This window comes from Pseudophryne corroboree, chromosome 6, assembly GCF_028390025.1.
Source record: "Pseudophryne corroboree isolate aPseCor3 chromosome 6, aPseCor3.hap2, whole genome shotgun sequence".
Taxonomy (NCBI): Eukaryota; Metazoa; Chordata; class Amphibia; order Anura; family Myobatrachidae; genus Pseudophryne; species Pseudophryne corroboree.
In genome coordinates this window covers 375,645,082-375,933,439 of record NC_086449.1, presented here as the reverse complement: position 1 = coordinate 375,933,439, position 288,358 = coordinate 375,645,082, and the positions used below count along the sequence as shown (strand labels likewise).

The window sequence follows — 288,358 nt, the reverse complement described above, 5'->3', positions numbered from 1 at the left end:
ATATATATAGCAGTACGGTACAGTAGTCCACTGCTCAATCTCTGTGTCGTCAAGTATACTATGCATCCATACCTGTGCTGCATTTTAGTTGTGTGCAGTATATAGTAGGAGGACAGTGCAGAATTTTGCTGACCACCAGTATATATATAGCAGTACGGTACAGTAGTCCACTGCTCTACCTCTGTGTTGTCAAGTATACTATGCATCCATACCTGTGCTGCATTTTAGTTGTGCGTAGTATATAGTAGGAGGACAGTGCAGAATTTTGCTGACCACCAGTATATATATATATATATATATAGCAGTACGGTACAGTAGTCCACTGCTCTACCTCTGTGTCATCAAGTATACTATGCACCCATACCTGTGCTGCATTTTAGTTGTGCGCAGTATATAGTAGGACAGTGCAGAATTTTGCTGACCACCAGTATATATATATATAGCAGTACGGTACAGTAGTCCACTGCTTAACGTCTGTGTCGTCAAGTATACTATGCATCCATACCTGTGCTGCATTTTAGTTGTGCGCAGTATATAGTAAGAGGACAGTACAGAATTTTGCTGACTACTAGTATATATATAGCAGTACGGTACAGTAGTCCACTGCTCTACCTCTGTGTCGTCAAGTATACTATGCATCCATACCTGTGCTGCATTTTAGTTGTGCGCAGTATATAGTAGGAGGACAGTGCAGAATTTTGCTGACCACCAGTATATATATAGCAGTACGGTACAGTAATCCACTGCTCTACCTCTGTGTCGTCAAGTATACTATGCATCCATACCTGTGCTGCATTTTAGTTGTGTGCAGTATATAGTAGGAGGACAGTGCAGAATTTTGCTGACCACCAGTATATATATGGCAGTACGGTACAGTAGTCCACTGCTCTACCTCTGTGTTGTCAAGTATACTATGCATCCATACCTGTGCTGCATTTTAGTTGTGCGCAGTATATAGTAGGAGGACAGTGCAGAATTTTGCTGACCACCAGTATATATATATATAGCAGTACGGTACAGTAGTCCACTGCTTAACGTCTGTGTCGTCAAGTATACTATGCATCCATACCTGTGCTGCATTTTAGTTGTGCGCAGTATATAGTAAGAGGACAGTGCAGAATTTTGCTGACTACTAGTATATATATAGCAGTACGGTACAGTAGTCCACTGCTCTACCTCTGTGTCGTCAAGTATACTATGCATCCAAACCTGTGCTGCATTTTAGTTGTGCGCAGTATATAGTAGGAGGACAGTGCAGAATTTTGCTGACCACCAGTATATATATAGCAGTACGGTACAGTAGTCCACTGCTCAACCTCTGTGTCGTCAAGTATACTATGCATCCATACCTGTGCTGCATTTTAGTTGTGCGCAGTATATAGTAGGAGGACAGTGCAGAATTTTGCTGACCACCAGTATATATATATAGCAGTACGGTACAGTAGTCCACTGCTCTACCTCTGTGTCGTCAAGTATACTATGCATCCATACCTGTGCTGCATTTTAGTTGTGCGCAGTATATAGTAGGAGGACTGTGCAGAATTTTGCTGACCACCAGTATATATATATATAGCAGTACGGTACAGTAGTCCACTGCTCTACCTCTGTGTCATCAAGTATACTATGCACCCATACCTGTGCTGAATTTTAGTTGTGCGCAGTATATAGTAGGAGGACAGTGCAGAATTTTGCTGACCACCAGTATATATATAGCAGTACGGTACAGAAGTCCACTGCTTTACCTCTGTGTCGTCAAGTATACTATGCATCCATACCTGTGCTGCATTTTAGTTGTGCGCAGTATATAGTAGGAGGACAGTGCAGAATTTTGCTGACTACCAGTATATATATAGCAGTACGGTACAGTAGTCCACTGCTCTACCTCTGTGTCGTCAAGTATACTATGCATCCATACCTGTGCTGCATTTTAGTTGTGTGCAGTATATAGTAGGAGGACAGTGCAGAATTTTGCTGACCACCAGTATATATATAGCAGTACGGTACAGTAGTCCACTGCTCTACCTCTGTGTCGTCACGTATACTATGCATCCATACCTGTGCTGCATTTTAGTTGTGTGCAGTATATAGTAGGAGGGCTGTGCAGAATTTTGCTGACCACCAGTATATATATAGCAGTACGGTACAGTAGTCCACTGCTCTACCTCTGTGTTGTCAAGTATACTATGCATCCATACCTGTGCTGCATTTTAGTTGTGCGCAGTATATAGTAGGAGGACAGTGCAGAATTTTGCTGACCACCAGTATATATATATAGCAGTACGGTACAGTAGTCCACTGCTTAACGTCTGTGTCGTCAAGTATACTATGCATCCATACCTGTGCTGCATTTTATTTGTGCGCAGTATATAGTAAGAGGACAGTACAGAATTTTGCTGACTACTAGTATATATATATAGCAGTACGGTACAGTAGTCCACTGCTCTACCTCTGTGTCGTCAAGTATACTGTGCATCCATACCTGTGCTGCATTTTAGTTGTGCGCAGTATATAGTTGGAGGACAGTGCAGAATTTTGCTGACCACCAGTATATATATAGCAGTACGGTACAGTAGTCCACTGCTCAACCTCTGTGTCGTCAAGTATACTATGCATCCATACCTGTGCTGCATTTTAGTTGTGCGCAGTATATAGTAAGAGGACAGTACAGAATTTTGCTGACTACTAGTATATACATAGCAGTACGGTACAGTAGTCCACTGCTCTACCTCTGTGTCGTCAAGTATACTATGCATCCATACCTGTGCTGCATTTTAGTTGTGCGCAGTATATAGTAGGAGGACAGTGCAGAATTTTGCTGACCACCAGTATATATATAGCAGTACGGTACAGTAGTCCACTGCTCTACATCTGTGTCGTCAAGTATACTATGCATCCATACCTGTGCTGCATTTTAGTTGTGCGCAGTATATAGTAGGAGGACAGTGCAGAATTTTGCTGACCACCAGTATATATATAGCAGTACGGTACAGTAGTCCACTGCTCTACATCTGTGTCGTCAAGTATACTATGCATCCATACCTGTGCTGCATTTTAGTTGTGCGCAGTATATAGTAGGAGGACAGTGCAGAATTTTGCTGACCACAAGTATATATATATAGCAGTACGGTACAGTAGTCCACTGCTCTACCTCTGTGTCATCAAGTATACTATGCACCCATACCTGTGCTGCATTTTAGTTGTGCGCAGTATATAGTAGGAGCATAGTGCAGAATTTTGCTGACCACCAGTATATATATAGCAGTACGGTACAGAAGTCCACTGCTCTACCTCTGTGTCGTCAAGTATACTATGCATCCATACCTGTGCTGCATGTTAGTTGTGCGCAGTATATAGTAGGAGGACAGTGCAGAATTTTGCTGACTACCAGTATATATATAGCAGTACGGTACAGTAGTCCACTGCTCTACCTCTGTGTCGTCAAGTATACTATGCATCCATAATTGTGCTGCATTTTAGTTGTGCGCAGTATATAGTAGGAGGACAGTGCAGAATTTTGCTGACCACCAGTATATATATAGCAGTACGGTACAGTAGTCCACTGCTCTACCTCTGTGTCGTCAAGTATACTACAAAAGTTCAGTAAAATGACCCAAAAATCAAAATTAAAAGCGTCTGATGAGAAGCGTAAACTTGCCAATATGCCAGAGTGGCAAGGAACGGCTGAGGCCCTGGCCTATGTTCATGGCTAGTGGTTCAGATTCACATGAGGATGGAAGCACTCATCCTCTCGCTAGAAAACTGCAGTGCCACTCCTAGATGGGCCAGGTGTTTGTGTCGGCCACTTGGGTCGCTTAGCTTAGTCACACAGCTACCTCATTGCACCTCTTTTTTCTTTGCATCATGTGCTGTTTGGGGACTATTTTTTAAATCCGCCATCCTGTCTGACACTGCAGTGCCACTCCTAGATGGGCCAGGTGTTTGTGTCGGCCACTTGGGTCGCTTAGCTTAGCCATCCAGCGACCTTGGTGCACCTCTTTTTTTCTTTGCATCATGTGCTGTTTGGGGACTATTTTTTAAATCTGTCATCCTGTCTGACACTGCAGTGCCACTCCTAGATGAGCCAGGTGTTTGTGTCGGCCACCTGGGTCGCTTAGCTTAGTCACACAGCTACCTCATTGCACCTATTTTTTTCTTTGCATCATGTGCTGTTTGGGGACTATTTTTTAAATCTGTCATCCTGTCTGACACTGCAGTGCCACTCCTAGATGAGCCAGGTGTTTGTGTCGGCCACCTGGGTCGCTTAGCTTAGTCACACAGCTACCTCATTGCACCTATTTTTTTCTTTGCATCATGTGCTGTTTGGGGACTATTTTTTAAATCTGTCATCCTGTCTGACACTGCAGTGCCACTCCTAGATGGGCCAGGTGTTTGTGTCGGCCACTTGGGTCGCTTAGCTTAGCCATCCAGCGACCTCGGTGCAAATTTTAGGACTAAAAATAATATTGTGAGGTGTGAGGTGTTCAGAATAGATTGGAAATGAGTGGAAATTATGGTTATTGAGGTTAATAATACTATGGGATCAAAATGACCCCCAAATTTTATGATTTAAGCGGTTTTTGAGGGTTTTTTGTAAAAAAAACACCCGAATCCAAAACACACCCGAATCCGACAAAAAAATTTCAGGGAGGTCTTGCCAAAACACGTCCGAATCCAAAACACGGCCGCGGAACCGAATCCAAAACCAAAACACAAAACCCGAAAAATTTCACTACTTTAAAGCTACGATTTTAGTGGTGTTATCATCTGCTGCTAATCCTGATATGAGTTTCGCTCAGCCCCATGAACAGATTATGGAATAAAGTCTTCAAACAATTTGTATAAAGGAGTCTATTCATGAAATAGTGAAAAGTGTGGTAAAGTGATCCAGTGGAAAAGTTTCCCATGGCAACTAATCAGCTGCTACGTATAATTTTCTCGTAGCTACCCTGCGGATTCTGGCTACTGGGCAATCATTTGAAGACCTGAAGTTTGGGACCCACATCTCTGCGCAAGCTTTGGGACACATCATACCCGAAACCTGCAAGGCCATTATCAAGGTTCTGAAGTACAAATATTGTAAGGTAAGAAAAACACACCACACAGTGCTTGCCGAATTATAAACTGTTTTATTATTAAAACTGTATTTTTGTTAAAAAAAATAAGTATATTTTAAAACATAACTGTAAAAAACTCTTATATACGCGGCCAACATGGCTGAACTTTTGTAAAGTATAAGTATGCGGCCAACATGGCTGCACTTTATTCAAGTAACATTGTGTGGCCAACATGGCTGAACTTTTGCAAACTGTAATGTTTCATCAAGTTTTATTTTTGTATACAAATATGGTGCAGTATGATATATGTCGGTAGTGGCACATGATTTCAGGCGGTCAATGCACACAAGATGCTAGGTGCGGATTGAGGATCCCCGGCACCATCAACCTGCCCCTAGCAGCATGTGTGCATTGACCGCCTGAAATCATGTTCCACTACCATCATAAACAAACATAAATTGTACGTTTTTATAAAATTTATGAATTGTAAAACATTGTCATAAATTGCGATAAATAAGGTGCAGTGTGATATACGGCATTAAGAGTGGCAGCGCTTTCATGGGCACAATGCACACATGCAGCTAGGGGCGACTTCAGGCTCTCTGGTACCATCAACGTGCCCCTAGCAGCATGTGTGCATTGTCCACATGAAAGCGCTGCCACTCAAACACCGTATATCACACTGCACCTTATCTATTACAATATATGACCAGACCAGCATTACATTTATTAACTGAAAAGAAATTGTTGTATATTGCAACAGATGTGGTGCATTCTAATTTTACAGCATTAAGAGTGGCACCGCTGTCAGGGGGACAATACACACATGCAGCTAGGGGCAGGAAGATGGGTCCCCGGTACCATCAACCTGCCCCAAGCTGCATGTGGTGCATTGTCCCCCTGACAGCAGTGCCACTCTTATTGTCGTATATCAGAATGCAGCACATCTGTTGCAATATACGGCCAGGCCAGCATTACACCACAACTGTGTCATTGGTGCCACTCAAATGCAGTACATGAGACTCAAATTTGGATCAAACTGGTCTCCTCCTCCTCCTGCTCCTCCTCTGGAAGCAGGGATGACAAAATTCGGGAGGGGACGGGGGATGTGTGGGTGAGTTGGGAAGGGTAGCTGGGTTGAGGAGGAGGATGGATTGCGGTGGTAGGGTAGGTTGGTGGGGGCGGAGGTTGAGGATAACTGGTAGGGTAGCTGGGATGCGAAGGAGGATGGATAGTGGTGGAAGGTAGGTGGATGGGGGCAGAGGTTGAGGATAACTGGAAGAGTAGCTGGGTTGAGGTGGAGGATGGATTGTGGTGGCAGGGTAGGTGGGTGGTGGAGTGAAATCAAAAGGGTGATTAGGAACAGGTGTCTCCGGTTCCGTCTCAATAACATGGCAACCTGGTGTCAGTTTTCCTTTTACAGCTTTGTACAAAACTTCCGACACCAGTCGTTGGCACTCATGTTTTTGTTCATCAGACACAGATCGCATTATTTTGCTCACATATGCTGCAAAATCGATTGCATCAGGTATTTTGAATAACTGCAGCCGCGCCTCAGTAAGTAAAGGGTCCTCCGTAAATTTAGTTTTGCGCTGCATTTTCTGACACCTATTTGATGCAGAGAGTTTCCGTAATGGCTGCAAGATCTGGTGTACTGTTTAAGTCATCTTGCGTCTATGGGAGGGGAAGGGGGGGGGGGAATATTCATTAAATATAATATCATAATATTTTTTTTTTCTTTTACAGTTCCCTACAAGTGCCGAAGAAAGGAAAGGTATTGCAGAGGACTTCGAGAGGCAGTGTAATTTCCCAAACTGTGGCTGTGCCATAGACGGGAAACATGTGCGCATAACCAAACCCACCAACAGCGGATCGGACTACTTCAACTACAAGGGTTACTTTAGCATAGTTCTCATGGCGGTGGTGAACGCAAACTGCAAATTTATTTTCCTGGATGTTGGGAAAAATGGTTGTCTTTCTGATGGTGGTTCCTTGAGGAATACAGCATTCTATGAGAGGCTTACCGCCAACACCATTAAGCTGCCACCTGTGGAGGAAACAAAGAATGGCCTGGGACTTACCCTATTGATTTTCCTTTAAAATTGTATTGCCATGTTCCTGAATTACAGTTGTACTCCTTTTTGGAAAGGAAAAAACAAACAAAACTCTGCTTGTACTGGTAAGGTCAGATGCTTCAGCTGCAAACATTTTGCTTGCTTAGTTTGATGTAATTGACCAGCAAGGTAACCTTCATTCAGAATTTATTGGTCATATATACACTATATAATCTATCCTCCAATATATAATTCCGAAGCGGATCGGAAAAATACATCGTACACATCTAATAGTGTGTACTCCCAATCTGTCATTTCCGGACATTGGACCCTATTCAGTAAGGACTGCAAATTCTGCTTTTTAGCAGAATTTGCAATCCTTTGTCTCGCATACTGGGGGCCCCCCATCACATGGCAAGGCCGCCCAGCATGTTAACCACCCCCGCTCGCGACCACACACTAATTGTGATTGCGCTGCAATTAGTGCACAGTCGCAGAAAGTATGGAAGCCTCCCTAGGCTGTGCCGGCAGGAGGGCTGCCCCTGAACATGCCCACACCCACGCCATGCCTTGTTTCCCTGCCATCGCCCCCCGCAACGCTCCTTCTCCGTCTTGGAAACAGAGTGTTGCCTCCCGCCCCGCAAATACCTCTGCCTGATTGACAGGCAGAGGCGTTCACATTTACGGTAGGTTAATCAAATACTAAAAGACACTCTGCGCTAATTGATATTAGCAGGCTTGAAAAATTAGAATGAATTCACGTGTATATAAAAAAAAGGAAAACAATTTATTCAATGGATTGATCCTATGGACCTAAAAATAGATACATACATGTACTTAATATTAAAAAACTGTATATATGCACAAATAACCACATATGTGACCTAATCAGAACTTTTTTCTATATAGCCGGCTATATGGTGGAAATCCGTATATGGGAGGATCAGATATTAAATATAGACTAAGTCCACAGTCTCTTATGTATGAATTATCCTCATCACTGGTGTGTTTAAAGATGACCAAATATATTTTGTTTGTCAATTAGAAGAGACCATACATTGGAATAAAAAGTTCATCACTTGATAATGTTAAAAATTCTCAGCAAACTGCTTGTAATCGATGCGGGCTCCAAATAGCCTAAATGGATTAGCTACAATGTGCTCACCCTCCGTCTCAATTCAAAAGACGAGTCCAGCTGTACACTCACTGTGTGCGCCGTGGGGATGCGGCTAGGAGGCTCCGGACGTCTCCGACCTCCAGCGTGTATTGTGCCGCTGCAGTCCCGAGAGATCTCACTGGTAGATTACCGCTAGTGTCCGGCGCTTGCACAGTGATAAACAGGGATATCCAAGGTAGATGGTACTGTCATCAGTTACTTCTCTAACGCGTTTCGCTCATTCCTGGAGCTTCCTCAAAGAGCGTGTTTGGAGACCCGGTTTGTTATATGCCTACACAAGCATATTAACACTCAGCAGCTGATGATTATAAATGCATTCTATTTCTGAGTTTATTTAATAAGGCACAATTAGCGCAGAGAGACAATTGTTGTAAATGTACGGTAGGTTACCCACAGTAAATGCAGGCGCATGCCCAAGATGTGCCCAGCGCATGCACCCACCGGGCGAATGCAAAAATTCCGGTTGGATCGCTATTTGCAATCCAACCTGAATTAGGCCCATTGTTCATTGAATTATCCGATTGGATATGCCGCACAGCCAGTGGGACTAGCTGTAGGTGCATGCAGCATGTAACAATAAATTGTGCATCATTTAGTACAATCGCTTCACTGTGTGGCACCATCACAAGGTGTATACCCAGCTTTAGTCACACACTGGCCAACACACTCCTAGGAACCAGGGACATGCGTGAGATAAATGGCTCAGGAGGCACTGGCTAGTACCAGAGCCAGATTTACACGCAATATATGGGCCAAATGGTACATCTGGGCATTATATACAGGTGCAGCAGTATAAACTCCTGGAGATTTGGTGAGTTTTGATCAGAGATGTGCAGAAAAGATACACAGGTGAGGCACCTGCCATAGACTTTTTACTCCAGAGTTTTGGCTATAAAAATAATTAGAATAATACAAAGAAGAGATTTCAAACATATTCTTTGTATTTTTCATATACTTTATACAGTCAAAACTTTGACACAAACGTTAGTATGACAGGAAAGGTTCTGCCTCACCTCACCGCACGTCACTGCTAGGAACAGTTCAAAGATAAAGTAACAAACATGAGAAATTATAAAATATATATCTATGTAGGCACAAAAACAAATCTTATAAATCATTCTTTGTCCCTGGAAATTAGAGCCATCAGACAGCCAAGCCATAGGCCCTTTTCCAGGTTTACAGGTTTGTCACTGGAAATGTAAAATATAGACAATGCATGCATCTATTGTTATGTTCATCTGAACTTAAATGACCAACCTAGTATACTACCTCTACTCCCAGATATTTTATTCTTTTCATGACCAATATACAGTATACACTACATTTAACAAAACTCCTCTTATTCACTGCCAAGGTAATATTTCCATTCTCACAATGCGCTCACCTGTTTTCCCTGTAAATGGCCTCTAATTGACTTCCATCAGCACTGCACTAACATTCTCTTTTCACATTCTTTACATACCTTCGAACACCTATTTCTCTGTACTATGAAGGACATTCTAATTAATGTACTGTGTAATATTCACCAGACTTAAAAAATGTCAAACAATTGTAACCCAAAATCTGACTACGGATTTACTGATAATTAACTACTAAAGTGCCTCCACCCAAACTTTTATTCTATGTTGTGTTATTAATAGAAAAGGGCTCAGTTTGGGATAACCCTAAACCCTGATATATCTTTTTTTATCTTTTACAGGAAGAATCAAGCTTTTTGTTGCATTTGGAATTTAGTTACTATACGCATAACATACACAGTACACATCAGACATTATATAAGCGTATTTACTAGTATATACTGAGTTACTATCTACTCATACAATTTACATTTCCTTGTCAACATTCGTAAAGGATACTATAGGTTTAGTGCAATATATCATACATTTCATTGTCAACATTTGTTAAGGATATGACAGATTTAGTACAATATACCATAAAATATAACTAATTCAATAACCCTCATTCCCTAACAATACCCCTATTCCCGTAGTCTCATCCAAATGTGAATGGCAGTTAGTATAGCAAGTTGTTATGTATATATATGCATATATATAGCTAATGAATCCTCTCCTGGAATGCACAGGGTTTTACTGCAGAATATATATATATATATATATATATATATTTATTCTGTTTTAAATATGTAGAAGTCCGGGCCAGTCTCCGTCAAGATCAGTCACATTTTACCTCAGAAATCCTCCATTTGTGGAACACTGAAGACGGCAGCCATCTTGGATCCCACGGAGCGGAGCACAGCGACTCGGACGTGCAGTCCGGCGGCTCCGTGCAGCGGAGAGGGTAAGCCGCTCCCCTAAAGCACCCCCCCCCGCTGCTGACACCCGGGGGCCTGGAGCGGGACGTGAGAGCGCTCGCAGCGGCGCTACACACCCGACGACCCCATACAGCAGAGAGGGTGAACCGCTCCTGTGAGGCACCCCTCCCGCTGCTGACACCTACCTGGCTCCCTGGCAGACAGACACCGCCAAAGGCCCGGGGCGAGACGCGAAAACGTTCGCAGCAGCACCACGCACCCGGCGACTCCATACAGCAGAGAAGGTGAACCACCACCGTGAAGCGCCCCTCCCGCTACTGGCGCCCACCTGGCTCCCTGGCAGACAGACACCGCCAAAGGCCCGGGGTGGGACGCGAGAACGCTCGCAGCGGCACGGCACATCCGGCAACTCCATACAGCAGAAAAGGTGAGCCACTCCCGTGAAACACCCCTCCCGCTGCTGACACCTACCCAACTCCCTAACAGACGGACACCGCCGGAGGCCTGGGGCGAGACGCGCGAACGAAAGCAGCGACACCACACACCCTGCCCAGCGGAATAGTAAAGCGGCAACAAGCCTCTAAAAGCACCACTTATCTTTCCCTCCCCACTAATACTTAAAGGTGGAAGGTGAACCCCACCAACACAAATACAGAGTGCCCGCTACTGGAAACCTGACGCTGAGCAATACTACACTGGCGACCACAGGCAAGCACTATACCGCACCTGTCACTCACCTTCCTAACATCAAAAGGCTGATTTCACACATATCAACCCCCAGACAGGGGCGAGACCTGCTAACAGATCACTCTCATCTGATCTACCCACGCTGAGTCAAATTATAACTCATCCATCTATCCCTTACCACTTCCTCCACCAAAACGCACACAAACAAGTGTGCAACAAATGACGGCGGCTATTTTGGGTCTTAAAGAAAGAGTGAACCTGACTGCCTGAGGGATCCCTGGCATCCTACAGCAAAGTGCTGTCATCACCTGCCAGCCCCCTGGATCCAACACTACCCCTTTACCTCAACCCGACCTAATACAACACGAACGCAACAAAAACATATCCCGCCGCCACGGAAACAACAGCTCCTTGCTTCACAAGTCGTGAACCTAAAACGTCAAGAATCTTTTACCACGTTGAAAGATACATCCCTCACCATGGAAAAATACGTGGCCAAACCCCTACGCGCGAATAAAAATTCTCAAAATAAAAACAAAACAACAACCAAAGAAAGGGAACCCAGCTTTATACATCAAGGATCTCCCTGTTCACCAAACAGACACACCGCTGACGACACAATATCCACCGACGTCCAAGCTAGCCCATCTTCAATACAGAGGGCCAAAGAAATATCGGACATCATATCTCCTCTACTGGACGCAAAATTGGCACCCCTAATGGAAGCTATCACGTCAGCAGCGGCACAACTAACCCAACACACCCAACGCCTGGCTGAAGCCGAAGACCGAATATCTACCCTGGAAGACGATTACCAAGCCATCCAATCCCAACAACAAACACATGATAGCACCCTAGTAGCCATGACCGATAAGATCGAGGATTTAGAAAATCGAAATCGTCGGAATAACTTACGCATGATTGGCCTCCCAGAAACCATCAGACAAACAGATCTAATGGACTTGGTAACGCAATGGCTACCCACAGCTCTTAATTTACCCTCATTCCCCACCTCTTATCTGGTGGAGCGAGTCCATCGCATCGGTCCTGACAAACAATCTTCACAATCCTCTTCATCCCGTCCCAGACCAGTCATATTCAGGCTACTAAACTATCTCGACAAAGTCAAGATCATGGAAGCCTACCGCAAATGCTCTGATCTACGGTACAAAGAATCCAAACTCCTTTTGTTTCAGGACTTTTCTTTTCAAGTCTCAACACAACGACGGGAGTTCTCCCCAATCTGCAAGGAACTCTACGCCAAAAACATCAAATTTGCCCTTTTGTACCCGGCAAAACTGAGAATCTTCCATGACGGCAAACCTTACTTCTTCGATAATACAGATTCAGCTCGAAATTTTCTCAAGTCCCTATCATCACCACATTCTAATCCTCGAATGGACGATGCGGACTAACTACCTTAGTCCCAAGTATCCCCCTTTGTGGTTACATCTTTTTCCCTTACCTAATGGATAACACATGGTTAATAGTTGTATATGGTTCTTATTTTCTTCCCCACCTCCCCTCCCCTCTGCTAACCAACCTAAAGCTTCTGTTACAGATGGACGGTTATTACTTCTGTCCTCCTTGGTTCGAAAATTTAAAAAATGTTATGACTGGTGGCCTATACTATATCGGCTACTATTTTTTTTTTGCATTGCATTGTTTAATGATCACATATATACTCCAACTCCGTTAATCTGCCCGACACATCATTCTAGTCCTCCCCAAGCGAGCTGGGACGGGGTAAGGACTATCGTTTACGGCTTCTCCTTTTAAGTTCCACTAGAATGGGAGTTGGATAATGACAACCCCTAGGGACACTGCGGCCTCTAAAGATGGCGCAAAGACATCCCTTAAGTTAGTGTCATGGAATGTAGAAGGCCTAAACACACCAATCAAAAGAAAAAAGGTACTAACACACCTTAAAAAATTCCATCCTGATATAGTGTTCCTACAGGAAACACACTGGCGTCCCAATGATCCCAATACACTTAGAGACACCTGGGTTGGAGATTTCAAAAGTGCTTCCTATGTTACTAAAACAAGGGGAGTACTACTCCTATTCCGCAGATCACTGAACTACAAGATCAAAAATGACTGGGTAGACCCCGAGGGCAGGTTTTTGTTCCTAAAGATAGAGGTTGAAGGTGAACTTTTCACCCTAGCATGCATTTACGCCCCCACGGGACCGAACGCCTCCTTCTTCTCAGACATCTATGTTAAATTACAGGACTGGGCGGAGGGAGTTTTGATCATAGGGGGAGACCTTAATACCATATTAGACCCATTATTAGATGTATCCGGTGGCCCCAGACAACTGAATTACAGTAGATCCACACCACCATCCCTGTCACTGCTACAAGACTCCTTGCAACTACTAGACCCATGGAGATTCCTCCACCCTGGCTCTAGAGAATACACCTTCTTCTCACACCCTCATAACATATTCTCCAGATTAGACTATTGGTTAGTACCGACTTCCGCAATACATAGAATCCTGGACTCCACCATAGCCAACATACTCATATCAGACCATGCCCCTATCACCCTAACAATTAAACTAACCACACCCCGACAATACTCATATACCTGGCGGTTCCCTGAATATCTTGCCAACTCAGAAGACTTCAAACTCTTCTTGACACAAACATACCTTAACTATACACAGGATAACGCAGCACATGTTAACGACACAAACCTCTTCTGGCAGGCTTCCAAACCCGTCCTTAGAGGACAGATCATCTCCTATGTTGCCACCAGGAAAAGGCAACTCAGGGAGAGGATGGCAGAAGCGTCCCTTCAGGTAGCCTCGACATATTCCCAATTACTAGCCGACCCATCTGAAACCAACAGAAAACTATACAAAGACACCAAATCAATCTATGACACTCTCTGTGCCGAACAGGCCAAATTATTCCTATCCTTCCAATCTAATAAATACTTTCGCTGGGGTAATCGCCCAGGGAAACTATTAGCAAACATGGTAAAAACCCATGCAACACCTAAGTACATCTCCTCAATTAGAGACATAGACAGACCCCCCTCAACAACACAGGAACAGATTAGCGACACCTTCTTAACTTTCTTTGAGAAATTATACACTGCACCACATGACAACCCCACGGCAGGAATAGATTTCCTGACACAGGCGAATCTCCCCACACTCTCTGAAAGCGATAGAGACCTACTTACCAGTCCCGTAACTGCAGCAGAATTGGAACTAACCATTAAATCTCTCCCAAATGGGAAATCCCCAGGACCCGACGGTATGTCAGCATCTTATTACAAATTACTTCTCCCACACCTAAACGAACACCTCAGGCGGTTATACAATTCCCTCTTGGAGGGACATCCCGCCCCAACAGATTTTAACACTGCCCGAATCATAGTCCTCCCCAAACCCAACAAGGATCACACATTAGTATCATCCTACCGCCCAATTTCACTGTTGAACCAAGACTTTAAAATATTTACAAAGATCCTTGCCACCCGCCTACAAGCAGTCCTACCAAAATTACTACATCCTGCCCAGACAGGCTTCATGCGTAATAAACACTCAGTACACAATATTCGCTCACTACTAGCAGCTATGTATAAAACCCATGATTCACAGGAATTAGACAATATGGTACTGAGCTGTGACGCAGATAAAGCTTTTGACCGAGTGTCCTGGGCCCACATAGATAGATTACTTAGACTTCAAAACTTTGGTACTGCTTTTGTCAAGGTATTTCACATCATCTATCAAACACCACAAGCCTTCCTGACGGTGAACGGTCACAATTCAAGACCATTCTCCTTACATCGCGGCACCAGACAGGGTTGCCCCCTATCCCCTCTATTATTTAACTTAGCCTTAGATCCCCTCCTTCGCCATTTCTGCAGAGAAAATAGATGGAGCGGCATAACACTAGCCAATCACGAAATCAAATTCTCAGCATTTGCTGATGACATTCTACTTTATTTTAGCAATCCCCGACAAGCCATGCCATACCTACTTGACATCCTGGACTCATTCGAACTAGTCTCTGGCTTCAAAATTAATCCATCCAAAACGGAAGCATTAGCCTTCTTTCCTTCTATGAGGACAGGCTGGGGAGAAACTTTCCCATTCCACTGGGCCACAAACAATTGCATTACCTACCTAGGGATTAAATTCCCTGACCACCCCTCTAAACTATACTCACTTAATTTCCCCCCAATATTGGCCAAGACATATGCAGACTTCGCCAAATGGTCTCACCTCCCCCTTACATACACAGGCAGGAGCCACTTGTACAAAATGATAAGTTTTCCCCGCCTACTTTATGTACTACAGATGCTCCCATTGATCCCACCCAAACACATACTAGCTCAACTAGACAAAGCACTGTCCAAATTTATTTGGGCGGATAAACACCCTAGATTCTCGTTATTCAAACTACGCCAACCTCGCTCCCTCGGAGGCCTTAATTTACCATGCCTTTATTCCTATGCCTTGGCAGCTAACTACAGAATCGCTTTGGACTGGATTGGCGGATGTGATGTATACGCCAACACACAGTTGGAGCAGTCTTTTGCCCCATCCCAGGCCCTGGTATCCTTACTACACACCACACCCGCCTCCATACCACACTGCGTGTCAGATAACATACTCATCTCCTCCACCTGCGCTGCATGGAGACAGACCCGAGCTCGACTGAAGATATCACGATACACATCATTATTTTTACCTCTTTGGAACAACCCTGACTTCAAGCCTCACACCACCTCCCCCATATTTCAGACTTGGTACAATGGTGGACTAAAATACATTCATCATTTCTTACATGCCGAAACTCTAACCTTACTTACACAATCTCAACTCATAACACGCTTTCCATCCTTACCAATCCCAATTTTTCCATTCCTTCAAGCATGTAGTTACGTACAAAAGGTTACATCCTCACTAATTGCACAGGATAACTCCCACACCCTGGACAACACATTACGACGCACCCAAGATGGTAGATTTCCCACAGCACTCATATATACACATTCCCGCACCCTATTGGATATAGAAACTGGCTCAACAGGCCTCCTAAAGTGGAAGCTAGAATTCCCAGACCTCACAATGAAACTAATTCTGGAAGCCAACGCATACTTGGACAAAACACTAGGCTCAGTCACATACTCAGAAATGCACCAAAACATTTTACATAGAGCATATATCACTCCCAAACTGCGACACCTGATTGGAGCAGCTCCATCATCTCACTGCTTCAAATGCACTGCTCCAGAAGCAGATCTTGTACACTGCCTATGGTCGTGTCCTAAGGTACACACACTCTGGCAGACACTCCAGTCATATATTACAACAAAATTACAGCTACAATTTATCATCACAAAGACATGGGCATTCTGGGGCATATTCCCAAAACAACACCCCCCCGGGCTAGCCAAAGGACAACGCATTCTCTTAATTAAACTGGCAGCAGCCACAAAAAAAACAATCCTATCACAATGGATATCCACCGACTCAATCCCCATCGCATTACTACATCCTAGGATCTCTCACCTATTCCACCTAGACTGGACCAATACCGCCCTGCAGAAAGACAAATTGACTAAGAAATTTTTTCACATTTGGCTACCCTATATCCAGACCCTCCCCCAGGTTACAAAGGAAGCTTTACGGAAATGCTTCAAAGACACCAAATGGTATTTGCAGGAGACATTGGACTCTACACCTCCCCCCTTTTGAACCACCGACTCTATACCACGCATGTATATCGCTTAACTTCCCAACACTCCAAAGGCTACTACACACCCTCTACAGTTACCATACTATTACTACCTAGGGCTTACTCGGAGTAGAATTGTATTTCTTGTACTATCTGTTCATAATGCAATGTATTATACTGTTCATATAATGCACACTGTTAAACCTGTTTCACTGGTAATTCACCGGTCAATAAAAACACTTTGAAAAAAAAAAAAAAATATGTAGAAGTCCTTTGAGGATGAAGCTTAGTACTGATGCCATTAAGTAACATTTAAATAGCTACTATTTGGTAACTATCTATTTGTATCCAAGAGTTCCTCTCCTTGAAGGGCAATTGTAGCTTTTACAGATGACTGTATCCAGCTCTTTTATTAAAACTTCTGAGAAGTTATAATGATCCCCACTAAGTGTCTCTGTTCTCTCACTTTAAAACTCTCTGGACTGAGAAGTTAATAATATAGAGTTCCAGTTCATATTCTGTGAAATACTAGCTGTCCAAAAGAGGGATAATTAAAGTCTAAATTAAGTGATCTTTCCCTTTCTCTTTTTTTCTGTTTTATAGATCACCTTCCCTCTAGTCTCATAAAAGTGTCTGCCCTCCTCACTGGTAAGTATTAGGGAACATGCACAAGTCAATGAGTTCACTTAATAAATTATTCCCTTAAAGTTCTTATAATTAGCCTTTTATTCATAAGCTAATATTGAGAGGTAATAAGTTGATGCGTCATATTGAGAAGTCAGTAAATACCCCTTAAAGTCTGTCCTTTTTAAAACCCATTGTCTATGGACTGTATATGCTATAATGGGGGTGAAGATGCAGTGTAGGGTATAGTTCACAGACCTTAGACGTCTTCAGCCGAAGCTCCAGCTAATGGCCAATCACTATCCAGCTTGGCTCCGCCTACTTCTCACCAATTGGATGACCTCGGAATGCTCTTTATTCTTGTCAGACAGCACTCCCCCGCTCTCATGCTCAGCTAGGAGGCTAGTGCTGACTGATGCTTGCAACTTCAATTTGATCCCCTTCACAGCTCTCCCCCGCTCTCGTGCTCAACTAGGATGCTGGGAACAAACACAGATTTCTGAGTGAGACAGGAGATAGCAGCTGACCTGCACTTTGTTCCTCTGCTGGGGTTTTGCTTTAAGTGGCGTCCCCTCTCTCTTTCTCTCGCTGGGTGCTTCACATTAGGCTAAATTCCGGCTGTCTTGGGCGGCCACTCCTATATTCGCATTGCTAGCCAGTCACAGCGAGGCCAGCGCCACCTCTTCCGATAACCGCGCCTCTTTCCCTCCTCTGTGTAGCTGCCTCTCTGGCATGTCACAGCAGATACCAGCGCCGCCTCCTCAGGAAGCCGCTCCTCCAGCCGTCCTCCAGGTAGACACCTCCCTGGCCTGTCCCACCCGATACCAACGCTGCCTCCTCGGGTAGCCGTTCCTCCAGCCGTCCTCCAGGTAGACGCCTCCCTGACTAGACAAAGCCAATGCTAGCGCTGCCTCTTCGGGTAGCCGCGCCTCCCGCTCTCCGCCTCCGTGTAGCCGGGACTTCCAGCGGCAGCCGCTCATCTCTTCTGTGAGCCGTCGCAGAGGTAAGCCGCTTCCTCTCCCTCTGACGCTGCAATGTCTACAGCACAGCTCTTTCTGTGCAGCGCAGGGGAGAGAGAGTAGACTCCTCAGCGGCCCACACACACACCGCTTTATTGGCGCTAACTCTCCCCCTTTTATAGGGCTATGCCGTCCTCGTGAGCCCCAGAGTTTTCTCGCTCACAGCGCGAGGCACCTCCAGTCATCAACTGTCTCGCGCTAATCATAGGGGCACAGCTCAATGTTATGGACACAAACAACCAGCAGCATCTTCCTCTACCCCAGACACCCACAGTCTTATCTTGGGGTATAAGTCCTTGCCACTCTATAGTCCTTTACTTATTCATTTTATTTACACATTATTTACATTACACATATTATTCACACTTATTAACCATTACATATACAACAGGATTACACCATTCAAAGAGAAAATACATTTTAGACAAGCAGATCTTAGAAAAGACAAACATTAAAAATCCATGTGAATGCTTACTTATTCCATGTTGAGACCTCCTGTGATAATTCTCTTTTCATCATTCAAGAAATAGTTGTTGATTATTATTATTATTATTATTATTTTTAAAGCAATTGCAATACAGACCCAGTCTATTTTGCTGGGGTTGTGTCCATGCTTCATGGCCTGGAACTTATTATCACACTCACAACACTCCCATATTGAGTGTTGCGATTATGGGGGTGATTTAGATCTGATCGCTGCTGTACGCATGTGTATGCACCGCAATGCCCACGCCCGTCTGACAACAACAACGGGCATCGCCGGTCAGCGACGGAATGGTGCGAAAAATCCGTTCACATGAGTGTTCGCAAGGTGATTGACAGGAGGAGGTCATTTGTGGGTGGCAACTGAGCGTGGCAACTAAACAGCATCATCACCCTGATACAGATATATCTAGAGCCACCTCTTAAATTCAACCCATTCAGTCTTTTGCAATGAAACCAACCAGACACTGCCACAAAGTATAGCCAAGGAGATCTGCAAGATATTGTCACGTTTTGGGAAAACTGTGGATCCGGATTAGCTACAAGAGACTCCGAAATTCTGGAATCTTTAAACAAAAGACGCGCTGGGCGAATAAAGGTTCTTTGCATGGATTTATTGTAATAGGTACATAAGCGAAGTCCAATCAGACTGAAATACTTGCAATGGTCTCAGTCCTGGAATATGGTTAGTGACTGGCTTGAGGCTTGACTGAACCTGGTTTACCGTAACCTGGAGCTGGCGGAGAGATTCCGGAGGTTTGGTTACTATGGCGGCTGAGACCTGATGACAGGGTAGGCTGCAGGGACCTGAACTATTGGCTGTTTGGAGCGGAGAGGTTAATACGGCAGATTCTGGAGGAAATGTAGCTGACAGTAGAAAGCGAGTCGATTGATTGATGCTGCACAAACGCTGCTGCGGATCACAGAGGACTGGTTTCATAGCCTGAGCTGTAAAAGACGTTGCACTGGCAAATTCTGCTCCCAGGCCTTCCTGTTTTATACCTATAGTACCAATTCCATTGGTTGATTGAACTAAGACTCCTCCCTGGGCAGTAGCGGATCTTGCTACGGGCACACAGGATTTTTGCCCGGGGCGCTGCCTTCCGGAGGGCGCCGCCGCTGTGGCAAGATCCGCTACTGGTGGTGCCCCCCGTTGCTGTGTGGTGCTGTGCTGTCACTGCTGTGCTGTGCGCATCGCGCACCACAAGACATTGTGGGACCACAACATAGACGCTAGGGGTCATAACTGACCTCTAGTGTCTATGCTGTGCTATGGGAGAGACGTCATGACGTCTCTCCCATAGATCCGAGTAGCGGCACCGGTGGGCAGAGATGGAGGTCAGCAGCGGTCGGGAATCAGGAGTGGGGATGGTGAGTATTAATTAATTATTTTTTTATTTTTTGTAAGCGGCACAAATCTACTGGGGGCACAAACGGGGGCACAACTCTACTGGGGTCAACACTACTGAGGGCACAACTCTACAGGGGGCATAACTGACCATGCCCCTTTATGAAGCCATGCCCCTATTTTCGCCCGGGGCGCCCCAAGGGCTAGAACCAGCCCTGTCCCTAGGAGTGAGAAGGGCAAAGCAGGCCTATGCCAGAATTCAAGATGGCAGCACCAGGACCCGGCGCACCGATGACACAGTACACCCCCTGCCATTCTCTGGAGTCCACACACGGCCCATTGCTGGCCTGCCTGCACACCCTGCCCAGCGCCAGCAGCCCGCACCCCTACCGGATGGACCGTGCTAGAGCGCCTTGACTGGTAAGTCCAGGCCTCCCGCATCTTCCCCAGCCAGTTCCTGACAGATATATACAGCGCTAGCAGTCAGCATGAGCATTCTGTGAGTATCGGTTGGCTTGATTGCCCATTGAAACTAACTGATGAGCTTTTTTAAGTAACTGAATATGACTTTAACTACCCAGTAAATTCACATTGCTACATTGTACGTAATACAATATTGCAATTACACGTACAGCATGATGGCAAGAGTAGGAACTATACAGGCTTCAGCTTTATTTTCAATTGGCTGACACTGTTCTTGCTACTGAAATATTTTATTTTCTCTAATAGATCGTAGATTAAAGTATATTACTGGAATCCATACTACATATAACCATCTTCTTCTATAACATAGAACAGCAGCAGAGGAATTGGCAAGGTGGGGAAAACAAATTAGTAATGTAATGCATGAAAAGAGAAACAAATATCATATGAAATGTTAGAAATGATGATGTTTCTTTTCTGCAGAAAGTAGTAATAATTTTCTGCACCTTATAGGTATCTAGCAAAGTTTTGCTAAATATTCTTTTCATTTGAGATTCCATATGGAGAGGAACATCTTGTTCTCCAGGAGAAATTGGGCAGATGGCTTCTATTTCTTGTCATTATAACTTTGGTTGTAAGAGTACTATATTAAAAATGTTACTTTCACTGTTATGTATTTGTTACATTTCTAGGTGAGTGGCCTAAGGACTTAGAAGTTTGTACAGGATGAGTAAGAGCTTTAAAAGACCACAGAGCAAAGAGCTCTTGCCACAGATATTGTAAGTGGCTACAAAGTGCTTTCCATTGTTGCTTAAATTGGGCAAATCAAAAATTCTCTGAATGAGGTCTAAAGTATACTGTCAATATGAAATTGTGCACCCATTGGACAGTTTTTTAAAGAAGGACTGGTGGAACAAACATTTTATATTCAGGTCAAAAATCAGATTACGCTTATACATTTTGGTTGTGTAAATCACATGAATCAAGCGTATATTGATTGTTGAGGCAATAATAGATCCTTTTTCCATGGATGGAGATTCAGGTGGACTAAACTGTTTTGAGAGTGCACCTGCTACAATAAATTTATTTTGAACTTTGATCAAAAGAAGTTAGAAAGTTAAACCAGGTGGAAAAGAAGGCATAGAGTGCCTTTCTGTGGGTAATTTTTTTTGGGCAACTTATTGTATTGTACATTTTTTCCTCTGACATGCATGATATAGACAAGTTCTCTCCATTAAATGCCTCTAACCATGCAAAACCAACTTAACAGCCTGGCATTACCTGTTGCCACATCCTAAAGGAAGAGTTCTTGGAAAATAAAACTCAAGATTTTGGCTTAACTTGAAAATCTTTATGCAAATATCTTTTTAAATTCTGTTTATTAATTTTCAAAATAGGCAAAACAAGAAAAACAATATCAGGTCGAAGCAAAAGTCATATGTCACACAATTGACAGGATAGCAGAAAACAGTGGGCCAAAAAGCTTGTATCTTTGTGAGAAAAAGAACAAAACAAACAATAATGTGTGATATGCAGCAAAGAGACGTATACAAAAGTCATAAAAACAATGTAGATAAGAAAATGTCTTGGACTCTGAATACACAAGAAAAACTACATAAGGAGGGGAGAGGGGAAGGAACACACATGAGGAGAGAAATTGGAAGGGAGGAGGGAAGGAAGCACTGACCTAAGTCATAGCAATATTTCTACAATTTCACAGAGAAGATAATAAGATAAGTCCCACATAAGTCTACAGTGTTATGAGCCACGGCTCATTCCTGTTTTGCATTTTGGTTATGTATTTTATGTTTTACTTCTGTTTCTGTTCCCTTGGCTTTTGTGGGGTGTCCGGTGTCCACCCTTAAGGAGAGGGTACTGTTAGGAACCACAAGCAGTGGTTCATTCCTGTTAATGTATTTTATGTTATAGTTCTCTTGCAGGCCAGGATTTCCTTTGCTCTGGTTTAGAAAGACTATTGTTGGCCGCCGGTGGTGAGTCTGTGTTATTGCAGCCTGTTTCCATGTGTTTAGCCTCACCTGTCTGTTAATTGCACCTGTCAGTTTGGAGTCGTGCAGCAGGGCAGCTGCACGACATAATTAATTAGGGTCCCTGCTGTGATTGGAGGAATTCCTTGTTATATTTTCCCTCACTGCCTGACACAGATGCCGGTGATAGCTTCTGTCTAGCTGCTTCCTGCCTTGAAGCATTCCTGTCCAGGAGTCCTGTGGCTTTGCCTGTTTCTGATCCAGTATCCTGCCTTGAAGCATTCCTGTCCAGGAGTCCTGTGGCTTTGCCTGTGTCTGATCCAGTATCCTGCTTTTTGGTGTCCACTGGTCTGTCGTTTGGAATTCTGCCTGTCTTCTGGTCCTGAGAGCCTGTGTCAGCTACTTTGGGGGTTCCTGTCCTTTTGCCAGTATTCGTATCGGTTTCGTGAGTAGCGGCTTTGCCGCGTCCCTCGGCCTAGGCCGTAGCTACCTGTTGCTTTTGCTTTTGCTTTTCTGCAGAGGGTTCTGCATATGCTGTCACCGCCAGTACACAACAGTATTGTGTCGGCGTGTGGACAGCATTTCCTTTGTTGTTGTATGTGCGGCACAGCCGCCAGGATAAACTTTATTTAAGTTCTGTAGCACCCCTAACTGTGTACTTCCTTCTCTAGTTAGAGGTTCCCCTTGTCATCGCCCCGTCTCAGTCTACACCTTGTCTCCAACTTAGACCGGGGGGCATCGGAGTTGGGCAGACATAATCCACCCTTCAAACGCGGCTGCCGTGGCCCAAGAAACCATAGTCACGCAGGCGTAGGCTGACAACGAGGGTGAGACAATGGAGTTAGGGATCCTTGGGGGTGCTGCCGAGCTCCGTTCCTAGTCGCAGCATTACGTTCCTGTACTTGGGGCTCATCCGCCCAGTTTCAGGAGTACCAAGTACAGTGAACGTAACATACAGAGGGGTAGCTGTAACACGGATATTATCCTTTGAAATTAAGCTCAAGCAATCGTTACTGCACTCCAACTGTCTTATTAGGAACCAATCAGTTTTTTCAAAGACTTTCAAGATTTGAGCTTGAGTATCACTATCTCAATGTTCCATATATAAAGTAAACCCCATTTCTTGTAAAAAGTAGTAACCCCTCTTTCTATGTCATATTGAGCAGTTTTTCTATTAAAATACAACATTTGCAACATTGAACTCTTGACCTTCGCTAGAGAAGTAGAAGATTTAGATATCCAGTGTTGTAAAATAACCTTTTTTTTTTTTAGACAAAAAACAGTTAATATACAGTAGTTAATATAGGAGTTGTCTGGGTTTGATATTGACCCAAGTTCCATTGTGAGAAGTTAGAGAATAAACAGGCTAGTGGATCAGGTGCAACTCTGATATTCAAAGCAACATTAAGATGAGCAACAACTTTGTTCCAAAAACGTCTGATATAACTGCACTCCCACATGCAATGATAAAAAGAGGCTGAGGAGCAATGACATTTATAACATTCCCCTGACATGTCAGGGTGAAAACAAGCATATTGAATTGGATAAATATAAGATTGTTGCAGAGTGAGAAAATGTACCTCTTGTAGATAGTAAGATGTTAATAGCCCAATGGTGGAGTCATAGTGTGTACGTAAGGGATGTGCGGTCTCCAAAGCAGGCAAGTCATGACGCCATTGTTGGAGCAATCTATTTCAGCAAGAGGCAAAGGTGGTATTTATGAGAATATTGTAATGCGAAAGGGGGCATGTGCTGGGAGAGACCACAGAGCATTCAAAGGAACAACATTTGGGGGTGGAATTAGAAGAAGGTGATGGCAAAAACAATGAGCTAAGAGAGTGTCTGGCCTGTAAATACATGTAAAAGTGCGTGTGTGGGAGATTATAAGTATCCTGAAGCGTCACAAATTGATATATGCGGCCTACCGGGTCAAAAAGTTTGGATGAGTCGGAGAACCCTGCATCACACCAGAGTTTAAAGTTTGTATTAGTAAGTGAGGGAGGGAATGCTGGGTTCTCCCACAGAGGAACACGTGGAGATTTCAAGAAGGTAGTGTACGATCTGGGTGTCTGGTCGCCATTTTCTACTAGTTAGAGGTCTCCTAAGATTGGCTCAGCGTGCCAGGCATGGGTCATAACTATGTTTTGGTTACAATTAATTTTTATGCTACCTGTAGTGACCGCTCAGCAGCCTTCTTAGTATTTTCACCCAACTTGGTGTGGCGCTCTCAGTCCGTCGCGGCCGTCACAGCTGCGCCCGTGATCCTGATGCATGGAGACTGGTGTGGCATCCTCTGTAAACCGCGGCCGCTGCTGCCATCCCTGTGGCCGCTGTGCGTGTAGCGTGGAGTCCTCTATTGCGGCGGCCTCCGTCGCCATTGTTGTTTGGCACATGGTTTTCTTCCCCTTCAAACTCTGTCAATGGGCGCAGCCATGTTGGATGGAGTCACATGTCAGTCTTCCTACCAATCCGTGCTGCTGCTGCTGTCTGTGTCAAGTGGTCAGCCAATGCCTGCTCACCAGTGGGTATAAATATCCTGTCCCAGCACCCAGGAAATTGTCAGTGCTTCAATGGTCTTCCAGTCTACAGTTTCATCAGAGACTCTCCTGTGTTACACTCTGGAGTACAGCCTGACTCCCCTGTGTCCATACTCTGCGGTGCAGCCTGCTTCTCCTGTGTTAACTCTCTGCGGTGCAGTCTGCCTCTCCTGTGATAACTCTCCACGGTGCAGACGAACTCTCCTGTTATTGCACCCTGTGTCGGCAGAGTATTTGCTTCAACTAAACAGTAGCTTTTCTTCAGTGGAACTCTGTTCATCTCTCCATAATCCTCATTACAGCTAAGTGTCATTCCTGCTATCTCTAGCATCATTCCATATTCCTTCAACGTTCTCAAGCTTCACTAAACACCTTCAATTATTCTTTCAGCACTGGTCTCAAACCAGTTGAATTCCAGAGACTTTTTCACATTTATTATTCTGTTACACGTTTCATGACTTTTATTATTTAATAAAACCCTTAAACTCATTCAGTTGTCGTGGTCACGCCTACGGGCATTTGTGCTAGTGCTCCTGCATATGTCTAGGAGTCCTATCATCCCTCCTAAGTTCCAGTACCCGTCAGCCCCTACAACTGAGGCTTCCCGCTACCAACACCAGCCCTCAGTTGTGACAGATAGAACCCACTTTCTTATGAATGGCCACCCAAGAGTGATAGATATCATGAAATAAGAGATGAGGAATAATGGAAGATGTAGTGGGAAGAAGGCCACCTGGAGAAAATGGAAAAAGTAATGCCTCATCAAGTTTCGAGTCTGTGAATGTGTCCCTTGACAACAGCCAATCTACAGCATATCTAATCATAACCGAGACAGAATATAGGGCAAACTCAGGGACTCCTTTGCCACCCAGTTTCCTTGGGGCCTATAGTTTGGCAAAAGCTATCGAGGGTTTCTTACCCCCCCCAAAGAAATTTGGTCATGAGTTTATCAATATACAACAAATCTCCTTTGGAAAGGGTAACAGGAAGCATTTACATCAGATAAAAAAGTTTAGGGAAGAAGACACTTTGATGGATCGCCACTCGTCCAAAAACAGACAACGGAAGTAATTTCCATGAATCCCACAACATAGCCAATTTCATGATGACAGGGGAAAAATTGTCTTTATATAAATTTGTGAGAGATGCCGGTATCTGAACCCCTAAGTAGGTCAATTTAGATTTAGCAATTTTAAAAGGGAAGGTTGAAAATTCAACAGGGGAGGGAGTAGAGGTCATCGGAGAGGTAGAAGTTCCGATTTGGTCACATTGATATGATAACCAGCCCGAGCCCCAAAGGCCTCTATAAGGCGGAGCACCTCAGGTTGAGAAGAGTTTGGATTAGATATAAACAGCATCATATTGTCTGCAAATAGAGCTAGTCTCAAATCAATTTCGCCAATTAGGATGCCTTCAAATAATGCTGATTTACTCAGGGCAATAGCCAAAGGTTCCAGGGCAATAGCAAATAAAAGGGGGAAAGCGGACTACCTTGTCTCGTTCCTTTAAATAAAGCAATAAGGTTCTAGAGACAATCATTGCAAGCAACCTGGGTCTGAGGGTCAGTATACAGAACTCTTAACACAGTAAAAAATGAATCCGGGAACCCAAATTTATCAAAAGTGAAGAATAAATGATCCCATTCTACAAGATCAAATGCCTTCTCAGCATCTAGTGAGACAAAACATTTATCAGAGGTAGAGGGGGATGTGGAAGAACAAAATGTTGAAAGAACTCAGCGAACATTTACGTCAGAGTGGCGACCCCATATGAACCCTGTATGGTACGGGTGAATAATGGATGTGAGTATAGACTTCAAACGTACCGCTTTCTGAAGAGCTTATAATTGATATTTAAATTTAATAGTGAGATAGGACGGTAGGATCCAGGTAAGGAGAGATCCCTACCAGGCTTCGGCAGAACTTTCAATAAAGCTGAGTTAAAATATAAGTGAAGATAACCTGTAGAAATTATGGTATTGAATACCTTCACTAAGGTGTCACCAATCTGAGGTAAAAGGAATTTGTAAAACTCATTACTAAAGTCATCAGGCCTGAGAGCCTTATGGACCTTAAGTTGTTTCACCATTAGTTAAACCTCTTCGAGAGAGACAGGGGCAGTCAAGGATTATATCATCTCCACCGAGTTCCTTTTAAGAAGATGAGTAAGTAATCTCCCAGTTTTATTGCCAAATCTATGATAGTGGTAGTTAACCAAGAACATATAGCGGTCACCATGGGATTGCATGAACTCGTCAAAATGGGTTTTGGCCAAAAGATATAAATGTTTATTATGGAAAGTGGGATCGGATTTCTACTGCTGAAAGGCTATTGTCAGGGTACCTGAAATTCCAAATATTGGGACGAATATTTTTTGTTATTTGCAGCGACATATGAAATAACATCACCCCTAAGGACCAACTTAGCAGTCATCCAGAATAATAAACGTACACGGTTCACATCTGAAATGAAATGAAATCAGCTTAATTTGGGCAGTAGTGACAGTCAGAAGTAAGAATTGAGAAAGAAGTACATAATCTGTTCAGGAAAGAGAACGGTGGGCGGCAGACAAACAGGTATATTCCCTGTCGACAGGATCAAGGTCTCTTCAGACATCAACCAGCTGTAGGGTATGAGACAAGGCTGGAATACCAAGCTTAGGAAGGGAAGAGGGTTTAGCAGGAGTCCTTGGCCTGTCTAATATATTAGATGAGAGTAAATTAAAATCTCCGCACATTATTTTAACAGTAGAACCAAGCATTGGTCTAACAGTCTTTTGGCCACAAGAAATACATCTAACAATATAGAGCCAGGGCATGCCACAGTGTGGTTGTACAGTGTGTTAGGATTACGTCATACTAATTTAGTAAAGTGATCATTATTTTTATTTTACTGAATATCAATTACTGATATGTTACCAAACTTGGCACAAATGGTAGACATGTCAAACTGATAGACTAAAAAAGTAGTAGTGATATCAATCAGATATTGTCAGCTCTAATTTCCTACCTTTACTTCTTGCCTTATGGTATTGATCTGATCTGACTTTGTCCTTGACTGCTCTGATTCCATTATGTAAAGTATCTGGTATGTTTACTGCACTTGAATCTGTTCCACCTGTCATGCCCTTTGCATGTCTCTAGATTAGAAATTTGTTTATGCTAGTCTGTACCATGACTTCCTTACACTGAACCCACAATTCTATCTACTGTACTTATACTATAACCTGGCGGTTGTATATGTCCATTTAATTTCCGTTCTTTTTATATTTTAAATCTCTTTTGTTCAGCACTGTGAAATATTTTGTGGAATTTTTTAACTTATTGCCATTTGAATAAGAAAGTGTAATGGCTGACAAGAGAACTAAGCTGATTTAAGGAAACAATTTCATGGACTGACAATGCATGCTGACAATGTCGGTACCACAAAATATACTACATGCTACTATACTACTATACATGTAGCTTCCTGCAGTTTTACATAGGATGTTAGAACCTAATTAGGCTCTGGCGAGTTGCCACTTGTTAGCTTTTTTTATTAATGTAGATCTTGTTTGACAGGACATTTAGTTTGACCCTTTAGTTCAAGAACAGCTGGTTTTATATGAGTGATTAATACTACCAAACATGACAAATATGTTGTTGATTGTCATCCGCATAGAGAATACGTAGGTAGCTTTAGTAGATGTTTTGAAGGGTAGTAATTAAGCAAGGAGTGTAACACTCATTAAGGATTCTTGTGCAATATTAAGGAGAGCAGGTCATTGTTATGGCATTAATCATACAGAAAATTCAAGTTACAAGTTTACCTAAGGGTTCGGTGAGTATGCTGTAACAGGAACATTAAACTTAAAATCACATGTAGTCCTCTGTAGCAGGTGGTGTTAGGAGAAACTTTCAGGGCCTTATACTGGGGTATGTTAGGTCGACAGCTGTTATGTCGATATGCATCAATTTGTCATGAGACTGTTGTCTGCCTGCGTGTCTAAGAGGATGACATTTCAACAAAATTGCATAATATCCCTGGTGGCCTAGCAGTCCCTCGCCTAGTCCCGACTACTGCAGCGACTCCAGCGCGGCTTCCAGGTCCAGGCGGTCATGTTATCATCACTTCTCGCGCACACCTCTGAGAGAGTGGCAATTTTGGTAAGTATTTAACCCTAACTCTAATCCCTACCCCTAACCTTCTCCCTAGTGATTAACCCTAACATCCCCCCATGGATTCTGATAATGTTGACATTTCAAATGTCGATAATGAGAACATGGTGTCATTCTGTGGATGTCAACGTGGTGCATACCAACATGTCGACATTCTAGTGTTGACATTATGAATGTTAACTGTTGACAATGTGACTGGATCCAATTCAGTGACATGCAGTGAGCTCTATGACTGGGAAGGCATTGGCTAATTAACTCCCCTCCCCCCCCCCCACATTTAAAAAAATTAAATAAACAAAACAAAAAATGCATGCAGTTTCCCCATTTAACAATAACCAGCACCAGGCACACCAGCCGGGGTGTTAATGCCATAGCAGGAGGGACACTCCGTGTGGGGTCCTGGCCTGCTATTACATTAACCAGCCATCAAACTGGTCAGCCCAGGGCTGGAATTCCTCGAAAAGAGGGGACCCCATAAAATATAAAATGGGGTCCCCCTCCCGAGCAACAACCAACACTGGGCTGATAGCCCAGTGCTATGCCCCGCACCCCTGGTGGCGGTGGGTGTGGGGTTCATTGTATGTTAATATTGTTCTTTACAGGTGGCCTACAGGTCCCAGCAATCCTGACCCAGCATGCCGGCACTTAGAGAACCACAAGTACCAGCATGCCCGGACATAAAGGGCCTGCTGGAACCTGTAAAGAAAATATTAAAATAAACACACGACACATACAGTGTTATAAAAGTTACACTGCGTCTTCACCTGGGGCGGTGACCTTTCAGCTCTTTTCGTGGCCGCCGCCTTCCCAGGACTTTCAATGTCTTCTTCCTGTATCTTCACCTGGGGGCGGCAGCCTTTAAGCTCTTTTTCATGGTCGCTGCCAGTGGCAAACGCAGGATTTCCAGGGGGGTTTCCAAATGTAGTCCACAATCTCCCACTCTGGAACATTAGAGCAAGTGCGGGAGTCTGGGGAGTGGTAGAAGAACCTAGTATTGACCCCGGACATTAATACACACATTGGTCTTTTATACACTGGATACTATATGGAATACAGTATCAATATAGTGCCGCCTTTTGTCTTTTGTCATATATATATATATATATATATATATATATATACCTGATATCCGGCACTCCTTGCCTCCCTTCTATACATGACCCGATGCCATCCAAATAAATGATAATCGGCAATGTGGATGTGTCGGCGGCACTCGTGGGTACAAATTCCGAGAAGTACTATTGCATAGCGTTTACATTCCTGAAGACGGTTTTGATTAATAAAACTGAAACAAAGACGCTATGCAATAGTACTACTCGTAATTTGTACCCACGAGTGCCGCCGACACATCCACCACGTTGCTATATATATATATATATATATATATATACAGTAATGTGTGTGTGTGTATATATATATATATATATATATATATTTTTTTTTTTTTTCTAAAATGAGAATAAGAAAGGGCGCCTCATAGTGCATCAATCCGTTTCATAAAAAATTTATTTAGGATTCTTCACACACATATGGTTTAAAATCACGTACCAGAAGCGGCGGTTTCAACCACCGTAAGTTTTACAAGTTTAACACCAGGTATTATATGGATAGTACCACAAGCAATAACCAGCAGCGATCTCACCACCACAGTCTGCTCCTTCACGCTAGGCCACACCCCTACGCGTTTCGTCACATTGGACTTCGTCAGAGGGCTGGCCTAGCGAAGCACAACCTCCCAATAAATCACAATTCTCCACCAATCCACATGCGGCGGTGTTTTCCAACTGCATTCATAGCATAAAACGGACTATATATAAATGTCCGTGAAAGTGACCTTAAAATGCTTATTTAATTTCCACTTGCATCTATACATAAACGGAACAATTAATTGTTCATAAAGCCTCAATTAATAACTTCCAAACAATCATAAAAACATATATATAATAATAATAATCCATTTCCCTATCTATGTTAATAAATCTTAATAATCCACAAGCCTCTTTATGGACACAATCATAGCTTGGTGATAGGATATAATAAAAATCTTTTTTAAAAGGAAATTAGGTTGACCCTAACTGTTTAATTTAAAACCGGGGTAATTTCAAATCCCTCATTCAAACCCACCGGGTGCAGTGTATTAAGAGTCATTATCCAGAATGTCTCTCTTCTGGCTAACAGTTTAAGTCTATCTCCTCCTCGCTTATCCGGTTTCACATTCTCTAAACCTATAAACCTCATTGCGCTAGGATTACCTTTCTGACAATTTTTAAAATGTCTAGGCACACTGTGGTTTTCTAAATTATTTTTAATATTTCGTGTTAAACTTGTAAAACTTACGGTGGTTGAAACCGCCGCTTCTGGTACGTGATTTTAAACCATATGTGTGTGAAGAATCCTAAATACATTTTTGATTAAACGGATTGATGCACTATGAGGCGTCCTTTCTTATTCTCATTTTAGAAATTACTATCTGCCTATAGTGGATATTGGCTAAAAGGAGACGCCGATCGCAAAGATATAAGTGCTACCGGGACTTTATTTGAACCAGTTGGACATACGTGGTTGGTCTTGGATTTGTATTGCTGAGCTGGGACTTGTGGTTCCACAGACTGGAAAACAGATTGCGCATTGACTGTTCTACCATATATATATATATATATATATATATATATTTTTTTTTGGGATAAGGGATACTCAACCTGTGTATATATATATATATATATATATATACATAGCCCTCCTCTCAGTATGTAACATAATGTGAGTGCAGGTGCCTTCACAAATAAGAAAACTCCAGAATATACAGTTGCCTAGGAGGCAGCACTCATTGCAGGAATAATCAGGCAAAAGACGAATGGTTCACCGACGTTTCAGTGTTACTCAATTCCGTATTATGTGGTCAGGCACCCCCGTGTGATGTCATTATTCTGTGTCGGAGAACTCCATCTCCTGCCTGAATCATCCCCCCCCCAGCATAGACTGACAGCACAGTCACTACCCCCCCCTTCCCCCACATAGACTGATGCACCACGACCTGCCCTCCCCCACATAGACTGATGCACCACGACCCACCCTCCCCCACATAGACTGATGCACCACGACCCGCCCTCCCCCACATGGACTGATGCACCACAACCCCCCTCCCCCAATTTATCAGCATGCAGGCACCATGATTACTCCCCCCCCCTCCATACTGCCAGCATAGGCACCACCAATCCGTCCACCCCCCATTCCCCTACACACATGCAGGCAAGACAAAACACAGGAGGCCTGTTAATTTTTCCCACCACCACCACCACCACCACAAATATAGGCAGACAGGGACTCTGCACAGTCATATATGAAAATATATAATATAATAAATAATAAAATATAAAATATCAGCGCCCGCGGCCCCTCCCCTCCCGGTTCCCACACTCAGCTGGCGGCTGATGACCGCATCATTTACAATGCAGAACCGCCCTCCCCCCCTCCTCCTTCCATCCTAACATACTGTACTACAGTATGCTGGGGGAGGGGGCGCCGGTTCTGTATAGCAAATGATGCGGTCATCGGCGATGTAAGTCATTTTACCGTGATCACCTTAGTCCCCGCTGGCTCGCTGCAGTCCAGACAGAGTCACTGTCCTGTGGGCTGGCCGGCGCTGGCAGGGAGTGTGAACATACACTGCACCTCTCTCCTCTCTGCCTTAGAGGAGCTGCAGCGAGCTCCCCCTACATGCAGCAGCCAGCGGCTCATGTGAACCTGCGCAGGGAGACACTGACTGTGACTCTCAAGTGAAGCGGCAGGGCTGTATAAAGAAAAAAAAAATCGTCAAGCTGATTTCCGATAGATCGGCTGCTTGGGGGGGTTTCTATGATTGGCTCGCGGTGTGGCCATCTTGAATTTCAAAAATGGCTCTACAGCGCCATTTTTTAAATGGGTATGCGCTGCCGAAGTGTGAACAATGGCTAGCAGGGACTGGATCCTGCCGGATCCAGGCCAGCTGCCATCCACACTATCACCATCGGGTCCTACCGCTGCGAACACCCGCTACCTCCACCATTTACCGCCACTGCATATGCCCGCTACCCAGCAGTTCCAGCAGCATTGGATCCACTGGGCCAATCACATCTGTTAGACTGACAGGGGTATGCTTTCATGTGACACAGAATCTGTGCTATAAATATCTTCTTTGTATTATATTAATCATTATGACAGGGAAGGCACTGCCTTCCCTGACTGCATGTCCCTGATCGAATTTATTGAAAAAACCTGCTGGAGCAGCTGAGCGATGCTTGCTTACAGTAACATAGCATTGCTGGTTTCTTTTAAGTATGTAGGATCCCACATGCATATTGTACCTGGAGCCCGGTCTCAGGGCTTCCAAGTGCAGATATAGCCACAACTAAAAATAAAAATAATACAAAACAGTCACAATCAAATAATATTAATTTAATATAATTGTAACTAAAAAAAAACATGCTTTATTTTAATAATAAGCTTTTTTTTTCCATCAGTTGCATCTGCTATTGTCATTCTGAGATGGTGATAGAACAGGAGGGCAGCCAATAGCACAGGTTCTGCCACTTTTCTTCTTAAATATGCAACAGCAAGTTTCCTCATGATTTACATTCAAAGCCCTTGCAGTGTCCACCACCAAAGATTCCACCAATGACCATCCCTAGAACTGCTGAAAATTCCAGACCTGGTGAAAATGCCTTTATAAATTAGCTCCTCAGACACATCGTTCTGTAGAGCCAAGGTTTAGCTTCTTCCCAAAATACAGTGGATGTTAAACTGGATATTTGCACCTGTACATGGATGTTTAGCAACAAGAAAGTTGGAATGTGAAGCTGACACTGGTATGGCAGGTAAGTAAATTTACGGTTTACAAATGGATGGGAACCGGACCATCTCTTTGATATTTAACTTTTATTACATCTTTTCCTCCTGCATAGTGTCACAACTGAGGGCCTGAGCTGACGGAAGGCAGCCTCAGTTGTAGGGGCTGAGATGTACCGGAACCTGGGAGGTTGTATCAGACCCCTGGACATGTAAGTAACATGAAGAGAAACCGCCCGAAGGCGTGACCACGACAACTTGAGTAAAAGTCAATGATATTTATTTATGACAAACTCCATGCATCACAGTAGCAGTAAAAAGTAACATAAAAATCAGCAGAGAAATAATAATACAGTTCCTGGGTACTACAGGGTGGCAGGGGCCACAGAGCTCTGGTGGTATGAGACAGTTCTTATTATCTGCAAGTTGGAAAGTCCTTACCAGGCTCAACTGTAGCAATGAGGAAAGCCCAGGGTCGTACCAGCTGGTGTTCCAGGGAAAGCTGGACTGCTGTAGATAAAATGCTGCTGTCGGTACTGGTTAGAACCAGACAGGTGTTGGCACGGAGTGGATACTGGCTGGAACCAGTTAAATAATAAATAAAGCTTGAGAGCGATGCAATGTAGATGAAATGTAGAATTTGAGAGCGGAGAAATAATAATACCGGTGGAGAGTGGTAAACTGCAGAAAGGACACCGGCCCTTTAAGAGAAGCTGTACACTGCTGGAAGCTGAGCTGGAAGCAGGTGATGTTGTAGCTGGAAACAGGTGAGTCCAGAATGGATCGGAGAGTCAGGCTACACCGCAGATGGAATGCTGGTGCGGGTCTCTATAGCAGAAGTCTGGAGACAGGAGCTGGAACCTGGAAGACATTCACAGAAGAGAGACAAACTGGAACTAGGTTTGACAACCAAAGCACTGACGCCTTCCTTGCTCAGGCACAACCTATTTATACCTGCAGCAAGGAAGGCATTGGCTAGGCAATTATGCAAATTAATAATACTGACAACGGATTGGTAGGAATGATCAGCTGACAGAATCCAAGATGGCTGCGCCCATGCAGACACTTGGAGGAAAGTTTGGATTGTAATCCATGTGGTCTGGAAAACAGTAATGGCGGCGCCGGCCACCGGAGACAGGAGACGCCAGGCTGACAGATGCACATCCGACCACGCGGACACAGCGGAGGCCGCGGCTGACGTAATCGCCACTCTGAATGCAGAAGCTCAGGGACGGCGGCGGAGGCCGCGGGAGACGCCATGCCAGATGTATAAGGCGTTACTGTGACTGCGTCCAGAGAGACAGGAGAGGATGCGGGAATGTGCACATCAGGATAACAGATGGGATCCGGTCCTGGAGCGCTGAGCCAGCCTTAGGAGGCATCTGATAGGTAAGAAATGGCGTCCAGATACCCGGATCGTGACAGCACCCCCCACTTTAGGAGTGGCCCCAGGACACTTCTTTGGCTTTTGAGGAAACTTGGAATGGAGTCTCCGGACCAAGGCAGGAGCATGGACATCAGAAGCATTGGTCCATGAACGTTCCTCAGGGCCATAACCCTTCCAGTCAATAAGATACTGAAGTTGACCGTAACGGTGACGTGAGTCCAGGATCTTGGCTACTTCATACTCAACGCCTCGTTGAGTTTGGACTTTCGGAGTTGGAGGAAGTGAGGAATGAAACCGATTCAAGATTAGCGGTTTCAACAGGGAAACATGGAATGTCCTGGGTATCTTTAAGAAGGGAGGCAACTGGAGTCTGTAAGCAACAGGATTGATGACTTGATCAATTTTAAAAGGACCGATGTAGCGAGGTGCAAACTTCATACTGGGAACTCTTAACCTCAAATTCTTCGTGGATAACCATACCCGATCACCCACCTTGAGAGCAGGAACTGCTCGACGCTTCTTATCCGCAAACTTCTTGTACCTGAACGATGCCTTGAGCAGAGCTGATCGTACGCTCTTCCAGATATTGGCAAACTGATGCAAGGTGATATCCACTGCGGGAACAGAAGTTGCTGGAAGCGGTTGGAACTCAGGGACTTTAGGGTGTAATCCAAAGTTGGTGAAGAATGGTGTTGAAGAAGATGAAGAATGATACTGGTTGTTGTGACAGAACTCGGCCCAGGGAAGTAATTGAACCCAGTCATCTTGAGAGGAGGACACATAGATGCGGAGGAAGGACTCCAAGTCCTGATTCACCCTCTCAGTTTGACCATTGGTCTGAGGATGGTAAGCCGTGGAAAACTTTAGCTTGACTTGGAGGGCTTGACATAAACTTCGCCAGAATTTGGCTGTGAATTGAACTCCTCGATCTGAGATAATTTCTTCTGGAAGACCGTGGAGTCGAAAGATCTCTTGTATGAATACTTGAGCCAACTTGGAAGCTGACGGAAGACCGGTGAGAGGAATGAAGTGTGCCATCTTGGTGAACCGGTCAACTACCACCCAGATGGTATTAAACTTGTTGCACATGGGCAAATCTGTAATAAAATCCATCGACAAATGGGTCCATGGTCGACGGGGAACAGATAGTGGAACCAGTTGCCCCGCAGGCGACTGGCGGGATACTTTATGTTGAGCACACTTTGGGCAAGATGCAATAAACTCCAAGACGTCCTTTTTCAGAGTTGGCCACCAATAGGACCTAGAGATAAACTCCAGGGTTTTTTGGATACCTGTATGTCCGGCAAAGCGGGAAGCATGGGCCCAATGCATGAGCTTCTTCCTTAGTGTCGGCTTCACAAAACTTTTCCCTGATGGGGGCGTAGAGTCCATCCCTACCGTGGAGAATGCCAACGGATTTATAATAGGATGCTTGTCTGAAGACTCTGACTCATTTTCTTGCTCCCATGAGCGGGAAAGGGCATCGGCCTTGCGATTCTGAGAGCCCGGACAGAACTGGAGTTTAAAGTCGAACCTGGAAAAGAAAAGTGCCCATCTGGCCTGACGAGGGTTGAGACATTGTGCGCCTTTCAGATATAGAAGGTTCTTGTGGTCTGTAAGGATGGTGATTGAATGAGAAGCTCCCTCCAACAGATATCTCCACTCCTCTAGAGCGAGCTTGATGGCTAGCAACTCCTGGTCGCCAATGGCATAGTTGTGCTCCGCTGGGGAGAACTTCCGTGAGAAGAAACTGCAAGGATGTAAATGGCCATCTTTAGCCCTCTGAGATAACACCGCTCCTACTCCAATGGAGGAGGCATCCACCTCTAGGATGAAAGGAGAGTCGATGTCAGGCTGTTTCAGGACAGGCGCAGAGATGAACCTCTGTTTTAAAAGATGAAAAGCTTGCATGGCTTCTTGAGACCACTTGGACGGGTTAGCACCCTTCTTGGTGAAAGCAGTAATAGGCGCCACAATGGTGGAAAAGTCTCGTATAAACTTTCGGTAATAATTGGCGAACCCTAAGAACCTCTGGACCCCTTTGAGGGTTAAGGGTACCGGCCAATTCTGGATTGCTTGTAGTTTCTCAGGATCCATCTCTAGTCCGGAACCGGACACAATGTACCCTAGAAACGGAATGGACTTGACTTCAAAGACGCATTTCTCTAATTTGCAATAGAGATGATTGACACGGAGACGGGACAGAACCTCCTTTACCCAAAAACGATGTTCCTCTAAATTGTTGGCAAAAATGAGGATATCATCTAGATAGACCACGACATGACGGTATAGAATGTCTCTGAAGATCTCATTGACGAAACGCTGGAAGACAGCTGGAGCATTGCTCAATCCGAAGGGCATGACGAGGTACTCATAATGTCCATCACGGGTGTTAAATGCGGTCTTCCACTCGTCACCCTCACGGATCCGGATGAGATTGTATGCACCTCTCAAGTCCAGCTTTGTAAAGATGGTAGCTCCGCTAACTCTGTCAAAGAGCTCAGTAATCAGGGGTAAAGGATAGCGGTTCTTGATGGTAATGTCGTTCAAACCTCTGTAGTCGATGCACGGCCGCAGACCACCATCTTTCTTTTTTACAAAAAAGAAGCCTGCGCCGGCTGGAGAAGAAGAAGGTCGAATGAACCCCTTTGCTAGGTTCTCTTTAATGTATTCCTCCATAGAATGCGTCTCGGGCAGAGACAACGGATAAGTTCGGCCTCGAGGTGGAACCTTCCCTGGAACGAGATCAATCGGGCAGTCCCATTCTCTATGAGGAGGAAGGATATCAGCAGAAGCTTTACTGAACACATCCGTGAAATCTTGATATGGAGGAGGTGGAACATCAGACGACCTGGGGGAGGAAGAACAGACAGGCAACACTTTAAACAAACATGTCTCAGCACAGGAGGGACCCCATGCCAGGATTTGCGTAGTCGTCCAATCAATTGTAGGATTGTGAAGACGGAGCCATGGAAGGCCCAGGACCACAGGATGTGTGGCTCTTGGAATCACTAAAAGTGAAATAAGTTCGGAATGAAGAACTCCCACTCTCAGACGAACTGGTAGAGTCCTTAGAGCAATAACTGTATCAAAAATTTTACTGCCATCCACGGCAGTTAAGGAAAAGGAGGAAGGAAGTCTCTCGGTGGGTAGGGACCACCGTTTAACATAGGCTTCGGTAATAAAGTTCCCAGCTGCTCCGGAATCCAGAAGGGCAATGACGTTCTGATAACGTTGAGCAACTTGAAGCGAGACTGGGAGATTACAATCTTGAGGAGATGGAGAGGAGATCATTACTCCTAGCCGGCCCTCTCCTTGGCGAGCTAGGATTTGAAGTTTCCCGGACGTTTGGGACAGGCATGAATAGTGTGAGACGGGGCTGCACAATACAGACAGAGAGACTCAGAGAGACGTCTTCGGCGCTCAGCAGGAGTTAAACGGGAACGGCCAATTTGCATGGGTTCATCTTTAGTTGGTGACAGTTGGCGAGGAGGAGGAGCAGAAGATTTTGGAGCAGATGATCTTCCACGCTCAGTTGCTCTCTCTCTGAAACGTAAGTCAACTTTTGTACAAAGTGAGATTAGCTCATCTAACTTGGAGGGTAAGTCTCTGGTAGCTAACTCATCTTTAATACGCTCGGATAAACCATGCCAGAATGCAGCATACAGGGCCTCGTCGTTCCATGCCAGTTCAGATGCCAGGATCTGGAACTGTATAAGATATTGTCCTACAGTATGTGATCCCTGGCGTAAACTGAGAATCTCAGACGAAGCTGAAGTTACCCGGCCTGGCTCGTCGAAGATGCGCCTGAATGTTGACACGAATGCAGTGTAAGAAAATAGCAGGGTGTCGGACCTCTCCCATAACGGTGATGCCCAGTCAAGGGCTGAGCCACTGAGAAGTGAGATGATGTAGGCAATTTTTGTACGGTCACTGGGAAAATTGCCAGGTTGTAGCTCAAACTGAATCTCACGCTGGTTGAGAAATCCCCTGCAGAATCTTGGAGATCCGTCAAATTTTGCTGGCGTTGGAAGATGAAGACGTGGAGCAGATACGGGTAAGGTGGGTGGGGTTATAGTTGGAGTCACTGTGGTTGACGCCCCAGATGCGCCTGATCCACGGAGAGTTGTCTGAATCCCATCCAGCCGAGTAGAGAAATCCTGGAGACAGCGGATGATGTGGCCCTGTGCAGCCTCCTGATGTTCAAGTCGGGCTGCCAGTTCTTGCATCGGTCTGGCCGCTTGATCCTGGTCTCCGGCTGGATTCATTTGGTCAGTGCTTACTGTCACAACTGAGGGCCTGAGCTGACGGAAGGCAGCCTCAGTTGTAGGGGCTGAGATGTACCGGAACCTGGGAGGTTGTATCAGACCCCTGGACATGTAAGTAACATGAAGAGAAACCGCCCGAAGGCGTGACCACGACAACTTGAGTAAAAGTCAATGATATTTATTTATGACAAACTCCATGCATCACGGTAGCAGTAAAAAGTAACATAAAAATCAGCAGAGAAATAATAATACAGTTCCTGGGTACTACAGGGTGGCAGGGGCCACAGAGCTCTGGTGGTATGAGACAGTTCTTATTATCTGCAAGTTGGAAAGTCCTTACCAGGCTCAACTGTAGCAATGAGGAAAGCCCAGGGTCGTACCAGCTGGTGTTCCAGGGAAAGCTGGACTGCTGTAGATAAAATGCTGCTGTGGGTACTGGTTAGAACCAGACAGGTGTTGGCACGGAGTGGATACTGGCTGGAACCAGTTAAATAATAAATAAAGCTTGAGAGCGATGCAATGTAGATGAAATGTAGAATTTGAGAGCGGAGAAATAATAATACCGGTGGAGAGTGGTAAACTGCAGAAAGGACACCGGCCCTTTAAGAGAAGCTGTACACTGCTGGAAGCTGAGCTGGAAGCAGGTGATGTTGTAGCTGGAAACAGGTGAGTCCAGAATGGATCGGAGAGTCAGGCTACACCGCAGATGGAATGCTGGTGCAGGTCTCTATAGCAGAAGTCTGGAGACAGGAGCTGGAACCTGGAAGACATTCACAGAAGAGAGACAAACTGGAACTAGGTTTGACAACCAAAGCACTGACGCCTTCCTTGCTCAGGCACAACCTATTTATACCTGCAGCAAGGAAGGCATTGGCTAGGCAATTATGCAAATTAATAATACTGACAACGGATTGGTAGGAATGATCAGCTGACAGAATCCAAGATGGCTGCGCCCATGCAGACACTTGGAGGGAAGTTTGGATTGTAATCCATGTGGTCTGGAAAACAGTAATGGCGGCGCCGGCCACCGGAGACAGGAGACGCCAGGCTGACAGATGCACATCCGACCACGCGGACACAGCGGAGGCCGCGGCTGACGTAATCGCCACTCTGAATGCAGAAGCTCAGGGACGGCGGCGGAGGCCGCGGGAGACGCCATGCCAGATGTATAAGGCGTTACTGTGACTGCGTCCAGAGAGACAGGAGAGGATGCGGGAATGTGCACATCAGGATAACAGATGGGATCCGGTCCTGGAGCGCTGAGCCAGCCTTAGGAGGCATCTGATAGGTAAGAAATGGCGTCCAGATACCCGGATCGTGACACATAGTTCTTGGTTGCCTAATCACAGTAACATGACATAATACAGTTGTACCCAGACTTCACACTATCACTGATCAGGATTGTAATTCTAGCACCAGCCTAAGTGCTGTTAGAGTCTTTCTCCTCACTCACATGCAGTAGGAGTTGGCCATACTTGGAGAATGAGCTGGACTTCTGTGTTACCAAGACACACAACCAAGATGCAATGTGCTGCTAAATTATAGGAGGAAGAGCAAAAAACAGCTGCCCTAAAATATGCTGTAATTCCTATTAAACTGAACAAGATCTAAAAAAAACTATGCACAGCGCTACTATATACTGCATTTAATTAATACAAAAATCTAATCATGGCCGCAACTAGAGGTGAAGGGGGGAAAAGGAGGGGGGATAAGGGGGCATGCGCCCCAGGTGCAGAATCTGAGAGGATGCAGAGTTGGATACTCTGCCTCCACTCTTTCCTCTCAACCCTAAGGAGCTACCTTCTGCCGGATCCAAGAACCCTCACAGCAGGTACCACCAATGAAACTCCCCACTCCCCAGCAACTAGAATGCTAATGAATGGGGCAGGGGCGGTGGCCATGGACTCTCCAGCTGCCCCCTTTCATTTTCAAAGCACTAGTCCATGGCCTCTCACACACTCCTGTGCCTGTGTAAGCGGTCTGTCCCCAGGCCTGTTCCCCAGTGCCTCCCCCTTCCTGCACGCAGCTCTACCAGAGGAGGACAGGGCCCTAAGGGTCTACCTACTGCCGGGTCCCATAACCCTCGTTTCAGGTCCCCGCTCCTCAGTACCACCAATGTGGACTCCTGGGATACACCGCCCCCAGCCCCGGCAACTAGAACAGTTATGAATGGGGCTGGAGTGGCCGTTCACACACTCCTGTGCCTGTCTAAATTATGTCTGCCCCCAGCCTTGTTCCTCAGGGACTCCCCCATATTGCACGGCAGCTCCACCAGAGGAGGAATGGCGAGAGGAAGCAGCAGCCGATAATTAGTCTGGGCACTGAGGTAAGGTCTGTATATTCTCTATATGCCAGGACAACTGCTGCCTCCCAACGTGTGGTCCTAGGTCCCAACTTCCATGCAGGGCTTTGTAGTCCTTCAGCAGTTGGCCAGTTGGATGCCTCCCCCCAGTGTGTGTGATACAGTGATTTCAAGGCTTATATCAGGTATATAACAAAACACCAGCCAGTCCTAGGGACTCCTCTCTGCAGCCAGGATAATCCACATTTTGTGTGTCCCCCCCCTTCCCCGAAAGTTGGTAATCCTCTTTAATTGGTTTTAGGTCCTGACTGCAATACTGGGCTTTGTAGTCCTACAGCAATTGGACAGTAAGAGTCCTCCACAATATTGTATCTGAGGTGCATGTTAGCTTTCTTGTATTCCTATGTATTTTTCTACGGACTGTGTGCTGGATGCACCGTGACGGTGCTGGTTGTCACTTTGCCAACTGTTTATTACTGTGTTTTTTACATGGTTCCAAAGTGTGTGTGTGTGAGGGGGGGGGGGGGGGGGGGGGCACCAAATTACTGCATCTTCTTATAGAAAAAAGATTGTGGATCAGCATAAATACATTTATAGAAATATGTATAAGTGTAATACCCGGGACAAGGGGTAGGTGTGTGTAAGTGTGCAGTGGACTCACCGGCTGTTGATTTAGGATCTTCTGCGTAGCTGGTCTGGGCTAAGGAGTTATTACATACGTGTCCTTCCTAGACACTTGGAGGAGCGATTAAGGTAAGTTAACACGGGTAGTAATTTTCAGGAGTAATTCTCTGTCAAATATAACACTTTATTCATGAATCGGTCACATCAATCAAGCACAACGTTCCAGAGCAAAAGTGATCACTTTCTTTGGAGTGTTAAATAGACCCAAAACAAAGTTACTGACAATGGAGCGTATTTCTCTAACAGATATTATTGTAGCGTGGATTAGATTACCAAGAGTAACAAGGTGTAATATGTAGATATGTATGGAGAAATCTCACATATCAAACCCACTGATCAATGTTTATACATCTTTGCAGCACGACTTACTTCTTCTTAAATCATAGCATAACAATCTGAACAATATTAAACGAAGTGCAGCAAGTGAGTTCAAAACATCACCCCTCCTAGTAACACAGTGAATGTCCCTTTACCTGGGCCCAAGTTAATAATCACTTTTAACTGAAATCAAGTAACCACGAATGTCTAATATTATATATATATATATAAAACCAAAGAAAAAGCAGGCGGCACTACAAGGCTTTTTAGGTAGGTGAATTTTAGTGCACGAAAATCAGTGCATATAATAATCAACGTTTCGGGGCATAACACCCCATCATCAGGATAACAAGAGTGTAAAACAGTGAACACATTTATACTTACAAACTCCCGCCTGCACCTGCCCGCTGCCGCACGCCGGTCCTGGACTCCGCCGCACTTCCGGTGACGTCTGACGGAAGTGATGTCGTCCTCTGGACAGTGCCGCCAACCGCCGTCGTGCCGTGCCAATCTTCCTGTCACGTGTACCGGATGCGGCGTCATCCACAGAGCAGCGCCACTGACGGGCTGGGAGGGGAAAACACAGTGCATCTATACATGAGCTATACTTGTACAGAAAGTGCTTAGTGCATAAAAATAAAAGTAAAAATGACTCAATAAAAAGCTACCCTGCACAGGATTCAAGAGACATCTAAGAGATGAGATGATTTCCTCTGTGAGAGATTTCAAATAAGAGTGAGCTGTTAGTCCCCTGAAAGGGTTGTTTCCCTCAGGGATCTTTGCGCTTAATTGCACAGTTCAAAACATATTATGATGATGTGTTGTATGGTATAGCATTGTTTTGGTTACCCAGAATCCTGTGCAGGGTAGCTTTTTATTGAGTCATTTTTATTTTTATGCACTAAGCATTTTCTGTGCAAGTATAGTTCATGTATAGATGCACTTTACAGCATGTAACATTAAGTATAGTATTGTTTTTTTCAAGTTTGCTTATTATGCACTGTTAGTACAGTTTTTGCTATTATGTTGCCTCCTGGCGATTGCCATGGTAACTAGCCCTGTGTTTTCCCCTCCCAGCCCGTCAGCGGCGCTGCTCTGTGGATGACGCCGCATCCGGTACACGTGACAGGAAGATTGGCACGGCGGCGGTTGGCGGCACTGTCCAGAGGACGACATCACTTCCGTCAGACGTCACCGGAAGTGCGGCGGAGTCCAGGACCGGCATGCGGCAGCGGGCAGGTGCAGGCGGGAGTTTGTAAGTGTAAATGTGTTCACTGTTTTACACTCTTGTTATCCTGATGATGGGGTGTTATGCCCCGAAACGTTGATTATATGCACTGATTTTCGTGCACTAAAATTCACCTACGTAAAAGCCTTGTAGTGCCGCCTGCTTTTTCTTTGGTTGCATTTGGGGTGGCCGTACCCCAGGAGGGCACACAAGCAAGTTTTACAAGTGGGGGTCTTTGTTGCCCTGCATATGCTATATATATATATATATATATATATATATATATAGTTGAAGCCAGGGGAGATCCCGTCTCACAGGTGCAGGTAAGGTTTCTAGGCTTGGAGGGGACGCCAGTGGAACAAGTCAATTGCAATGATATGGGGAATTATCTCAGCGACTATAACGTCCGCAGTTGTGCTCCTCCAGTCTAGGATACAAATTGCTGTTTGGTAAGGGCGCTGACATAGGAGAACGGAGGAAAGGAGGCTGAGTTTTGTGGGAGCAGAGAAGTAATGAGTTCACTATGCCTTGGGGCAAATATTACAGAAGTTGCAGTCTTGAATGGCACTACAGAGTCTTTATCTTTATGTAACAGGTAAGTATGGTTGAGTGTTGATGTAACTGCAGATGCAGATGTCGGTCGACGTACCTGGATCCCTTGCCCGGAATCACCTCTGGAACCGGATCTCACTACTGGAACCCTAAGCAGAGAAACGAGGAACCCCAACCCCAGAGGACCCAATACAATAGTCACCACACATTAGGACGGTGACATAAAGATTTATTATTCTGGAACAAACCGGTCACCGCTCTGGAATTTGTCAGACGAGAGGCAAAAGCGATTCACAACATGAAGTCAGTAATGAAAACTTGGACATACAATAGTATTACTAATATCAACATGACATTTCCATGTACAGGTATAGGACCACAATATACCCTTCACATTTACACTAATATATATTTATCAAGTGAAGTGACTTTAAACATTCAGTAGGTGGCAGTCTACCCTTCTCAGGCTGCAAGTTAGTTTAACCAATGCCTATACCTAGTTAAGAGTTCAAGTTCATAAGCAACGGAAATATTAATTGCAGGCTCAACGGAAGCAGGTCAAGTTAATTGCTGGCAGGCAGTCACTGAGGCACAGTATAAAGCGTACTGTTCAATGCAAAGCGGACAGGGCATGCAAGTGCCTACTCAATTCAGTCACTAAATGATAACGTGCACCAGCAGACGGGAAGATAGTACTAGGAAAACGGTGAGGTAAAGTCTTGCTGGCTCACCAGTATTTTCCAGTTAAATAAGCAGGTTTTCAAACATGTATAGAAATCAATATATTATTTAATCGCAGTGACCTTAGATATCCCAGAGGTGGCAATGTTAAAAGTAACGTGTAGGGCATTGCACAGATCTTTACAATAGTCCACAAAGGAGCTGGGATGTTGTTCATGCCTCTCATTGTATCCCAATAATGGAGCTGATCTCTGTGCTGCGGGAGACCTCCTTGAGGTACTGCACTCTAATCCCCTCACAGCAGTCTCTGAATGTTCATGAACCCTTGCTGGCTCGCACACTAGTGCAGGGTTGTGCTAATTACCAATAGGGGCACTCTCAAATCTCACTGTACTGTGTGGGTTAACTCAGTCTCTCTCTCTCTGTCTTGCTCAACTGTGTGAAGTGTCACTGATTGCGGATGCTGACTGGGGTGTAAGTGCGGCTGTGGTAAGTACCTGTCAGTAGCAGCAGTGGTCGGCCGGGTCCCCAGCTCCAGAGTTCTTACAGCAGCCTCTCATGTGTCCCAGCAGAAGCGAGGCAGGTCACTGGCACTTTCCCTGAGCGCACTCACTATACTCGTGCTGTGCTGGCCCTGATGACAGTCTGGATGCGCTCTCAGACCATGCAGCATCGACAGCCCTGTCTCTCCCCAGTGCATCTACTCAGCGGGACTCTCCCTACTGTTTCCCTACTGTTTCCTCAGCATCACCTCAGCGCAGCATCACTCTCTGCGTTGTTACCTCAGAGCACACACACTAGATGGTAACTCCGCCTTCTGCTCTTCCCTCTCTGCACCACCCAATCAGCGGCTTTGATGCCTCCTGCTCTGCAGGTCTGTACCTGGGTCCTAGCGCTCCACAATTTGCTGTCCTTTGGTTGCTGGCGTTGCCTAGCAACCTAAGCAAGGGAAAGCTGTAACGCTTTCAGCTGCACTGTGCTAGCTACTGAGAAGTGAGGGTTCCATTTAGGTAAAATTTAGGTGTCTCACCCAGGTTGTCTCCAGTATATGGGTGATGGTACCTACTAAAAACATGCGTGACCTCATGCGATATTTTCAAAGGCAAGAATTCTGAGAAACCGTTCATCAAATACACACTGAGGTCTTGAATGTGGCAGAGCAATATTGAGCATAAACAATATACTCAAGGTAGGTACATACTTATTACATTATATACATATATACAGAACAGCGGTTGAGGAAACATACTGTATCAAAACTTTCAATCGCGGTACTTTAAAGGTAATGTACCTCTTGTGCTGTGTTCTAGCATTTAGGAACTGGGGTAAGCACCCCTTCAGCCTGATCAGATATATTACAAAGCGTATCATCACATTTAGTGGGTACCTCTTCCCTGGGTCTTGGGGCTATTGGTTTCATGGAGCTCGGAGTTGCACTACCCATAAATAATAAGAGCTCTATGGGGTCATGAAATGAAATGCCCTCTGGGGTTCCCCGCCCCTCTGCCAGTGGTGAGTCTTTCTCTACTGCCGGGTCTTCAACGGTGCAGAGCTTCACTTGGTCATGATGAACAGTACTCAAATGTCCATCGAGTCTCTGTATTTGGCAAGTATATAGTCCATCACCTGGAACTCGGACAATAACATAGGGAACGTCTTTCCACATGGCAGTTTGCTTGATCTGTGATTTTTCCTTTTACAAACTTTATATCCGATCTTGAGAGGCATTGGCCAGGCATCAGAGTTATAGTTTTTCTCCTGACGGTGATGGACCGTTTCCATCTATTGTTCAACCAGTTGCTGAGGAGTTTCTATCTGGTACTAATGTTCTTACACCCAGACAGTCCTCAGTGTCAGGCTCATCCACCACTGGTGCCAGCTCTAAGTCTTTTGGGAGTTTGCCCTGTCTCCCAAACATTAGGTAGAATGGAGTGAATCCCGTGGAGCAGTGCTCCGTATTGTTATAGAGGTAAGTCAGTTCCGGAAGAAGGTTAGGCCACTGGTTACGTTTCTCTGCTGAAAGACTTTGGAGCATTCCACTTACAGTCTGGTTAGCTCTCTCGCATAGGCCATTCCCCTGCGGATGATAGGCCATAGTCCAAAACTTTTTACAAACGTAGTGGGAACAGAGTTCTTGGAATAACTGGGACTCGAATGCAGGGCCTTGGTCGGTGAGAACTTTGTCAGGATAATCGTACGGTCAGACAAAATGCTTGAGGAACAGTTCAGCCGTTGTTTTTGCTGTCAGGTCACGTGCTGGTACCACCATCAAGAATTTGCTGTAGTGATCGGTGATGGTCAGGGCATACTGGAAACCAGAGGAGCTATGCTCAAGTTTCACATAGTCTAAAGCAACAAGTTCAAGTGGGCAAGAGCTCAATATCGGATGTAAAGGATCTTTCTGGGACCTGTCAGCTGGTCTTTTCAAATTACATATCCTGCAATCATGACACCACTTGTCAATATCAGATCTCATCCCGACCCAAAAGAATCTCTGTCAGAGTACCGCCTCCATTTTCTGGATCCCGAAGTGCCTCGACTGGCTGTGATAGACGTCAAGCCATGTGTCAGCTTTCTGTCTGGGTACTACAATTTGAGAGATGGGCTGGTGGGTACCGGGATCAAGGCTGGTGCGGACGACAAGGCCCAGCTGTCGTAGTCTGATTTGGTCTCGGTAGCGTAACAGTTTGATCAGTTCCGGGACGGCAGTGGCTCTCTGGGACTTAGATGACTTTTGCTGTGGATGAGGCCCATTAGGTCTTGTAACACAGGACTCGCTTCCTGTACTTGTTGCCAGTCGAACCCAAGACTATTTGGCGAAGCATTTTCGGAGGTGAGGTCGGTAGTGGCGGTCACAGGATCGGAGGTAACTATTGTTTTTTTTCCTGGGAGCTTTGAACACAGGGGTCTCAATATCTTCAGACCAATCCCTTTCCTCTTCTGCGACTTTGGGGGTTGGGAGGGTAGACAAGGTATCCGCATTTCCATTGGACTTGCCACTCCAGTACGACACTGTATATCTGAAGTTGGCAAGACGTGCAATCCATCGCTACTCCAGCGCTCCAAGATGGGCGGAGGACAAGTGCACCAGTGGACTGTTGCCCATGACAATTACGAAGGGTGTGGCTGTTAGATAATTCTTGAACTTTTCGGTGATGGCCCAGATGAGGGCAAGGAGCTCCAGTTTAAAGGTGCTCTAGTTTTTGCTGTTTCTTTTGGTCTTCCTTAGACCTCGGCTAGCATACGCTATGACTCTCTCACGTCCGTCTTGTATTTGGGAGAGGACAGCTTCCAATCCCCGGTGGCTGGCGTCCGTATAGACCTGGAAAGGCTTCTCATAGTCCAGATATGCAAGAAGTGGGGCCTCCGTTAGTGCAGACTTCAACCGTTCAAAAGCATTCTGCTGCTACTCTGCCCATGCGACCAGGGCAGTACCCCATATCTCTTGACCCGACTTGCCTCGTAGTAACTCATGAAGTGGTGCTGCCACATTGGCGAAATGTTGGATAAAGCGTCGATAATATCCCACGAAGCCGAGAAAGCTGCGGACGTCTTTCACTGTATGGGGAACAGGTCAGTCCCGCACCACCCGTATCTTCGCGGGGTCAGGCTTCACCCCTCCAGAGCTAACTATGTGGCCCTGATATTGCACACTTGGTTTGAGAAGATGGCACTTGGACGACTTTAACTTTAGACCACATTTGGTCAATTGGACGAAGACTTCCTCTAGATGTTTTAAGTGCTCGTCATAGGATTTTGAGAATATGATGACATTGTCCAGATACAACAGGACCATCTCAAAATTCCTGTGCCCCAAACAGTGCTTCATAACTCGTTGTAAGGTGGCAGGAGCATTACAAAGCCCAAATGGCATGCGATCAAACTCGAATAGACCCATGAGAGTTGTGAACGCTGTCTTTTACCTGTCTTCTGGGGCCATTGGGATCTGCCAGTTTCCGCTCGTCAGGTCAAGAGTTGAGAATTATTGAGCTGTCTATAGCGCTTTTAACGATTCCTCTATCCGGGGCAATGGATAAGCATCTTTGTGCGTCACCGCATTCAGTTTCCGATAGTCGACACAGAATCGGAGGCTGCCATCTTTCTTTCTAATCACTAATGGTGCTGCCTATGGACTATGGTTTTCACGTATCACACCGGCTTCTTTCATCTCATGTATCATGTTTCTCACCGGTTGGTACATGGCCGGTGGTAGAGGCCTGTGTCTCTCCTTAACTGGCGGGTTAGTTCCAGTAGGGATGTGATGCTGGTCTCCCTCAGCTTTTCTGAAGTCTGACAATTGCTGGCTAAAGGCATCTGCATTCCTGCGCACAACCCGAAGTACACCCTCACGCTGACTCTCCGAAGTATCTGGGCCGCTGATCTGTACTTCACTCCACCATGGAGCCTCACCAGTGCTCATACTGGTCTGTCCAACCACCGCTCCCTTGGTAAACTTGGGTAGATCCTCACCAAGGATGTCTTAAAAGTATACCAGAATTACTCTAGTCACTGGACAGTATCGAAACAATCGGACTGGATAGCTATGTGGGTTTAATATCCGGACAGGTACTCTCCCATGTGTCACTTTAGCCAGCGTTCATGTCACCGTGAATGGTTGCTGTCCATCAAAGTCGCAGGGTTCTAGGATAGCCTCATAATCTCGCCCCCCAGGGCTGATCCGGGTTTTACACCACACTACATGCTCAGAATTTGGTTGCAGGATGACGTGTTGGCGATCAGTGATTCTTGCCTTTACAACTTCTCCCCTTGTATTGGTAAATCTCTTTTGCCCCTCCAGCAACCTGTCTGTCTGCTGTAGAGTCTTCCACTCCATCGGGGCCGCAGACTGCATTTCCAGTTTAAGAGCCTCCACCAAATCATCTGGACAGTTCTTCAACACGGTCATTCCTAAAATGACCGGAGGTAAATATTCATTGTACGTAGTGTGACCAGAAACCCTTGTTGCTTCATGTTAGCGTTGCCGATAGTAATGTCAACTTCCCAATAGCTGCGGAACTTAATTTGCTGTCCATTACTGGCCAATAGGTGTAACCAGGTATTCGGTGGGCTTACTATTTCAGATTCGTCCCATTGTCTCTGAAACTCTGCAAGTTGGATTGTTGTCACCTGTGAGCCTGTGTCCAGAAGAGCAGCTACCTCCACTCTGTTAACTTGAATTTTTAGGTGGGGACACTCTCTGACATATCGAGGCCACCACCGCGGCTTCGATGGACCTACTGATGCATCTCCTCCCGAGGGTCAGTCCCTTGCCTCAGGGTAAGGTCATTTAAAGACTCATTGGAACACTGCCTCTCGATGTGCCCACTCTGTTTGCATAGCTTGCATATAGGTCTTCCTTGGGCATCAAATTGATCCATGGGGCGTCGCTCCGATTCACATGGCACATCCCACCACTGTCGTCCTTTTCTGCCTTGATCCCAGCACCATCCCTTGAATTTAGCTTCAGCCTGTTCCAGCCGTATTTCTTTTAGCTCTTTCATCAACTCGTGGACGACACTGTGTTGCACAGCAGTTCCTCTTGAGACAAAGGGTTCGGCCATCAGACTTACTGGTGAGTCTCCGTGCACTCCACTCTCAAGTGGCTCCGACACAGTCCCATACTTGACATCTGTATTTTGATTAAGGCCTAAGATGTCCATCATCGCCTCCTTAAACTCTAAAAAAGTGCAGACATGGTTCTGATGCCTCCACATTCGCAACTGAGCTCTTGTTGCTTCCCCCCTAGCTCCTTCTATAAGCAAGTTTATCATGGTCTCATCCGCTTTCTCAGTCTCTTTTGGATCTCTGGCCTGTATCGCCCGCATGGCTTCTTGTAGCCCCATTGCAAACTCTCGTATGGACTCATGTGGTTGTTGCTTCCGGGCATACATTGTCTGTAAGTCTGGAATTGTCTGTAAGTTGAAGATACCGGCTAACTTATTCAAGATGCCGTCAGCCGACTTTCGCTCTTCACCAGCCCAGGATCTTACCTCCCATAATGCTGCACCTTTTAGTTGCCCGATGACGACCTCCGCTTTTTGTTCCTTGTTAAGGGGGTACAGCCTGAACATAGATCTTAATTTTTCTTTAAATTCTTTAAAATAACTTGTGCTAGCCTTTTTAGTATCTCCCGAATATATGGGAAGCCATGGGGCCCCAAAATAGTAAGGCATCGTGATTGGTGCAGGCTGTGATGTTGCAGCTGGTGGTGACTGGCCAGGTGAAGCGGGTAGCCTCCTTCTGCCTGTGGTCGATGCGGGCGTCTGAGTTTCCTCTGGTTCCGACATCCTGAATCCTGTTCGTGGACGCCAAGTTGTAACAGGTAAGTATGGTTGAGTGTTGATGTAACTGCAGGTGCAGAAGTCGGTTGACGTATCTGGATCCCTTGCCCAGAATCACCTCTGGAACCGGATCTCACTACTGGAACCTTAGGCAGAGGAATGAGGAACCCTAACCCCAGAGGACCCAATGCAATAGTCACCACACATTAGGACGGTGACAGTGGCGTCACAAGGGGGGTGCGGCCCGCACCCATAAAGATTTATTATTCTGGAACAAACCGGTCACCGCTCTGGAATTAGCTAGTTGAGAGGCAAAAGCGAGTCACAACATGAAGTTAGTTATGCAAACTTGTACATACAATAGTATTATTAATATCAACATGACATTTCCATGTACAGGTATAGGACCACAATATACCCTTCACATATACACTAAAATATTTATCAAGTGAAGTGACTTTAAACATTCAGTAGATGGCAGTCTACCCTTCTCATGCTGCAAGTTAGTTTAACCAATGCCTATACCTAGTTAAGAGTTTATGTTCAGAAGCAATGGAAATATTAATTGTAGGCTCAAGGAAGCAGGTCAAGTTAGTTGCTTAGTTACTGGCAGTCAGTCACTGAGGCACAGTATAAAGCATACTGTTCAATGCAAAGCGGACAGGGCGCGTAAGTGCCTACTCAATTCAGTCACTAAATGATAACGTGCACCAGCAGATGGGAAGATAGTACTAGGAAAATGGTGAGGTAAAGTCTTGCCGGCTGTCCGGTATTTTCCAGTTAAATAAGCAGGTTTTCAAACATGTATAGAAATCAATATATTATTTAATCGCAGTGACCTTAGATATCTCAGAGGTGGCAATGTTAAAAGTAATGTGTAGGGGATTGCAGATCTTTACAATAGTCCATAAAGGAGGCACACTTATCCCTATCCCTCATTGAGCTGGGATGTTGTCCATGCCTCTCACTGTATCCCAATAATGGGGCTGATCTCTGTGCTGCAGGAGACCTCCTTGAGGTACTGCGCTCTAATCACCTCACAGCAGTCTCTAAATGTTCATGAACCCTTGCTGGCTCGCACACTGATGCAGCGTTGTGCTAATTACCAATAGGGGCACTCTCAAATCTCACTGTACTGTGTGGGTTAACTCAGTCTCTCTCTGTCTTGCTCAACTGTGTGAAGTGTCACTGATTGCGGATGCTGACTGGGGTGTAAGTGCGGCTGTGATAAGTACTTGTTGGTAGCAGCAGTGGTCGGCCGGGTCCCTAGCTCCAGAGTTCTTACAGCAGCCTCTCGTGTGTCCCAGCAGAAGCGAGGTGGGTCACTGGCACTTTCTTTTCCTGAGTGCACTCAGTATACTCACGCTGTGCTGGCCCTGATGACAGTCTGGATGCGCTCTCAGGCCGTGCAGCGTCGACAGCCCTGTCTCTCACCAGTGCATCTCCTCAGCGGGACTCTCCCTACTGTTTCCTCAGCATCACCTCAGCGCAGCATCACTCTCTGCGTTGTTACCTCAGAGCACACACACTGGATGTTAACTCCACCTTCTGCTCTTCCCTCTCTGCACCACCCAATCAGCAGCTTCAATTCCTCCTGCTCTGCAGGTCTGCGCCTGGGTCCCAGCGCTCCACAAGTTGCTGTCCTTTGGTTGCTGGCGTTGCCTAGCAACCTAAGCAAGGGAAAGCTGTTAACTCTTTCAGCTGCACTGTGCCAGCTACTGAGAAGTGAGGGTTCCTTTTAGGGAAAATGTAGGTGTCTCACCTAGGTTGTCTCCAGTATATGGGTGATGGTACCTATATAGCCACATATATCCCCATAAATCCAAGTTAATATGATATCCATGTCAGAGTGTCACATTTATGCCACACAACCTTTTGAGCCAGTAGGTAAGTTGCCGCTGTGATGTCCTATAACTGATGTGAGTACATACTGTCAGAGAAGGTGACCATGCAGGGGTTTAATACAACAGTAGGTGCTTACTGATAACTGTGTCTCTGTTCAATTCCAAAATCGGCATATGAGGTGCCTGGAGAAGAGTGTGACTTGTCTGCCCCATGTCTCCCACACAATCCTTATGGGTCCCTTGACCCGCTAACTGTTACAGGGCTCCCCGCTGCAGTTATGTCTCTCCTCTACGGAGGTAGGGGAATGTCTCTTTGTACTCACGGCTGGCTGGATGCTGACAGTCATTCACTGTCACCGCCAGAACCCCCTCAGGTACACTGTGTGGTTGCGTGGCACTGGGACTAGGCTGCTGTAGATTCCGGAACTGTCACCACGGCTGGCGTGGGCTCTGCACTCAAATTCCGTGTAGTCAGCCACCTTTCTGGTATTGTGCGGCACCTCCGCACACTGGAGGTCTTGCGCTGCCTCTCCTGGGTCCCTGGTTGCCGCGGCCGGAGGCCCCTCTGGTACGCTGGGTAGAGTGAAGACTGGGGCGGTACTGCCTTCCGGCTGACAGGATGCTGTCACGGTCCCGGGTCCTCCACAGGGCGGCTAGGATGTCCAAGCAGCGATCGAACTGGAGCCGTCAGACGCTCCTCCTTCTCTGTCTCCTTCCTCGAGCTCCCCTTCCCGCCGTTTGCTGCTCCTTTTAACCCTTCGGTTGCTGGAGTCCCCGGTTCTATCCCGCTCAAAAAAGTCATCCAATCACGTTGGTCCGATTAATTATGTCACTCTATCCACCCCCTCTGCAATTACTAAGTCTAACCAGCGGAGAGAGGCGGGGTCATAGAACTGTGGGCAGTGTGCCTGCGTCTCTAATTATCCATGGGCACACAACCACCATTTTAGTCAACTTCATGGTGTAAAATGCGGGATGCTGGGGTCCTGTCAGTCCTAGGGCATAACAGTAGTCCTGGGGTACTACATAAGCAATCAAATTAGATCGTAGTAGCTGTAAATGTGGCCATTCTTCACATATAAACGAATAAATGTATTATACATTTTTATTCCTATTATTTGAGGATATTCTTATTTATACCCCATCCAGACATAAGCAAAAACCTGGGAATTTGCCAGGGCACGGTGAGTCAACTCGTTTCCTGTTTATGTCTGAATGGGTCAGACCCAGGTTTACAGTCCTGGGTCTTTGACCCTGCAACCGACCAGGGTTATTCCCAGGACTTTCAACCCGGACCAGTGCTCCAGCTAATGTGTGAAAGGTACGACCTGGGTAATGCCTAAAATGAGTTTATTGGTGGCCACAGTAGCGTTTGGAGATGACATTATATTCAAGTGTCCACTGCTAGATGGAACTCTCCGGCTTCAACCCGTGTTCAGTGTCCATGGTCCGAGCCGAGTTAAAGCCAGGGTCAGTAGCGGCTCTTGCCACGGGCAAGCAGGCTTTTTGCCTGGGGCGCCGCTACCCTGAGGGCGCCGCCGTGGCAAGAGCCGCTACTGCTCCTCCTTCCCTCCCCGCTCCCCGGCTGCAGCGAACGCTGTGTGCACCCGCTACAGCCGGCATCACTGACTGACGCTAGAGGTCAAAATTGACCCCTAGTGTCAGTGCGGCGCTGCTATGGGAGAGACGTCATTACGTCCCTATCACTGGGGGCACAGCTACAAGGGGCACAACTACAGAGGGCACATACAGGGGGCACATTCTGGGGGCACAGCTACAAAGGGCACAGCTGCTGGGGGCACTACTACAGGGGGCACAGCTACAGAGGGCAAATACTGGGTGCACATTCTGGGGGCACTACTACAGGGGACACAGCTACTGGGGGCACTACTACAGGGGGCACAGCTACAGAGGGCACATACTAGGGGCACTGTTACTGGGGGCACTACTACAGGGGGCACAGCTACAAAGGGCACAACTACTGGGGGCAAATCTACAGGGGGGCCATACTGGGGGCACTGCTACAAGGGGAACAACTACTGGGGGCACTACTACAGGGGGCACAGCTACTGGGGGCATATCTACAGGGGGCACATGCTGGGGCACTGCTACAGGGGGAACAGCTACTGGGGGCACTGCTACAGGGGGAACAGCTACTGGGGCACAACTACAGGGGGACCAGCTACTGGGGGCAAATTAACTGGGGGCACAGCTACTGGGTGCAAATCTAAAGGGGGCACAGCTACAGGGTGAAAATCAACCGGGGGGCACAACTACTTGGGGCAAACCTCCACCAATAACACAGCGCTGCTGCGGCTCCCTCCTCCACCTCCCTCCTCCTCCTTCTCTCCTGCCCGGGAATCGTGATCTCTGCCAGAAGCTACACTGAGGAGCCTGAGCCAGCGGAGAGAGTAAGTATAATTTTTTCTTTCTTTCTTTCTTTCTTTCTTTCTTTCTTTCTTTCTTTCTTTCTTTCTTTCCAAAAAGGGGGACTGTCTGCCGTAATGTGTAAAAAGTGGGAATCTGCCTGCCGTAATTTGTAAAAAGGGGACGCTGTCTGCCGTTATGTGTAAAAAGGGGACGCTGTCTGCCGTAATGTGTAAAAAGGGTACGCTGTCTGCCGTTATGTGTAAAAAGGGGACGCTGTCTGCCGTAATGTGTAAAAAGGGTACGCTGTCTGCCGTTATGTGTAAAAAGGGGATGCTGTCTGCCGTAATGTGTAAAAAGGGTACGCTGTCTGCCGTAATGTGTAAAAAGGGCACGCTGTCTGCCGTTATGTGTAAAAAGGGCACGCTGTCTGCCATAATGAGTAAAAAGGGTACGCTGTCTGCCGTTATATGTAAAAAGGGTACGCTGTCTGCCGTTATGTGTAAAAAGGGCACGCTGTCTGCCATAATGAGTAAAAAGGGTACGCTGTCTGCCGTTATATGTAAAAAGGGTACGCTGTCTGCCGTTATGTGTAAAAAGGGGATGCTGTCTGCCGCTATGTATAAAAAGGGGCGCTGTCTGCCGTAATGTGTAAAAAGGAGACGCTGTCTGCCGTAATGTGTAAAAAGGGGAATCTGTCCGCCGTAAGATGTAAAAGGGTCTCTACCTGGTGTAGTGGTGCTACTGTGCGGCGTAATTTGAACAATGGAGACTACTGTGCGCCGTTTTATGAATTGGTATTATTTTGTGGCCACACCCCTTCCCCACAAAGCCACACCCCTATGTATTTTTGCGCGCGCCTACGCCGCACACTGCCCCTGTTTTGCATGCAGGAGTGGGGCTCTGATGCCGTTTCTTGCACACAGTGCTAAAATGTCTAGTTACGGCACTGTTGCTAGGTATCCATTTCTCTGGCCCTGAGCAGGCCCCCCTCACCAGATCCTCTCCAGGGGTGAGGGGGTGGACTTGGATGGGATGAGGAAGGGAAGGGGGGGGCAAAGCATTTTGTCGCACCTGGGCCCACTGCTCGCTAGTTCCGCCACTGGGGCAGCTGCAGGATATTTTGATGGCTTGCTTACCTGGACCAGAGACATCCAAAGAAGAAGGCCAAACAGACAGGTCCCCAAAACGGTACCTAGGTGCAGTGTTTGTAACTGTCAGCACAGGCCAAAATAAAAAATAAGTTGGTCTACATTCCTATATTTTCTCTTGCAGCAAAACTGGGTAACACTGGACCATGGGATTGCAGGTTGGGACTGGAGTTTGGAACTTAAGCTACTTAAGCTACTGCTTTAAACTTTGAGCTTCCCCTCCCTGCAACCCCATCATGCCAGTCTTCTGTAGGTGCCTGATGGAGTAGGGCATGTTGTAGGGGGGATGCTATGTACTTTTATACAGTACATAGGTGTCACAGTAAAAGTACACTAGCGGCTGCGGGAGCTGTGGGTCAGCTTGCTGGGTGCAGCTGCTATGGGGGGCAAATCCTAGGACCCCTCACATAGCACTCCGGTTTCAGACCCAGGGACAGCGTGCAATCTCACTGTTTTAGAGGAGCGGTAGCGCTGTCCTGTATGGCTGCACCATCTTGCTGGTTTTTTTTGGAGCAGCTCCATTACAGTGAGCACGCCAACCACACAGGGGGAGTAGCACTTACAATGACTGCAGCCACAGTACAGTGAGGGCAGAGCCTCAAGCTGCTGGTCTTCCCTGCTAATATCTGCACTGGTGGACCAGCCTGGTTTACTGAGGAAGTGAAACAAAAAAAAAATTCTCCTGGATCCTGTGCTTTGTGACCCTGCTGCAAGGCAATGCTGCTACTCTCCTCCATAACCTCTCCTCTTCCATGGGAAGGCTGAGTACATGCATATTTTATTATCTATTATTACCATCTGTTCTGGTGATGGTTGGAGGAGGGTGCTCAGTGACCTATATATTTTTCCTCAATCTGGAAATTGATTTTGCCTGCGTCCGCAATACATAGTGAGAACCCATAGGGACTATGACGGACATAGCCAAATCTGTCAAACCAGAAAGCACACCTATAGCACTTATGTCCAGTGTAATATTTAAATTACAGGGTGAAGAGGTGGACTCTGGGGCATTGTGCACAGACTGTCAAGTGAAAGAGAAGGGGGGGGGGGGTGACTTCTAGGAGATGAACTTCATCCTGGAGGGTGAGGACCTAGAATCTTCCTCTGGTCATGGCATGGAGAACATCATTGCGACTGAGCGCCACTCGTTGGTCTGTTTATATGTGGATTCCCAATGGATTCCGTGGGTCTATTCATGTTTTGGTGCAAGACAGTTGTTACTTTCCCATTTTCTTCAAATATGTTCAAATTTCATCATCGAGGATTAGAAGATGCAAAATAAAATGTTATTCATTCCTCGCAATTTTGCTTTGCTTTATCCACTGCCAGCGGATCATGTATCTAAGTGGGAACTGCCTCCATGGTTCTTCCTGTTCAGGGCTCTGTGCCCTTTACAGATCCACAAGATAAAAAGTTGGAAGGTTGTCTCAGGTCCGTTTTTCTAAGCTCTGGGGCCATTATCCAAAATGTATTATCCTCAGCATGGGCAACTTGTGCCATGGGGACATAAGCTAACAAACTCATTGAGGGCCTTCACAGCGATTCACCAAGAAGTTCCATTTTGGAATCGGCAAAACAGCTCTGCAGTGCTAGAAGGCAATTGGGTTCTTACTTCAACCTGTTCCTTCTTTGTTAGCCGAACAGTTCATTACATCGATCTTAAATCTTCTCGCCTTGAACACCAGGTTGTGGTTAGTTCATTTTTATGTGGAATCTCTTTGATCAGTGATCCACAGAATGGAAGCCACCTACTATTTGGCCTCACTGACGACAGTGTTGTGTAATTTCACATTCTAATTTGGGCAGGTTATCCTTCTTTCCTCCATTTTACAGTCGATTCCGATCACTACAGATATGTTTGTGATGGCAAGCTTACTGTGCAAAGACATTATCATGGTTATAACTTATTTAGATAATCTGCTTGTGAAAACCAAATCAGCTTCACAGTTACTTACAGCACCTACATTGCACAATACAAGTACTTTAGGGTCATAGATGGATCCTGTATTTTTAATTTTGAAAAGTCACACCTACTTCATTGTCAGTGCCTTCAGTTTCTGGGGGTAGTCTTCGACAACCCCTCTACAGAGAGTGTTCTTGCCAGAGAAGAACTGACCCTACAGAGCTTGGTCATGTCAGCACTAACAGTACCTTGTCTACAGATCTTGTGCTGCATGAAGCTGTTGGGCACAATGGTATCCACTAGAGATGTGTGCTGAACACCATGTTTGTGTTTTGGTGTTGGAGCTGTACCTCCCTCGTGTTTTGGATCTGTATCTGGTTTTGCCAAAACCACCCTTTGTGTGTTGGTTTTGGTTTTGGATCTGTATTTTTGTCAAAAAATCATAAAAACAGCTATAATCACAGAATTTGGGCCTGTTCTTGTTCCTACAGTATTATTAACCTCAATAACATTCATTTCAACTAATTTCCACCTCACAGCTCACAATATTTTCATCCAGTTTGGGTTAAAAGGTTGTACAGAGGTAGCTGGATGACTAAGCTATGCAACAGCAGTGGGCGGCACAAACATGTGGCAGTTAAACTTCCAACATGGCACAGTGACAGTTTAATCAACTATACGAACCCATAGAAACCAACCATTGCCCTGTCCTGCATGTCGACATATCCGTGGATAAGTGGACAGTGGGTATAACCGCCTTACGGGGGACACTAATAAGGTGGTGGTGTTTTTTATGCCTTGTACAGACTGGGAATTGCTTTTCTAGTGAAGTGGAATCTAGATGGATTTGATAGGGACACAGGAACTCAATTAATTGTCTAAATCCCACTGCCTTAATGTTGGATACTGGATGCACATCTAATACCAGCATAGCTGTTATGGCGTCAGTAACCCGCTGTGCAAATGGGTACTGATGTCATACTTGCTCCCCCTTGAAAAAGTATTGTTTAGCAGTCAATTGTCTGTTAAACTACTACAAGTGGTATTTCTGGATCAACTCACAGCAGCAACAGGCATAGCACTCAAGGAACCTTCTAAAGAATCCCTGATAGTAGAGGAGTCAGTCATGCTTATGAAATTTAAAGCAGGACTACTTTCATTCATGACTGAGGATGTTGATGATGAAGGTGTTGGTAGTGGAGATTGAAGGCACTTGGATCTAACAGAGAGAGGGGAGATAGGTGACACTGGACTGATTTGTTAAGTTTTTAGCCAGAGTTGCTGACAAAAACTATGGATGAATGCGCTGCAAGTTACATAACATGGAGGAGGTTCCTAGATGGTTAAGGTCCCTACTTTTACTTATGATGGCTTTACAAAGGCTACAGATGGCTTGACACTTGTCTGGATTTGGGTAGAAATAATTTCACACAGAGGAGGTGGATTTTTTTGTCTTTTGCCCAGGCATGACGATGGGCTTTTTTATATCATGGGTAACAACTGTTTCCACTAGTGCTTGATTTACACAAACAACATCCTCATCAACATCCTTATTATCACCAGCTACACAAGTGTCAGACAATACGTATATGAGCCATAAATAGTAATCTAACATTGTGGTTTACTTTCACCAGTGTCACACAATACGTGTATGAGGCATTAATAATAATGCTGCAGTTCACTTTCACCTACAGTATCACTTAATACGTGTATGAATCAAAAATAATAATAATGCTGCGGTTCACTTTCACCTACAGTGCGACACAATACGTGTATGAGTCAGAAATAATAATGCTGCAGCTCATTTTCACCTACCGTGTCACACAATAAGTAAGTTTCTCTGTAGCCATTTTGTTACTCTTTATGTACGCCATTCGTTCTCATTTTGTTATCCTTTAAGTGTTTGCCATTTTATTCTCTTTGTGTTTATTCTGTTTGCGATTGTTCGCTATTGTTCACATTTATTTCTTGTTATTCTGTTTAGATATTGATGTTAGGTCTGTAGTGTATAAGCTGTAACTGTTTTTCCCCTTTTTATACTAAAGTATCTTCTACGAAGGTGTTGGAACCTTAACAGGTCTTGTGTGTTTCACCAGTTATTGAATAGGGTTTCTGAGCGTCTCAATAGCTCAAACAGCTTTTATATTATCAAGGTCAATGAGTGTTACATTGTGGTAATATTACAGTACTAAGGTTTACAGTATAAGCATACCCATACAGAGTGTTGTTAACAAGGTTTACTGTGTGTCAGTCAGTGAGCGTACGTGCCGCTCGTGCGTCGCACCCACGATAAGCGTCTGCTACGCTAAGTGCGTACCCTTAAGGTACTCCGTGCGCCAATTGCGTACTTAGTCCATAATAAGTATATAGCTTATGTTCAAAGGTAATAACTGACTCTATCAATTGGGGGCATCGTCCGGGCCTCCTCATATCGGCAGCCAAGCGGAACCAGGCAGACTTTTATCCATCAGCAAAGGGCAGGAAGGTAGTATTCCCTGTATCCGTGTTTTTGGTTGGGGATACGGTAGTGCTGATCAGATAGGCGTCTGCTCCGCTTGGTTTGTAGGGATGCTGGTGGGATCCGGAACCGAAAGGTAAGAACGTTAAGCTATTGTCTTTTAAAACTGTTAATTTCTGTTTGGCGCACATTGCGCACGCAACACACGCAACGCACCTGTATTTTCATTTGTGTACTTTCACATATCTAACTTTCCTGTTTGCCATTTGCATTGATAACGTGCTGAGAAAATTTGTTGCTATTTTAGTTAAAAGTAAAGAGTAATACTTAAGGGAGTAATTGTAAAGCACGCACACAGCCTGGCCTAGTTGTAAGGGTTGATACAGATGAAACTGTGTGGTGTTTAGTAAACGATCATAGTTAAATATCGTTTACATTTATAGAAGCGTGTTATTTGTGTTACTGCGGACGTATCTGGCCTGTGTACACGTGTCTCACCGAGTGCGAGACAGCGTACGCAACGCAAAGGCCTACATACGTGGCGTAATTACGCAACGTGCGTACGGATACGCCCACTAAATACAAATCACACGATAGCATTGTTTTGGTAGTAGATACGGAAGCCACGAGATAATAGCACAAATTTGTTCAGTTTCCAAAATTTAGTTTAAAGGAAAAAGGTCCTTCTCTCGTTGCATTACCTCTGGGATTAGCCTGTGTTACCTGAATGAAAGAAATTTTCTGTACAGAAAAATCAAAGTATATATGAAGTGAAAGAGCGTGCGTATGCAAGTAAAGTTTTTTTTTTTGGTGTGAACCTTGAGAAAAATCGAGATCTCATAGAAGGATACCCGTGAAGTGAACACGTGGTGGCGTGGGAGAAGGCCATCTCACGTTAAAAGTCCATAAGGTAAGAGGAGCAATTAGTGTTACAGCAGACCAGGAGGTCCGCGAAAGTCAGAAATCCGTTAAAAGTACATATATGAAGTTCTGAAGACCCTGACTTAAGAAAGGTCAGAGGTAGTGAGCGCAACCCAGGGGAGTTGGCGCAGTACCCATATAGGCCCGTTTTGAGAATACGCTCCGGCTGAAGGTTTCGCAGCCTAAACAACCGATTCCGCTGGTCGTTCTGCGGATAAGTAATAGTTACTTATACGCATTGCGACTGTACCGCATGTAATTGTGTGCATTCGTTTGTTACCTTGATACCCACTACGCAATTTGCGTATGCTTTGCGGGATCATAAACGCTATTTGTACATTCTAGCGTGATTTGTGTAGGTTTTTTTTTATTTTAATGGAGGTTCGCTGATCACTTAGGAATTCTCCAGCAACTGATATTTACTGGGGAGGGTAGCATACTCCCACACGCCCCAGTAAATAGAGGTTCAGGTTGTAGGGGCCCTGGGTTGACTACGCCAGCGCTAAGGCAGTGTGTGGGCGCATTGGTCGACGTGGGCGAAAGTGACTGAAGGCACTCGTTGAACTTTCACCGTCGCCTTACCTCTGGGAACTTGGTTTTTTTGTAGGAATTAGCTGAGAAAGCAATACCTGCAAATAATGGGGGCCAGTTGCTCAAGTAAGGGGCGATCAACCAAGGTTCAGGTTGATTCAGTACCGCGACCAGTTGGGTCGGCCAGGTATATAATGTGTGAGAAATATGGATCACACGCCGAGGTTTTATGCAATGAGTGGGAACGTATGACTGTGAACGATGGGGAGAAGTTTCCCAGGGTAGGCAGTTTTAATCCTGAGGTTTTGCAAAATTTAAGGAGAAGGATATGTCTAATAAAGTCCGGCAAGCAACGAATTAGACATTATGATTATTTACAGTTATGGCAACAGGAAGGTGAGATACAAAGAGGATTAGCTCAAGCAGCTGGTTCCAATCCTATCAGGAAACTGATAGCTACCGCACCACCACCACCATACATAACAGGAGATAAAATGGCTGCAGAGAATGGCACACTGGTATATGATAAAAATGCACTTAATAAATGTATTAGTGATAAGAATAAAGTAGATAAGTGTATTGATGTTAATACTAACCCGTGCAAGTTGTATTCCGTCTTAAACTTCCCCCAGGATTGCGAGCAGGAAGATGAGCCTACCACAATATCGGCACTCTCTCTAGCAGCCACCATAGCAGAGACTACAGTGGGCATGGCCCAACTAGTAAGAGGAGTAGCAAAGGCCCCTAGTGGAGGGACAGGTGAGGTCGTGTCGGCAGGTAAGTGCGGCACTGTACACTACGCAGAAACAATTACTCCATATATTGTAGAATCAACCCAGAGTGATGTCATTGAACTTAATCCTGTCAGGGTAATTGCGGTCCCAAATGGGAAAACTGACACTTCGGGAGTCACTCCCGTCAGGAACATTGCAATGCATTGTCCCTTTTCCCGGACAGAATTAAGAGCAATTATGTCTGAATTCCCTGATCCTAGGAAAGATCTAGTTGCAAGCCAAAGGTTCGTTAGAGAACTAGGTAACTCCGCAGAACCCAATAACAAAGATTGGCGGACAGTGCTGAGGGCATGTTTGCCCCCCAATATCGACTTGCGAGATTTATCACTGATTGTAGGTTAGATGAAGAGATGCCTCTCACAGATGCATACAATCAGGAAAATGTTAAGCAGATCAACATGCAATTAGGAGTATATTTCCCAACTGTTGTCAAGTGGAACAAAATCTTCTCCATAAGACAAAAGGAAGGGGAAACTGCTTCTGAGTGTTTCCATCGGGCACTGCAGGAAATGGCTAAGTATACTGAAATAGAAGACATTAAGACAAATGTGCATCATAGTGAAGTAGCAGTTTCTGTGTTAATGGATGGTTTAAAGGAAGTGTTAAGGACAAGGGTACAGACCACTCAACCAAGTTGGCGAGGTCTGTTGGTGGCTGCTTTGAGAGAGACCGCTATTGAACATGATCGGAACATCATGAGACACAGGGAGTCACAGGGCGATAAGCTGATGGCAGTAAGTATACAAGCCCTTACAACAAAGCCACCTCAGCCAAAGCCCCAGACCCCTGTGGGTAAGTCAAATGTAATAAAATGTTATAACTGTAGCAGAGAAGGACATATTGCACGGAATTGTATGTTTAACGACCCATATAAGGTATACCAACCCCCTAGACAACAACAAGACACACGAAATTGGGATCAGGGACCGCAGAGACGGAGTTATGAGCCACATGCAGGGGAAACAAAGAGGTACCCACCAAGGAGAGACTGGCAAGTCTCTGATAATTCCCAGTTACCCCCTTCACATGTAGTAGCTGCCAGCGCGCTGCGGGGAGGTCACCACACACAATAGGGGTGGGGCCACACCTGTAGTCTGCAGCCAGTGAAATTAATTGCGAGCCTTGGAAATGAACCCGAAGTCACAATTGATATAGCTGGTAGAACTCTACCTTTCCTTGTAGATACGGGGGCGGCCAAGTCAGTGATAAATTCAACAGTGGGTATGAAGACCACTGGTAGAACAATTCCAGCCATGGGAGTAAAGGGAGTAGTACAACACTACCCTTTAAGCAAACCAGCAGAGATTACGATAGGGCCTTTGCAGACCAAGCATTCCTTTTTGCTAGCTGCATCGGCTCCGACTAATCTACTTGGGAGAGACTTACTGTGCAAGATGGGGTGTGTCATATATTGTACTCCTGGAGGTGTGTTCTTAGATATACCCGAGAATCACGCTCAGGAAGTACAGGATATGCTAGATTCCCCACAAAGGTGAATGACGCATACTGCTGTTACAGATAGGTGTCCGTCCAAGGTAGAGAAAATGATTTCCCAGATACCGGAGTCACTTTGGACCAAGGATGGACAAGACACTGGATTAATGGCAAATGTAGCTCCTGTAGTAGTCCAAGTAAAATATGGTAGGATAGCTCCAAAAATCCCACAGTATCCTCTGAAGCCAGAGGTGGAGTTAGGAGTTTACCCAGTAATAGAGTGCTTGCTACAACAGGGCATTCTGGTTAGGACGTCCAGCACTGCCAATAGTCCCATCTTCCCTGTAAAGAAGAGCAGGGGGAGGGGTTACAGGCTAGTGCAGGATCTAAGGGGGATCAACAAAATAGTTGAGAGCCAATTCCCCGTAGTGCCAAACCCAGCTGTTATCCTTATGCAAATCCCTCCCACTGCGAAATTTTTCACTGTAATTGACCTCTGCTCCGCCTTCTTCTCGGTACCTCTGCACCCCGACAGCCAATATTTGTTTGCATTCACATACAGAGGAGTACAGTACACCTGGACTCGCTTACCACAAGGTTTCATTGACAGCCCAAGTATTTTCTCGCAGGCTTTGCATGATTGTTTACAATCCTTTCAACCTGAGAGCGGATCAATATTGATACAGTATGTAGACGACTTACTACTGTGTTCTGATTCACTCGAATCGTCCTTGAGAGACACGAAACAGCTTCTGTTTCATCTTTCTGATACGGGACACAAGGTTTCAAAGGATAAGTTGCAATTATGCCAGACCAAGGTAAAATATTTGGGGCATTGTTTGACACAAGGACTGAGACACCTCACCACTGATAGAGTACATGCAATTCATGACATGACTCTGCCACAGACTCAGCAACAGATTTGCACGTTCCTAGGAATGTGTGGGTACTGTCGTAACTGGATCCCAGGATTTTCCATACTGGCCTTACCTTTGCAAGAGATGGTCTCATCAAACAAACCAGATCGGATTTCGCACACAGATGAGTCCGAACTGGCATTTGTGAGACTAAAACAGTGCCTAACGCAGGCACCAGCATTAGGTATGCCAGATTATGGGAAACCCTTTGAACTGTACAGTACGGAAAGTGCTGGATGTGCGGCAGGTGTCTTAACCCAGAAGCATGGTGATGCCAGCAGGCCGGTAGCCTACTACAGCGCTCAGCTAGACACGGTAGCGTGATCCCTCCCCACATGCTTGCGAAGTGTTGCAGCGATAGCATTGCTAGTGAGTAAAAGCGAAGATGTAGTGCTAGGACACAACCTGACCATACACACACCGCATGCAGTGTCAGCCTTACTGAATTCTGCCCAAACCAGACACGTCTCATCCGCACGGTTTACAAGGTGGGAATTAGCACTAATGGCCCCTGTAAACATCACCATAAGGAGATGCAGCGCACTAAATCCTGCAACGTATCTCCCAGGTGTGCCTGGACAGGCACAAAGGGTGGGGGATGAGAGTAATGGTGAAGGAGGATTTAGTACAGACACTGACACGCATGATTGTATGGAATATTTGACCCAAAATTTCACTGCAAGGCCTGACATCAGTGACAACCCACTGGACGGTGTAGATTTTACTTTCTACACTGACGGTAGTTGCCACAGACAGACGGACTCGGGAGACTTGTGTACTGGATACGCAGTCGTAGATGACAAAGCACCATAGAAGCGGAACCCCTGGGCCCACCTCACTCAGCACAAGTTGCTGAGCTGGTTGCCCTAACCAGAGCGTGTGAATTGGCTAAAGGTAAGTCAGCCAATATCTACACGGATTCTAGGTATGCCTTTGGAGTAGTGCATGATTTTGGGGCCCTATGGCGCCTCAGAAATTTCATGACGGCGGCTGGCACACCTGTGGCACATGCAACCCACATCAAAAGACTTTTGGCAGCGATACAGGAACCTGACAGAGTGGCTGTTATCAAGTGTAAAGCCCACACGTACAGTCAAGACCCAGTGTCACTTGGTAACAGCCGAGCAGACGAAGCTGCTAAATCAGCAGCCAATACCCCCAGACAGACAGACACCACACAACTGATGGTATTCAATACCGTCAACACACAGAAATTGAGTGAAATGCAAAATGTGTGTTTGCCACAGGAAAAGGCAGTCTGGAGGTCAAAAGGATATGGCCAGGAGTCCTCAGGACTCTGGACAGATGGACAGGGTAAGCCAGTGGCACCCAGAGCATACCTTCCGAGTTTAGCGGAGGCGGCACATGGGCTGACTCATCTAGGTAAAGAAGGTATGTGCAAGTTGGTAAGAGCCTACTGGTGCGCACCAGGATTTTCTTCTCATGCGAGCAAGAGGGCAATGACATGCCTTACCAGTTTGAGGAAGAACATTGGAAAGGCAATACCAACAGAACCATCCCATATTCCGCCAACGGACGGCCCTTTTCAGGTAATACAGATTGATTTCATACAATTTCCACCTTGTAGAAATTTGAAGTATGTATTGGTTTGTATTGATGTGTTTTCAAAATGGGTTGAAGCGTTCCCCGCTGCCACAAATACCGCTACGTTTACTGCAAAGAAAATTGTGCAGGAATTTGTGTGCAGGTATGGTATCCCTAGGATAATTGAAAGTGATAGGGGTACCCATTTTACAGGTGAAGTCTTTCAGGTAATGTGCAAATTAATGGGAATTAATAGTAAGCTGCATACTCCGTACCGCCCACAGGCAAGTGCGAAAGTGGAAAGAGTAAACAGCACTATTAAGAACAAGTTGAGCAAAGTAATGGCTGAAACTGGATTGTTGTGGCCAGAAGCTTTGCCACTTGTATTGTACAGCATCAGAACCACTCCCAGGGCCCCTCTTAATCTGTCCCCTTTTGAAATTCTTTTTGGTCGACAACCCTATGTTATGATTGACCCCCAGGATGATTTGAAATGTAACAATGAAATAACCGTAAAGTATTTGGTTAAGATGAGCAAGCAGTTGAGGAATCAGAATAGCAATCTTAAGCTGGTGATTCCTGATCTGCCAGACAGTAATTGTCATGACATTGAACCTGGGGATTATGTAATGATTCGGAATTTTCTACGCTCAGGTTGCCTGATTGACCGTTGGGAAGGACCGTACCAAGTCTTACTGACCAGCACAACAGCATTGAAGGTTGCAGAGAGAGAGACTTGGGTCCACTCGTCCCACTGTAAGAAGGTCGCTGACCCAGAGAAAGCCCGTGACATAGAACAGAGTGTGGAGGAAACCATATCATTGGAGTGTCTGTTCCGGGAAGGCTGAGAGGCAGGACTGTTGTCACAGCACCTGAGCACAGAGAATTACAAGATCGGAGGCGGTTGTCGCGCCAAGTTTTCTTTCCCTCATAGTTGTTTTCTTTCCCCCATTACAACTTTCTCTTTCTCCTCCTGTAAGATGGACTCGCCCCAAGAGACTGCAGTTCGTGTTTTCCTGTTGTTGACCAGAGCAGTCTGTTTCGGTGAGAGTACCAGTGAGGTCGAGAAAGGATCTGGAATGGGTTCTGATGATCAGGATGGATTCGTAGAATTCCAAGAGCAACACAATCCCCGAGTAAAGGCGAGTATCAGAAAACGATCTGGTAGCCATGACATTAATAGACATTGTGAAGGATTGTTAGCTGAAGAGAATTGTATATGTAGAAATTGTGATAACATAGTTGAGGACGGGTGCATTCAGAGATGTCAGTCCAGAATTAATATCAATATGGACCATCATCCATTGAGTGACTATCACTCATTAGTGGGTAAGGTTTTAAACCAATCGGAATGCTGGGTGTGCTCACAAGTACCTCAAGGTCATAGAAAGTCAGGACTAGTGCCATACTCATTAACGATAGATGAGGTACTTGAATTAAGAGGTGGGAGACCGGTGGACAAGAAATTTAATATTTATTTCCCTCCTAGTTTGAAGCTCCACCAATACCATGTAGATAGGTCCCTAATATGTTTTAACATTTCCAATCCCCGAAAGCCGGGAAATTGGGAAGTGACATGGAACAACCGAACCATGACATTCTCACACAGAGCCGATAAAATGCCCATCGACTCAGAGCTTATACGCCAAATAGCCAACACTGGAAAATATTTCCAATATAGGTACACTCTAGGAAGTAGGCCCATGCGAGTTGGAGAAGTATCACCAGGATACTGTGCGCATATCATACAACCTGATACGTGTACTAGTCAGATGAGAGAATTAGGGATAGGAGTTTTCACCTGGAAGGTTTGTAATATGGTGATGTCATATTCTGTCCCATATGTCCTCCCCGATGATGCATATTTCATATGTGGGAGGAAGGCGTATAAGTGGCTTTCCCCAAACTCAGAGGGATTGTGTTACATTGGAAGAGTGTTACCGGAAGTAATGACCATTACCCATGAAAAGATGAAAGATGTTCACCGCAATGCTCAAGCTCCTTACACTCACACCCATTATGAACACATTGTAAAAAGACACCTTATAGATAGGACAGAGCATGCAGCCTCTGATTTGATCCACGAATCCACCGGGATTCAATTCCTACTCGCGTTAGATATCACCCGTACCGCCAGAGGAGTTATAAATTTTAGGTACATTACCGCGCTAGCGAACCTGATAGACAATATCACCAAGATGTATGATGACACCTTCAGGTATACTGGGAGAGAATTGCAAGCTTACAAAACGGAACTGATCCAGCACAGGATGGTTCTAAATTACATCACAGCAGTGACAGGAGGGTATTGTGTCACCCTAGCAACTCAGTATGGAGTGAAGTGTTGTACGTATATCACAAACAGCACTGAGGACCCAACAGAGGTCATAGATCAAAAGATGGACGATATCTTGCAATTGAAGTGGGAGTTCCGAAGGAGACACAACCTTACCCTTGCTTCTGTGGGTAATGAACTGACCGGCTGGGTATCATGGTTGGACCCACGTAATTGGTTCTCAGGTTTAGGAGAATGGGCTCAAAATGTTGTCGTTACTGTAGGGAAGTTCCTCTTATGTATCCTAGGAGTTGTCATAATGATTGGTCTGATATTCAGATGTGTTCGGATTTTAATGAATTGCAAGCGTAGTACCAAATTGATGAGTTTGAGGAGCGAGGGCATTGTAACAACAACTAGTTTAATTTATGACCCGTCAATCGAGACAATGTTGTGATAAAATGTGATTCCACGGTCCGTTTCTTTCACCCGTTTCTCCTTTGGTTTTCTCCAAGGTACAAAGACATCCACCTGGAAGAAGAGTTTGATGACCCTTTATACAGACTAAAATACAAATTTGCACCTGGCGCTGTCACTACCCAAAGTGAGAGCGGCTACACTCTTAGGGATGATCCTAACCCCTCCACAATAGAATACAGCAAAAAAATGAGAAAGCGCTATTCACTTTGGTATTAAAAATATTTTCTTTACTAATATAAAGATCACAATGCTATAAATACAAACATGTACTGGCCGGTATGACAATTATAAAACAATTAATAACATGATTCCTAAATCATCACACAATAATATATTTCTATTAATCACCCTTAATTAATCAGAACTATCACTGCTTACACTGGATGTATTTACTTATATATTGGTCTTATCCTTTCATCTCAGTATGCATAAATTAATCTGCACCTCTAATCTAATGCTTCAAAATATAAGAAAATCCAGATAGGTTTCACAATGGATTAATCAATAATTAGTAGGTTAGGCATGCATGCATTCCATTAAAAGACTGAAGAATGGATTAGTATGTTTCCAGTTTCAACTGCACAATGGGTTAATTTGTATCCAATAAGTCCCTTATGCATACATTTATTAATTAGAGGCAGTGTGCAAGAAAGATTTCTTCTTTTCATACAGAACTAAACCCTCCAACCACTTTCCTTTTTGTGGGAGGTATGAATCAGAATTAGTCGACAGTGTTAGATTCAGTCCAGAAAGAAATACATTAGGCAAATGCTCTCTATTAAGCCACAACCTTTAACCAGCCACTTCTCACACAGTTAGTTTGGTTAATTAGATGAGGCACATATAATCAGGTGAGTTGTTTATAGTGTGATACGTTTCCACAAGGACTAGAGTGCATTTAGCAGAAGCACTCACTAGCAGCTTTATCCTTGATGGCTGTTACAAATGCCAGCCTGAGTGATAAAAACACTCCTTCCCCTGTGCACTGGGGTAAGGAGAAAACAGTTCACCAGCTGGTATTGAGGGTTTATGAGCCACACGAATAAATGTAGCAGATGATGGAGAATGCTCTCCTGACTCACAACTCCTCTGGTATGCCCACAAACGCGTTTCTCCGCCTCAGGGTCCGTTTCAGCGGCTTCATCAGTGTGTAAAATAGCTGCCCGTCACCTCAGATCCTTAAATACCGTTTTTTCTGGTTCGCGCATGCGCACTGCGCTCGCGGTTCAAGCCTCATTTCCAATTTTACCCACTGGGCATGTGCAGTCAGCGGGCTTTTGATCCAAGTCTCCTTTTGAGCTCACTCAGTCTGGAAATAACCATACCAAATACAATATCTGATGTGTAGTCATTTCTCCTCATTAGTTAATATCTATATCTATATATATACAACTGGCTTTACATTTTCATTATTAAGAAGGTGACATGACAAGAACTTTTTACCCCCATTAGTGTTGTAATTAATATAATAAGTTTACGTAAATGCCATCTAGTGGCCAATATTAATATGACACCACTCAACCTATATCATCTATAATTCATTTATTTATTCATTTTATTAATAGGCTCAAATTGTTTATTGGTATTTGTATTCCAATGACCAATCTATTACTTTATACTATGTATCATAAGTTACATGATCAAATTCCTAGGAATTTGATCATGTAACTTATGATACATAGTATAAAGTAATAGATTGGTCATTGGAATACAAATACCAATAAACAATTTGAGCCTATTAATAAAATGAATAAATAAATGAATTATAGATGATATAGGTTGAGTGGTGTCATATTAATATTGGCCACTAGATGGCATTTACATAAACTTATTATATTAATTACAACACTAATGGGGGTAAAAAGTTCTTGTCATGTCACCTTCTTAATAATGAAAATGTAAAGCCAGTTGTATATATATATAGATATTAACTAATGAGGAGAAATGACTACACGTCAGATATTGTATTTGGTATGGTTATTTCCAGACTGAGTGAGCTCAAAAGGAGACTTGGATCAAAAGCCCGCTGACTGCACATGCCCAGTGGGTAAAATTGGAAATGAGGCTTGAACTGCGAGCGCAGTGCGCATGCGCGAACCGGAAAAAACGGTATTTAAGGATCTGAGGTGACGGGCAGCTATTTTACACACTGATGAAGCCGCTGAAACGGACCCTGAGGCGGAGAAACGCGTTTGTGGGCATACCAGAGGAGTTGTGAGTCAGGAGAGCATTCTCCATCATCTGCTACATTTATTCGTGTGGCTCATAAACCCTCAATACCGGCTGGTGAACTGTTTTCTCCTTACCCCAGTGCACAGGGGAAGGACTGTTTTTATCACTCAGGCTGGCATTTGTAACAGCCATCAAGGATAAAGCTGCTAGTGAGTGCTTCTGCTAAATGCACTCTAGTCCTTGTGGAAACGTATCACACTATAAACAACTCACCTGATTATATGTGCCTCATCTAATTAACCAAACTAACTGTGTGAGAAGTGGCTGGTTAAAGGTTGTGGCTTAATAGAGAGCATTTGCCTAATGTATTTCTTTCTGGACTGAATCTAACACTGTCGACTAATTCTGATTCATACCTCCCACAAAAAGGAAAGTGGTTGGAGGGTTTGGTTCTGTATGAAAAGAAGAAATCTTTCTTGCACACTGCCTCTAACTAATAAATGTATGCATAAGGGACTTATTGGATACAAATTAACCCATTGTGCAGTTGGAACTGGAAACATACTAATCCATTCTTCAGTCTTTTAATGGAATGCATGCATGCCTAACCTACTAATTATTGATTAATCCATTGTGAAACCTATCTGGATTTTCTTATATTTTGAAGCATTAGATTAGAGGTGCAGATTAATTTATGCATACTGAGATGAAAGGATAATACCAATATATAAGTAAATACATCCAGTGTAAGCAGTGATAGTTCTGATTAATTAAGGGTGATTAATAGAAATATATTATTGTGTGATGATTTAGGAATCATGTTATTAATTGTTTTATAATTGTCATACCGGCCGGTACATGTTTGTATTTATAGCATTGTGATCTTTATATTAGTAAAGAAAATATTTTTAATACCAAAGTGAATAGCGCTTTCTCATTTTTTTTCCTTTATACAGACCACTGATGAACTGTGTCACAGACACCTAATGAGCTTTTAGAGTCTGTAAATTTTTATGGACACTTGAAGAGCTTTGCTTGCCACTTACAGCAAAGATACAGTAAAGAGACAAAACATCAGACAAGACGTCAACAAGACACCCAAAGATGACCACATACATAATCATACGACTGCATTTATAACGCATGTTTCTTATCTTCATCTCTACTATCTTCAGGTAGTGACACACATAGTCGACAGGTAATATAGGCACATATATTAGCACTCACATATTCTCCCCCTTCATGTATCATCAACTAATGTGCACCCCCATTTGTTGGAACTAAAAGCCGAAAAGAGCTCGGTAGAGTTTGTTAGCCCACTTACAGACCCTTAATACGGGATGAGAAGGATTCAATGTATACTTCGCAATACCTCGAAGCTTATTTTAGAACACGTACGGCACGATGATACATGACCCCTCAGACATGGATTTCATACACACATGCTTTTACTATCCCACTAGGTCATACATTTCCCATCTCCTCCTCTCCTCCCTACTCCCAATCATAATGAGGTATTTCATGGTAATATATTTTTCTGCTTAAATTGTTTAGATAGTGGCAGTTATTGTTGACTGCCAAAGGGTGGACTGTCAAAGTCGAAAAATATCCTGATTCATATGCCATGTACTAACCCCTCATGCACATGCCCGCTGCACGTGCATGAGCTCTGCCGTGCGTGCACATATCCGCAAATTGCGTAAGATCGCTCCGGCGATCACGCGCGATGTATGCGCATTTACGGTAGAGTTTGTGAGCGTCTAGCGGGCGACTCGATCATAACATATTTTACCTTCATAGCGTGTTTTATAGTGAATATTCCCCTTAACAATGTTAGAAAGTATGTTTAGTGTAAACGGTTCTTGGACAGAGAAATTCCTCTTTGCATGATATGAAGGGTCAGACAAAGGTAGAACGGTGATGTCTAGTATCCAGCTGTAGAGTATTTTAAAAGTAACATTTCGGTGTTGGTTAGGAAGAGATTGTACGCTCCTGCGTATAGTTATGTTTAAAAGTAATTTAGAGACATTTACTGTATTTGCTGTTCATTACCCATGCGGCGGGAATCCTGAGGATACCTCCCACCTGAGCAGTTGGAAATAGACACAGCCTACCTGTTCGAACCCACCTATGACCTTTTGTTATAATGCAGAGACACATTCCTGTGTCCAATGAACTATAATATTATAGGGACCATTGTATTGTTACTGTATGTCGTGTATATAAAGGCCACCATTGCTGGACCAGCACTCACTCTCTCTACAAAGGTTTTCACACTGAAGGCTGAGGGCTGGTCCAGGACGCGCTTGCGAATCATTCCCACGTGTGTAAGTTTCTCTGTAGCCATTTTGTTACTCTTTATGTACGCCATTCGTTCTCATTTTGTTATCCTTTAAGTGTTTGCCATTTTATTCTCTTTGTGTTTATTCTGTTTGCGATCGTTCGCTATTGTTCACATTTATTTCTTGTTATTCTGTTTAGATATTGATGTTAGGTCTGTAGTGTATAAGCTGTAACTGTTTTTCCTCTTTTTATACTAAAGTATCTTCTACGAAGGTGTTGGAACCTTAACAGGTCTTGTGTGTTTCACCAGTTATTGAATAGGGTTTCTGAGCATCTCAATAGCTCAAACAGCTTTTATATTATCAAGGTCAATAAGTGTTACATTGTGGTAATATTACAGTACTAAGGTTGACAGTATAAGCATACCCATACAGAGTGTTATTAACAAGGTTTACTGTGTGTCAGTCAGTGAGCGTACGTGCCGCTCGTGCATCGCACCTACGATAAGCGTCTGCTACGCTAAGTGCGTACCCTTACGGTACTCCGTGCGCCAATTGCGTACTTAGTCCATAATAAGTATATAGCTTATGTTCTAAGGTAATAACTGACTCTATCAATATTTAGCTTCTATTTTGTTTAAACAGAGCACCCCTAGATGAACACAGCACCCCTTTATGTACAACAATGCACGTACCACCTACAGTATCACAATACTTCTATGATTATACACTGTGGTCTGACCGGCAGTGTCACAGAAAAATAATAGTATAGTACACACTGGTGTTTAGCACAATAAATAAATAAATATATATATATATATATATATATATATACATATATATATACTGTATATTCTCCAGTATGTACAAATAGCAGCAGGTGTGTAACCTTGACAAAGAGGTGTGTGTGCCCGAAACGTTGGGATTTCTTTGTGATGTGAAATATACACACGTCATCTAAAAGTCTCTAAGTGCTGCTGTTTGTACATACTGGAGAATATATTACTGTTCCAGAGGACACTGGAGCAAAATAATTCCGCTGAGGGAGGAGTGCTGGTCCGTTTGTAGAAAAATAATAGTATAGTACACTGGGGTTTAGCAGAAAAAAAAAAATAAATAAATAAAATAAAAAGAAAAAATATATTTACTGACAGCTGAGGAAGTCCCACTATTGAGCAAAGGGCCGAAACGCATTGGACATACTGGGCACTTGCTGGCTCCCCGCTCTATCCATGAGAAACTACAGATAAGCATCATGTTTTTTAACTAATTGTACGAGTCCATCTATATGTTTTTTCTTGTCATTTTGTTATTAAAACCTTTTTATTAATGATACTACACTATCAGAGATTTTTTCTTCCCATTTTGGGAGCCCTGTTTTGACTTTCAAGGTACCTCACTACTGCTGAGTGAACAAGGGCACCCTCCAACAGAGTGCAATGCAAATGTGAGTGCGATACATAATGAGTACATTAATTTCACTCACTTAAAGTTGGTGTTGCACCCCTATGAATTGGTAAATAAGCACATTACCTAGATTGGGTCAGCACATTATCTAATAGCTTGATCAGCTGTATTAGTTAATTCATTATTTAATTATTTAAGCACTCTAGCACTTTTTTCATTGCACGTAATCACTTTGTGACATTGCATGCATATTAGCACTATATCACTTTTTAAGAGCAATAATTGAAACACTTTTTTGCATATTTGCACACATAAACTCTACACCTATACCGGGACGAGTCTAAAGAGGAGGAGGAGTACAAGGTTTCTTGATATAAAGATACCCTATTTAAGGCGATTGATCCCTCCATTTCCGGTACGCACATTTGATTGATTACCTGGGGATAATATCATTATATCCATTTGTCTAACACTGAAGGCGCAATTGATTTACCACTAGAACATTTTTAAAATTGGTCTATTTCTGGAATTGGACTGCTTTGAAATCAGGTCGCGACACCCAATTTTGGGGGTGTTATATTTATATATTTATCTATATATTTATATTTTTACACTTGAGTCACCTTGTGTATGCACTTTATGTACCTGTATGCACTTTAATTTTTATTGAGAAACTAATATCTAAATTTTACAATAAGCAATTGGTTTATGTTGGTTAGCGCTGTTTGCACCCTTCACACACACACACACACACACACACACACACACACACACACACACACACACACACACACACATATATATATACAGGTTGAGTATCCCTTATCCAAAATGCTTGGGACCAGAGGTATTTTGGATATGGGGTTTTTCCGTATTTTGGAATAATTGCATACCATAGTGAGATATCATGGTGAGGGAACCTAAATATAAGCACCGGGTGCATTTATGTTACATATACACCTTATACACACAGCCTGAAGGTAATTTTAGACAATATTTTTTAGAACTTTGTGCATTAAACAAAGTGTGTGTACATTCACACAAATTATTTATGTTTCATATACACCTTATACACACAGCCTAAAGATAATTTAATACAATATTTTGAATAACTTTGTGTATTAAACAAAGTTTGTGTACATTGAGCCATCAAGAAACAAAGGTTTCACTATCTCAATCACACTCAAAAAAGTCTGTATTTCGGAATATTCTGTATTTCGGAATATTTGGATATGGGATACTCAACCTGTATATATATAAAAGCAAATTTTCGGCGGCACTCAGGTCAAAAAGCAAAGTGAAGCAGAGGTATTACAACATTTCGGAGAATTTATTGTCCCTCCGTCATCAGGTAAAACAAACGTACAATAACATACCTTATATAGGATCCCCACCACATGTGTTTGCTCGGCATGCAGGTCCGGAAGGCGGGCGTCCACTGATGACGACCACTTCCGACCTTGCGTCACCATTGCTACTTTAAATAGAGCTGATACTATAAAACACCCACCAATAGCACTTGGATGATAAAGGAATCATGGATGTCAGACCAAATTAGCTCAGGAGTTCTAAATTAAATGTAAACCACATAATATCAGCTCTATTTAAAGTTTTTTTTAATGCATGATATTAGCCTGATATCTGTGATGCTGTTAAATCTATTACTGTATGTGTTTTATCATTATTATTATTATTATTATTATTAGTTTGTTATACTGTGTTACAGCTCTTATGGTGTCTGTTTCAATGTAGCTGTCCATGTGTTTTCTATCGTGGGTTCCAGTGTGCCACTTCATTTTAAATGTGTATGTTTTTTTGTTTATGTTGGTAGCTATGGTGACGCAAGGTGGGAAGCGGTCGTCATCAGTGGACGTCCGCCTTCCAGACCTGCACGCCGAGCAAACACATGTGGTGGGGATCCTATAAGGTATAAGGTATGTTATTGTACGTTTGTTTTACCTGATGACGGAGGGACAATAAATTCTCAGAAACGTTGTAATACCTCTGCTTCACTTTGCTTTTTGACCTGAGTGCCGCTGAAAAATTGCTTCTGTGATGTGGACCTGCCATGGTACCTAGGAGGGCACCGGGACACGATTATAATCTATTCGGAACGCTGCCCCAATGCCATGATATATATATATATATATATATTATAGTTTTTTTAAATGGTATATTATTTAACTGGTACAGAGCACCCCTAGATTGGCAGATGACCCCTTTATGTACAACAAAGCAGGGACCACCTACAGTGTCACTCACAATACATGTATTATTGGGGGTGATTCAGATCTGATTGCTGGGCTGCTAACTTTGCTGTCCTGCGTACAGATAGTCGCCGCCCCCAGGGGGAGTGTAAATTCGCTGTGCAAGTTTGCGTTTGCATTTGTTTGCAGAGCTGCAAAAATCCACTGTGTGCAGTCCCTGCGCAGCCCAGGTCTTACTCTACAGTGCGATTAGAAAAGGCTGATCGGGACCAGGGCTGATGTAACACTCCATCCCTGAAAACGCTTGGGAACGACGCTGTTTCCCCTGACACTCCCAGTAAATGGTCAGTTACCACCCATAAATGGCCTCTTCCTGTCGATCACCTTGCGAACGCCCGTGCGATCAGAATTTTCGCACCATTCTGTCGCTGACCAGCGATGCCCTTTTTTGTTGTCCAACGCATGTTCGTATTGCAGTGCATACGCATGCACAGTTAGGACCCGATCGCCAGCTGTGCGAAAACGCACAGCAGCGATCAGGAATTAATCACTCCCATAGTACACTGTCTGTACACTGATGATTATATAGCAGCATCGGCGAACAGAGCAGCACCAGCCCCTTGAAGGAACACAGCACCCCTGGAGGACAAAGGTACCTCTTTAACAGCAGCAGCCCCTTGATGGACAAAACAAATCACCACTGGAGCACCCCTGGATGGACAACGCAGTGACACTTCCATTCACTGCAACCTACACAGCCAGAGTAAAATGGCGTGATCACTAGGGGCCTAATATAGAATCCAAAACCCGTGAGAATCCGACAGCGGGATGACGACATTGTGCCTCGATTTCGGATCTAAGTAAGGCAGGAAAACTCGAGCTGGACTCGGATCCCAGCTCGGATCGCAATGTTCGGGTGGGTCTGGTTCCCCCTGAGAAATGGACCCGCTCATCTCTAGTATCCACCTTCGAGATCATTCAGTACACCAGGTTTCATTCGGAGGATTTCCAGTGGGAAATTCTCAAAAATTAGACAGAACGGTCAGCATCTCTCTCGTCTCAGTTTATTGTTCTGTCAGACAGCCTCTACATTGGTGGCTGGATTCTGATAATCTCCTCAAAGGACAATCCTTGGTCACTCTGGATTGGGTCCTTGTGACCACAAATGCGAGTCTCCTAGGATGGGGTGCTGTAACATTATATCTTAGGCTCCAGGGAGACCATCGGAGACTGCTCTATCAATCAATGTGGTCAAGCTCTGAGCCATCTTTCTGGCTCTCTGGGAAGCTCAGTCCGTCCTGATCATCTGGCCAGTTCGTACTCAGTCAGACAACACCACGGCAGTGGCATATGTAATTCATGAAGGCGGCATGAAGAGCGCAGCCGCCGAAGCAAAAATACTTTTCTGGTCAGAGACCTCTGTTCCGGTGTTATCAGTGGTATTCATCCCGGGAGTGGAATATTAGGAAACAGACTTCATTAGCAGTATCATGTTTTGCCCAGGGTAATGGTCTCTCGATCCAGAAGTCGTCCAACAGTTAGTTTGCAAGTGGAGCCCTCTGCAGGTACATCCCATGTCCTCTTGACTCAGCTTCAAGATTCCACAGTTTTGTGCGAGATCCAGGGTTCTGCTGGCTTTCGCAGTGGATGCCATGTTGGTTCTGAGGGACTTTTATCTAGCATTAACTGTTTCATCTGACTCCTATTTTGCCTCGGGTACTCAAGCGCATCAAGGGTCAGCAGTTGTTGGTAATCCTGGTGGCTCCAGACTGGCCACTCAGGTTGGACATTATTAGAATGTTGGCAGGCCCCGGGTGGCACCTTTCACTTCATCCAGACCTGCTACGACAAGGTCCATTTCTACACAGGTACCTTACTTGGTTGGCTTTATCGGCTTGGCTTTTGAGACAGAGCTTTTCAACTGCCAATGAGTCCCTGGCGGCAATGGTCGGCAGCGTTTGGGGTGGCAGTTGGTGTGGATCCCCTATTTGAATTTTGGACTGCTCTGCAGCTCCACTTCTGGAGCCGCCATTGGATGGAACAATCATTCATGATACAAGTGAGTTGGCGAGGACAGTCATGAATTGTGCTAGTATATGTTCCATTTTTTATATTTGCCAATCTTTGTTAATGAGTGTGTATAACAAAGGATCCTATTTGTTCCAACTGAATGCTATTAAGCATCTCAATGCCTATAAGTATTGTGACAAGATCACTGCAATAGTGGTGGAAGGCAGGTATATTTGCTCCAAGTTTCTGACCTATGGGTTTTAAAACCCCAGGAATATTGTGTTGGTTCTGCTGAAAGCTTTTGGCTTTTGGCAAGGACCGGATTAGGGTCCTGGGGTTGGATGCGAGAAGAGAGGGCGGGTTCTCCATCCATTTAGGCCCAGTTTGGGTATTTGAGCTGTGAGCCTCACAGAAGGCTAATTAGGGCTTTCAGCTGTAAGTGTGTGTTAAAACTGTCAGCCTGATCATCTGTCTCTCATACTGCCTAGTGAAAGAGGAGAGACTATGGAGTCTCTGTGAGAGAGAAGCCTGCGTTTGAAAACCAGTGAGCTGTGCCTGGTAAACTTCTCTTTGTATTTTTTTGATAAGTGAGTTAGGATTATCCTGTGTTTAGTTAGTGCCAGCCGGCAAGGTATTTTAATTTTGATTTTTATTTCTGTTTATCTGCACAATAAAACTGGCTAAGGCCAGCTGCACCAAACCAACCGTCTTGTGTAATCTCGCCACCTTAATATTTCCAAAACAGAATTAATTATATTTCCATCGGCCAATAGTAGTTACCAACCTGATATCTCTATCACTGTTGAGAACTCGGCAATCATCCCTTCCACACAAGCTCGCAGCCTAGGTGTCATACTTGACTCTGAACTGTCCTTTGTTTCCCACATTCAATCTGTCTCAAAATCATGTTACATACATCTAAGAAACATATCCAAAATACGACCATATCTTACACAAGACACAGCAAAAACTCTGATCCATGCTCTTATTATCTCCCGCATTGATTATTGTAATTGTCTCCTGACTGGTCTTCCCAAACATAGGCTCTCACCACTACAATCCATTTTGAGTGCAGCTGCGAGGCTATTCTTCCTCGCTAGACGTTCATCATCTGCAGATCCACTCTGTCAGTCCCTCCATTGGTTACCGGTATTCTACTGTATTAAATATAAAATACTTTTACTTACATACAAGGCCATTAACCAAACTGCACCAACATACATCTCTTCACTCATCTCAAGATATCTTCCTAACCGACCTCTTCACTCTGCACAAGATCTGCGTCTCTCATCCACACGTATTATTTTGTTCCCACTCAAAATTAGAAGACTTTATCCGGGCTTCACCCACTCTATGGGATGCCCTCCCACAAACAATAAGACTCACCTCTAGCCTCTAAACCTTTAAACGTTCCCTGAAATCTCACCTCTTCAGACAAGCCTATCAAATTCCAGACCCACCTGCATAAACCTTCAATGCTTCCCTATCTAATTACATCCTCTCTATACAGTACACATAACATCACATATTTTGTCTTTCTTTACTCTCACACCCTCCTAACCCTTTGCCAAAATTGCTGGGTGATCATATCATACAACCCATTAAGAACCTAGCAATCTGGTGGACCATTATGCAATAGTTAGCATCTATCCTTGTGTATCAATGCCTATTTCCCTATAGATTGTAAGCTTGGGAGAAGGGCCTTATTACCTCTATGTCCGTCTGTTTTTACCCAGTTTTGTTCTATTACTGTTGTTCTAATTTTAAAGCACAACAGAATATAGAAATATAGAATAAAGGCCCATACACACTTGACGATAAAATGAACGACGTCGTTCATTTCAGCCCTCATCAACGACGTCGCTCATTATATCGTCAAGTGTGTATGCATCCGACGACCACCGATGCGCGGCCCCGCGGGACGTTAACGACCCTCGCTTATCTGTGGAGCATGTATGCTCAATTTCCACTATGGTCGTTACTGACCAGAGACGTCGTTGAATGTGTATGGTGTGAAAGACCAACGACCAAGCCACTGTTCACCAGCCCTGTTCCCAGCTCATTATTTTAATAAACTGTTCAGCTTGGATGCTTCAACGATGAATGGTCTTTGGTCTTTCGTCTTTGGTCTTTCGTCTTTGGTCGTTGGTAGTTTGTATGCTCATGTCGTTTGCTCAGCTGTTCAAGGGAAGTTCAAGGGAAGTCGTTAACGACGGTCGTTAACGATGTGTGCATCGTCAAGTGTGTATGGGCCTTAAGAAACTGTAAGTAAATAAATAAATAAATAAATAATCTCTCAGCTGCTGCACACTGCCATCTACCCCAGGAGATGGTACCTGTTTCCCTGACCTTGTTTCATTATGTTCTGGTACATATAAGATTTGGGGTGTAAGGAGAAATTAAGAGCTGATAAGTGTCACACTGTACATAGAAATATAGAATTTGATGGCAGATAAGAACCACTTGGCCCATCTAGTATGCCCTTTTATTTATTTATTTATTTATTTATTTATTTATTTTTACCATATTTTTAGCTCAATCCTTATTTGATCCTTTTTTGTAAGGATATCCTTATGTGTATCCCATGCATGTTTAAATTGCTCTACTGTCTTAGCCTCTATCACCTCTGATGGGATGCTATTCCACTTGTCCACTACCCTTTCTGTGAAGTAATTTTTCCTCAAATTTCCCCTGAACCTCCCCCTCTCCAGTTTCAGTGTATGTCCTCGTGTCCTATTGCTTCTCTTCATTTGGAGAATGTTTCCCTCCTGGACTTTGTTAAAACCCTTGATATATTTGAAAGTTTCTATCATGTGCCCCTTTCCCTTCTCTGCTCCAAACTATATAAATTGAGATTTTTTTAGTCTTTCTGGGTATGTATTGTGATGTAGGCCATGCACCATTTTAGTTGTCCTTCGCTGTACAGTCTCTAATGTATTAATTTCCTTTTGAAGATATGGCCTCCAGAATTGAACACAGTATTCTAGATGAGGCCGTACCAATGACCTATACAGTGGCATTATTACTTCTTTCTTTCTGCTGCTGATTCCTCTCCCAATGCAGCCAAGTGTCACAACTGAGGGCCTGAGCTGACGGGAGGCAGCCTCAGTTGTAGGGGCTGAGATGTACCGGAACCTGGGAGGTTGTATCAGACCCCTGGACATGTAAGTAACATGAATAATAACTGCCCGAAGGCGTGACCACGACAACTTGGATAAAAGTCAATGATGTTTATTATGACAACTCCGCAACACAGCAGCAGTAAAAGAAAACGTAAAAGTCAGCAAATAATAAATACAGTTCCTGGGTACTACAGGATGGCAGGAGCCACAGGGCACTGGTAGTGTGAGATAGTTCTTATGATCTTCTAGATGGAAAGTCCTTACCAGGCCCGACTGTAGCAATGGAGATAACCCAGGATTGTGCCAGCTGGTGTTCCAGGAAAAGCTGGGTTGCTGAAGGTAAAACAGCTGCTGTGGATACTGGCTGGAACCAGACTGTTGTTAGCACGGAGTGGATACTGGCTGGAACCAGTTAAATAATAAATGAACTTGGGAGCGATGAAATATGAACTGAAATGTAGAACTTGAGAGCGGAGAAATAATAATACCGGTGGAGAGTGGTAAAGTGTAGAAAGGACACCGGCCCTTTAAGGGAAGCTGTACTCTGCTGGAAGCTGAGCTGGAAGCAGGTAATGTTGTAGCTGGAAACAGATGAATCCACAATGGATTGGAGAGTCAGGCTACACCGCAGGTGGAATGCTGGTGCGGGTCTCTATGGTGGAAGTCTTGAGACAGGAGCTGGAACCTGGAAGACAATCACAGGAGAGAGACAAACAGGAACTAGGTTTGACAACCAAAGCACTGACGCCTTCCTTGCTCAGGCACAGTGTATTTATACCTGCAGCAAGGAAGGGATTGGCTAGGCAATTATGCAGATTAACAATACTGACAACAGATTGGAGGAAATGATCAGCTGACAGAATCCAAGATGGCTGCGCCCATGCAGACACTTGGAGGGAAGTTTGGTTTGTAATCCATGTGGTAATGAAAACAGTAATGGCGGCGCCGGCCACTGGAGACAGGAGACGCCAGGCTGACAAGTGCACATCCAACCACGCGGACACAGCGGAGGCCGCGGCTGACGTAATCGCCACTCTGACACTCTGCATGCAGAAGCTCAGGGACGGCGGCGGAGGCCGCGGGAGACGCCATGCCAGATGTAATAAGGCGTTACTGTGACAGCATCTCAGAGAGACAGGAGAGGATGCAGGAATGTGAACATTAGGATAACAGATGGGATCCGGTCCTGGAGCGCTGAGCCAGCCTTAGGAGGCATCTGATGGGTAAGAAATGGCGTCCAGATACCCGGATCGTGACAGCACCCCCCCTTTAGGAGTGGCCCCAGGACACTTCTTTGGCTTTTGAGGAAACTTGGAATGGAATCTCCGGACCAAGGCAGGAGCATGGACATCAGAAGCATTGGTCCATGAACGTTCCTCAGGACCATAACCCTTCCAGTCAATAAGATATTGTAGTTGACCGTAACGGTGACGTGAGTCCAGGATCTTGGCCACTTCATACTCAACGCCTCGTTGAGTTTGGACTTTCGGAGTTGGAGGAAGTGAGGAATGAAACCGATTCAAGATCAGCGGTTTCAACAGGGAAACATGGAATGTCCTGGGTATTTTTAAGAAGGGAGGCAACTGGAGTCTGTAAGCAACAGGATTGATGACTTGTTCAATCTTGAAAGGACCGATATAGCGAGGTGCAAACTTCATACTGGGAACTCTTAACCTCAAATTCTTCGTGGATAACCATACCCGATCACCCACCTTGAGAGCAGGAACTGCTCGACGCTTCTTATCCGCAAACTTCTTGTACCTGAACGATGCCTTGAGCAGAGCTGATCGTACGCTCTTCCAGATATTGGCAAACTGATGCAAGGTGATATCCACTGCGGGAACAGAAGTTGCTGGAAGCGGTTGGAACTCAGGAACTTTAGGGTGGAATCCAAAGTTAGTGAAGAATGGTGTTGAAGCAGATGAAGAATGATACTGGTTGTTATGACAGAACTCGGCCCAGGGAAGTAATTGAACCCAGTCATCTTGAGAGGGGGACACATAGATGCGGAGGAAGGCCTCCAAGTCCTGATTCACCCTCTCGGTTTGACCATTGGTCTGAGGATGGTAAGCCGTGGAAAACTTTAGCTTGACTTGGAGGACTTGACATAAACTTCGCCAGAATTTGGCTGTGAATTGAACTCCTCGATCTGAGATAATTTCTTCAGGAAGACCGTGGAGTCGGAAGATCTCTTGTATGAATACTTGAGCCAACTTGGAAGCTGACGGAAGACCGGTGAGAGGAATGAAGTGTGCCATCTTGGTGAACCGGTCAACTACCACCCAGATGGTATTGAACTTGTTGCACATGGGTAAGTCTGTAATGAAATCCATCGACAAGTGGGTCCATGGTCGACGGGGAACGGATAGTGGAACCAGTTGCCCCGCAGGCGACTGGCGGGATACTTTATGTTGGGCACACTTTGGGCAAGATGCAATAAACTCCAAGACGTCCTTTTTCAGAGTTGGCCACCAATAGGACCTAGAGATAAACTCCAGGGTTTTTTGGATACCTGTATGTCCGGCAAAACGGGAAGCATGGGCCCAATGCATGAGCTTCTTCCTTAGCATCGGCTTCACAAAACTTTTCCCTGATGGGGGCGTAGAGTCCATCCCTACCGTGGAGAATGCCAACGGATTTATAATAGGATGCTTGTCTGAAGACTCTGACTCATTTTCTTGCTCCCATGAGCGGGAAAGGGCATCGGCCTTGCGATTCTGAGAGCCCGGACAGAACTGGAGTTTAAAGTCGAACCTGGAAAAGAAAAGTGCCCATCTGGCCTGACGAGGGTTGAGACATTGTGCGCCCTTCAGGTATAAAAGGTTCTTGTGGTCTGTAAGTATGGTGATTAAATGAGAAGCTCCCTCCAACAGATACCTCCACTCTTCTAGAGCGAGCTTGATGGCTAGCAACTCCTGGTCGCCAATGGCATAGTTGCGCTCAGCTGGGGAGAACTTCCGGGAGAAGAAACTGCAAGGATGTAAATGGCCATCTTTAGCCCTCTGAGATAACACCGCTCCTACTCCAACGGAGGAGGCATCCACCTCTAGGATGAAAGGAGAGTCGATGTCAGGCTGTTTCAGGACAGGCGCAGAGATGAACCTCTGTTTTAAAAGATGAAAAGCTTGCATGGCTTCTTCAGACCACTTGGACGGGTTTAGCACCCTTCTTGGTGAAAGCAGTAATAGGCGCCACAATGGTGGAAAAGTCTCGTATAAACTTTCGGTAATAATTGGCGAACCCTAAGAACCTCTGGACCCCTTTGAGGGTTAAGGGTACCGGCCAATTCTGAATTGCTTGTAGTTTCTCAGGATCCATCTCTAGTCCGGAACCGGACACAATGTACCCTAGAAACGGAATGGACTTGACTTCAAAGACGCATTTTTCTAATTTGCAATAGAGATGATTGACACGGAGACGGGACAGAACCTCTTTAACCCAAAAACGATGTTCCTCTAAATCGTTGGCAAAAATGAGGATATCGTCTAGATAGACCACGACATGACGGTATAGAATGTCTCTGAAAATCTCATTGACAAAATGCTGGAAGACAGCTGGAGCATTGCTCAATCCGAAGGGCATGACGAGGTACTCATAATGTCCGTCACGGGTGTTAAAGGCGGTCTTCCACTCGTCACCCTCACGGATCCGGATGAGATTGTATGCACCTCGCAAGTCCTGCTTTGTAAAGATGGTAGCTCCGCTAACTCTGTCAAAGAGCTCAGTAATCAGGGGTAAAGGATAACGGTTCTTGATGGTAATGTCGTTCAAACCTCTGTAGTCGATGCACGGCCGCAGACCACCATCTTTCTTTTTTACAAAAAAGAAGCCTGCGCCGGCTGGGGAAGAAGAAGGTCGAATGAACCCCTTTGCTAGGTTCTCTTTAATGTATTCCTCCATAGAATGCGTCTCAGGCAGAGACAACGGATAAGTTCGGCCTCGAGGTGGAACCTTCCCTGGAACGAGATCAATCGGGCAGTCCCATTCTCTATGAGGAGGAAGGATATCAGCAGAAGCTTTACTGAACACATCCGTGAAATCTTGATATGGAGGAGGTGGAACATCAGACGACCTGGGGGAGGAAGAACAGACAGGCAATACTTTAAACAAACATGTCTCTGCACAGGAGGAACCCCATGCCAGGATTTGCGTAGTCGTCCAATCAATTGTAGGATTGTGAAGACGGAGCCATGGAAGGCCCAGGACCACAGGATGTGTGGCTCTTGGAATCACTAAAAGTGAAATAAGTTCGGAATGAAGAACTCCCACTCTCAGACGAACTGGTAGAGTCCTTAGAGCAATAACAGTATCAAAAATTTTACTGCCATCCACGGCAGTTAAGGAAAAGGAGGAAGGAAGTCTCTCGGTGGGTAGGGACCACCGTTTAACATAGGCTTCAGTAATAAAGTTCCCAGCTGCTCCGGAATCAAGGAGAGCAATGACGTTCCGATAACGTTGAGCAACTTGAAGCGAGACTGGGAGATTACAATCATGAGGAGATGGAGAGGAGATCATTACTCCTAGCCGGCCCTCTCCTGGGCGAGCTAGGGTTTGGAGTTTTCCCGGACGTTCGGGACAGGCATTGATGGTGTGAGACGGAGCTGCACAGTAAAGACAAAGAGACTCAGAGAGACGTCTTCGGCGCTCAGCAGGAGTTAAACGGGAACGGCCAATTTGCATGGGCTCATCTTTAGATGGTGACAGTTGACGAGGAGGAGGAGCAGAAGTTTTTGGAGCAGATGATCTTCCACGCTCAGTTGCTCTCTCTCTGAAACGTAAATCAACTTTCGTGCAGAGTGAGATTAGCTCATCTAACTTAGAAGGTAAGTCTCTGGTAGCTAACTCATCTTTAATAAGCTCAGATAAGCCATGCCAGAATGCAGCATACAGGGCCTCGTCGTTCCATGCCAGTTCGGATGCCAGGATCTGGAACTGTATCAGATATTGTCCTACAGTACGTGACCCCTGGCGTAAACGGAGAATCTCGGATGAAGCTGAGGTTACCCGGCCTGGCTCGTCGAAGATGCGCCTGAATGTTGACACGAATGCAGTGTAAGAAGATAGCAGGGTGTCGGACCTCTCCCATAACGGTGATGCCCAGTCAAGGGCGGAGCCACTGAGAAGAGAGATGATGTAGGCAATTTTTGTACGGTCACTGGGAAAATTGCCAGGTTGTAGCTCAAACTGAATCTCACACTGGTTGAGAAATCCCCTGCAAAATCTTGGAGATCCGTCAAATTTTGCTGGCGTTGGAAGATGAAGACGTGGAGCAGAAATGGGTAAGGTGGGTGGGGTTATAGCTGGAGTCACTGTGGTTGACGCACCAGATGCGCCTGATCCACGGAGAGTTGTCTGAATCCCATCCAGCCGAGTAGAGAGATCCTGGAGACAGCGGATGATGTGGCCCTGTGCAGCCTCCTGATGTTCTAGTCGGGCTGCCAGTTCTTGCATCGGCCTGGCCGCTTGATCCTGGTCTCCGGCTGGATTCATTAGGTCAGTGCTTACTGTCACAACTGAGGGCCTGAGCTGACGGGAGGCAGCCTCAGTTGTAGGGGCTGAGATGTACCGGAACCTGGGAGGTTGTATCAGACCCCTGGACATGTAAGTAACATGAATAATAACTGCCCGAAGGCGTGACCACGACAACTTGGATAAAAGTCAATGATGTTTATTATGACAACTCCGCAACACAGCAGCAGTAAAAGAAAACGTAAAAGTCAGCAAATAATAAATACAGTTCCTGGGTACTACAGGATGGCAGGAGCCACAGGGCACTGGTAGTGTGAGATAGTTCTTATGATCTTCTAGATGGAAAGTCCTTACCAGGCCCGACTGTAGCAATGGAGATAACCCAGGATTGTGCCAGCTGGTGTTCCAGGAAAAGCTGGGTTGCTGAAGGTAAAACAGCTGCTGTGGATACTGGCTGGAACCAGACTGTTGTTAGCACGGAGTGGATACTGGCTGGAACCAGTTAAATAATAAATGAACTTGGGAGCGATGAAATATGAACTGAAATGTAGAACTTGAGAGCGGAGAAATAATAATACCGGTGGAGAGTGGTAAAGTGTAGAAAGGACACCGGCCCTTTAAGGGAAGCTGTACTCTGCTGGAAGCTGAGCTGGAAGCAGGTAATGTTGTAGCTGGAAACAGATGAATCCACAATGGATTGGAGAGTCAGGCTACACCGCAGGTGGAATGCTGGTGCGGGTCTCTATGGTGGAAGTCTTGAGACAGGAGCTGGAACCTGGAAGACAATCACAGGAGAGAGACAAACAGGAACTAGGTTTGACAACCAAAGCACTGACGCCTTCCTTGCTCAGGCACAGTGTATTTATACCTGCAGCAAGGAAGGGATTGGCTAGGCAATTATGCAGATTAACAATACTGACAACAGATTGGAGGAAATGATCAGCTGACAGAATCCAAGATGGCTGCGCCCATGCAGACACTTGGAGGGAAGTTTGGTTTGTAATCCATGTGGTAATGAAAACAGTAATGGCGGCGCCGGCCACTGGAGACAGGAGACGCCAGGCTGACAAGTGCACATCCAACCACGCGGACACAGCGGAGGCCGCGGCTGACGTAATCGCCACTCTGACACTCTGCATGCAGAAGCTCAGGGACGGCGGCGGAGGCCGCGGGAGACGCCATGCCAGATGTAATAAGGCGTTACTGTGACAGCGTCTCAGAGAGACAGGAGAGGATGCAGGAATGTGAACATTAGGATAACAGATGGGATCCGGTCCTGGAGCGCTGAGCCAGCCTTAGGAGGCATCTGATGGGTAAGAAATGGCGTCCAGATACCCGGATCGTGACACCAAGCATCTGATTAGCCTTCCTCATTGCTTTGTTATATTGCTTACCTGCCTTTTAGTCACTTGAAATAGTGACTCCTAGATCCCTTTCCTCCTCAGTAGTTTCCAGTATAGTGCCATTAATACTATATTTAGCCTATGGATTTTTGAGACCCAAGGGCAAGATTTTGCATTTTTTTGGCATTAAACTGTAATTGCCACACTCTTGACAATTCCTCTAGTCTACCTAGATCCTCAATCATTTGTTTTACCCCACCTGGTGTGTCTACCCTGTTGCATACCTTTGTGTCATCTGCAAAAAGGCATACTTTCCCTTTAATTCCATTTGCAATGTCACCAATAAAGATATTAAAAAGCACTGGTCCAAGTACAGATCCCTGGGGTACTCCACTAGTAACATTTCCCTCCTGTTTATGCACTCCATTTACCACAACTGTCTGTTTTTTATCCTGCAACCAAGATCTTATCCATTCAATAATCCTAGTATCCAGTCCCAAGCTTCCAAGTTTATTTAGCAGTCTGCGATGTGAAACAGTGTCAAGAGCCTTACTAAAGTCTAGATAAGCTATATCCACGGCTCCACCTTTATCCATCACTTTAGTCACACAGTCAAAAAAGTCAATAAGATTTGTTTGACATGAGTCAAACAAATCCTAGTCTTCCGCCCTTTTTGAAGACCAGCATCTCCTGACTGCCGCTGTCTCCTACCCTGATCCCTTCTGCCGCTAATACCTATGCAACATTCATGAACTCAACTTGAGATTTCTTTGTTATTCAGTCACACTGTCCTTTATTACATTTGAAGATGATGACATACCTGGGATTCAAACCCATCGTCTGTGGCATTGCAGTCAGACAACCTATTCATTGAGCTATCTGTCCTTGCATAGAAAGCTAGAGAATTCTAGTTATTTGAAGCTTACCTTATACTTTGTGAAAAAATGATCAACATTGCGGCTGAGCAGATCTATCTATTGGCTGCAAGGGATCGGATGTGTGGCTGCGCACTACATTGATATGCTCAATTGCAATGCTGATTATTTTACAAAGTACCAGTAGCTTCATATAGTTCTCATAGTTTTTTTTAGCAGGATCAAATAGCTCAATGAGTAGGGAGTTTGACTAGAATTCAACATTTTATAGGTTTGAATCCTGGGTATGGCAGTATATTGAAATGTGTTATTTAATAAAGGCTATTGTAACTGAATAACAATGAGTTCTCAAGTTAAGTGCATGAATGTGCTATAATAAGATTTTACTTACCGGTAAATCTATTTCTCGTAGTCCGTAGTGGATGCTGGGGACTCCGTAAGGACCATGGGGAATAGACGGGCTCCGCAGGAGACATGGCCACTTTAAGAAAGAATTTAGATTCTGGTGTGCTCTGGCTCCTCCCTCTATGTCCCTCCTCCAGACCTCAGTTAGAGAAACTGTGCCCGGAAGAGCTGACAGTACAAGGAAAGGATTTTGGTAATCCAGGGCAAGATTCATACCAGCCACACCAATCACACCGTATAACTTGAGATAAACATACCCAGTCAACAGTATGAACAACAACAGAGCAACAGGTCCAACCCTGATGCAACCATAACATAACCCTTATTGAAGCAATAACTATATACAAGCATTGCAGAAGAAGTCCGCACTTGGGACGGGCGCCCATCATCTACTACGGACTACGAGAAATAGATTTACCGGTAAGTAAAATCTTATTTTCTCTAACGTCCTAGTGGATGCTGGGTACTCCGTAAGGACCATGGGGATTATACCAAAGCTCCCAAACGGGCGGGAGAGTGCGGATGACTCTGCAGCATCGATTGAGCAAACACAAGGTCCTCCTCAGCCAGGGTATCAAACTTGTAGAACTTTGCAAAAGTGTTTGAACCTGACCAAGTAGCCGCTCGGCAAAGCTGGAATGCCGATACCCCTCGGGCAGCCGCCCAAGAAGAGCCCACCTTCCTAGTGGAATGGGCCTTAACTGATTTTGGCAGCGGCAATCCAGCCGCAGAATGAGCCTGCTGAATCGTGTTACAGATCCAGCGAGCAATAGTTTGCTTTGAAGCAGGAGCACCAAGCTTGTTGGAAGCATACAGGATCAACAAAGACTCTGTTTTCCTGACCCTAGCCGTTCTGGCTACATAAACCTTCAAAGCCCTGACCACATCAAGCAGCTCGGAATCCTCCAAGTCAGTAGTAGCCACAGGCACCACAATAGGTTGGTTTATATGAAAGGATGAAACCACTTTCGGCAGGAATTGTGGACGGGTCCGCAATTCTGCTCTATCCGCATGGAAAACCAGATAGGGGCTTTTATGTGACAAAGCCGCCAACTCTGACACACGCCTAGCCGAAGCCAAGGCTAATAGCATGACCACCTTCCACGTGAGATATTTCAACTCCACCGTTTTGAGTGGTTCAAACCAGTGGGATTTCAGGAAACTCAACACCACGTTAAGATCCCAAGGTGCCACTGGAGGCACAAAAGGGGGCTGAATATGCAGCACTCCCTTTACAAACGTCTGAACGTCAGGTAGAGAAGTCAACTCCTTTTGAAAGAAAATGGATAGGGCCGAAATCTGGACCTTAATGGAACCCAATTTTAGGCCCAAATTCACTCCTGACTGTAGGAAGTGAAGGAAACGGCCCAGCTGGAATTCCTCCGTAGGGGCATTCCTTGCCTCACACCAAGCAACATATTTTCGCCATATACGGTGATAATGTTGAGCTGTCACGTCCTTCCTAGCCTTTATCAGCGTAGGAATGACCTCCTCCGGAATGCCTTTCTCCGCTAGGATCCGGCGTTCAACCGCCATGCCGTCAAACGCAGCCGTGGTAAGTCTTGGAACAGACAGGGCCCCTGTTGCAACCAGTCCTGTCTTAGAGGAAGAGGCCACGGTTCCTCTGTGAGCATTTCTTGCAGATCTGGATACCAAGTCCTTCGTGGCCAATCTGGAACAATGAGTATCGTTCTCACTCCTCTTTTTCTTATTATTCTCAGCACCTTGGGTATGAGAGGAAGAGGAGGAAATACATAGACCGACTGGAACACCCGCGGGGTCACCAGAGCGTCTACAGCTATCGCCTGAGGGTCTCTTGACCTGGCGCAATACCTTTGTAGTTTTTTGTTGAGGCGGGATGCCATCATGTCCACCTGTGGCAGTTCCCACCGACATGCAGTCTGTGCGAAGACTTCCTGATGAAGTCCCCACTCTCCCGGGTGGAGGTCGTGTCCCGGGATGAACACTGCTGACAGTGCGCTTATGTGATTTTCCGCCCAGCGAAGAATTCTGGCGGCTTCCGCCATCGCTTCCCTGCTCCTTGTGCCACCTTGTCGGTTTACATGAGCCACTGCTGTGATGGTGTCTGACTGAATCAGAACCGGTTGGTCGTGAAGCAGGGTCTCCGCTTGACGTAGGGCGTTGTATACGGCCCTTAGTTCCAGGATGTTGATGTGAAGGCAAGTCTCCTGACTTAACCACAGACCTTGGAAATTTCTTCCCTGTGTGACTGCTCCCCACCCTCGGAGGCTTGCATCCGTGGTCACCAGGACCCACTCCTGAATGCCGAATCTGCGGCCTTCGAGAAGGTGAGCACTCTGCAGCCACCACAGGAGAGAACCCTGGCCCTGGGGGATAGGGTGATTAACCAATGCATCTGAAGATGTGATCCGGACCACTTGTCCAGTAAGTCCCATTGAAAGGTCCTCGCATGGAACCTACCGAAGGGAATGGCCTCGTATGATGCCACCATCCTTCCCAGGACTCGAGTGCAGTGATGCACTGACACCTGTTTTGGTTTTATAGGCTCCTGACCAGTGTCATGAGCTCCTGAGCTCTCTCTATCGGGAGATAAACCCTTTTCTGGTCTGTGTCTAGAATCATGCCTAGGAAAGGCAGACGAGCCGTAGGAACCAACTGCGACTTTGGAATATTTAGAATCCAGCCGTGTTGCCGTTACACTTCCAGAGAAAGTGCTACGCTGATCAGCAACTGCTCTCTTGATCCCGCTTTTATGAGGAGATCGTCCAAGTATGGGATAATTGCGACCCCTTGCTTCCGCAGGAGTACCATCATTTCCGCCATTACCTTGGTAAATATTCTCGGTGCCGTGGAGAGACCAAACGGCAATGTCTGAAATTGGTAATGACAATCCTGTATCACAAATCTGAGGTACGCCTGATGAGGTGGATAAATGGGGACATGAAGGTATGCATCCTTTATGTCCAGAGACACCATAAAATCCCCCCCTTCCAGGCTTGCGACGACCGCTCTCAGCGATTCCATCTTGAACTTGAACCTTTTCAGGTATATGTTCAGGGATTTTAAATTCAATATGGGTCTGACCGAACCGTCCGGTTTCGGGACTACAACATGGTCGAATAATAACCCCCTCCTTGTTGAAGGAGGGGAACCTTGACCACCACCTGTTAAAGATACAATTTGTGAATTGCAGTTAACACTATTTCCCTCTCGTGGGGGGAAGCCGGCAGGGCCGTCGGTGAGGGGGCATCTCCTCGAAGTCCAGCTTGTATCCCTGAGACACAATATCTATTGCCCAGGGATCCAACAGGGAGTGAACCCACTTGTGGCTGAAATTTCGAAGGCGTGCCCCCATCGGAAAAAGAGAAAATAAAAATATTTTGCAGCGCACATAGATTCAGTCTAAATTAATATGGTCATTTATTATTTTTATAAATGAGGCTCCTATACGTTTGGTCTAGATGTTTTCTATGATGGAACAAATCGTTTTATATATTGTCTTATCCACAGAGAGAAATCATGCCCAAATCCTTAATATAACACTGATATGTAGGAATAAACACGGTGATTACAGGTGTGATAGATTACTAATTGCTACTATGCTCTCGGAACTGTTATGCGGCTCACAGCCGGAGAGAGATCTGACACGCAATAAAGAAACTAGACTGACGGGATTACGTCATCACGGCACTTACCCGCGAGGTTTAAAAAGAGCAAGAGGGAGCAGTGAGTTTATTTCTGATGAAGCCGCTGAGCCCGGAGGGAGGCGGAGAAACGCGTAAACCACTCACTATATTCATTTCTACCACCGCCAGTGGATACACTCACCACTAAGCCGCTATTAGTCCATTTGGACTGCATCCTCCAGAGATGACTGCGCTTTAAAGGTTACCAGCACCAGCAGCCGGGAGGAGCCCTGTGGACCTAATGAACGGAAGAGTGCGGTGAGAATAATCACACTGTCTGGCCAGACAAAGTAATTTACATTGTCAGACCTAATTATATGGTCCTCTGAATCCTAAACGGATCACTGCAATATCCTGTGTTTTAGAATTAATTACTCACGGATATCAGGAACACTAATCAGCTGAAGATTCCCAAGTGTTTGTATGGTTTAATAAATCTTAAACACTGAATGGACTTCCAATGTTGTGAATGGACTGAAAAAGTTCTTGTGTCCTAAACAGAGTGTGAAGCCATACAGCTGAACTGCTATTAGAGACTTCAAAAGAAATGCCATTTTTTTCTTTCTGTTATCTTTCAGAATGCAACAATGATACATCTATTGTAACATAGTGATATTAATTTATATTTGAGTCTCTGTGCACCTCTGTATCGATTTTTAGACATTATTTTAGTCAAGGGTGACACAAAGTGTCCACACTGAATAGAATTCAGTATATTAATGGAAAAATCGATATAGGCTGTGCAAAGTGTTCTGTTTTATTTTTTGTCCTTTTTAAATATAACAATAGAGATTCAATTATACCGGCCGGTGGTTGTTTTGAACTTTTAGAATATATTTGAATTTGGCAAGCATTGATAAATAATTATATATAAAGTCTTAATAAAAACATTTTTGCCGAATCTATGTGCGCTGCAAAATATTTTTATTTTCTCTTTTTCTGATTTCTAAGGTTGAGTAGCCTTAATTTGCTGGCAGCACGTAGATTTGGAGTGAATGAGCGCTTGGCTAAATATATCTTTGTTCACTTTTTTGATTAGTGCCCCCATCGGGCCTAGCTCCGCCTGTGGAGCCCCAGCGACATGCGGTGGATTTTGTAGAGGCCGGGGAGGACTTCTGTTCCTGGGAACTAGCTGTGTTGTGCAGCTTCTTTCCTCTGCCCCTGCCTCTGGCAAGAAAGGACGCACCTCGGACTTTCTTGTTTCTTTGTGATCGAAAAGGACTGCATTTGATAATGTCGTGCTTTCCTAGGCTGTGCAGGAATATAAGGCAAAAGATCAGAATTACCAGCCATAGCTGTGGAGACCAGGTCCGAGATCCTTTCTCCACATAATCCTCAGCCTTGTAAGGTAAACCTTCCATATGCCTCTTAAGTCGGCATCACCTGTCCATTGCATGTTCCACAGGACACGTCAAGCAGAAATCGACATAGCGTTGACTCTAGAACCCAGTAGACTAATGTCTCTTTGGGCATGTTTTATATATATATCTAAGACAGCTTCTTTTTTATATATATATATATATCTATATATATACATATATATATATATACATACTAGGGTCTCAATCTCTGCTGATAAGGTATCTGTCCACGCTGCTACAGCGCTATAAAACCATGCCGACATAATCGCCGGTCTGAGTAGTGTACCAGAATGTGTGTAAATGGATTTCAAAGTACTTTTACTGCATGCTATCTGCAGGATCCCTGAGGATAGCTGTTAAGTCAGCGCTACCTTTTGGGCAAACGTGACACCCTAGGGGAAGATTCCCATCGTATCCTGGCCCTAGTAGGGAAAGGATACTCCTTGAGAATTCTTTGTGGGAAACTGCAGTCTCTTGTCTGGAGATTCCCGCTCTTTTTCTTCATGAGAGGAGGGAAATTTACCTCAGCTTTCTTCCCCTTAAACATGTGTACCCTTGTGTCAGGGACAGATGAGTCATCAGTGATATGCTTAATACTATAATAATACTTTCCTGCCATTTTGGCTGTAACTTTGCATTATCGTAGTCGACACTAGAGTCAGACTCCGTGTCGATATCAGTGTCTATTATTTTGGATAGTGATCATTGAGAGACTCTGAAGGTCTCTGCGACACAGGGACAGACATGGGTAAATTCCATGTCTGTTCTCTAATCTTTTGTTCAATAAATTTACCTTAGCACGTAATTTCACATATCCAAACAGGTGTCGGCGTTGTCGACGGAGACACCACTCACACACACATTTGCTTCATCTCCTCCTTAGGGGAACCTTTTACCTCAGACATGTCGACACACACGAACCGACACACCACACACTCAGGGAATGCTCATCTGAAGACAATTCCCCCACAAGGCCCTTTGGAGAGACAGAGAGAGAGTATGCCAGCACACACCCCAGCGCTATTAACCCAGGAATAACACAGTAACTTAATGTTAACCCAGTAGCTGCTGTTTATATTGATTTTTGCGCCTAATTATGTGCCCCCCCGTCTCTTTTTACCTCTTCTACCGTGTATCTGCAGGGGAGAGCCTGGGGAGCTTCCTCTCAGTGGACCTGTGGAGAAAAAATGGCGCAGGTGAGTGCTGAGCAAGAAGCCCCGCCCCCTCGACGGCAGGCTTCTGTCCCGCTTAAATATACATTTTCTTGGCGGGGGCTCATACATATATACAGTGCCCAACTGTATATATGTGTACTTTTGCCAAAAGAGGTCCATATGCTGCCCAGGGTGCCCCCCCCCCTGTGCCCTGCACCCTTACAGTGACCGGAGTATGTGAGGTGTGTGGGAGCAATGGCGCACAGCTGCAGTGCTGTGCATTACCTCAGTGAAGAACGGAGTCTTCTGCCGCCGATTTCGAAGTCTTCTTGCTTCTCATACTCACCCGGCTTCTGTCTTCCGGCTCTGCGATGGGGACGGCGGCGCGGCTCTGGGATCGTACGACGAGGGTGAGATCCTGTGTACGATCCCTCTGGAGCTAATGGTGTCCAGTAGCCTAAGAAGCAGGACCTAGCTTCAGAGAGTAGGGCTGCTTCTCTCCCCTCTGTCCCACGATGCAGGGAGTCTGATGCCAGCAGAGCTCCATGAAAATAAAAAACCTAACAAAATACTTTCTCACAGCAAGCTCAGGAGAGCTCACTGAACAGCACCCAGCTCGTCCGGGCACAGTCACAAACTGAGGTCTGGAGGGGGGACATAGAGGGAGGAGCCAGAGCACACCAGAATCTAAATTCTTTCTTAAAGTGCCCATGTCTCCTGCGGAGCCCGTCTATTCCCCATGGTCCTTACAAAGTCCCCAGCATCCACTAGGACGTTAGAGAAAAAGTGGATTGTGTCCAAATCCATTTTCTTGCAGTGGTCTATAAATGTGTGTGTATTGTATATACACATGAGGCATGTGCCTTATGTCCATATTGAAACAAATCGTGTGTGTATGGGGGGGGCGCCAATTCTCTCTCTAGCGCAGGGCACCAAAAAGTCTAGTTACGTTTCTGACTAGGGATGCAAAGTACAAAAAAGGAGGGTAGCAAACAATGCACAATATTCTGCTTAACATGTCCACTAACATCTAACAAGCTATACAGATCAATTTAAAATGCATGAGAGTGTAAAGGGATGACCGGCTGCAAGGAGGTATCCCAGTGCTGGGGCCACAGATCAGCACCCAGTGCCAGATGCTGAGCAGGGGCGTAACTAGAACTCTGTGGACTCCATAGCAAAATCTTGAAAGGGCATTCCCCCATAACAAAAAACATTGGCCCCCACACATAAAAATAAAAAATATACCCAACACTACAGGCTCACCCCCTCAGCACCCCACTGTGGTGCAGTACACGTAATTACCTGCTGTAGGGGATAGAGAGACGCCAGACATTAGGGAGGGAATACAGAGAAGCAGAGCGCTAAGGAGGGGATAGAGAGATAGAGGGTAGTAGGGAGAGAATATAGAGACACAGAGAGGTAGGGAGGGGATAGAGAGACACAGGGCGGTAGGGAGGGAATATAGAGATGCAGGATGGTAAGGAGGGAATACAGAGATGCAGGGCAGTAGGGAGGGGATAGGGAGATGCAGGCCAGTAGGGAGGGAATATAGAGAAGCAGGCAGGTAGGGAGAGAATATACAGATACAAAGCGGTAAGGAGGGGATAAAGAGATGCAAGGCGGTAAGGATGGAATATAGAGAAGCAGGCGGTAGGGAATAAAGAGAAGCAGGCTGGTAGGGAGAGAATATACAAACTCAAAGTGGTAGGGAGGGGGTAGGGAGACGCAGGGTGGTAGGCAGGGGATAGGGAGATACAGGGTGGCAGGGAGGGGATAGAGAGACACCGGGCGGCATGAAGGAAATATAAAGATGCAGAGCTGTAGGGAGGGATAGAGAGATGCAGGGTGGTAGGGAGAGGATATAGAGACACAGGCTGGCAGGGAGGGGATATAGAGATGTAGAGCAGTAGGGAGGGGATAGAGAGAGGCAGACATAATGAAATCCGTATACAGCTTACTGAGCTGTGCCTGCAGCAATTTTCCTGGGCCATGTCATGTGTGCCTGACAAAAGTCCCCTCACTGCCCGTAAGGAAGAGGAGGAAAAAGGAGAGGGAGGCAAGGGTGGAGATGGTGGGCTCCCGGGGGCGAGATATTAACAGGCCCATACATGGTCCCTGTGTGGGAGGATGTGTTTCACTCCCAGCTGCACGGAGCACACAGGTGCAGGGAGAGCAGACACTGGCCGCTGACAGGAAGCCATGTGTAGCGATGTCTGTCAGTGCATGACGCATACCTCCCAACATGACCCTCTCCAGGAGGGACAAAATACTCTGCATCTGGACTTTTCTCTTAATTTCTGATTGCTGGCACCTGTTTTGAACAGGTAATGGATAAGAAAGGAGTGTCAGCACAGGTGATGGTAATCATAAATTAAGAGGGAAGTCCAGGAGCAGAGCATGCTGTCCCTCCTGAATAGGGTCATGTTGGGAGGTATGATACATGCTGCCTGCAGCTCCCTGCACTGTACTCACCACATATCCCTGCTGTGCTGAGATTCACTCATTGCTGGGATGAGGGCGAGTTGCCAGGCGGGGCCACGCACAGGAAGTGGGGAAGCTCAGGCGCCCATTAAAGGAGTTAGGGGGAGGGATCGTGACTGTGGTCTGAGGGGAGAAGTGCTGAACTGAGGTGGAGACACACAAATCCTGACTCATCAATGGCTGCCACGGTTCGCGGCTCACAATGTCTACCCCTTCCCTCCCTCCAGCTACCAGGAAGGAAACTGCCGTGCCCGGAATCCGGCACACTAAAAAAAAAACCCTTAAAAAAATAAATAAATAAGAATGGTGCTGTGGGGTTGTTTGCTGGGCCTTCAGGCCCCCCTAAGCAACCAGGCCCCATAACAGCTTCATCTCCTGCACCCTCTATAGTTACGCTACTTATGCTGCGGCTGTTTAAAATTGGCGTCATCTGCAAGTCAAATGTGGTATGCAAACCAACAGCCAATCAAATCTCCCCCCTCACTCCCATTTTTATTAGCTGGCACAAGTGGTGCAACTTGCAAGGGTATTCAGCGACACTGGGGGTAGAGAGGAGTTCCCAAAGAGTGAATAAAGAAGACAGACGGCTGAAAAAAATTGATGCCAGGATCAACAAAGAACTGCCCAGCAGCGTGTGAAGGGAACCTAGGGAAACAAGGGCCTGGACCTGAAGGTTTGGTCACATACTTCATGCAAGGGCACAGAGAGAGGTGGGGTGGTTGGAGCAGGTACTAATTACATGGACCCAGGCTTTTTGGAGGAGTCTGGCAGGGGGCTTAGATCCATCCGCCTTCTTCCCCCCTCCCCCTCTCTGCCTGTCGGCGGCAGTGGTGGATCAGGGGACACTGCTGCCGCTGTTGCTGCCTACACCTGATGAAGGTTAGAGCAATAGTACTGGTCACTTGGGACTACTTCTTTTTATTTATTCATTCCAGATGAGGGCATTTATTAACAGTATATGCTTTTTTTTTTTTTTCTGTTATAGCCTGTTACATGGGACACCACTTTAAAAGAAAGCTGAAATTTATCAAACAGCGATCAGGTCTGAATCAGGCCCATAGATTTTTATGGTAAGAGTTCTGAAGATAATCAGCATACAGTAGCTATCTCTGTAATAGCCAGTGTGATGCACAATTTGCTATTGGTTGGGTGTGCGTGGCCTGCGGTCAGGAGACCACCAGTCAACATACCGATGCCGGGATCCCGGCATCGAGATGGCCGGTGTGGGGGGAAGCGCAACAAGCCATGGGTTCTATTCCAACTCTATGTGTGTCGTGGACTCCCACGGGTGGGAATAGTCCCTGCTAGTCTGCATGCCGTCTGTCGGGATTCTAAGGGGGTGGGATGTAGGGGGAGGTATTGTGACTGGCAGTCTCCTGAACACCGGTCACATAACTACATCCCATTTACTAGGGCTGAACTGATGCAGCATTACAGTATGCCATCAGAAGATCAGTGTAAAAATCAGTCTGATATATTGCAATAATATGCTCCTTGGTTAGTACCAGTTACATAGCATTAGTTGGTCTGGGCTACAGTTCTACTCACAACCATCTACTGTATATGCTCTCATTATCTCCCGCATTGATTATTGTAATAGTCTCCTGACCGGTCTTCCCAAACATAGGCTCTCACCACTACAATCCATCTTGAATGCAGCTGCGAGGCTAATCTTCCTTGCCAGACGTTCATCGTCTGCAGATCATTGGTTACCGGTATTCTACCGTATTAAATATAAAATACTTTTACTCACATACAAGGCTATTAACCAAACTGCACCAACATACATCTCTTCACTCATCTCAAAATATCTTCCTAACCGACCTCTTCACTCTGCACAAGATCTGCGTCTCTCATCCACACGTATTATTTGTTCCCACTCAAAATTAGAAGACTTTATCCGGGCTTCACCCACTCTATGGGATGCCCGCCCACAAACAATAAGACTCACCTCTAGCCTCTAAACCTTTAAACGTTCCCTGAAATCTCACCTCTTCAGACAAGCCTATCAAATTCCAGACCCACCTGCATAAAACTTCAATGCTTCCCTATCTAATTACATCCTCTCTATACAGTACACATAACATCACATATTTTGTCTTTCTTTACTCTCACACCCTCCTAACCCTTTGCCAAAATTGCTGGGTGATCATATCATACAACCCATTAAGAACCTAGCAATCTGGTGGACCATTATGCAATAGTTAGCATCTATCCTTGTGTATCAATGCCTATTTCCCTATAGATTGTAAGCTTGGGAGAAGGGCCTTATTACCTCTATGTCCGTCTGTTTTTACCCAGTTTTGTTCTATTACTGTTGTTCTAATTTTAAAGCACAACAGAATATAGAAATATAGAATAAGAAACTGTAAGTAAATAAATAAATAAATAATCTCTCAGCTGCTGCACACTGCCATCTACCCCAGGAGATGGTACCTGTTTCCCTGACCTTGTTTCATTATGTTCTGGTACATATAAGATTTGGGGTGTAAGGAGAAATTAAGAGCTGATAAGTGTCACACTGTACATAGAAACATAGAATTTGATGGCAGATAAGAACCACTTGGCCCATCTAGTATGCCCTTTTATTTATTTATTTATTTATTTATTTTTACCATATTTTTAGCTCAATCCTTATTTGATCCTTTTTTGTTTGTAAGGATATCCTTATGTGTATCCCATGCATGTTTAAATTGCTCTACTGTCTTAGCCTCTATCACCTCTGATGGGATGCTATTCCACTTGTCCACTACCCTTTCTGTGAAGTAATTTTTCCTCAAATTTCCCCTGAACCTCCCCCTCTCCAGTTTCAGTGTATGTCCTCGTGTCCTATTGCTTCTCTTCATTTGGAGAATGTTTCCCTCCTGGACTTTGTTAAAACCCTTAATATATTTGAAAGTTTCTATCATGTGCCCCTTTCCCTTCTCTGCTCTGCACAAGATCTACGTCTCTCATCCACACGCATTACTTGTTCACACTCAAAATTACAGGACTTTATCCGGGCTTCACCCACTCTGTGGAATGCCCTCCCACGCACAGTAAGACTCGCCTCTAGTCTCCAAACCTTTAAATGTTCCCTGAAAACTCACCTCTTCAGACAAGCCTATCAAATTCCAGACCCACCCACATAACCTTCAGTGCTTCCCTATCTAATTACATCCTCTATAGAGTATTCATAACATCACATATCTTGTATTTCTTTAGTCTCACACCCTCCTGACACTTGGATAACTTTGTGGGGTATCATCATACAACCCATTAAGAACCTAGCAATCTGGTGGACCATTATGCAATAGGTAGCATCTATCCTTGTGTATCTATGCCTATTTCCCTATAGATTGTAAGCTTGCGAGCAGGGCCTTCCTACCTCTGTCTGTCTGTTTTTACCCAGTTTTGTTCTATTACTGCTGTTCTAATTGTAAAGCGCAATATGCTGCGCTATATAAGAAACTGTTAATAAATAAATAAATAAATAATATGGACAATGTTGCCATACTTGCTGCGCAGAAGTTACTCTGGAGACGTAATACAACTTGTAATGAGTGATTGACTTTTTAATTTCAGCTGCTTGCCAATTTCACGACTCTGGGCAGTGAAGCATAGGGATTCCTTTCTATTTTCAGTAGCTTCCTCTCAAAGGTGCACAGCTTATGAGTCTCTGGACCTGATATTGAGGTGGGGGTAAAGCAAAAAACGGCAAGGAACTGTGCACCTTGGCAAAACCATGCTTGTGAGGCTGATTTAAACTATGCCGAGATCACGGGCATAAATTCATACTATGAGCCCGTTGGTGATATAGGGGTCTATTTACTAAGCCTTGGATGGAGATAAAGTAAACAGAAATAAAGTACCAACCAATCAGCTCCTAACTGCCATGTCACAGGCTGTGTTTGAAAAATGACAGGAGCTGGTTGGCTGGTACTTTATCTCCGTCCACTTTACCTCTATCCAGGGCTTAGTAAATAGACCCCCACAGTTGTTGGTGCCCGTCTCCCACTGCTCCCATTCACTACCAATACCCTGTTCCAGCAGCAACCAGTGCAGCTGTCTGTGCCCCTGTACAGCTGCAAGGAGAAGGAGGGTGAGGGAGCATGCACTCAAGAGGAAATCTCTCCCCACAGGTGTCGGTTACTATGAGAGGGGCCCTGCCACCTGCAGATCACATTCACCCTCTACCCTTTACATTCACTTCCTGCACCCCAGCAGCACCCAGACACACACTCTCTCCAACTAATTACCTGGGCCCTGGCTTGTAAGAGAGGCCAGGCCCAGGTCATCTGCTAAGGTGTTCCCCCAGTACAGCTTCCTGTGTCCCCTGTCCAGCTGCGAGGAGGAGGCAATGTTCAAATGGGGGAAGCATCCACTCAAGAGGACATCTCTCCCCACAGGTGTCGGCTACTGTGGGAGGGGCCCTGCCACCTGCAGATCACATTCATCCTCCCCCCTCCACATTCAATTCCACCACCGCAGCAGCATCCAGACAGGGAGAAGGAGGACCATTGCCCATGCCCCCTGCTTATTCCTGCTCTGGGGCACAAAAAGCAGAACCTGGAGCAATGGAGGAGTTCCTTGTGCTCCCGTCAGAGCTGGCGCCCGGAGGTGATTGCTTTCCATGGTTTCCTGTATTTACGCAAAACAAAATTAAAAATTGCAGTGTAAAAATAAAGCTGTCCAGTGTTTGTGGGCTACATGCAAAAGCAGAAAGTATTTATCCTGCATGCCAAATAATAAATATATTTACATACTTTACATTATTCTATTATTATTTTTTAATGTAAAGGTTTGGTCACATACCTCATGCAAGGGCGCAGAGAGGGGTGGGGTGGTTGGAGCAGGTACTAATTAAATGGATCCAGGCTTTTTGGAGGAGCCTGGTGGGGGGCTTAGATCTATCCGCCTTCTTCCCCCCTCCCCTCTCTGCCTGTCGGTGGCAGTGGTGGGTCAGGGGACACTGCTGCCGCTGTTGCTGTCTGCACCTGATGTAGTGTCGAAGTCGAAAAATATTGCAGTACACACATCACGTACAAACTACACACAGATGGCCGTCGTGTGCTTACCTTTTCTGCCGTGCGTGCACATATTCACAATTTGCGTATGGACGCTCCCGCGGTCCTGCGTACTAGCGCGTGGTATGGGTAATTACGGTGGAGTTTGTGATCGCATGGAAAATCCATAAAAACACATTACATATTTAATCCAAATAATGCACAATGTACACATAGTCTCCCTGCACCACACCAGCAAATTACAATAGTTTAAATGGTATCAGAACAAAGGGATTCACCTTTACAGGATAGGAGGGGACAGAACTAGGTTATAAGGTGGTGTTTGGTATCCAGCTGTAGGGTATATTAAGGGCAATATTCCGGTGTTGGTTTGCAGAAGATCGCATGCTCCTGCGAATAGTTATGCGCAGGAGCAGAATATAAATATTAACTGTATTTACTGTACATTTGGTATGCGGCGGGAACCCAGATGAGAACATCTGCAAGTGCACCTGGAGCAGACATCGCCCACCTATTCAAACCGACCTATGACCTCTCCTATACTGTAAATGACCATCCCTGTGTCCAATGGACAAAGAGATTACAGTATCCATTGTGTTAGGTTTTGGACTATTGTATAAAAGGCCAGCTGCATGCCCGGTCATACACAGACTCTGAAGGTCATCTCCCTTGATGAACCCGGCATTTTAAATACAATCTGGTGTCGTGTCTCCTTTCCCTGCTAAGGTTATAAGTGTATTACAGTCGCATGTGTAGCTGCTAAGTGCTCACGGAGTATCTTTGGGTGTGTACGCACTGAGTGTACTTTGTATGCCAGCACGGTGTGTTTACGCAAAGTACGTACACGGTAGGGGGCTTTGTATGCTAATGGTGTAAAAAGTACGTAGGCTAAGGATTGAGTACAGCGGCCGCAGCGGCTCCATTTAAAGTGTATTAAATGTCTTTTTAAAGTGTTGCTTTTAGTCCTGTATGTAAATCGACATTTACAATTGGGGGCTCGATCCGGTTTTCACATGCTCACAGCCTAACAGGTCATAGCAGACTTAATCTATCAGCAAAGGGTGGAAAGTTATCTTACGTAACCTTTTCCTGGTTAGTGGATGTTCTAAAAAACCCTATTTGTGTGCTGTTAGATTGCGTCTGCTCTGTCTGGTCTGCAGAGGTGCTGATAGAACCCGTAAACAGGAAAAAAGCTATTTAAAAATCTGTGAATTTTTTTTTGGGCGCCAAAAGCGTACACAAAGGGCACCGATACTTTGCATACCCTCTCACATTGTTGCCGCAAGATTTAGATTGCTAGATTTGTTTAGATCTGTGTGAAATCGGATACATTTGTTGCTATATAGTTAAATTTGAAATAAAGTATTTAAGGAAGTAAATATAAAGCACAGCACGCAGGTCTGGCCCAGTCGTAAAGTGTTACACAGAACAAGCGGGGATTGTGTTTGTGAGTGATTATAGTTAGCATTGCTCACATTTATAGAGGTTGTGGGATTTGTTTTATTGTGGACGCACGGTTTTGTACACATGGCTCGGACAAAGTACAGGACCGCGCACGCAGCGTAAAAGACACGCACGGTTGCGTGTTTATGCAAAGTGCACAAGAGTGCGGATGCTAAGTACAAATTACACGATAGTTCAGTTCAATTAAAAGGTGGGACAGTAGCCATGCTACAATAGCACATAACTATCCGGTTTCAAAAGCAGATTAGTATAAGACTTTTGTTTAAACTGTATTGCCTCTGGGGGAAAAGCTGCCGATCAGAATGAGTGGAAATTTTCTGTACAGAAAAACAAAGCGTATTTGAGTGAGTAAAAGCAGGAGTGAGTGGGTTGAACCCCGTGGAATTCGGGATCCCGTCATTTGGTACACCAAGTAAGTGGAGGCTTGGCGGCGTGAGGCGGCTGACTCACGTTAGTATAGATTGAAATACGCAAATCGTGAGAAGATTTGCAGAGGAGCATAATAGGGAATTGTGCATTGTGTAGTATTGAAGTAAAAAGGTTTTTTGTTACGCTCCGGCTGAGGGTCGCAGGTTGTACATCGACTAGTGGTCGTACGGCAGCTAGGTAACAAGTACCTATATGCTGTGCGATTGGACCGCATGTTTGTGGGTGCGATACATAGCGCAACTTGATACCCCTTTTATGAGCTTTTTGTGTAAAATCGTGGTATCATTAGCGCCGTGTAGAGCATACGCAAGCGTGATTTGTGTATAAGTGCATAGGGAGTTTTCGCTGGTCTCTGTCAGGAAAATCTCCAGCGGTGGATATTTACAGGAAAAGGTAAGTCACTCCTAACACTTCCAGTAAATAGAAACCAATTACGGACCTCACTGGGTACGCGGTGGTCACTATTGGAGTGAGTCGTGGTACCTAGCGGAGAAGGAGTGGGTGAAAGCGCTAAAAGAACTTTCACCGTCTATTCGTGTTGTGCATTGGGGATTGTGTAAAAGGAAAAAGTCTGCGATGGGATCCAATTGCACAAGCGGTGGACATATGGTAGCCAGGGTTCAGGTTGAAGAGCCGCTGCCCAAGGGATCCGCGAGGTTTATAATGTGTGGAACATATGGTCCACACGCTGAAGACTTTTTGTTCTGAATGGGTACGTATGACTGACAAAGATAGGGTATCATTCCCTAGGGTGGGCAGCTTTGAACCAGAGGTATTACAGAACTTAAGGATAAGGATATGTCTGATAAAATGCAGAAAACAAAGGATTAGACATACAGATTGTTTAAATCTATGGCAGCAAGAGGGGGATGTGCAAAGGGAATTAGCTCGCACAGCAGGTTCCAAACCTAGCGAGAAAACAATGGCGACCGCACCACCACCACCATATATTGATGGGAAGAAAGTGGCTACAAGCAATGGTGCATTAGTACAGGATAGGAAAGTGATTGATAAATGTATTAACGCTAACCCTTGCCAGCTGTATCCCATTTTAAAATTTCCCCAGGACTGTGAGCAGGAAGATGAGCCCAGCACGATATCGGCACTTTCTCTAGCAGCCACCATACAGGATACTCAGGTGGGCACGGCCCAACCACTAAGGGCTGTAGCAAGGCCCCCTAGCGGAGGGATAAGTGAGGTCGTGTTCACAGGTAAGTACGGTACCATACACTATGCAGAAACAATAGCTCCTCACATTATAGAGTCAAGCCAGAATGATGTAATTGAATTAAATCCTGTCAGGGTGATTGCAGTCCCCAATGGGAAGACTGACGCTCAGGGAGTAACTCCCATCAGGAACATTGCCATGCATTGTCCTTGGTCCCGAGCAGAGTTAAGGTCAATTATGTCAGAATTTCCCGATCCCAGAAAAGATCTAGTCGGATGCTAGAAGTTCGTTAAAGAGTTAGGTAACGCCCATGAGCCCACAAATAAAGATTGGCAAACAGTGCTACGGGTGTGTTTACCCTCAAATATTGACACCACGAAATTCATAACAGATTGTAAGTTAGACGCAGAGGTACCTCTCACTGATGAATACAATCAGGAGAATGTACGGCAAATCAATCTGCAATTAGGAGTGTATTTCCCTACTATTGTCAAATGGAATAAAATCTTCTCCATAAGACAAAAGGAAAGTGAAATAGCATCCGAATATTTCCATCGGGCACTATAGGAAATAGCTAGATACACTGGGATCGAGGACATTAAAGATAATGCACACCATAGGGAGGTAGCTGTTTCAGTATTAATGGACGGGTTAAAGGAGGCACTGAGAACAAGAGTACAGACCTCTCTACCTAACTGGAGAGGTATCTCGGTGGCTGCATTGAAAGAGTCCGCTATCGAGCACGACCGGAACATCAGTAAGCACAGGGAGTCTCAGGGGGATAAGCTGATGACAGTAAGTATACATGCTCTTACAACAAAACCACATCAGCCAAGACCCCAGACCCCTGATGGTAAGTCACGTGTAGTAGTATGCTATAATTGTCAGAAGGAAAGACATTACTCAAGGGAATGTAGGAATAAAGGGACACATAATGTATACTGACCCCCTAGACCAGGATACGAACCACACTACAATTCACATAATTGGGATCAGGGACCACATAGGAGAAATTACGAGCCACATACAGGGGAAACAAGGAGGTACCCACCAAGGAGAGACTGGCAGACCTCCGAAAACTCTCAGCTATCCCCCTCACATATCGTAGCTGCCAATGCGCTGCGGGAGGGTCCCACTACACAATAGGGGTTGGGCCACACCTGTAGTCTGCAGCCAGTGAAGTTGATTGCTAGCCTTGGTAGTGAACCTGAGGTCACGGTTGATGTAGCTGGTGTACCATTACATTTTTTTTGTAGATACAGGGGCAGCCAGGTCAGTGTTGAATTCCACATCAGGTGTAAAGACCACAAGAAAAATTATTTCGGCAATGGGAGTAACACGAACGGTGCAACAATACCCTTTGAGTAGACCTGCAGAGATTACGATAGGGCCCTTGCAAACCAAACATTCTTTTCTGCTGGCTGCATCAGCTCCGACTAATCTACTCGGCAGAGATCTATTGTGTAAAATGCGGTGTGTCATATAATGTACTCCTGAGGGTGTCTTTTTAGATATACCTGAGAACCATGCTCAAGAAGTACAGGATATACTAGACACCCCTCAAAGGCTAATGTCGCATTCTACTGTTATAGACAAGTGTCCATCAAAGGTAGAGGAAATGATCTCGCAAATACCGGGTTCCCTTTGGACCAAAGATGGGCAGGGTACTGGATTAATGGCAAATGTAGCTCCAGTAGCAGTACAAGTAAAAGATGGTAGGATAGCTCCAAAAATCCCTCAGTATCCTCTGAAGCAAGAGGTAGAGTTGGGAGTGTACCCTGTCAGAGAGCGGCTGCTACAGCAGGGCATTCTAGTCAGGATGTCCAGCACCGCCAATAGTCCCATCTTCCCCATGAAAAAGAGTGGGGGGAGGGGTTACAGGCTAGTACAGGATCTAAGGGGGATAAACAAGATAGTTGAGAGGCAATTCCCCGTAGTGCCCAATCCAGCTGTCATCCTCATGCAAATTCCCTCTTCTGCAAAATTCTTCACTGTCATTGACCTCTGTTCTGCTTTCTTTTCTGTCCCTCTTCACCCTGACAGCCAATACCTTTTTGCCTTTACGTACAGGGGAGTACAGTACACCTGGACTCGTTTCCCCCAAGGTTTCATTGACAGCCCGAGTATTTTCTCCCAGGCCTTGCATGACTGTTTACAATTCTTTCAACCTGAGAGTGAATCAGTACTAATACAGTATGTCGATGACTTATTGTTGTGTTCTGACTCACTCGAATCGTCCTTGAAAGACACGAAACAGCTTCTGTTTCATCTTTCCCATACAGGACACAAGGTTTCAAAGAATAAGTTGCAGTTGTGCCGGACCAGGGTCAAATATTTGGGACATTGCTTGACTCAAGGACTTAGACACCTCACTGCTGATAGAATACAGGCGATTCGCGACATGACTCTGCCACAAACTCAGCAACGGATCCGCTTTTTCCTTGGAATGTGTGGGTACTGTCGAAACTGGATTCCAGGGTTCTCTATACTGGCTTTACCTTTGCAAGAAATGGTCTCTTCGAACAAACCGGAACGGATCTCTCACACAGATGAGTCCGAACTGGCGTTTGAGAAACTCAAACAGTGTCTATCACAGGCACCTGCATTAGGTATGCCAGATTATGAAAAGCCCTTTGAATTGTACAGTACTGAAAGTTCTGGGTGCGCGGCAGGTGTCTTAACACAGAGACTTGGTGATGCCAGCAGACCGGTAGCTTACTACAGTGCACAGTTGGACACTGTAGCGCGGTCTCTCCCCACTTGCTTGCAAAGTGTTGCAGCGATAGCTTTGCTGGTAAGTAAAAGTGAGAACGTAGTGTTAGGACATGACCTGACCATTCATACACCTCATGCAGTATCAGCCTTGTTAAACTCCACCCAAACCAGACATGTCTCATCTGCTCGGTTTACAAAGTGGGAATTATCACTGATGGCCTTGATAAACATCACCATTAAGAGATGCAGCTCACTAAATCCTGCAACCTACTTGCCAAGTTTGCCTGGACAGGCACAAAGGGTGGAGGATGAGAATGATGGTGAAGGAGGATTTAGTGCAGATACTGATATGCATGATTGTATGGAATACCTGAATCTAACTTTCACTGCGAGACCTGACATCAGTGACAACCCATTGGAAGGAGAAGACTTTACCTTCTACACTGACGGTAGTTGCCACAGACAGAATCGGGAGACTTTTGCACCGGATATGCAGTTGTAGATGACGAAGGTATAATAGAAGCTGAACCCTTTGGCCCACCGCACTCAGCACAAGTTGCTGAGTTGGTCACTCTAACCAGAGCGTGTGAATTGGCCAAGGGTAAGTCAGCTAATATATACACAGATTCTAGGTACGCCTTTGAAGTGGTGCATGATTTTGGAGCCCTATGGCGCCTCAGACATTTCATGACGGCAGCTGGCACACCTGTAGCGCATGCGTCCCACATCAAAAGGCTTTTGACAGCAATACAAGAACCAGACAGAGTGGCTGTTATCAAGTGCAAACCACACACTTACAACCAAGACCCAATTTCACTTGGTAACAGCCGGGCAGACGAAGCTGCTAAATCAGCAGCAAGCAACCCTATACAGACGAATATCACATCACTGATGACATTTAACACGGTCAACACACAACAATTAATTGAAATGCAAAATTTGTGTTCCCTACAGGAAAAGGCAGTCTTGAAGTCGAAGGAATATGGTCAGGAGTCCTCAGGACTTTGGACAGGTGGACACGGTAAGCCAGTAGCCCCCAGAGCATATCTTCCAAGTCTAGCTGAGGCGGCACACGGTCTGACTCATCTGGGCAAAGAGGGTATGTGCAAGCTGGTAAGAGCCTACTGGTGTGCGCCAGGATTCTCTTCTCATGCAGGTAAGAGAGCAATTACATGTTTTACTTGCTTGAGGAAGAATATTGGTAAGACAATACCAACAGAGCCATCCAATATCCCTCCGACAGACGGACCTTTTCAGGTAATACAAATCGATTTCATACAGTTACCACCCTGTAGGAATTTGAAATATGTGTTAGTTTGTATTGATGTATTTTCCAACTGGTAGAAGCGTTCCCTGCTGCCACAAATACTGCGACGTTCACTGCAAAGAAAATTGTGCAGGTATTTGTGTGTAGATATGGTATCCCTAGAATGATTGAAAGTGATAGAGGTACCCATTTTACAGGTGAAGTCTTTCAGGTCATGTGCAAACTGATGGGAAATAATAGCAAGTTGCATACTCCGTACCGGCCACAGGCGAGTGCAAAGGTAGAGAGAGTGAACAGCGCTATTAAGAACAAGCTGAGCAAAGTGATGGCTGAAACTGGATTGTTGTGGCCAGAAGCTTTACCACTAGTATTGTACAGCATCAGAACCACTCCCAGGTCTCCACTTAACTTACCACCCTTTGAAATTCTTTTTGGTCGACAACCTCATGTAATGATAGACCCCCAGGATGATTTTAAATGCAATCATGAAGTGACTGTGAAATATTTGGTTGGGATGAGCCAGCAGCTGAGAAATCAACATAGAAATCTAACGCTGGTGATTCCTGACCTACTGAACAGTAATTGTCATGACATTGAGCCTGGGGATTATGTGATGATTCGAAATTTCTTACGCTCAGGTTGCCTCATAGACAGGTGGGAAGGACTATACCAAGTCTTGTTAACCAGCACGACATCACTAAAGGTCGCCGAAAGAGAGACTTGGGTCCACTCGTCCCACTGCAAGAAGGTCGCTGACCCGGAGAGGACTCGTGACAAAGAGCAAGGTGGAGAGAACCTCGTATCACTAGAATGTTTGTTCTGGGAAAGTTGAGAGGCAGAACTGTTGAAAGGCACCTGAGCACGGAGAGCAACAAGATCTAGGACGGTTGTCGCACCATTTTCTTTTTTCACCCCCCCTGCATTTTCCTTTCTTTTTTCCTCCTTATTTTCCTTCTTTCCCCTAACGAAATGGATCTATCACAAGAGACTGCGTTTCGGGTTCTGCTAGTAATTCTGATTTTGATCAGGACAATTTGCTTTGGTGAGGGTCCCAGAGAGGTCGAGCAGGGATCTGGAATGGGTTCTGATGGCGAGTACGAATTTGTAGGATCTCAGGAGCAGCACATCACTCGAGTAAAGGCTGGTATCAGTAAGCGCTCTGGTAGTCATGAAGCTCGGAGGCACTGTGAAGGGTTATTGTCTGATGAATATTGTATTTGTAGGAATTGTGAGAATATAGTCGAAGATGGGTGCATCCAGAGATGTCAGTCCAACCTTAATATCGACATGGACCGGCATCCGTTGAGTGATTACCACTCACTAGTGGGTAAGGTCTTAAACCAGACAGAATGCTGGGTGTGCTCACAGGTACCTCAAGGTCAGAGTAAGTCAGGATTAGTACCATACCCTTTAGCAATAGATGAGGTACTCGAATTACGGGGTGCGAGACCGGTGGACAAGAAATTCAATATCTCTAGGCCCCCTAGTTTGAAGCTCCACCAGTATCATGTAGACAGGTCCTTATTGTGTTTAAATATTTCCAATTACCGAAAACCAGGAAATTGGGAAGTGACGTGGAATAACCAGACAATGACCTTTTCACACAGAGCTGATAAGATACCCATAGACTCTGAACTTGTACGCCAAATAGCCAACAGTGGGAGGTATTTTCGGTATAGGTATACACGTGGAAGCAAGACCATGTGGATTGGAAAAGTATCGTCAGGGTATTGCGCCCATATCATCCAGCCCGATACTTGTACTGAGCAAATGGGAGAACTAGGGATTGGTTTCTTTACTTGGAAAGTTTACAATATGGTGATGTTACATTTTGTCCCCTATGTTCTCCCAGATGATGCCTATTACATATGTGGGAGGAAAGCGTACAAGTGGCTTGCCCCGACTTCCGAGGGATTGTGTTATATTGGGAGAGTACTACCGGAGGTCATGACCATAACCCACAATAAAATTAAAGGCGTTCACTGCGGTGCTCAGGCTCCTTATACTCATACTCACTATGAACACATCATCAAGAGACACCTCATAGATAGGGCAGAGCACGCAGCCTCTGATTTGATCCACGAATCCACCGGGATTCAGTTCCTTCTCGCATTAGACATCACCCGTACTGCCAGAGGAACTATAAATTATAGGTATATCCATGCGCTAGCGAACTTGATAGATAATATCACTGAGATGTATGATGACACCTTCAGGTATACGGGAAGGGAGTTACAAGCCTACAAGAAGGAACTGATCCAGCACAGGATGGTCCTTAATTATGTTACAGCCATGACAGGTGGGTACTATGTTACTCTGGCAACTCAATATGGTGTGAAGTGCTGTACGTATATTACGAACAGCGCTGACGACCCCATGGAGATCATCGATCAGAAGATGGACGAGATCTTGCAGTTGAAGTGGGAGTTCAGGAGGAAGCACAACCTTACCTTAGCGACTGTGGGTAATGAACTGGCCGGCTGGGTCTCATGGTTGAACCCACGCAAATGGATCACAGGTTTAGGAGAGTGGGCTCAAAATGTCATTATGAGTGTGGGGAAGTTTCTCCTTTGTATCCTGGGAGTCATCATAATTATTGGTTTGATATTTAGGTGTGTTCAAATTCTAACGCGGCGCAAGCACGGCACAAATTTGATGAGTCTAAGGAGCGAGGGCACTGTTACAGCAGCAGATTTAATTTATGATCCATCCATAGAGACAGCTTTATGATAAGGATTGCAAATTAATTTCATGGCCTGTTTCATTCACCCGTTTTTCTTTGTCTCCCCTCTTCCCAGATACATCCAACCGGAAAAGACATCAGCCCTACCCAAAATGTTTATGTGAATGTATTTTTATATATGTGTCTTATCTTCATCTCTGCAACCTCCAGTTAATGGCACACATAGTCGACAGGTGATATCCACATATACTAGCACTCACATATGTTCTCCGTCCATGTATCATCAACTAAATGTGCTCCCCATTTGTTGGAACAAGAAGCCGAAAAGAGCTTGGTAGTGTTTGTTGGCCCATTTACAGACCCTTAATACGGGATGAGAAGGATTTAATGTATACTTCGCAATACATCGAAGCTTATTTAAAACATATATGTCACGATGATACATGCCCCTCAGACATTGATTCATACATACATGCTTTTTACTATCCCACTAGGTCATACATTTCCCACCTACAACTCTCCCCCGATCATCCAAGCTTCTGTATATATATTGTATAGATATTTTTCTGTTTATTGATTAGTTAGTGACAGTTATTGGTGACTGCCAAAGGGTGGACTGTCGAAGTCGAAAAATATTGCCGTACACACATCACGTACAAACTACACACAGATTGCCTCCGTACGCGTACTTGTTCTGTCGTGCGTGCACATATTCGCAATTTGCGTATGGTCGCTCCCGCGGTCCTGCGTATTAGCGCGTGGTATGGGTAATTACGGTAGAGTTTGTGATCGCATGGAAAAGCCATAAAAACACATTACATATTTAATCCAAATAATGCACAATGTACACATAGTCTCCCTGCACCACACCAGCAAGTTACAATAGTTTAAATGGTATCAGAACAAGGGATTCACCTTTACAGGATAGGAGGGGAGGGTTATAAGGTGGTGTTTGGTATCCAGCTGTAGGGTATATTAAGGGCAATATTCCAGTGTTGGTTTGCAGAAGATTGCATGCTCCTGCGCATAGTTATGCGCAGGAGCGGAATATAAATATTAACTGTATTTACTGTACATTTGGTATGCGGCGGGAACCCAGAGGAGAACATCTGCAAGTGCACCTGGAACAGACATCGCCCACCTATTCAAACCGACCTATGACCTCTCCTGTACTGTAAATGACCATCCCTGTGTCCAATAGACAAAGAGATCACAGTATCTATTGTGTTAGGTTTTGGACTATTGTATAAAAGGCCAGCTGCATGCCCGGTCATACACAGACTCTGAAGGTCATCTCCCTTGATGACTGAGGACCGGCCGGGAAGCGCAGGCGAAACCAAAAACGTATGTACCATAGACTGTAGCCATTATTCTATTGTATTGTATTGTTATTGTAACCCCCTTTCAGTAATTATATGTTGATGTGTCAGAACCCGGCATTTTAAATACAATCTGGTGTCGTGTCTCCTTTCCCTGCTAAGGTTATAATAAGAATTTACTTACCGATAATTCTATTTCTCGGAGTCCGTAGTGGATGCTGGGGTTCCTGAAAGGACCATGGGGAATAGCGGCTCCGCAGGAGACAGGGCACAAAAAAGTAAAGCTTTTACCAGATCAGGTGGTGTGCACTGGCTCCTCCCCCTATGACCCTCCTCCAGACTCCAGTTAGGTACTGTGCCCGGACGAGCGTACACAATAAGGGAGGCAATTTGAATCCCGGGTAAGACTCATACCAGCCACACCAATCACACCGTACAACTTGTGATCTAAACCCAGTTAACAGTATGATAACAGAAAGAGCCTCTTAAAGATGGCTCCTTAACAATATAACCCGAATTTGTTAACAATAACTATGTACAGTATTGCAGATAATCCGCACTTGGGATGGGCGCCCAGCATCCACTACGGACTCCGAGAAATAGAATTATCGGTAAGTAAATTCTTATTTTCTCTATCGTCCTAAGTGGATGCTGGGGTTCCTGAAAGGACCATGGGGATTATACCAAAGCTCCCAAACGGGCGGGAGAGTGCGGATGACTCTGCAGCACCGAATGAGAGAATTCCAAGTCCTCTTTTGCCAGGGTATCAAATTTGTAGAATTTTACAAACGTGTTTTCCCCCGACCACGTAGCTGCTCGGCAGAATTGTAATGCCGAGACCCCTCGGGCAGCCGCCCAAGATGAGCCCACCTTCCTTGTGGAATGGGCCTTAACAGATTTAGGCTGTGGCAGGCCTGCCACAGAATGAGCAAGTTGAATTGTGTTACAAATCCAACGAGCAATCGTCTGCTTAGAAGCAGGGGCACCCAACTTGTTGGGTGCATATAGTATCAACAGCGAGTCAGATTTTCTGACTTCAGCCGTCCTTGAAATGTATATTTTTAAGGCTCTGACAACGTCCAACAACTTGGAGTCCTCCAAGTCGCCAGTGGCCGCAGGCACCACAATAGGTTGGTTCAGGTGAAACGCTGATACCACCTTAGGGAGAAAATGCGGACGAGTCCTCAGTTCTGCCCTATCCGAATGGAAGATTAGATAAGGGCTTTTATAAGATAAAGCCGCCAATTCAGATACTCTCCTGGCGGAAGCCAGGGCCAGTAACATAGTCACTTTCCATGTGAGATATTTAAAATCCACCTTTTTCAATGGTTCAAACCAATGGGATTTGAGGAAATCTAAAACTACATTTAGATCCCACGGTGCCACCGGAGGCACCACAGGAGGCTGTATATGCAGTACTCCTTTAACAAAAGTCTGTACCTCAGGAACTGAGGCCAATTCTTTTTGGAAGAATATTGACAGGGCCGAAATTTGAACCTTAATAGATCTCAATTTGAGACCCATAGACAATCCTGATTGTAGGAAATGTAGGAAACGACCCAGTTGAAATTCCTCCGTCGGAACACTCCGATCCTCGCACCACGCGACATATTTTCGCCAAATGCGGTGATAATGTTTCGCGGTGACTTCCTTCCTTGCCTTAATCAAGGTAGGAATGACTTCTTCTGGAATGCCTTTCCCTTTTAGGATCTGGCGTTCAACCGCCATGCCGTCAAACGCAGCCGCGGTAAGTCTTGAAAGAGACAGGGACCCTGTTGTAGCAGGTCCCTTCTCAGAAGTAGAGGGCACGGGTCGTCCGTGACCAACTCTTGAAGTTCCGGGTACCAAGTCCTTCTTGGCCAATCCGGAGCCACTAGTATTGTTCTTACTCCTCCTCACCGTATAATCTTCAATACCTTTGGTATGAGAGGCAGAGGAGGAAACACATATACTGATTTGTACACCCAAGGTGTTACCAGTGCGTCCACAGCTATTGCCTGTGGATCTCTTGACCTGGCGCAATACTTGTCCAGTTTCTTGTTGAGGCGAGACGCCATCATGTCTACCATTGGTCTTTCCCAACAGTTTACTAGCATGTGGAAGACTTCTGGATGAAGACCCCCCTCTCCCGGGTGAATATCGTGTCTGCTGAGGAAGTCTGCTTCCCAGTTGTCCACGCCCGGGAAGAACACTGCTGACAGTGCTATTACGTGATTCTCCGCCCAGCGAAGAATCTTGGTAGCTTCTGCCATTGCACTCCTGCTTCTTGTGCCGCCCTGTCTGTTTACATGGGCGACCGCCGTGATGTTGTCCGACTGAATCAACACCGGTTTTCCTTGCAGGAGTGGTTCCGCCTGGCTTAGAGCATTTTAGATTGCTCTTAGTACCAGAATGTTTATGTGAAGAGACTTTTCCAGGTTCGTCCATACCCCCTGGAAGTTTCTTCCTTGTGTGACTGCTCCCCAACCTCTCAGGCTGGCGTCCGTGGTCACCAGGATCAAATCCTGTATGCCGAATCTGCGGCCCTCCAATAGATGAGCCTTTTGCAACCACCACAGAAGATATACCCTTGTCCTTGGCGACAGGGTTATTCGCAGGTGCATCTGAGGATGCGACCCTGACCATTTGTCCAACAGATCCCTTTGGAAAATTCTTGCATGGAATCTGCCGAATGGAATTGCTTCGTAAAAAGCCACCATTTTTCCCAGGACTCTTGTGCATTGATGTACAGACACCTTTCCTGGTTTTAGGAGGTTCCTGACAGGTCGGATAACTCCTTGGCTTTTTCCTCGGGAAGAAAAACCTTTTTCTGAACCGTGTCCAGAATCATCCCTAGGAACAGCAGACGTATCGTCGGAAAACAGCTGCGATTCTTGGAATATTTAGAATCCAGTCGTGCCGTCGAAGAACTACTTTAGATAGTGCTCTTCCGACCTCCAACTGTTCTCTGGAACTTGCCCTTTTTAGGTCGTGCAAGTAAGGGATAATTTAGATGCCTTTTTTCTTTGAAGAAACATCTTTTCGGCCATTACCTTGGTAAAAAGGCCCGGGGTGCCGTGGATAATTCAAACGGCATCGTCTGAAACTGATATTGACAGTTCTGTACCACGAACCAGAGGTACCCTTGATGAGAAGGACAAAATTTGGACATGGAGGTAATCCTTGATGTCCAGGGACACCATATAGTCCCCTTTTTTCCGGTTCGCTATCACTGCTCTGAGTGACTTTATCTCGATTTGAACCTTTTATGTAAGTGTTCAAAACATTTTAGATTTAGACTATGTGTCACCAAGCCGTCTGGCTTCAGTACCACAATATAGTGTGGAAAAATAATACCCTTTTCCTTGTCGTAGGAGGGGTACTTTGATTATCACCTGCTGGATATACAGCTTGTGAATTGTTTCCAATGCTGCCTCCCTGTCGGAGGGAGCCGTTGGTAAAGCAGACTTCAGGAACCTGCGAGGAGAAGATGTCTCGACTCTCCAATCTTTACCCCTGGGATAATACTCGTACGATCTAGGGGTCAACTTGCGAGTGATCCCACTGCGCCCTGAGACTCTTGAGACTACCCCCCCACCTTGAGTCCGCTTGCACGGCCCCAGCGTCATGCTGAGGACTTGGCAGACGCGGTGGAGGGCTTCTTTTCCTGGGAAAGGGCTGCCTGCTGCAGTCTACTTCCCTTACCTCTATGTCTGGGCAGATATGACTGGCCTTTTGCCTGCATGCCCTCATGGGAAAGGAAAGATTGAGGCTGAAAAGACGGTGTCTTTTTTAGCTGAGATGTAACTTGGGGTAAAAAAGGTTGGATTTCCCAGCTGTTGCTGTGGTCCCCAGGTCCGATGGACCGACCCCCAAATAACTCCTTCCCTTTATACAGCAATACTTCCATCTGCCGTATGGGATCTGTATCACCTGACCACTGTCGTGTCCCTGACATCTTCTGGGAGATATGGACAACGCACTTATCTTGATGCCAGAGAGCAAATATCCCTCTGTGCATCTCACATACATATATATAGAATGCATCCTATTAAATGCTGTACATGAATAAAATATTTTCAGTCAGGGAATCCGACCAAGCCAACCCAGCACTGCATCTCCAGGCTGATGGCGATCGCTGGTCGCAGTATAACCACCGTATGTGTGTATATACTTTTTAGGATATTTTTCCAGCTTCCTATCAGCTGGCTCCTTGAGGGCGGCCGTATCTGGAGACGGTAACGCCACTTGATAAGCGTGTGAGCGCCTTATCACCCTAAGGGGTGTTTCCCAACGTACCCTAATTTCTGGCGGGAAAGGGTATAACGCCAATATTTGCTATCGGGGTAACCCTACGCATCATCACACACTTCATTTTATTTTATCTGATTCAGGAAAAACTACAGGTAGTTTTTTCACTCCCACATAATACCCTTTCTTGTGGTACTTGTAGTATCAGAAACACGTAACACCTCCTTCATTGCCCTTAACGTGTGGCCCTAATGAGAAATACGTTTGTTTATTCACCGTCGACACTGTATTCAGTGTCCGTGTCTGTGTCTGTGTCGACCGACTGAGGTAAATGGGCGTTTTTTAAAAAAACCCTGACGGTGTTTCTGAGACGCCTGGACCGGTCCTAATAGATTGTCGGCCGTCTCATGTCGTCAACCGACCTTGCAGCGTGTTGACATTCTCACGTAATTCTCTAAATAAGCCATCCATTCCGGTGTCGACTCCCTAGAGAGTGACATCACCATTACAGGCAATTTCTCCGCCTCCTCACCAACATCGTCCTCATACATGTCGACACACACGTACCGACACACAGCACACACACCGGGAATGCTCTGACAGAGGACAGGACCCACTAGCCCTTTGGGGAGACAGAGGGAGAATCTGCCAGCACACACCAAAAACGCTATAATTATATAGGGACAACCTTATATAAGTGTTTCTCCCTTATAGCATCTTTTATATATATACAATATCGCCAAAATCAGTGCCCCCCCTCTCTGTTTTAACCCTGTTTCTGTAGTGCAGTGCAGGGGAGAGCCTGGGAGCCTTCTCTCCAGCTTTTCTGTGAGAGAAAATGGCGCTGTGTGCTGAGGAGATAGGCCCCGCCCCTTTTTCGGCGGGCTCGTCTCCCGCTATTTTTGAAGTTAGGCAGGGGTTAAATATCTCCATATAGCCTCTGTGGGCTATATGTGAGGTATTTTTTGCCTCTAATAAGGTTTTTATTTGCCTCTCAGAGCGCCCCCCCCAGCGCTCTGCACCCTCAGTGACTGTTGTGTGAAGTGTGCTGAGAGGAAAATGGCGCACAGCTGCAGTGCTGTGCGCTACCTTTATGAAGACTCAGGAGTCTTCAGCCGCCGATTTTGGACCTCTTCTCTCTTCAGCGTCTGCAAGGGGGCCGGCGGCGCGGCTCCGGTGACCATCCAGGCTGTACCTGTGATCGTCCCTCTGGAGCTAGTGTCCAGTAGCCAAGCAGCAAATCCACTCTGCACGCAGGTGAGTTCACTACTTCTCCCCTAAGTCCCTCGTTGCAGTGATCCTGTTGCCAGCAGGACTCACTGTAAAGTAAAAAACCTAAGCTAAACTTTCTCTAAGCAGCTCTTTAGGAGAGCCACCTAGATTGCACCCTTCTCGTTCGGGCACAAAATCTAACTGGAGTCTGGAGGAGGGTCATAGGGGGAGGAGCCAGTGCACACCACCTGATCTGGTAAAAGCTTTACTTTTTTGTGCCCTGTCTCCTGCGGAGCCGCTATTCCCCATGGTCCTTTCAGGAACCCCAGCATCCACTTAGGACGATAGAGAAAAGTGTATTACAGTCACATGTGTTGCTGCTAAGTGCTCGCGGAGTATCTTTGGGTGTGTACGCACTGATTGTACTTTGTACGGCCAGCGCGGCGTGTTTACGCAAAGTACGTACACGGTAGGGGGCTTTGTACGCTAATGGTGTAAAAAGTACGTAGGCTAAGGATTGAGTACAGCGGCCGCAGCGGCTCCATTTAAAGTGTATTAAATGTCTTTTTAAAGTGTTGCTTTTAGTCCTGTATGTAAATCGACATTTACAGTAGGGTAGAGCAATAGTACTGGTCACTTGGGACTACTTCTTTTTATGTATGCATTCAAGATGAGGGCATTTATTAACAGTACATGCTATTTTTTTCCCTGTTATAGCCTGTTACATGGGACACCACTTTAAAAAGAAAGATGAAATTTATTAAATGTAAAAGTTAGGGGCCCCATACATTAGGGAGATGTATCTCAGCAATGACTTGCATGCAATTTTCCTGCAATCTGGCTGCGAGCTTCCCGGGAGCCCTGAGATTGCGATTTGTTACTTGAGTGTATTTTTACATGTGATTTATCTCATGCAATCTAATGTTATACCCTTTTCACACCTCACAAATAACCCGGTTTCGACCCAGCATATTGCCGGGTCGACACGGGTCGGCGTGCAGTGTGAAAGGGGCATAGCCGAAATCGCGGGTCGTCTGACCTGGCAATTCAACCCGGGAATAAGGCAGTGTTATACCCGGGTTGAATACCGGGTCAGTGGCTGCGTAAACGGGCTCCTGGGTCGATGCGTCCCGGGACCTGTTTTCTACAGCAAGGAGAGGCGGCGCGGAGATGATCTCATCTCCCAGCGCTGCCTCCACCTCCGCCCCCGCTTCCTGCTGCTATGGCAACCCGCCCGGCATATTGCTGGGTCGGGGAAGCCTGCAGCAGCTGCCAATGCCGGATCCCACCCGGGAAGGACCTGTTTCCAATTCCCGGGTGGGATCCGGCATTGGCAGTGTGAAAGGGGTATTATTAAACCTATTTCCATGCAATTGAGATAAATCTCGCGTGCAGCATGTGTGATCTGCGATTACGATGGGAGACACGGAAAGGCGCATTGCATCGCAAACTCAAGAAAAGGACATGCAATGTGACACTTTTCATGCAATCCGTCTAAACTGCATGAAAACAGGCAATATCGCACTAATGTATGGGGCCTTTAAGCAATCATCTTTAACTAACTACCAGCCCGTCAAAATGACAGAACATCACAGTAACATCAGCGGCTGTGCGCGCCCAGACAGAGCAACACTTGAATTCCTCCATAGAGGTGAAGCGCAGCGTTAACCTTTTAATATATAGGATGTGTTCAATAAGCTGAGTTTAATATTAGGATAAGGAAAAACTAATTTGGGGCCTGTAACCCTCACGACAAATCATTACTGAGTAAAAGTGTGTGAGGTACTATAAGAATGTCTTATATTGAAATGTGACCCGCACTCATTGCTTATCTCATTCTTTCACACAGTGACACTAATTTCTAATTATTATTATCAAAGAAAGGAAAGAAAAATACTACAACTCCCAGAAGCCCCAGCGCCGCTCCCCGCCCCCCACCTACATAAGCGGCCGCCTGACTGCCGGTCTCCCCATAGTAGCGCTACTAGCGCTGGTGAACGAGGAACAACGATCGAAAGAGAGGCTTGGCTAGCACACCGCTGTCCCCGCCCCCTCCAGCCTGGCCCCGCCCCGCTCCTCTCTGTTTTTAAGTCTTCCTCCGCGACCGACGCGCGTCACTGCTGGCGGAGTCACGTGACAGCGGTGCTCGTAGTCGGTTATATGATCTAAGTACTGACGGGGAGTCCCCGGTGAGCGGAGGAATCGGCAGCCACAGGGGCTGGGGGAACCGATAGTGAGGCCCGGCCCCCCAGCCGTATAGCTACACTACACACCGAGTGAGTGTCAGGCCCCGCCGGGACAGAGCAGCACCCCTCTTTCTCCTTCGCCATCCAGCCCCCCAGCCCTGTGCATCCAGCGGAGTGGGAGACCCCGGGGGGGAGCTGCAGCCATGTCATCTCCCAGCCCGGGCAAGAGGCGAATGGACACGGATGTTGTCAAACTGTATCCTTCTGCGGGGGGAATGGAGGGGGCTGCTGGGGTACCGGGGGCTAGCAGGTCGGGAGGCGCCGTGTCACTGCTGGCGTGTCAGATTGTCCCCCAGGGGTGCCCTCATTGTGTCTGCTGCCATCTTCTCTGCCTCCTCCCCGCTGCTGTGCCCCCCGGTGTGGCGGTTACACCGTCTGCTAACGGGGAGTCTGTGCAGCACTACACGGGGGAGCCGCTGCCCTGATGGTGATATGCCCCTGTAGCAGCCAGATCTGCGAAGGCTTTGTAACTATAATATCAAATAGGAGTTCATCTGTGTGTTTTCGAGTATATCTTTGTCCGCATATGTGTATATATGTGTGTGTGTGTGTGTGTATGTATATATATATATATATATATATATATATATATATATATATATATATATATATATATATATAATATATATGTCACCACTGTGAGTGTACTATAATGGCAGTCAGCAGGGATTCAGCTTACAAGTAGTTGCTGAGTGCCAGGGCTGGCAGGCCGCATATGCAGGAGGGGGCTTGTAAACATGAGGAATTGGCCTGATTATGTATTTCTGTCAGGGGTTTGGGCTGTTGTAGCATCAGGTAAGATTTTCTGTTTGTGGTTTTTGATAGCTGTGATGTTACAGAAATACATTCTTTTAGACCCTCACCTCTCCCCACTATCCCAAGCTTCAATGTGGTGCTAAGTTATGTGACATTTCCAGTGTTTACAAACCTCCCAATACTTGGAGATTTGTTTGTTACAAATGGCTGATTTTAATGTTTGTTTAAAGTATATCAATAAACAGTTGAGTTTTTTTATTTTTGTATATGTGTGAACAAGACCATGGTTCATGCCTTAATGTGCCCATATGGTGGCCTTTTTGTCTAAGTTGGTCTGATTTCTATTTTTCTTCCTCTCTATGGTTGAATCCCCACTAATTCTTTAAGGGTGGATTTGTTGTATTGTAAGACCGCACAAAAAAGGAAGCAGTCTTTGGTTTCACGCTGGCTTGTGATGGCAGAAATAGATTTTGAGCCCTGCTAGACATGTTCTATCCTTCTCTGAAATGCCTGTCTAGAATAAAAAGCCAAATTTATCAAAGCATAATATTTGCAAATTGCTCCCGGTACCTCACCCTTGAGCTTACATTAGATCTCTAACCACAGGGAACATAGTGTATAGATGCAATTTTGACAGGAGGGTTTAAAATACATGTCTGGTTCTTTGTTCGTTTCTAGCTTCAGACACAATGATTTCTGAAAGTGTCATTGCATTAAATGAACACCGAATCCTATTGGACTTGTCGGGTCTGCAATGCAGGACTCCAGCAAAGAAAGGGTCACCTGTCATTGTCTGAGAACAGGAGATCTTAAACACAATTTAGTGGTAGGGATTATAATGTCCTCTCTTTTTTTTTTTTTTTTTTTTTTTTTTTTATACTTGGATTCTTCTAGCATGTTATTTACGGTGTGCAGCTAAGTTCAGGTCTGCAGTGAATAGTTCTAGCGTTAGCCCTTCAGACCCCTCTAACCAGCCCCCTCCCTTATGGCAGTACAAAAGTTGACTTAAGTATTTGGCTTTCAGAGCCTGGATTTTAGGGTCTGTCTGGCACCAGTAGCTTTAAGGGAGCTGTGCTTTAGGGACGGGGTGTTTTGGATCTGATCTGAAGCAGTTTTGTGTGAACGTTATTCCTGTCAGTCCTTTTTAATTTGCTGCTGAAGTCTGTTTTACCCAAATGTATTAGAAGGAAAGGACACTACAGCTGTTGTCTTGTTCCTAGAAAATTAAGCAGTGGGCCTTCTGTGAAAGGATATGTTGTTGACGTCTGATGGCGTAGGGGAGGAATGTGGCCTTGTTTTTCTGAAAGCAAGTGTAAATTTGTTACAACATGTAATACAATAATTAACTTTGAAATGCACAAATCATTATGTGTGTGTGTATGTATGTATGTATGTATGTCTGTCTGTCTATCTATATATATATATATATATATATATATATATATATATATATATATATAATATATCTGTGTGTGGACAAGGTAGAGTTACTGTTGTTCTCCCATTTTCTTTTGTCTCAAGATACATGCTCTGTTTAATATTGAGGTGGAAATGTTTTGGCCTTGGTAATGACAACCAGCCTGCAGAGATTCTGACTCACTGAAATGTTTTCATTCCCCCTCCCATACAACCAGTCCTATTTGTTTGCTGCCTACTTCTGGAATCTTTTACATTATAAATATGTCTAACGTATTTGTGACACACATTGTCCCAGTAGAAGTCATTGATTATGTACGTTATTGCAGTTCATTCTTCCTGGAATGCAGATCATTTAAGACTGTTATTTAAGACAAGTTGTTTATACTCTCCAATGGATTCTAATTAAAGCCGAGGTCTTGTATAGTTACCTATGGTTTAAAAGATCTGGAAAGTATCTGATGTTAATATGCAGCCCCCACCCCCCTTGCTGTAACTTCCTTAATAAACTGTTGCACATTAGTAGAGCAGGAGTGCTGAGCTGCTTGTTTTGTCAGCTTGCTGTCATACTATTGGCTCTTCTGTTACTACCCGGAAGCAGGGAGATGGGATGGGCCAAGCAAACAGCTGATCAAGTGACAAAGGAAAGTGTTGTGTACAGAGACAGACTGGCCATGCAGGATGTGTGTACATAGTTGTAAAATCAGTTTTGTGCTGCATTTTTATTGGTTTCATCAGTTTTAAACTGAGAAAACTGTAACTAAAGCTCATTTTCAATACAAAAAGTAAATGTATGGCACTTCTTTATTATGATGCTCATCACGTTTTAATTCATTAGCTTTAGGTGGTATTTTATTTTACTTGTTTATGTAACATGAGGTAAATTGGTGTTTTACTGTACATGCATTGGCTTGTGCTGTAATGTAATCTCACTTAATATGCATATAAATCTATATACGGTTGAATGAGTATGCAGTCATGAAGTAGACTTATTAAATGTCAACATTCGCATTAGTGATACCTTACAAATGTAGTGTTGACATTATGATATTGACATGGTCAACATTGACACAATACACTAAACCTGATTGGATTGTGTCATCTCTTTACATTGTATTAATGTTAAATACTTTCAATATAAATGGGTGGGAAATCTTTTTGATGTCTGATCTGATTGCACACAATACCAAATGGATAGGAGTTTTCTAAAAAAATAAATGTATATGGCTGGGCTTCGCTAGTTCACCAAGCGCCCCTTCTAGTTATACTTTTATGGTTGTAAATGTGACCATAGGCATAGTGTATTATTCTGGCTTAAGTGGCTTTTACAATAGTCAGCTGTTGATCACTGTGAAAGTGTCTATGCTTCACTTTCTCCAATCACTGGATTGTATAAATAAAGGACTGGGAGGAGATGCAGTGAGTTATGGCCCCCATACATATGAGATGAGGTATATTGGTGCAATGCCCCGATCCCCCGACAGCCGGGTCATGAAATATTGGGAATATAATATATGGGAGTATTGAACATATGTAAATATCCTGATTCCCCATTCTGGAGCGGTAACTGTCGCAATCGGGGGAATCTGGCATTTTTAACTTGGTTCATTTCCCAGATTCCCAGATGGATCAACGATCATCGATGGCTGCGGATCCCATTGCCGTTTTCGGGAGGGTTGAGGAATTGTGGTGGTTAAATCAACAATATTTTATCTTTGCAAATGCATATAAGCTTGTTGAGCGTTTCACCATTACCAGTGCTTTGAAATCTTTAAATCAATACTCAAAATGGTTACCTGTGTAGCTAGTCTGCGTTTGGTTAAATCTTTTCCTTTATTAAAAAATAAACAAAAATCGAATGTCAGCTTGGTTGGCATAGTGGTTAGCATTTCTGTGTATCAGCACTGAGGACATTGAGGGTTCCCGGCTGATCTTGGATTTTTTTTTTAAAGCGGCAATCATGTGCAAGGCATTGTTTTGCATTGTACATGATTGCCGCTTTATAAAAAGTCTGAGATCATCCGGGAACCTGCACCTCCGGCAAACTCGAACTTCGTTAAATCTGTCCTGTTTTCTGTAAAACGCTGTGTTATGTGTTTGTGCTATGTATATTTCTGCAGCGGGGTACACTGGTATTCCACAGGTAATAACATCGGGGGTGTAGAGTTGGATCTTGATCCGAGGCACCAACAGGCTAAAGCTTTGACTGTTCCCAGGATGCACTGCACTGCCTCCTCTATAGCCCCGCCTCCAGGCACTGGAGCTCAGTTTGTAAGTTGGTGCCTGCAGTGTAGGTTACTAACAGGGGGGCTGCGCTAGGCAGCCCTGAAAAGAGCTTTTTAAGGAAACTTCAAGGTCTACAGCACTTTTATGTCATTCTGACATGCTGTGCTGCGGCTCCATCACCTCCCCCATTGTCATTGCATACTCCCGCGGCCTGGATCCCGGGTACTTGCAGCGGGGACACACCAGTTTCTAGGCATACCACCACTGCTGCTCTCCTAGATCGCGTGGCTGCACGACAGGGAGGAGGTAAGAGAGTCCCCCAGGTGGGACTCGCCGGTAAATCGTGATCCGGTTGCGGTCCCAGGCGACTGATCGCGCTGCTGGCATGGACACTGTGGCCGTGCAGGGACCCCGCTATATCCACCAGGGCAGGGAGCACAGGTCGGATTTACTAAAATCCGTTTAATATAGGCTCAATAGTACCCGGTGGTGAAGTCCAGCAGAGGGGATAAGGCGCTGACCTGTAGCCCCTCCCCAAGCTCCGGGCGCCAGCTACTGCTGGTGTTCCCGCCCTGGAGCTGCATCTCTCACTCACTCATTCACTCACTCACTCCCTCCCTGAAGAGATTTTGGCGCCATTACATAGCTAGGCTGATCTCCGGGACTGCTGGGCACTGTCTCCTCTGTAAAACCGCCTGTCTTGTCAGCGCTGTACATTTACAGACACTTAAGTATTCTACATGTCATTTTAGACAGTGTTAGTTAAGAACAAGTGTACTGCTATATTAATATTTAGTACAAGTATTCTGTGATAAATATCCAGTGTTTACTGTGCATTGTTATATCTGTGTACATACATATCTATATGTAGATCTACTAGTCCAGTGCAGTCTTATTGTTCATATGTAATAATGTCTGCATTATATCTGTGACTGTGTGTGCCTATAGCTGCTGTGTGGACTCGATTCTGTGTATCACACGTATTGCTATCACTATATTCTGTACCTTGTAGGTCTAAGTGCGTCAGGGTCTCATTTCAAATATAGTGTTCCACAGGATATACTGTTCTATATTTTTCACTGTGTGTTTCAGTCACCTCACAACGCTCTGTTTTGTGCTTTGCATTTGCTATCGCATAACACAGGTGTTTTTTTTTTTGCAGGTATTCTGTTTGTCTGGCTATATTGTACTGCTGCGCCCTAAACCTACATTCCCAATAATGTCTGCTACACAGGGTGGGAAATCCGCTGCCGCTCCTGCATCATGCAGTGCTGGCGCTACGGATTTGTCTGAGGAAAAGATTTCCGTTGAGGGTTCAGGTACTGCGTGCCCTGCACCTTCGAGTCAGTTTGCAGCACCTGTGGCAGATCAAGACCCACCTTGGGCTGCCTTTTCAAATATATTGTTGACGCTTGTAACGCAGCTTACGCCCCCTGTGGAACCTCCTGTGCCATTGCAGCCACATATTGTCCCTGTAGTCAACCCGTGGATGCTCTGTCTACCCAGTTACAACAATTAAATCAGTCTTTTGTTAGACAAAAGCCTACCCTTAGCCCTGCTGGGGCCAAGGGGTCCTCTAAACGGGCCATTTCTTCCTCACAGTCCACTAACGTTTTGGATGATTCTTCCGATGAGGATGGGGATTATACTGATCCGTCAGACGCTGATACAGTTGCTTCTGATGAGGAATCTACAACTCAAGTTGATGATCTTGACCTAGTGGAGGCTATCAAGCTCATTCTCCAGATTGATAATGATATTGATCCCCCTGCTACATCTAAGAAACCTGATTAAGAAAAGTCAGAAGGTTGCTAAAGTAGTTTTACACATTCTGATCTTTTAGTTGACATACATCAGTATTCCTGGTCCTCTCCAGGGAAGAAAATTTCCCTGTCCAAAATTTCCCTGTCCAAAAAGATGCTAGCTCATTACCCTGCAAAGTTGAGTAACAAGTGGGCACCTCCACCGCCGGTGGACTCTCATGTCGCCTGTCTAGTGGTATCTTCTACTCTGCCTGTCACCTCACTGAAGGAACTGACTGATAAGTGTGTGGAGGGATGCCTGAAGTCTATTTACACACTTACCGGTGCTGTGCATAGACCCACTATGGCAGCATCTTGGGCTGCAAAAGCTATTGAAGCATGGGTTCCTCAAAATTTTTCCGACACTGCCAGACAATATCTGTCTTATATTACCACAGCCTCTCACTATATTCAGGAGGCGACCTCTGATGCAGGCATAATGGCAGCCAAGGCGTCTACTACGTCTATCCTGACTTGCCGGATTTTGTGGTTAAGGTCCTGGAAAGTGGACCTGGACTCCAAAAAGACCTTGGAGGTTCTCCCTTTTAAGGGAGACATACTATTTGGAGAGGATCTGAACAAGATCGTGACTGACTTCGCAACAGCTGAGACTGCATTTCTCCCAAGTACTAATCCTTCTGCTTTGAAGGCGAGTACCACTTTTCGTTCCTTTCGACCTCCAGGTAAAACAAAGAGTCAGGTGTACCTGAGACATGCTCGTACTTCCAAAGCCATCAAGCCCAAGTCTAAGCAATCTTGGGCCGCCCGTCAGCCTGCTTCCAAACAGGACAAGCCTGCGGCATGACTGGGCGGGCTTCCCCCTGTGGGACCCTAGGGTAGGAGGCCGACTTCTGCAGTTCACCCAGGCCTGGTCAAAGACCACTTCAGACGCCTGCGTGTGGGAAGTTCTCTCACGGGTACGCGATCTCCTCCAAGAGACGTCCCCCTCACCAGTTTTGCTCGATGGTTATCCGCTGAAAGCACAGATTTTGCACTTAGTTGTACAATCTCTCCTAGATACTGGAGTGATTGTGCCGGTACCTCTGTCTCAAAGAGACAGGGGCTACTATTCAACCCTGTTTCTAGTCCCGAAACCAAATGGGTCCTCCCGGCCTGTACTCAACCTCAAATCTTTGAACAAATTTGTGAGGGTATCCAAATTCTGTATGGAAACGCTGCGTTCCATTGTACTGGCCATGGAACCCAAGGACTATATGGTATCCCTGGACATACAGGATGCTTACATGCACATTCCTATTGCCATGTCGCATTAGCAATATCTGGGGTTTGCTATTGGCAACCTACATTATCAATTTCAGACCTTGCCTTTCGGACTGACCACAGCTCATCGGATCTTCACCAAGGTCATGGCAGTCATGACAGCTCTTCTCCGCTGTCGGGGTGTCAGGATCATGCTTTATCTGGACTACTTGCTGATCCTGGCGAACTCCCCTGAGGTTTTCCTCATCTGGAACTGACGGTCCAATTCCTACAAGCCCACGGATGGCTCATCAACTGGAGGAAGTCCTCGCTGTTCCCTGCTCAGCATGGTGCACCTGGGGGCATTGTTGGACACGCACAAACAACGATTGTACTTGTCTCCAGAGAAGGTCCTGAAACTTCAGGACAGGATCAGACTTACTCTCTGGCAAGAGAGGATCAGTACACTCGGCGATGCAAGTACTAGGCCTCAAGGTGTCGGTATTCGACATGGTAGAGCACGCTCCATTTCATTCCCGCCCTCAGCAGAGGTTAATCCTTTCTCAGTGGGACGGCCTGCCCCACAGGATCAGGTCTCAAATGATCTCCTTGACTCCGGAGGTTCGTCTGTCACTGAGCTGGTGGCTACAGGACCAACAGTTGAGCAGGGGCCGTCCCTTCTGGATCTCCAACTGGGTCCTCCTGACAATGGATGCCAGTCTGCGAGGTTGGGGGCGCGGTGTTGGAGCAACACTCTCTCTCTCCAGGGTCGGTGGACCAGAGAGGAGTCTCTCCTCCAGATAAACATTCTGGAATTGCGGGCAGTGTTCGGTGCATTGATACTGACCCTGCCTCTGGTACAGAACAGGCCTGTTCAAGTACAATCGGACAACGCCACCACTGTGGCGTACATAAATCATCAAGGTGGCATGCAAAGCCACATGGCAATGATGGAAGTGTCAAAAATCCTCTGATGGGCGTAACGCCATCTGCCAGCCATATTGGCAGTGTTCATTCCGGGAGTCCTCAAATGGGAAGCGGACTTCCTCAGTTGTCGGGACGTGCTCGCCGGAGAGTGGTGTCTTTATCTCGAAGTCTTTCAACTCCTAGTGGACAAGTGGGGCTTACCAGATGTGGACCTGTTGGCATCTCGACACAATCTCAATGTTCCGGAGCAAGGACAAGGGATCCTAAAGCAGCGTTCGTGGACACACTGGCAATTCCATGGAACTTTCGGCTGCCATATGTGTTCCCTCCAGTATCACTCCTGCCCAGGATAATACGGAAGTTCAAGCAAGAAGGCGGATACTACTTCTAATCGCTCCAGCGTGGCCCAGACTGCATTGGTTCGCAGACCTGAAGGGTCTCTCAATAGAGCGTCCTCTTCTAATTCCTCAACGCCCAGACCACCTCGTTCAGGGCCCTTGTGTCTACCCGGACCTGGCCAGACTGTCTTTGACGGCGTGGCTCTTGAAGCATCACTCCTGAGAGCAAAAGATTCTCTGAGGTGGTCATTCATACTATGTTGAAAGCCCGTAAACCAGCTTCAACTCTGATTTATTACAGGGTCTGGAATTCTTACTTCACATGGTGTGAAGCTAAGAATTATGATGTGTATATACTTTCAAACTTCCAGCTTTTCTACAACAAAGCCTAGACTTGGGCCTTCGTCTGGCCTCCCATCAAGGTTCATATATCTGCCTTGTCGGTGTGGTTTCAGAGAAAAATTGCGTCTCTTCCTGACATTCACACTTTCACTCAGGATGTTCTAAGGATTCAGCCTCCCTATGTCCCTTCTGTGGCTCCATGGGATCTGTCTGTTGTCCTAAATAACCTGCAAGAGTCTCCATTTGAACCTCTTGAGTCTGTGGACCTTAAATGCCTTACGCTTAAGGTAATGATTCTGTTGGCTATTGCCTCTGCTAGAACGGTGTCTGACTTAGGGTGGACGACAGGACAAAGCACCTTTCAGATGTTTCACTGTGACCGGGCAGTTCTTCGAACTCGCCTTGGTTATTTACCTAAGGTGGTATCCTCTTTTCACCTTAACCAGGAGATTGTGGTTCCGTCCTTCATCTCTTCTGGTTTGTACTCCAAGGAAAGATCTGTGGACGTGGTACGGGCTCTCCGTATTTATGTGGAAAGGACTGCCTCTATCGGGAGGTCAGATTCTCTTTTTGTACTTTTTGGTTTTCACAAACGTGGCTGTTCTGCAAAAAAGCGAACCTTGGCCAGATGGGTTAGAATGGTGATTGCACAAGCTTATGCACAGGCTGGCTACCAGCTCCTGCTGCTATCAAGGCCCATTCTACTTGGTCGGTTGGACCTTCTTGGGTGGCCCGCCGTGGCGCTTCTGCAGAACAATTGTGCAAGGCTGCTACGTAGTCCTCCGTGAACACGTTCATCAGGTTCTATGCCTTTGATACTTCCGCCTCCCAGGATGTTTCCTTTGGACGCCGGTTTCTTGTGCCCGCTACAGTGTGTCCCCACCCATGAGGAACTGCTTTAGGACATCCCCGATGTTGTTCCCTGTGGAACACCAGTGTACCCCACTGCAGAAAAGGAGTGTTATGGTAGACTTAACCATTGTTAAATCTTTCTGCGAGGTACACTGGATTCCACAGGGCGCACACCCTGACGCACTTAGCTTCTTTGGGTTTGTATGGCATTAGCCGCTACTCCCTTCTCCTGTCGTGAGAATGTGGTTCTATGTGACTAACATCTACCATCTCTTACCTGCTACTGCATTAAGCTGGTTAACAAAAATGAGCTCTAGTGCCTGGAGGCGGGGCCATAGAGGAGGCGGTGCAGTGCATCCTGGAAACAGTCAAAGCTTTAGCCTGTTGGTGCCTCGGATTAAGAGCCAACTCTACACCCCCGATGTGGTACCCTGTGGAATCCAGTGTACCTCGCAGAAATATTTAACAATGGTAAGTCTACCATAAATCTCGAGTCCTCCCCCCCCCCCCCCCCCCCTTTTTATTTTTTTTCAACACAGTAATTCAATGAAATATCGTACTGTTACAATGCGATGTGTGCTAGCCTGATCTTAACTAGACCGCAAGGCTCAATAAGAGCCTCGCAATCTAGCAAGATTGTGCCTGCATGCAGGCACAATCTAGAGCCAGTGATAACTATGGGGGGCAGCGCATAGCTATCGCTATGGGGCATACACACGGGGCATTGTGTGCTTAATTTATAAGCAATCTAGTCAGATTGCTTAGAAATGAAGCAAAAATCGCTATGTGTGTACCCCTCTTTAGTCAGATGTCTTGGATCTAGTTTAGTATTTGGGATTAATTAAATTGTTTAATCGCAGTTTTTACAGGTGCCCAAAGGAGCAATTCAATTGTTGCTCCGATCAGGCGCAAATGCTGCAGTTGCCCATATTTCTGCTCGCACACTCCTGAGGTGGCAAGCAGAAACCATCAAAGTCTGTGGCTTGGCCGCTCTAACGACGACGTAAGACTGGTTTACTTGCTTTACGCTGCTAAACCCGGTGTTTTTGGGTGCGACAAGCTCAATAACTATTGGGTGCAGCAAAACAATTGAATTGCTCTATCTTGCGCCAATTAAAGCAGCAAAGAAGAAAATGTAGTTCCTTCTCCCCCATGAAATGCCCCTTGTTGGTTTGGGGAGGAACATTTTCGATCACAGCCTTCTGAGGTACTTAGCAAGTAAAAACCATGTGGTTTGCGTGCCCTAATCAGGAGTAAGTGTAGAAGGGTTTAGCCGCTATACGCAACTAACCCTGTCTTTGTAGGATGAGGTAATGGGTGTCCAGAACAACTGAACTTCTTTGTCGGAGGCCCATTAATTATCACGGCGGTTAAAACAATTGAATTGCCCCCAATGACGCCTTCAGTCTCCAGTGCGGATACCCAGATTTATCTCCCCATCCCAGACCTTTCACAGTATGTCCCCTTTCGTGTCTCGCCCTGTGTGTTGGAAGTTTCCTCTTGGATGTTCCAGTTATATATCAAACTCAACTGGTGGGATGTAATGGTGTCTGAGATCGCCAGAGGTGTAGGATGCTGGCCGATTGTGGACGTTTTTGTAAATGGGCAGTCACTTACAAGGCATGGTTTTGCCTTGTAAGTATTTGGCCCTTTAGCAAAATGTCTGAGATCAGCTGGCATGCTGTACCTTTGGCAATTTTGGACTCCATTGCATCCCGCCAAACATCTCTAAAACCAAAGTCATTCATGTTCTTCATCCCACTGGCTCATACGATATATCTGTCACATCCGACCGTGTATACGGGTGATATTGTATATGATGCGTGCTCCCGCGGGTCGTATACAACGCCATATTTTTTGTTCTGCGTTTAAGAGCAGAAGATATGTGACAGCCCTGCATGCCCTGGGGTGTGGGTGGACACACAGCCTTATGTTAAATACAATGTTCAGTGTCATATGTAAATTTAATCCATTTTATCTAAGCCTGATCTCTATACACTGCACCAAAAGTGGGCACCCTATGGGTTGTTGGGTGTACTTGCTGTGCTTTCCATGTAGGTGGAAGTTCTTCCACGTAAGCAAATTTTCTATAAGCATGTCTATAAATTATAAACAGCATTCATCTGAGGGGGCAGCCATTTTGTGGTTTAAACCTATTTTTCTGACACCGCTGACTATCCATTATGAATATTTGTGAGTTCAGCCAAATAGTTTACTTAAAAGCAATAAAGTTCAGGATTTAAATGATGTGGCTTCTAGAATTGGTACAGAAATAAAATGGGGTGATGGGAGTGGAAGGGGTGTGGGGGGAGATGAGTCGGAAGTTTCATGTATGATAGGGTCATATAATCTGGTATACACTTACATTGGAACTAAACATTTTACAAATTAAATGTCAATACCAAGTACTGATTTAATAATGTCCTTTTCTGTGTAAGTTGTGTAGTGCCTCACCCACACTAGATCAGAACAGTGTCACATCATCATAAAAATGTTTGATCCCATTGTTTATTTGGCCATACATTAAACACAACAGCAAAATGTAATAGTTGCTGATTTGGCTACAATTTGTCAGATATTATGCTGGATTTAAAGTGCAGTTTTTATTATTATTATTTTTTTTTTGATAGGCAAAATCTTTATATCCAGCAATAAAATAGCCAGAAAGTTGTCACTTTTGCTAATTCGTGACCTATTATGTTTAGCCCATCTTATGTTCTAAATACACTCCTGTTTATGCAAGATTTCTGAAGAACATGTTTTTTTAATATGCTTTTTAATATAAAAGCATCAGACATGGGGAAATTCACTTAATCGTGGTCATTTACTGCGAGCTAGTTGATCCACTGGGGCTATTCAATTAGCCTTGAAGGCAGTCCACAGGTTGCTGTTAACATAGATTTTTTTTTTTTTTTTTTTTAAAGTCTGAGTAGGCTCAAAGGTTTGGGTATAGGTGACCGGCGATTGGGATCCCGTCGGTCACGATACAGACGCCAGGATCCCGGGGAGTAGAATGCCGGCAGGGGGTGAGGCGAGCAAAATGAAGCCCCTTGCGGTCTCGCCACAGGTTCTATTCCCACTCTGAGTGTCATGGACACCCACGAGTGGGATTAGTCCCTGTTAGTCGGCATGCTGACTGTCAGGATTTTGAGGTGGTGGGATGTAGATGTCTGTATTGTGACTGGCGGTCACATAACTACATTCTGGCTCAAAGTAGAAATTCACGATAAATAGCCTGTTTTCGGATGCCACGACCTTGTAAATACAGAGGTCCGGAAACTTATCCCGGAGTCCCAGCTTTTTTTTTTTTTTTTTTTTTACCATATTAATCAACTGGCATTGTTAATTTAAGGACAAATGTCAGTTTGCTAAAAGGAAAAAAAGTGCTCTGATAAGTAGCCACTGTAGAGATGTCCTTCCCTGTTTTTCTCTTACATCCTAGAGGATACTGGTGTTCCATTTAGTACCATGGGGTATAGACAGGTCCACTATGAGCCATGGGCACTTTAAGAATTTGATAGTGTGGGCTTGCTCCTCCCTCTATGCCTCTCATACCAGGCTCCGTTTAGAAAATGTGCCCGGAGGAGCCGGTCACGCTGAAGGAAGCTCCTGAAGAGTTTTTTGCATTTATTGTATGTTTGTTGTTTTCAGGCAGGGCTGGTTGGCACCAGCCTGCCTGCTTCGTGGGACTTGGGGGTGGGAACCGCCCAACCTCTTGAAGGGTTAATGGTCCCGTTCCCCGCTGACAGGACACTGAGCTCCTGAGGGTACTATTCGCAAGCCCCACCACGGCGAGCGTACATTCCCGCAGCACGCCACCATCCCTAACAGCCAGAAGAATGAAGAGTGGTGAGTACTAAGACGGCGTCCCGACTAGCGGGTCGCCGGCCATTATGGCAGCATAAGGGTACGGAGATGCATGGCTTCTAACCGGGGCGGAATGCGTCTCCAGACACAGTACACAGCTGCGTCTCGGTACACTGTACAGAGTACTCACTGGCAAAAACAGCCTGAAAACGTTTTCTTCCATTTTAAGCAACAGATTACCTCATCCAGTATAAAAAAAAGCGGGAAGACTGCACGCCATTGAAGGGGCGGGGCTTCACTATGAGAGGATCCAGCAGCTCACCAGCGCCATTTTCCCTCTGCTGTGGATATAGACGCTGACTGACGGGGACATGCAGCTCCTCCAGTGTGACTCCAGATTAGCTCAGCGGTACCAGGGGTCATAGCAGGGAGGGGAGCGATTATTAGTGTACTAAGTCCCCTATCAGCGTAGTCTGCGACCCGGCTAAGTTTGGCATTAGCGATAAGGGTGCGGTGGGGGCTGGCTTCAAATAACTTTGTCTCCCTGAAGGGCTCTTTGTGGGTTAATTGTGCTTAACCTTTTCCTGTGTGTTGTCAGGCAAAGAGTGTTTTTTGTACAGCGGAGTGTTCCTCTTCACCAGGGGGCTCACTACTGGGTACCCAGGGCAGTGCACCTTCACAGAATAGTGGGGCTGAACCAGAATGGGTTAAGGGAATCATCTCATATTTATACAAAACTATCCTGCAATGAGAAAGAGACGTAATACTTAAAGACTGTGGCTGAGTTTATAAATAGAGACTTAGTCCACAAACCAGCGTCTCAATCACCTCCTGTTTGTCCAAAAAACGATCTCTGGCCCATATCCTGCAGTATCACGCTGATGGGTCAGACATGGAGGAGGGTGAGGTGGATTTGGAGGGGGGGGGTGCTACTCTGTCACAGGCAATAGAGGCTCTTATAGAGGCTATCAGAGATGTTCTGCAAATTCTTGAAGTGTCAGAGGAGTGTGAGGAATTTTATTTTAACATAAAAAAGAAGTCCTCAGTCACTTTTCCTGTGTCAAAGGAATTGAATACCCTGTTTGAAGAACCATGGGTTAATCCTGATAAGAGATTTCAAATCCCTAAAAGGTTGCTCTCATCTTTTTTTCCTTTTCTTCTGGAGTATAGGAAAAAATTGGAAAATCCACTGATAGTGGATGCATCAGTCTCTAGGCTGTCAAGAAAGATTGTATTGCCTGTCCCTGGTGCAGCCTCCCTAAAAGATACGGCTGATCGTAAAATTGAGACGACACTCAAATCATTGTACACAGCTGCTGGGGTGGCCCAAAGACCCACTATTGCATGTGCGTGGATCACAAAAGCCATTGCTAAATGGTCAGGTAACCTAATTGAGGGGTTAGATTCCTTGTCTAGGGGGGGATGTTTTACTCCTGCAGCATATACAGGACTCTACGAACTTTATGGTGGAAGCCATAAAAGAAATTGGTTTTCTTAATGCACGCACCACCGCTATTGGCTGTGTCAGCACGCAGGGGCTTGTGGCAACGCCAGTGGACTGCTGATGCAGACTCCAGGAAAGGCATGGAAGGCCTACCATTCACAGGAGAGACCTTGTTTGGAAACAAACTAGACAAATGGATCTCCAAAGCTACTGTGGGTAAGTCTACGTATCTTCCTTCCGCAGCTCCCCCAGCCAGGAAAGCTTATTCAGCTTGAAATTTACAGTTCTTTTCGAACAGCCAAGTTTAAGGGAAAATCCAGAGGTGCTTCTACGGCCTCCAGAGGCGCAAGAGGCAAACCAGCAACTGCAGGTGTTCAGGAACAGCGCTCAGGCTCTGCTTCCTCAAAGCCTTCAGCATGACGGTGGACCGCGAGGCCTGGTGGTCTGTCAGGTGGGAGCCCGACTACAGTTCTTCAGTCACATCCGGTCAAGTTCGTGCCTGGATCCTTGGGTAATAGATCTTATTTCCCAGGGCTTCAGACTGGAGTTCCAAGAGCTCCCACCTCACAGATTCTTCAAATCAGGCTTACTAGCTTCACAAGAGGCAAGTATAACTTTACAGCAGGCCATCCAAAAACTGGTACAGACTCAAGTCATTGTTCCAGTTCCACCTCCTCTACACAACAAGGGGTACTATTCAAACTTGTTATAGTACCGAAACCGGACGAATTGTTCGGTATGACCAATTCTGAACCTCAAGTCCTTGAACCCGTTCTTAAGAGTGTTGAAGTTCAAGATGGAGTCTCTGAGAGCAGTGATCTCAAGTCTGGAGGAAGGGAAATTCCTAGTGTCTCTGGATATCAAGGATGCGTACCTTCACATTGCGATCTGGCTGCCTCACCAGGCTTATCTATGATTTGCACTACAGGACTATCACTTCCAGTTCCAGGCCCTGCCATTTGGTTTCTCCACAGCACCGAGGGTGTTCACCAAAGTGATGGCAGAGATGTTTATACTCCGCAAGCAGGGAGTGAACATAGGGGGTAATTCCAAGTTGATTGCAGCAGGAAATTTTTTAGCAGTTGGGCAAAACCATGTGCACTGCAGGGGAGGCAGATATAACATGTGCAGAGAGAGTTAGATTTGGGTGTGGTGAGTTCAATCTGCAATCTAAATTGCAGTGTAAAAATAAAGCAGCCAGTTTTTCCCCTGCACAGAAATAAAATAACCCACCCAAATCTAACTCTCTCTGCCAATGTTATATCTGCCCCCCCTGCAGTGCACATGGTTTTGCCCAACTGCTAAAAGATTTCCTGCTGCGATCAACTTGGAATTACCCCCATAATTCCGTACCTGGACGATCTTCTGAGAGCGGCGCCGTCCAGTGAGAGGTTGCTGGACAGCATTGGCCTCTCAACCAAACTTCTCCAGGATCACAGCTGGATTCTGAACCTTCCGAAATCTTGCCTAGAGCCAACACGGAGGCTCCCATTACTGGGAATGATACTGGACACTGAGTCGCAGAAAGTGTTCCTTTCATTGGAAAAGGCATTGGTAATCCAGTCGAAGGTTCGGGATGTCCTGAAGCCAACCCGGATATTGGTGCATCTATGCATTCGCCTTCTGGGGAAAATGGTGTCCTGTTACGAGGCGCTTCAATACGGAAGGTTTCACGCAAGACCCTTCCAGCTCGATCTGTTGGACAGATGGTCCGGATCGCATCTTCACATGCACCAGAGGATTCGTCTGTCGCCAAAAGCCAGGATCTCTTCTGTGGTGGCTACAGTCCTCTCACCTCGTCAAGGGTTGGAAGTTCGGAATTCAGGACTGGATCCTGTTAACCATGGATGCAAGCCTCCGAGGTTGGGGAGCAGTCACCCAGTGGGTGCAGTTTCAAGGAAGATAGTCACGTCAGGAAGTTGTCCTTCCAATCAACATTCTGGAACTCAGGGCCATATGCAACACCCTTCTGCAGGCCTCTTATCTCCTTAAGGATCGAGCCATTCAAGTCCAGTCCGACAATGTGATGGCAGTGACGTACATAAACCGACAGGGCGGAACGAAAAGCAGAGCAGCAATGTCAGAGGTGTCAAGAATTCTCCTCTGGGCAGAAAAAAAACACTGTGGTGTTGTCAGTGGTCTTCATTCCAGGAGTAGAAACTGGGAAGCAGACTTCCTCAGCAGACACGACCTGCACCTGGGGTAGTGGGGGCTTCACCCGGAAGTGTTCAGGTGCTTGACACGTTGGTGGGGATATCCACAAATCGACATGATGGCCTCTCTTCTCAACAAGAAGCTCAAGCGGTTTTGTTCCAGGTCGAGAGACCCACAGCCAGTGGCAGTAGATGCTCTGACGACTCCATGGGTCTATCAGGTGGTGTACGTGTTTCCTCCACTTCCTCTGATCCCAAGAATTCTCAAAAGAATAAAAAGGGAAAAGGTTCAAGCAATACTCATTGCTCCGGACTGGCCAAGAAGGTCCTGGTACGCCGACCTTCTAGAGATGCTTCTCGAGGATACGAGGCCTCTACCTCTTCGCGAGGATCTTCTGCAACAGGGCCCGCTCGTCTATCAGGACTTACCCCGGCTTCGTTTGACGGCATGGAAGTTGAACGGTTGATTCTAGCCAGAAGGGGGATCCCTAATAAAGTTATCCCAACTATGATCCAAGCCACCATATTTGGAAGAAATACGTCTCCTGCGAAAGTGATGTCTGCATTTCACATCAACCAACCTATTGTGGTTCTGGTTATCACGGACTCTTCCACTACTAAGTCTTTTTGGATGTTGTGAGGGCTTTGAAGTTATACGTAAAGAGGACAGCTCGTCGCAGGAAATCCGACTCGCTGTTTGTCCTATATGATCCCAATAAATTTGGGTGTCCTGCTTCAAAGCAGACAATTGCACGCTGGATCAGGCTCACTATCCAGCATGATTATTCCACGGCAGGCTTGCCGGTTCCAAAATCTGTACAGGCCCACTCTACTAGGTCGGTGGTTTCTTCTGGGCGGCTGCCCAGGGTGTGTCTGCTTTACAGCTCTGACGAGCAGCTACTTGGTCAGGTTCGAACACGTTCGCCAAGTTCTACAAGTTCGATACTTTGACCAAACTGAAGATCCTTAGATGCCAATCAGTTCTGCAGGAACCTCGGCACTCTCCCACCCGGTTTGGGAGCTTTGGTACATCCCCCATGGTACGAAATGGTACCCCAGTATCCTCTAGGACGTAAGAAAATAGGATTTAAATTACCTACCGGTAAATTATTTTCTCGTAATCTGTAGAGGATTCTGGGTGCCCGCCCGATGCTCTTGCACGGTTACTTGGTTAAGTATTGTTGGTTCAGGTGTTGCTGTTCCTGTTTAAAGCTGAGTTAGCATAGCTTATTTCTGTTTTTGTGTGTCCTGGTTCGGAATCTTGCCACTATCTTTAGCTATCCCTCTCTCAAATTATGTCCGTCTCCTCGGGCACAGTTTCTTAGACTGACTCTGGTAGGCGGGGCATAGAGGGAGGAGCCTGCCCACACTATCCAATTCTTAAAGTGCCCATGGCTCCTAGTGGACCAGTTTATACCCCAACTAAATGGAACCCCAGTACCCTCTACGGACTACGAGAAAAGGATTTCCCGTTAGGTAATTAAAATCCTATTTTTGTCTCCTAGTTTAAAAATTACAATTGTTTTCAAAAAGATAACTGTTAAATCACTTTGAGGCAACAGTTGTAACGGGTGGGGTATGGAATCCTGGCGGTCACATGACTGACACCACCATTCCGACATTGTGAATGCTGACGGTGGTCGGTGTAATTATTTTACCACTAACCTTACTGGGGTGGCGGCTAGACCTAAGATACCGGGGGTGGTGGCTGTGGCTAACCTTAACAATGACCCCGATACTCGAGGGCCCCATACACTACAATATGTCTGAGGCTGAAGTCGGAGGCGATTTCCCTTGAACTCTCCTGAGAGAGGTTCCATACGATTTGGTACATTTTGCATGCAATATATCTTATGCGATCCCAGCCATGCCTGCCGGAACAGACATATCACGAGTGCAGCACTAACAATCTAGGGGAGCCGATCCTACTCACGGGAACGCGGATCAGATCGGAAACTCATCCAAACTACCCGATTTCACCCAATATATCGGCCCAAATGCCCGAAATTGGGTGAAATCGGGCATTACCGTTCTAGTGTATGGGGCCCTGTACCTTTTGGGATATCTGTGGTCGGTGTTCTGGTGTCTGTCACATGACCGCCAACATCCTCACTGCCAGGATTCTAAATGCATCCCGTTGTAACGTGAGGTCTGTTTAAAGTCAGAAGTGTCTGGCTTTCTGCTGCGGGGTACACTGGGCTCCACAAGGAATAGACATAGGGGTGTAGAGTAGGATCTTAATCCGAGGGACCAACAGGCTGAAAAGCTTTGACCGTTCCCAGAATGCATAGCGCCGCGTCCTCTATAACCCCGCCTCCCTGCACAGGAGCTCAGTTTTGTAGTTGGTGCCGCAGATAGCAGGCACATAACAGAGGGGCTGCTCCAGGCGGCCCTAAGAAGAGCTTTTTTGAAGAAAAAGTGAAGACTACAAGGGCAGCAGCGGTGTGTAAATGTCAGACATTCACTGCTGCAGCTCTAGCTCTCCCCAGCGGCGCTGTACACTCCCGAGCCCTGGTTGCCAGGTAACTACAGCAGGAGGCTCCGGTTTTCTTCATGGTCAGGCACACACGACGGAGGCTGACCGGGACCGCGTGGCCGCGCTTCGGGAGGTGGTGAGTGGGTCCCGCTTGCCGTACTTTATCGCGATCCGGTGCGGTCATTGGGTGGCGGGCCGCGCGCGCTGGCGATGGACACTGTGGCAGTACAGGCGATCCCACTAGATCACCAGGGCATGGGCACAGGTCAGGTTTTCTCTCTAAACCATTTTAATAGTAGCCCACAGTACCCGGTGGTTTTGCCAGCAGGGGGATAAGGCTTAGACCTGAAGCCCCTCCCCCAGCCCCAGGGTGCCATTTCCTGCAAATGTTCCTGCCCTGAAGCTGCATATCTGTCTCTCCCTCACTCCCTGTCAGTGTCTGGGCGCCATTTCTCTTAGCTTCACTGTTCTTGGGACTGCTTGGGCAAATCCCCTGTGTAAAGCCGCCTGGTTGTCAGTGCTGTGACTTTACATGACACTTAAGTATTCTACCTGCCTTTTTAGACAGTGTTAGTTAAGAGAGTGCATTTAGTCAGGGTTTTCTTGTACAATTACCCTGTGATATACATCCAGTTCTTACTGTGCAGTGTTTTTTTAATATATATATATATATATATATATATATATATATATATATATATATATATATATATATATATATATATATATATATATTTATACACATATACAAAACAGAAAAAACTGCGGCACTCAGTGTCTGATAGAAAGTCAATGTATTAAATAAAGCATAACATCCATCGACGTTTCGGGGAATTTAACCCCTTACTCAAGATGTACATCTTGAGAAAGGGGTTAAATTCCCCGAAACGTCGATGGATGTTATGCTTTATTTAATACATTGACTTTCTATCAGACACTGAGTGCCGCAGTTTTTTCTGTTTTGTATCCATGCCTTTCTGGGGCATTTTGTTATTCAAGAGAGTGCCGGGCTGTCTGTGCAATATATATATATATATATATATATATATATATATATATATATATATATATATATATATATATATATATATATATATATATATATATATATATATATATATATATATATATATATATATTGCTAGTGCAGTATTATTGTTAGTAATAACCTCTGCATTGTACAAACTGTGACTATCTGTGTGTGCATAAGCTAGCTGAGTGGTGTCCATTTTGTGTCTCTCACTCAACTTGCTATCCCTGTATTCTATAACCTGAGGGGGCTTGGTGCGTCAGGTTTTATATTTATATAGGATTTTCACAAAGATATACTTTAATACGTATTTTTCTCTGATTTTAGTCCCCATATCTCTCCTTTATCTCTGCTAGTGCTGACTACACTGCGCAGGGGTTTGGGTAAGAGGTATTGTGCTGCTGCCAATTGTACTGTTACCTGATACTGCAAGATACATCATGTCTGCTTCTGAGGGTAACGGTTCTGGGGCTGAACACACTGCTGTTGTTGCTGAAGCCACAGATCCCTATGAGGAGAATATAGCAGCTGTGGGCTCTGGTTCTGGAGGCTCCTTGCCCCCCAGTGGGACTGTGGCAACGGAGGTACTTAATGACTCACCGTGGGCCACTTTTTCCACGCTTCTACATACGCTAGTTAATAAACTAACACCCCCTATGGGACCCCCTATGCCGGTACAACCGTATGTGGTCCCTGCAGCTAACCCGCCGTGGGCGGACGACTTATCTGCTCAATTGAAGTTGAACCAGTCCCTGACTACTAAAAAGTCTGACCCTCGCTCGCCCAAGCCCAAGGAGTCCTCTAAGCGAGCTCTTATCTCCTCACAATCCACTGCTGTCACTGACACCTCGTCTGATGAAGACGGCACTTACACTGACACCACAGATTCTGACACAGATACTGCTGATGGGGAGGGTAGTTCACATGTGGATGTTCCTGATCTTTTGGAGGCTATTAAGTTGATTTTACAGATTACGGATGATCCCGAGCCATCCGTCCCTCCTAAGAAACCAGATAGGTTCAAGCGTCAGAAGGTGGTTAAACAAGTTTTCTCTGACGTCCTAAGTGGATGCTCCGACTCCGTAAGGACCATGGGGAATAGCGGCTCCGCAGGAGACTGGGCACAACTAAAGAAAGCTTTAGGACTACCTGGTGTGCACTGGCTCCTCCCACTATGACCCTCCTCCAGACTTCAGTTAGAATCTTGTGCCCGGCTCAGCTGGATGCACACTAGGGGCTCTCCTGAGCTCCTAGAAAGAAAGTATATTTAGGTTTTTTTATTTTACAGTGAGATCTGCTGGCAACAGACTCACTGCAGCGAGGGACTAAGGGGAGAAGAAGCGAACCTACCTAACAGGTGGTAGTTTGGGCTTCTTAGGCTACTGGACACCATTAGCTCCAGAGGGATCGACCGCAGGACCCGACCTTGGTGTTCGTTCCCGGAGCCGCGCCGCCGTCCCCCTTACAGAGCCAGAAGCACGAAGAGGTCCGGAAAATTGGCGGCAGAAGACTTCACCAAGGTAGCGCACAGCACTGCAGCTGTGCGCCATTGCTCCTCATGTACACCTCACACTCCGGTCACTGATGGGTGCAGGGCGCTGGGGGGGGGGGGCGCCCTGAGGGCAATATATGACACCTTGGCTGGCAAATCTACATCATATATAGTCCTAGAGGCTATATAGATGTAAAATTACCCCTGCCAGTATTCCAGAAAAAGCGGGAGAAAGTCCGCCGAAAAAGGGGCAGGGCCATCTCCCTCAGCATACTGGCGCCATTTTTCCCTCACAGCTCCGCTGGAAGGAAGCTCCCTGGCTCTCCCCTGCAGTCTGAACACTGCAGAAGGGTAAAAAAGAGAGGGGGGGCACTAAATTTAGGCGCAGTATAGATATATATATATGATATATAAAAAAGCAGCTATAAGGGAAAACACTCATTTATAGTGGGATCCCTGTGTTATATAGCGCTCTGGTGTGTGCTGGCATACTCTCTCTGTCTCCCCAAAGGGCTTTGTGGGGTCCTGTCCTCTGTCAGAGCATTCCCTGTGTGTTTGTGGTGTGTCGGTACGGCTGTGTCGACATGTTTGATGAGGAGGCTTATGTGGAGGCGGAGCAAATGCCTGTAAACGTGATGTCACCCCCTGCGGGGTCGACACCTGAGTGGATGGTGCTGTGTAAAGAATTACGCGACAGTGTCGACTCCTTGCATAAAAGGTTTGACGACATACCTAATGTGGGACAGCCGGCTTCTCAGCCTGTGCCTGCCCAGGCGTCTCAAAAGTCATCAAGGGCTCTAAAACGCCCGCTACCTCAGATGACAGACACAGATGTCGACACGGATACTGACTCCAGTGTCGACGACGATGAGACTAATGTAACTTCCAGTAGGGCCACACGTTACATGATTGAGGCAATGAAAAATGTGTTGCACATTTCTGATGTTACCCCCGGTACCACAAAAAAGAGTATTATGTTTGGAGAGAAAAAACTACCAGTAGCTTTTCCTCCATCTGAAGAGTTAAATGAAGTGTGTGAAGAAGCGTGGGCTTCCCCTGATAAAAAGCTGGTAATTTCTAAGAGGTTACTAATGGCGTACCCTTTCCCGCCAGAGGATAGGTCACGCTGGGAAACATCCCCTAGGGTGGATAAAGCGCTCACACGCTTGTCAAAGAAGGTGGCGCTACCGTCTCCGGATACGGCCGCCCTGAAGGAATCTGCTGATAGAAAGCAGGAGGCTATCCTGAAATCTATATATACACACACAGGTGTTATACTGAGACCGGCTATTGCTTCAGCCTGGATGTGCAGTGCTGCTGCTGCGTGGTCAGATTCCCTGTCAGAAAATATAGATACCCTAGACAGGGACACTATATTGCTAAACGTAGAGCATATAAAAGACGCACTTTTATACATGAGGGATGCACAGAGGGATATTTGCCGGCTGGCATCCAAAATTAGTGCAATGTCGATTTCTGCCAGGAGAGGGTTATGGACTCGGCAGTGGACAGGAGATGCAGATTCCAAACGACACATGGAAGTTCTGCCTTATAAGGGTGAGGAGTTGTTCGTGGATGGTCTCTCGGACCTCGTTTCCACAGCAACAGCTGGGAAGTCTACATTTTTACCCCATGTTCCCTCACAACCAAAGAAAGCACCGTTTTATCAGGTACAGTCCTTTCGGCCCAATAGGGGCAAGCGGGTTAAAGGCACGTCCTTTCTGCCCAGAGGCAGAGGTAGGGGAAAGAAGCTGCATCATACAGCCAGTTCCCAGGAGCAAAAGTCCTCCCCCGCTTCCTCTAAGTCCACAGCATGACGCTGGGGCTTCACAGGCGGAGCCAGGTACGGTGGGGGCCCGTCTCAAATATTTCAGCAATCAGTGGGCTCCCTCACGGGTGGATCCCTGGATCCTTCAAGTAGTATCTCAGGGGTACAAGCTGGAATTCGAGACGTCTCCCCACCGCCGTTTCCTCAAATCTGCCTTGCCAACCAGTCCCTCAGGCAGGGAGGCAGTGTTACAGGCAATTCACAAGCTGTATTCACAACAAGTGATAGTAAAGGTGCCCTTACTTCAACAAGGAAGGGGTTACTATTCCACAATGTTTGTGGTACCGAAACCGGACGGTTCGGCGAGACCCATTTTAAATTTGAAATCCTTGAACACATATATAAAAAAATTCAAGTTCAAGATGGAATCGCTCAGGGCGGTTATTGCAAGCCTGGTCGAGGGGGATTACATGGTATCGCTGGACATCAAGGATGCTTACCTGCATGTCCCCATTTACCATCCTCACCAGGAGTACCTCAGATTTGTGGTACAGGATTGTCATTACCAATTCCAGACATTGCTGTTCGGTCTATCCACGGCTCCGAGGGTCTTTACCACGGTAATGGCTGAAATGATGATACTCCTTCGAAAGAAGGGAGTTTTAATTATCCCGTACTTGGACGATCTCCTGATAAAGGCGAGGTCCAGAGAGCAGTTGTTGGTCGGGGTAGCACTATCTCGGGAAGTGCTACAACAGCACGGCTGGATTCTAAACATTCCAAAGTCACAGCTGATCCCTACGACACGTCTACTGTTCCTGGGGATGGTTCTGGACACAGAACAGAGAAAAGTGTTTCTCCCGGAGGAGAAGGCCAAGGAGCTGTCATCTCTAGTCAGAGGCCTCCTAAAACCAAAACAGGTGTCGGTGCATCACTGCACGCGGATCCTGGGAAAAATGGTAGCTTCCTACGAAGCGATTCCATTCGGCAGGTTTCATGCAAGAACCTTTCAGTGGGATCTGTTGGACAAGTGGTCCGGGTCGCATCTTCAGATGCATCGTCTGATAACTAGAGATGAGCGCCTGAAATTTTTCGGGTTTTGGTTTTGGGTTCGGTTCCGCGGCCGTGTTTTGGGTTCGAACGCGTTTTGGCAAAACCTCACCGAATTTTTTTTTGTCGGATTCGGGTGTGTTTTGGATTCGGGTGTTTTTTTCAAAAAACACTAAAAAACAGCTTAAATCATAGAATTTGGGGGTCATTTTGATCCCAAAGTATTATTAACCTCAAAAACCATAATTTACACTCATTTTCAGTCTATTCCGAATACCTCACACCTCACAATATTATTTTTAGTCCTAAAATTTGCACCGAGGTAGCTGTGTGAGTAAGATTAGCGACCCTAGTGGCCGACACAAACACCGGGCCCATCTAGGAGTGGCACTGCAGTGTCACGCAGGATGGCCCTTCCAAAAAACCCTCCCCAAACAGCACATGACGCAAAGAAAAAAAGAGGCGCAATGAGGTAGCTGTGTGAGTAAGATTAGCGACCCTAGTGGCCGACACAAACACCGGGCCCATCTAGGAGTGGCACTGCAGTGTCACGCAGGATGGCCCTTCCAAAAAACCCTCCCCAAACAGCACATGACGCAAAGAAAAAAAGAGGCGCAATGAGGTAGCTGACTGTGTGAGTAAGATTAGCGACCCTAGTGGCCGACACAAACACCGGGCCCATCTAGGAGTGGCACTGCAGTGTCACGCAGGATGTCCCTTCCAAAAAACCCTCCCCAAACAGCACATGACGCAAAGAAAAAAAGAGGCGCAATGAGGTAGCTGTGTGAGTAAGATTAGCGACCCTAGTGGCCGACACAAACACCGGGCCCATCTAGGAGTGGCACTGCAGTGTCACGCAGGATGGCCCTTCCAAAAAACCCTCCCCAAACAGCACATGACGCAAAGAAAAAAAGAGGCGCAATGAGGTAGCTGTGTGAGTAAGATTAGCGACCCTAGTGGCCGACACAAACACCGGGCCCATTTAGGAGTGGCACTGCAGTGTCACGCAGGATGGCCCTTCCAAAAAACCCTCCCCAATCAGCACATGATGCAAAGAAAAAGAAAAGAAAAAAGAGGTGCAAGATGGAATTGTCCTTGGGCCCTCCCACCCACCCTTATGTTGTATAAACAAAACAGGACATGCACACTTTAACCAACCCATCATTTCAGTGACAGGGTCTGCCACACGACTGTGACTGATATGACGGGTTGGTTTGGACCCCCCCCAAAAAAGAAGCAATTAATCTCTCCTTGCACAAACTGGCTCTACAGAGGCAAGATGTCCACCTCATCATCACCCTCCGATATATCACCGTGTACATCCCCCTCCTCACAGATTATCAATTCGTCCCCACTGGAATCCACCATCTCAGCTCCCTGTGTACTTTGTGGAGGCAATTGCTGCTGGTCAATGTCTCCACGGAGGAATTGATTATAATTCATTTTAATGAACATCATCTTCTCCACATTTTCTGGATGTAACCTCGTACGCCGATTGCTGACAAGGTGAGCGGCGGCACTAAACACTCTTTCGGAGTACACACTTGTGGGAGGGCAACTTAGGTAGAATAAAGCCAGTTTGTGCAAGGGCCTCCAAATTGCCTCTTTTTCCTGCCAGTATAAGTACGGACTGTGTGACGTGCCTACTTGGATGCGGTCACTCGTATAATCCTCCACCATTCTATCAATGTTGAGAGAATCATATGCAGTGACAGTAGACGACATGTCCGTAATCGTTGTCCGGTCCTTCAGTCCGGACCAGATGTCAGCATCAGCAGTCGCTCCAGACTGCCCTGCATCACCGCCAGCGGGTGGGCTCGGAATTCTGAGCCTTTTCCTCGCACCCCCAGTTGCGGGAGAATGTGAAGGAGGAGATGTTGACAGGTCGCGTTCCGCTTGACTTGACAATTTTGTCACCAGCAGGTCTTTCAACCCCAGCAGACTTGTGTCTGCCGGAAAGAGAGATCCAAGGTAGGCTTTAAATCTAGGATCGAGCACGGTGGCCAAAATGTAGTGCTCTGATTTCAACAGATTGACCACCCGTGAATCCTTGTTAAGCGAATTAAGGGCTCCATCCACAAGTCCCACATGCCTAGCGGAATCGCTCCGTGTTAGCTCCTCCTTCAATGTCTCCAGCTTCTTCTGCAAAAGCCTGATGAGGGGAATGACCTGACTCAGGCTGGCAGTGTCTGAACTGACTTCACGTGTGGCAAGTTCAAAGGGCATCAGAACCTTGCACAACGTTGAAATCATTCTCCACTGCGCTTGAGACAGGTGCATTCCACCTACTATATCGTGCTCAATTGTATAGGCTTGAATGGCCTTTTGCTGCTCCTCCAACCTCTGAAGCATATAGAGGGTTGAATTCCACCTCGTTACCACTTCTTGCTTCAGATGATGGCAGGGCAGGTTCAGTAGTTTTTGGTGGTGCTCCAGTCTTCTGTACGTGGTGCCTGTACGCCGAAAGTGTCCCGCAATTCTTCTGGCCACCGACAGCATCTCTTGCACGCCCCTGTCGTTTTTTAAAAAATTCTGCACCACCAAATTCAAGGTATGTGCAAAACGTGGGACGTGCTGGAATTTGCCCATATTTAATGCACACACAATATTGCTGGCGTTGTCCGATGCCACAAATCCACAGGAGAGTCCAATTGGGGTAAGCCATTCCGCGATGATCTTCCTCAGTTGCCGGAAGAGGTTTTCAGCTGTGTGCGTATTCTGGAAAGCGGTGATACAAAGCGTAGCCTGCCTAGGAAAGAGTTGGCGTTTGCGAGATGCTGCTACTGGTGCCGCCGCTGCTGTTCTTGCGGCGGGAGTCCATACATCTACCCAGTGGGCTGTCACAGTCATATAGTCCTGACCCTGCCCTGCTCCACTTGTCCACATGTCCGTGGTTAAGTGGACATTGGGTACAACTGCATTTTTTAGGACACTGGTGAGTCTTTTTCTGACGTCCGTGTACATTCTCGGTATCGCCTGCCTAGAGAAGTGGAACCTAGATGGTATTTGGTAACGGGGGCACACTGCCTCAATAAATTGTCTAGTTCCCTGTGAACTAACGGCGGATACCGGACGCACGTCTAACACCAACATAGTTGTCAAGGCCTCAGTTATCCGCTTTGCAGCAGGATGACTGCTGTGATATTTCATCTTCCTCGCAAAGGACTGTTGGACAGTCAATTGCTTACTGGAAGTAGTACAAGTGGGCTTACGACTTCCCCTCTGGGATGACCATCGACTCCCAGCAGCAACAACAGCAGCGCCAGCAGCAGTAGGCGTTACACGCAAGGATGCATCGGAGGAATCCCAGGCAGGAGAGGACTCGTCAGAATTGCCAGTGACATGGCCTGCAGGACTATTGGCATTCCTGGGGAAGGAGGAAATTGACACTGAGGGAGTTGGTGGGGTGGTTTGCGTGAGCTTGGTTACAAGAGGAAGGGATTTACTGGTCAGTGGACTGCTTCCGCTGTCACCCAAAGTTTTTGAACTTGTCACTGACTTATTATGAATGCGCTGCAGGTGACGTATAAGGGAGGATGTTCCGAGGTGGTTAACGTCCTTACCCCTACTTATTACAGCTTGACAAAGGCAACACACGGCTTGACACCTGTTGTCCGCTTTTCTGTTGAAATACCTCCACACTGAAGAGCTGATTTTTTTGGTATTTTCACCAGGCATGTCAACGGCCATATTCCTCCCACGGACAACAGGTGTCTCCCCGGGTGCCTGACTTAAACAAACCACCTCACCATCAGAATCCTCCTGGTCAATTTCCTCCCCAGCGCCAGCAACACCCATATCCTCCTCATCCTGGTGTACTTCAACATCTTCAATCTGACTATCAGGAACTGGACTGCGGGTGCTCCTTCCAGCACTTGCAGGGGGCGTGCAAATGGTGGAAGGCGCATGCTCTTCACGTCCAGTGTTGGGAAGGTCAGGCATCGCAACCGACACAATTGGACTCTCCTTGTGGATTTGGGATTTCGAAGAACGCACAGTTCTTTGCGGTGCTTTTGCCAGCTTGAGTCTTTTCAGTTTTCTAGCGAGAGGCTGAGTGCTTCCATCCTCATGTGAAGCTGAACCACTAGCCATGAACATAGGCCAGGGCCTCAGCCGTTCCTTGCCACTCCGTGTGGTAAATGGCATATTGGCAAGTTTACGCTTCTCCTCCGACAATTTTATTTTAGGTTTTGGAGTCCTTTTTTTACTGATATTTGGTGTTTTGGATTTGACATGCTCTGTACTATGACATTGGGCATCGGCCTTGGCAGACGACGTTGCTGGCATTTCATCGTCTCGGCCATGACTAGTGGCAGCAGCTTCAGCACGAGGTGGAAGTGGATCTTGATCTTTCCCTAATTTTGGAACCTCAACATTTTTGTTCTCCATATTTTAATAGGCACAACTAAAAGGCACCTCAGGTAAACAATGGAGATGGATACTAGTATACAATTATGGACTGCCTGCCGAGTGCAGACACAGAGGTAGCCACAGCCGTGAACTACCGTACTGTACTGTACTGTGTCTGCTGCTAATATAGACTGGTTGATAAAGAGATGTCTATGTAACTATGTATGTATAAAGAAGAAAGAAAAAAAAACCACGGTTAGGTGGTATACAATTATGGACGGACTGCCTGCCGAGTGCAGACACAGAGGTAGCCACAGCCGTGAACTACCGTACTGTACTGTGTCTGCTGCTAATAATATAGACTGGTTGATAAAGAGATGTCGTAGTAGTATGTATGTATAAAGAAGAAAGAAAAAAAAACCACGGTTAGGTGGTATACAATTATGGACGGACTGCCTGCCGAGTGCAGACACAGAGGTAGCCACAGCCGTGAACTACCGTACTGTACTGTGTCTGCTGCTAATATAGACTGGTTGATAAAGAGATGTCTATGTAACTATGTATGTATAAAGAAGAAAGAAAAAAAAACCACGGTTAGGTGGTATACAATTATGGACGGACTGCCTGCCGAGTGCAGACACAGAGGTAGCCACAGCCGTGAACTACCGTACTGTACTGTGTCTGCTGCTAATATAGACTGGTTGATAAAGAGATGTCGTAGTAGTATGTATGTATGTATAAAGAAGAAAAAAAAAACCACGGTTAGGTGGTATACAATTATGGACGGACTGCCTGCCGAGTGCAGACACAGAGGTAGCCACAGCCGTGAACTACCGTACTGTGTCTGCTGCGACTGGATGATAAATGATATAAAAAATATATATATATCACTACTGCAGCCGGACAGGTATATATTATATATTATATAATGACGGACCTGCTGGACACTGTCTGTCAGCAGAATGAGTTTTATTTTTATAGAATAAAAAAAAACAACAACACACAAGTGAAGTCACACGACGAGTGTTTAACTTTTTCAGGCAATCACAATATAAGTATACTACTAACTATACTGGTGGTCAGTGTGGTCAGGTCACTGGTCAGTCACACTGGCAGTGGCACTCCTGCAGCAAAAGTGTGCACTGTTTAATTTTAATATAATATTATGTACTCCTGGCTCCTGCTATAACCTATAACTGGCACTGCAGTGCTCCCCAGTCTCCCCCACAATTATAAGCTGTGTGAGCTGAGCAGTCAGACAGATATATAATATATATAGATGATGCAGCACACTGGGCTGAGCCTGAGCAGTGCACACAGATATGGTATGTGACTGAGTCACTGTGTGTATCGCTTTTTTCAGGCAGAGAACGGATATATTAAATAAACTGCACTGTCTGGTGGTCACTCACTAGTAAACTCTCTGCACTCTCTACACTTCTACAGTACTCCTCCTAGTCCTAAGCTCCAGTAAATCTCTCTCTCTTATAATCTAAATGGAGAGGACGCCAGCCACGTCCTCTCCCTATCAATCTCAATGCACGTGTGAAAATGGCGGTGACGCGCGGCTCCTTATATAGAATCCGAGTCTCGCGAGAATCCGACAGCGTCATGATGACGTTCGGGCGCGCTCGGGTTAACCGAGCAAGGCGGGAGGATCCGAGTCTGCTCGGACCCGTGAAAAAAACCATGAAGTTCGGGCGGGTTCGGATTCAGAGAAACCGAACCCGCTCATCTCTACTGATAACCCTGTCTCCGAGGACAAGGGTGTCTCTGCTGTGGTGGCTGCAGAGTGCTCATCTTCAAGAGGGCCGCAGATTCGGCATACAGGACTGGGTCCTGGTGACCACGGATGCCAGCCTTCGAGGCTGGGGAGCAGTCACACAGGGAAGAAACTTCCAAGGACTATGGTCAAGTCAGGAGACTTCCCTGCACATAAATATTCTGGAACTAAGGGCCATTTACAATGCCCTAAGTTAGGCAAAACCCCTGCTTCAAAACCAGCCGGTACTGATCCAGTCAAACAACATCACGGCGGTCGCCCATGTAAACCGACAGGGCGGCACGAGAAGCAGGACGGCGATGGCAGAAGCCACAAGGATTCTCCGATGGGCGGAAAATCACGTGTTAGCACTGTCAGCAGTGTTCATTCCGGGAGTGGACAACTGGGAAGCAGACTTCCTCAGCAGGCACGACCTCCACCCGGGAGAGTGGGGACTTCATCCAGAAGTCTTCCAACTGATTGTAAACCGTTGGGAAAAGCCACAGGTGGACATGATGGCGTCCCGCCTAAACAAAAAGCTAAAAAGATATTGCGCCAGGTCAAGGGACCCTCAGGCGATAGCTGTGGACGCTCTGGTAACACCGTGGGTGTACCAGTCGGTGTATGTGTTCCCTTCTCTGCCTCTCATACCCAGGGTAACGAGAATAATAAGAAGGAGAGGAGTAAGAACTATACTCATTGTTCCGGATTGGCCAAGAAGAGCCTCCAGTGGCACCGTGGGATCTCAACGTGGTGTTGGATTTCCTGAAGTCGCATTGGGTTGAGACACTTAAATCCGTGGAGATAAAATACCTCACATGGAAAGTGGTCCTGCTGTGGCCTTGGCGTCGGCCAGGCGTGTATCAGAATTAGCGGCTTTATCATGCAAAAGCCCTTATCTAATTTTTTTATATGGATAGGGCGGAATTGAGGACTCGTTCCCAATTCCTTACTAAGATGGTATCAGTTTTTCATGTGAACCAACCTATTGTGGTGCCTGCGGCTACTTGGGACTTGGAGGATTCCAAGTTACTGGACGTAGTCAGGGCCCTGAAAAATATGTTTCCAGGACGGCTGGAGTCAGGAAAACTGACTCGCTATTTATCCTGTATGCACCCAACAAGCTGGGTGCTCCTGCTTCTAAGCAGACTATTGCTCGCTGGATCTGTAGCACGATTCAACTTGCACATTCTGCGGCTGGACTGCCGCACCCTAAATCTGTAAAAGCCCATTCCACAAGGAAAGTGGGCTCTTCTTGGGCGGCTACCCGAGGGGTCTCGGCTTTACAATTTTGCCGAGCTGTTACTTGGTCTGGTTCAAACACTTTTGCAAGAGTCTACAAGTTTGATACCCTGGCTGAGGAGGACCTAGAGTTTGCTCATTCGGTGCTGCAGAGTCATCCACACTCTCCCGCCCGTTTGGGAGCTTTGGTATAATCCCCATGGTCCTTACGGAGTCCCAGCATCCACTTAGGACGTCAGAGAAAACAAGATTTTACTCGCCGGTAAATCTATTTCTCGTAGTCCGTAGTGGATGCTGGGCGCCCATCCCAAGTGCGGATTGTCTGCAATACTTATATATAGTTATTGCTTAACTAAAGGGTTATTGTTGAGCCATCTGAGAGGCTCAGTTATAGTTCATACTGTTAACTGGGTATAGTATCACGAGTTATACGGTGTGATTGGTGTGGCTGGTATGAGTCTTACCCGGGATTCAAAATCCTTCCTTATTGTGTCAGCTCTTCCGGGCACAGTATCCTAACTGAGGTCTGGAGGAGGAGGGTCATAGTGGGAGGAGCCAGTGCACACCAGGTAGTCCTAAAGCTTTCTTTATTTGTGCCCAGTCTCCTGCGGAGCCGCTATTCCCCATGGTCCTTACGGAGTCCCAGCATCCACTACGGACTACGAGAAATAGATTTACCGGTGAGTAAAATCTTATTTTACCTCACTTTGACCACCTAGTGGATATACGTCAGGAACCCTGGGAAAATCTGGGTAAGAAGTTTGTGCCTCAAAAGAAGATGCTGGCTCGCTATCCCCTCGCATCAGCTGTCTAAAAATTGGGAAACGCCTCCTCCAGTAGACTCGCATGTGGCAAGAATGGTGGTTTCCTCAGCTCTACCTGTCACTACCGTCACGTCTCTAAAAGAGCCTACGGATAAACGTGTGGAGGGTTGTTTGAAAGCGATTTACACCCTCACGGGTGCTGCACAAAGGCCCACTATTGCAGCAACATGGGCTGCAGAGGCTATTGAAGCATGGGCCCTAGAGTTGGAAACTGAAATCCCTTCTGACCATGCTAGACAATGCTTGTCATATATTGTCACAGCTTCTCGCTATATTAAAGAGGTGGCTTCTGATGTCGTATTCTAGCAGCCAAGGCCTCTACTACGTCAGTCCTGGCTCGCCGGATATTGTGGCTGAGATCCTGGTCTGTGGATCTGGACTCTAGAAAAACCCTGGAGGTACTCCCTTTCAAGGGAGATATTCTGTTTGGGGAGGACTTGAATACGATAGTGGCTGACTTGGCTACTGCCAAAACTGCCTGTCTGCCAAGTACCACTCCTTCTTCTGTGTCGAAGGCTAAAGGTACTTCCTTTCGCCCTTCAGGTAAAGCAAAAGGTTAGGCGTACAACAAGCAGACCCGCACTTCCAAACCTGGTAAGCCAAAGCCCAAAAGAGCCTGGGCGGCCCGTCAGCCAGCTTCCAAGACCGATAAGCCTGCTGCATGACGGGGCGGGCCTCCCCCTGGGGGATTTCATGGTGGGGGGCCGGCTTCTAGGGTATACCCAGCAATGGTTGAAGACCACTTCAGATGCCTGGGTACGGGAAGTCGTCACTCGAGGTTACGCCATAGCCTTCAAAAACCGACCCCCTCATCTATTTTGCCGGACAGACGTCCCGTTGGACCAGACAAAGGCAAACACTCTACATTCGGTGGTACAGACCCTCCTGGAAACAGGAGTTGTAGTACAGGTGCCTCTTGCGCAGAGAGGCTGGGGATACTATTCTCCGCTGTTTCTAGTCCCGAGACCGAATGGGTCCTCCCGGCCCATTCTCAACCTCAAGGCATTGAACAGGTTTGTGAAGGTTTCCAAGTTCCATATGGAAACCCTTGGCTCTAGTTATGGCCTTGGAACCTGGGGACTACCTTGTCTCCCTGGATATACAGGATGCTTACCTGCATATTCCTATAGCAGCGTCACATCAGCAATACCCGAGGTTTGCGATTGGCAACCTCCTTTACCAGTTTCGGGCGTTACCTTTTGGTTTAACTACGGCTCCGCGAGTTTTCACCAAGGTCATGGCGGTGATGACAGTGGTACTCCGCCGTCAAGGGGTCAGGATACTGCCGTATCTGGACGACTTATTAATCCTGGCAAATTCCCCAGAACTTCTCCTACGTCATCTGGATATGACGGTCCGGTTTCTACAAGCCCACGGGTGGTTCATCAACTGGAATAAATCCTCCCTGGTCCCTGTTCAGAGCATGGTGCACCTGGGAGCGCTATTGGACACTCACAACCAGAGGTTGTTCTTGTCTCAGGAGAAAGTCCTGAAGCTTCAGGACAGGATTCGTTGCTTCCTTTCTCGTCCGCAAGTGGCGATACGTTCGGCAATGCAGGTGCTGTGCCTCATGGTCTCAGCATTCGACATGGTGGAGTATGCTCAATTCCATTCTCGCCCCCTCCAGAGGCTAATTCTAGCCAAGTGGGATGGCCTATCTCACCGGATAAGGTCTCGCATGATCTCATTGACTCCGGGGTTCCGTCTGTCGCTGCACTGGTAGCTCCAGGACCATTGATTGTGCAGGGGCTGTCCCTTCTGGATATCCCACTGGGTCCTGTTGACGACAGATGCCAGTCTAAGAGGTTGGGGAGCGGTGCTGGAGCAACACTCCCTTCAGGGTCGGTGGACCAAGGAGGAGTCCCTCCTCTCAATCAACATTCTGGAGTTGCGGACGGTCTTCAATGCATTGAACCTGGCCCAGCATTTAATTCAGAACCGTCTTGTTCAAGTACAGTCGGACAACGCCACTACAGTGGCTTACATAAATCATCAAAGCGGCACTCGAAGCCGTTTGGCAATGAAGGAAGTCTCACGGATTCTACATTGGGCAGGACGCCATCTGCCAGTCATATCGGCAATATTCATTCTGGGAGTCCTGAATTGGGAAGCGGACTCTCAGTCGTCAGGACGTACATGCCGGCGAGTGGGGCCTCCATCCAGAAGTGTTTCAACTCCTAGTGGAAAGGTGGGGCTTTCCAGACGTAGATCTGATGGCGTCTCGACACAATCACAAGGTTCCGGTCTTCGGAGCAAGGACAAGGGATCCTCAAGCAGCGTTCGTGGATGCGCTGGCGGTACCGTGGAGGTTTCGGCTGCCGTACGTGTTCCCTCCGGTGTCGCTCCTGCCCAGGGTAATTTGGAAGTTCAAGCAAGAAAAAGGAATTCTGCTTCTCATAGCTCCAGCGTGGCCCAGACGGCACTGGTTCTCAGACGTGCAAGGCCTATCGTCAGAGCGTCCAATTCTACTTCCACAAAGCCCAGACCTCCTCGTTCAGGGCCCCTGTGTCTACCAGGACCTTGCCCGGCTGTCTTTGACAGCGTGGCTCTTGAAGCTTCCGTCTTAAGGGCTAAAGGGTTTTCTGAGGCGGTCATTCAAACTATGTTGCGGGCCCGGAAACCGGCTTCGGCTCGGATTTACTATAGGGTCTGACATTCTTACTTTGTTTGGTGCGCATCTAATGATTATGACGCTTCCAAGTTTAGTATAGCCAAGTTGTTGGCTTTTCTTCAGCAGGGCCTGGACTTAGGCCTGCGTCTGGCCTCCCTCAAGGTTCAAATATCTGCCTTGTCGGTGTGGTTTCAGAGAAAAATTGCGACCTTACCTGATGTGCATACCTTTACTCAGGGCGTGTTGCGTATACAACCTCCCTATGTCCCACCTGTGGCTCCTTGGGACTTGTCGGTGGTTTTGGAGGCGTTACAAGAGTCTCCGTATGAACCTCTTGGTTCAGCTGACCTTAAGTGGCTTTCCCTTAAGGTGGTGTTTCTGCTGGCTATTGCTTCAGCTAGAAGAGTGTCTGATTTGGGTGCCTTGTCCTGTAGTTCCCCATATCTGATATTTCACCATGACCGGGCGGTTCTTAGGACTCGTCCCGGATATTTACCTAAGGTGGTTTCTTCGTTCCACTTTAACCAGGAGATTGTGGTTCCGGCACTTGTTTCTCCTGATCTGTCTCCCAAAGAGCGGTCTTTGGATGTGGTACGGTCTCTCCGTATCTATGTGAAGAGAACTGCTTCTATTAGGAAATCTGATTCTCTCTTTGTGCTGTTTGGATTTCACAAACGGGGCTAGCCTGCTCACAAGCAAACTTTGGCCAGATGGATTAGAATGGTGATTGCACATGCTTATGTGAGGGCTGGTCTGTCAGCTCCTGCTTACATTACGGCCCATTCTACTCGGTCTGTTGGACCTTCTTGGGCGGTCCGCCGTGGTGCGACCCTTGAACAATTGTGCAAGGCGGCTACGTGGTCCTCTGTGAACACGTTCATAAGGTTCTATGCCTTCGATACTGCCGCTTCCCCGGATTCTTCCTTTGGACGCCGGGTTCTTGTGCCCGCTACAGTGCGTCCCCTCCCATAAGGATCTGCTTTAGGACATCCCCTATGTCTGTTCCTTGTGGAGCCCAGTGTACTCCGCAGCAGAAAACGAGTTTTATGGTAAGAACTTACCTTTTGTTAAAACTCTTTCTGCGAGGTACACTGGGCTCCACAAGGCGCCCCCACTGACGCACTTAGCTTCTTTGGGTTGGTATGGCATTAGCCGCTGACACTTCTCCTGTCTTGAGAGTGTGGTGTATGTGGCTACTAACCATTGTCGTCTCTTTTCCTGCAACTGCATTGGGTTGGTTAACTAAAAACTGAGCTCCTGTGCAGGAAGGCGGGGTTATAGAGGAGGCGGCGCTATGCATTCTGGGAACAGCCAAAGCTTTTCAGCCTGTTGGTGCCTCGGATCAAGATCCTACTCTACACCCCTATGTCTATTCCTTGTGGAGCCCAGTGTACCTCGCAGAAAGAGTTTTAACAAAAGTAAGTTCTTACCATAAAGCTCGCTTTTCAAATGATGCAATTTTAAAATTTCATGAAATTCAGTTTTACCAAATATAATCCTATAAGAATTGCTGCTGTTACAGCAAAACTAAAATAAAACTGGTTTTCCACTTTATAAATTTATAGTTTTCCAGCCCCAGGCGTTGGCGGTGGTTTAGTGTGTAAATAAAAAATAAAAAATAAATAAAAATATATATATATATATATATATATATATATATATATATATATATATATATATATACATACATACATACATACATACATACATACATACATACATACATACATACATACATACATACATACATACATACATACATACATACATACATACATACAATATTAATTATGCTAAAACAAGAAAGTGGCCTATTATACAAAGACCTCTTCAAAAATTAGATCTGATTAAATCGGGTCTAAGAAAAGAAAAAAAATATAAAAAAAATAAAACAAATATATATATATAAGGCAGGAAAAAACGGCTGGCACTCAGAGACTTGCAAAAACGACTCAGACTAAGTGGTTAAATGCCAACGTTTCAGGGGATAACCCTTTTATCAAGACAACCAGATAGTACAATGTAATAAAATTTATAGCTTACCTAATCACCGCGTGTACAATCCGACCACGGCACCCGCAGGGGCCCGATGACGTCATTGGCGCTGGCCAGCGCCGGCGACCCGGCGTCAGAGGGGGGCGTGGCGGATGACGTGAGAAGTGAACCCATCACCAAGGAAACCAAACATAGAAACGGCTGCAGGAGAAAATGTAAACAATGACTCATTCCTGTCCAGTATTCTGCAGTGCAAGATGCAGTCAGTGAGGGGAAGGGCACATGGCAAATTCTAACCAAAATAGAAATAATATTATGCACTATATTGTCTACGTAAAAAGCGGTGTGCATAAACAGTTTATCTGTGGTTAATGAATCACAAATGAAGACATGTGTTTCTAAGCTGTATTGTTGCCCCTTCAATAACTGTCCAGCATTACGCAGTGCAAGAAGCGGTCAGTGAGAGCAAATAGCAACTTCTATCCAAAAATGAAACATTATAATGCATTAAAATATCAACATGGAAAAACGGTATGCATAAATAGTTAAGCTGTGGTTAATGAATCACAAAAGAAGACATGTGATTCTAGGCTATACTATTGCCCCATCAATAACTGTATAATGTGTATACTGATGACTATACTCCAATCAACTAACAGACTATAAAGTGATCAATTAAAGGAAGTTCATGTCGCATCAAAGAAAGCTAGTGTAAGAAAGAACATCATTAAGTCCCTGGGGTTTGACGGTCTGTAGCGTATGGATCCAATTGGCCTCTTTCTGTAACAACGTGCGACCTCTATTTCCTCCTCTTGGGGATTCTGACACTCCATCTATAATTTTGTAGCGAATGGAAGAGATGCTGTGGTTGAATTCTTTAAAATGCCGAGCCACAGGCTGGTCCCCTCCACGACCTTCTAAGGCAGCTCTTATACTTGATCGGTGTAGTGCTATTCGTTCCTTGAATTGACGAATAGTCTTTCCAATGTATAATAGGCCGCATGGGCACTTGATGTAATAGACTACATACCGACTCGTGCATGTATAAGGTTTCTTGATCTTGAATTCTTTGCCCGACCTTGGATGATAAAAGGTGGCTCCTGTTTCCAAGCTGCTGCATGTGGTGCAACCGAGGCATTTAAAGTTACCCGGTTTGCGAGATAGAAAATGTGTGGTCTGAGGGGATCTGAAGTTAGTGATATCGTTATGTACCACTGCATCTTTGATGTTACGCCCCCGCCGGTATGAGGGTAGGATAGAAGTGTCCTTGAGTGCACTGAGTTGTTTGTCTCGTGTCACAATTGGCCAAATTTTTTTCGCCTTTCGCATAACTTCAACGTTAGAAGTAGAATATTCTTGTGGCCATACTATGCAATTGAAATTCTTTTTGGACTGTGTTTTCAATAATAAATTTGCACGATCTTGTGATAGTGCTCTTTCTTTAGCTTTTTTTAAAGGTTTTAATTTATACCCTCTGAGGATAAATTTGCGTATCATGATATCCATTTGTTTACTTGCTTCCAAAGGATCACTGCAAATGCGCTTGATTCTGATGAACTGCGAATAGGGTAATCCCCATTTCAATGCTGGAGGGTGGTGACTATTCGCATGTAGAGTAGTATTTCTGTCAGTGTCCTTTGTGAACAGGGAGGTATGCAATTGATGGGAAGCGTCTTGTCTGATGGACACATCTAAAAAATGAATCTCATTATAACTAGAGGAAAAAGTGAACTTGATTGAAGAATCTAAATTATTGATTTCTTGCATTGCTTGTACGAAATGATTTTCAGTGCCTGACCACAAAACAAAGATGTCATCGATGTATCTGTAGTATGCCTTGATGTTGTTAGATACTTTGGGGTTGAATAAGAACAAATCATCTTCAACCTCCCTCATACAGAGGTTGGCAAAGCTCGGAGCCACGCAAGACCCCATCGCGCAGCCCGAGCCCTGCCTGTATATCTTCCCATCAAACAAAAAATAATTGTGAGTCAGGGTCAATTCTAAGAGCCGAATGAAAAATTCAGAATCAGGACCAGAGTATTTTTGTGAACCCGTGATGTAACGCCTGACTGCCTCAATACCTCTGTGATGGGGAATATTGGTATATAGGCTAATGACGTCAATGGTGCACATCAAATACTTTTCGGGAAGTGGAGATAATTTCTCAATTTCTATCAGGAATGCAGTGGTGTCTTTGAGGCAAATTGCTTGATCCTGCACAATCGGTTGTAGATAGAAATCCAAAAATTTTGAAATGTTGTAGAAAAGGGAATCCCGGGCTGCAATGATTGGCCGGCCGGGTGGGCTCGTAGGGTTCTTGTGGAGTTTTGGAATGGTGTATAACACCGGAATTACCGGCCATTCCACTGTAAGAAGATCCTTGGTCTTAGAATTAATGACGCTTTCCTTGACAGCTTCATCCAGAATGTCGTCAATTTCTCTTTTGTAGGTTGTCGTTGGATCCGAGAGCAGCAGATGATAAGTAGCTGTATCAGAGAGTTGTCTGTAGATTTCTGATTTATAAGCCTGTAGGTCTTGTACCACTATGCCTCCGCCCTTGTCTGCTGGGCGGATGACAATATCAGTGTATTTAGCCAGGTTGTTCAATGCTGTATGTTCAGCAACAGATAGATTATTCTCTTTAGAGTTATGATGTGGCTGAAGATCTTCATAAACGCCATTGATATGGTTGATGAAACATTTAATGTTTAAATTTGTGGAAACCGGATCGAATTGTGAAGGTTTGTGTAGAGGGATGTCCTGCGCCATAGATGATGCATCTTCTCCAAAGTATTCCTTCAGTCTTACCCTCCGACCGAATTTGTATAGATCTACTTTGTTGGTGAATACATCTGGTTTCTGGGTTGGGACATATGACAGGCCTCTATTGAGTACGGCTAGCTCGTCTGGTGTTAAAGTCCGGGTAGATAAATTGAAAACTATGTTTTCTTGTTCTTGGCTTTGCTTGATTTGCCTTGCCCATTGTCCACCTCTGCGGGTGTAGGGCCTTTTTTGGGTTGTCGAGCTGCCCGAGTAGTGACCCCCGCTGGGGGTTTCTTTACGTTTTTTGACGTTGTAGCCTCTACACATTCTGCCTCGCTAGATGATTGAGCGCTAGAGTTATCTGTTTCCAGATTAAATTTTCTTTGGCGTCTATATTTAGGTTTCCTGTTTGTGTCTGGATGTCGACTAAAAGCCCAGGCGTAGACTTTCTGTTCTAAGTAGTCTCTATCCACGGTGTTACGTTTAGTTTTTTTAAATTGAATCAGCTCCTGGCGAGCTGATTCAATTTAAAAAAACTAAACGTAACACCGCTCAATCATCTAGCGAGGCAGAATGTGTAGAGGCTACAACGTCAAAAAACGTAAAGAAACCCCCAGCGGGGGTCACTACTCGGGCAGCTCGACAACCCAAAAAAGGCCCTACACCCGCAGAGGTGGACAATGGGCAAGGCAAATCAAGCAAAGCCAAGAACAAGAAAACATAGTTTTCAATTTATCTACCCGGACTTTAACACCAGACGAGCTAGCCGTACTCAATAGAGGCCTGTCATATGTCCCAACCCAGAAACCAGATGTATTCACCAACAAAGTAGATCTATACAAATTCGGTCGGAGGGTAAGACTGAAGGAATACTTTGGAGAAGATGCATCATCTATGGCGCAGGACATCCCTCTACACAAACCTTCACAATTCGATCCGGTTTCCACAAATTTAAACATTAAATGTTTCATCAACCATATCAATGGCGTTTATGAAGATCTTCAGCCACATCATAACTCTAAAGAGAATAATCTATCTGTTGCTGAACATACAGCATTGAACAACCTGGCTAAATACACTGATATTGTCATCCGCCCAGCAGACAAGGGCGGAGGCATAGTGGTACAAGACCTACAGGCTTATAAATCAGAAATCTACAGACAACTCTCTGATACAGCTACTTATCATCTGCTGCTCTCGGATCCAACGACAACCTACAAAAGAGAAATTGACGACATTCTGGATGAAGCTGTCAAGGAAAGCGTCATTAATTCTAAGACCAAGGATCTTCTTACAGTGGAATGGCCGGTAATTCCGGTGTTATACACCATTCCAAAACTCCACAAGAACCCTACGAGCCCACCCGGCCGGCCAATCATTGCAGCCCGGGATTCCCTTTTCTACAACATTTCAAAATTTTTGGATTTCTATCTACAACCGATTGTGCAGGATCAAGCAATTTGCCTCAAAGACACCACTGCATTCCTGATAGAAATTGAGAAATTATCTCCACTTCCCGAAAAGTATTTGATGTGCACCATTGACGTCATTAGCCTATATACCAATATTCCCCATCACAGAGGTATTGAGGCAGTCAGGCGTTACATCACGGGTTCACAAAAATACTCTGGTCCTGATTCTGAATTTTTCATTCGGCTCTTAGAATTGACCCTGACTCACAATTATTTTTTGTTTGATGGGAAGATATACAGGCAGGGCTCGGGCTGCGCGATGGGGTCTTGCGTGGCTCCGAGCTTTGCCAACCTCTGTATGAGGGAGGTTGAAGATGATTTGTTCTTATTCAACCCCAAAGTATCTAACAACATCAAGGCATACTACAGATACATCGATGACATCTTTGTTTTGTGGTCAGGCACTGAAAATCATTTCGTACAAGCAATGCAAGAAATCAATAATTTAGATTCTTCAATCAAGTTCACTTTTTCCTCTAGTTATAATGAGATTCATTTTTTAGATGTGTCCATCAGACAAGACGCTTCCCATCAATTGCATACCTCCCTGTTCACAAAGGACACTGACAGAAATACTACTCTACATGCGAATAGTCACCACCCTCCAGCATTGAAATGGGGATTACCCTATTCGCAGTTCATCAGAATCAAGCGCATTTGCAGTGATCCTTTGGAAGCAAGTAAACAAATGGATATCATGATACGCAAATTTATCCTCAGAGGGTATAAATTAAAACCTTTAAAAAAAGCTAAAGAAAGAGCACTATCACAAGATCGTGCAAATTTATTATTGAAAACACAGTCCAAAAAGAATTTCAATTGCATAGTATGGCCACAAGAATATTCTACTTCTAACGTTGAAGTTATGCGAAAGGCGAAAAAAATTTGGCCAATTGTGACACGAGACAAACAACTCAGTGCACTCAAGGACACTTCTATCCTACCCTCATACCGGCGGGGGCGTAACATCAAAGATGCAGTGGTACATAACGATATCACTAACTTCAGATCCCCTCAGACCACACATTTTCTATCTCGCAAACCGGGTAACTTTAAATGCCTCGGTTGCACCACATGCAGCAGCTTGGAAACAGGAGCCACCTTTTATCATCCAAGGTCGGGCAAAGAATTCAAGATCAAGAAACCTTATACATGCACGAGTCGGTATGTAGTCTATTACATCAAGTGCCCATGCGGCCTATTATACATTAGAAAGACTATTCGTCAATTCAAGGAACGAATAGCACTACACCGATCAAGTATAAGAGCTGCCTTAGAAGGTCGTGGAGGGGACCAGCCTGTGGCTCGGCATTTTAAAGAATTCAACCACAGCATCTCTTCCATTCGCTACAAAATTATAGATGGAGTGTCAGAATCCCCAAGAAGAGGAAATAGAGGTCGCACGTTGTTACAGAAAGAGGCCAATTGGATCCATACGCTACAGACCGTCAAACCCCAGGGACTTAATGATGTTCTTTCTTACACTAGCTTTCTTTGATGCGACATGAACTTCCTTTAATTGATCACTTTATAGTCTGTTAGTTGATTGGAGTATAGTCATCAGTATACACATTATACAGTTATTGATGGGGCAATAGTATAGCCTAGAATCACATGTCTTCTTTTGTGATTCATTAACCACAGCTTAACTATTTATGCATACCGTTTTTCCATGTTGATATTTTAATGCATTATAATGTTTCATTTTTGGATAGAAGTTGCTATTTGCTCTCACTGACAGCTTCTTGCACTGCGTAATGCTGGACAGTTATTGAAGGGGCAACAATACAGCTTAGAAACACATGTCTTCATTTGTGATTCATTAACCACAGATAAACTGTTTATGCACACCGCTTTTTACGTAGACAATATAGTGCATAATATTATTTCTATTTTGGTTAGAATTTGCCATGTGCCCTTCCCCTCACTGACTGCATCTTGCACTGCAGAATACTGGACAGGAATGAGTCATTGTTTACATTTTCTCCTGCAGCCGTTTCTATGTTTGGTTTCCTTGGTGATGGGTTCACTTCTCACGTCATCCGCCACGCCCCCCTCTGACGCCGGGTCGCCGGCGCTGGCCAGCGCCAATGACGTCATCGGGTCCCTGCGGGTGCCGTGGTCGGATTGTACACGCGGTGATTAGGTAAGCTATAAATTTTATTACATTGTACTATCTGGTTGTCTTGATAAAAGGGTTATCCCCTGAAACGTTGGCATTTAACCACTTAGTCTGAGTCGTTTTTGCAAGTCTCTGAGTGCCAGCCGTTTTTTCCTGCCTTATACTGACTTCAGCTGGCAGGGCACCGGAGCAGCTTTCAGCCTTCAAGTACAGAGTGCCGAACACCACCTCCATTTATATATATATATATATATATATATATATATATATATATATATATATATATATATATATATATATATATATATATATATATATATATATATATATATATATATATATATATATATATATATATTTTTTTTTTTTAATTTATTTATTTTTTCTTTTCTTAGACCCGATTTAATCAGATCTAATTTTTGAAGATGTCTTTGTATAATAGGCCACTTTCTTGTTTTAGCATAATTAAAATATATATTTATTATTATTATTATTATATATTTTTTTTTTTATAAAGGGGGTGGGTTATTCCACACCAAATCACCACAGGTTTCATAATGTAATGAAATTTGGTATAGTGAATGCTGCTATGGGTTCATAGAAAACCCCCAAATTTTAGGCTGATATGCATACTGATCTTGAAGTTCTGTTCCTTTTTAAAGCTGCAATTTATTTCATGATATATTTGCTATTAAAATTTGGTTAAATTGCACTTGCAATTTAACCAAATTGGGGCAAGGTCTCATTTTAAACCTCTTGTTATGGGCTTTTTTGGAACTGTAGCTTGAGCACTGGTCCACTTATAGTTGCATAGCCCCCAACATGACCCTCTCCAGTAGGGCAGAATTCTCTGCTCCTCGGCTTCCCTCTTAATGGGCTATATTCAATTGAAGTCGAAAGCTGCCGTCTGTCGAAAAGACGGCAGTTTACTACTTTTTTAGGTCGGAAGGGATTCCGACCTATTCAATATAACCCCAAATTATTCGACAAGTCGAGGAATTTGACTTGTCGAATAGCACGTGGATCGGCGGAATAGCTGCCGATCCACGTGCTTGTGTCGAAAACTGGGCCGAAACAGACGGGTTTTGGCCCCCTTTTCGACCATCTCAATTCAACTTTAAAAGAAAAAGTCGAAGTGAGATGAGTGACCTGAGGACCGGGAGAGCCGCGGGCCGACTGAGAGCAGCGCAGGAGGATGTCACAGCCGCCACTCACAGCAGCGTCCACCCGGCCACAGCAAGTGAGGCCTTGCTTGCTGGAGCCGGGTGGACGCTGCCGTGAGCGGCGGCGGCTGTGATGCAGGTTCGGGGGGAGGAGAGACGGGTGGAGAGCAGCGCTACACAGCTACACAGCTGCTGCAGCGCTGCTTTCCCCTGTCTGTCCACGGCTCTCCACTGTCTCAGCTCCCGCATCTCAATTCGGCTTTTTTTTAAAAGTCGAATTTAGATGACATTGAATATCCCAGGTCAGATCCATTCCGACAAATGATTGTCGGAATGGATCCGACTTCAATTGAATATACCCATATGTCTGATTGCCATCACCTATGCTGAAACACCTTCTTTATACATTAACCTGATCAAAACAGATGTTGGCAATCATAAATTAAGAGAAGTCCAGGAGCAGAGCATTTTGTCCCTCCTGGGGGAGGTATGTAGTCTGATGACTGAGGCTATGCAGCAGTATGTTTACATTTTTTTTAAAAAGTGATTTTATCAAAAAGCCAATTTTATTTAAAAAATAAAATAATTAAAATTGTTAATTTTGTTAACAAATCCTCAGTTTTATTTTGGTATCATGATGAGATCACTTGCTATAATTTGAGTGGTTAATGAAAATTGCAGTATGTTTTTCAGTTAGAGGAATGCATGTTCCTCTTCAGGTGCGTTTGGGGACAAGATTCTACAGACAGCGCCTGTTCCCACCTCTGCGCAGGTGCACAAACGTAAGTGGAAAGATACTCCCATGTGTAAAGACACTGCAAGTCGTCTGGGTACAGGATAGATCTGAGTAACAACGTTTTCTTTATATAATGTGGACAGGACTCTGTGTGCATCATATATACAGGATGCACTATGGGAATAAGGCAAGCCAGTGGAGGCAGTTTCAATGTTCTACTAGGAAACATTATGGTTTTGGCATTAATGTGGATGTTACTTTGACTTGTACCTCCTCCCTAAACCTTGTTCCAGACCAAGTTCCACTTCCTGGCAACTATTCCCTGACTGCAGTGGCCTCTTTCAGTAGTATAAAGGTGTGTACACACGGCGCGATGCGCCGTAAGCTTGACATTGACAATTCGATGGGGCTGGAGGCCGGTCCCGCTGATGTAGTCAATGTTGGGCTGCCTGCACAGTCTATTTTTCCTTGCGATGCTGACCGCGAATCGGCATCGCAAGGAATATACACACGGTGCGATATGCACTATATTTTCTCTGACGTCCTAGTGGATGCTGGGTACTCCGTAAGGACCATGGGGTATAGACGGGCTCCGCAGGAGACTGGGCACTCTTAAAAGAAAGATTAGGTACTATATCTGGTGTGCACTGGCTCCTCCCTCTATGCCCCTCCTCCAGACCTCAGTTAGTATCTGTGCCCGGCCAGAGCTGGATGCACCCTAGGGGCTCTCCTGAGCTTCCTAGAAAAGAAAGTATTTGTTAGGTTTTTTATTTTCAGTGAGATCTGCTGGCAACAGACTCACTGCTACGTGGGACTGAGGGGAGAGAAGCGAACCTACCTGCTTGCAGCTAGCTTGGGCTTCTAAGGCTACTGGACACCATTAGCTCCAGAGGGATCGAACACAGGCCCAGTCCTCGGTCGTCCGGTCCCGGAGCCGCGCCGACGTCCCCCTTGCAGAGCCAGAAGAACGAAGAGAAGTTGAAAATCGGCGGCTGAAGACTCCGGTCTTCATTAAGGTAGCGCACAGCACTGCAGCTGTGCGCCATTGCTCCCTTAGCACACCACACACTCCGGTCACTGATGGGTGCAGGGCGCTGGGGGGGGGGCGCCCTGGGCAGCAATTAGATTACCTTACTTGGCGAAAAGCACATAATACAGTCTGATAAACTGTATATGTGCATTAACCCCCGCCATTAAAGTACATAAAAGGACAGAAGCCCGCCGCTGAGGGGGCCGGGCCTTCTTCCTCAGCACACCGGCGCCATTTTCTCTTCACAGCTCAGCTGGAAGGAAGCTCCCCAGGCTCTCCCCTGCAGTATCCTGGTACACAAAGGGTAAAAAAGAGAGGGGGGGCACATAAATTTAGGCGTAAAACTGTGTATATAAGCTGCTATAGGGGAAAAATCACTCGGTATAGTGTACATCCCTGTAATATATAGCGCTGTGGTGTGTGCTGGCATACTCTCTCTCTGTCTCTCCAAAGGGCCTGGTGGGGGAACTGTCTTCAAATAGAGCATCCCCTGTGTGTGTGGTGTGTCGGTACGCGTGTGTCAACATGTCTGAGGTAAAAGGCTCCTCTAAGGAGGTGATAGAGCGGATAAGTGTGTGGGAGGGTGTCTCCGTCAGCAACGCCGACACCTGTTTGGATATGTGTAAGTGCTTAGGTAAAATTATTGCACAAAAGGTTAGGGAACAGAAAGGAAATCTACCCTGGTCTGTCCCTATGTCACAGAGTCCTTCAGAGTCTCTCTATGTTCACTGTCCAAAATAACAAAGTATCGACACGGAGTTTAACTCCACTGTCGACTACAATAATGCAAAGTTACAGCCAAGAGGGCTAAAAGATATTCAATAATAAGAATTTACTTACCGATAATTCTATTTCTCGGAGTCCGTAGTGGATGCTGGGGTTCCTGAAAGGACCATGGGGAATAGCGGCTCCGCAGGAGACAGGGCACAAAAAGTAAAGCTTTTCCAGATCAGGTGGTGTGCACTGGCTCCTCCCCCTATGACCCTCCTCCAGACTCCAGTTAGGTACTGTGCCCGGACGAGCGTACACAATAAGGGAGGATTTTGAATCCCGGGTAAGACTCATACCAGCCACACCAATCACACCGTACAACTTGTGATCTAAACCCAGTTAACAGTATGATAACAGAAGAGCCTCTGAAAGATGGCTCCCTAAACAATAACCCGAATTAGTTAACAATAACTATGTACAAGTATTGCAGATAATCCGCACTTGGGATGGGCGCCCAGCATCCACTACGGACTCCGAGAAATAGAATTATCGGTAAGTAAATTCTTATTTTCTCTATCGTCCTAGTGGATGCTGGGGTTCCTGAAAGGACCATGGGGATTATACCAAAGCTCCCAAACGGGCGGGAGAGTGCGGATGACTCTGCAGCACCGAATGAGAGAACTCCAGGTCCTCCTTTTCCAGGGTATCAAATTTGTAGAATTTTACAAACGTGTTCTCCCCTGACCACGTAGCTGCTCGGCAGAGTTGTAATGCCGAGACCCCTCGGGCAGCCGCCCAAGATGAGCCCACCTTCCTTGTGGAATGGGCCTTAACAGATTTAGGCTGTGGCAGGCCTGCCACAGAATGTGCAAGTTGAATTGTGTTACAAATCCAACGAGCAATCGACTGCTTAGAAGCAGGCGCACCCAACTTGTTGGGTGCATACAGTATAAACAGCGAGTCAGATTTTCTGACTCCAGCCGTCCTTGAAATGTATATTTTTAAAGCTCTGACAACGTCCAACAACTTGGAGTCCTCCAAGTCGCTTGTAGCCGCAGGCACTACAATAGGCTGGTTCAGGTGAAACGCTGATACCACCTTAGGGAGAAAATGCGGACGCGTCCGCAGCTCTGCCCTATCCGAATGGAAAATTAAATAAGGGCTTTTATAAGATAAAGCCGCCAGTTCAGATACTCTCCTGGCGGACGCCAGGGCCAGTAACATAGTCACTTTCCATGTGAGATATTTCAAATCCACATTTTTTAGTGGTTCAAACCAATGGGATTTGAGGAAATCTAAAACTACATTTAGATCCCACGGTGCCACCGGAGGCACCACAGGAGGCTGTATATGCAGTACTCCTTTGACAAAAGTCTGGACCTCAGGAACTGAGGCCAATTCTTTTTGGAAGAATATTGACAGGGCCGAAATTTGAACCTTAATAGATCCCAATTTGAGACCCATAGACAATCCTGATTGCAGGAAATGTAGGAAACGACCCAGTTGAAATTCCTCCGTCGGAGCACTCCGATCCTCGCACCACGCAACATATTTTCGCCAAATGCGGTGATAATGCTTCGCGGTGACTTCCTTTCTTGCCTTAATCAAGGTAGGAATGACTTCTTCTGGAATGCCTTTTCCTTTTAGGATCTGGCGTTCAACCGCCATGCCGTCAAACGCAGCCGCGGTAAGTCTTGGAATAGACACGGTCCCTGCTGAAGCAGGTCCTGTCTTAGAGGTAGAGGCCACGGATCGTCCGTGACCATCTCTTGAAGTTCCGGGTACCAAGACCTTCTTGGCCAATCCGGAGCCACTAGTATCGTTCTTACTCCGCTTTGCCGTATGATTCTCAATACCTTTGGTATGAGAGGCAGAGGAGGAAACACATACACCGACTGGTACACCCAAGGTGTTACCAGCGCGTCCACAGCTATTGCCTGCGGATCTCTTGACCTGGCGCAATACCTGTCCAGTTTTTTGTTGAGGCGAGACGCCATCATGTCCACCATTGGTCTTTCCCAATGGTTTATTAGCATGTGGAAAACTTCTGGATGAAGTCCCCACTCTCCCGGGTGAAGATCGTGTCTGCTGAGGAAGTCTGCTTCCCAGTTGTCCACTCCCGGGATGAACACTGCTGACAGTGCTATCACGTGATTCTCCGCCCAGCGAAGGATCCTGGCAGCTTCTGCCATTGCACTCCTGCTTCTTGTGCCGCCCTGTCTGTTTACATGGGCGACTGCCGTGATGTTGTCCGACTGGATCAACACCGGTCTTCCTTGAAGCAGAGGTTCCGCCTGGCTTAGAGCATTGTAGATTGCTCTTAGTTCCAGAATGTTTATGTGAAGAGACTTTTCCAGGCTCGACCACACTCCCTGGAAGTTTCTTCCTTGTGTGACTGCTCCCCAGCCTCTCAGGCTGGCGTCCGTGGTCACCAGGATCCAATCCTGTATGCCGAATCTGCGGCCTTCCAATAGATGAGCCCTCTGCAACCACCACAGAAGAGATACCCTTGTCCTTGGAGACAGGGTTATCCGCAGGTGCATCTGAAGATGCGTGCATTGATGTACAGACACCTTTCCTGGTTTTAGGAGATTCCTGACCAGGTCGGATAACTCCCTGGCTTTTTCCTCGGGAAGAAAAACCTTTTTCTGAACCGTGTCCAGAATCATCCCTAGGAACAGCAGACGAGTTGTCGGCATTAATTTGGATTTTGGAATATTCAGAATCCATCCGTGCTGCTTTAGCACCTCTTGAGATATTGCTAATCCCATCTCTAGCTGTTCTCTGGACCTTGCCCTTATTAGGAGATCGTCCAAGTATGGGATAATTAATACGCCTTTTCTTCGAAGAAGAATCATCATCTCGGCCATTACCTTTGTAAAGACCCGAGGTGCCGTGGACAAACCAAACGGCAGCGTCTGAAACTGATAGTGACAGTTTTGTACAACGAACCTGAGGTACCCCTGGTGTGAGGGGTAAATTGGAACGTGGAGATACGCATCCTTGATGTCCAAGGATACCATAAAGTCCCCTTCTTCCAGGTTCGCTATCACTGCTCTGAGTGACTCCATCTTGAACTTGAACTTCTTTATGTACAGGTTCAAGGACTTCAGATTTAGAATAGGCCTTACCGAGCCATCCGGCTTCGGTACCACAAATAGAGTGGAATAATACCCCTTCCCTTGTTGTAGAAGAGGTACCTTGACTATCACCTGCTGAGAGTACAGCTTGTGAATGGCTTCCTAAACCGTCTCCCTTTCGGAAGGGGACGTTGGTAAAGCAGACTTCAGGAAACGGCGAGGTGGATCTGTCTCTAATTCCAACCTGTACCCCTGAGATATTATCTGCAGGATCCAGGGATCTACCTGCGAGTGAGCCCACTGCGCGCTGTAATTTTTGAGACGACCTCCCACCGTCCCCGAGTCCGCTTGAGAAGCCCCAGCGTCATGCTGAGGCTTTTGTAGAAGCCGGGGAGGGCTTCTGTTCCTGGGAAGGAGCTGCCTGTTGCTGTTTCTTCCCTCGACCTCTGCCTCGTGGCAGATATGAATAGCCCTTTGCTCTCTTATTTTTAAAGGAACGAAAGGGCTGCGGTTGAAAAGTCGGTGCCTTTTTCTGTTGGGGAGTGACTTGAGGTAGAAAGGTGGATTTCCCGGCTGTAGCCGTGGCCACCAAATCTGATAGACCGACTCCAAATAACTCCTCCCCTTTATACGGCAAAACTTCCATATGCCGTTTTGAATCCGCATCGCCTGTCCACTGTCGCGTCCATAAAGCTCTTCTGGCCGAAATGGACATAGCACTTACCCGTGATGCCAGTGTGCAGATATCCCTCTGTGCATCACGCATATAAAGAAATGCATCCTTTATTTGTTCTAACGACAGTAAAATATTGTCCCTGTCCAGGGTATCAATATTTTCAATCAGGGACTCTGACCAAACTACCCCAGCACTGCACATCCAGGCAGTCGCTATAGCTGGTCGTAGTATAACACCTGCATGTGTGTATATACTTTTTTTTGGATATTTTCCATCCTCCTATCTGATGGATCTTTAAGTGCGGCCGTCTCAGGAGAAGGTAACGCCACTTGTTTTGATAAGCGTGTTAGCGCCTTGTCCACCCTAGGAGGTGTTTCCCAGCGCTCCCTAACCTCTGGCGGGAAAGGGTATAATGCCAATAATTTCTTTGAAATTATCAGCTTTTTATCAGGGGCAACCCACGCTTCATTACACACGTCATTTAATTCTTCTGATTCAGGAAAAACTATAGGTAGTTTTTTCACACCCCACATAATACCCTGTTTAGTGGTACCTGTAGTATCAGCTAAATGTAACGCCTCCTTCATTGCCAAAATCATATAACGTGTGGCCCTACTGGAAAATACGGTTGATTCGTCACCACTGGAATCAGTGCCTGTGTCTGGGTCTGTGTCGACCGACTGAGGCAAAGGGCGTTTTACAGCCCCTGACGGTGTTTGAGGCGCCTGGACAGGCACTAATTGATTGTCCGGCCGCCTCATGTCGTCAAACGACTGCTTTAGCGTGTTGACACTATCCCGTAATTCCATAAATAAAGGCATCCATTCTGGTGTCGACCCCCTAGGAGGTGACATCCCCATATTTGGCAATTGCTCCGCCTCCACACCAATATCGTCCTCATACATGTCGACACACACGTACCGACACACAGCAGACACACAGGGAATGCTCTAAACGAAGACAGGACCCACCAGCCCTTTGGGGAGACAGAGGGAGAGTCTGCCAGCACACACCAAAAAGCGCTATATATGACAGGGATAGCCTTATAATAAGTGCTCCCTTATAGCTGCTTTATATATATCAAGATATTGCCATTAAATTTGCCCCCCCTCTCTGTTTTACCCTGTTTCTGTAGTGCAGTGCAGGGGAGAGACCTGGGAGCCGTCCTGACCAGCGGAGCTGTGAGAGGAAATGGCGCCGTGTGCTGAGGAGATAGGCCCCGCCCCTTTTTCGGCGGCTCGTCTCCCGCTATTTTGTGAATACAGGCAGGGGTTAAATATCTCCATATAGCCTCTGGGGGCTATATGTGAGGTATTTTTAGCCTTTATATAGGTTTACATTTGCCTCCCAGGGCGCCCCCCCCCAGCGCCCTGCACCCTCAGTGACTGCGTGTGAAGTGTGCTGAGAGGAAAATGGCGCACAGCTGCAGTGCTGTGCGCTACCTTTAGAAGACTGCAGGAGTCTTCAGCCGCCGATTCTGGACCTCTTCTTACTTCAGCATCTGCAAGGGGGCCGGCGGCGCGGCTCCGGTGACCATCCAGGCTGTACCTGTGATCGTCCCTCTGGAGCTGATGTCCAGTAGCCAAGAAGCCAATCCATCCTGCACGCAGGTGAGTTCACTTCTTCTCCCCTCTGTCCCTCGTTGCAGTGATCCTGTTGCCAGCAGGAATCACTGTAAAATAAAAAACCTAAGCTAAACTTTCTCTAAGCAGCTCTTTATGAGAGCCACCTAGAATTGCACCCTTCTCGGCCGGGCACAAAAATCTAACTGGAGTCTGGAGGAGGGTCATAGGGGGAGGAGCCAGTGCACACCACCTGATCTGGAAAAGCTTTACTTTTTGTGCCCTGTCTCCTGCGGAGCCGCTATTCCCCATGGTCCTTTCAGGAACCCCAGCATCCACTAGGACGATAGAGAAATATGATTATTGGAATAAAAGATGATTTGCATATCACTGATGACTCATCTGTCCCTGACACGAGAGTACACATGTTAAGGGGAAGAATGCTGAGGTAAATTTCCCTCCTCTCATGAGGAAAAAAAGCGGGAATCTCCAGACAAGAGACGGCAGCTTCCCACAAGAGAATTCTCAGGCTGTATCCTTTCCCCACTAGGGCCAGGATGTGTTGAGAATCTTCCCCTTGGGTGTCCTGTTTGCACTAGCTATTCTCAGGGATCCTGCAGATAGCGTGCACATTCTAGTATACTACCCAGACCGGCGATTGTGTCGGCATGGGTTTATAGCGCTGTGGCAGCGTGGACAGGTACCTTATCAGCAGAGATTGAGACCCTAGTATGCATATAAATATTTTAAGATGCTGTCTTAAGTGATAGATATATAATTATAAAGCATGCCCAAAGGGACATGAGTATACTGGGTCCTAGAGACAAAAGCTATGTCGATTTCTGCTTGACGTGTCCTGTAGAATATACATTGGACAGATGATGCCGACTTAAGAGGCATATGGAAGGCTGAGGATCGTGTGGAGAAAGGTTCTCGGGCCTGGTCTCCACAGTTATAGCTGGTAATTCTGATATTTTGCCTTATATTCCTGCACAGCCTAGGAAAGCACGACATTTTCTCTAACGTCCTAGTGGATGCTGGGAACTCCGAAAGGACCATGGGGAATAGCGACTCCGCAGGAGACTGGGCACAACTAAAAGAAAGCTTTTAGACTACCTGGTGTGCACTGGCTCCTCCCACTATGACCCTCCTCCAAGCCTCAGTTAGATTTCTGTGCCCGGCCGAGCTGGATGCACACTAGGGGCTCTCCTGAGCTCCTAGAAAGAAAGTTTATTTTAGTTTTTTTATTTTACAGTGAGACCTGCTGGCAACAGGCTCACTGCATCGAGGGACTAAGGGGAGAAGAAGCGAACCTACCTGCTTGCAGCTAGCTTGGGCTTCTTAGGCTACTGGACACCATTAGCTCCAGAGGGATCGACCGCATGGAACTGGCCTTGGTGTTCGGTCCCGGAGCCGCGCCGCCGTCCCCCTTACAGAGCCAGAAGCAAGAAGAGGTCCGGAAAATCGGCGGCAGAAGACATCAGTCTTCACCAAGGTAGCGCACAGCACTGCAGCTGTGTGCCATTGCTCCTCATACACACTTCACACTCCGGTCACTGAGGGTGCAGGGCGCTGGGGGGGGGGGGGGGGCGCCCTGAGCAGCAATAAAAACACCTTGGCTGGCAAATATATCACAATATATAGCCCCAGAGGCTATATATGTGATAAGTACCCCTGCCAGAATCCATAAAAAAGCGGGAGTAAAGTCCGCGAAAAAGGGGCGGAGCTATCTCCCTCAGCACACTGGCGCCATTTTCTCTTCACAGTGCAGCTGGAAGACAGCTCCCCAGGCTCTCCCCTGTAGTTTGCAGGCTCAAAGGGTTAAAAAGAGAGGGGGAGCACTAAATTTTAGGTGCAATATTGTATATACAAGCAGCTATTGGGAAAAATTCACTCAATATAGTGTTAATCCCTAAATTATATAGCGCTCTGGTGTGTGCTGGCATACTCTCTCTCTGTCTCCCCAAATGGCTGTGTGGGGTCCTCAGTCAGAGCATTCCCTGTGTGTGTGCGGTGTGTCGGTACGGCTGTGTCGACACGTTTGATGAGGAGGCTTATGTGGTGGCAGAGCAGATGCCGATAAATGTGATGTCGCCCCCTGTGGGGCCGACACCAGAGTGGATGGATAGGTGGAAGGTATAAACCGACAGTGTCAACTCCTTACATAAAAGGCTGGATGACGTAACAGCTGTGGGACAGCCGGCTTCTCAGCCCGCGCCTGCCCAGGCGTCTCAAAGGCCATCAGGGGCTCAAAAACGCCCGCTCCCTCAGATGGCAGACACAGATGTCGACACGGAGTCTGACTCCAGTGTCGACGAGGTTGAGACGTATACACAATCCACTAGGAACATCCGTTACATGATCCCGGCAATAAAAAATGTGTTACACATTTCTGACATTAACCCAAGTACAACTAAAAAAGGGTTTTATGTTTGGGGAGAAAAAGCAGGCAGTGTTTGGTTCCCCCATCAAATGAGTGAATGAAGTGTGAAAAAGCGTGGGTTCCCCCGATAAGAAACTGGTAATTTCTAAAAAGTTACTGATGGCGTACCCTTTCCCGCCAGAGGATAAGTTACGCTGGGAGATATCCCCTAGGGTGGATAAGGCGCTCACACGTTTGTCAAAAAAGGTGGCACTGCCGTCTTAGGATACGGCCACTTTGAAGGTACCTGCTGATAAAAAGCAGGAGGCTATCCTGAAGTCTGTATTTACACACTCAGGTACTAGACTGAGACCTGCAGATAGTGCTGCTGCAGCGTGGTCTGTGACCCTGTCAAACAGGGATACTATTTTGCGAGCATATTAAAGACGTCGTCTTATATATGAGGGATGCACAGAGGGATATTTTGCCGGCTGGCATCCAGAATTAATGCAATGTCCATTCTGTCAGGAGGGTATTAGAGACCCGACACTGGACAGGTGATGCTGACTTTTAAAAGGCACATAGAGCCTTATAAGGGTGAGGAATTGTTTGGGGATGGTCTCTGGGACCTCGTATCCACAGCAACAGCTGGGAAGAAAAAATGTTACCTCAGGTTTCCTCACAGCCTAAGAAAGCACTGTATTATTGGGTACAGTCCTTTCGGCTTCAGAAAAGCAAGCGGGTCAAAGGCTCTTCCTTTCTGCACAGAGACGAGGGAAGAGGGAAAAAGCTGCACCAGTCAGCCAGTTCCCAGAATCAAAATTCTTCCCCCGCTTCCTCTGAGTCCACCGCATGACGCGGGGGCTCCACAGGCGTAGCCAGGTACGGTGGGGGGCCGCCTAAAAAATTTCAGCGATCAGTGGGCTCGCTCACAGGTGGATCCCTGGATCCTTCAAGTAGCATCTCAGGGGTACAAGCTGGAATTCGAGGCGTCTCCCCCCCGCCGTTTCCTCAAATCTGCCTTGCCGACAACTCCCTCAGGCAGGGAGGCTGTGCTAGAGGCAATTCACAAGCTGTGTACCCAGCAGGTGATAGCCAAGGTGCCCCTACTTCAACAAGGACGGGGTTACTATTCCACACTGTTTGTTGTACCGAAACCGGAGGGTTCGGTGAGACCCATTTTATATTTGAAATCCTTGAACACATACATAAAAAAATTCAAGTTCAAGATGGAATCTCTCAGGGCGGTTATTGCAAGCCTGGAGGAGGGGGATTACATGGTATCCCTGGACATCAAGGATGCTTACCTACATGTCCCCATTTACCATCCTCACCAGGAGTACCTCAGATTTGTGGTACAGGATTGCCATTACCAATTCCAAACACTGCCGTTTGGACTGTCCACGGCACCGAGGGTCTTTACCAAGGTAATGGCAGAAATAATGATACTCCTTCAAAAAAAGGGAGTTTTAATTATCCCGTACTTGGACGATCTCCTTTATAAAGGCGAGGTCCAAGGAGCAGTTGTTGGTCGGAGTAGCACTATCTCGGGAAGTGCTACAACAGCACGGATGGATTCTATACATTCCAAAGTCACAGCTGGTTCCTACCACACGCCTACTGTTCGTGGGGATGGTTCTGGACACAGAACAGAAAAAAGTGTTTCTCCCGCAGGAGAAAGCCAAGGAGCTGTCATCTCTAGTCAGAGACCTCCTGAAACCAAAACAAGTATCTGTGCATCACTGCACACGAGTCCTGGGAAAAATGGTAGCTTCTTACGAAGCAAAATTCCATTCGGCAGGTTCCATGCAAGAACCTTTCAGTGGGACCTCTTGGACAAGTGGTCGGGATCGCATCTTCAGATGCATCGGCTGATAACTCTGTCTCCAAGGCCCAGGGTATCTCTACTGTGGTGGCTGCAGAGTGCTCATCTTCAAGAGGGCCGCAGATTCGGCATACAGGACTGGGTCCTGGTAACCACGGATGCCAGCCTTCAAGGCTGGGGGGCAGTCACACAGGGAAGAAATTTCCAAGGACTTTGGTCAAGTCAGGAGTCGTCCCTACACATAAATATTCTGGAACTGAGGGCCATTTACAATGCCCTAAGTCTGGCAAGGCCTCTGCTTCAAAACCAGCCAGTACTGATCCAATCAGACAACATCACGGCAGTCGCCCATGTAAACCGACAAGGCGGCACAAGAAGCAGGATGGTGATGGCAGAAGCCACAAGGATTCTCCGATGGGCGGAAAATCACGTCTTAGCACTGTCAGCAGTGTTCATTCCGGGAGTGGACAACTGGGAAGCAGACTTCCTCAGCAGACACGACCTACACCCGGGAGAGTGGGGACTTCATCCAGAAGTCTTCCAACTGTTGGTAAACCGTTGGGAAAGGCCACAGGTGGACATGATGGCGTCCCGCCTAAACAAAAAACTAGATATTGCGCCAGGTCAAGGGACCCTCCGGCAATAGCTGTGGACGCTCTAGTGACACCGTGGGTGTACCAGTCGGTTTATGTATTCCCTCCTCTGCCTCTCATACCAAAGGTACTGAGAATAATAAGAAAACGAGGAGTAAGAACGATACTCGTGGTTCCGGATGAGCCAAGAAGAGCTTGGTACCCAGAACTTCAAGAAATTATTTATTATTTATTTATTACCAGTTATTTATATAGCGCACACATATTCCGCAGCGCTTTACAGAGAATATTTTGGCCATTCACATCAGTCCCTGCCCCAGTGGAGCTTACAATCTATATTCCCTACCACATGTACACACACACACATTCACGCTAGGGTTAATCTTGTAGGGAGCCAATTAACCTACCAGTATATTTTTGGATTGTGGGAGGAAACCGGAGTACCCGGAGGAAACCCACGCAAGTACGGGGAGAATATACAAACTCCACACAGTTAGAGCCATGGTGGGAATCGAACCCATGACCTCAGTGCTGTGAGGCAGTAATGCTAACCATTACACCATCCGTACTGTTGAGTTTCCTAAAATCACATTGGTTTGAGCCACTTAAAACTGTGGATTTGAAATATCTCGCGTGGAAAGTAATCATGTTATTGGCCTTGGCTTCGGCCAGGCGTGTGTCAGAATGGGCGGCTTTGTCATGTAAAAGCCCTTATCTGATTTTCCATATGGATAGGGCAGAATTGAGGACTCGTCCCCAGTTTCTCCCTAAGGTGGTATCAGCTTTTCACTTGAACCAACCTATTATAGTGCCTGCGGCTACTAGGGACTTGGAAGATTCCAAGTTACTGGACGTAGTCAGGGCCTTAAAAATTTATATTTCCAGGACGGCTGGAGTCAGGAAAACTGACTCGCTTTTTATCCTGTAGGCACCCAACAAAATAGGTGCTCCTGCTTCTAAGCAGACTATTGCTCGCTGAATTTGTAGCACAATTCAGCTGGAGCATTCTGCGGCTGGATTGCCGCATCCTAAATCAGTAAAAGCCCATTCCACGAGGAAAGTGGGCTCATCTTGGGCGGCTGCCCGAGGGGTCTCGGCTTTACAACTTTGCCGAGCTGCTACTTGGTCAGGGGCAAACACATTTGCTAAATTCTACAAGTTTGATACCCTGGCTGAGGAGGACCTTGAGTTCTCTCATTCAGTGCTGCAGAGTCATCCGCACTCTCCCGCCCGTTTGGGAGCTTTGGTATAATCCCCATGGTCCTTTCGGAGTTCCCAGCATCCACTAGGACGTTAGAGAAAATAAGATTTTACTCACCGGTAAATCTATTTCTCGTAGTCCGTAGTGGATGCTGGGCGCCCATCCCAAGTGCGGATTGTCTGCAATACTTGTACATAGTTATTGTTAACTAAAGGGTTATTGTTATGAGCCATCTGTTGAGAGGCTCAGTTATGTTTCATACTGTTAACTGGATATGGTATCACGAGTTATACGGTGTGATTGGTGTGGCTGGTATGAGTCTTACCCGGGATTCAAAAGCCTTCCTTATTGTGTCAGCTCTTCCAGGCACAGTATCCTAACTGAGGCTTGGAGGAGGGTCATAATGGGAGGAGCCAGTGCACACCAGGTAGTCTAAAAGCTTTCTTTTAGTTGTGCCCAGTCTCCTGCGGAGCCGCTATTCCCCATGGTCCTTTCGGAGTTCCCAGCATCCACTACGGACTACGAGAAATAGATTTACCGGTGAGTAAAATCTTATTATTAAATGCAGCTTTTCGAATAAAGAAACAAGAGTCTGAGGTGCGTCCTTTCTTGTCAGAGCCGGGGGCAGAGGAAAGAAGCTGTACAACACAGCTAGTCCCCAGGAACAGAAGTCCTCCCCGGCCTCTACAAAAATCCACCGCATGTCGCTGGGGCTCCACAGGCGGAGCTAGGCCCGGTGGGGACACTCCTTCGTAAGTTCAGCCACAAGTGGGTTCACTCCCTGTTAGATCCCTGGGCAATAGAAATTGTATCGCAGGGATACAGGCTGGACTGTGAGAAGATGCCCCCTCACAGAGGACCCGGCGGGCTTCCCCCCAAGAGAGGGAGCCAGTGTTAACTGCAATTCGTAAATTGTATCTTCAACAGGTGGTGGTCAAGGGTCCCCTCCTTCAACAAGAGGGTGTTATTATTCGACCATGTTATAATCCCGAAACCAGACGGTTCGGTTAGACCCATATTGAATTAAAATCCCTGAACATATACCTGAAAAGGTTCAGGTTCAAGATGGAATCGCTAAGAGCGGTCATTGCATGCCTGAAATGAATCTGGACATAAGGGATGCATACCTTCGTGTCCCCATTTATCCACCTCATCAGGCGTACCTCAGAATTGCGGTATGGGATTGTCATTACCAATTTCACCAAGGTAATGGCGGATATGATGGTGCTCCTGCGGAAGCAAGGTGTCACTATTATCACATACTTGGATGATCTCCTCATAAAAGCGAGATCAAGAGAGCAGTTGCTGGACAGCGTATAACCTTCTCTGGAAGTGAAACGGCAACACGACTGGATTCTATATATTCCAAAGTCGCAGTTGGTTCCTACAGCTCATCTGCCTCGCCTAGGCATGATCCTAGACACAGACCAGAAGAGGGTTTATCTCCCGATAGAGAGAGCTCAGGAGCTCATGACACTGGTCAGGAATTCATTGACATCTTCAGATGCATTGGTTAATCACCCTATCCCCCAGGGCCAGGGTGTCTCTCCTGTGGTGGCTGCGGAGTGCTCACCTTCTCGAGGGCCGCAGATTCGGCATTCAGGACTGGGTACTGGTGACCACGGATGCAAGCCTCCGAGGGTGGGGGGCAGTTACACAGGGAAGAAAATTCCAAGGTTTGTGGTCAAGCCAACAGACTTGCCTTCACATCAATATCCTGGAACTAAGGGCCATATACAACGCCCTAAGTCAAGCGGAGTTCCTGCTTCGCGACCAACCGGTTCTGATCCAGTCAGACCGCAGGGGCTCATGTAAACCGCCAGGGCGGCACAAGGAGCAGGGTGGCGAGGGTAGAAGCCACCAGAATTCTTCGCTGGGCGGAGAATCAAGTAAGCGCACTGTCAGCAGTGTTCATTCCGGGAGTGGACACGACCTCCAGCCGGGAAAGTGGTGACTTCATCAGGAAGTCTTCACGCAGTTTTGCAAATTGATGGAAACTGCCTCAGGTGGACTACATGGCGTCCCACCTCAATAAAAAAAAAAAAAAAAAAAAGATTTTACGCTGGGTCAAGGGACTCTCAGGCGATAGCTGTGGTCGCACTAGTAACACCGTGGGTGTTCCAGTCGGTCTATATATTCCCTCCTCTTCCTCTCAGACCCAAGGGCTGAGAATTGTAATAAACAGAGGAGTGTGAACAATATTCTTTGCTCCGGATTGGCCAAGAAGGACTCTGTACCCGGAACTGCAAGAAATGCTCTCAGAGGACCCATGGCCTCTGCCTCTCAGTCAGGACATGTTGCAACAGGGACCCTGTCTGATCCAAGACTTACCGCGGCTGCGTTGGACGGCTTGGCGGTTGAACGCCGGATCCTAGCGGAAAAGGGCATTCCGGATGCAGTTATTCCTACGCTGATAAAGGCTAGGAAAGACGTGACAGCAAGACTTTTTCACTGTATATGGCGAAAATAGGTTGCTTGGTGTGTGGCCGGGAAGGCCCTACAGAGGAATTCCAAGGGGGTCGATTCCTGTACTTCCTACAGTCAGGAGTGACTATGGGCCTAAAATTAGGATCCATAAAGGCCAAGATTTCGGCCCTATCCCTTTTTCTCTCAAAAAGAACTGGCTTCACTGCCTGAAGTTCGGACATTGTTACAGGGGTGCTGCATATTCAGCCCCTTTTGTGCCTCCAGTGGCACCTTGGGATCTTAACGTGTGTTGGATTCCTAAATTCCCACTGGTTTGAGCCACTTAAGACCGTGGAGCTAAAATATCTCACGTGGAAAGTGGTCATGCTTTTGGCCTTAGCTTGGACTAGGCGTGTGTCAGAATTGGCGGCTTTGTCATGTAAAAGCCCATATCTGATCTTCCATATGGAAAGGGCAGAATGGAGGACTCGTCCCCAATTTCTCCCTAAGGTGGTATCATCGTTTCATTTGAACCAACCTATTGTGGTGCCTGCGGCTACTAGGGACTTGGAGGATTCCAAGTTGCTGGACGTAGTCCGGGCCCTGAAACTTTGTTTCCAGGACGGCTAGAGTCAGAAAAACTGACTCGCTATTTATCCTGCATGCACCCAACAAGCTGGGTGCTCCTGCTTCAAAGCAGACTATTGCTCACTGGATCTGTAGCACCATTCAGCTTGCACATTCTGCGGCTGGACTGCCGCATCCTAAATCAGTAAAAGCCCATTCCACGAGGAAGGTGGGCTCTTCTTGGGCGGCTGCCCGAGGGGTCTCGGCTTTACAACTTTGCCGAGCTGCTACTTGGTCGGGTTCAAACACTTTTGCAAAATTCTACAAGTTTGATACCCTGGCTGAGGAGGACCTTGAGTTTGCTCATTCGGTGCTGCAGAGTCATCCGCACTCTCCCGCCCGTTTGGGAGCTTTGGTATAATCCCCATGGTCCTTACGGAGTACCCAGCATCCACTAGGACGTCAGAGAAAATGAGAATTTACTCACCGGTAATTCTATTTCTCGTAGTCCGTAGTGGATGCTGGGAGCCCGTCCCAAGTGCGGACTCTCTGCAATACATGTATATAGTTATTGCTTAACTAAAGGGTTATTGTATGAGCCATCTGTTGAGAGAGGCTCAGTTATTATTCATACTGTTAACTGGGTATAGTTATCACGAGTTGTACAGTGTGATTGGTGTGGCTGGTATGAGTCTTACCCTGGATTCCAAATCCTTTCCTAGTAATGTCAGCTCTTCCGGGCACAGTTTCCTTAACTGAGGTCTGGAGGAGGGGCATAGAGGGAGGAGCCAGTGCACACCAGATATAGTACCTAATCTTTCTTTTAAGAGTGCCCAGTCTCCTGCGGAGCCCGTCTATACCCCATGGTCTTTACGGAGTACCCAGCATCCACTACGGACTACAAGAAATAGAATTACCGGTGAGTAAATTCTTATATTCATTCAGTTTTGGTGGTAATTCAAGGTTGATCGTAGCAGCAAATTTGTTAGCAGTTGGGCAAAACCATGTGCACTGCAGGGGGAGCAGATATAACGTGCAGAGTGTTAGTTTTGGGTGGGGTATTTTGTTTCTGTGCAGGGTAAATAATGGCTGCTTTATTTTTACACTGCAATTTAGATATCAGTTTGAACACACCACTCCCGAATCTAACTCTCTCTGCACATGTTACAACTGCCTTCGCCCCCCTTCCTGCAGTGCACATGGTTTTGCCCAACTGCTAACAAATTTTGCTGCTGCGATCAACTTTCTGAATTACCCCCTTTGACTATATAGTCACATTCGTAAGAAAAAGTTTGCACCATGTGTACACACCTTGATGCTTCCTGGTACGTTGCAAAAAAATTCTAGGAATGGTTTGAGGAACATGAGCGTTCCAGGTGTTTACATATGTGGGATGTGCTGGGAAAAAAAAGTCTGGAAGTTAGTGGACTTAAAAAAGATCTGCTGTTACCATTTTGGTGCCATATATCACAGGACAGTAGCAAAGGTTTTGTGGAGTCCGTGGGCGGAATTCAGTTGTTATATTGTGCTTGATCTCCTGTATAAAGTGAAGGGAGATTGCTGGGCGATTATTAAATTCTGTTTTAGTGCTGCTATAGAGAATGCACGAGGCGACTGTGCTGATTAATCTAATATAGGACACTAATATATTTGTGTGACAGAGTCTCTGAATCTGTGCATGAAGTGCCACAATGTAGCAGCTGCAGCTTTTTTCAGATATTAGTTCTATCCTGCTCCATGTAGAGTGTGACAGAATGTATAAGTGTGCTGTATCAAATTAATCAGCAGTCTTGCAATTCAGTTATTTCTCCCAGGGGCTGCCACTATTGTATGCCCGATGGAGCAATTCAACTGTTGCGCTGTTCAAGAGTGAGTGCTGTGGGGAGATGCATTCTTTTCTCGCAGCCTCCTGAGGTGGCAAGAAGAAATGTGCATAAAATTTGTAGCCTGGCTGTCCAAATGGGCCGTTTGAGCTCTCTAGCCAGTACTTTAGACTGGTTTAGCTGCTATATATGGTTAAACCTGGTCTATTTGGGTGTGATAATGGATGGGTGCTTGGAACAATTGAATGTCTCTATCGGGCATCCATTAATTATACCGGTGCCCAAAACTATTTTATTTCCTCCCCCCTTTTGGGGCGCGTTTAAATTGTTTTAATATCCACAATTAACAATGGACGTCTAGAGCAATTCAGTTGTTCCAGGTGCCCATAAATGATCATGGTTGTTGCCCCCAAGTAGACCGGGTTTAGCCATGTATAGCGGCTAAACCCAACTAAAGTACAGGGCATGATGTAAACACTGCTGTTTAGAGTCCAACCATGACACTTTCCGCACATTTCTACTCCACCTCAGGAATAAATATTTTATATTTCTCTGACGTCCTAGTGGATGCTGGGAACTCCGTAAGGACCATGGGGAATAGCGGCTCCGCAGGAGACAGGGCACATCTAAAGAAAGCTTTAGGATCACCTGGTGTGCACTGGCTCCTCCCCCTATGACCCTCCTCCAAGCCTCAGTTAGATTTTCTGTGCCCGACGAGAAGGGTGCACACTAGGGGCTCTCCTGAGCTCTTTGTGAAAGTTTTAGTTTAGGTTTATTATTTTCAGTGAGACCTGCTGGCAACAGGCTCACTGCATCGAGGGACTAAGGGGAGAAGAAGCGAACTCACCTGCATGCAGAGTGGATTGGGCTTCTTAGGCTACTGGACATTAGCTCCAGAGGGACGATCACAGGTTCAGCCTGGATGGGTCACCGGAGCCGCGCCGCCGGCCCCCTTACAGAGCCAGAAGAGCGAAGAGGTCCGGAAAAATCGGCGGCAGAAGACTTTCCTGTCTTCAGATAAAGGTAGGCGCACAGCACCGCAGCTGTGCGCCATTGCTCTCAGCACACTTCACACTCCGGTCACTGAGGGTGCAGGGCGCTGGGGGGGCAGCGCCCTGAGACGCAATAAATCGATAGAAAACCTTTTATGGCTAAAATAAATGCATCACATATAACTCCTGGGCTATATGGATGCATTTAACCCCTGCCAAAACATACAAGAAAACGGATGATAGGCTCCGCCCCTTTCTCGGCGTCCTTATCTCCTCAGCACACTGGCGCCATTTTCCCTCACAGCTCAGTTGGAGGGAAGCTCCCTGGCTCTCCCCTGCAGTCACTACACTACAGAAAGGGGTTAAAAAAGAGAGGGGGGCACAAATTAGGCGCAGTATAAACAATACAGCAGCTATAAAGGGAAAAACACTTATATAAGGTTATCCCTGTATATATATATAGCGCTCTGGTGTGTGCTGGCAAACTCTCCCTCTGTCTCCCCAAAGGGCTAGTGGGGTCCTGTCCTCTATCAGAGCATTCCCTGTGTGTGTGCTGTGTGTCGGTACGTTTGTGTCGACATGTATGAGGAGAAAAATGATGAGGAGACGGAGTAGAGTGTCTGTAATAGTGTTGTCACCCCCTGGGGGGTCGACACCTGAGTGGATGTACTGTTGAAATTGCGTGACAGTGTCAGCTTTGTATAAAAGACAGTGGTTGACATGAGACAGCCGGCTACTCAGCTTGTGCATGTCCAGACGTCTCATACAGGGGCTCTAAAGCGCCCGTTACCTCAGATACAGACGCCGACACGGATACTGACTCCTGTGTCGACGGTGAAGAGACAACCGTGATTTCCAATAGGGCCACACATTGCATGATTGAGGCAATGGAAAAAGTTTACACTCTTCTGATAATATAAATACCACCAAAAAAAGGGGTATTATGTTTGGTGAGGAAAAACTTCCTGTAGTTTTCCTGAATCTGAGAAATAAAATGAGGTGTGTGATGATGCGTGGGTTTCCCCCCGATAACAATTGATAAATTCTAAAAAGTTATTGGCAGTATACCTTTTCCCGCCAGAGGTTAGGGTGCGTTGGGAAACACCCCCTAGGGGGGATAAGGCGCTCACACGCTTGTAAGAACAAGGGCTCTACCCTCTCTGGAGATGGCCGCCCTTAGGGATCCTGCTGATAGAAAGCAGGAGGGTATCCTAAAATGTATTTACACACATACTGGTGTTATACTGCGACCAGCAATCGCCTCAGCCTGGATGTGCAGTGCTGGGTTGGCGTGGTCGGATTCCCTGACTGGAAATTTGATATCCTAGATAAGGACAGTATATTATTGCCTATAGAGCAATTAAAAGATGCATTTCTATATATGCATGATGCACAGCGGAATATTTGCCGACTGGCATCAAGTATAAGTGCGTTGTCCAATTATACCAGTAAAGTGGTCAGGTGATGCGGATTCCAAACGGCATTTGGAAGTATTGCCTTAAAAAAAAAAAAAGGGGATGTACCCCAGGTCGCCTCTCAAAATAAGACACCGTATTATCAGGCGCAGTCCTGGTTGGCAAGCGGACAAAAGGGTTCCTCTTTTCTGCTCGTGACAGAGGGAGAGGAAAATGGCTGCAGAGATCAGCCAGTTCCCAGGAACAGAAACCCTTTTCCGCCTCTGCCAAGCTCTCAGTATGACGCTAGGGCTTTACAAGTTCAGGCACGGTGGGGGCCCGTTCTCAATGAATTTCAGTGCGCAGTGGGCTCACTCGCAAGTAGACCCCTGGATCCTTCAGGTAATATTTCAGGGGTACAAATGGGAATTCGAGACTTATTCCCCTCGCCGTTTCCAAAAGTCTGTTTTACCGACGTCTCCCGCTGACAGGGAGGCAGTTTTGGAAGCCATTCACAAGCTGTATTCCCAGCAGGTGATAATTAAGGTACCCCTCCTGCAACAGGGAACGGGGTATTATTCCACACTATTGTGGTACCGAAGCCAGACGGCTCGGTGAGACCGATTTTAAAATCTAAAATCTAAAATCTTTGAACACTTACATACAGAGGTTCAAATTCAAAATTGAGTCACTCAGAGCAGTGATTGCAAACCTGGAAGAAGGGGACTACATGATGTCTCGGGACATCAAGGATGCTTACCTTCATGTCAAAATTTACCCTTCTCACCAAGGGTATCTCAGGTTATGGTACAGAACTGTCACTATCAGTTCAGACGCTGCCGTAGGGATGGTCCACGGCACCCCGGGTCTTTACTGAAGTAATGACCGTAATGATGATATTCCTTCGAAGGAAGGGAATTTTAGTTATCCTTTACTTCGACGATTCCCTGATAAGGGTGAGATCCAGGGAACAGTTGGAGATCGGTGTAGCACTACCTCAGGTAGTGTTGCGGCAGCACGATTGGATTCTCAATATTCCAAAATCGCAGCTGGTTCCGACGACTTGTCTTCTGTTCCTAGGGATGATCCTGGACACAGTCCAGAAAGAAGGTGTTTCTCCCGGAGGAGAAAGCCAGGGAGTTATCCGAGCTAGTCAGGAACCTCCTAAAACCGAACCAAGTCTCAGTGCATCAATGCACAAGGGTTCTGGGTAAAAATGGTGGCTTCCTACGAAGCAATCCCATTCGGCAGATTCCACGCAAGACTTTCCAGTGGAACCTACTGGACAAATGGTCCGGGTCGCATCTTCAGATGCTTCAGCGGATAACCCTGTCACCAGGGACAAGGGTATCCCTCCTGTGGTGGTTGCAGAGTGCTCATCTTCTAGAGGGCCGCAGATTCGGCATGCGGGACTGGGTCCTGGTGGCCACGGATGCCAGCCTGCGAGGCTGGGGAGCAGTCACACAGGGAAGGAATATCCAGGGCTTATGGTCAAGCCTGGAGACATCACTTCACATAAATGTCCTGAAGCTAAGGGCCATTTACAATGCTCTAAGCTTAGCAAGACCTCTGCTTCAAGGTCAGCCGGTGTTGATCCAGTCGGACAACATTACGGCAGTCACCCACGTAAACAGACAGGGTGCCACAAGAAGCAGGAGGGCAATGGCAGAAGCTGCAAGGATTCTTCGCGGGGCGAAAAACCATGTGATAGCACTGTCAGCAGTTTTCATTCCGGGAGTGGACAACTGGGAAGCAGTTTTCCTCAGCACGACCTCCACCCGGGAGAGTAAGGACTTCACCCAGAAGTCTTCCACATGATTATAAACCGTTGGGAAAAACTCGACAGGTATTGCGCCACGTCAAGGGACCCTCAGGCAATAGCTGTAGATGCTCTGGTAACACCGTGGGTGTACCAATCAGTGTATGGGTTTCCTCCTCTGCCTCTCATACCCAAGGTACTGAGATTGATAAGATGGAGAGGAGTAAGCACTATATTAGTGGCTCCGGATTGGCCAAGAAGGAATTGGTAACCGGAACTTCAAGAGATGCTCACGGAGGATCCGTAGCCTCTACCTCTAAGAAGGGACCTGCTCCAGCAAGGACCTTGTCTGTTACAAGACTTACCGCGGCTGCGTTGACGGCATGGCGGTTGAACGCCGGATCCTGAAGGAAAAAGGCATTCCGGATGAAGTCATCCCTATCCTGATCAAAGCCAGGAAGGATGTAACCGCAAAACATTATCACCGCATTTGGCGAAAATATGTTGCGTGGTGCGAGGCCAGTAAGGCTCGACGGAGGAAATTCAACTGGGTCGATTCCTACATTTCCTGCAAACAGGAGTATCTATGGGCCTGAAATTGGGGTCCATTAAGGTTCAAATTTCGGCTCTGTCAATTTTCTTCCAAAAAAGAACTAGCTTCAGTCCCTGAAGTTCAGACATTTGTTAAAGGGGTACTGCATATACAGCCTCCTTTTGTGCCTTTAGTGGCACTTTTGGGATCTCCAGGTGGTTTTTGGGTTCCAAAAGTCACATTGGTTTGACACACTTAAATCTGTGGAGTTAAAATATCTCACAGAAAAAGTGGTCATGCTGTTGGCTCTGGCCTGGGCCAGGCGCGTGTCAGAATTGGTGGCTTTATCCTGTAAAAGCCCTTATCTGATTTTCCATTCGGACAGGGCGGAATTGAGGACTCGTCCTCAGTTTCTCCCTAAGGTGGTTTTCAGCGTTCACCTGAACCAAACCTATTGTGGTGCCTGCGGCTACTAGGGACTTGGAGGACTCCAAGTTGCTAGACGTTGTCAGGACCCGGAAAATATATGTTTCCAGGACGGCTGGAGTCAGGAAATCTGACTCGCTGTTTATCCTCTATGCATCCAACTAGCTGGGTGCTCCTGCTTCTAAGCAGACTATTGCTCGTTGGATTTGTAGTACAATTCAGCTTGCACATTCTGTGGCAGGCCTGCCACAGCCAAAAATCTGTAAATGCCCACTCCACAAGGAAGGTGGGCTCATCTTGGGCAGCTGCCCGAGGGGTCTCGGCTTTACAACTTTGCCGAGCAGTTACTTGGTCAGGAGCAAATACGTTTGTAAAATTCTACAAATTTGATACCCTGGCTGAGGAGGACCGGGAGTTCTCTCATTGGGGGCTGCAGAGTCATCCGCACTCTCCCGCCCGTTTGGGAGCTTTGGTATAATCCCCATGGTCCTTACGGAGTTCCCAGCATCCACTAGGACGTCAGAGAAAATAAGAATTTACTTACCGATAATTCTATTTCTCGTAGTCCGTAGTGGATGCTGGGCGCCCATCCCAAGTGCGGATTGTCTGCAATACTGGTACATAATTATTGTTACCAAAAAATTCGGGTTATTGTTGTAGTGAGCCATCTTTTCGAGAGGCTTCTCTATTATCATGCTGTTAACTGGGTTCAGATCACAAGTTGTACAGTGTGATTGGTGTGGCTGGTATGAGTCTTACCCGGGATTCAAAATCCTTCCTTATTGTGTACGCTCGTCCGGGCACAGTATCCTAACTGAGGCTTGGAGGAGGGTCATAGGAGGAGGAGCCAGTGCACACCAGGTGATCCTAAAGCTTTCTTTAGATGTGCCCTGTCTCCTGCGGAGCCGCTATTCCCCATGGTCCTTACGGAGTTCCCAGCATCCACTACGGACTACGAGAAATAGAATTATCGGTAAGTAAATTCTTATTTTTCTTTCTCTGTTTTAGCTGGCTGTGTTGCTACTACAGGTTGAGTATCCCATATCCAAATATTCCGAAATACGGAATATTCCGAAATACGGACTTTTTTGAGTGAGAGTGAGATAGTGAAACCTTTGTTTTTTGATGGCTCAATGTACACAAACTTTGTTTAATACACAGTTATTAAAATATTGTATTAAATGACCTTCAGGCTGTGTGTATAAGGTGTATATGAAACATAAATGAATTGTGTGAATGTAGACACACTTTGTTTAATGCACAAAGTTATAAAAAATATTGGCTAAAATTACCTTCAGGCTGTGTGTATAAGGTGTATATGTAACATAAATGCATTCTGTGCTTAGATTTAGGTCCCATCACCATGATATCTCATTATGGTATGCAATTATTCCAAAATACGGAAAAATCCCATATCCAAAATACCTCTGGTCCCAAGCATTTTGGATAAGGGAGACTCAACCTGTATAGGCAATAAACAATGGAATAGCTGCCGTCAAGCATGCAATACTGCTGCGGACTGATGAATCAATTGAATCCCCCCCCCCATCCCCATGGGGTTATTCAATTCTTGTTGGAAACTGGCGTCTTGTCGGAAAGACGGCAGTTTCTGACAGTTTTAGGTCGGAAGGGGTTCAGGCCTATTCAGTGACTCTTGATTGTTTCCGACAAGTCGGGAATTCCCGACTTCTTAGAATCCACGCATACTGTCGGAAGCGCGGCCAAACCCAACAGATTTTAGCCCCGTTTCCGACAATGTCAATCCGACTTAAAAAAAAAAGTCGGATTGGCGTTGTTGGGATTGGGGCAAACCTGTCGAGTTTGGACGATTATCGAGTACTCGCATGTCGGAAATGATTATACCCCTATATGTACAGATCTATACATATGTACGAATAACGAGATTTATGGTAAGAACTTACCATTGTTAAATCTTTCTACGAGGTACACTGGGTTCCACAGGGAATAATATCAGGGTGTAGAGTAGGATCTTGACCTGAGGCACCAACAGGCTAAAAGCTTTGACTGTTCCCAGAATGCATAGCGCCGCCTCCTCTATAACCCCGCCTCTGTGCAGAGGAGCTCAGTTTTATTAACCAACCCAATGCAGTAGCAGGCAAAAAGAGACTACAATCGTTAGTAGCCACATACACCACATTCTCACGACAGGAGAAGGTGTCAGCGGCTAATGCCATACAAACGCAAAGAAGCTAAGTGCGTCAGGGTGGGCGCCCTGTGGAACTCGGTGTATCTCGCAGAAAGATTTACCATAAGTTCTTACCATAAATCTCATTTTCTGCAGTGGGGTACACTGAGTTCCACAGGGAATAACATCGGGGATGTCCTAAAGCAGTTCCTCATGGGAGGGGATGCACTGTAGGGGGCACAAGAACCCGGCGTCCAAAGGAAGCATCCTGGGAGGTGGATGTATCAAAGGCATAGAACCTTATGAACGTGTTCACCGAGGACCACGTAGCTGCCTTGCACAATTGTTCAAGGGTCGCATCACGGCGGGCCGCCCAAAAAGGTCCAATAGACCAAGTAGAATAGACTTTGATGGTAGCAGAAGCTGGAAGGCCAGCCTGTACATAAGCATGTGCAATCACCATTCTAATCCATCTGGCCAAGGTCTGCTTGTTAGCAGGCCAGCCACGTTTGTGAAAACCAAACAGCACAAAGAGCGAATCAGACTTCCTGATGGTAGCTGTCCACTTTACATAGATACGGAGAGCCCGTACCACATCCAAAGACCGCTCTTTAGAAGATAATCCAGGAGAGACAAAGGCCGGAACCACAATCTCCTGATTAAGGTGGAAAGAAGACACCACCTTAGGTAGGTACCCGGGACGTGTTCTAAGAACCGCCCTATACGGTGAAAAATCGGATACGGGGAACTACAAGACAAGGCACCCAAATCCGACACCCGTCTAGCAGAGGTAATAGCCAATAGAAACAATACCTTAAGGGAAAGCCACTTAAGGTCTGCAGATTCAAGAGGCTCAAACGGAGACTCCTCTCCAGGATCGCATGGCCGCACTTTGGGAGGAGGAAAGATGGTCCCCCAGGCGGGACCCGCTGGAAGCCACGATCCGGCGCGGCTGGTGGGAGGCGGGCCGCGAACGCTGGCGTGGACACTGTGGTAGTACAGGGACCCCACTAGACCCCCAGTGCAAGGGCACAGGTCGGTTTTACTAAAAACCTTTTGTTATATAGCCCACGGTACCCGGTGGTGAAGCCAAGCAAGGGGATAAGGCTTTGACCTGTAGCCCCTCCCCCAGGGCGCCATTTAGAGTAAATGTTCACGCCCTGGAGCTGCATCTCTCTCTCTCACTCCCAGTCAGCGTTTGGGTGCAATTACCTCAAGCTGAGCTGATCCTGGAACTGTTTGGGCAAATCCTCCTCTGTAAAGCCGCCTGTATGTCAGCGCTGTGCATTTTACAGGACACTTAAGTATTCTACATGTCTGCTGACAGTGTTAGTTAAGAAATAGTGCATTTAGTCAGGGTTATTTATTACAAGTACCCTGTGATATACATCCAGTCTTTACTGTGCATTGTTATATCTATTGTTTATATAGCTGTACTTAGTATTACTTTGTATTGCTAGTCCAGTGCAGTTTTATTGCATGTCATAATTTCAGCATTGTACATGTGACTCTGTGTGTGTATATAACTGCTGCGTGACTTCCATTTCAGTGACTGAAGCAATCTGGAGCCTCCGCTCTAAGTACCCGGCAACCAGGGCGCGGGAGGATACAGCGCCGCTGGGGGAGGTGATGGAGCTGCAGCAGGAGATGTCTGACTGACATCTAACACACAGTGTCTCTGCTGCAGCCTTTAAAGTCTTCAGATTTCACTTAAAAAAAGCTCTTCTGAGGGCTGCTGGAGCAGCCCACCTGTTGTATGCCTGCACTGCATGGCACCAACTACAAAACTGAGCTCCTGTGCATGGAGGCGGCGCTATGCATTCTGGGAACAGTCAAAGCTTTTAGCCTGTTGGTGCCTCGGATCAAGATCCTACTCTACACCCCGATGTTATTCCCTGTGGAACTCATTGTACCCCGCTGCAGAAATAATGATTAAAACTTCCATGCACTATGGTGTGCCCCCACTGCCTCCAACAATATCTGTTGAAGTTCAGAGCATGGGACCCCTGGGTTAGCATAACTAATCAGCTTCAGAACATCATTAACTTGTTCAGAACATTAAAATGTGTACCCTCGCTCTGCTTCACTCACCACAGGTTACTATTCCCAGTAGATGTCCATGTAGATAGTGTTCTGAGGCAGTTTAGTTCTTGCATGCCGAGGGGGTGCCATGTTCTGAACTTGAGCCAACACTCTATCAATCTCAAATGTAAAAAAAAAAAAAAAGGCACTCCGCTCACCACAGTTGAAATTACTTCAATTGCGGGGAGTACCCCTCTACATTTATTATATTGATCTGGACTTCTGTGGAGTTGCGGCTGGGTAGCATGATGTTGCTCTAAAGATGTGAGTAGGAATTCAATATCTTTCTAACTTCGTTTGTAAGCTTCTAAATTTAGAATGGGTGATCTAGGAAAACTGATGCCTGTGAAGCAGCTGACTCATTGTTTAGAGGTGCTAGACTTTCCCACATTAGAGGTTTAGAAATTGGTTTACTATATGCTTGGCTACTGTCCTTATTTGGTCAACCTACAGTACCTAAGGTACCAGTGATGGCAGAGACCAATTGTAACAGATTGATGTGTAGCTTCTCTTGAGGTGTGATTTTTGTTTTGCAAGACAACTGTACCTCATCTTCCATAGGTTATGAGGACCTGACTAGATATTGATTTGGGATTTTAGAACCCGGTAGAGTTAAACCTTGCTCTACTTGATGGCAATATAAATTGCTCCAGTAAAACCTATACTGAACATCAAAGATGATCCCTTTTTAACCTGATACCAAATGTTATATTCGCTAACTTATTCATTTTACCGTTGAGAGTGTGTGTGTGTGGTTTGTATGTATGTATGTATGTATGTATGTATGCGTGTGTGTGTGTGTGTGTGTGTGTATGTGTGTGTATGTGTATATATATATATATATATATATATATATATATATATATATATATATATATATATATATATATATATATATATATATATATTAATAATAATAATAATATTTTTTTTTTTTTTTTTTTTTTTTTAATACTAGTGGAAACTTGTCAATCGACAGTTGGTGTTTTTTTTTTTTTTTTAAGAATAGTCTCATCAAGTGCGCTTCTCCCATAGACTATACATGGGAAATTTCTGACCAGATTGCTTAGAAATTAAGCATGGATCTCTTTGTGTGCATGTCCCACAGCGATAACTATGCGCGGCCCTGTGCTTTGCTATCGCCGGTGCTAGATTGTGCCTGCATGCAGGCCAATCTAACACATCGCTGAAATTAGCAAATTCCCCCGCACCCCTCCCCCCTCACTCAGCACACATCGCTGTGTGCTGAGCGGGGGAGAGATGTTTGCTGAGTGGTCTGTGATAGATCGCTCGGCACACATCTCTCCCTGTGTGTACTGGCCATTACAACCGAGATCTCATCCATTCAGCCATCTCCGTATTCAATCCCATGCTTTCAAGTTTAAGTCTTTGATGTGAGATAGTGTTGAAAGCTTTAGTGAAGTCTAGATAAGCGTCACCAACCCGGTCATTGCCGGGTTGGTGAGCGCTGTCTGTAGGGGGCTGTAGCACGGGTCGCAGCCGTGTCAGGCGACACGGCTGCGACCCGTGCTACTGTAGTGGAAAAGGGGTATTAGAGAGTTCTGTTAGGAACATCTTCTCTGTAATTGTACTTGTTTCTACCTTATTTTTATCTGACATTTGGGAGAATTATATATATATTTTTTTTTATTTAATTTTTTTCCCTACTCTAAAGTGCCAGTGTGGTGGTACTGTAGCTGTGCAGCCTTGGAAAGGCATTATGAGAATCCTTTAATGTGGGAGTAATGTTTCTCATGAGATCACAGATGTTAAACCAGTTAGGGTTCAAATGAGTGTGGCTTTACTTTACTGTAGCACAGTGTAATGGATCGGAAACATGCAGGTGCAGAGCCATCAGTGGCATATAATCAGATTCTCAATCTGTAGTTGTAACTGTATGAGCCATTTTTATTGGCCCAATAGATCATCTTGTCATGTTTTTGTGTGAAAATCTTCCCTGAACATGATCTCATGGCTGCTTTTTATGGCCAGTGACCTTTAATTGGCCTGGCCTCTCCTTTTGTGATTGGAGCACAATTTTTTGCTGCTGCTTAGTGGTTAAATGATACCTCCAGTTTGTTTGTTTGTTTGTTTGTTTGTTCGTGGTTGGTCTATTGTAAGGAAGCCTTCATACTTAATTAGATATAGCAAATTTTAAGTTAAATGTGGCTGTAAAATATAGAGAACATATACTGCTCCAAATTTTGTATGGGTTCAGTTCTTCAAAACCATTGGAGAAGGGTACGCAGAGGGGATGCGGTCAACATCCCGCTGGACGGGATCCCGGCGGTCGAAATACCGACGCCGGAATCCCGACCGCCACAATCCCGACATATTCTCCCTCCGTGGGTGTCCACGACACCCATAGAGGGAGAATATAATAGTGTGCCGAGCGAAGCGAGCCCGCAAGGGGCTGCGTTCCGCTTGCCACCCCTGTCGGGATTGTGTGGTCGGGATTCCGGCGTCTGTATTTCGACCGCCGGGATCCCGTCCAGCGGGATTACGTACTGATCCCACGCAGAGCTACAACTATCCTTTTAGCTATGGAAACGGAGGAACTCCGTTTACGCACCTGATTGGGCGTCCAAAGCTTAGGGCTTCTCACTGATTTCTGCTTGCCACCTCAGAAGCCAGCCAGCAAAAAAACATGCTATCGTGCCTGTCTGCAGAAACAATGGAACAGCTGGCAAAATGAGTTGACTCTCCCCAAAATATATGTGTGTATGTAGTGTTCACTCTAGCGGACGGGCAGGGCGCGGGTCCGTTAGGGGCACAAGCGCGCGTGGCTATGCAAATAGGGGGCGTGCCCACTTGCATGTAATAAAAGTGGGCGGTTCAGTCCACAGACGGGGGCATGGGCGGCCGGCGTCGTCACTGTTGGGGGCGTGCCCAGCACCTACGGAGGTGTTGGGCTTCCCCCAAGCTCTCTGGCAGCGTGAATGGCGCGTGGCATCTTTACACGCTGAGAGGGGCAGAAAGCGGGCGGCTGTTTTAGCAGGGCGCTGCAGAAAGGGCAGGGCGGGTTTTGCCCTTAAAAAATCAGGGCAGGGCATGGTGCCCTGCTAAAACAGCCTAGAGTGAACACTGTGTGTGGATAGATAGATATGTGTGTGTGTGTGTGTGTGTGTGTGTATGTATGCATGTATGTGTGTATATATGTATGTATGTGTGTGTGTGTGTGTGTGTAATATAAATATATATATATATATATATATATATATATATATATATATATATATAATTTTAAACATTCAGTAGGTTGATTGCTATTATGTAGACTACAGAATGTAGGCAGGTACTCCACGCTGGCTGTACTTGCCAACATCATGTTAACGTTCAGTAAATATCTGTGAAAAATTGGGGAGAAAAATAGTAAATTCTATTTTTCGCACCCAATGATTTTCACCTTTGTTTAGATACTCCCCTAAGTGTCAACCTTGTGCAAGTGTCGACAGAATGTTGACATTTTAACCATGTCCACATATTTAAAATTCTACTTTTGACGTTTTTGATTGACCTTATAGTCCTTGTCGACATGCTGACTGCATACCATTTCTCTGTTGGCCTTATTTACTTGCTTAAGACAACAATAACCATATGTTAGTGCTTACCCAAACAACTACTATGTTATATTATATTTTATTTTATTTTAAACTAAAAAGCCTATGACTTCACTTAAACCTCTTTCTGTGTCCTCCATATATAATTTCTCACCCTGTGTTGTGAATGGGAGGTTCCTTCACAACACAGGGTGAGGAATTATATGGGGAGGACACCCACCCACCTATCCCTCCATTACCTGGATCTGTTCTTTTGGCTCAAAGAAGAGCTTCAGCTTTCAGATACTTTTATCTGGTGTACCTGTTATAATGGCATAGTCCTTTGGCTTGCATTTGCTTTCCTATTCGCTCCATTGAGGTAATGGCATGTCACCTAAGTTTTCCACTAAAGCCTAGACTAATGCAACTAGAAAATAAGCAAGTAGTAAAACTGTTAAAAGGGTTGCAGCATTGGGAATAGGTTGATGCAAGGACTGGCTACACTCTCTTTCCCGGGGGAAGGCATTATCAGTGTGCGCTGCCTCCCAAGTGGACTCGAGACACTCTGGCAAGATACCACACTAGGACCCACAGGATTCTTGATGATTTCTTACAATTTAAAGTGCTATGCACTGGTATTACAGGCAGGGGCTAATTTAGTTTCTAAACGGACCTTATACATTCCCCATCCTGCAGGCTTTCTCTACAGTTATTCTATTGAAGTTTGTTTACTGCAATGGATTACCAAATAGACATTTCAGAAAGCTTACCCAGCATGTCTGATATGGTCCGTAAGTGCATCTAGAACAGTGTTTTAGCGAACTAATGTTAAAACTTCTAGGCTCCTAGTTTGGGCTGCCAGCGCCGGCCTACGAACATGCTTATTGCAAAAAAATGTGGCAGTTAATTGTTTTGCTGACTGAATACACTTCCACGACAAAGCCGTGAATTGGTGTTAATTGTCTCAATTGCTTTTCAAATGTAAAGCAGTGATAATACAGTAGCTATGAACTGCTTGCCCCAAATGTTGTAACCAAACGTCAAATGTGCCTCCTGCCAAACAACAAATAGCAAAGGTAACCTGATATTTAATAAGTTGTAAATTAAATGCTAAATTAAAGACAAAGGAAAGTGAGGTTTCGTGTGTGTGTGTGGTGGTTTTTTTTTTTTTTTTTCCTAACGGTTTCATATATCACTAACATAGTGATGATGGTAGGGTTATAGTTGCTGGAGGCTGCCCTGTTACCATAAGGTTTGACTTTGTGGCAATGCAGTAGCATTTGAAAATGTAAATTTACTACTTTGGCTAGATTTTCAGGGTATTTTTTTTTTCTCTGACGTCCTAGTGGATGCTGTGAACTCCGTAAGGACCATGGGGAATAGCGGGCTCCGAAGGAGACTGGGCACTCTAAGAAAGAATTAGGACTACCTGGTGTGCACTGGCTCCTCCCTCTATGCCCCTCCTCCAGACCTCAGTTAGAATCTGTGCCCGGCTCGAGCTGGATGCACACTAGGGGCTCTCCTGAGCTTCTATAAAAGAAAGTATATTTAGGTTTTTTATTTTCAGTGAGATCTGCTGGCAACAGACTCACTGCTACGAGGGACTTAGGGGAGAGAAGCGAACCTACCTGCTTGCAGCTAGCTTGGGCTTCTAGGCTACTGGACACCATTAGCTCCAGAGGGATCGAACAAAGGCCCAGCCTCGGTCGTCCGGTCCCGGAGCCGCGCCGCCGTCCCCCTTGCAGAGCCAGAAGCAAGAAGAACGTCCAGGAAATCGGCGGCTGAAGACTCCGGTCTTCATTAAGGTAGCGCACAGCACTGCAGCTGTGCGCCATTGCTCCCCATGCACACCACACACTCCGGTCACTGATGGGTGCAGGGCGCTGGGGGGGGGGGGGGGCGCGGCGCCCTGGCTGCAATAAGATTACCTTACATTGGCAAAAAATACACATAATATAGTCATTAAGACTATATATGTGTGAAATCCCCTGCCATATATCCATAAAAAAAGCGGGAGAAGTCCGCCGTGAAGGGGGCGGGGCTATCTCCCTCAGCACACTGGCGCCATTTCCTCTCACAGCTCCGCTGGTAGGACGCTCCCCAGGCTCTCCCCTGCAGTTTCCAGGCTCAATAGGGTAAAAAAAGAGTGGGGGGGCACTAAATTTAGGCGCAAATACCATATATATATATATATATATATATATATATATATATATATATATATATATATATATATATAATCTGCTATAGGGTAAAATCACTCATTATAGTGTACATTCCTGTGATTTATAGCGCTGTGGTGTGTGCTGGCATACTCTCTCTCTGTCTCCCCAAAGGACTTTGTGGGGTCCTGTCCTCAGTCAGAGCATTCCCTGTGTGTGTGCGGAGTGTCGGTACGGCTGTGTCGACATGTTTGATGAGGAGGCTTATGTGGAGGCGGAGCAGGTGCCGATAAATGTGATGTCACCCCCTACGGGGTCGACACCTGAGTGGATGGATATGTGGAAGGAATTACGTGACAGTGTCAACTCCTTACATAAGAGGTTTGATGACATAGCAGATGTGGGACAGCCAGCTTCTCAGTCCGTGCCTGCCCAGGCGTCTCAAAAGCCATCAGGGGCTCAAAAACGCCCGCTACCTCAGATGGCACGCACAGATGTCGACACGGATACTGACTCCAGTGTCGACGACGATGAGACTAGTGTACATTCCAATAGGGCCATCCGTTACATGATTACGGCAATGAAAAATGTGTTGCACATTTCTGACATTAACCCTGGTACCACAAAAAAGGGTATTATGTTTGGGGAGAAAAAGCAACCTGTGGTTTCCCCCTTCTGAAGAGTTAAATGAAGCGTGGGTTTCCCCCGATAAGAAACTGGTAATTTCCAAAAAGTTACTAAGGGCGTACCCTTTCCCACCAGAGGATAGGATACGTTGGGAGACATCCCCTAGGGTGGATAAAGCGCTCACACGCTTGTCAAAGAAGGTAGCACTACCGTCTTCTGATACGGACGCCCTAAAGGAGCCTGCGGATAGAAAGCAGGAGGCTATCCTGAAGTCTGTATATACACACTCAGGTATTATACTGAGGCCGGCTATTGCTTCAGCATGGATGTGCAGTGCTGCAGCTGCGTGGTCAGATTCCCTGTCTGATAACATTGATACCCTTGACAGGGACACTATATTGCTAACTGTAGAGCATATTAAAGACGTAGTCTTATACATGAGAGATGCACAGAGGGACATTTGCCGGCTGGCATCTAGAATTAATGCAATGTCCATTTCTACCAGGAGAGTATTATGGACTCTGCAGTGGACAGGTGATGCTGATTCTAAAAGGCACATGGAGGTTTTGCCTTATAAGGGTGAGGAATTGTTTGGGGACGGTCTCTCGGACCTCGTATCCACAGCAACAGCTGGGAAGTCGACCTTTTTACCTTAGGTTCCCTCACAGCCTAAGAAAGCACCGTATTATCAAGTACAGTCCTTTCGGCCTCAGAAAGGCAAGCGGGTCAGAGGTTCATCCTTTCTGCCCAGAGGCAGGGGTAGAGGAAAAAAGCTGCATCAGGCAGCCAGTTCCCAGGAACAAAAATCCTCCCCTGCTTCCACTAAGTCCACCGCATGACGCTGGGGCTCCACAGGTGGAGCCAGGTGCGGTGGGGGCGCGTCTCCGGAACTTCAGCAACCAGTGGGTTCGCTCACAGGTGGATCTCTGGGTTGTACAAGTTGTATCTCAGGGATACAAGCTGGAGTTCGAGGCGACTCCCCCTCGCCGTTACCTCAAATCAGCCTTGCCAGCTGCTCCCAGGGAAAGGGAGGTAGTACTGGCGGCTATTCACAAGCTGTACCTCCAGCAGGTGATAATCAAGGTTCCCCTCCTTCAACAGGGACGGGGTTACTATTCCACAATGTTTGTGGTACCGAAACCAGACGGTTAGGTGAGACCTATCCTAAATTTAAAATCCTTGAACACTTATATAAGGAAATTAAAGTTCAAAATGGAATCACTCAGGGCGGTTATTGCAAGCCTGGAAGAGGGGGATTTTATGGTGTCGCTGGACATCAAGGATGCTTACCTGCATGTCCCCATTTACCCACCTCACCAGGAGTACCTCAGGTTTGTGGTACAGGACTGTCATTACCAATTCCAGACGTTGTCGTTTGGTCTGTCCACGGCACCGACAGTATTTACCAAGGTAATGGCCGAAATGATGATACTCCTTCGGAAGAAGGGAGTTATAATTATCCCGTACTTGGACGATCTCCTTATAACGGCGAGGTCCAAGGAGCAGTTGTTAGTCAGCGTAGCACTATCTCGGGAAGTGTTGCAACAGCACGGCTGGATTCTGAATATCCCAAAGTCGCAGCTGATTCCTGCGACGCGTCTGCTCTTCCTGGGCATGATTCTGGACACAGAACAGAAGAAGGTGTTTCTCCCGGTGGAGAAGGCCCAGGAATTGTCATCTCTGGTCAGGGACCTCCTGAAACCAAAACAGGTGTCGGTGCATCACTGCACGCGAGTCCTGGGAAAGATGGTGGCTTCTTACGAAGCAATTCCCTTCGGAAGGTTCCATGCAAGGATCTTTCAGCCGCCAGGGCGGCACAAGAAGCAGGATGGCGATGGCAGAAGCCACAAGGATTCTCCGATGGGCGGAAAATCACGTGCTAGCACTGTCAGCAGTGTTCATTCCGGGAGTGGACAACTGGGAAGCAGACTTCCTCAGCAGGCACGACCTCCACCCGGGAGAGTGGGGACTTCATCCAGAAGTCTTCAAGCAGATTGTAAACCGTTGGGAACGGCCACAGGTGGAAATGATGGCGTCCCGCCTCAACAAAAAGCTAAAAAAATATTGAGCCAAGTCAAGAGACCCTCAGGCGATAGCTGTGGACGCACTAGTGACACCGTGGGTATACCAGTCGGTTTGTGTTCCCTCCTATTCCTCTCATACCCATGGTACTGAGGATAGTAAGAAAGGAGTAAGAACTATACTCATCGTTCCGGATTGGCCAAGAAGAACTTGGTACCCAGAACTACAAGAAATGATCTCAGAGGACCCATGGCCTCTGCCTCTCAGACAGGACCTGTTACAGCAGGGGCCCTGTCTGTTCCAAGACTTACCGCGGCTGCGTTTGACGGCATGGCGGTTGAACGCCGGATCCTAATGGAAAAGGGCATTCCAGATGAAGTGATTCCTACGCTGATAAAGGCTAGGAAAGACGTGACAGCACAACATTATCACCGTATATGGCGAAAATATGTTGCTTGGTGTGAGGCCAGGAAGGCCCCTACAGAGGAATTCCAGCTGGGTCGATTCCTGCACTTCCTACAGTCAGGAGTGACTATGGGCCTAAAATTAGGATCCATAAAGGTCCAGATTTCGGCCCTATCTATTTTCTTTCAAAAAGAACTGGCTTCACTGCCTGAAGTTCAGACGTTTGTTAAGGGAGTGCTGCATATTCAGCCCCCTTTTGTGCCTCCAGTGGCACCTTGGGATCTTAACGTTGTGTTGGATTTCCTGAAATCCCACTGGTTTGAGCCACTTAAGACCGTGGAGCTAAAATATCTCACGTGGAAAGTGGTCATGCTATTGGCCTTAGCTTCGGCTAGGCGGGTGTCAGAATTGGCGGCTTTGTCGTGTAAAAGCCCTTATCTGTTATTCCATATGGACAGGGCAGAATTGAGGACTCGTCCCCAATTTCTCTCTAAGGTGGTATCAGCGTTTCATTTGAACCAACCTATTGTGGTGCCTGCGGCTACTCGGGACTTGGAGGACTCCAAGTTACTAGATGTAGTCAGGGCTTTGAAAATCTATGCAGCCAGGACAGCTGGAGTCAGGAAAACTGACTCGCTGTTTATCCTGCATGCGCCCAACAAGCTGGGTGCTCCTGCTTCAAAGCAAACTATTGCGCGCTGGATCTGTAACACGATTCAGCAAGCTCATTCTGCGGCAGGATTGCCGCATCCTAAATCCGTAAAAGCCCATTCCACAAGGAAGGTGGGCTCTTCTTGGGCGGCTGCCCGAGGGGTCTCTGCTTTACAGCTTTGCCGAGCTGCTACTTGGTCTGGTTCAAACACATTTGCTAAGTTCTACAAGTTTGATACCCTGGCTGAGGAGGACCTTGCCTTTGCTCATTCGGTGCTGCAGAGTCATCCGCACTCTCCCGCCCGTTTGGGAGCTTTGGTATAATCCCCATGGTCCTTAAGGAGTTCCCAGCATCCACTAGGACGTCAGAGAAAATAAGAATTTACTCACCGGTAATTCTATTTCTCGTAGTCCGTAGTGGATGCTGGGCGCCCGTCCCAAGTGCGGACTCTCTGCAATACATGTATATAGTTATTGCTTAACTAAAGGGTTATTGTTATGAGCCATCTGTTACTGAGGCTCAGTTGTTGTTCATACTGTTAACTGGGTATGGTTATCACGAGTTGTACGGTGTGATTGGTATGGCTGGTATGAGTCTTACCCTGGATTCCAAATCCTTTCCTTGTAATGTCAGCTCTTCCGGGCACAGTTTCCTTAACTGAGGTCTGGAGGAGGGGCATAGAGGGAGGAGCCAGTGCACACCAGATAGTACCTAATCTTTCTTTTAGAGTGCCCAGTCTCCTTCGGAGCCCGTCTATTCCCCATGGTCCTTACGGAGTTCCCAGCATCCACTACGGACTACGAGAAATAGAATTACCGGTGAGTAAATTCTTATTATATATATGCACCTAAGGCACGGGTGCTCCCAGATAAGAGGTGGTATCACAGGGAGTGTGGCCTCACATAATATGCCATCAGGTGATGATTGGCTTTAGGAGTGCATCCTGGTTTATTGCCAATGTCTCACCCTGATGAAAAAGCTGATTGGGCCTTGAAATGTTGGTCACCTGTTCCATTAGGTATGGGAGCCTGGAAGGCACCCCAGCACAATATAATTATTAAAGTTTTTAGTTGGTGGAGGCAGGTGCAGCATACCTTGTTTTGGGCACTGCACTGAGGCTCAGACTGCAGGACACGAACTGCCCATCTTTGATTAGCAGAAGCAGCCAGCTGGATCTCCAACAAGCAGCATAAGACATCTGCAGGCCAGCCCTCTCACAATCACACGGGCCACTTTCTCAAAGCTGAGGCTGAGTGTGACTGCACCTAGCATGGTGGTAAATAAAGTGGAGGAGGAAGCGCTGGGAAACTGTGTGGTGCAGTGAGGGCTAATGAAGCCTTCTGCGCTGGCATAAGTAAGTCTTACTCGATGCTGGCATTTGAACCTCGCGCCTGGGTTGGACTCTGGCCGGCTGGCAGTGGGGGAGGTAGGTTGCGGTGTGAACAGGGGGCAGCTTCAGCCTCCCCATTGGTTACCACACGGACTTGCTGTTAGAGCTGCGGCGGGTTACAGTGCCTGCAGGCTCTTTTATCAAATCTGACTGACGGAAATAGCAGTAGTGCTGCTGCTGTTCTCCTTTGGAAAAAAAGAAGTCAGAAATTACAGGGGGGGCACGGGCCCAAGTGCCCACCCCCTGGATCCGCCTATGCTGCCGCTTCTGTGCATCAGTCCATGAATAAAGAGTCATGCTTTGTGCACCATCGATACCAGCATCCTTGCAAATATTTATCTCTACAGCATAGGTCTGCAAACTCTGTCCTCATTACCCCACACAGTGCATGTTTTGCAGGTCTCTTCACAGAATCACAAGTGCAATAATTAACTCCACCTGCGGACCTTTTAAATTGAGTAATTAATGCACCTGTGCACCTGCTGGGTTACCTGCAAAACATGCACTGTGTGGGGTAATGAGGACCGAGTTTGCAGATCTATGCTCAAGAGCACAGGTTCTCAAACTCTGTCCTCAGGACCCCACACAGGGCATGTTTTGCAGGTCTCCTCACAGAATCTCAAGTGAAATAATTAGCTCCACCTGTGAACCTTTTAAAATGTGTCGGTGAGTAATGAATACACCTGTGCACATGCTGGGTGACCTGCAAAACATGCACTGTGTGGGGTCCTGAGGACCGAGTTAGAGAACCTGTGCTCTAGAGCATCACCTGGCTCATGCTTGTCTCAAACTGTATACTCTTAACAGCATGACTGACTGTAATTCTCTCCATGGTCAACGGTACTAGTCTTGCTCAAACAGATTTCTGAATAACCCCTTGCGCTAATTAATTGAAGGCAACATGACATGAAAACACACAAGTTAATTAATTAAGATTTCTCTATCGTCCTAGTGGATGCTGGGGTTATTGAAAGGACCATGGGGAATAGCGGCTCCGCAGGAGACAGGGCACAAAAAGTAAAGCTTTAGGATCAGGTGGTGTGCACTGGCTCCTCCCCCTATGACCCTCCTCCAAGCCTCAGTTAGATTTTTGTGCCCGGCCGAGAAGGGTGCAATCTAGGTGGCTCTCCTAAAGAGCTGCTTAGAAAAGTTTAGCTTAGGTTTTTTATTTTACAGTGAGTCCTGCTGGCAACAGGATCACTGCAACGAGGGACTTAGGGGAGAAGAAGTGAACTCACCTGCGTGCAGGATGGATTGGCTTCTTTGGCTACTGGACATTAGCTCCAGAGGGACGATCACAGGTACAGCCTGGATGGTCACCGGAGCCTCGCCGCCGGCCCCCTTGCAGATGCTGAAACAAGAAGAAGGTCCAGAATCGGCGGCATGAAGACTCCTCAGTCTTCTTAAGGTAGCGCACAGCACTGCAGCTGTGCGCCATTTCCTCTCAGCACACTTCACACGGCAGTCACTGAGGGTGCAGGGCGCTGGGAGGGGGGCGCCCTGGGAGGCAATGAAAACCTATTTTTGGCTAAAAATACCTCACATATAGCCTCCGGGGGCTATATGGAGATATTTAACCCCTGCCAGAATCCGTTAAGAGCGGGAGACGAGGCTGCCGAAAAAGGGGCGGGGCCTATCTCCTCAGCACACAGCGCCATTTTCCCTCACAGAAAGGCTGGAGGGAAGGCTCCCAGGCTCTCCCCTGCACTGCACTACAGAAACAGGGTTAAAACAGAGAGGGGGGGCACTAATTTGGCGTTAAAAATATATAAAAAAGATGCTATAAGGGAAAACACTTATATAAGGTTGTCCCTATATAATTATAGCGTTTTTGGTGTGTGCTGGCAAACTCTCCCTCTGTCTCTCCAAAGGGCTAGTAGGTCCTGTCCTCTATCAGAGCATTCCCTGTGTGTGTGCTGTGTGTCGGTACGTGTGTGTCGACATGTATGAGGACGATGTTGGTGAGGAGGCGGAGCAATTGCCTGTAATGGTGATGTCACTCTCTAGGGAGTCGACACCGGAATGGATGGCTTATTTAGGGAATTACGTGATAATGTCAACACGCGGCAAGGTCGGTTGACGACATGAGACGGCCGACAAACAATTAGTACCGGTCCAGACGTCTCAAAAACACCGTCAGGGGTTTTAAAACGCCCGTTTACTTTAGTCGGTCGACACAGACACAGACAGGGACACTGAATCCAGTGTCGACGGTGAATAAACAAACGTATTCCTTATTAGGGCCACACGTTAAGGGCAATGAAGGAGGTGTTACATATTTCTGATACTACAAGTACCACAAAAGAGGGTATTATGTGGGATGTGAAAAAACTACCGTAGTTTTTCCTGAATCAGATAAATTAAATGAAGTGTGTGATGATGCGTGGGTTCCCCCCGATAGAAAATATGGGCGGTATACCCTTTCCCGCCAGAAGTTAGGGCGCGTTGGGAAACACCCCTTAGGGTGGATAAGGCGCTCACACGCTTATCAGAACAAGTGGCGGTACCGTCTATAGATAGGGCCGTCCTCAAGGAGCCAGCTGACAGGAGGCTGGAAAATATCATAAAAAGTATATACACACATACTGGTGTTATACTGCGACCAGCGATCGCCTCAGCCTGGATGTGCAGAGCTGGGGTGGCTTGGTCGGATTCCCTGACTAAAAATATTGATACCCTTGACAGGGACAGTATTGACTATAGAGCATTTAAAGGATGCATTTCTATATATGCGAGATGCACAGAGGGATATTTGCACTCTGGCATCAAGAGTAAGTGCGATGTCCATATCTGCCAGAAGATGTTTATGGACACGACAGTGGTCAGGTGATGCAGATGCCAAACGGCACAAAGGTGTATTGCCGTATAAAGGAAGAGGAGTTATTTGGGGTCGGTCCATCGGACCTGGTGGCCACGGCAACTGCTGGAAAATCCACCGTTTTTACCCTAAGTCACATCTCTGCAGAAAAAGACACCGTCTTTTCAGCTTCAGTCCTTTCGTCCCTATAAGAGTCATATCTGCCCAGGGATAGAGGAAAGGGAAGAAGACTGCAGCAGGCAGCCCATTCCCAGGAACAGAAGCGTTCCACCGCTTCTGACAAGCTCTCAGCATGACGCTGAGACCGTACAGGACCCCTGGATCCTACAAGTAGTATCCCAGGGGTACAGATTGGAATGTCGAGACGTTTCCCCTGCGCAGGCTCCTGAAGTCTGCTTTACCAAGGTCTCCCTCCGACAGGGAGGCAGTATGGGAAACAATTCACGAGCTGTATTCCCAGCAGGTGATAATTAAATTACCCCTCCTACAACAAGAAAAGGGGTATTATTCCACACTATATTGTGGTACTGAAGCCAGAAGGCTAGGTGAGACCTATTCTAAATCTAAAAAAATTTGAACACTTACAAAGGTTCAAATCAAGATGGAGTCACTCAGAGCAGTGATAACGAACCGGGAAGAAGGGGACTATATGGTGTCCCGAGACATCAGGGATGCTTACCTCCATGTCCCAAATTTGCCCTTATCACTAAGGGTACCTCAGGTTCGTGGTACAGAACTGTCACTATCAGTTTCAGACGCTGCCGTTTGGATTGTCCACGGCACCCCGGGTCTTTACCAAGGTAATGGCCGAAATGATGGTTCTTCTTCGAAGAAAAGGCGTCTTAATTATCCCTTACTTGGACGATCTCCTGATAAGGGCAAAGTCCAGGGAACAGTTGGAGGTCGGAGTAGCACTATCTCGGATACTGTTACAACAGCAGGGGTGGATTCTAAATATTCCAAAATCGCAGCTGATCCCGACAACAAGTCTCCTGTGCTTAGGGATGATTCTGGACACAGTCCAGAAAAAGGTGTTTCTCCCGGAAGAGAGAGCCAGGGAGTTATCCGAGCTAGTCAGGAACCTCCTAAAATCAGTGCATCATTGCACAAGGGCCATGGTAAAAAAAATGGTGACTTCCTTCGAAGCAATTCCAGTCGGCAGATTTCATGCAAGAACTTTTCAGTGGGATCTGCTGGACAAATGGTCCGGATCGCATCTTCATATGCATCAGCGGATAACCCTATATCCAAGGACAAGGGTGTCTCTCCTGTGGTGGTTACAGAGTGCTCATCTTCTAGAGGGCCGCAGATTCGGCATTCAGTTTTGGATGTTGGTGACCACGGAGGCCAGCCCGAGAGGCTGGGGAGCAGTCACACAAGGAAAAAATTTCCAGGGAGTGTGATCAAGTCTGGAGACTTTTCTCCACATAAATATAGCTAAGGGTAAATTTATAATGCTCTAAGCTTAGCAAGACCTCTGCTTCAAGGTCAGCCGGTATTGATCCAGTGGGATAAAACATCACGGCAGTCGCCCACGTAAATAGACAGAGCGGCACAAGAAGCAGGAGGGCAGTGGCAAAAACTGCAAGGACTTTTCGCTGGGCGGAAAATCATGTGATAGCACTGTCAGCAGTGTTTCATTCCGGGAATGGAAACTGGGAAGCAGACTTCCTCAGTAGGCACGACCTCCACCCGGCAGAGTGGGAACTTCATGGGGAAGTTTTCCACATGATTGTAAACCGTTGGGAATTACCAAAGGTGGACATGATGGCGTCCCGTCTGAACAAAAAACGGGACAGGTATTGCGCCAGGTTAAGAGACCCTCAGGCAATAGCTGTGGACGTTCTGGTAACACCGTGGGTGTACCAGTCGGTGTATGTGTTCCATCCTCTGCTTTTCATACCTAAGGTACTGAGAATTATAAGACGTAGAGGAGTAAGAACTATACTCATGGCTCCGGATTGGCCAAGAAGGACTTGGTACCCGGAACTTCAAGAGATGCTCACAGAGGACTTATGGCCTCTGCCGCTAAGAAGGGACTTGTTTCAGCAAGTACCATGTCTGTTCCAAGACTTACCGCAGCTGCGTTTGACGGCATGGCGGTGGAACGCCGGATCCTAAGGGAAAAGGCATTCAGGAAGAGGTCATTCCTACCCTGGTCAAAGCCAGAAAGGAGGTGACCGCACAACATTATCACCACATGTGGCGAAAATATGTTGCGTGGTGTGAGGCCAGGAAGGCCCCACGAAGAAATTTCAACTCTGTCGATTCCTGCATTTCCTGCAAACAGGAGTGTCTATGGGCCTCAAATTGGGGTCCATTAAGGTTCAAATTTCGGCCCTGTCGATTTTTCTTCCAGAAAGAATTGGCTTCAGTTCCTGAAGTCCAGAAGTTTGTCAAGGGAGTATTGCATATACAACCCCCTTTTGTGCCTCCAGTGGCACTGTGGGATCTCAACGTAGTTCTGGGATTCCTCAAAACACATTGGTTTAAAACCAGTCAAATCTGTGGATTTGAAGCATCTCACATGAAAAGTGAACATGCTCTTGGACCTGGCCTGGACCAGGCGAGTGTCAAATTGGTGGTTTTTTTCTCAAAAAAGCCCATATCTGTTTGTCCATTCGGACAGGGCAGAGCTGCGGACTCGTCCCCAGTTCTCTCCCTAAGGTGGTGTCAGTGTTTCACCTGAACCAGCTTATTGTGGTGTCTTGCGCCTACTAGGGACTTGGAGGACTCCAAGTTGCTAGATGTGGTCAGGGCCCTGAAAATATAGGTTCCAGGACGGCTGGAGTCAGGAAAACTGACTTGCTGTTATCCTGTATGCACCCAACAAACTGGGTGCTCTTGCTTCTAAGCAGACTTTTGCTAGTTGGATGTGTAATACAATTCAGCTTGCACATTCTGTGGCAGGCCTGCCACAGCCAAAATATGTAAATGCCCATTCCACAAGGAAGGTGGGCTCATCTTGGGCGGCTGCCCGAGGGGTCTCGGCTTTACAACTTTGCCGAGCGGCTATTTAGTCAGGGGCAAACACGTTTGTAAAATCCTACAAATTTGATAACCTGGCTAAGGAGGACCTGGAGTTCTCTCATTCGGTGCTGCAGAGTCATCCGCACTCTCCCGCCCGTTTGGGAGCTTTGGTATAATCCCCATGGTCCTTTCAGGAACCCCAGCATCCACTAGGACGATAGAGAAAATAAGAATTTACTTACCGATAATTCTATTTCTCGGAGTCCGTAGTGGATGCTGGGCGCCCATCCCAAGTGCAGATTATCTGCAATACTTGTACATAGTTACAAAAATCGGGTTATTATTGTTGTGAGCCATCTTTCAGAGGCTCCGCTGTTATCATACTGTTAACTGGGTTCAGATCACAGGTTGTACAGTGTGATTGGTGTGGCTGGTACGAGTCTTACCCGGGATTCATAAATCCTTCCTTATTGTGTACGCTCGTCCGGGCACAGTATCCTAACTGAGGCTTGGAGGAGGGTCATAGGGGGAGGAGCCAGTGCACACCACCTGATCCTAAAGCTTTACTTTTTGTGCCCTGTCTCCTGCGGAGCCGCTATTCCCCATGGTCCTTTCAGGAACCCCAGCATCCACTACGGACTCCGAGAAATAGAATTATCGGTAAGTAAATTCTTATTATTTTTAATGTCTATAAAATCAATCATATATGAGTTAACTAGACACAATCATAAAAAATTGAGTTAATTAGTATGCGCATGCCCTTTTGTGACCCAGTGGACATTGCATCTAGGTCCTTATTGATGTGCAACGCTGCTCGAGACTGTTAAATGGGAGACGGGAGGACGCTATATGCGGCGGCTTAAAGACGGGAGCAAAACCATCTGATCAGCGCCTGCAGTGCGCAGAGCTCCGGGAGCCGGACCAACCTCTATCTCTCAAAGCGATATAAGGTGTGTGCATGAGAACCTGACACAGTGGGAGACGGAGTACGCCACTCACGGACTGTGGCAGACTGGAGCTTTCTTCTACAGGTGCTTGCCGTGCACCAAGCCCCGGGTGATATACCTATTTCCTCCATGTTGTCTGGATAGCTTTATCACATGTAAAAGAACCATCCACATTTGATTATTTGGTTCAACCTAACATTTGGTATTTACTTAAACAAATTTATATGAGCACATCTAATGGGACTGTCCTATTCTGAGAAGAAAATTCAGGACACTGTCAACCTATGATTATTGAATCAGTCCTTTGTGGTCACAAGTAGCTATATGATCCACCTCTTATGCTCAAATAGTAGGTCCAGCATTTAGCTTTTTTATTTGTATGCGCATACTAATTAACTCAATTTTTTATGATTGTCTAGTTAACTCATATATGATTGATTTTATAGACATTAAAATTATCTTAATTAATTAACTTGTGTGTTTTCATGTCATGTTGCCTTCAATTAATTAGCGCAAGGGGTTATTCAGTTTTGCTTTTGGTACACCTGGTTTCAATCAGGTGAGATTGTGTTGGCCACATCCACAGGCCACTATACCCTGTTTGCGGCTATTCAGATTGCATGAGTTGCGTGAGCAAGTTTAGATTGTCTTGTGTGGATTGGGTGTGAGTATTGATCTAGACACCCATCCACAACTGTTTTAACATAATTATTATTAATAGCGCCAGACACTAGTATTAGTATTCAAACAGATTTCTGTCAAATCTGGCAAAGTTTGTGTTACTGAACTAGGGCTAGAAGTTGGGAAGTCTTATGAAATTCCTGCGCATGAGCAGGATGCGGAAGCTAGTGAAACAGGATATATGGGCTGTTTGCCCGGGATTGGACTGGCTGTGCTCCTGCAGAGAAACACCACGCTGGAACTGGTAGTATGGTTTGCTAGCAGGAACCCATAGTGCTTTTACAGAAAAGTTATCCGACTGTAACTGGAGTTTACTGGCTGGGACCAGTAGTACTGACCAAGAAGATCAGGAGCCGGGGTATGTAGCTAAGAAGCTGTGTACTGGCAACGGGTGTAGTATGGCAGACCGGCGGGCAGCTTACCGACGCCGGGATCCCGGCAGCATACCGACGCCGGGATCCCGGCGGGGAGGGGCGAGTGCAGCAAGCCCCTTGCGGGCTCGCTGTGCTCGCCACGCTGCGGGCTCGGTGGCGACCTGCGGTCGCCACGGGTTCTATTCCCACTCTATGGGTGTCGTGGACACCCACGAGTGGAAATAGTCCCTGTTGGTCGGCATGCCGACCATCGGGATACTGAGCCGGCGGGATGGTGGAGGAGGTCATGTGACTGTTGGTCAGCAGACCGCCGGTCACATGAATACCACCCCTGGCAACTTGTGAGTGCACTAGGAAGACTTTTTTATACCACTTATAAAGTACTACCAACACAAACTATTCATGCCCTGATTTTAATTGCTCAATTGTTGTTGTTTTTAGCAGCTGCAGATTCACTTGTGTGCTTGTGTGTGCACACTTATCACAATTTACCCTTTTTAACAGGCACCAGTGCAAAAATAATATTGTGATTCTGCGCTCATTGTCAAATGAAGTCTGATGTGAATTAAATCACCACACATAAATTAATTTAAAAAAATTAACAATTTATTCATAATAATCGCAACTGGTAGCAATGTCTTTGATAAAGCTCCCTCTTATAGGCGCCAAACTAGTTATATGTCCCTGAAGGCTGTGCTGTATAAAGGACCCAAATGAGAAAGCATACCAGCTGAAAAGACTGATAGCCAGCTGCTGCCACACACATGGACATTACACTGTCAGCCGGGGGGATTCACAAGCTCCCGCAGTAAAAGGTCTTTGCTTGTTTATTACAATATTGCGATTTGCTTGCACTGGTCACCAGCATATAATAAATAGACTGCCACAGGGGAGTATATTAATACAGCCGCATTGTGAGACATACCTGGAGAAAAGACGCATGCTGGTCTCATAAAGATACAGTATAGATACTGATCTATTTATTGGATATATGTATGAACACAGTGGTATAGTAATGCTTTTAATTTTTCTGGATATATAAAGCCTTCATTGGAGAAGGGATCTTATCCACATCCTATAAAATATTTTATCTAATTAAATATTATGTATTTTTCTGTATAAAGCCTCTTGAGTATATATTTAAAACTATTATTGTGTTTTAAGCAGTAGTTTGTGATTTATAATGAATATATTATGTTCATTATTCAAATGGTTAATGCATGTGTGGTGATTTGATTCATATCAGACTTATGCTGGCCATACACTAGGTGCGAGTCGCACTACATTTCCCCCTGCCGGCCACCGGGCATGCAATAGATTGTACAGTGCTTTAGCGCTATATGATCTATCGTACCTCCACAATTGCCGGGGGCCGAGATCGGCTGATCATATGTGCAGCGCATATCGACCTAGCGTATGGCCAGAATTAGTTTGACGATCGCAGAATCATAATATTTTTACTGTTATACCACTTGCTGCATTTGGATTGGTAGTCTGGATCACATGACTGTCTCCTGTTGCATGATGGTGGTTTGGTGGCCAACTGACCTAATCCAAGATGACTGCATCAAATAGACTGAGCCAACTAGGCAAGCAGTGGAGAAGATACCGGGGAGAGGCCTGACCTGACTCGAAAGCAGCGAGCAGCCTTCTGAGAGCCGCGGGAGCGCTGGTTCCCCCACCAGAGGAGAGATGCCCATCTCACAGATAAGTGATAGGGGGGGTGCAACTGAAACCAAAGAGATTCCATTCTCTGTTCAGGTTAAGACACTGAAGTTTCTGGATTCGTGCATTAGGCATTGGAGTTTTCAGTGAAATTCTAAGAGCAATGCATTCACTCGATACCAACCCGAGGATGGTGTGCTCAATCCAGTAAATAGTGCATAACCCAATTAGGCTGTGCATGAATATTTATAGAGGACTTTCCTTTTTTTTTTTTTTACGTCTTGGTACAATGTCCAAAAACGATCTAGGCACTACCTGTAATTTTGATCAAACTGACTAATACATTTTGATTTTAAATAAATTGCAGGTGAGGAAACCGATAGTGGATGTCGGCAAGGGGGGGTCAACGCTTCCCTAGCGGCCCCTCTCCCAGCCAATTGTCTTGGCTATGAGACCTTAGTACTTTATGGTCTCCCTGGATATGCAGGATGCATACCTTCAGGTACCTATAGCACCCTGTCATCAACAGTATCTCCCCTTTGCTGTCCTTCATCAGCATTTTCAATCCCAGGCCCTACCCTTCGGACTGTCCACATCTCCCAGGGTGTTCACCAAATCAATGGCGGTGATGGCGTCTCTTCTCCGATGGTAGGAAATTCAAAATACTCCCTTACCTGGACTACCTCCTGCTTCTTGCACATTCTCCAGAGGTACTGCACCATCATTTCCAGGTGAATGTCATTCCTTCAGAGTCATGAATGGCTAATCAATTGGGCCAAGTCCTCTATCATCCCGTCTCAGAGGATGCTCCATCTTAGAGCTCTACTGGATGCCCAAGTACAGCGCATCTTCCTTCCTCAAGACAAGATTGCAGCACTGCAATTGCGCATCCGCAACCTACTTTACAGTCAAAGGGTCTTGATCCATTCAGCAATGCAGACCCTGGGCTCTATAGTAACCACCTTCAACATGGTGGAAGATGACCAATTTCACTCCAGGCCTCTACAATGCCTGATCCTCTGCAGATGGAATGGTCTACCCAAGCAGGTCGCGTCTCAGACAATAATCCTGCCTTGGGATGTTCGGCAGTCCTTCTCATGGTGGCTATACACATCAATGTGGACAAAAGGCAACCATTCTGGGTTACACACTGGACACTTCTAACCACGGATGCCTTCCTCCGGTGGTGGGGAGCTGTCACGGGCACTCACTATTTTCAGGGCCGCTTGTCTCTGACAGGGATCTTCCAATCAATATCCTGGAGCTTCGAGCAGTGTACCGGGCCCTTCAAATGGCTTAGGACCTCTCCTGCAAGGCTCTCCAGATCAAGTCCAGTCAGGCAACGCTACAACAGTGGCTTATATAAATCGTAAGGGAGGCGCTCGTAGTGCGGCAGCGATGCAAAAAGTAACTCTGATTCTCACCTGGGCAGAACGCCACCTTCCAGCCATCTCTGCGATATTCATTCCTGGTGTCCTCAAATGGGAAGTAGACTTCCTCAGCCAACCGGACGTACACGCTGGAGAGTTGTCTCTACACCCAGATGTCTTTCAGCTTCTGGTAGAGAAGTGGAATCTTCCGGACGTGGACATCATGGCCTCCAGACACAACCATAAGTTGCCAATGTTCAGGACCAGGACAAGCGATCCAGAAGTGAGCTTCGTGGATGCACGAACAGTGCCATGGATCTTTTATCTGGCTTCTCTTCCCTCTAGTATCTCTCTACACAAATGCGGCATGGTCATAATCTTGGTTCTGGCATGGCCCAGATGCCATTGGTTCACGGATCTCCAGTGCCTCTCCATAGATGAGCCCTTCCCTCTGCCGCTTCGGCCAGATCTTCTCTCACAAGGTCCCTGTCTACACCCAGACCTAGCTCACTTGTCTTTGACGGTGTGGCTCTTGAGTCATCCATCCTAAGGGAAAAAGGCTTTTCCATTGTGATTATTCAAATGCTCACAAACCAGCATCAGTTTGCATTTATTACCATATTTGGCACTCCTACTTTCAGTGGTGTGCTCATCGCCACTATGATCCTAGGATTTTTAGGATCCCTAGGCTTCTAGCCCTCCAGCAGGCTTGGGCATGGGTCTGCGCTTGGCTTTTCTGAAAGTTCAGGTCTCTGCTTTTTGTTCGTCTGGTTCCAGAAGAGACTTGCCCCCGAACCAGATTTTCGTACCTTCCTTCAGGGGGTACTCCGGCTACAACCTCCATTTATCCCTCCGGTGGCTCCTTGGGATTTGTCATTTGTTCTTCGGGCTCTAGAACAGTCTCCCTTTGATCCGTTGGCGAACATGGACCTCAAATGGTTAAGACTCTTCCAACTGCCCATCATGAAGAGTCTCTGACTTGGGAGCACTTTCCCGACGCTCCCTCTTTTTGGTATTTCACAAAGACCTAAATTCCATGTCAATGAACCAATTGTGGTAGTGGCCTTCCATGAACCCGGCCTTTCACGTGAGGAAGCCTCATTGGGTGTGGTCCATGCTCTCAGGATCTACGTGGACTGTACTAGTTCCGTTTAGGAAAATTGATTCATTATTCATCCTTTATGGATTCCACAAGTGGGGCTAGCCAGCCAATAAACAAAACATTGGCACGTTGGCTTTGCATGACCATTTCGCAAGCTTATCTTCCTGTTCCAAGTACAGTCTCTGGTCACTCTACTCATTCTGTGGGTCCTTCGTGGGCAACTCGCTGTGTCACATCTGCTGCACAACTCTGCAAGGCTGCTACCTAGTCTTCTGCCCACACGTTTTTTAGGTTCTATGCCTTAGATGCATTTGCGGACAAAAGTTGCATCCTGAGAGGCAATGTCCTCCATTCAGCTTAGGAACGTACCCTCCCTATTACAACTGCTTTGGGACATCCCCATCGTTAACCCTGTGGTGACCATGTACCCAGAAGAAGAGTCATGGTAAAACTTACCTTTTAACTTTTTCTTCAAGGTCCATGGGATCCACAGGGCGCCCACCCTGACACACCTAGCTTCAATGGATTACTTTCTAGGTCACCAGTTCCCTTCTCTGCGTATTTCCTGTGTGTACTATTCTTCCTTCTCTCCTGTCCAGCTCCTGCTCTGGGGTTGTTAACTAAAACTGAAGTGCCTGAGCTGTGGGAGGGGGTATGAGGGGAGAAGAGCCCAGTGCATTCTGGGAGGCTCACAAGCTTTTGCTTTTCTGTGCCTGATCCTGGTCTCCACAAACATACCCCATCATTAACCCTGTGGATCCCATGGACCTCGAAGAAAAAGTTAACAAAGTTTTTTAAGTTTTACCATAACTCTTATTTTTGTTTTTTGGAAGCACAATCCCTCTGCATATTCCACAGCCAGGGACCATGCAGTGAGTATGGCACTCCATCATGGACTGTTGAAATTGATACATGCAGTCGGCTGAACGGTCCAACTGACTGTTAATAACTATCGAAACCTGATCGGCTCTGTCTGCTTATTAGCAGCACTGATAATGACACGCTTCCATATTACAGATCACTTCCCTGCATGAATAAATACAGGGAACTTATAAATGCAGCACATACCGCACAGTTACTGTAAATACCATTATCGCCGCCTCTTACCACTCCTCCTAGGTACTTTGAAGGACACAGAGTTGCTCAGAGACTAGTGTTCAAGCATAATGCCTAGTTCTTGCCTAGCTCTTAAATATTACTCTTTAATATTACTTTGTGGTTTGAAGTCTTAAGGTGCATACACACAACATTGACTATGCGATGTGCCCGGAGCCAGACACCACCGATATAATCAATGTTAGACTGCCTGCAAGGGCTATTATTTTCTTGCGATGCCGACCTTGCGCAAGTTCTATACACACGGTGCGATATGCACTATATTTTCCTGAAATATGGGCTATATAGTACATATCGCAAGGCAAATCGCACCGCGTGTATGCAGCCTTACATACACTTTGGCCGATATTCTATTAGGTGTAATTCTTTTTTTTTTTTTTTTTTTTTTTTTTTAGCTGATAAACATGGCCTGATAGCATTATTATTGACCGATGGTCAATATCGCTATATCCAATTATAGGCTGTTTTTATCGTCCAAAAAAGGACCCACGTTTGCGATAATGCATGTGATCTGGGGTAAGGTCTTGATCCCATGTGTTATCGCACTTCCAGCTGATTATCGCAGATTATGCTTCAGGTGACTGAGGCAACCAAAGCATAATCCTTGATAAGTGCAGCGAATCGGGGTTAATTGGATAGCCCCGGCCGAATCCATTAGCTGCGGTAAATTACGGCAGCTAATTGGATGTTGGCCTTTTGTATTAAAAACGTTGCCGTCTTCAAAAAGTAAATATACTCTATCTGAATAAATTGCAGCACACTAATTTCTGACAAGATTGTGACTGACCGGTTGTCCAAAATTGATTGAAAAACGTAGCATTCACCTAGCATTGCTATTTTACCTTATTCATAATGCTATTGTGGTTAGATGCTGTCCTTGGTTGATGTAATCAAATAAGATATTGAAAGCAAATTGCCCAACACGTGAGTGTCTGGGATATTCTCCAGGTCGTCCATACGGTCTTAATGGACAAATCAATCCCTCTCCCTCCTGGGTCTGACCTGGGATTTGTAACCGTTCCAATCTGGGTCTGATCCACTACAGCGCCTGTTCTCACTGTGGCTCTGACCTGGGTCATTCCCGGGTGGCCGCCATTTACACTACACACAGGTAACAAACTCCCGCTCTCCCCATGCTGTAAACTGGACAGTTACCAGTTTACATTGCAGTCTACCTGGGTGCAACCCTGGTTGGTACTCTGGTAGCTTTCCCAAGTCACTGGACCCAGGGTTTTTTTTGTTTTGTTTTTTGAGGTAGCAGAATTTCCACTGAGCTACAACTTATTATTGCTTGTAATGGCAGTCGAAAAGGCTTATACCTAGTTGGCTGGTTGCATTGAAAATATGATAATGTATATGATCAAATGATATCAGCCATTTGTACCCAAATACCAGTAACCAGACAAAGTGACATTTAGACAAGTTGTTTAAACCCAGCGCATTTAACCAAATTGATTGAATGAACGCTCCATCAGTTTTCCAGCATTTAGGAGCAAATTAGGGAATTTCATACTCTCAATTCATATCATTATTTTATTTTTAGGGGAGGAGGGGGGTTATATTTTATAAACAGCTTAACTTTTTTTCTCAGTTTAACTGTGTGGGAGCACAATGTGCATATTGCTGACAGTACATATGATCACAATCCTTTAATACTCATGAAACTGTAAACTTGTCCCAGAGATTGCACAAAACCTGTTGCTGAAAATATTCTGTTTACCTTTTTGCATGTGATACTTATAACATGTTAAGTGTGTAGGTAACTTTAAATGCTTTAGCCAATAGTCTTGAGCATACAAGAGATGCAGGATACAGCTCCCAAATGGCAAACTGGAGATTGAGGAGTAGGGGCCCGCTGACCACGCACTTTCCAACAATTTAGTGCACTGTATCACTCTTACTGCTGCTGATCTGCTACAAGAGAGAATATTTTCCTAGAAGGTAAAATCCTAAATGAGTCACTTCTCACTAACAACTGATGATTTGTAGTTTTGTACTTTATATAGACAATTTAGAGCTTGTTTTTGTAAGGTTTTCCTATTTAGTTTGTACACTTGGTCACACAGTGTTAGGGGTTAATGTTCTTTCATGTTGATGTTGTATTTTTAGCTGATATGTCTTGTAGCAGAAAACACAAGCTGTCATGTAATGACAGCGGCTCCGATTCCTGGAACAGTTTTTTTTCTTTTTGGGAAGAGACTCTGGTGTGTAAGTACATTATGTGCCTGCCTTCATGGTTACTGTATGTCGGCACATGCTTCGGATACGCAGAATATACAGAACCTGGCAAAAAGTTGCTACGGCCATAGCCTGCAAGCTTCTAGTACACGGGGCAATATGTAATTAATTAAATTCCTAACGGAAATGTTACTTGAACATGTATTGGATAAACAAACTTTATTTTATGTAGATTATGGTAATGGCATAACTTTGTGGCGGGTGATGTTTTGATTATTCTATGGATTTTAGATATAAAACTTTGTATTAATAGGATCCCTCCATTCTCCCAACTATGGAATTTTACATCTGAGCATGTAGTTGCTTCATACCTCTCTGCAAACTTGAAGTGATTGTTGCCTAATTTAATTCAGGTCAGTAGGTTCCCTGTCATGTGGTGCAAACTAGCACTGTAAGATTCTATTGGCTTAACGGTCTGATTTGATGTCTGATAAATGGACTTTTTGTGGGAGGATGCCCATGAAGTTGTGGTCTTTATAGTCGACTCGTATCTTGTTTCTGATTGCTCTTACAGCTACAGTCATATTTACCTATTTGGTAAAGAGGCTTTGAAAAATGCCTTGGCTGCATGTTTATTCACAATACATTCCTCCCCGCCCCTTCACCACCACCCCACCCTGCCATCCTTATATGGAGGGAGTTCCTTTATGCTACACTCTCGTCTGATATGTGCTTTACTATTGAAATGTGTTGGTGATATATAGATGAGCTTGCACCAATGTTTAGTTGAAAATGACATGTGTATGAGTCCTGTAACCTGTGCTTTTTGGGATATGTTGAAGACTCTGCCTGTATTACAGCGGCTCCCAGCCGCCATAGCTGCTTCATAGAAGAATGTGGCACAGTGTGTCCAAAGAATATATGTACTGTGCATTGTCCGGATGAAGGTGTTATGTGAAAGGAAAAAAAAAAATTAACCAAATAAGGTGTTTTTCAGAACTTTTCAATGATTTTACTGTTTAGTGGCACCCGTCCCATACGTTTTTCTAGAATTAATTTGCATAATGTATGGCAAGAACGCTTGATCCAGCTTTAGACACTGAAGAAATACTAATGAAGAGTCTTTGTAGTATTGCCGTAGTTGTAAGGAAACATGAGGTTAGTGTACATTTAGATCACTTATTGGTACTGTCAACCTGCTGTAAAAAATAAATAAATATATATATATATATATATATATATATATATATATATATATATATAATATTTCTCTCTGTGTTTAACAGACCTGCCACCCCTTGTTAGCGCTATCTTTATTGCAAATAATCTATACAAATCTTTTTATCTGGTTTTAGATTGTATTTGTATTCTGTTCAAGAAAAAAGTAGAATGTTCCTTTTTAGTTTTCTTCTTTAACATACTGTTTTAGCATTGAAAGCAAACATGAAGTCACAATCCTAGGTGGACTAAATGAATTCATAGTGAAGTTTTATGGACCACAAGGAAGTAAGTATTGTACATTTCTTGGCTTGTTATGTGTTGAATAGCATTTCTGTCTGAGCAATCAAACTGGGGTAATTCAATTACTATGTGTTCATGCAGTATGAGTAACTACAACACTAGATAAATAAAAGCTTTAAATGTTATCTTGGTTCTAAAGTCCATAAAGGTTGCAGAGGTCAAAAAAGGAAAAGTTGCGTTGGTCAGCCTCAGTTACATGAATGACCTTAGACTACATTCTCTAATGCACAACATAGTTTCTCTGAAGTCCTAGTGGATGCTGGGTACTCCGTAAGGACCATGGGGAATAGACGGGCTCCGCAGGAGACTGGGCACTCTAAAAGAAAGATTAGGTACTATCTGGTGTGCACTGGCTCCTCCCTCTATGCCCCTCCTCCAGACCTCAGTTAGAATCTGTGCCCGGCCCGAGCTGGTTGCACACTAGGGGCTCTCCTGAGCTTCTAGTAAAGAAAGTATTTGTTAGGTTTTTTATTTTCAGTGAGATCTGCTGGCAACAGACTCACTGCTACGAGGGACTAAGGGGAGAGAAGCGAACCTACCTGCTTGCAGCTAGCTTGGGCTTCTAAGGCTACTGGACACCATTAGCTCCAGAGGGATCGAACACAGGACCCGTCCTCGATCGTCCGGTCCCGGAGCCGCACCGCCGTCCCCCTTGCAGAGCCAGAAGCAAGAAGAACATCCTGAAAATCGGCGGCTGAAGACTCAGGTCTTCATTAAGGTAGCGCACAGCACTGCAGCTGTGCGCAATTGCTCCCTATGCACACCACATACTCCGGTCACTGATGGGTGCAGGGCGCTGGGGGGGGGGGGCGCCCTGGGCGCAATTAGAGTACCTTACATTGGCAAACAGCACATAATATAGTCTAAAAAAACTATATATGTGCAAAAATCCCCCGCCATAATATAAATATAAGAGCGGGAGAAGTCCGCCGAGAAGGGGGCGGGGCTATCTCCCTCAGCACACTGGCGCCATTTCCTCTTCACAGCTCCGCTGGAAGACAGCTCCCCAGGCTCTCCCCTGCAGTTTCCAGGCTCAAAGGGTAAAAAAGAGAGGGGGGGCACTAAATTTAGGCGCAAACTGTATATGTAAAGCAGCTATAGGGAAAAATCACTTTGTGTTAGTGTAAATCCCTGATTATATAGCGCTGTGGTGTGTGCTGGCATACTCTCTCTCTGTCTCCCCAAAGGACTTTGTGGGGTCCTGTCCTCAGTCAGAGCATTCCCTGTGTGTGTGCGGTGTGTTGGTATGGCTGTGTCGACATGTTTGATGAGGAGGCTTATGTGGAGGCGGAGCAGGTGCCGATAAGTGTGATGTCACCCCCTGCGGGGTCGACACCAGAGTGGATGGATATGTAGAAGGTTTTACAAGACAGTGTCAACTCCTTGCATAAAAGGTTCGATGACATAACAGCTGTGGGACAGCCGGCTTCTCAGCCAGTGCCTGCCCAGGCGTCTCAAAGGCCATCAGGGGCTCAAAAACGCCCGCTACCTCAGATGGCAGACACAGATGTCGACACAGAGTCTGACTCCAGTGTCGACGAGGACGAGACTAATGTACATTCCACTAGGGCCATCCGTTGCATGATTACGGCAATGAAAAATGTGTTGCACATTTCTGACATTAACCCAGGTACCACTAAAAAGGGTATTATGTTTGGGGAGAAAAAGCAACCAGTGGTTTTTCCCCCATCAGATGAGTTGAATGAAGTGTGTGAAGAAGCGTGGGCTTCCCCCGATAAGAAACTAGTGATTTCTAAAAAGTTACTGATGGCGTACCCTTTCCCGCCAGAGGAAAGGTTACGTTGGGAGACATCCCCGATGGTGGATAAGGCGCTCACACGCTTGTCAAAAAAGGTGGCACTGCCGTCTCAGGATACGGCCGCCTTAAAGGAGCCTGCGGATAGAAAGCAGGAGGCTATCCTGAAGTCTGTATATACACACTCAGGTACTATACTGAGACCTGCTATTGCTTCAGCTTGGATGTGTAGTGCTGCAGCAGCTTGGTCCGATACCCTGTCAGAAAATATTGATACCCTCGACAGGGATACGATTTTGCTAACCATAGAGCATATTAAAGACGTCGTCTTATATATGAGAGATGCACAGAGGGATATTTGCCGGCTGGCATCTAGAATTAATGCAATGTCCATTTCTGCCAGGAGAGTATTATGGACTCGGCAGTGGACAGGTGATGCGGATTCTAAAAGGCACATGGAGGTTTTGCCTTACAAGGGTGAGGAATTGTTTGGGGATGGTCTCTCTGACCTCGTTTCCACAGCAACAGCTGGGAAGTCGACATTTTTACCTCGGGTTCCCTCACAGCCTAAGAAAGCACCGTATTATCAGGTACAGTCCTCTCGGCCCCAGAAAGGCAAGTGGGTTAAAGGCGCGTCCTTTCTGCCCAGAGGCAGGGGTAGAGGGAAAAAGCTGCACCATACAGCCAGTTCCCAAGAACAAAAATCCTCCCCTGCTTCCACTAAGTCCACCGCATGACGCTGGGGCTCCACTGGTGGAGCCAGGTGCGGTGGGGGCCCGTCTCCGGAACTTCAGCGACCAGTGGGTTCGCTCACAGGTGGATCTCTGGGTTCTACAAGTGGTAGCTCAGGAATACAAGCTGGAATTCGAGACGTCTCCCCCTCGCCGTTACCTCAAATCAGCCTTGCCAGCTACTCCCCAGGACAGGGAGGGTAGTACTGGCGGCAATTCACAAGCTGTACCTCCAGCAGGTGATAATCAAAGTTCCCCTCCAACAGGGACGGGGTTACTATTCCACAATGTTTGTGGTACCGAAACCAGACGGTTAGGTGAGACCCATTCTAAATTTGAAATCCTTGAACACTTATATAAGGAAGTTCAAGTTCAAAATGGAATTGCTCAGGGCGGTTATTGCAAGCCTGGAAGAGGGGGATTACATGGTATCACTGGACATCAAGGATGCTTACCTACATGTCCCCATTTACCCACCTCACCAGGTGTACCTCCGTTTTGTGGTATAGGACTGCCATTACCAATTCCAGACGTTGCCGTTTGGTCTGTCCACGGCACCGAGGGTATTTACCAAAGTAATGGCCGAAATGATGATACTCCTTCGAAAGAAGGGAGTTATAATTATCCCGTACTTGGACGATCTCCTTATAAAGGCGAGGTCCAGGGAGCAGTTGTTGGTCGGAGTAGCACTATCTCAGGAAGTGCTACAACAGCACGGCTGGATTCTGAATATCCCGAAGTCGCAGCTGGTTCCTACGACGCGTCTGCTGTTCCTGGGTATGATTCTGGACACAGAACAGAAGAAGGTGTTTCTCCCGGAGGAGAAGGCCAAGGAGTTTGTCATCTCTGGTCAGAGACCTCCTAAAACCAAAACAGGTGTCGGTGCATCACTGCACGCGAGTCCTGGGAAAGATGGTCGCTTCTTACGAGGCAATTCCATTCGGCAGGTTCCATGCACGGATCTTTCAGTGGGATCTGTTAGACAAGTGGTCCGGATCGCATCTTCAGATGCATCGGCTGATCACCCTGTCCCCGAGGGCCAGGGTGTCTCTGCTGTGGTGGCTGCAGAGTGCTCATCTTCTCGAGGGCCGCAGATTCGGCATACAGGACTGGATTCTGGTGACCACGGATGCAAGCCTCCGAGGTTGGGGGCAGTCACTCAGGGAAGAAACTTCCAAGGACAATGGTCGAGTCAGGAAGCTTCCCTACACACAAATATTCTGGAACTAAGGGCCATTTACAATGCCCTAAGTCAGGCAAGACCCCTGCTTCAAAACCAACCGGTGCTGATTCAGTCAGACAACATCACGGCGGTCGCCCATGTAAACCGACAGGGCAGCACAAGAAGCAGGATGGCGATGGCAGAAGCCACAAGGATTCTCCGATGGGCGGAAAATCACGTGATAGCACTGTCAGCAGTGTTCATTCCGGGAGTGGACAACTGGGAAGCAGACTTCCTCAGCAGGCACGACCTCCACCCGGGAGAGTGGGGACTTCATCCAGAAGTCTTCCAGCTGATTGTAAAGCGTTGGGAAAGGCCACAGGTGGACATGATGGCGTCCCGCCTCAACAAAAAGCTAAAAAGATATTGCGCCAGGTCAAGGGACCCTCAGGCGATAGCTGTGGATGCTCTAGTGACACCATGGGTGTACCAGTCGGTTTATGTGTTCCCTCCTCTTCCTCTCATACCAAAGGTACTGAGGATAATAAGAAAGAGAGGAGTAAGAACTATACTCATCGATCCGGATTGGCCATGAAGGACTTGGTACCCGGAACTACAAGAAATGATCTCAGAGGACCCTTGGCCTCTGCTTCTCAGACAGGACCTGCTACAGCAGGGGCCCTGTCTGTTCCAAGAATTACCGCGGCTGCGTTTGACGGCATGGCGGTTGAACGCCGGATCCTGATGGAAAAGGGCATTCCGGTTGAAGTCATTCCTACGCTGATAAAAGCTAGGAAGGATGTGACAGCAAAACATTATCACCGCATATGGCGAAAATATGTTGCTTGGTGCGAGGCTATGAAGGCCCCAACAGAAGAATTTCAGCTGGGTCGATTTCTGCACTTCCTACAGTCAGGAGTGACTATGGGCCTAAAATTGGGATCCATTAAAGTCCAGATTTCGGCCCTGTCTATTTTCTTTCAGAAAGAACTGGCTTCACTGCCTGAAGTTCAGACGTTTGTTAAGGGAGTGCTGCATATTCAGCCCCCTTTTGTGCCCCCAGTGGCACCTTGGGATCTCAACGTTGTGTTGGATTTCCTAAAATTACATTGGTTTGAGCCACTTCAGACCGTGGAGTTGAAATATCTCACGTGGAAAGTGGTCATGCTTTTTGCCTTGGCTTCGGCTAGGCGTGTGTCAGAATTGGCGGCTTTATCATGTAAAAGCCCCTATCTGATCTTCCATATGGACAGGGCAGAATTGAGGACTCGTCCCCAATTTCTCCCTAAGGTGGTATCAGCGTTTCATTTGAACCAACCTATTGTGGTGCCTGCGGCTACTCGGGACTTGGAGGCTTCCAAGTTGCTGGACGTAGTCCGGGGCCTGAAAATCTATGTTTCCAGGACGGCTAGAGTCAGAAAAACTGCTGACTTGCTGTTTATCCTGCATGCACCCAACAAGCTGGGTGCTCCTGCTTCTAAGCAGACTATTGCTCGCTGGATCTGTTGCTTGATTCAACTTGCACATTCTGCGGCTGGACTGCCGCATCCTAAATCAGTCAAAGCCCATTCCACGAGGAAGGTGGGCTCTTCTTGGGCGGCTGCCCGGGGGGGTCTCGGCTTTACAACTTTGCCGAGCTGCTACCTGGTCGGGATCAAACACGTTTGCAAAATTCTACAAGTTTGATACCCTGGCTGAGGAGGACCTTGAGTTTGCTCATTCGGTGCTGCAGAGTCATCCGCACTCTCTCGCCCGTTTGGGAGCTTTGGTATAATCCCCATGGTCCTTACGGAGTACTCAGCATCCACTAGGACGTCAGAGAAAATAAGAATTTACTCACCGGTAATTCTATTTCTCGTAGTCCATAGTGGATGCTGGGAGCCCGTCCCAAGTGCGGACTCTCTGCAATACATGTATATAGTTATTGCTTAACTAAAGGGTTTTGTTATGAGCCATCTGTTAATGAGGCTCATTTGTTGTTCATACTGTTAACTGGGTATAGTTATCACAAGCTGTACGGTGTGATTGGTGTGGCTGGTATGAGTCTTACCCTGGATTCCAAATCCTTTCCTAGTAGTAGTGTCAGCTCTTCCGGGCACAGTTTCCCTAACTGAGGTCTGGAGGAGGGGCATAGAGGGAGGAGCCAGTGCACACCAGATAGTACCTAATCTTTCTTTTAGAGTGCCCAGTCTCCTGCGGAGCCCGTCTATTCCCCATGGTCCTTACGGAGTACCCAGCATCCACTACGGACTACAAGAAATAGAATTACCGGTGAGTAAATTCTTATTTTCTAAAGCATGATTGCTGTAGATTTGGTGTTGATAATGCTTAGTTCCTGTTCCATAACTCATTCTGTGAACAGATAAAGGCACCCTTGAACCATAGAGATAATCTGCCACACTGCTTTATTGCAAATGCCATACTAATGGCAGGAACTGATGTAGGTTATGCAAAAAAGAGAAACGCCTAGTTTGTGTATGTATATGTCTAAAATTATATTAAATTGTCTATTTTCACATGCATGTAGACTGCAGACTGTTTTTGATATGGGGTCTAGCAATTTTTTTTTCTTCAATATTCTTAATTGAAGCAATGTATAATATAGCAATAGCTAAATAAAAAAAATGGAACACTGCAATACATAAGCAGCAGAAGACCATATTAAAAAGGTAACCCCTTGACCAAATGCAAAAGGTCTAAAAATGACCAGCATAATGGTGCATTTAAAAAGAAAATGTCTTGGACAGAGAAAAAGATTATACAGTTGAGAACTGCACAAAGGCTGGCCTCCAATGGCATAACAGAAAAGACACCAGGAGACATTTTGCTAAATCATGAAGAAAGCTAATCCGAAATGGATAATTGGCATGTATTCATATTTAATAAACAAGGTTTCATTTGACATTGATAAAACTGAGGTAGAAGATCAAGAATGGTCTGGTTTGGGAAACGAGACATAGGCATAATAGCCTCTTAAAGGCTGTTGTAGTAACATCAATTAAGTTGTGCCCATCGATGTTAACTGACAATTTATTTTGCCAACACCCGCTTCGAAATTGTCGTTTGTTTTTTGAGTGAATTAGGTGAACATGAATTTAACCCTATCCAAAATGATTTTAGTGAAGAAAAAATAAATAAATATATAAATAGGTGGTTATATGACCACTGTTGTTGTTGTTGTTGTTGTTGTTGTTGTTGTTGTTGTTTTTTTTTCAATATACGTTTGACAATTTATCTGGACGGAGTGCCGCTGCTTTCTTTCATCACGTATTATATAAATATATATATAATTTTTAAATACATTTTTCAAACATCGGAAACATTGTGACCATCGCAGCTTTCATTTTGAAAGCCTGGACAGCCTCCAGGTATACAGGGGGGGTTCTGGGGCTGGCTTGGGAGGGTTAATTTACACTCCCCAGCGGCTGCCATTCTCTGCAGCCTCTGGAGCGGGGGGATCCTGCCGTGCTGACCGATCAGCAGTGATCGGCAGCACGCCAATCAGTAGGGGTGAGTGCAGGGAGGCAGAGGGACCTTCCGGTCCCTCTGACAGCAGCAGCGGAGGGAAGTTTCCCTTCCCTGCCACTGCTAACACCATTTATCTGATTGGTCGCATCCTGTGCGACCAGGTCAGATAAAGCACTTGCAGGCATGGTTGCATCTGATGCGACCATGCCAGGCAAGTGGTTAATGGTGGCTGTAAAATACTGTTGGGCTTGGAGAAATACCATGGAATAAGCAACGTCCTTGCTGCAGCCACGTTAAACAGCCCTTCTAGTCACACCATGCCGTGGTGTGACTCTGTAGCGCCAAGCGTGAGTAGTATCTGCCCTGCGGGGTTCGAGCCACTATCTCCGCTGACAGGACACTGAGCTCCTGAGGGTGATGATCGTTAGCCAAGCGGGGAGCTGGTGTGAAGATGGTGGCAACAGGGTGGGAGCGCAGTACTGACTGCGCTCCGGAGGCTCAGCGGTACATGGTACGGCGCTGTCAGGGGCGCCCTGAGCCAGCACCTATACCCTACACTGGTCACAAGCCTGTCAGGAACCTCTGTTACACTGCCAGCAACAATCCTCTGGCCAGTATAAAGAACTGAAGAGCGGGAAGCAGCGCCATCAAGTGAGAACAGAAATTCGAGTTATCACTAGGAGACCGTCATTGCTACGTCAGTCTGAGCGGTGGACACATCCAAGGACTGCTTCATAACATAGGAACATTGGCCCTTATGTATGGTGATTTTATTTTGGTTACTGAGAGTGCTGTCAGTGGTTGTTTCCATTTTTGTTTGTCTAAAAAGGTGGTTTTACCTGTCCCTGGATCTACCGCGCTAAAAGAACTGGCTGATCGTAAGATTGACGCTACGCTCAAATCCATATACACTGCTTCAGGGGTGGCGCTGAGGCCTACTATTGCCTGTGCATGGATCTCTCTAAAGCTATAGTAAAGTGGTCAGGCACATTACTAGAGAATTTGGATTCAATGGATAGAAGTGACATTGAATTATTTTTACGTAACATACAGGATTCTGTGGGATTCATGGTGGAATCCATGAAGCACCTGGGTACGCTGACTGCAAGGATATCTTCCATGTCTGTCTCAGCTCGCAGGGGACTCTGGCTACGCCAATGTTCTGCAGACGTGGAATCCAGGAGAAGTGTGGAGAACCTACCCTACACAGGTCAGGCTCTATTTGGGGAAGCGTTGGATGCGTGGATTTCCACGGCAACCGCGTGTAAGTCACCATTTCTTCCCTCGGCTATGCCTTCTATGAAGAAACCTTTTTCTTCATCTGTATCGCAGTCTTTTCGGACCGCTAAGACAAAAAATTCCAAGCCTCCTACCACCTTCTTTAGAGGTGGGCAGGCAAAATCCAAAAAGCCTGCTTCTGGTATCTCAAAATCCTCAGCATGACGGTGGACCACGCAGCCTGGAGGACGGGCTGGTGGGGGCAAGACGCGTACGTTTCAGCCACGTCTGGGTGTCGTCCGGCCTGGATCCCTGTGTACAGGATATTGTGTCCCAGGGGTACAGACTGGAGTTTCAAGAAACCCCACCTCACCGATTCTTCATATCGGGCCTGCCAGCTTTACCGACAGACAGAATTGTCTTACTGGAAGGTATTCAGAAATTGGTAAAGTCAGAGGTCATTGTCCCAGTTCCACTTCATAATCACATCGTGGGTTACTATTCAAACCTTTTTGTGGTACCGAAACCAGATGGTTCGGTCAGACCAATTCTGAACTTGAAATCGTTAAGCCCTTATCTAAGGGAGTTTAAATTCAAAATGGAGTCTCAGAGCGGTGATCTCAGGTCTGGAGGAGGTGGAGTTTCTGGTATCCCTAGATATCAAGGATGCGTATCTCCACATTCCGATTTTAGCCTCTGCACCTGGCTTATCTCAGATTTGCACTGTTAGACAGTCACTATCAGTTTCAGGTGCTGCCATTCGGTCTCTCCACGGCACCGAGGGTGTTCACCAAGGTGATGGCAGAGATGATGGTTCTCCTCCGCAGACAGGGAGTGAACATAATTCCATACCTGGACGATCTGCTGATAAAGGCATCGTCCAGGGAGAAGCTGTTGCAGCCCATTGCTCTCACGACTCATCTGCTCAGGGTCCATGGTTGGATCCTGAACCTTCTAAAGTTACATTTGGAGCCGACAAGGAGATTGTCCTTCCTGGGGATGATCCCTGACACAGAAGTGCAGAGGGTGTTTCTACTGGTGGAGAAGGCATTGGTGATACAATCTATGGTTAGGGATGTCCTGAAACTGGGCTGGGTATAGATTCATAAGTGCATTCGCCTTCTGGGGAAGATGGTTGCCTCTTACGAGGCTCTGCAGTTCGGAAGGTTTCATGCTCGATCCTTCCAATTGGATCTCCTAGACAAGTGGTCGGGTTCTCATCTACATATGCACCTGAGGATACGTCTGTTGCCGACAGTAAGGGTTTCGCTCCTCTGGTGGCTACAAATGCCTCACCTTCTGGAGGGCTGCAGGTTCGGGATTCAGGACTGGATCCTTCTAACCACGGATGCAAGTCTCCGGGGTTGGGGAGCATTCACTCTAGGGGAAACCTTCCAAGGAAATTGGTCAAACCTGGAATACAGTCTTCCAGTAAACATTCTGTACAACGGTCTTCTGCAAGCCGCACATCTTCTGAAAGATCAGGCCATTCAAGTTCAGTCGGACAGTGTAACTACAGTGGCCGACAAGGCGGAACGAAGAGCAGAGCTGCAATGTCAGAGGTAACAAAAATCATCCTCTGGGCGGAAAAGCACGCGTTGGCGCTGTCCGCAATCTTCATTCCGGTAGTGGACAGCTGGGAAGCGCACTTTCTCAGCAGACACGATCTCCATTCAGGAGAATGGGGCCTCCATCCAGAGGTGTTCACGGAGGTGACAAATCTTTGGGGGGTTCCTCAAATAGACATGATGGCCTCCCACCTTAACAAAAAACTTTAGAGGTATTGCTCCAGGTCAAGAGACCGGCAGGCAGTGGCGGTGGACGCCCTGGTGACTCTGTGGGTGTTCCAATCGTTGTATGTGTTTCCTCCACTTCCACTAATTCCAAGAGTTGTAAAGCTCATAAGGAGAACAAGAGTTCATGCAATACTCATTGCTCCGGACTGGCCAAGAAGTGCTTGGTACACGGATCTTCTGGATCTACTGCTGGAAGAGCCGAGGCCTCTTCCTCTTCGGGAGGACCTGCTGCAGCAGGGGCCATTCGCTTATCAAGACTTACCGCGGCTACGTTTGACGGCATGGAGGTTGAAAGCCAGATCTTAGCTTGGAAGGGCATTCCGAACAAGGTTTATTCCAACCCTGATACAGGCTAGGAAAGGAGTGACGTCTAAACATTACCATCGCATTTGGAAAAAGTATGTATCTTGGTGTGAGTCCAAGAAGTTTCGTACGGTGGATTTTCAACTGGGACGTTTTCTCCTCTTCCTGCAAGCAGGTGTGGATATGGGCCTGCGGTTGGGATCCGTAAAGGTCCATATTTCGTCCCTATCCATTTTCTTTCAGAAACAGTTGGCTTCCCTCCCTGAGGTTCAGACTTTTTTTGAAAGGGGTTCTGCACATCCAGCCTCCCTTTGTGCTACCTACGGCGCCCTGGGATCTTAACGTGGTGTTACAGTTCCTTCAATCGGATTGGTTTGAGCCTCTACCGGATGTTGAGGTCAAGTTTCTCACGTGGAAGGCTGTCACTTTGTTGGCCTAAGCTTCTGCTCGACGTGTGTTGGAGTTGGGGGCTTTGTCTTGTAAGAGCCCCTACTTGATCTTCCATGAAGATAGAGCTGAGCTCCGGACACGTCGGTTCCTTCCGAAGGTTGTGTCGGCATTTCATATCAACCAACCTATTGTGGTGCCAGTGGCTACTGACTCCTCAATTCCATCAAAGTCCTTGGATGTTGTAAGGGCTCTGAAAATCTATGTGAAGAGGATTGCTCGTCACAGAAAATTGGACTCTGTTTCTCCTGTATGATCCCAAGAAACTTGGGTGTCCTGTTAATAAGCAGACGATCTCTCACTGGATCAGGTTCACTATCCAGCATGCGTATTCTACGGCAGGATTGCCATGTCCTACATCTGTTAAGGCCCACTCTACTAGTAAGGGGGGTTCTTCCTGGGCAGCTGCCCAGGATGTCTCTGCTTTACAGCTTTGCTGAGCAGCTACTTGGTCAGGGTCGAACACGTTTGCTATGTTCTACAAGTTCGATTCTTTGACCAAACTTTAGGTCCAGAGAAGCCAATCAGTTCTGCGCTCTCCCTCCCATTCTGGGAGCTTTGGTACATCCCCATGGTACTAATGTACCCAGCATCCTCTAGGACGTAAGAGAAGATAGGATTTTAATTACCTACCGGTAAATCCATTTCTCGTAGTCCGTAGAGGATGCTGGGCTCCCGCCCATCACTTTGTGATCCTGCAGTGGTTACTTAGTTCAGTACTGCTTAGTTCTTGGTTAAGTACTGTTTTGTTACTTGGTTAAGTAATCTTGTTCAGCCGTTGCTGAGTTTTCAAGCTAGTTAGCTTGGTTTGCCTTGTATGTGTGAGCTGGTGTGTATCTCGCCACTATTTGTGTAAAATCCTTCTCTTGAAGTTGTCAGTCTCCTCGGGCACAGTTTCTAGACTGAGTCTGGTAGGAGGGGCAGAGAGGGAGGAGCCAGCCCACACTCTCAAACTCTTAAAGTGCCAATGGCTCCTAGTGGACCCATCTATACTCCATGGTACTAATGTGGACCCCAGCATCCTCTACGGACTACGAGAAAAGGAAAACACTGACTTAGCATTTCGTATGCAGTTGCAGCCACAATCGCACACAGAATATAGGCATGCCGCATATCATTTTAATCTGCATAAGCTGCTTGCACTTCCTATTCTCATAGCGATGCAAATACAACACATTTTTGGCAAAAAAAGACCCCCAACATTAGCGGAGCTGCCGGATAACTCAGACCAGGCATCTCCTGCTGCATGACGTATTGAGGTGAGATGTGTGAGGACACGTGTATCAACACTACAGATTTATCAATCGCCTCTATGAAAGTGAGGCCTTCTGGTGGATTTAAACATCCAATATTTCTGCAGCGGGGTACATTTGTTCCACAGGGAAACATTGGGGTGTAGAGATGGATCTTGATCCAGGCACCAACAGGCTAAAGATTTAGACTGTCACAGGATGCATCGGGGACTCCTCTATAACCCCGCCTCCAGGCACTGTGAGCTCCGTTTCGAGTTTGTGCCTGCAGAAGCAGGTCACTTAACAGGGGGGCTGCACTGGGCAGCCCTGAAAAAGCTTTTAGAAGACTTCAAGTGCCGCAGCACTTACATGTCAGAGTGACATTCTGTGCTGCGGCTCCGTCACCTCCCCAGCGGCGTTGCATACTCCCGCTGGCTCTGTTCCCGGGTACTTGCGGCGGAGACGCTCCGGCTCTAGGCACACGGTCGCAGTCGCTCTCCTGGTTCGCATGGCTGCTACAGAAGGGAGGAGGTAAGAGGGTCCCCCAGGCGGGACCTGCCATTAAATCACGTTCCGGACACAGTCTAAGGAGAAGGACTGCAATGCTGGCGTGGACACTAACAGAGCAGGGACACCACTATATCCACCAGGGCATAGGAGTACAGGTTTGATATATTAATATCCACTTTATCAAGACTCCATAGTACCAGGTGGTGAGGACCAGCATAGGGGAGAAGGTGCTTGACCTGTAGCCCCTCCCCCAGCTCCAGGTGCCATGTACTGCTGGTGTTCCCGCCCTGGAGCTGCCTCACACTCTCTCTCCCTGACTGAAACGCTGGGCGCCATCTTCTCTGAATAGCTGTGACTGGTCTCCGGGACTGCAGAGCAAGGTCTTCTCTGTAAATCCGCCTGTACATCAGCACAGTGATTTTACAGACTCTTAAGTATTCTACATGTCAATGTTAAGACAGCATTTCTTAAGAACAAGAGTACCTGTGGCAGAATATATTGTATGCGTAGTCTGATACTTACATCCGTTCTGGGGATATATATAATATATATATTTCTCCATCCATCCATCAAACCGCACTCATTTCCAAGTCAAAAAAGGTTGGGTGCTGCAATCTCGTATTTCATTTCATAGTCCTCCTGTGTAAAGCACACCATTTAAGCAGCCTGTTCACATAAGGACCAGCACACCATGTTAAATGCCAAAAAGTTCTTTTAGTGTTGTTAAATTGCAGAGAATCACATTAAGTTGAATTCCATATAGCAGCAACTAATGAAATATTTCCAATAGATACATGAAAGCTTCAAACCAAAGAACTTATCTGGTCAGCTAGTGGATGCATCATCCTGTAGTAATAAGCCCGCCAGCTGTTTCGGTGTATAACCACCTTCCTCAAGGGCTCCACAGAAACTAGCCCCATGGTTGCTGCTTAAATAGCCAGGGCGCCCATCATCAGCACACTGACATCCCACAGGTGTGACGACTCGCTCACCCGTCCACTCGCGCCAAACCGGCATCCATCACCACAGCGCTGCTGTGAACCGCTCGCCATCCGTCTTTGGAACGCACTTCCGGTTCCGGTCTGTACGCTCGTAATACTGTCCGTGCAGGGATACAGCCGCTCGCATCTATCGGTCCATGCCACTACTGTAGCACGCCAGCAGATGCTTAGTAGCAGACCCTAATGCGCGGAAGCTTATTGATGTATCATAAAAGTAGTGACTGGACTCAATTGCATTAAACATATTGTCAGACCACATAGTGTATTTTATCATTCAAACCAGGGGATTGGTTCCATAAAAGGGTTCCATTGCATTTTCCCCTGAACACTGCTGACATTAGCTTATATGTCCAGTCTATACAGTCAAGAAAGGGTACCAATTGGCCACCGCGGTTTTCGGATTCCTAAGACATCACACAGTTAAGGATATCAGCAAAGCCTGACAAAAGCCTCATGGCTATTTAATAAACAAAAATCACTATAATAAGCAACTGCCGAAAAGAATACTGTGACATGACCAGGTGATACAACCAGAAGGGAAAACCTATCCATGTTACATTATTAAAGTGCTGTACATCATCACCTGTAAACACAAGCATAATGCTTGCATTCTTATGTATGCTAAAGACAATACAATACACATACACATCTAATAATATCAAGATCCAGAAAAATCAAACATTATCCATAAGGATATATGAACCACCAAGCAGCCCTCTCATAAGCCCTACAGAAAAACATTAAAATTTAATTCTTCATTAAGGCCTCCCGGGTAAACTGTATCAAATTTATATATCGGTTCACACTCTCGTTGGAGTAAAAGTTTGTCGGTCTCCTCCCCTCTTTAGAGGTCTTATTTGGTCCAAGAGCATACATTTGAAATCCTTCAATGTATGTCCAGCTTCAAAAAAATGTTTGGCCACTGGTGGTGTGCTCTGGTCAATTTTGCCCATGGCTTTTTTAATGGAAGAGCGATGCATTCCAATTCTTTCTTTTAACATCCGGATGGTCTTGCCAATGTATACTAGTTGGCAAGGACAGAGTATCAAGTAAATCACATATTTACTATCACACGGTACACTGGCCAGAACAAGGAACAAAAAATATCAAAATGTTGCAGGAGGGGCGGGTGCAAGAACAGGCACCGCCAGAGAAACCGTGGGCAAAGGTCAGAGGAAGTGACAGTATTTAATCTCTCAGATCATATACTTACAGAGGCAGAATCTGAGGTATTGTCTAGGGCAGGCATTCCCAACCTCGGTCCTCAAGGCACACCAACAGTGCGGGTTTTAGTGATATCCAGGCTGCAGCACAGATGGTTAAATCAAAATAACTGAGGTACTAATTAAGTTACCTGTGCTCAAGCCTGGATATCACTAAAACCTGCACTGTTAGTGTGCCTTGAGGACCGCGGTTGGGAATGCCTGGTCTAGGGGTTTGTCCTTTGAACAAACATATAGACAAAGGGCCTTTGAATGTGAAGTGGAATTACACAAGTTTCATAGACAATTGAAATTGAAAAACTTTTTGCCAGGCAAGAACAGGTGGATAGATCAAGGTTACCATTTCGCAGTAATAGCACATTTGATCCCCCATGTACTAATCCCTCAATTAATACTTTTGAGATTAGTAAAACAGGACACCATCCCGTTTATTAAAAAGCAAAAACGCTCCTATAACAATATTACCAAGGCAGAACAACAAGCTATATTGAGTCTTAGGAGTAATGACTCGATTATTATTCGAGCTGCTGACAAGGGTGGAGGGGTGGTGGTTCTCAACCGTGTTGATAATATATCAGGTGAATAGACAACTCGAGGATCCAGCTTGCTATAAAAAGTTTATTATATGATCCAACCTTTGGGTATAAAAAAGAAATAGATACAGTGATTGCTTTGGGATTAGGTAATGGATGGATCGATGAGGTTACATCAACATTTTTGATACAAGATAACCCCATTACTCCTTTATTATATATATATTGCCCAAGGTTCACAAATCCTTGTTAAAACCACCGGGGAGGCCCATTATTTCTTCAAGAGGTTCCCTCTGTCAAAGTTTATCGCAATACGTTGATTTTTTCCTTCAAGCTTTAGTTCTTAATACCCCCACTGTTTTGAAAGATACAACAGATTTTTTGATTAAATTGAGGTCTTTTGGTAATCCTCCACCAGGATGCTTACTCGTCACCTGTGATATTGTCAGCTTGTATACCAATATAGGACACACAGAAGGAATAGAGGCTATAAAGAAATCCATCACCACCAGTCCACACTATAAGGGTCCTGCAATTGAATTTTTTTTGTTGCTAATTGACATAATCTTACTCAAAAACTATTTTTTTGTTTGAGAATACATTCTATTTACAATTGCGCGGAACAGCGATGGGGTCAAACATGGCCCCAGCATATGCAAATTTATTCATGCATGAATATGAAAAAACTAATTTTTTCAATAACGCTAAATTTTCACCATACATAGCGTTTTTAGCTCGTTTTATCGACTATATCTTTATGGTGTGGACTGGGGATTTAATAAGCCTCAATGATTTCATTTCACATCTTAATAGTGTTACAGGCACCATTAGGCTCACCTGTGCAAGCAGTCCCTCTAACATAGATTTCCTTGATGTTTCGATTTCTATTAAGGAAGGGTTGTTTGAGACATCTATCTTCAAGAAAAGTACTGATAAGAATACGGTATTACTGGCGGAAAGCTTTCATCCTAAACCATTGAAATTGGGCCTACCCTTTGCTCAGCTTTCACGAATAGTCAGGATAACCTCTAATCCTGCTCTTTTGAATGAAGCTCTACATAAAATGGGGTCTGATTTTATCCAACGGGGCTACAATAAACATGATGTGGACAGTGCAATACAAAAATGCTTGACCCTGGATCGGGAAACCTTGTTGACCGGTGAGAAAAAGGATAAGGAAACCAATAGGTTAATTTTTCCCAGCACGTTTTCTATAGCTTCACGATACTTAAGAGACTCTATACTAAGGCACTGGCATATATTAGAGACTGACCCTATTATGAGGGACTTCTGCAAAAATAAACCATTGTTTGCATATAAACGAAGCAGGAATTTAAAAGATCAATTAACATCTGATATAAGCCTGACAGTCTCTCAACAGAATTGGCTATCCCTTAAGACTGGCTCATACCAATGTGGGAGATGCGTTAATTGCCGATATTTATTAACAGGTGATTTCTTTATGCACCCGAAGACCGGAGTTAAACATCTGTTACGACAGCATATGACGTGTGATAGTAAATATGTGATTTACTTGATAATCAGTCCTTGCCAACTAGTATACATTGGCAAGACCATCCGGATGTTAAAAGAAAGAATTGGAATGCATCGCTCTTCCATTAAAAAAAGCCATGGGCAAAATTGACCAGAGCACACCACCAGTGGCCAAACATTTTTTTGAAGCTGGACATACATTGAAGGATTTCAAATTTATGCCCTTGGACCAAATAAGACCTCTAAAGAGGGGAGGAGACCGACATAAACTTTTACTCCAACGGGAGTGTGAACTGATATATAAATTTGATAGTTTACCCGGGAGGCCTTAATGAAGAATTAAATTTGAATGTTTTTCTGTAGGGCTTATGAGAGGGCTGCTTACACGGGGGATGGTGGTTCATATATCCTTATGGATAATGTTTGATTTTTCTGGATTTTGATATTATTATATGTGTATTGTCTTTAGCATTCATAAGAATGCAAGCATTATGCTTGTGTTTACAGGTGATGATGTACAGCACTTTAATAATGTAACATGGATAGGTTTTCCCTTCTGGTTGTATCACCTTGTCATGTCACAGTATTCTTTTCGGCAGTTGCTTATTATAGTGATTTTTGTTTGTTAAATAGCCATGAGGCGCTTGTCCGGCTTTGCTGATATCCTTAACTGTGTGATGTCTTAGGAATCCGAAAACCGCGGTGGCCAATTGGTACCCTTTCTTGACTGTATAGACTGGACATATAAGCTAATGTCAGCAGTGTTCAGGGGAAAATGCAATGGAACCCTTTTATGGAACCAATCCCCTGGTTTGAATGATAAAATACACTATGTGGTCTGACAATATGTTTAATGCAATTGAGTCCAGTCACTACTTTTATGATACATCAATAAGCTTCCGCGCATTGGGGTCTGCTACTAAGCATCTGCTGGCGTGCTACAGTAGTGGCATGGGCCGATAGATGCGAGCGGTTGTATCCCTGCACGGACAGTATTACGAGCGCATAGACCGGAACCGGAAGTGTGTTCCAAAGACGGATGGCGTGCGGTTCACAGCGGCGCTGTGTTGATGGATGCCGGTTTGGCGCGAGTGGACGGGTGAGCGAGTTGTCATCACACCTGTGGAATGTCAGTGTGCTGATGATGGGCGCCCTGGCTATTTAAGCAGCAACCATGGGGCTAGTTTCTGTGGAGCCCTTGAGGAAGGTGGTTATACACCGAAACAGCTGGCGGGCTTATTACTACAGGATGATGCATCCACTAGCTGACCAGATAAGTTCTTTGGTTTGAAGCTTTCATGTATCTATTGGAAATATTTCATTAGTTGCTGCTATATGGAATTCAACTTGATGTGATTCTCTGCAATTTAACAACACTAAAAGAACTTTTTGGCATTTAACATGGTGTGCTGGTCTTTATGTGAACAGGCTGCTTAAATGGTGTGCTTTACACAGGAGTACTATGTATGTGTGTGTGTGTGTGTGTGTGTGTGTGTGTGTGTGTGTGTGTATATCTCTATATATCTCTATATATCTCTATATATCTCTATAATAGTACCGGACTTAGACACTGGTGTTGTGTACGGTGTGCGCTGTCGCATACTAGGGGATTTATTCGCAGGTGGTGTACTCTAGCTGTATTGTACTCGTACGCTCTGTGGTTACATTCAGTAAAATGTCTAACACAAAGGGCGGGAAATCCACGGACGCTCCTGTATCATGCAGAGCATGCGCCAAGGATTTACCTGAGGGGAATGCTTTGTATGATGGTCTGTGTAATATGTGCCATACATCTCCCAGTCAGTCCGCAACTCCTGTAACCAATCAGGAGCCACCTTGGGCGGCGTTCTCAACTATGCTCAGTATGCTTGTGACACGCCTTACGCCCCCTATGGGACCTCCTGTGCTATGGCAGCCACATATTGTCCGCCTTGAGTGGATAATTTGTCTACCCAGTTGCAGCAATTGAATCAATCTTTGGTTAGACATAAACCTACCCCAACTCACTCTCTTGTTAAGGTTCTTCTGATGGGGATGGGCAGTATACTGACCCGTCGGACACTGATACAGCTGCTCTGACGAGGAATCTACAACTTAAGTTGATGTCCCTGACCTAGTGGTTGCTATTAAGCAGATCCTACAAATAGATGATGATGTGGATCCCGCTACGGTGTCTAAGAAACCTGATAAGTTTAAACGTCAGAAGGTAACTAAAATATTCTTACTGCTTTCTGACCATTTAGTAGACATACACCAGGAACCCTGGTCTTCCCCAGGAGAGAAATTCTCCCTATCTAAAAAGATGGTAGCTCGTTATCCTCTCCCTTCTGAGTAGTGTAACAAGTGGGGAAATTCACCACCGGTGGATTCCCATGTCACCCATCTCGTGGTGTCATCTACTCTGCCTGTCACCACAGTCACCTCACTGAAGAAACTGACAGATAAGCGTGTGGATGGTTGCCTGAAGTTTATTTACTCCCTTACAGGTGCTGTACATAGACCCACTATAGCAGCCTCCTGGGCTGCAAAAGGAATTGAAGCATGGGTTCAGGCATTAGAGCAAGGATGGGGAACCTTCGGCCCGCCAGCTGTTGTTGAATACACATCCCAGCATGCCCTGCAATAGTTTTAGCATGGCTAAATAGCAAAACTGTAGCAAGGCATGCTGGTATGTGTAGTTCAACAAGAGCTCGAGGGCCGAAGGTTCCCAATTCCTGCATTAGAGGAAGAGCTGCCTCAAGATATATCTGACACTGCCAGACAATACCTGTCTCATATTACCACCGCCGCCTATTACATTCGGGAGGCGTCCTCTGAGGCAGGTGTGTTTTGGCGGCCAAGGCATCGACTGCGTCCATCCTGGCTCACCGTATTCTGTGGTTGAGGTCGTCGAAGGTGGACCTGAATTCCAAGAATACCTTGGAGGTAGTCCCTTTTCAGGGAGACCTCCTATTTGGGGAAGATCTCAATAAGATTGTCACTGACTTAGAGGCTGCTAAGACTGCATTTCTCCTGAATACTAATCCTTCTGCACAGAAGGCAAAAAGTACCACTTTTCGTTCCTTTCGGCCTCAAGGGAAAACAAAAGGTTAGTCATTCTCGAGACCATCTCTTGCTCCCAAAACCACCAAGCCAAAACAATCCTGGTCCGCCCATCAGCTTGCCTCTAAACATGACAAGCCTGCTGCATGACGGGCCGGGCCTCCCCCTGGGGAACCCCAGGGTGGGAGGCCGACTTCTGCGATTCACCCAGGTCTGGTTAAAGACCTCTTCAGACGCATGGGTGCGAGAAGTTGTTTCTCACAGGTACGCAGTCTCTTTCAAGAGACATCCCCCTTGCCAGTTCTGCACAACGGTTATCCCTTCGGATCTGTTGAAGGCGCAAGCTCTACAACTGGTTGTGCATTCCCTCCTGGATACAGGAGTGGTAGTGCCGGTACCTCTGTCCCAGTGAGGAAGGGGATACTACTCGACCCTGTTTCTAGTCACGAAACCCAATGGGTCGGAACGGAATGGCTTATACTCAACCTCAAATCGCTGAACAAGTTTGTGATGGTGTCCCAAGTTCCGTATGGAAACTCTGCGCTCGATTGTTCTGGCCATGGAACCCGGAGACTATATGGTATCCCTGGATATACAAGATGCTTACCTGCATATTCCTATTGCCATATCGCGTCCGCAAGATCTGTGGTTTGCTATCTGCAACCTCCACTATCCATTCCAGGCTCTCCTGTTTGGACTGGCAACGGCCCCTCGGATCTTCACCAAGGTTATGGCTGTGATGACGGCTCATCTCCGTCGCCAGGGAGTCAGAATCCTGCCGTGTCTGGGCGACTTGCTGATTCTGGCAGACTCCAAGATGTCCTCCTCAGTCATCTTCAACTGACGGTAAACTTCCTACAAGCCCACGGGTGGCTAATCAACTGGAAGAGGTCCTTGCTGGTCCCTGCTCGGAGCATGGTGCACCTGGGGGCACTTCTTGACACGCACAGTCAACGGCTGTTTCTGTCTCCAGAGAAGGTCCTGAAACTTCAGAACAGGATCAGATACTTCCTCTCTCGCACAAGAGTGTCTATACACTCGGCGATGCAAGTACTAGGCCTCATGGTGTCTGCTTTTGACATGGTGGAGTACGCTCCATTTCGTTCCCGCCCTCTGCAGAGGTTAATCCTTTCTCAGTGGGACGGCCTGCCTCATCGGATCAGGTCTCACATGATCTTCTTAACTCCAGAGGTTCGTCTGTCACTGACCTGGTGGATACAGGACCAGCAGTTAAGCAGGGGCCGTCCCTTCTGGATCCCCAACTGGGTCCTACGGATGACGGATTCCAGTCTGCGAGGTTGGGGTGCGGTGTTGGAGCAGCACTCCTTCCAGGGTCAGAAGGAGTTACGGGCAGTGTTCAATGCTTTGTGTCTCGCCCTGCCTCTGTTACAGAACAGGCCTGTTCAAGTGCGGTCAGACAATGCCACCACTGTGGCATACATAAACCATCAAGGAGGCACTTGAAGCCGCATGGCAATGCTGGAAGTATCAAAAATCCTTTGTTGGGCGGAACGCCATCTGCCAGCAATATCGGCAGTGTTCATTCCGGGAGTCCTCAACTGGGAAGCAAATTTCCTCAGTCGTCATGACGTGCACGCCGGAGAGTGGAGTCTTCATCGGGAAGTCTTTCAACTCCTAGTGGACAAGTGGGGCCTATCAGATGTAGACCTGATAGCGTCTCGACACAATCACAAAGTTCCGGTCTTCGGATCAAGAACCAGGGATCCTCAAGCGGCGTTCGTGGACGCACTAGCAATTCCATGGAACTTTCGGCTGCCCTATGTGTTCCCTCCAGTGTCGCTTCTGCCCTACTACTGCGGAAGTTCAAACAAGGAGGAATTCTACTTCTAGTCACTCCAGCATGGCCCAGAAGGCGTCACTCCAGCATGGCCCAGAAGGCATTTGGTTCTCAGACCTGCGGGATCTATCGATAGAGCGTCCTCTTCTACTTCCCCAACGCCCAGACCTCCTCGTTCCAGGTTTACCCAGACTGGCTTTGACGGCGTGGCTCGCATCACTCCTGAGGGCAAAAGGATTCTCTGAGGCGGTTATCCAAACTATGTTGAAGGCCCGCAAACCGGCATCTGCGCGGATTTATTATAAGGTCTGGCATTCTTACTTCACCTGGTGTGCTGCTAAAAATTACGATGCATACACATTCAGTATTTCCAGAGATTCTGGCTTTTCTGCAACAAGGCCTGGACTTAGGCCTTTGTCTGGCCTCCCTCAAGGTTCATATTTCTGCCTTGTCAGTGTGGTTTCAGAGAAAAATTGCGTCTATTCCTGACGTTCATACTTTTACTCAGGGTGTGTTAATGGATTCAGCCTCCCTATGTCCCTCCTGTGGCTCCATGGGATTTATCTGTTGTCCTGAATTCCCCGCAAGAGTCTCCATTTGAACCTCTTGAGTCAGTGGACCTTGAATGGCTTACGGTCAAGGTACTGTTCCTACTGGCTATCGCCTCTGCTAGGAGAGTGTCAGACCTAGGCGATTTGTCCTGTCGTACACCCTTCCTGATATTTCACCGTGACCGGGCAGTTCTTAGAACTCGCCCAGGTTATTTATCCAAGGTGGTGTCATCTTTTCACCTTAACCAAGAGATTGTGGTTCCGGCTTTCGTCTCTTCTGGTTTGTCCTCCAAAGAGCGGTCTTTGGATGTGGTACGGGCTCTCCGTGGAGAGGACCACCTCTGTCAGGAGGTCAGGTGCCCTTTTTGAACTTTTTGGTTTTCACAAACATGGCTTGCCTACAAATAAGCAAACCTTGGCTAGATGGATTAGAATGGTGATTGCACAAGCTGGACTCCCAGCTCTTGCTGCTATTAAAGCCCATTCTACTCGGTCTGTTGGACCTTCTTGGGCAGCCTGCATCCACTGAACAATTGTGCAAGGCAGCTACATGGTCCTCAGTGAACATGTTCATAAGGTTCTATGCCTTTGATACTTCCGCCTCCCAGGATGCTTCCTCTGGACGCCAGGTTCTCATACCCGCTACGGCGCGTTCCCTCCCATGAGGAATGGCTTTAGGACAACCCCAATGTTTCCCTGTGGAAACCAATGTACCCTGATGCAGAAAAGAAGATTTATGGTAGACTTAGCATTGTTAAATCTCTTTCTGCAAGGTACATTGGTTCCACAGGGCGCCCACCCTGACGCCCCTAGCTTCTATGGGTTTGTATGACATTAGGCGCTAGTCCCTTCTCCTGTCGTGAGAACGTGGTTCTATGTGACTAACATCTACCTTCTTTTACCTGCTCCCGCATTGGACTGGTTAACAAAACTGAGCTCACAGTGCCTGGAGACGGGGTTATAGAGGAGGCCCCAATGCATCTTAGAACAGTCTAAAGCTTTAGCCTGTTGGTGCCTGGATCAAGATCCATCTCTACACCCCGATGTTTCCCTGTGGAACCAATGTACCTCGCAGAAAGATTTAACAATGGTAAGTCTACCAGAAATCTCCTTATTCCTCACATACGCCATACATTAAATGGATATGAAGTTAGCACTTCCTGAAATTTGGGATTGCAAATGAAGGGAAGGTATGAGAATTTACCTGCATTACTAGTCTTTCAAAGCAATAGATTCTCTTGTAGAGCAAGTGAAATCTCTTGGTCATGGAGATGTAGAAAACTATCAAATTTCCCTTCCCTCTAAAAACTCCCTCTGGACTCCCCCTCTTGAGGTATCATAGGATAATGGCATAGTTGTACCGTAGAACATTAGGAGAGTTGATGCCTCTGTTCTACATTGATGTAATTTCTGTAGACCTATTTTTTTTTTTTCTTACTGTTCCACACATCTCCTTTAAAATGTAGTTATTGTACTGGCCAATGAGCACAGTGTTTGACGTAAATACATTAATCTGGGAAATAATCATTTTTGAGATTCACTTTGCCTATGTAAGACAGGTGAAGGCGTTTCTAATTCTTCAGCTCAAGTGAAATAGTGTGGATAGCAGGCATGAAATTGAGACTTTAAAGGAGTCCCAGATTTCTAGTGATACCGACCTCTAAATAGTTAAAATGGTCTGACAGCCATGATTGCCCGACTTTACAAGAAAAGCACTACAGACTTGGACTTGTTCAGTTTACTGATCTACTAATGCAGTGAAACTTTGAGGTTAGTGGTTAGGACATTGTAGCTGGAAGAATGGCTAGTTCATTTCCCCAACGGAAGCATTTGAACTTGGAATACTAAATCTTTTAGCCTGTGATAGCAAAAAATTGTCCAACATCTGTTTGGCCTAAACATACATTTTCTGAGATCCTTCAGTAGGGTAAAATGCATCATGCAAAGCCTTTGTTTACAAATCCTGGAAAGTCTGGTATTGCACATCAATTTTTTTGTTTGTTTGTCTTGAAACCCAATTTGTTACATTACCACACAGTAGATTTGTCTACAGAAGTGTCACTCGAGGGAGGAGATGAAGAATTTAATCTCTCAGCTGTTTGGAGCAGCCATCCACTACCACAAGGATGGGTAAAGCAAAACGATATGTTTTTGATGAATTTTAGGAAAGGGATGTAGTTAATATACTGGGATACCGGCGTTTAGAATCCTGTCCGCTGGTAAAATGCCGGCTGAAATACAAACCGCTCCCTGGTATTCCCACTTGAGTGGTAGGTCCACGCCACCACCCGAGGAAGAATCAAACCCGTGGCAAGCTTTGCTTGCCACCTAGCCCGAAGCGTGGCGAGTGCCGCGAGCCTGCGCTCACTGACAGTATTACGGCTGTCTGGATCCTGACAGCCAGCATCCTGCACCCAGGATATAATACTGAACCCTTAAAGTATTTGTTCATATCCTACAAACATTGTCAATGTAGGAAGAGTAATGAGCACAATTAATAAAATATTACACTGCAATGTTAATTGTTGTGTTAGCAGATGAAAACCAAAACAACTAGCTCTTCCTGAAATAAACAATGTATGCAATAGAAAAAAATATTGAACAGACCTGAGATTAATAGAGGAAAACCGCCTAGCTAGTGGTAAAAACCATAGATCAGGACCTGGTCAACCTGTGGCTCTCCAGCTGTTGTGAAACTATATATCCTAGCATGCACTGCCACCGTTTTAACACTCCATATTAGCAAAACTGGCAGGGCATGCTGGGACTTGTAGTCTCATAACAGCTGGAGAGCCACAGGCTGGCCAGGCCTGCAGTAGGGCAAGAGTTCTTAAAATACAACAGAAAAGTAAATGCAAATATTACCAGTACCAACTGGGTAGTGCACCGAATTTATACTGTTGCAAAGATATACATAATAATATACTATAACTTGTTTTGGTGAGGAGTGAAGTATTTGCATATGCTACTGTATAAACAATAAGAAAAAATAATCCGTAACTGGAAAATTATGGAGAGAATGGTAATAGGAAGGGTAGAACATACTTGGAGATAGACGACAAAATGCAGAGGTTTGATTAGTACAGCAAGTAAAGAAATTAAAATAAAGCATAAAATAACATGCTTCTAAGAGAACAGACTGAGTCCAGCTGCCAGTCTGTCCTTGCGTCAAAGTATTCAGATACAAACAAAAAACTTCGTTCCGCTCCCTTGCTTATATCACCTCATTGGGCGGTATACAATTGATTATCGCACCTGATCTCCCATCTAAAGTGACAGGAGACCGCAGGGGTGATATTCAATAGTGTCACTTTATCGCACTAATTGTGCCCATAGAGGTCGGGTTTAGCCACATAAAGCAGCTAAACCTGAGTGCTGTGCGCTATTGTGAAAAGTGCCGTTTGGGCACGCAAAATGTGTTCCTTTTCATACATCTCAGCTCGCCACCCCCGGAGGGAGCAAGCTGAAGTGCAGGCGCCGGCAGCCATCTCGCCCGAACTGAGCTACAATTGAATAGCTCTGTTCTAGTGGCGGCCAGCGTGATAATATTTGGATCTCGCCCACTGAGTTGAAGGAGCGAACTGGTGTAGGTCCTGACAACCAAAGTGGAGCATATCCAGTCTCTGGTAGAGAACAGTTGGGGCTCCATTGCAGCCAGGATCACACCATTTGACCAAGGATGAATAAGAGAATCTGTATTATTGTGTCCCTATGAAAATAATTTTCAGTGGTGTTGGGTCAACACCCGAAAGTCCTGCAAATACCTCCAGCTATGCCTGACACACCAGGAGGTAAAAACACCAAGAGGTAGCTAGTTAGCAGCTCATTCTTCTAGTGGTGGCTCCTCCAGTAGCCAAATTGCCTCCATTAGTAGCTTGCTCAGCAAAGTGTCAGATCCCAAAGTGGGTGACTGGAGTAGAATGAGGTCAGGGAGGAGCTGTAGAAACTCATGATTGGCACAATCAATTCACAGTTCAGTGAAAAGGAACAGGAAGCCACTGCAGAAGGAGAAACAGATGGTTGGGGCTCAATGACTGTACCCATGCATTCACTTTTCTTTCTTTAATTCTTTCTTTCAAAGTACTCTTCAATGATTAGAGTACTACGCTCTGATGTAATGTCTCCAACAGATGTAGGGTGGAGTGGATTCTATTTGAGTTGATGGTTTTTATTTGTTGGTGTTTTGAATTCTTAACCCTTAATAATATAATAATAATAAATAATAATTAATAATTAATTAATAATAAAAATAAAATAAAAAAACAAGAATTTACTCACCGGTAATTCTATTTCTCGTAGTCCGTAGTGGATGCTGGGAACTCCGTAAGGACCATGGGGGATAGCGGGCTCCGAAGGAGGCTGGGCACTCTAGAAAGATCTTAGACTACCTGGTGTGCACTGGCTCCTCCCACTATGACCCTCCTCCAAGCCTCAGTTAGAATTCGTGCCCGGCCGAGGTTGGATGCACACTAGGGGCTCTCCTGAGCTCTTAGAAAGAATAGACTTAGGTTTTTTATTTTCAGTGAGACCTGCTGGCAACAGGCTCACTGCAGCGAGGGACTAAGGGGAGAAGAAGCGAACTCGCCTGCTTGCAGCCGGATTGGGCTTCTTAGGCTACTGGACACCATTAGCTCCAGAGGGATCGACCGCAGGCCCAGTCCTTGGTGTTCGGTCCCGGAGCCGCGCCGCCGTCCCCCTTACAGAGCCAGAAGCAAGAAGATAGGTCCGGAAAATCGGCGGCATGAAGACTCTGTCTTCACCAAGGTAGCGCACAGCACTGCAGCTGTGCGCCATTGCTCCTCTCACACACTTCACACTCCGGTCACTGAGGGTGCAGGGCGCTGGGGGGGGGCGCCCTGAGGCAGCAATAAAAACACCTTGGCTGGCTAAAATACCTCAATATATAGCCCCAGGGGCTATATATGAGGAAAATACCCCTGCCAGAATTCCATAAAAAGCGGGAGAATAGGCCGCGAAAAAGGGGCGGAGCCTATCTCCTCAGCACACTGGCGCCATTTTTCCCTCACAGCTCGGCTGGAAGGAAGCTCCCTGGCTCTTCCCTGCAATCTACAGTACAGTAAGAGGGAAAAGAGAGGGGGGGCATTAAATTTGGCAGTATATATACATATATTATATGAAAAGCAGCTATTAGGGACATAACTCAGTTAGTCCCTGTATATATATAGCGCTCTGGTGTGTGCTGGCATACTCTCACTCTGTCCCCCCAAAGGGCTTTTGTGGGTCCTGTCCTCGTTTAGAGCATTCCCTGTGTGTCTGCGGTGTGTCGGTACGGCTGTGTCGACATGTTGAATGAGGAGGCTTATATGGTGACGGAGCAGAGGCCGATATATGTGATGTAGCCCCCTGTGGGGCCGACACCAGAGTGGATGGATAGGTGAAAGGTATTAACCGACAGTGTCAACTCCTTACATAAAAGGGTGGATGACGTATCAGCTGTGGGACAGCCGGCTCCTCAGCCCGCGCCTGCCCAGGCGTCTCAAAGGCCATCAGGGGCTCAAAAACGCCCACTCACTCAGATGGCAGACACAGATGTCGACACGGAGTCTGACTCCAGGGTCGACAAGGTTGAGACATATACACAATCCACTAGGAACATCCGTGACTTGATCCCGGCAATAAAAAATGTGTTACACATTTCTGACATTAACCCAAGCACCTCTAAAAATGGGTTTTTAGGTTGGGGAGAAAAAACAGGCAGTGTTTTGTTCCCCCATCAGATGAATAAATGAAGTGTGTGAAAAGCGTGGGTTCCCCCGTTTAGAAACTGGTAATTTCTAAAGAGTTACTGATGGCGTACCCTTTCCCGCCAGGAGGTTAAGTTACGCTGGGAGATATCCCCTAGGGTGGATAAGGCGCTTACACGGTTGTCAAAAAAGGTAGCACTGCCGTTTTAGGAACGGCCACTTTGAAGGTACCTGTTGATAAAAAGCAGGAGGCTATCCTGAAGTCTGTATTTACACACTCAGGTACTAGACGGAGACCTGCAGATCGTGCTGCTGCAGCGTGGTCGGTGACCCTGTCAAACATGAGAACATATTAAAGACGTCGTCTTATATATGAGGGATGCACAGAGGGATATTTTGCCGGCTGGCATCCAAAATGAATGTAATGTCCATTCTGTCAGGAGGGTATTTGAGACCTGTCACGGGACAGGTGATGCTGACTTTAAAAAGATTCTGCCTTATATAGGTGAGGAATTATTTGGGGATGGTCTCTGGGACCTCGTATCCACAGCCACAGCTGGGAAGAAATATTTTTACCTCAGGTTTCCTCACGGACTCAGAAAGCACTGTATTATCAGGTACAGTCCTTTCGGCTTCAGAAAAGCAAGCGGGTCAAAGGCGTTTCCCTTCTGTACAGAGACAAGGGAAGAGGGAAAAAGCTGCACCTGTCAGCCTGCTCCCAGAATCAACATTCTTCTCTCGCTTCCTCTGAGCCCACAGCATGACGCGGGGGCTCCACAGGTGTAGCCAGGTACGGTGGGGGGCCGTCTCCAAAATTTCAGCGATCAGTGGGCTCGCTCACAGGTGGATCCCTGTTTCTTTCAGATAGTATGTCAGGGGTACAAGCTGGAATTCGAGATATCTCCCCCCAGCCGTTTCCTAGATTATGGCTTGCCGACAACTCCCTCAGGCAGGGAGGCTGTACTAGAGGCAATTAATAAGCAGTATTCCCAAAGGTAATACTCAAGTGCCCCTACTTCAACAAGGATGGGGTTACTATTCTACACGGGTTGGGGTACCGAAACAGCATGGTTCGGTGTGACCCATTTATATTAAAATCCTTGAACACATACATAAAAAAATTCAAGTTCAAGATGGAATCGCTCGGGGCGGTTATTGCAAGCCTGGACGAGGGGGATTACATGGTATCCCGGGACATCAAGGATGCTTACCTGCATGTCCCCATTTACCATCCTCGCCAGGAGTACCTCAGATTTGTGGTACAGGATTACCATTACCAAGTCCAGACAGGACTGTACAAGGCACCGAGGGTGTTTACCGGGGTAATGGCCGAAATGATGATACTCCTTCGAAAAAAGGGAGTTTTAATTATCCCGTACTTGGACAATCTCCTTATAAGAGCGAGGTCCAAGGAGCAGTTGCTAGTCGGGGTAGCACTATTTTGGAAAGTGCTACAACAGCAGGGTTGGATTCTAAACAGTCCAAAGTCACAGCTGGTTCCTATGACACGTCTACTGTTCCTGGGGATGGTTCTGGACACAGACCAGAAATAAGTGTTTCTCCGGGAGGAGAAAGCCAAGGAGCTGTCATCTCTAGTCAGAGACCTCCTGAAGCCAAAACAGGTATCGGTGCATCATTGCACGCGAATCCTGGGGAAAAATGGTAGCTTCCTACGAAGCAATCCCATTCGGCAGGTTCCATGCAAGAACTTTTCAGTGGGACCTGTTGGACATATGGTCCGGATCGCATCTTCAAATGCATCGGCTGATAACCCTGTCTCCAAGGACCAGGGTATCTCTAAAATGGTGGCTGCAGAGTGCCCATCTTAAGGAGGGCCGCAGGTTCGAAATACTGGACTAGGTCCTAGTGACCATGGAGGCCAGCCTTTGAGGCTGGGGGCAGTCACACAGGGAAGAAACTTCCAAAGACTTTGGTCAAGTCAGGTGACGTCTCTACACAAAATATTCTGGAACTGAGGGCCAGTTACAATGCCCTGGGTCAGGCAAGGCCTCTGCTTCAAAACCAGCTGATCCAATCAGACAACATCACGGCGGTCGCCCATGTAAACCAACAGGGCGACACAAGAAGCAGGATGGCGATGGCAGAAGCCACAAGGATTCTCCGATGGGCGGAAATTCATGTGTTAGCACTGTCAGCAGTGTTCATTCCCGGAGTGGACAACTGGGAAGCAGATCTTCTCAGCAGACACGACCTCCACCCGGGAGAGTGGGGACTTCATCCAGAAGTCTTCCAAAGGATTGTACACCTTTGGGAAAGGCCACAGGTGGACATGATGGCGTCCCGCATCAACAAAAAGCTATAAAAGATATTGCGCCAGGTCAAGAGACCCTCAGGCGATAGTTGTGGACGCTCTGGTAACACCGTGGGTGTACCAGTCGGTTTATGTGTTCCCTCCTCTGCCCCTCATACCAAAGGTATTGAGAATAATAATAAGAAGGCGAGGAGTAAGAACGATACTCGTGGTTCCGGATTGGCCAAGAAGAGCTTGGTACCCACAACTTCAAAAAATTATATCAGAGGACCCATGGCCTCTGCGGCTCAGACAGGACCTGCGGCAGCAGGGGCCCTGTCTGTTCCAAAACTTACCGCGGCTGCGTTTGACGGCATGGCGGTTGAACGCCGGATCCTGAAGGAAAAGGGCATTCCGGAGGAAGTCATTCCTACGCTTATTAAAGCTAGGAAAGAGGTTACAGCAAATCATTATCACCGCATATGGCGGAAGTATGTTGCATGGTGTGAGGCCGAAAAGGCCCAACAGAGGAATTTCAACTAGGTCGATTTCTGCATTTCCTGCAAGCAGGAGTGAATATGGGCCTAAAACTGGGCTCCATTAAGGTACAGATCTCGGCTCTGTCGATTTTCTTTCAAAAAGAACTAGTTTCAGTACCTGAAGTTCAGACTTTTGTAAAGGGAGTGCTGCATATTCAGCCCCCATATGTGCCTCCTGTGGCACCTTGGGATCTCAACGTGGTGTTGAGTTTCTTAAAATCACATTGGTTTGAACCACTAAAAACTGTGGATCTGAAATATCTCACGTGGAAGGTGGTCATGTTATTGGCCTTGGCTTCTGCCAGGCGAGTATCAGAATTGGCGGCTTTGTCTTATAAAAGCCCTTATCTGATTTTCCATATGGATAGGGCAGAATTGAGGACTCGTCCCCAGTTTCTCCCTAAGGTGGTGTCAGCGTTTCACCTGAACCAGCCTATTGTGGTGCCTGCGGCTACTAGGGACTTGGAGGACTCCAAGTTGTTAGACGTGGTCAGGGCCCTGAAAATATATGTTTCCAGGACGGCTGGAGTCAGAAAATCTGACTCGCTGTTTATCCTATATGCACCCAACAAGCTGGGTGCTCCTGCTTCTAAGCAGACTATTGTTCGTTGGATTTGTAGTACAATTCAGCTTGCACATTCTGTGGCAGGCCTGCCACAGCCAAAATCTGTCAATGCCCATTCCACAAGGATGGTGGGCTCATCTTGGGCGGCTGCCCGAGGGGTCTCGGCTTTACAGTTTTGCCGAGCTGCTACTTGGTCAGGGGCAAACACGTTTGCAAAATTCTATAAATTTGATACCCTGGCTGAGGAGGACCTGGAGTTCTCTCATTCGGTGTTGCAGAGTCATCCGCACTCTCCCGCCCGTTTGGGAGCTTTGGTATAATCCCCATGGTCCTTACGGAGTTCCCAGCATCCACTAGGACGTCAGAGAAAATAAGAATTTACTCACCGGTAATTCTATTTCTCGTAGTCCGTAGTGGATGCTGGGCGCCAGTCCCAAGTGCGGTGTATCTGCAATACTTGTACATAGTTATTGTTAACTAAATCGGGTTATTGTTGAGCCGTCTGTTGAGAGGCTCAGTTGTTTCATACTGTTAACTGGGTTTCATATCACGAGTTATACGGTGTGAATGGTGTGGCTGGTATGAGTCTTACCCGGGATTCAAAATCCTTCCTTATTGTGTACGCTCGTCCGGGCACGGTGTCCTAACTGAGGCTTGGAGGAGGGTCATAGTGGGAGGAGCCAGTGCACACCAGGTAGTCTAAGATCTTTCTAGAGTGCCCAGCCTCCTTCGGAGCCCGCTATCCCCCATGGTCCTTACGGAGTTCCCAGCATCCACTACGGACTACGAGAAATAGAATTACCGGTGAGTAAATTCTTATTTTTTTATTTTATTTTTTTCACTGCATTTTAATCTTTTGAAGCACTCACTTTTTTTTTTTCTTCTTCTTTATGGCAGCACCATATGAAGGTGGCGTGTGGAAAGTTAGAGTGGACCTTCCAGATAAATATCCTTTCAAATCTCCTTCTATAGGTTTGTAATGCTCCCCTGTACCCATAAGCTTACAGTTAGTCACTTGGCTGTAAAAGGACATTGTGTGAATCAGCTATGCATTTTTTAAGGTTGACTTAGTTTAGAAACACTATTAAAAAAATGTAGTATTAGTCATAGGGCTGAATTCAGTTAGTCACAAAATCAGGGTAATTTACAGTGATTGCGGTTTTCAGTGAATGTCTTAATTTTTATTTTTTATTTTTTTGCTGCAAAAAATGGGCTTTGTGGGTATGCGTGTTCCTGCGATTTTGCCTATTCAATTGCAAATTCATGAAAACTATATTACTGCGAAAATTGTTTGCTGAAAGTGAAAAATGGAGAAATTTTGCCTGTACCCACAAAAAACACACAACCAAAACGAACATCAGATAACAGTATAAAAGTTTATTATTAGCTATAATAAAACTATTTCTGGTACCTAAATTGGGTCAAATGGCTGTGATATACATTTAAAAAATTTTTTTATAGAAAGCCAATTTTTTTTTCCCTCGCAAAACAGCTAAAATTAAATTTGTCGGCACATAATAATGGGTATAAGTATTTATTTGGGTTATTCTAGGGGGCACACGGAAACAGCCCAATTACTCCCACCTTCAAGTATAAAAACACTTGTCCCACTCATAAACCAACCCAATATACCTGTCCCATACCTTGTACCCCTGTTTGCATCATTTTGCAGTTTTTAACCCAAACAATGATGTGTCATTATTGGCTAATTAAAAATAATTTAAAACGTCTTGTGCCCAATTAGACATTCAAAGGAGTGTCCTATGGGTTCTGACCCAAATCCTGACATTTTGACTTAAAAATAAGGATTTTTCTCTATCGTCCTAGTGGATGCTGGGGTTCCTGAAAGGACCATGGGGAATAGCGGCTCCGCAGGAGACAGGGCACAAAAAGTAAAGCTTTAGGATCAGGTGGTGTGCACTGGCTCCTCCCCCTATGACCCTCCTCCAAGCCAGTTAGATTTTTGTGCCCGGCCGAGAAGGGTGCAATCTAGGTGGCTCTCCTAAAGAGCTGCTTAGAAAAGTTTAGCTTAGGTTTTTTATTTTACAGTGAGTCCTGCTGGCAACAGGATCACTGCAACGAGGGACTTAGGGGAGAAGAAGTGAACTCACCTGCGTGCAGGATGGATTGGCTTCTTGGCTACTGGACATCAGCTCCAGAGGGACGATCACAGGTACAGCCTGGATGGTCACCGGAGCCTTGCCGCCGGCCCCCTTGCAGATGCTGAAGTAAGAAGAGGTCCAGAATCGGCGGCAGAAGACTCCTCAGTCTTCTAAAGGTAGCGCACAGCACTGCAGCTGTGCGCCATTTTCCTCTCAGCACACTTCACACGGCAGTCACTGAGGGTGCAGGGCGCTGGGAGGGGGGCGCCCTGGGAGGCAAATGAAAACCTATTTTGGCTAAAAAATACCTCACATATAGCCTCCGGAGGCTATATGGAGATATTTAACCCCTGCCAGAATCCGTTAAAAGCGGGAGACGAGGCCGCCGAAAAAGGGGCGGGGCCTATCTCCTCAGCACACAGCGCCATTTTCCCTCACAGAAAGGCTGGAGGGAAGGCTCCCAGGCTCTCCCCTGCACTGCACTACAGAAACAGGGTTAAAACAGAGAGGGGGGGCACTAATTTGGCGTTAGAAATATATAAAAAAGATGCTATAAGGGAAAACACTTATATAAGGTTGTCCCTATATAATTATAGCGTTTTTGGTGTGTGCTGGCAAACTCTCCCTCTGTCTCTCCAAAGGGCTAGTGGGTCCTGTCCTCTATCAGAGCATTCCCTGTGTGTGTGCTGTGTGTCGGTACGTGTGTGTCGACATGTATGAGGACGATGTTGGTGAGGAGGCGGAGCAAATTGCCTGTAATGGTGATGTCACTCTCTAGGGAGTCGACACCGGAATGGATGGCTTATTTAGGGAATTACGTGATAATGTCAACACGCTGCAAGGTCGGTTGACGACATGAGACGGCCGACAAACAAATTAGTACCGGTCCAGACGTCTCAAAAACACCGTCAGGGGTTTTTAAAACGCCCGTTTACTTTAGTCGGTCGACACAGACACAGACAGGGACACTGAATCCAGTGTCGACGGTGAATAAACAAACGTATTCCTTATTAGGGCCACACGTTAAAGGCAATGAAGGAGGTGTTACATATTTCTGATACTACAAGTACCACAAAAGAGGGTATTATGTGGGATGTGAAAAAACTACAGTAGTTTTTCCTGAATCAGATAAATTAAATAAAGTGTGTGATGATGCGTGGGTTCCCCCCGATAGAAAATTATGGGCGGTATACCCTTTCCCGCCAGAAGTTAGGGCGCGTTGGGAAACACCCCTTAGGGTGGATAAGGCGCTCACACGCTTATCAAAACAAGTGGCGGTACCGTCTATAGATAGGGCCGTCCTCAAGGACCAGCTGACAGGAGGCTGGAAAATATCATAAAAAGTATATACACACATACTGGTGTTATACTGCGACCAGCGATCGCCTCAGCCTGGATGTGCAGAGCTGGGGTGGCTTGGTCGGATTCCCTGACTAAAAATATTGATACCCTTGACAGGGACAGTATTTTATTGACTATAGAGCATTTAAAGGATGCATTTCTATATATGCGAGATGCACAGAGGGATATTTGCACTCTGGCATCAAGAGTAAATGCGATGTCCATATCTGCCAGAAGATGTTATGGACACGACAGTGGTCAGGTGATGCAGATTCCAAACGGCAAAAAGGTGTATTGCCGTATAAAGGAAGAGGAGTTTTTTGGGGTTGGTCCATCGGACCTGGTGGCCACGGCAACTGCTGGAAAATCCACCGTTTTTACCCTAAGTCACATCTCTGCAGAAAAAGACACCGTCTTTTCAGCCTCAGTCCTTTCGTCCCTATAAGATCATATCTGCCCAGGGATAGAGGAAAGGGAAGAAGACTGCAGCAGGCAGCCCATTCCCAGGAACAGAAGCGTTCCACCGCTTCTGACAAGTTCTCAGCATGGCGCTGAGACCGTACAGGACCCCTGGATCCTACAAGTAGTATCCCAGGGGTACAGATTGGAATGTAGAGACGTTTCCTCTTCGCAGGCTCCTGAAGTCTGCTTTACCAAGGTCTCCCTCCGACAAGGAGGCAGTATGGGAAAAAATTCACAAGCTGTATTCCCAGCAGGTGATAATCAAATTACCCCTCCTACAACAAGGAAAGGGGTATTATTCCACACTATATTGTGGTACTGAAGCCAGAAGGCTAGGTGAGACCTATTCTAAATCTAAAAAAATTTGAACACTTGCAAAGGTTCAAATCAAGATGGAGTCACTCAGAGCAGTGATAACGAACCAGGAAGAAGGGGACTATATAGTGTCCCGGGACATCAGGGATGCTTACCTCTATGTCCCAAATTTGCCCTTCTCACTAAGGGTACCTCAGGTTCGTGGTGCAGAACTGTCACTATCCGTTTTAGACGCTGCCGTTTGGATTGTCCACGGCACCCCGGGTCTTTACCAAGGTAATGGCCGAAATGATGATTCTTCTTCGAAGAAAAGGCGTCTAAATTATCCCTTACTTGGACGATCTCCTGATAAGGGCATAGTCCAGGGAACAGTTGGAGGTCGGAGTAGCACTATCTCGGATACTGCTACAACAGCACGGGTGGATTCTAAATATTCCAGAATCGCAGCTGATCCCGACGACACGTCTGCTGTGCCTAGGGATGATTCTGGACACAGTCCAGAAAAAGGTGTTTCTCCCGGAAGAGAAAGCCAGGGAGTTATCCGAGCTAGTCAGGAACCTCCTAAAAACAGTGCATCATTGCACAAGGGTCCTGGTAAAAATGGTGGCTTCCTACGAAGCAATTCCATTCGGCAGATTTCATGCAAGAACTTTTCAGTGGGATCTGCTGGACAAATGGTCCTGATCGCATCTTCAGATGCATCAGCGGATAACCCTATATCCAAGGACAAGGGTGTCTCTCCTGTGGTGGTTATAGAGTGCTCATCTTCTAGAGGGCCGCAGATTTGGCATTCAGGATTGGATGCTGGTGACCACGGAGCCCAGCCCGAGAGGCTGGGGAGCAGTCACACAAGGAAAAAATTTCCAGGGAGTGTGATCAAGTCTGGAGACTTTTCTCCACATAAATATACTGGAGCTAAGGGTAAATTTATAATGCTCTAAGCTTAGCAAGACCTCTGCTTCAAGGTCAGCCGGTATTGATCCAGTGGGAAAAACATCACGGCAGTCGCCCACGTAAACAGACAGGGCGACACAAGAAGCAGGAGGGCAATGGCAAAAACTGCAAGGACTTTTCGCTGGGCGGAAAATCATGTGATAGCACTGTCAGCAGTGTTTCATCCCGGGAATGGAAACTGGGAAGCAGACTTCCTCAGCAGGCACGACCTCCACCCGGGAGAGTGGAAACTTCATCGGGAAGTTTTTTTCCACATGATTGTAAACCGTTGGGAAATACCAAAGGTGGACATGATGGCGTCCCGTCTGAACAAAAAAACGGGACAGGTATTGCGCCAGGCCAAGAGACCCTCAGGCAATAGCTGTGGACGTTCTGGTAACACCGTGGGTGTACCAGTCGGTGTATGTGTTCCCTCCTCTGCTTCTCATACCTAAGGTGCTGAGAATTATAAGACGTAGAGGAGTAAGAACTATACTCATGGCTCCGGATTGGCCAAGAAGGACTTGGTACCCGGAACTTCAAGAGATGCTTACAGAGGTTTTATGGCCTCTGCCGCTAAGAAGGGACTTGCTTCAGCAAGTACCATGTCTGTTCCAAGACTTACCGCAGCTGCGTTTGTCGGCATGGCGGTGGAACGCCGGATCCTAAGGGAAAAAGGTATTCCGGAAGAGGTCATTCCTACCCTGGTCAAAGCCAGAAAGGAGGTGACCGCACAACATTATCACCACATGTGGCGAAAATATGTTGCGTGGTGTGAGGCCAGGAAGGCCCCACAAAGAAATTTCAACTCGGTCGTTTCCTGCATTTCCTGCAAACAGGAGTGTCTATGGGCCTCAAATTGGGGTCCATTAAGGTTCAAATTTCGGCCCTGTCGATTTTCTTCCAGAAAGAATTGGCTTCAATTCCTGAAGTCCAGAAGTTTGTCAAGGGAGTATTGCATATACAACCCCCTTTTGTGCCTCCAGTGGCACTGTGGGATCTCAACGTAGTTCTGGGATTCCTCAAATCACATTGGTTTAAAACCAGTCAAATCTGTGGATTTGAAGCACCTCACATGAAAAGTGACCATGATCTTGGCCCTGGCCTGGACCAGGTGAGTGTCAAATTGGTGGTTTTTTCTCAAAAAAGCCCATATCTGTTTGTCCATTCGGACAGGGCAGAGCTGCGGACTCGTCCCCAGTTCTCTCCCTAAGGTGGTGTCAGTGTTTCACCTGAACCAGCTTATTGTGGTGCCTTGCACCTACTAGGGACTTGGAGGACTCCAAGTTGCTAGATGTTGTCAGGGCCCTGAAAATATGTTCCAGGACGGCTGGAGTCAGGAAAACTGACTTGCTGTTATCCTGTATGCACCCAACAAACTGGGTGCTTTTGCTTCTAAGCAGACTATTGCTAGTTGGATGTGTAATACAATTCAGCTTGCACATTCTGTGGCAGGCCTGCCACAGCCAAAATATGTAAATGCCCATTCCACAAGGAAGGTGGGCTCATCTTGGGCGGCTGCCCGAGGGGTCTCGGCTTTTACAACTTTGCCGAGCGGTTATTTAGTCAGGGGCAAACACGTTTGTAAAATCCTACAAATTTGATACCCTGACTAAGGAGGACCTGGAGTTCTCTCATTCGGTGCTGCAGAGTCATCCGCACTCTCCCGCCCGTTTGGGAGCTTTGGTATTATCCCCATGGTCCTTTCAGGAACCCCAGCATCCACTAGGACGATAGAGAAAATAAGAATTTACTTACCGATAATTCTATTTCTCGGAGTCCGTAGTGGATGCTGGGCGCCCATCCCAAGTGCGGATTATCTGCAATACTTGTACATAGTTACAAAAATCGGGTTCTTATTGTTGTGAGCCATCTTTTCAGAGGCTCCGCTGTTATCATACTGTTAACTGGGTTCAGATCACAGGTTGTACAGTGTGATTGGTGTGGCTGGTATGAGTCTTACCCGGGATTCAAAATCCTTCCTTATTATGTACGCTCGTCCGGGCACAGTATCTAACTGGCTTGGAGGAGGGTCATAGGGGGAGGAGCCAGTGCACACCACCTGATCCTAAAGCTTTACTTTTTGTGCCCTGTCTCCTGCGGAGCCGCTATTCCCCATGGTCCTTTCAGGAACCCCAGCATCCACTACGGACTCCGAGAAATAGAATTATCGGTAAGTAAATTCTTATTTTTCCCCCCCAACTTTCCATCTGCTCAGAAGTGGTGAAATGAAGTTTGTGGTAAGAGTACAGCAAATCCGTTTTTGTAGACAATTGAATAGGTACTCTTTGCGAGTCACTGTAAAATCGCAGGTTTTTACAGCAAAAATGGCTTTTCGGAGCTAATTGAATTCGGACCATAGTTGTGTAGTTTACGTACAGTTGCCTCTGACTGCCAGTTATAATGTATTAGGTTGTGTAACAAGGTCACCATTAAATTATCACTTTCTCTGAGTCTGTAGGCTTTTCTTTAACCCTCTACAGGAAAGGTGTGACCAGGGAAATACTGCATTCCCTAGTGAAACTAACCCTGTCTCACCACAGTTGTTTTTATGCTATGGAGTAATCATACGTATTTGATGGTATTCAGTAAAAATACTATTGTGGTTTTTATGTGGAATTGCCAGTGGAAAGAACATCCTAGTTTTGAAAGAATAAATGGTTTATTTAATGGAGTGTGATTTGTTAAAATCTGCTGTTCTCACCAAAACCTGTTTTTTGGATTTAAATTTTTTTCCAACACAACCCTGTATTTTTTTTGCCTTTACACATATTGCTGCTTTTAATACCATTTCAAATATCTGCGATCTGAACAAATTGAACATCATTAAATAAACTTCTTAATGCAACATTTCCCAGACACTGTCCTCAATGTATCCTAATAGGGAGACTTCAGTTGTTTACTTCCGTAGCTTCCGCTAATGGGCGTCCAACGGAGCGATTCACTTGTTGCTCAATTGAGAGTGAGTGCCTCGTAGGGGAAACCTCTCTTCTCAAAGCCTCCTGAGGTGGCAAGAAGAAATGTACGAAAAAGTCTGATTATAGCTGCACCTAAAACAATTGAATGCCTATCCCTCTAACAGTCCTGGTTATCCATGATTTAATTAGTACCTCAATTAGTTTGACTTTACCATCCGTGATTAATCATGAATATAATAAAAAAAAAATGGTTTGTTAGATTGCCTTGATGTTTCCCTTGAGTTTGGGAAACCCTGCCTCAATGTAAAGTTTATCTGAAGAAGGTAGTATGTTGCTCCTTGAATTTTTACAAAAAAGTTGATTACTGGTCCTCCTGATAGGTAGAATTTAATGCCTGTGGCAGACCTGAATTTGTTAGCCATTGCCGCTGATCTGCAAGTCATGGTCCCCTTTTACATATATCTGCTGTGAATGCATCTTGATCTGTGACTTACTGGAGCCTTTGAAAACTATGCATGAATTAAAAATTTCCGTAAGTGGTCTAATTTAGATGTCCTTGGATGTCCTTTCCAGATTATAGTGAACGACCACTTTAGTGTGGTGAACAAGTAGTCCCCATTTCCTAGTTAAATCCAGCTTTGCTCAGTAGTCTGCTTTAGTCACACTGAAGTCCAGTGAACACTTCAATCACTTTCTCAGTATCTTATATATTCTGAATTATAATTGCAGTCAAATAAGAACTTTATGAAAGCATTGATAAGATATCTATACTGTTTCAGAACTGCATTGATAACTGTAAACTTGATTTTTACTTTATTTTCTAAATGCATAATTATCTTTTTCTTCCCCCCCCCAGGATTTATGAACAAAATATTTCACCCCAATATTGATGAAGCGTAAGTTATTTTGTTTTTTTTAATGTAACTTTTCCACTTCTTCTATTGTAACTTGTAAGGGAGAAGGGGGCAATGGTTAGTAAATTGTGGTGGTTGAGGAGGGTGAGGTTGGTGCCTAGAGGCTACCTGATCCTGAAATTCGCTCTTGGTCCTTAGTAGAATATTTCTAATACAATGTAAAACAAAGAAATACTTTTTATTTCCTTTCTCAAAATTTGATGTAAAGAAAAACAAATCAATGTATTTTCTTGATACATCATAAATAACAGTTGTTTAAATTTAATCCATCGCAAATAAGAACACAAAACATACAGCAACTGAAAGAACTATCTCAAATAGTGGCCTGTTCTGTCTCTATGCTTGCCGGTTATACTCCTCTTCTATGGCATCTCTTGTCACTGTCCAGCAGTAGTCACCTACCCTGATATCTTTGTTCCATTATTGAAATGTCTTGGTGAAATCGCTCACTGTGCTACTCATTCCCTGCACCACATTTGTCAGGGGAGAAGTCCAGATGAGAGTCCAGAAAGTGGATTTTGAGTGACATGTTGCAGCCTGATTGATACCTTTTCTAGAAGGTGTCTTCACGATCGGAGTAACTTGGCATTTCTGGGTGGTAAATGTCACATTACCCCACACGTAACAAAAATTTGTCAGCAATGTTAATACATTTACGTAGCATCCTGACTTTTTTAATGTAAATTTATAACCGCAAAACTTATACAAATGAAAGGAAATCACTCATAACCTTCACTTGATGCAAGCTATACGATATTAGCTACGCCCTGGTATCAAAGGACAGTGTAGGGCACTCTAACCTAAGTCCTGATGAGAGGACATGTATAGAGATTGGTAGAGGGTACCACAGGAAGTGTAGTGAATCTTGCGTAATGAGTAGTCACTGAAGTATGGAAGCAGGAACACTACCTGTTGACTGCAGTGCACTGTTGCTTAAATGGTGATGGCACTGAGGGGCAGATGTATTCTCCTGGAGACAGCATAAGGAAGTTATAAACCAGTGATAAGTGCAAGGTGATAAACGCACCAGCCAATCAGCTCCTATATGTAAATTAACAGTTAGGAGCTGTCTGGCTGGTGCGTTTATCACCTTGCACTTATCACTGGTTTATCACTTCCTTATGCTGTCTCTAGGCTTAATACATCTGCCCCTGAGTTTCTAGTACGGTGGTAAACAGTCTCAATAAAAGTGTATTCGGCTCTGCGTCTGGAGTATCCAGTGTAGTCTGCAGATTAGCAGCGTGGGTGAGATCACTGGTTCTTTGCACGCATCACTGGGACACGCTGCAGGGGACAGAATTGGGAACTACCCCCATTAAGGGAGCATGCTCTTCAATATTGTGTATATACCTTATTGTTCCCAGCACAAGTAAAAGTACCTTTTCTTTTTTTTTTAAATTCTATTCCTCTTTGCGGCATGTTGCATATTTTTGTCCTTTGCAGACCTGCTTATACCCTCAATGAGGTCATACCGCTAATGCCATCACACAAGGTTGTGCTTTCACAGGGAAGTAGTCAAGATGTCGACATGTGAAATGCTGACATTGTGCACAGAGCAGCAACTGAGGGTTAGGTCGCGGGAAGGGAGGTTAGGATTAGGCACTAGGGTGGACAGACTCAATATCTCTGAGTCTGCCGGGAGTCCTCATCAGTTGATCGTTTGACCAGACTAGGTTAGTCACCATTAGACCACCAGGGACGTTTTGTTGAAGTTCTAATAATGTCCATGTGGTCAATTTATTTATTTTTTTCAGTTAGGAGCATGTCAACATACTGCATGTCAACAAAATATACAACACTCCTTTCAAACTAATGATCAGAACTTTTGCACCTTAAGTTTGTCAAGAGCATTTACAAATGGAAAATAAAAAATGCAGGTTTAGCATTTTTTAAATTCAGTTATTGATTTTATGCGGGATGCTTGATACATTGGTTACATTATTGTAAATCTTTGTGTGTCACTCTACAGGTCAGGTACAGTGTGTCTAGATGTCATCAATCAAACCTGGACAGCTCTGTATGGTTAGTTCTTCCGACTATACTCTGGATGTTTCCTTTCATTCAATGTTGTCATTGATATAACTGCTAGATTAACAAATATCAATTACTGTTCGTCTAACCGTAAGTGATATTTAGGTGACATTTTAATCTGTTTTAGACTTGGAGAAAAGGCTATTTTATTGTATAGCTTTTCCCCGTGCTGCAATTATATAGAAACATATAATTTGACGGCGAAGAAGAACCATGTGGCCCGTCCTGTCTGCCCTTTAGAGTTATTTTAGGGAATTGGGTTGGGGTATTAGATATTGGATGTTAGGGTTGGTTTATCGGCTTGGGTTAAGGGTTATGGTTAGGAAGAGGTTAGGTTATTAGGTTTAATTGCCACACAACTAAATGCATGTGCCCCATAGTTTGTTTTAAAATACATTTCTTTAACTTGTTTCCTCTCTGGTTAGCTCTGTAACTTTAATTTCCCCAAGAATTAACATTTTGTGGATTCTTTACAGACACTTGTGTTTTGCGTGCACGGTATGAATGTACTTTCAATGACCGCAATTACACTTATGCAGATTAGAAAGTGTGATTTCTTGCAGGGGACAGTTAGTGACGCACGAAATGCATGTTGGCATGGTTATCACTGATCAGTGAATCCTTGCACACGGGAGGCATTAGGAACACTAGATATACAACCCAACAACGCTGTTAATGCTAAATGACTTGTTGCAAGAGAATGGGGGTCAGCTTAATCAGCATGTCATTTCATTATACTGGTGAGGAGAAATATTTAGGACAGTTTAAACTATCAGTCTTCACAAAAATATATATATATTTTTTTATATTATATGGTCAATGCAATATTAATAACACCTTTAAGATTTGAGTACATGGTTGAGTACCATCCTCAAACTTGTGCTGTCCATGAATAGTTTATTTATAGAAGTATTAGGACCACCATATGTATGTGCAAGGACCATTCTCAATGAATTCATGCTTTTGCTAGCAATGAAACTGTAGGGTCTGGTCATCTCACAAACAGCCATACACTTACAAGATAAGTTTATGGTAAAGAAATGGTCTCGCACAGCACCTTTCTGGTTAATGCAGATTGTTCAAATTCCAATTTACTTGGCAAATAACTTTTTGAGCATAATGTGCTTGATCTATAGCAATACAGCGTTTAGGTACACACTTACCCAGCTGCACAGTGTAACACTTGGATACGATGTATGTTTAACCAACGTGACATTAGGTTGTTTGGTACTGATACAGTCATAAGAGAAAGGAGTACCACTTTTTTTTTTTTTTTTTTTTAAATAAATATCTGGTTGTAAACTTGCATTTACAATCGTTATCCCCAATAGTACGTTGCATAAACTGGTTAAAAACTTGGCATTAGACACATCTTTATGCTAATGTACTTAATACTCCTGTGCAGATGCCAATATCTATATTTTAATATATATCAGGAGAAAGGAAAAACTTTGAAGTTCCCATAATAAGAATATTAGATACGGATAACACTGTAGTTGATCAGTTGTGACATATAGTATTTACGACTGATGATACAGCAGTTTGTAAAACAAAGACTTTCTACATTTTGTTTGACTGGATTTTATTTTATTTTTCTCTATCGTCCTAGTGGATGCTGGGGTTCCTGAAAGGACCATGGGGAATAGCGGCTCCGCAGGAGACAGGGCACAAAAAGTAAAGCTTTACGATCAGGTGGTGTGTACTGGCTCCTCCCCCTATGACCCTCCTCCAAGCCTCAGTTAGATTTTTGTGCCCGGCCGAGAAGGGTGCAATCTAGGTGGCTCTCCTAAAGAGCTGCTTAGAAAAGTTTAGCTTAGGTTTTTTATTTTACAGTGAGTCCTGCTGGCAACAGGATCACTGCAACGAGGGACTTAGGGGAGAAGAAGTGAACTCACCTGCGTGCAGGATGGATTGGCTTCTTGGCTACTGGACATTAGCTCCAGAGGGACGATCACAGGTACAGCCTGGATGGTCACCGGAGCCTCGCCGCCGGCCCCCTTGCAGATGCTGAAACGAGAAGAGGTCCAGAATCGGCGGCAGAAGACTCCTCAGTCTTCTTAAGGTAGCGCACAGCACTGCAGCTGTGCGCCATTTTCCTCTCAGCACACTTCACACGGCAGTCACTGAGGGTGCAGGGCGCTGGGAGGGGGGCGCCCTGGGAGGCAAATGAAAACCTATTTTGGCTAAAAATACCTCACATATAGCCTCCGGGGGCTATATGGAGATATTTAACCCCTGCCAGAATCCACTAAAGAGCGGGAGACGAGCCCGCCGAAAAAGGGGCGGGGCCTATCTCCTCAGCACACAGCGCCATTTTCCTCACACAGCTCCGCTGGTCAGGAAGGCTCCCAGGCTCTCCCCTGCACTGCACTACAGAAACAGGGTAAAACAAGAGAGGGGGGGCAAAATTGTGGCAAAATTATATTATTAAAGCAGCTATACAGGGAGCACTTATTATAAGGCTATCCCTGTCATATATAGCGCTTTTTGGTGTGTGCTGGCAAACTCTCCCTCTGTCTCCCCAAAGGGCTAGTGGGGTCCTGTCTTCTTTAAGAGCATTCCCTGTGTGTCTGCTGTGGGTCGGTACGTGTGTGTCGACATGTATGAGGACGATATTGGTGTGGAGGCGGAGCAATTGCCAAATATGGGGATGTCACCCCCTAGGGGGTCGACACCAGAATGGATGCCTTTATTTATGGAATTACGGGATAGTGTCAACACGCTAAAGCAGTCGTTTGACGACATGAGACGGCCGGACAATCAATTAGCACCTGTCCAGGCGCCTCAAACACCGTCAGGGGCTGTAAAACGCCCTTTGCCTCAGTCGGTCGACACAGACCCAGACACAGGCACTGATTCCAGTGGCGACGGTGATGAATCAACCGTATTTTCCAGTAGGGCCACACGTTATATGATTTTGGCAATGAAGGAGGCGTTACATATTGCTGATACTACAGGTACCACAAAACAGGGTATTATGTGGGGTGTGAAAAAACTACCTATAGTTTTTCCTGAATCAGATGAATTAAATGAGGTGTGTGATGAAGCGTGGGTTGCCCCCGATAAAAAAATGCTAATTTCAAAGAAGTTATTGGCTTTATACCCTTTCCCGCCAGAGGTTAGGGCGCGCTGGGAAACACCTCCTAGGGTGGACAAGGCGCTCACACGCTTATCAAAACAAGTGGCGTTACCCTCTCCTGAGACGGCCGCACTTAAAGATCCAGCAGATAGGAGGATGGAAAATATCCAAAAAAGTATATACACACATACAGGTGTTATACTACGACCAGCTATAGCGACAGCCTGGATGTGCAGTGCTGGGGTAGCTTGGTCAGAGTCCCTGATTGAAAATATTGATACCCTGGATAGGGACAATGTTTTACTGTCTTTAGAGCAAATAAAGGATGCATTTCTTTATATGCGTGATGCACAGAGGGATATTTGCACACTGGCATCACGGGTAAGTGCTATGTCCATTTCGGCCAGAAGAAGTTTATGGACGCGACAGTGGTCAGGTGATGCGGACTCAAAACGGCATATGGAAGTTTTGCCGTATAAAGGGGAGGAGTTATTTGGTGTCGGTCTATCGGATTTGGTGGCCACGGCTACAGCCGGGAAATCCACCTTTTTACCTCAAGTCACTCCCCAACAGAAAAAGACACCGACTTTTCAACCGCAGCCCTTTCGTTCCTTTAAAAACAAGAGAGCAAAGGGATATTCATATCTGCCACGAGGCAGAGGAAGGGGGAAGAGACTGCAACAGGCAGCTCCTTCCCAGGAACAGAAGCCCTCCCCCGCTTCTACAAAAGCCTCAGCATGACGCTTGGGCTTCTCAAGCGGACTCGGGGGCGGTGGGGGGTCGTCTCAAGATTTTCAGCGCGCAGTGGGCTCACTCGCAGGTAGATCCCTGGATCCTGCAGATAATATCTCAGGGGTACAGGTTGGAACTAGAGACGGATCCACCTCGCCGTTTCCTGAAGTCTGCTTTACCAACGTCCCCCTCCGACAGGGTGACGGTCTTGGAAGCCATTCACAAGCTGTACTCTCAGCAGGTGATAGTCAAGGTACCTCTTTTACAACAAGGAAAGGGGTATTACTCCACTCTATTTGTGGTACCGAAGCCGGATGGCTCGGTAAGACCTATTCTAAATCTGAAATCCTTGAACCTGTACATAAAGAAGTTCAAGTTCAAGATGGAGTCACTCAGAGCAGTGATAGCGAACCTGGAAGAAGGGGACTTTATGGTATCCTTGGACATCAAGGATGCGTATCTCCACGTTCCAATTTACCCCTCACACCAGGGGTACCTCAGGTTCGTCGTACAGAACTGTCACTATCAGTTTCAGACGCTGCCGTTTGGATTGTCCACGGCACCTCGGGTCTTTACCAAGGTAATGGCCGAGATGATGATTCTTCTTCGAAGAAAAGGCGTATTAATTATCCCATACTTGGACGATCTCCTAATAAGGGCAAGGTCCAGAGAACAGCTAGAGATGGGATTAGCACTGTCTCAAGAAGTGCTAAAACAGCACGGGTGGATTCTGAATATTCCAAAATCCCAGTTAATTCCGACAACACGTCTGCTGTTCCTAGGGATGATTCTGGACACGGTTCAGAAAAAGGTTTTTCTCCCGGAGGAAAAAGCCAAGGAGTTATCCGAACTTGTCAGGAACCTCCTAAAACCAGGAAAGGTGTCTGTACATCAATGCACAAGAGTCCTGGGAAAAATGGTGGCTTCTTACGAAGCAATTCCATTCGGCAGATTCCACGCAAGAATTTTCCAGAGGGATCTGTTGGACAAATGGTCAGGGTCGCATCTTCAGATGCACCAGCGGATAACCCTGTCTCCAAGGACAAGGGTATCTCTTCTGTGGTGGTTGCAGAGTGCTCATCTATTGGAGGGCCGCAGATTCGGCATACAGGATTGGATCCTGGTGACCACGGACGCCAGCCTGAGAGGCTGGGGAGCAGTCACACAAGGAAGAAACTTCCAGGGCGTGTGGTCGAGCCTGGAAACGTCTCTTCACATAAACATTCTGGAACTAAGAGCAATCTACAATGCTCTAAGCCAGGCAGAACCTCTGCTTCAAGGAAAACCGGTGTTGATCCAGTCGGACAACATCACGGCAGTCGCCCATGTGAACAGACAGGGCGGCACAAGAAGCAGGAGTGCAATGGCAGAAGCTGCAAGGATTCTTCGCTGGGCAGAGAATCATGTGATAGCACTGTCAGCAGTGTTCATCCCGGGAGTGGACAACTGGGAAGCAGACTTCCTCAGCAGACACGACCTTCACCCGGGAGAGTGGGGTCTTCATCCAGAAGTTTTCCACATGCTGGTAACCCGTTGGGAAAGACCAATGGTGGACATGATGGCGTCTCGCCTCAACAAAAAACTGGACAGGTATTGCGCCAGGTCAAGAGATCCGCAGGCAATAGCTGTGGACGCGCTGGTAACGCCTTGGGTGTACCAGTCGGTGTATGTGTTTCCTCCTCTGCCTCTCATACCAAAAGTATTGAGAATTATACGGCAAAGAGGCGTAAGAACGATACTAGTGGTTCCGGATTGGCCAAGAAGGACTTGGTACCCGGAACTTCAAGAGATGATCACGGAAGATCCGTGGCCTCTACCTCTGAGAAGGGACTTGCTTCAGCAGGGTCCCTGTCTGTTTCAAGACTTACCGCGGCTGCGTTTGACGGCATGGCGGTTGAACGCCGGATCCTAAAGGAAAAAGGCATGCCGGAAGAAGTCATTCCTACTTTGATTAAAGCAAGGAAGGAAGTAACCGCGCAACATTATCACCGCATTTGGCGAAAATATGTTGCGTGGTGCGAGGATCGGAGTGCTCCGACGGAGGAATTTCAACTGGGTCGATTCCTACATTTCCTGCAATCAGGATTGTCTATGGGTCTCAAATTGGGATCTATTAAGGTTCAAATTTCGGCCCTGTCGATTTTCTTCCAGAAAGAATTGGCTTCAGTTCCTGAAGTCCAGACTTTTGTTAAGGGAGTGCTGCATATACAGCCCCCTGTGGTGCCTCCAGTGGCACCGTGGGATCTCAATGTTGTTTTGGACTTTCTCAAATCTCATTGGTTTGAACCACTAAAAACTGTGGATTTGAAATATCTCACATGGAAAGTGACCATGCTACTAGCCCTGGCTTCGGCCAGGAGAGTGTCAGAACTGGCAGCTTTATCTTACAAAAGCCCATATCTGATTTTCCATTCGGACAGGGCAGAACTGCGGACTCGTCCGCATTTTCTCCCTAAGGTGGTGTCGGCATTTCATCTGAACCAGCCTATTGTAGTGCCTGCGGCTACAAGCGACTTGGAGGACTCCAAGTTGTTGGACGTTGTCAGAGCTTTAAAAATATACATTTCAAGGACAGCTGGAGTCAGGAAATCTGACTCACTGTTTATACTATATGCTCCCAACAAGTTGGGCGCTCCTGCGTCTAAGCAGACTATTGCTCGCTGGATTTGTAGTACGATTCAGCTTGCACATTCTGTGGCAGGCCTGCCACAGCCAAAATCGGTAAAAGCCCACTCCACAAGGAAGGTGGGTTCTTCTTGGGCGGCTGCCCGAGGGGTCTCGGCATTACAACTCTGCCGAGCGGCTACGTGGTCGGGGGAGAACACGTTTGTAAAATTCTACAAATTTGATACCCTGGCTAAGGAGGACCTGGAGTTCTCTCATTCGGTGCTGCAGAGTCATCCGCACTCTCCCGCCCGTTTGGGAGCTTTGGTATTATCCCCATGGTCCTTTCAGGAACCCCAGCATCCACTAGGACGATAGAGAAAATAAGAATTTACTTACCGATAATTCTATTTCTCGGAGTCCGTAGTGGATGCTGGGCGCCCATCCCAAGTGCGGATTATCTGCAATAATTGTACATAGTTATTGTTACCTAATTCGGGTTATTGTTGTAGGGAGCCATCTTTCAGAGGCTCCTCTGTTATCATACTGTTAACTGGGTTTAGATCACAGGTTGTACGGTGTGATTGGTGTGGCTGGTATGAGTCTTACCCGGGATTCATAAATCCTTCCTTATTGTGTACGCTCGTCCGGGCACAGTATCCTAACTGAGGCTTGGAGGAGGGTCATAGGGGGAGGAGCCAGTACACCACCTGATCGTAAAGCTTTACTTTTTGTGCCCTGTCTCCTGCGGAGCCGCTATTCCCCATGGTCCTTTCAGGAACCCCAGCATCCACTACGGACTCCGAGAAATAGAATTATCGGTAAGTAAATTCTTATTTTTTATTAATTTCACTTATGTTAATGACCTGAAGATGCAGTAATTTTAATTGAATGATATAAGTTTAAGTATTTTATTTACTAATTTATACATAAGTGCACTCGAAACTACTGACCAACTTTTTCTTTCTTTTACTTTAAAGTGAGAAAGTGACTAATATCTATGGTCTTATTTTTAGTGCAAAGCTAACATGCAAAACCATTTTATTACAGATCTTACCAATATATTTGAGTCTTTTCTGCCCCAGCTGCTGGCTTACCCAAACCCAATAGATCCCCTTAATGGAGATGCAGCAGCTATGTATCTACATCGACCAGAGGAGTACAAACAGAAAATTAAAGGTAAGTTTACATTGCTTAGCAGTAATTACTGGTAGTAAGTTTTCCCTGCTACATATATTGTGGGTAGCGTCACATATTGATCATGGAAGCTCTGGCATCTTGTGGGGCCAGGCTTTGGTTACACACAGTTAATTTAAGGGAAACCACACAGTTGAGAAAAGACGCCAATATATGGTAGTCAAATTTTCAACATTAAGTATTACTTATATGGAATGAAATACACGATGTAAGGGGATGCAGTTAAAATACCGTCTGTTGTGATCCTGGCATTTAGGAGGCTGACAGCCGGTGAAATGCCACCGGTCAGAATCCCGACAAATGTGGGCTATTACCACTCTGTTGGTGAGTCCACACCACCAATCAAGTGGGAATATAACCTGTGATGGGCGAAGTGAGCCACTGGGCCCGAAGCATGGCGAGCCTGCGAGGAGACACTCTGCCTCTCAGACGGGATTCTGACAGACTGTATGCCGCTGCCAGTAACCTGACAGCTGGCATACCGTCTGTTGGTTACACATACTGATTCCGATGTAAGTATGTATTGACTACAGTCTAGAGTTAAACTAGTTATTTGAATAAAAATACATTTCGGGTAAAGTAGCTTGCGTAATGTATCGAAGAACAATGTTTCATGACATTAGAAGGAAAGTATCTGGTCATGGGATATTTAGAGATTCATTGTATACTGAGTAAAATTAAAAAATAAATAAAATAAACAAAATTAAAACGCAAAAAATCTACAGCATGGATTTTCTTAGTTTAGTGCACCAAGAAGTTGACAGGTTAATTCACAGTTGAATAAATCAGAAGGAGGAGCCTAGAGGGCACTGAAAAATGTAGCGTTATTTATATATGGTGGTAATAGAACATGATAAACTGTGTGTGTGTGTAGACCTACTAACAGTTACCTGGCCCATCCTCAGCCCTCCAATACATATAGCCCACTATTTTATAAAAAAATGGTGAAGATCCAAGGAGTCGTTTAACCGTAGGGTATTAAGACTAAAAATATATTTGAATTCACATTGGATCTGTTCCCTCCACTTAAAGATAGAGGGACATAATCTAAAATTCTAGATCTTATTGTGGCCATACCATGTTTGAGACATTCCCACACGGGCAGGATAAGATATACACTACAAATTTTTATGTACATGTTAAGGGCCATCTGATGTAAAACTTCTTTCCTGAATATGCATGTCTCGCCACATCTCCTGGAATCAGATAGTTGCATGTTGTGCAGCCCAAGCACTTAAAGCAACCGTTCTTTCTGCTTAAGAAGTGTGTAGATGATTTGTTAAATCCCGATGTAACCGTTTTTACCAGAATATCTCTAATGTTTCTCAGTCTAGAGTAACTGGGCATAATGTGTGTTATTTAGGAGTGGAAGGTCATTATCCAATGATACCATTGGCCAAGGCTTCTTGCCCATCTTTTTGGTATACTTAATTTGGGAGTTGTATGATTCACCCACAGGATCTTTTTACTCCTTTGTGTTGAACCTTTCTCCATAAATCTATTCTATTGTTAGACTGCTTCAATTTTAGCAATAGACTGTACCCTATGCGGGTATCCCCTTGAAGCAAATATTGCCATCATGAGATTGAGCAGCCTCTGTTTCCATCAGGTCACTGGTAATCTGGCAAACCCTCAAAAAAATATGGTTGGCCCTTAATGGTGGGAACCAGATGGAAACGTTCATGTCGTAGTACACTGCTCAAAAAAATAAAGGGAACACTTAAACAACACAATGTAACTCCAAGTCAATCACACTACTGTGAAATCTAACTGTCCACTTAGGAAGCAACACTGACTGACAATCAATTTCACATGCTGTTGTGCAAATGGAATAGACAACAGATGGAAATTATAGGCAATTAGCAAGACACCCCCAATAAAGGAGGTGTTCTGCAGGTGGTGATCACAGACCACGTCTCAGCTCCTATGCTTTCTGGCTGATGTTTTTGTCACTTTTGAAAGCTGGAGTTGCTTTCACTCTAGTGGTAGCATGAGACGGAGTCTACAAAGTGGCTCAGGTAGTGCAGCTCATCCAGGATGGCACATCAATGCGAGCTGTGGCAAGAAGGTTTGCTGTGTCTGTCAGCGTAGTGTCCAGAGCATGGAGGCGCTACCAGGAGACAGGCCAGTACATCAGGAGACGTGGAGGAGGCCATAGGAGGGCAACAAACCAGCAGCAGGACTGCTACCTCTGCCTTTGTGCAAGTAGGAGCAGGAGGAGCACTGCCAGAGCCCTGCAAAATGACCTCCAGCAAGCCACAAATGTGCATGTGTCTACTCAAACGATCAGAAACAGGGTGGTATGAGGGCCCGACATCCACAGGTGGGGGTTGTGCTTACAGCCCAACACGGTGCAGGACGTTTGGCATTTGCCAGAGAACACCAAGATTGGCAAATTCACAGATGAAAGCAGGTTCTCACTGAGCACATGTGACAGACGTGACAGAGTCTGGAGACGCCAAGGAGAACGTTCTGCTGCCTGCAACATCCTCCAGCATGACCGGTTTGGCAGTGGGTCAGTAATGGTGTGGGGTGGCATTTTTTTGGGGGGCCGCACAGCCCTCCATGTGCTCGCCAGAGGTAGCCTGACTGCCATTAGGTACCGAGTTGAGATCCTCAGACTCCTTGTGAGACCATATGCTGGTGCAGTGGGCCCTGGGTTCCTCCTAATGCAAGACAATGCTAGACCTCATGTGGCTGGAGTGTGTCAGCAGTTCCTGCAAGACGAAGGCATTGATGCTATGGACTGGCCCGCCCGTTCCCCAGACCTGAATCCAATTGAGCACATATTGGACATCATGTCTCACTCCATCCACCAACGCCATGTTGCACCACAGACTGTCCAGGAGTTGGCGGATGCTTTAGTCCAGGTCTGGGAGGAGATCCCTCAGGAGACCATCCGCCACCTCATCAGGAGCATGCCCAGGCATTGTAGGGAGGTCATACAGGCACGTGGAGGCCACACACACTACTGACCCTCATTTTGACTTGTTTTAAGGACATTACATCAAAGCTGGATCAGCTTGTAGTGTGTTTTTCCACTTTAATTTTGAGTGTGACTCCAAATCCAGACCTCCATGGGTTAATAAATTTGATTTCCATTGATTTTTGTGATTTTGTTGTCAGCACATTCAACTATGTAAAGAACAAAGTATTTAATAAGAATATTTCATTCATTCAGATCTAGGATGTGTTATTTTAGTGTTCCCTTTATTTTTTTTGAGCAGTGTAGATTGTTGTGATCAGTGGGTTTTGTATTACGTGAAGTCTGAATCTTTTTATTGATCACTGAAATGGAAATGTCTAAAAAAATAAAATAAAAAAAATTATACTATTTATATTAATTTCTAAAGACCATTCTCCTCCATTTCTTTTTGTGTACCTCCCCCAAAAAACCAGCAGGTCATCTTGTATATCTCAATAATGTAGGCTGATTTTTGAGGACACAGTAGGGTCCTTTTCCACTGCCGCAAAACACTGATTATTGCCAGGTCTACCTGGGTCATGGCTCAATAGAAAAGGGTCCAGTCACCTGGGCATTCCAACCTGAATAGCTACCAGGGTCGGACATTGGTAAGGCTGCAGTGTAAACAGGTGTCCCAGGTCCCAATAAAAGTCTAAATTTGTCCTAATTTATTGTGGGAGGATTTTTATTTCCTAGTTTGCACTGTTTTCTCTGTAATCGTTCTATTTCTCTCTAAACTATAATAAAATTAGAAACCAATATTGAAATGTATTCTTCACTATTGTGTCCATGTTTGTTTTGTAGAATATATCCAAAAATATGCAACGGAAGAAGCGCTTAAAGAACAGGAGGAGCGCACAGGCGACAGCTCGTCTGAAAGCTCAATGTCTGACTTCTCCGAAGACGAAGCCCAGGACATGGAGTTGTAGTAGAAGCAATCTGCTTTTCGGAAGCGATAAACAAATACAGACTTCTTTCCTAACCATGAGAAGCAGACTATAATATTCATATTTAAACAAAGCAATTTTTTTTATTACTAAACAAGGTTTTTATGAATAATAGCATTGATATATCACCCTTTTAGGTCTTGATTTTCCTGATCATTTCTCAGCCCAATGTTCATAGCATATTTTCCCCTCCCCACATTCCATTTTGGTAGCTGTGTGCATGAGTTCAGCAGTCAACATTGTGCGCTACTTGAACTCTAAGGATAAAAAAAAAAACCCCACAAAGCAACAAATAATTCTGGCTGCTGTGATGATGTAGTTTTCAAGTAGTGTTGTCATTTTCAGTGCCCTGCCAAGTGGATCATGTCTTGGACTCTCTGTTGGAATATTACATTCTCCAAAGCCTAATGGTGAACACTGAGGCATATTGTACTAAAAACAACTTAAGATTACAAAGACAAACATTAAAGGAATGTGTGCTTTAGTGGGACACCAGTTGGTGTTACCCTCTTCTTTTTTTTTTTATGTTTTTAATACCTGCATATTTGTTTGGAAATCCACATTCTGATTGCCCAAAAGAGCAGGAGTTCATCCTACCCTGTCTCAGGTTTTAAGTATATATATATATATATATATATATATATATATATATATATATATATATATATATATATATTTATTAATAATTTGGCTGTTTTTTTCTTTCTTTTTAAACATGGATATATGCTCCTATTTTAATGCCAAGAGAGGAAATGGAATGTCTAAATTCCTAGTGTACTGGTGAGTACCATCTTGCAGGAATTTATTTGTTAGGATGGAGAAAGGGTTGGGTGGGCTGAATGTGTGCTGAAGTGTCCCATTGCCATTGTGTCCCCTTTACAGCAAATAAGGGTGGTGAATTGTATGACTTAATTTACTTTCAAATATAGAGATAACTACAGGTGTGAGTCTTGTTATTCAAGGTTCTGGAGCACTGGTCAGATGTGTGATCAGTGGCTACAGACAGTCCTGCCCAAAGAAATGTTCCATACACTTAGTCATGTTTATTAAAGGCCATTTCTTAGTATTAAAGAGCATGCTCGAATATCTGCCAATTTAAGTTCAATATAACAGGTAATGCTGACAGTCACAACTTTCCATAATATAGCAGAGATTTGAATTTGCATTCTACTATTTAGAGAAGTGATGACTTAAAGTCCCCTTATTTTTAGGATATACACCGGAATTATATAAGAGATTCTGTTTCTGTGTTTACCGGACCTCAGGACACGGCTTGACAACCACATTAATCAGTGCTAACTTTAAATGCAGTTCGGCCAAAAATGGGTTAAGCTATGAGGTCTGTCTGAAAAGACCATGAGCAAATGACCATATGTCATTCTAAAATTCTGATGTCTTTACTCTTAAGCTCAGATTTCAAGCACTTTTGTAGATGCGTTTTAGACTTGCCATTTCCTTGAATTCTGAAAGTGGTTCAAACTATCACGTTCTAGGTTGCCTTCCTTGCTTTAAGACAGTGGTTTTCATATCTAATCCTCAAGTGCCCCAAGCAAGTCATGGTTTCAGGATTTCTGTGTGGAAACAGGTGTGACTTCTGACCCTGAAAAATAGATGAAAGAAATCCAGAACAAGACCTGTTGTGGGTGCTTTAAGACAAAAGAACATTTTTGCGTGGTCATTTTAGAATGGCACCCAGCATTTAATGGGAGATGCTGTCTTTTGACATGGAAAGCACTTCTAGAGTGAATGCTACATTTTCCAAGATTGAGCACTACTTATGAAAGGTGATAGGGTGGGACCTGTAGACCACCTGTTTCACACCACATTTAAATTGGTTTTGCTGAGACTTTCTATTCAAATGCAAAATAACTCCCATGTGTTGTGTTAAAATAAGAATATATTCATGTTTAATAAAATGCTTTATTTGAAGCTGTAGAATAGTTACAGAAGAGGTCATTTTATTTCATTTGAAGTACAGTACTATATGCTGAATATCTCTTCCCTCTCGCGTTATACAGGCTGTGGGGGGAGGGGGGAGGCATATAAAAGACAAGTGACTAAAGTAGTTGGGGAGAAATAGTTGGTATACTTGTAGCTTTATGTATCTTACATCAAAAGCAATTGATATATATAGACTAACTTTAAATGTGTTTTGAAGTTTTAACAACATTCTCTTTCTCTTGTGTCATTAAGGATACTGGGAATCCATTTAGTACCATGGGTTTAGACTGGTCCACTAGGAGCCATGGGCACTTTAAGAAGATGATAGTGTGCACTGGCTCCTCCCTCTATGCCCCTCCTACCAAACTCAGTTTAGAAAATGTGCCCGGAGGAGCCGGTCAAGCTTATGGAAGCTCCTGAAGAGTTCTGCATTTATTTTTCTTTGTTTTTTTCAGGCAGGACTGGATAGCACCAGCCTGTCTGCTTTGTGGGACTTACGGGGGGTGGGGGAACGGGCCAACCTCTTGAAGGGTTAATGGTCCCGTTCCCCGCTGACAGGACACTAGCTCCTGAGGGAACTATTTACATTTCAGGCAGCACGCCGCCACCCCTAACAGAGCCAGAAGAAAGAAGAGTGGTGAGTACTAAGCCGGCGTCCCGGTTAGCGGGTCACCGGCTATTATGGCGGCATGAGGGTATGGTGACGCACGGCTTCTACATGGGACGGCTGGGTCTCCAGACTTAGTACACAGTGCAGATGCACAGCTTCTGAGTGGGCGAACTGAGTCTCTGTACACTATATGTGTACACAGTACCCAGACTGGCATTAGACTCAAAAGGGGGCTGACTGAATTCTAGGCACTAAATTACCTCAGCCAGTATAAAAATGAGTGGGAAGACCACATGCCATTGAAGGGGCGGGGCTTCACTATGAGAGGCTCCAGCAGCTCACCAGCGCAATTTTCCCTCTGCAGTGGACACAGACGCTGACTGACAGAGATGCGCAGCTCCTCCGGAGAGACTCCAGATTAGCTCAGTGGTGGGTGAGCGATTTATTAGTGTACTAAGTCCCCAATCTGGGTACTCAGCCTGTGACCCGGCTAAGCTTGGCATTAGCGGTAAGGGTGCTGTGTGCTGGCTCCATACTATCTCGGTGTCTCACTGGAAGGGCTCTTTGTGGGTTAATTGTGCATTTAACCTCTTCCTGTGTGTGTGCTGTCAGTATGTCAGATAAAGCGTGTGTTTCATGTAAGACACAGTGTTCCTCTTCTCCAGGGGGTTCACTACTGTTTACTCAGTGCAATATACTTTCCCAGGCTAGCGGGGCAGAGCCAGCTTGGCTGGACGCCATTAAGGGAATGATTTCCAATATTTCTACTAAATTGTCTCCTAATGAGAGAGGGAGAGAGAGAGAGACGCAATACTTAAGACAATCGATGACTGAGTTTATGAAAAGAGACACTCTACCTAAACCAGCGTCTCAGTCCCCTGCTATTTGTCCGCAAAAAAGTACTTTGGCCCATATCCTGTAGTCTGACTTTGATGATGAAGGGTCAGACGTGGAGGAGGGGGAGGTGGACTCAGAGGTGGGGAAGGCTACACAGAGAATAGAGGCTCTCAGAGGCTATCGGTGAAGTTCTGCATATCCCTGATAAGGTGACAGAGGAGACTGAGGAATCTTATTTTAATCTAAAAAAAGAAATCCTCAGCCACTTTTCCTGTGTCAAAGGAACTAAATACCCTGTTTGAAGAACCGTGGGTTAATCCTGATAGGAAATTTCAAATCCCTAAAAGGTTGCTATCATTTTTTTTTTCCTTTTCCTCCTAAGGATAGGAAAAAATGGGAAAATCCACCGATGGTGGATGCATCAGTATCCAGGCTGTCACGAAAAATTGTATTGCTGGTCCCGGGTGTAGCCTCCCTAAAAGACACAGCTGATCGTAGAATTGAGACTACACTCAAATCCTTGTATACAGCTGCTGGGGTGGCCCAGAGACCCACCATAGCATGTGGCTGAATTACGAAGGCCATCGCCAAATGGTCGGGTAACCTAATTGAGGGTTTAGATACCTTGCCTCAGGGGGAGATTATTTTACTCCTGCAAAATATACAGGACTCTGCGAACTTTATGGTGGAAGCCATAAAAGAAATAGGCTTGCTTAATGCACGCACCACTGCTATGGCAATGTCCGCATGCAGAGGCTTATGGCTACGCCAGTGGACAGCTGACGCGGACTCCAGGAAAGACGTGGAAGGCCTACCCTTCACAGGAGAGGACTTATTTGGAGATGAACTAAACAAAAGGACCTCCAAAGCTACTGCGGGTCAGTCCACATATCTTCCTTCTGCAGCTTCCCCCAGCCAGGAAGGCCTACTCAGGACCTAATCTACAGTCCTTTCGGACTACCAAGTTTAAGGCCAAAATCAGAGGTTCTTCTACAGCCACCAGAGTCGCTAGAGGTAAACCACACAAACCAGCAACTGCCGGTTTGTAGGAACAGAGCTCAAGCTCTGCTTCCTCAAAGCCTTCAGCATGACTGTGAACCGCAATGCCTGGAAGACAGGTGGCTGGGAGCCTGACTAAATTTTTTCAGTCACATCTGGACAGGTTCGTGCCAGGATCGGTGGGTCATAGATCTTATTTCCCGAGGCTACAGACTGGAGTTTCAGGAGCTCCCACCTCATAGATTCTTCAAATCCGGCTTACCAGTTTCGCACGAGGCAAATATAACCTTACAGGACGCCATTCAAAAACTGGTACAGACGCTGGTCATATTTCCAGTTCCACCTCATCTGCCAACTTGTTTGTAGTACCGAAACCGGACGGTTCGGAAAGACCGATTTTGAACCTCAAGTCGTTGAACCCGTACTTATGAGTGTTCAAATTCAAGATGGAGTCTCTGAGAGCGATGATACTCAGGTCTGGAGGACGGGGAATTCTTAGTGTCTTTGGATATCAAGTATGCATACCTTCACATACTGATCTGGACGCCTCATCAGGCTTATCTACGGTTTGCACTGCAGGACTGTCACTACCAGTTCCAGGCCCTGCCATTTGGTCTCTCCACGGCACCGAGAGTGTTCACCAAAGTGATGGCAGAGATGAGGTTTCTACTCCGCAAACAGGGAGTGAACATAATTCTGTACATGGACGATCTTCTGATAAAGGCACCGTCCAGGGAGCGGTTGTTGGCCAGCATTGGCTGCTCAACCACACTACTCCTGGATCACAGGTGGATTCTGAACTTAACAAAATCTCACCTGGAACTGACGCAGAGGCTTCCGTTTCTGGGAATGTTACTGGACACAGTCTCAGAGAGAGTTCCTTCCCTTTGAGAAGGCTATGGTAATCCAGTCGATGGTTCAGGCTCTCCTGAAGCCAACCCGGCTCTTGGTGCATCTGTGCATTCGCCTTCTGGGGAAAATGGTGGCCTCTTATGAGGCGCTTCAGTACGGAAGGTTTCATGCGAGGCCCTGCCAGCTAGATATGTTGGACAAATGGTCTGGATCTCATCTTCACATGCACCAGAGGATCTGTCTCTCTGAAAGAGCCAGAATCTTCCTTCTGTGGTGGCTACAGACGTCTCACCTCGTCGAGGACCGGAGGTTTGGGATTCAGAATTGGATTCTGCTAACCACAGACGCAAGCCTCAGAGGTTGTGGAGCAGTCATCCAGGGGGGTGAATTTTTAAGGAAGATGATCAAGTCGGGAAGTCGTCCTTCCAATAAACATCTTGGAACTCAGGGCAATCTACAATGCCCTTCTGCAGGCCTCATCTCTACTTCGGAATCGGGCCATTCAAGTCCATTCGGACAATGTTACGGCGGTAACGTAGATAAACCAACAGGGCTGAACAAAAAGCCGAGCAGCAATGTCAGAGGTGTCAAGAATTCTCTTCTGGGCAGAAAAAGACGCTGTGGCATTGTCGATGGTCTTCATTCCGGTAGTAGACAACTGGGAAGCAAACTTCCTCAGCAGACACGACCCACACCTGGGGGAGTGGGGCTTCCACCCGGAGGTATTCCGGTGGTTGACACGTCGGTGGGGATATCCACAGATCGACATGATTGTTTCTTAACTCAACAAGCGGTATTATTCCAGGTCGAGGGACCCACAAGCAGTAGCGGTAGACGCTCTGACAACTCCGTGGGTCTACCAGCTGGTGTACGTGTTTCCTCCACTTCTCTGATCCCAAGATTCCTAAAGAGAATAAAAAGGGAAAGGGTTCAAGCAATCTTCAATGCTCTGTACTGATCTCGAAGGGCCTGGTACGCGGATCTTCTCGAGATGCTAATCGAAGATCCTTGGCCTCCACTGCTTTGCGAGGATCTTCTGCAACAGGGCCCGTTCGTCTATCAAGACTTACCGCGGCTACGTTTAACGACATGGAAGTTGAATGGCTGATTCTAGCCAGGAGAGGGATTCCTGACTGGGTCATCCCGACTATGATCCAAGCCAGAAAGGGGGTACCGTCTAAACATTACCGCCGTATATGGAAGAAGTATGTCTCTTGGTGTGAGAGCAAACAATATTCTGCGGAGGAATTTAATCTGGGACGACATCTGCTTTTTCTCAAGTCAGGAGTGGATGTGGGCCTATGCTCCATTAAAGTCCAGATTTCGGTCTTGTCTATTTACTTTCAGAAACAATTGGCTTCTTTCCCTAAGGGTCCAGATGTTCTTGAAAGGTGTTCTGCACATCCAACCTCCCTTTGTGCCTCCCACTGCACCTTGGGATCTCAATTTGGTGCTGCAGTTCTTCCAATCGGACTGGTTTGAACCGTTACAGGAGGTTGACGTTAAGTACCTTACGTGGAAGACCGTCACACTGTTGGCCTTGGCTTTAGCAAGAAATGTGTCGGAGTTAGGGGAGTTGTCTCACAAGAGTCCCTACTTAATTTTCCATGAGGACAGAGCTGAACTCATAACTTGTCTGCAATTTCTTCCTAAGGTGGTTTCACATCAACCAACCTATTGTGGTTCCGGCTGTTGCGGACACCTCTGCTACTTCAAAGTCTTTGGATGTTTTGAGGGTGTATGTAAAAAAAAAAAAAAAAGCAGCTTGTCACAGGAAATCGGACTCGCTGTTCGTTCTCTATGATCCCAATAAGATTGGATGTCCTGCTTCAAAGCAGTCTTATTGCATGCTGGATCAGGCTCACTATTGAGCATGCTTATTCCACGGCAGGATTGCCGGTTCCAAAATCTGTACAGGCCCACTCTACTAGGTCGGTGGGTTCTTCTTGGGCGGCTGCCCGGGGTGTCTCGGCTTTACAGCTCTGCTGAGCACCTACTTGGTCAGGTTCGAACACGTTTGGTCAAAGTATCGAACTTGTAAAACTTTGCAAACTGAAGGTCCTCAGAGGCTAATCGGTTCTGCAGGAACCTCAGCACTTTCCCACCCGGTTTGAGAGCTTTGGTACTTCCCCATGGTACTAAATGGATTTCCAGTATCCCCAAGGACGTAAGAGAAGATAGGATTTAAATTACCTACTGGTAAAGCCTTTTCTCGTAGTCCGTAGGGAATACTGGGCGCCCACCCGCCCAGTGCTGCGTTCTTCCTGCGCTGTTATTTGGTTAAGTATTCTGGTTGGTTCAGCTTTTGCTGTTCTTGGTTTCAAGTTTGGTTAGCATGGCTTCCTTCTTGTTTTGTGTGTGCTGGTTCTTAATCTCACCACTCTCCTTATCTATCCAGCTCTCAAAGTATGTCCATCTCCTCGGGCACAGTTTCCTAGACCGAGTCTGGTAGGAGGGGCATAGAGGGAGGAGCCAGCCCATACTATCAAATTCTTAAAGTGCCCAAGGCTTCAGTGGATCCGTCTATACCCATGCTACTAAATGGATTCCCAGTATCCCCTACGGACTGCGATAAAAGGATTTACCGGTAAGTAATTTAAAATCCTATGTTTTTTGGTTTGTTTATGTTGTTAAGGTGTTATGCTGTCTGAATGTACTACAAATAGTAGGAATGTAGAATACAAAAGGAAATCCTCTATATAAGTGTGCCTTCTAACATAAGCCTCCTCCGGAGGGACATAATGCTCTGTTCCTGGACTTTCCTCTTAATTTATGATAGCCGGCAGCTGCGTTGAACAGGTAAATGGATAAGAAAGGTGTTTAACTACAAGTGCTGGCAATCATACATTAAGAGGAAAGTCCAGGAGCAGAGCATTCTGTCCCTTCTGGAGAGGGTCATGTTGGGAAGTATGATATAAGTAGTGAATGGGCAAGCAGTATGGCAGATAAGTCACTAGGAATTAAATGTAAAGGCCAAATTCCTAAATTAGTGCTTGCCGTATACCAGTCACAGAAAAGAAAGGTTTGAGGTATTTGTAGTTTGCCTCACACCACTTGCATTGACAGGAAAACCTGAAACTTGGGGCAGTATTCGATTCTTTTCACACCCGTTCTGTGTGGTATCATCGTTTCAGCTCGCTACCTCTGGGGTAGTGAGGCGCCCTAACCCTTTACGCAACTTAACCTGATTACTGTGGGTGCGATAACAGAGATCACTTTAGAGAGGAGATCGGGCATGATATATCATTTGAATACTGCCCATAGTGTTCATGACACAAACCTGCTACTTATGTAACTGGTTTTTAATGCTTAAAATCAGCTAGCGGCAGTTTTGTTTTTTTCTGTAAGTTTACAGTACAAGCCTGCATTTCACCTTTTTTTAAGCAGCCACAGAACCAGTGTAATTCATGAGTGTCCCAGGTTAAAGGGATAATATGGTCAGCCTACATAAACAAATGAGCAGTACAGTAACTTACAGTACAAGACAATGCAGGACCAGTACATGTATATAAAAAATTGCTGCAGCAGCAGTCCTAACACTCAAGCGACAGAAACCAAGGGTTAGCTGCTGTTGTAGGGAGCATGTAGTAGATAAAAGTATAAGTAAGGGAAAGAAAAAGCACATGAGGGGAGAGGCCCTGCTTGTGAAAGCTTACATTCTAAATGGGAGGGATAGATGGGTGACACAGAAGGGTTAGAACGTAAGCATGGAAGAGAGATGGCTGGGTTTGATGAAGTGGGTCTTGAGAGCCTGTTTGAAGTTTTGTGGAGAGTCTAAGAATTCCAGAGATAGGTAGCAGCACATGCAAAATCTTGGAGGTAGGAGGATGTAATCATTTGGCAGTAGTGGTTGTATTAATTTGTGGAGCTAAGTAGGCAGGCAAGAGTCTGCAGGGGGATAAGATCAGAGATTTAAATGGGAGAGGAATTGGTGAGTTCTTTGTAAGCTTATGTAGCTGTGATATATCTTTGGTCCTGCCCATGTATAGAAATCAGCCTATCCATAATTTCTCTAACGTCCTAGTGGATGCTGGGGACTCCGAAAGGACCATGGGGAAT

General features: G+C 45.9%; 1 protein-coding gene across 1 annotated transcript; it reads left to right on the top strand.

The window, feature by feature from the left end:
- Positions 1-124,145: 124,145 nt before the first annotated feature.
- On the top strand, positions 124,146-280,998 carry UBE2H (ubiquitin conjugating enzyme E2 H). Its single transcript, XM_063926735.1, has 7 exons — positions 124,146-124,563; positions 225,104-225,180; positions 257,418-257,492; positions 265,448-265,487; positions 267,475-267,527; positions 275,002-275,130; positions 278,918-280,998. Exons 1-7 carry the CDS (start codon positions 124,511-124,513, stop codon positions 279,040-279,042), a joined length of 552 nt encoding a protein of 183 aa, XP_063782805.1. The 5' UTR covers positions 124,146-124,510; the 3' UTR covers positions 279,043-280,998.
- Positions 280,999-288,358: the final 7,360 nt, after the last annotated feature.

Bases quoted from the DNA above. Each gene is read 5' to 3' on its own strand.
- UBE2H (XM_063926735.1), top strand. From the start codon at position 124,511: ATGTCATCTCCCAGCCCGGGCAAGAGGCGAATGGACACGGATGTTGTC. The intron at 265,488-267,474 runs GTAAGTTATTTT...GTCACTCTACAG, and splicing joins CACCCCAATATTGATGAAGC to GTCAGGTACAGTGTGTCTAG. The intron at 275,131-278,917 runs GTAAGTTTACAT...TTTGTTTTGTAG, and splicing joins GTACAAACAGAAAATTAAAG to AATATATCCAAAAATATGCA.